At 34.0% G+C, this 243,793-nt stretch overlaps 13 protein-coding genes, 7 long non-coding RNA genes and 1 other non-coding gene across 29 annotated transcripts; 8 read left to right on the plus strand and 13 right to left on the minus strand.

The window, feature by feature from the left end:
• Positions 1-57,916: 57,916 nt before the first annotated feature.
• On the minus strand, positions 57,917-57,990 carry TRNAT-AGU (transfer RNA threonine (anticodon AGU)). The gene has a single exon. It is a non-coding gene; the product is annotated as a tRNA-Thr (tRNA).
• A 21,973-nt stretch (positions 57,991-79,963) lies between these two features.
• LOC145727212 (uncharacterized) lies at positions 79,964-80,830 on the minus strand. The gene is made up of 3 exons (XR_014177807.1): positions 80,429-80,830; positions 80,170-80,350; positions 79,964-80,106 (listed from the first exon to the last, which is right to left on the minus strand). It is a non-coding gene; the product is annotated as an uncharacterized LOC145727212 (long non-coding RNA).
• Positions 80,831-87,210: 6,380 nt separating this feature from the next.
• On the minus strand, positions 87,211-97,187 carry LOC145726069 (uncharacterized). Its single transcript, XM_081975012.1, has 5 exons — positions 96,860-97,187; positions 94,038-95,013; positions 91,045-91,212; positions 90,746-90,993; positions 87,211-90,695 (listed from the first exon to the last, which is right to left on the minus strand). Exons 1-5 carry the CDS (start codon positions 97,016-97,018, stop codon positions 90,573-90,575), a joined length of 1,674 nt encoding a protein of 557 aa, XP_081831138.1. The 5' UTR covers positions 97,019-97,187; the 3' UTR covers positions 87,211-90,572.
• A 172-nt stretch (positions 97,188-97,359) lies between these two features.
• Positions 97,360-98,146, plus strand: Nxt1 (NTF2-related export protein 1). Its single transcript, XM_081975013.1, has 4 exons — positions 97,360-97,520; positions 97,607-97,690; positions 97,751-97,895; positions 97,947-98,146. Exons 1-4 carry the CDS (start codon positions 97,506-97,508, stop codon positions 98,114-98,116), a joined length of 414 nt encoding a protein of 137 aa, XP_081831139.1. The 5' UTR covers positions 97,360-97,505; the 3' UTR covers positions 98,117-98,146.
• A 1,305-nt stretch (positions 98,147-99,451) lies between these two features.
• mri (BTB/POZ domain-containing protein mrityu) lies at positions 99,452-107,643 on the minus strand. Of its 3 annotated transcripts, none has more exons than XM_081975156.1 (6): positions 107,476-107,643; positions 105,430-105,536; positions 104,965-105,371; positions 100,389-100,697; positions 100,120-100,329; positions 99,452-100,071 (listed from the first exon to the last, which is right to left on the minus strand). In XM_081975156.1, exons 1-6 carry the CDS (start codon positions 107,626-107,628, stop codon positions 99,932-99,934), a joined length of 1,326 nt encoding a protein of 441 aa, XP_081831282.1. In that variant the 5' UTR covers positions 107,629-107,643; the 3' UTR covers positions 99,452-99,931. The 3 variants fall into 3 exon arrangements, with proteins under 3 accessions (XP_081831282.1, XP_081831284.1, XP_081831283.1); XM_081975158.1 differs by lacking the exon at positions 107,476-107,643 and adding an exon at positions 105,753-105,935 and having other exon boundaries at positions 105,430-105,533; XM_081975157.1 differs by lacking the exon at positions 107,476-107,643 and adding an exon at positions 105,753-105,935.
• A 1,635-nt stretch (positions 107,644-109,278) lies between these two features.
• Edem2 (ER degradation enhancer, mannosidase alpha-like 2) lies at positions 109,279-120,445 on the plus strand. Its single transcript, XM_081974965.1, has 16 exons — positions 109,279-109,736; positions 109,952-110,098; positions 111,856-112,008; positions 112,067-112,220; positions 113,183-113,317; positions 113,368-113,630; positions 113,684-113,849; positions 113,899-114,070; positions 114,132-114,314; positions 115,242-115,371; positions 115,521-115,641; positions 115,697-115,892; positions 115,950-116,089; positions 116,330-116,593; positions 116,649-116,802; positions 119,332-120,445. The coding sequence occupies exons 1-16, from the start codon at positions 109,603-109,605 to the stop codon at positions 119,841-119,843; spliced, it is 3,024 nt and encodes a 1,007-aa protein (XP_081831091.1). The 5' UTR covers positions 109,279-109,602; the 3' UTR covers positions 119,844-120,445.
• A 1,200-nt stretch (positions 120,446-121,645) lies between these two features.
• On the plus strand, positions 121,646-124,639 carry LOC145725827 (solute carrier family 35 member G1). Its single transcript, XM_081974726.1, has 2 exons — positions 121,646-121,912; positions 121,999-124,639. Exon 2 carries the CDS (start codon positions 122,003-122,005, stop codon positions 123,038-123,040), a length of 1,038 nt encoding a protein of 345 aa, XP_081830852.1. The 5' UTR covers positions 121,646-121,912; positions 121,999-122,002; the 3' UTR covers positions 123,041-124,639.
• On the minus strand, positions 124,538-125,667 carry LOC145725828 (protein D2-like). Its single transcript, XM_081974727.1, has 3 exons — positions 125,305-125,667; positions 125,024-125,247; positions 124,538-124,936 (listed from the first exon to the last, which is right to left on the minus strand). The coding sequence occupies exons 1-3, from the start codon at positions 125,386-125,388 to the stop codon at positions 124,648-124,650; spliced, it is 597 nt and encodes a 198-aa protein (XP_081830853.1). The 5' UTR covers positions 125,389-125,667; the 3' UTR covers positions 124,538-124,647.
• Positions 125,668-126,147: 480 nt separating this feature from the next.
• On the minus strand, positions 126,148-129,141 carry LOC145725826 (uncharacterized). 2 transcript variants are annotated; one of them, XM_081974725.1, is made up of 6 exons: positions 127,676-129,141; positions 127,490-127,613; positions 127,253-127,434; positions 126,975-127,195; positions 126,700-126,822; positions 126,148-126,646 (listed from the first exon to the last, which is right to left on the minus strand). In XM_081974725.1, the coding sequence occupies exons 1-6, from the start codon at positions 127,842-127,844 to the stop codon at positions 126,362-126,364; spliced, it is 1,104 nt and encodes a 367-aa protein (XP_081830851.1). In that variant the 5' UTR covers positions 127,845-129,141; the 3' UTR covers positions 126,148-126,361. The 2 variants fall into 2 exon arrangements, with proteins under 2 accessions (XP_081830851.1, XP_081830850.1); XM_081974724.1 differs by having other exon boundaries at positions 127,253-127,437; positions 127,676-129,140.
• A 1,059-nt stretch (positions 129,142-130,200) lies between these two features.
• Positions 130,201-130,717, plus strand: LOC145725829 (uncharacterized). Its single transcript, XR_014177405.1, has 2 exons — positions 130,201-130,494; positions 130,551-130,717. It is a non-coding gene; the product is annotated as an uncharacterized LOC145725829 (long non-coding RNA).
• Positions 130,718-133,741: 3,024 nt separating this feature from the next.
• Positions 133,742-134,248, plus strand: LOC145725831 (uncharacterized). The gene is made up of 2 exons (XR_014177406.1): positions 133,742-133,975; positions 134,030-134,248. It is a non-coding gene; the product is annotated as an uncharacterized LOC145725831 (long non-coding RNA).
• Positions 134,249-136,668: 2,420 nt separating this feature from the next.
• Positions 136,669-137,269, plus strand: LOC145725834 (uncharacterized). Its single transcript, XR_014177411.1, has 2 exons — positions 136,669-136,795; positions 136,911-137,269. It is a non-coding gene; the product is annotated as an uncharacterized LOC145725834 (long non-coding RNA).
• A 1,914-nt stretch (positions 137,270-139,183) lies between these two features.
• Positions 139,184-140,435, minus strand: LOC145725833 (uncharacterized). Its single transcript, XR_014177410.1, has 3 exons — positions 140,417-140,435; positions 140,147-140,350; positions 139,184-140,088 (listed from the first exon to the last, which is right to left on the minus strand). It is a non-coding gene; the product is annotated as an uncharacterized LOC145725833 (long non-coding RNA).
• Positions 140,436-142,299: 1,864 nt separating this feature from the next.
• Positions 142,300-147,263, plus strand: LOC145725832 (uncharacterized). Of its 3 annotated transcripts, none has more exons than XR_014177407.1 (3): positions 142,300-142,445; positions 146,740-147,002; positions 147,065-147,263. It is a non-coding gene; the product is annotated as an uncharacterized LOC145725832 (long non-coding RNA). The 3 variants fall into 3 exon arrangements; XR_014177408.1 differs by lacking the exon at positions 142,300-142,445 and adding an exon at positions 142,495-142,632; XR_014177409.1 differs by lacking the exon at positions 142,300-142,445 and adding an exon at positions 142,501-142,636.
• Positions 147,264-177,900: 30,637 nt separating this feature from the next.
• On the minus strand, positions 177,901-180,414 carry LOC145725971 (uncharacterized). Its single transcript, XM_081974896.1, has 5 exons — positions 180,133-180,414; positions 178,584-178,809; positions 178,330-178,526; positions 178,161-178,274; positions 177,901-178,084 (listed from the first exon to the last, which is right to left on the minus strand). Exons 2-5 carry the CDS (start codon positions 178,707-178,709, stop codon positions 177,907-177,909), a joined length of 615 nt encoding a protein of 204 aa, XP_081831022.1. The 5' UTR covers positions 178,710-178,809; positions 180,133-180,414; the 3' UTR covers positions 177,901-177,906.
• Positions 180,415-181,043: 629 nt separating this feature from the next.
• On the minus strand, positions 181,044-183,820 carry SpdS (Spermidine Synthase). The gene is made up of 5 exons (XM_081974895.1): positions 183,674-183,820; positions 183,358-183,492; positions 181,889-182,087; positions 181,594-181,831; positions 181,044-181,522 (listed from the first exon to the last, which is right to left on the minus strand). The coding sequence occupies exons 2-5, from the start codon at positions 183,486-183,488 to the stop codon at positions 181,221-181,223; spliced, it is 870 nt and encodes a 289-aa protein (XP_081831021.1). The 5' UTR covers positions 183,489-183,492; positions 183,674-183,820; the 3' UTR covers positions 181,044-181,220.
• A 5,122-nt stretch (positions 183,821-188,942) lies between these two features.
• Positions 188,943-193,145, minus strand: LOC145725969 (uncharacterized). 2 transcript variants are annotated; one of them, XM_081974893.1, is made up of 15 exons: positions 192,992-193,145; positions 192,806-192,935; positions 192,588-192,747; positions 192,400-192,537; positions 192,295-192,349; positions 192,039-192,234; positions 191,879-191,985; positions 191,217-191,243; positions 190,869-191,025; positions 189,966-190,003; positions 189,767-189,910; positions 189,588-189,715; positions 189,438-189,537; positions 189,218-189,357; positions 188,943-189,168 (listed from the first exon to the last, which is right to left on the minus strand). In XM_081974893.1, exons 2-15 carry the CDS (start codon positions 192,925-192,927, stop codon positions 188,989-188,991), a joined length of 1,692 nt encoding a protein of 563 aa, XP_081831019.1. In that variant the 5' UTR covers positions 192,928-192,935; positions 192,992-193,145; the 3' UTR covers positions 188,943-188,988. The 2 variants fall into 2 exon arrangements, with proteins under 2 accessions (XP_081831019.1, XP_081831020.1); XM_081974894.1 differs by lacking the exon at positions 191,217-191,243.
• Positions 193,146-196,382: 3,237 nt separating this feature from the next.
• On the minus strand, positions 196,383-198,121 carry LOC145726019 (gustatory receptor for sugar taste 43a-like). The gene is made up of 7 exons (XM_081974952.1): positions 197,802-198,121; positions 197,473-197,663; positions 196,977-197,420; positions 196,752-196,925; positions 196,641-196,703; positions 196,496-196,585; positions 196,383-196,442 (listed from the first exon to the last, which is right to left on the minus strand). Exons 1-7 carry the CDS (start codon positions 197,965-197,967, stop codon positions 196,383-196,385), a joined length of 1,188 nt encoding a protein of 395 aa, XP_081831078.1. The 5' UTR covers positions 197,968-198,121.
• Positions 198,122-201,634: 3,513 nt separating this feature from the next.
• Positions 201,635-209,166, minus strand: LOC145726609 (transmembrane protein 53). The gene is made up of 6 exons (XM_081975772.1): positions 209,033-209,166; positions 208,703-208,973; positions 203,577-203,784; positions 203,148-203,300; positions 202,964-203,095; positions 201,635-202,187 (listed from the first exon to the last, which is right to left on the minus strand). The coding sequence occupies exons 1-6, from the start codon at positions 209,130-209,132 to the stop codon at positions 202,026-202,028; spliced, it is 1,026 nt and encodes a 341-aa protein (XP_081831898.1). The 5' UTR covers positions 209,133-209,166; the 3' UTR covers positions 201,635-202,025.
• A 2,604-nt stretch (positions 209,167-211,770) lies between these two features.
• Positions 211,771-234,552, minus strand: LOC145725973 (facilitated trehalose transporter Tret1-like). 3 transcript variants are annotated; one of them, XM_081974898.1, is made up of 12 exons: positions 234,387-234,552; positions 226,308-226,398; positions 226,098-226,118; positions 216,160-216,289; positions 215,953-216,106; positions 215,704-215,889; positions 215,548-215,646; positions 215,291-215,496; positions 215,025-215,243; positions 212,673-212,859; positions 212,383-212,614; positions 211,771-212,323 (listed from the first exon to the last, which is right to left on the minus strand). In XM_081974898.1, exons 2-12 carry the CDS (start codon positions 226,319-226,321, stop codon positions 212,086-212,088), a joined length of 1,686 nt encoding a protein of 561 aa, XP_081831024.1. In that variant the 5' UTR covers positions 226,322-226,398; positions 234,387-234,552; the 3' UTR covers positions 211,771-212,085. The 3 variants fall into 3 exon arrangements, with proteins under 3 accessions (XP_081831024.1, XP_081831025.1, XP_081831026.1); XM_081974899.1 differs by lacking the exon at positions 234,387-234,552 and adding an exon at positions 226,495-226,529; XM_081974900.1 differs by lacking the exon at positions 234,387-234,552 and adding an exon at positions 226,458-226,497.
• Positions 234,553-234,564: 12 nt separating this feature from the next.
• LOC145725975 (uncharacterized) lies at positions 234,565-238,815 on the plus strand. The gene is made up of 4 exons (XR_014177455.1): positions 234,565-234,926; positions 235,439-235,567; positions 235,639-235,727; positions 235,780-238,815. It is a non-coding gene; the product is annotated as an uncharacterized LOC145725975 (long non-coding RNA).
• The last annotated feature ends 4,978 nt before the right edge of the window (positions 238,816-243,793 follow it).

Here is a 243,793-nt window from a genome sequence, read left to right on the forward strand (position 1 = left end):
TACAATAATTTTTTATTGTAATTTCCTTATTCTTAAGTTCCAGTAATAACAATTTGACGATAATTATACAGGGTGGTCCAGTTTTAAGTGTCAATAATTCACCATTTGATAGCTAATCAAAAAATAAGTTGACTTGCATTATGTCATTTTTCTGAAAAAGGTTTCCTAAGGAAGACACAGTCCTCCAAATTTCAATTTAAAAAATCGTTTTATAGTTTAAAACTGAACATCCAAGACTTGTGAAAGTCCAAATTTGTACTGAATAGTCTAAAAACTTTTTTACTACTAGGAATGGTCTTATGATTCGCTTTCTCAGACTGCCATCCTGGTTGAGTATCTGAAATTGGCATTCAAGAACTAAAAAAAGTCCGGAAATCAAGACAAAGATTGTATTGTGCATGAAACTCATTTTTTACTACTAAAAATAGTATAAAAGTTGACTTTTAATGCTAGAACGGACCTTATTAGGACTAAAGAGAGTCCAAAAGTATATTTTCAAGACTTTAATTGGTGTACAACTCAATTTTCTTCAACTTGACTTTTGGAAATAGTCTTAAACTCAATTTTTCAGTCTTAAAAAGCACTAAAAACAGTCTGAATTTCTTAGAGATGCTACAATTTATTGCACCTATGAGTGTAGAAGTCAATTTAATAGTGAAGAAGCTTGAAATAACATTTTCAAGATTATGGTCAGTGGACAAACTGGCTTTTAGGCCTGATAAGTCAAAAACTTTGTAAAGATAGTCTTGAAACTCGATTTGAAGCACTGAAAACAGCCTTAAAACACTAAAAACAGTCTAGTTTATTAAGAAATACCCGAATTTTTAGCACTGAGGTGTCTAGAATTCGATTTAATAGTGACAAAGCTTGGAATGCTATTTTAAGTCTATGAAGAATGTAAAAATTGTTTTTTAAGTTTGCTATGTCAATAACTTGGTGAAGATAGTCTTGAAACTCTATTTTCCAAGCTGAAAGCTGTTTTGAAGCACTAAAAATAGTCCAGAATTCGAAGAAAATTAAAAGCAAAGTAAAAAGCACGAATAGTTCGTTTTCAAGACAATTTTTATGAATCTAATGTTAATGTCCTGCATCTAAGACTATTTTCAAGACTAAAATATTGAAATTTGTCTTCAAATTATGAAAACTTACTTCAAATGCAAATTTTATGCTTCTGATATCACTTTTCATTAGTTCAGTCACATTTTGGGGTTCAAGTCAATTTGTAATGTATGAATTTGTAGTAACAAATTCTTGAAAAAGTACTTAGTTTTTATGTCTACAAGTCAATTTTCAGTATTAAAGTCTCTCGATTTGCATGAAAAGTCAATTTTCAAAACTAAAGTCTTTCAGTTTCTCTGGAAACTATGAAAACTGGCTACAATAATATTTTTTAAACTTCTTAAGTGAATATTCCATTTCCAAGACAATGGGTTGGGTTAGTTTTGGGTCTTTGACCGTAATAACGTGTAATAAAGTGCTTGTTTGATCAATATTATGATCAATATTGCTCCAACGGTCTGACAGTTATGACAAAAAAAAAACGATTTTTTAAAAACAAACAGAAATTTGAAGGACTGTATTTTCCTTAAGAAGCATTTTTCAGGAAAATGACATAATGAATGTCAACTTATTTTTTAATTGGCTATGGATTGGTGAATTATTGACATTTAAAACTGGACCACCCGGTATAATTCCTATGACGATCTCTAAACCAGCTGAATAAAAGCTGGATTATGAAAACATTTTGTATTTTTTTCCTCAACAACTCTTTTCTGATGAAAGAGAACTGCAAAGTCATATTAGAATATCACGTGATTAATGTTACAAAATGTCAAAAAGGCAACCGAATAGCAACGTTGAAATGTCAGTACTTCTGAAGAGTTAAATTTATACAAACACTGTACTGATTTGACAAAAAATGTGGTTTCAATTTTGACAAATGAGAGACTGTTATGAGACGTTTTATGTGTTAAAAATAACTAAGTAACATATTTTTAAACCTTTTTTGTGGTATTAAAGGAGTAACCGAAACTTTTTATTTACGTTACTCGTATGCTTATCTAACTAGTTATTAAGTTGGTATTGTATATTTTACTGTCTTAATTTCATCAGTAAAAATTAAAATTGACAACCTTACTGGAAAGAGCAAACAATATTGTAGCAAGTTGCAGCTTAGTAAATTAAGCAGCACTAGACTAGTTTTAAAAACGTATAATTTCTTTTAATAGTAATAATAATAATAATGGATAATTTTCAAATTTGGTTTTTCACAAAAGTGCTATATGACAAGCCGCTGCAATTGGCGAATACGTCATCGTAGGCGCCAGTTGGATTTTTACCTTTTGAGAATGACGTCATCTTTTTACATCTTTGTTTCTCGCATATCAAACATGTGAAATAAACAATTTTAGCAAACAAGGCGCACGTTGTTAATTTTGTCGTCCTGTCAAATTAAAAACGTTGACATTTACTGTCACTTTGATTTAAACGAATATCAAAGGTATAAAAATGCTGCGCTACAATGAGAAGGCCCAAATGCTAATTCTAAATGTGCTGCTTTTTTTCGAGTACGAAAAGAAACAGTTTCCAGATGTCAACTGAAACTCTCATGATCACTAATTTTTCAAAGCATTTGTAGGTTTAAATTTGTGATCTAATTCGTGTTTTTTCACCTGCTTGACGTCATTCTCAAAGGGTAAAATTTTGACTATACTATAATTTAAATATTGCAATTAATTACAATTTGTATGTGTCTTTAAGGAATAATAAGCGTATTAAAAAAACATTACGTCAGAGAAAAATTACTTTTTCTAAGCGTCAGAAAAGAAGAACGGAAGAATCTGCACGAATGATTGAATTGGCTAATTGTTCAAAAGTTTTTATAAATACTGTGATATATTTTGAGGAAGAATTAAATTTAGTCAACACCAGATTGTTGTAAGTATGTATGTATTTACTGAACAAGTTGGTTCGGTAAATGATGGCAAAAGCCACAAAAATTTTAAAGAAGAATTAATTTTTATCCTCAAAATAGAAGAGGGAAGAATGTGTTCGATATATACGATTATCTGGGTAATTATCCAGAACTTTCAAAAAATAAGACTGAGTATCGATATCAAAGACCAAGATATTTTACATGAGAATTAATTTCTGACAGTGTCAGATAATCAATGTCAAAAGAAAAGAGCGGAAGAATGTGTTGATATGTTTGAGCTGGCTAATTGCTCACATATTTGTAAAGAAGTGATCGATATTGAATATCTATCTACTAAAATAATTGAGCTGACTAATTGCCAAGAAATTTTTGAAAAAAAAAACTGAATGATCAAAATCAAAAGTCAAACATATTTGTATTTGAAAGAAGAATTAAATTTTTTCAGCGTCAGAAAAGGAGAGCGGAAGAATATGTTCAAATAATTGAGCTGGCTAATTGCCCAGAAATTTGGAAGAAAGACTGAGTGATCGATATCAAAGATTTTAAAGAAAAAACAGTTTCTATTAGCCTCAGAAAAGATGGAACAGAAGAATTTATTGTGCTTGAGCTGGCTAATTATCCAGAATTTCTAAACTTACTAGTTATTGAAAAACTTACTTTTTTCCACCAGCAAACTTACTTAAACTTTTTAGCCACGAGCAGAAAACATATTTTCTTAAAACTTTGTCTTAACTTTCTGTGAAATCTTATGTGTCTAAGCAATTGGCAACACTGAGCAATTATAGATGTATAATTTGAAGAAATTATTTAAAGCTCAAACCGCACACATGGCCGTATTATACGGTTTCTCCAATCAAACGTGGCGCACAAAGTTGGCAGTCAGCAACCGTAAATCCAGTAAAGCGCAAATTGGGGCGCAAAACAAACTCCGGTTAAGCCACTTAGTTAGAACGTAAGGATTTAATTCCACCACCAGTTTGTGATAATTGATCAAGACATTTAGGAGGGAAATTAGGAACATAAGTCGTTTCCAATCACTTTGTCTTGCCGCGTCCTGAAATTTTGTTAATTTAAAATATTCAGCTTCTTGTAGGAGCCAACAGGAATGGACAGATTGTAAATTATTCTGGATTTAAACCGCTGGCGAAAGTAACAAAATCCAGGCTCAGGGAAAAACTTTGAAACGAGCTCACAGTGCAAGCAAACGAGATTTAACAGTATAATTAGATGCAAAATGAGCCAGAAACCGTTGTAGATCCGCTGTCGGGTCAAATTGGATCGCATCCAGACCCGGCAAAACCATGTCGGAATTTAAAATCGGTCGCAATTTGCATACCCTCGTCACCGGATTCTCTAACGGTCTGGGCGGAGGGGAAACTACTTTCCTGACGGTGGATTTTACCTTCTGTTGAAATATAGTCAAATCGATATGTTGAATACGATTTAAAGCATGATTTAACAACATACTCAACTGTGAAATTTTAAGAAATATCGATTTACTAAACCTGGAAAATTGTCTTGATCTGTACCCCACTGCATTAATAGCCATCCCATTTACATTATGTTGTACAGAAGTGTGACTTTCATAATAAAGCAATATTTCTCTATTTTGAACTTAAAAGACAAGAAGAACAATTCAAGCTAACAAAAATCATTGTGAAAAGTCTAATATGGTGATTTACTTAAGTTGACAAATAGATCCAGCAGAATCAATGCAAGAACACGAGAATGTCACCCAATTCCAGAAGTGCCAACGATGTCCTGTTACAATAAGTGACACCTAAATCGATTCTATTTTATAATTCTTCTGTTTATAAATGTTTTTTTTCAGATTATTATGACTATTAGTACATTAACTTGTAACGATGATGTTTTTAAATACCTTAAGAACAATAAAATGATCCATTGTGGTAAATTTCTTTCTATTTGGTTTAAGTAACCTTTCTTTTCTTGTTAGATATAAAAAAAGGTTTCTTAAACATTTGTTTTAATTTTAAGCGTTTATATATTTTAAGTAAATTAAACCTATTTTCTGAAAAAAACTCTTATTAACCTTCCAACTCCAACTTATGCTTCGTAGTTTTATAAAGCCCTCACAACAAACCAATTTTCGTTATTACCAAGGATGGCTGATAATATATTTCGCTACACAATAGAAATCCAACAATAAAATTGGAAATTAATATTGTAGCTTAATACTAAAAAAAATTATTGTACTACGTACTATAAATGGCTTTTTGATTTGCGAGTATAATATCCTCAACGTGGTCCAATAAGTAGTCACTTTTTGAATGTTTCTATAAGATATTAAACTAAATTCTGAATTTGTTAACAAAAACTGATATACTCGACCTATTAGTTTAAGCATTTTATGAGCTCACATCAACAAGCTGATTTTATAGTTCAAAATCTCTTAGACGTTACGTAAAAACAGTAGAATAAAAATATAGTATATGACATTTTAAGGAAATAAGGAGTCTTTAAATGACAAGACCAACTTGTCAATATTACAAGCATAAAAGCCCAATTAAGAAAAATCAACTAAATTAATACTTCGTATGATATAAGAAAGCATTTTGCAATAATCCAGTCAAAATATGTAATTTTCTTCTGACAATATGTTAATTTGGCATAAAGCAGACATGAAAGATCAAATTTGCTAAAGGCGAAACCTGATAGTCTTCTTGAAAATATACCGGGTAATTCAAATTCGACCATTGGAATCTGGGAAACTATAAGAGATAGGAAAAAGTTTATATTGGGGCAAATTGCGCAATTTAAAGCTGAACCAAATGCCAGTTTAAAAACTTTGATTTTCTTTGTAAGATATCCAAAAACAAACTGAAAATTTTTTGTTTTTATTCAAATCAGTGACAAAATGGCAATAGTTACAGCAAAACGGACACCAGATTTGTATTGTCTACGCCAAACAGTATAATAGGTCAAGAAAAACCAAAAAAACATTCCATATACAGGGTGTCCCTGAAAGGTCTTTGTAAAGACAATTAGCTGGAGTAAAAATAAAGCGATTTAGCCATATTTGCCTTAAAAAGTTGATAATTACAAAGCTACAGGGCGGCAAATTTAAAATTTAAAAATCAATTTTTAATCATAGTTTTTATAACAAACCATTTAAAATTATGAAATTAGGAATCAGGGGGTTTTCCGAGATATGGAATATTTTTACAGTAATCGTAGAGGGCGCCACATACGGTTCTTTCAATTTGTTTAATTCCTTTGTATTTTTTTTCTCGGTAACGGTAAATCACTTTTGAGTATAAAGTCGCCTGTTATTTCTGCTTAGAAAAGGTATACTTTAGTCATGTCGCTATGGACAACCGTTTTTTTAATTAATCTCAGTTAGTCCCGTTAATCTCAGTTTAATACAGTCTCCAGAAGTAGCTCTGTAATTATCATCTTTTGGGTTAAGGCAAATATGGCAAAATCGCTTTATTTTGACCTCAGCTAACTGCGGCAGAAAGTTGTTAAAACCTTTCAGAGATACCCTGTATTTAGACACATCATATGACTGTAGATAACTAATAAATGGAAATATCACGTGACGTTGAGGGGGCACTGCTAAGTTGCGCCGTTTGGCCGCTAGAGAGCGTCATTACTTTTTATCGAAAAATTTTCTGAATATCTCAAAAACTGTGTAATTTGGCAGTGTGAAATTCTTGAAACTTTGAAAATCGTCTTCAACTGCCTGAATTGGTTTAGGTTGATGTTAAAAATGTCACGTGACGTGTAATTTATCAAAATGTTATATTTTAAGGGTTCTGTGTGTTTCTGTGTAGAACGGATAATCAATAAAACTTTTGATGAAGCCAAAGCCAACGGAATTAAAAAATAGTTTTTATCGAATTATTGTTTGGCCATTTATGAAGCAAATCATAAGTTGTCAAACATCACTGAACCGTCACCGTACAGCTGATATAAAGTGGCAATAAAAATTTGTATTTTGTTTTGGAATATTTCTTCAAATAAGGTTAGAAATGAAAAAAAAACAAAAAATCAAAAAAATCCGGTTTTTTCTCGAATATCTTCGGAAGTTCTAGAAAAATCAAAATTTTTAAAAAGGCATTTTGTTCAGCTTTAAATTGTGCCTTTGCTCCAATTTCCAATAGTGAGGGTTATATTTGAATTACCCTGTATAATGCTGATAGTTTGATTCTTCTTTAAAATATGTTGGCATTTGATATAGACCACTCAGTTTTTTCGGTTTTTCTAGGCACTTTTTGTTTTAAAAATTCCAGAAAAAATTTTGAATTTTGGATATTAAATTTTCTAAAAGACTTTACTACAATAATTTTGAAGAAGTAACTTTCTCATCAGTTTTGATTGGCTTGAAAGTAATTATTATCAATTTTTCAGTATTTCTGGTATCTACCTAAGTGTAATCAATTTAAGAACTATACTGACAACACGAATAGTATATTAAGCTTTCTTTTAATTACTATTATATGAGTAGAATCAAAAAACAGGGTGCAACACAGCAATGTCATTGACAGATAAATGCTTTGATGTAACATTTGATTTTTTATTTGTCACATTCAAATGGTTTACCTGTCTATTACATTGTTACGTATGAATACGTCTGAAAAATAAAAACCACATCCGTATCTGAATTGATCATTTATATTTATACCAGCTCTCTGCTTATCATCTGAAAAATGATTCTTTTCTAGTAATAAAACCTTGAGATTTACTCTTTCTATAAGAAAATCAATACAGTACCCTACAGCAGTTTTGCATCTGAATGTTCCGAATAAATTTTCCTAAGCCAATTGAGTTACTGGTGGATGTTAGTCGCGCACGAGTGCTTTCGGCCACCCCCCGAGCTAAATCGTATGTAAAGACTGGTCCAAATTGGTTGGAACACTTTCGGATGTTTCTATTAATGTTACTTTTGCGACCCTTAAACTCCTAATTTTAATTAATTTTGATCTTTTCCAATATTCCAACATTGCAGGGTTTTAAGGTTGTTTGCTGATATGAATAACTTTGACTTTAATGTTGTTTAAAGAAGAGAGTGCAAAAAAGAAAGTTTTTAACGTAAAATAATGTTTTAGAGACGTTTTTTAAAGTTTTTCAATAAACTTCTCAGGGTTAAAAAAATATTGATTTTTTTGATAAAAACCTACATTTGTTTTTGATTGATTCCTGTATTGTCGATTTAGAGAATAGGGTTTTCCTCAAAGCAGTGTTTAAGGTTGTTTGCTGATATGAATAACTTTGACTTTAATGTTGTTTAAAGAAGAGAGTGCAATAAAGAAAGTTTTTAACGTAAAATTATGTTTTAGAGACGTTTTTTAAAGTTTTTCAATAAACTTCTTAGGGTTAAAAAAATATTGATTTTTTTGATAAAAACCTACATTTGTTTTTGATTGATTCCTGTATTGTCGATTTAGAGAATAGGGTTTTCTTCATTGCAGTGTTTTAAGGTTGTTTGCTGATATGAATAACTTTGTTTTTAATGTTGTTTAAAGAAGAGAGTGCAAAATAGAGAGTTTTTAACGTAAAATAATGTTTTAGAGACGTTTTTGAAAGTTTTTCAATAAACTTCTCGGGCCTAAAAAAATATAGATTTTCTAGATAAAAACCTGCATTTGTTTTTGTTTGATTCCTGTATTGTCGATTTAGAGAATAGAATTTTCCTCATTGCAGTGTTTAAGGTTGTTTGCTGATATGAATAACTTTGACTTTATTGTTGTTTAAAGAAGAGAGTGCAGAAAAGAAAGTTTTTAACGTAAAATTATGTCTTTTAGGTTTTAGAGACGTTTTTGAACGTTTTTCAATAAATTTCTCAGGGTTAAAAAAATATTGATTTTTTTGATAAAACCTACATTTGTTTTTGATTGATTCCTGTATTTTCGATTTAGAGAATAGGGTTTTCCTCATTGCAGTGTTTTAAAGTGGTTTGCTGATATGATAACTCTGACTTTAATGTTGTTTAAAGAAGAGAGTGCAATAAAAAGAGTTGTTAACGTAAAATTATGTATTTTTAGGTTTTAGAAACGTTTTTGAAAGTTTTTCAATAAACTTCTCGGGCCTAAAAAAATATTGATTTTTTTCATAAAAACCTGCATTTTTTTTTGTTTGATTCCTGTATTGTCCATTTAGAGAATAGGGTTTTCCTCATTGCAGTGTTTTAAGGTTGTTTGCGGATATGAATAACTTTGACTTTAATGTTGTTTAAAGAAGAGAATACTAAACAGAAAGTTTTTAACTTAAAATTATGTTTTAGAGAGGTTTTTAAAAGTTTTTCAATAAACTTCTCGGGCTTAAAAAAATATTGATTTTCTAGATAAAAACCTGCATTTTGTTTGATTCCTGTACTGTCGATTTAGAGAATAGGGTTTTCTTCATTAGCTTATTAACACATAATGGGTGAAAAATACACTGTGAACTATGACGAGAAAACTCTGGTTAAATCTACTGTATTATTATCTATCAAAATTGCGTTCAACAGTTTAATAATGACAAATTAATGATATGAAATTAAAAGCTTTTTAAAGTATCATATGACGGCACCGGCCACCGAAAACCGAGAAAGTTCCACAAAACCATGTTGGCTGAATAAATAGGCTATAATAAAAGTCAACAAATGGCATTGTTTGTTAAACTAATTATAATAACATGGTCCAATTCGAAAATTATACAAATTTAAATCTATTGCGGTAACACTGCTTAGAGATCACTTGCCGAGTTTAATTTTAATGTTTTTTACCGTAATTCAATATTAACGCCATTAGAGAGTTTCTCATGGATTTGATGTTTATTTTGGATACAAAGACTGCAATTTATCGTGATAAACTACGGTAACGTTAAACGTTAAACTTCAGGAGATCTCTACAAAGTAGGTTTGCCAGAATGAAATGTATTTTAGTATTTTAATAACATAGATTTGGAGGAGCGTTGAAAACAATAACAACTGTATAATGACTTTGAAACACTATTATTTGGTGGGGTTTCGGTAATTCGAGATTCACATTTAGGTCGTTAAGGGTGTTTGGCGATGCGAAAATTTCAAAATTTGATTTGAAAATAATGATTCGTTTCGGGTGAAAACGAGGTGATAATAATGGTTCAACGAAAAAATATGCGTCTGGGTTCTCGGGGGGTTTTTGTTTGTTTTAACTAGAACAAATTAACTGCACGAGCTTCGGTTTTGAAGCAATTTTCGACGATTGGCAGAACAGATGTGCTTGCACTTTTGGTAGGCACACTTTAAAAATCCGTCAGATTGGGGTGTAAATTAAGGCCTCGGAAATAAATAAATCTCTTATCTAAACCATAAAATCCGATGTTTGGACAACCCCAACGATTCCAAATCAACAGAGGGCTCGAAAGATATCAAATTAAGTTAACCGGGCCATATGCGCGTCTAAACATACAGAGAGACACAGGAACGATCCAATTTTGATATTGGGATCAATGTGAGGGTTGAAACGTATAAATTACTAATTCGTTTTGTAAACATTGCAGTAAAAGTGGAAAAACTATTCTTAAACTACAAGTGTAAAATGTTATACTTTACTGTGCTAGAAAGTTCCACTTTTCGCTCTAGTGCTAAAATACTTATTTATGCAAAAAGTACTGTGTGTGTAGCATAGAATATTTTTTTATAAAATCGACTTGTGTGATGACAAAAGCACAAGAGTTGTCAATTTTAAAATATGATACATGGAATTGTAGTGACTAGTTAATTAAAAATGGAAAACTAAGTAAATGATTTTTATTTTATACAAATATATCATAGTAGAGAAATATTTAGCAGAAAAGAGAAACTTTTTGCAATAAAGAGTACTTTTTTGCACGATTTTACAAAAAGTAAATTGATCATTTTTGTAAGTAAGTAAGTATTTATTTAGCATGAATGCTACAAAAGATACATTTATAAAAAGGTCACTTAACTATAAGAATAAACTAAAAGTTTTGAGTCTTATCTAAATGGGAACACTAATGTCTAAAACTAAACAAGCAATGTAAAAATAAAATAAAACACACACTCACAAATTAAAACTAAATAAAATGAACAAATCCTACAACCTATCTATAATAAATAATTTTTTTAAAAGCCTCCTGAACTGTGTCAAATTATCGCAGGTTTTAATAATCACAGGTAGTTTATTAAATTCTATTAAGCCTTTATACAGCACAGAGTTGAGCAACTGATTCGTGTTACATCTGTTTGTCAGTATAAAATCTGTACGATTTCTTGTACCATAATTGTGTACATCTTCAAAAACTGTTAACTTATCGCAGATATAGTCAGGTAAAAAACGTTTCTTTAATTTAAAAATAAACAAATAAACACTAAACATAATTCTTTGGTTGACAGACAGCATATTTAGGACACTCAACATAGACTTCACAGGAGTATAATGATTACACTTTAAAATCAGTCTCATTGCTCTGTTTTGGATTATTTCCAATTGATTTATCTTGTATTGGGGTAAATTGAACAGCAATGTTGAGCAGAACTGCAAATGTGGAACCGCAATGGCATTATACAACATAATTTTGTACTCATTGACAAATTTTTCCCAATCCTTGTTAAGAATCCAACTTTTTTTGCGAATTTTCTCATTATATAATCGACATTTTTGTTAACATTCCAGATCATACAAATAAAAGAGTGAATGGAACTAAATTACACAGAAATTTTGAGAAAACGTTGTCTTACATTTAAACGTTGACTGACTGTCACAATGGTGGTAACTGTCAAATACCACTCCATGGAGAAATAAAATTACAAATCCTGTTTAAAAGCAATACAATCGGTGTAAATTATATTATTATGCATTTTATAGTTTTATGAGTTGTTTTTTGGCAGTTGTAACGTGTAACTGATGTCTATTCTGTATATACTTCGATTTGTCACAATGGTGGTAATTGTCAAATACTGCTCTCTCAATGTCAATCTGTTATAAACTTGAAAACTGTCTCCATGGAGCAATAAAATACAAAACTTGTTTAAAAGCAACTCAATCAGTGTAAAACATATTATTTTGCATTATATAGTTTCAATGTGTAACTGTCACAATGCTGGTAACTGTCAAATGCAACTGTGTAAAGCTATCAAACTATAAAGCATTGTCTCTAATGACAGAACAATCAGTACAAATTATCTTTAATGCTTGTTTATAGGTCTATGAATACAATACATTTGACAGTTCTGACATACAAATATATATTTTGGACCGAATTTAATGTGTTACAAACCTGTCAACTGGCAAAATCGGATCCATAGAGCTATTAAACTAAAACAATCACTTGAACATTTCAATTAGTGTTAAACTACGTTATATGTAGGTACTTTAAAGGTTCAGAAGTTAAATTTTGACAGGTAACGCGTTTATTTTGGACTTATTTAAACTTGTCACAATGGTGGTAACTGTCAAATACCACTCCATGAAGAAATAAAACTACAAATCCTGTTTAAAAGCAATACCAATCGGTTTAAATCATATTTTTATGCATTTTATAGTTTTCTGAGTTGTTTTTTGGTAGTTGGGACGTGTAACTGTCTATTCTGGACATATTTCGATCTGTCACAATGGTGGTAATTGTCAAATACTACTCTCCCAATTTCAATCTGTCATAAACTTGAAAACTGTCTCCACGAAGCAATAAAATACAAAACTTGTTTAAAAGCAATACAATCAGTGTAAATCATATTATTTTGCATTTTATAGTTTCATAAGTTGTGTTTTGGCAATTTTAATGTGTAACTGTCACAATGCTGGTAAATGTCAAATGCCACTGTGTGAAGCTATCAAAGTATAAAGCATTGTCTCTAAAGACAGAACAATCAATACAAATTATCTTTAATGCTTGTTTATAGGTCTATGAATACAATTTTGACAGTTCTGACATACAAATATATATTTTGGACCGAATTTAATGTGTTACAAACGTGTCAACTGGCAAAATCGGATATATAGAGCTATTAAACTAAAACAATCACTTGAACAACGTTTCAATTAGTGTTTCAATTTTGAGAGGTAAGCGTTCATTTTGGACATATTTGAATTTGTCACAATGGTGGTAACTGTCAAATACCTGTATAGGAAATATTAGGTTAGGTTAGGTCAGTATCTTGTCTGATATCAGAAAAAAATTGAATTTGTCCTAATTCTCTTAAGAAAAATATAAAAGTTCAATATTTATATTTTAAAATAAAATTTATAAGTTTATTTAAAAAAAAACACAAAATATACTCGAAACAAAAATTTCACATACAATTTGAAAGTAATAATTTTAGGATGTGTGAAAGGGCTCTTATTTAACAGTCCTTTCTACATTAGTCACTGTTTTAGAGAATACTACTCAATCTTGCGATAAAATGAAGATAAAAGCTCCGAGTGTTCGTATAACGTTTGTAATAAACGGCATCGTTGACAGTGGTGCAATTGTCGTCTCAGTGAATGAGAAAGACCGAAAATCACCCTCTGTGAAACCCCAAATTCAACTGATGCTCCCCCTTGATTCCGGAAACTGTCAAATGTGAATTCGTTGTTATCGACTTTGATATTGTTTAGTTATGAAAATTACCATTGTTTGTACGGTATTTGAAAAGTCAATGACCACTGTGTTTCATATTATTTTAAAAAATACTTAATTATTATACACTTTTTCAAGAAACTTTCTAAACAATATAACATTCTATTTTTATGACATGGTAGTGCCAGGTTCCTGAAAGGCGTAATCAAGTATATTTTTTTGGTTTTGTTTGTTTTAATAAGCTTTCATTTCCACCTTGTGCATAAAAAACGTGTTGTGTGCAAGTTTCAATTATTATATACAGTAAATTAGAAAAATCTTACGTAATTCGGTTATTTTAATTAATTTAGAATAAAAAGTGGTTGACGTTTAACCTTTTAAGGGAATAACGAATATTTTCACATAACAATATTTCAATACTTTTCTTACAATAACAAAAAATCTTTATTTAGGTTCAAAATTGTAGGGTGAAATGGGGTGAATGTAAATATTCATATGTTTATACTACTCATTGCAATCCAATCTGTTTACAAATGATCTCTTGAACGAAAAAATAACAATTTTCTGAAGAAAAAATACTTGTAATAGTAAACTCCATCTCATCATAAATATTAATTGAGATAAGAATCAGAAAACTTTAGCTTTTATTAGCAATAAAGCATAATTTCTAGCTCACATACTTAAAGTAAATTTCTAATACACTGTCGTCGTTCGAAATTTTTAGATTGTCAAAGATATAAGAGAAAATATGTTATTTTTGGCTTAATACTGTTTTCTCTGGCACCTGCGATTTCAACTTCCGACTATCAAAGTCTTAAGACAAATATTTGGTAGAGAAATTCTGTAATAATTAACGACGCCACTGGCTGAAAACCACCACCAACCCCCAACCCCCTCAAATCCTCCACCGTTTCCTGCAGGCTGCGACGAAATCATCTCCAGCAGCACTTTTTGCAGCGTTGTCGCGTCCGGCTTCGTGCTGGCGGCGTCGAGTGTGACGCGACGCCCGGCGCCTTCACGTGACGCTTTCAACCGACGCCCCTCCTCGTCGAAGACGGCGCCGGGCCGAGAGTAGCCGACGCTTTGCTCCTTACTCCCCTCCCTATCCCCCACACTCTAGTTGTTTGCCTCCCCTTCGTCCCTGATGTTTTTCGTCCTCCCCGCACCCTCACCCCCTCAAATTTCCTTCGCCTTTCTGGGCGATATGTCATTTTCAGCCGTTGGTTGGTCAAAAATCTCGAGTAACAGGACAAAATCAGTCAATTTATAAGACACGAGTGGAAAATATTGCCATTGGTGAGCACACAAGTTCATTAATTTGCCATACCACACGAGTAATGTGTAAATATTCTATATTTTATCTACGATCAACATAGAATTGAGTTACGTTATGTTTTGCCACACTAGTGCGTTAAAATTAATTATTATCGTACTAGTGTAGTAACGCACTAAGGTGGGACCATTACGTAACTCAAAATGAGCTATGTAATGAATCATTACTATGTTAGTCGTAGAAAAAGTAAATTTCAAGTTATGGATTTTTAATGGAAAAATTGCATTTCAATTTAATATAAAACTAAAGCGTAGAGCAAAAAGGCTAAAATAATACAGGAAACTAAAAAAAACATAATATTCTACAGGATGTCAGTTGTAAGTGGTAAAACTTTTTTAATAACGTAGCACAACAGCATTTTTCAAAAAAGAATTAATTATTTTGCGATTTCTTAGAATACTTACTACATTACGTCACTGTTTTTTGTAAATTAGTTTTACTGAACACAGCATCAGCGAATTAAAAAAGTAAAACTAGAAAAAGAACACACGAAAATAGAGGACAGTCAAGAAGGGAGACCAAATAGATTATGGGAGAATTTAGTGAGAGAAAAAAAAAGCAAATGAATTAGACATGATAGTTAGTAAATAAAACAAAGAAAATATTAGGAAAAAATAAATAAGTAACGTAAAAATGAAGACTCTAAGAACAGTAAATAATATAACACTTAGGGACAGGCAAACAAATAAGAACGTACGGGAGCAATGTAACATCTAGAGCATCAACAAATGGGTGAAAGTAAGATAAAGAGACTGGGATAGTTATGTTGATAGAATGGCACCTGACATATTAACTAACATCTGCAAAAATAATAAATCTAACAGCAAAAAACCAACAGGAAGACCAAACAAAAGATGGAAAGACAACCTACTGACAACAACACAGAATGAGAGACAGACAAACATGAGCAATCCTAGTCAGACGAAGAAGAAGGAGTAACAGACTTAATAAGCTGAATACAAATGTACAAAGGAAGACCGAAACATGACAACCGAACGGCAGAAAACAATGAGGTAAGTAAGAAAAACTTTGAATAAAAGTGAATGAGTAACAAACGAGATATTAAACGAAAACTAAGGAAAAGATTAAGAAAGAAGTAAAGGTAGTGCTACAAGGAGACAGAAACCGGTAACAGCAAAAAGCAAATTAAAAAAATAAAAACAAACTCGAAAATAACCTAACAAGAGAAACGCTTGCAAAAAAAATAACAATAATAAAAAGACATAACGCGAGAGCAGAAAGATGCATATAGATTGAAAGAAGACAACACACGAGAACTAAATACAGGAGTGAAAAATGAGAGGAAAAAATAAAAAAATAATGGTCAAATTGTAATATAGTAAAAAGAGACAATTGGAAACAAGGGAAAGGTTTGAAAACAATTTTCTTAAGGATTTGAAAGAAAAGTGAAAAAGGCGTTTAAAATATAAATAAGGAATACATAAAGAGAATATTTGTGTAAATAGAAAGATGAGAAGAAATAGTAGTTTCAGGAAAAACATCAGATAACCTGAAATTACTAAAGTGAAAAAGATAGAGAAGTGTCTATAGATTCTTAATTAACTATTTTCTGTTATTGGCTCAAAACTTATTTCCAATTAATATTTACTAAGTTAATTAGTTGTCAAAAACAGGGTTAGGTAAAACATTTTGCCCAGATTATCTCAGTATTGAGCCCGCTGTGCGTTTATATGCCCAAGTTTCAGTGTTTGTGCAAACTTTGGCAAAGCTCTGGGAAATTGGAATGGGAGTCATCCGAAGTCGATACTGTGGATATAAACGTTCTTATTGCTCTCTTTTGCTGCCAGAGATAACGGCCTCATTACTTCTATCTTCTTCTCGAAATTACCGACTGGCGATAAGCACTTTTCCGGTCAGTTTCCTACATATATAAAGCTTAATTGTGGTGTGTTAGTAGGGTTTTCACGACTTTTAGACCGAAACAATATAACTTGATTTTGTCACAGAACATGATTTAGATTTTTGTAAAAAAAAAACAGTAAACGACCAGTAAAACCACAACACACCAAAACCACCACAAACTTGAAAAATATTTAGAAATCAACAAAGTAATTTTTACATTTTGTGATTTTGAAATTCAAAAATTATTAGACCACCTTCTTTATCTTAAACGCACAATTATTTAGTCAGGATGGATAAACCAATATTATTTTAATTAACTAGAATTTCCACTTGCAACTTAGTAATATTTAAATCAATAATCAAGTATGAATTACAAACTAGTAATGTTTTAAACGCAAATCACGTCTAAGTCAATTAAGAATTCTTAAATAATTAGCATTTAAAGAACGAAAGATTGATTTATTGGAAATTTATATGGTAATTTTTGTTTCATACTTTTCAGGTAAGTTAATATGTTAGTTAAAAGTAATTAAGCAATAAAATAGATGTAATTTAAAAACAGTATATGTCCTTATAGGTAAAGTTAATTTTGTCTGTAAAAGGTAATGCTTATGGATGGTGTTCCACAATTACTTTAGTTATACTCAATTACAATAAAGAATCTACCTTAACCTAAACGAATAAACCGTTTTGTCAAAAAAATATATAAAAATGAAAGAAGATACTAGTTTACAAAATATGTTTATTCGATTTCAGTAAAATAGTAAAAATGCATGTCGATATCATAGGCATAAAGCAAATTTAGGCAAATAGTTATTTGTAAATAGCAAAAGAGTATAAAAATTTTAGTACTTTGTACCAAAGTTACTTAGCCCATCTTAGAACCTTCCAAAAGCTTATGGAACTGTCTAAAAAGCTTTCATATGCTCCTAGAGCAGTTTAAGAGCTTCCAATAATTATTTCTAGAACCGACTAAGTTTCCAAATGCCTCTAAAACAGTCCAGAACTTTCAAAGGGTTCTAAAACTTTCTAAATGCTCCTGAAGTAGTCTCGAAAGACTTCATGATAGTCTCTAGAAGCTTCCAAATGCTCCTAAAGCATCATATAGAAGCTTTCAAAAGCATTTGGAACAGTCTAAAAGCTTCCACATGCTCTTCATCTAATCTAACAGCTTTCAAAACAGTCCAAAAGGTTTTACATAATTCTAGAGCAGTTTAAATAAAGCTCTCAAGAATCTCTAAGACAGTTTTTCCAAATGCCTCTAAAGCAGCAGTCCAGAAATTTCAATATGCTCTTTAAATTGTCCTAAAACCTTCCAAATGCTTCTGAAGCAGTCTAAACAAATTTCAGAAGCTTCTAAAACATTATAGATACTCTAAAAGCTTCCAAATGCTATGCTCCTGAAACAGCATAGAAAATTGCAAAAACTTATGAAATTGTCTAAAAAACTTTCAAAAGCTCTTCAACTAGTCTAGAAACTTTCAAAGGATTTCAAAACAGTCTAAATGCTTTCGCATGAATCTAGAGCAGTTTAAAAGCGTCCAATAGTTTCTAGAATGTTATGAAATTTCTAATTGCTTTTAAAGCAGTCCAGAACCTTCAATATTCTTATTATACTGTTCTAAAACCTTCCAAATGCTTCTGAAATAGTCTAAACAAATTTCAGGAGCTTCTAAAACTGTATAGAAAATTGCAAAAACTTATGAAACTGTTTAAAAAACTTTCAAAAGCTCTTCAACTAGGTAGTCTAGAAGCTTTCAAAGGATTTCAAAACAGTCTAAATGCTTTCGTATGAACTTAGAGCAGTTTAAAAGCGTGTTCTAAAATTTCTAATTGCTTCTAAAGCAGTCCAGAACCTTCAATATTCTTATTATACTGTTCTAAAACCTTCCAAATGCTTCTCAAGTAGTCTAAAAACATTTCAGGAGCTTCTAAAACACTATAGATACTCTAAAAGCTTCCAAAATAGTGTATAGAAGCTTCCAAATGCTCCTGAAAAAGCATATAAAATTGCAAAAGCTTATGAAATTGTCTAAAACTTTCAAAAGCTCTTCAACTAATCTAGAAGCTTTCAAAGGATTTCAAAACAGTAAATGCTTTCGTATGAATCTAGAGAATGTCCTAAAATTTCTAATTGCTTCTAAAGCATTCCAGAACCTTCATTACTCTTATTATTCTGTTCTAAAACCTTCTAAATGCTCCTGAAGTAGTCTAAGTCAGAAGCTTCCAAAACAGCATAAAAGCTTCCAAAAGCTTATAGAACAATCTAAAAGCTTCCAAATGCTCTTCAAATAGTCTAGAAGCTTTCAAAAGATTTCAAAACAGTTCAAAACTTTCCATATGAATCTAAAGCAGTTCAGAATTTTCAATATATTCGTTAAACTATCCTAAAACTGTCCAAATGCTTCGGATGTATTCTAAAAAGATTTCAGGAGCTTCTAAAACACTATAGATACTCTAAAAGTTTCCAAAACAGTGTATAGAAGCTTCCAAATGCCCGTGAAACAGCATACAACTCTAGTAAAGCATTTTCAAAGCTTTCAATAACTTTTAGAATCGTCATGATTTCCAAACGCCTTTCCAAAGCAGTCCAGAACCTTCAATATGTTATTTACACTATCCTAAAACTTTACAGATGGTCCCGAAGAAGTCTTTTGAAACACTATAGATACTCCAGATGATTCCATGTGATCAGACTATTAACATAGATAAATCTTGCTGAATAATAATAGAGATAAGATAATTATAATTAATAGTACTGATCAATTTGAAAGCCAGAAAGAAAATTCCAATATTTTTAGCAATAATAACATTACTTACTAAGGCAAAATTTTCTACAATTCTGAAATATGACATTTCTTAGCTCTTTAATAGTCAGTGATTTATTGTAAATTATCTTATCAGACATAAGGATTTTATAAAGCAGACAATTTTTTTTATTATTTTTTTCTTTCAGCTAAGATGCAATTTACATAAAAAATATTATGAATTTTAAGAAAATACTTTAACAATTTTACATTTAATTAACGTCAAATTAAGAATTTAGGTCACTGTCAGACCATGTATTTCAGAAATCGCGTTTTATAGGGTGATTCAAAAAATCATGCATCATTACATCATATAATCTTTCAGGAAAAGTGCTTACTTGTAAAAAATAGTATTTTATTCAACGAGCATGTAATGATAGTTATTACTCACGAAGATAAAATTCGCGACACGAGGCGAAAGAGAGTGTTTTAAACCATCCAGTGAGTAATAACCATTACATGCGTATAGAATACTATACTTTTTCTATGACTCACTATAGTAAGTATTCATATCGTCACCTACTATTGATAGGATTGGTACTAGACAATTTGACTGCTATTACAAAAATCAAAGAAAATTGAGATGACGTAACAATGTAATAGAATGGAAAATCAAAGTCAATATTTTGAATTTGACAAATTATATTGTTACGTAAATGCATCTTACTTTGATTTTTGCTATATATCGGTGGTCGTGCGTAATGATTCATTACTCTGGTAGATATTGGGTGTTATGTATTCAAAAGTATCTACTGAGGAATAATCATATTACTAAACAGTCATAGAAAAAATCATTTGTCTAATATATTTTTTATAGGTATACATACTAAATTAAACGAGCTGTCAAACTGACATGTTTCTAAAATCTTCTGTCATTTTCTAGAAAAAAAATTGAACAAGACTTAAACAATTGACGTTCGGCAACACCCAAGCAGATCAAAACAATAAAGCATCAACTCGAGCCGATGCGACTTAAAACGTCGTAAGTTATAGTCGCGGCCGCCCATGACGATCATCTCATGCGACCAATAGCGAGAGGCGGCGGCGTCAGGCTTTTGTTTTTTTCTTACAAAAAACGAGTAAAGTAGGCGGCGACATGGTCGCTCGCAGGCGAGTCTCGATCGGCGTGGTCGAGGAGGTAGTTAACTCTTCGGTTTAACGGCCAGTGTTGCCAAGTTCATGATCACTGATTCTAAAAATCGATTATTTTCTTGTTCTTCAGGAAGAGCAATTTTAAAAACTTTACATTCTCCACCAAATAGCACTCTTTAGCTTTATGAGAAAGTTGTCCAAAACAATCTAATGCAAACAGTAATTGGGACAATCATTTTCTCTCAGTAATCATATCATGAAAGTATCGGTTACAGTTTAGATAAGTTAACCGAATGTTACTTTAAAAGCATTACGTTGAAAAAATGTGAACGTTAATTTTAAGAAATTGAACAACGTTAAAATAAAATAAAAATGTCGCTTGAATCAACGTTGAAATAACTCGCAACAGCAACGTTGATTTGCAAATGTAATTCAAGCACAACTACGTCGAAGAAACGTTACACTGAAACATTCATTTTGGTAGATACGTTAAAATGTAATAAAAATGTTAAAGTAAAATGTTTAAGTGACTTTTTTACATTTAAACTTAACGTTTGTTTTACGTCACATTGCAAATGTTATAAAAGATGGTTAGTTATACGTTGTGCAAATGTAATGAAATATTTTTTTTTTAATAAATTCTCGTTTAAAAGTAACATAATCATAAAGAATTTTAGTTTAATAAAAACGGTACATGTGTGATCTTAAACATTTTTTCGATGTTTTGCAACTGTTCTTCCACTGTTTTACCATGATGATGACACACTATCTTGGGTAGAGAAAACAGATTTTCACTGTCATCATTGTCTCGTTGATCCATCTCACTTGCCACTATCTATCCACTTTTTACATCCAAAGTAAAAAGCCATCTTGCATTAGCCAAAGTGTCGAAGGTATCATCAGTTCTTGCTGCCCTTCGTAATAACATCATACACCTTTCACCTTTTTGTACTAAAATCTTGTAGACCCATATTTCTTAGGAACAAATACTAGAAAATAACTCCAAATGCTGGTGGGTGGCTCAGTGACCTTTCGATTCGCCACAAAAGTGGTGGCCAACAAAAGTGGAGAATCTGGTATAAAAATATTATACCAGATTCTCCACTTTTGTTTACTTATCTAATGGGATTCTTCTGGATCTCTAGGTTTGAAATGTCTATTGATTTCTTCATCCAGCTAAATTTTTATGATGGGTTATGATCTTGTTGTTATTCAAATTAGTTCGTGATTTGGTCTTTCATGTCATGCAATTGACTTATCTGGCTTTCTTTAATCTCTTTTTTTTTAAATCGGTTTATACCGTTCTACGTCGTCTTCCGAAACCCAGCAGCCGTTTTGGTCCATTCATTGATCATCCCCCAGACCTCTGGCTCTTATTTCCTCATCGATACCGTCTCGACAACTTTTCTTTGATCTTCGCCGTTTTCTCCTTTCTCAAGGGTTCCAGTTCAATATCTGTTCCGGGATTCGTTCTGCCATTCTCTGCACGTGACCATACCATATCAGCTGTATTGTCATTATATCTACCATAATTATCTGGTCGTTGATTAATCTGTCCAATCTGGTTGTCCAGCCGCTCGTCTCCAGAAGTCGATTTCAGTGGCGAGTAGTGCTCTATGGGAGGTTTCTTTAAGTCTTTTGTTTTGTTGGAATACATACAGAATATAATTTAGAAGGAAGATTGCACGTCTACCTTGTATGTTCCGTTCTTTAATGACTTGATCTGTTGTTCCGTCCTATGTAATCTTCATCCTTAAATATTTATAGTCCGTGCAGTGTCTGATGTGCTGACCGCTTTCCAGAACAAGGTCTTGTGTCTGTCCACTGATGCATATGTATCGGTCTTATATATATATACTCCGCTGCGCCAGTCCCAAGTCTGGGGCCTCATACTACAAGAGATCTGGAAGGAGGATGGATCGAGAAGTAACACCTTGCTAAAAAACCTGGATTCAATTTGCTCCTGCTGATAGCACCCTGTCTAGGGTTACAGACAAAGGTCCTGTATTTCGAGCAGATGAAGAGGTATTTCAATGATCAAAAGAGCGAATGAACTTATGAGGGTGAGGTTGACGACCTAGAAGAAGAAAACCTTGAACAAAAATTACCAGTTTCTCCTGGTTAGCTTTAGATAACGGGCTAATCATCGTTTCTGGGAAAAAACAAACATTCAACCTACCTTAATCTCTTCCTAACTTCAATTTATTTCTTCTTGGCTTCCCTTCATTTATTCGCTCTGTTTCTTAAATTTTTTATGATTTGCTTTTATATCTCAACTGTGCTTTCATCATATCCATAAGGTTTCATTGCCTCCTCCTTATTTGCATTTCCATGGATTCAACAATTCTTCTTCCTAGGGTCTTCTTTCATCTTTTTGGATCTTTAATTCCAGAAAGTTTTTACTTAACTAGATTTGCATTTTTACATAGATGACCAAGTTTTTTACACCAAAATTAATTAAGAACAATCACTAATGGGTTTTATTACAAATTTGTAAAGAAAGAAGCTTTCCAATGTCTTAGGTTTGACTTGCAAGTAATAGACGTTTGTCAAATTATTTTCAGGTTTCTTCATTCAGCAGGAAAACTCATCAGGAGCAGGATCCATCAAATAGACCCTACAGATTACACTCCCGTAAATTTATGGAAATTAGAGAAAGATAATTTATATTTAATTAAAATAAACAATCTTTATTGGTTAAAAATGTTGTTTTTCAATCCTAATCAAACCTGTAGGGCTTGATAACCAAACAACAAAGTATCTCCAGTATATCAAATGGATGACATCAATTTATAACAATAATCAAACCATTAACAACTAAGAAACAAAATTTATCTCAAAGCCAACATAAATTTGCTTGGCTTTGATTTATAGTATAGCTTGGCAACATTGCCAACAACCAAAAGACTTATCGCCTGGTACTTGCAGGTAGGTACGGCGGGTACTAGTTTTTTTGCAGTACCCAGCTAGTTTAATACACAGGATTCGTTGTTTTGCGGTGAGGAATCGGCGGCGATTGTTCGTGTGAATCAGCCGAGACCGATTACTGGTCATTGAAAAAAAGTGACGCTCAATTCACGGAAGTTTTTCAACTTTTCCGAGCAGAAATTGAAAATAGCTTGAGCGACACTTTTTCACGTCTACACCGTAAGAAAATCGTTTGTTCAGTATGCAATTAAGATAAAACAAAAGCACACCTTCACTAGTGATAAAAGTGTGAAATAATGCATCTATAAGAACAAAAAGCAACAATTTTAATTAATGCTGAAGATTCACAAGAAAACGCATCAGGAAGACGCGGTTCAGTACAAAATTACAGGATATAATCAGTAAATCATTTAATAACGAACAACATTATTATAAAGTAAACAAAATCGTAAAAATTACTGATAGCAATCTCATCTTGTTATATATTAATTACTACCCGACATAAGTGCATTTCATACAAAGCTAAAGCAATACTCATCATGCTCGCTTTAATCCCTGCTTACGGTACTTAACTAAAGATAATAAAAGTATCAGAAAACTGGTTTAGGAATCATGCATGTTTGTTTAGTTTATTTTTATTCTACAGTCGTGCTAAATATGTTTTTTATTTTATGTTTTTTAATTTTAATTTTCTCACCAAAGTGTTGAAAAAATGGTTGATATATTTTAGGAATAACAATAATTTACTGTGTAAATTGACACTTATGGTAATGGCCTTCCGTTTTAGATAATTTAAAAGAATATCAATAAGGTTCAATTTTGCTTCTCATCACTGTTTGTTACAATGGTAAATCTTGTTAAGACCATGATTTGTTTCAACGCAAATTCGTCCTTATTGACACTATTTTTGTGAAATTTAACTGTGAATTTTGAGGTGAGCATTATTTTTAGTTAACTACAAGTTTAACTGAACTGTGTAACACTGACTTTTAGTACTTAAGGGACTTTTACAGGTTGTAGTTAAATTGAAGTTTATAGAGTCAGAGTTTCAATCACAAATCAAATATGAATTAACAAACGTTTTGGAACATCACTAATAACAACACGTAAATACCCTGGAACTGGATCTCATCAGACCCCATTCTTCCCATAACAGAAATAAAAATAAATGTCACTAATAGGAAAAAACAAAAACATCAATAACCAAAGATATGAAAGATATGACTATGACAGGCTTAAGGACGGAGAGATCAAAAGTAAAGTGAGCAAAAAAATAAATAAAGCGTTAACAACGTTAGTCATATCACAACCAACTGAGGAAATGAAATACATGGAATGACATTAAGGAAAAGATGATACAATACTATAAGAAGAGCAATAAGAACGGCAAAAAATAAGTGGCTGAAGGAACAGTGTGAAGAAATGGGACATTTGCAAGAACAACACGATGAGTATAACCTGCACCAGAAAATAAAATAAATCAAAAAATAAAGAGAAATCACCAGGTATGGACAACATTCCGTCAGAATTAATAAAATATGTAGGACCACAACTAGCGAAAGCGGTAACAGACCTAATCAAAGAATCCTCCAATCCACAAAAAAGGAGACTAGCTAGAACGTAAAAATTATCCCTACTAAACACAACATATAAAGTCTTCACAACCATCCTCCGAAACAAACTAGAACCACTAGCCGAAAACATCATTGGCGAATACCAAGCGGGTTTTAGATTAGGAAGATCGACCACAGACCAATTGTGCGCAGTAAAACAAGTTCTGGAGAAATGCTGGGAATATGACATTGATGTGTATCAACTCTACGTGGACGTCGGACTGGCATACGACAGCCTAGACAGAGAAAAGCTCTACAGCATCATGCTAGACTTTAACATACCACGAAAATTAGTAAGACTAACAATGGAGAACTCTGAAAGCCGGGTGAAGATACAAGGAAACCTAACTGACAAATTTAAAATAAACCAAGGCCTGAAGCAGGGAGATGGACTCGTGATGACATAAACATACTTGGAAGAAACCTAACATCAATGGAAGAAACCTACATACAACTAGAAGGCGCGGCTAAAGAAGTGGGCCTAAAAGTTAATGAAGATAAGATAAAAGTATTAATACAGACCCGAAGCAATAAGAGGAGAGGCCAGAACATGACAATAAGTGATCAAAACTTTGAGGTGGTCAATGACTTTACCTACTTAGGCTGTAACATATCCAGCAAAAGGGAACGAGATGAAGGAGATTCAATTAATAACTTGCGCGATGCAGACGATACTGTCTTTGCTGGAAATATGAGTGACCTATAAGAACTGCTGAACAGGGACCTCACTGGCAACATTTTACCTTGACACTTAACACAAAAAAGACCAAATAAATGATTATAACAAAAAATAAAAAAATCACCTGCATCGCTGATTATTGCTCCGCAATCAAGATTCGTATAGAGAAAGCACGTGCAGCTTTTGTCAAAATGAAGAAAATGCTCTGTAGCCGCGACCAGAGCCTGGATCTTAGAATACGCATGTTGAAGTCCTATGTATTTCCGGTACTGTACTATGGCGTAGAAACTTAGACCCTTAACAGAAGGTATGAAAAAAAAATAGAGGCTTTTGGGATGTGGACCTACAGAAGAATACAGATAACGACCACCAGAAGTGCTTACCAGAATGAATAAAGTGTTGGAGATGTTAAAAGAAGTGAAGAGGAGAAAGATGAGATACCCCACTTGATAATCCACGGAAAGATTGTGGGCAAAAGGTCAATTGGAAGAAAAAGTAAATCTTGGCTGCAAAATCTGCGAGAATGGTTTCAACATGCATTCTGCAGATCTATTCAGAGGAGCAGTGTCCAAGGTTGGGATTGTCTCCCATAAGGGAGAAGCTACTGTCATCAATCGCATCAACAAAGTAGAAAATTTCAAATGTGACTCTTTAGGCATTATTTTGTGTTCAGCAACAATTAACGTCATTTAATCACTACATCATGAAAAGATGTTTATGCAATAAATTGCATGCTGACTAACAAGGCAAAAAAGCACTTGAATGTGACCCAATTACAGCCAATTTCATCGACAGTTATAGGCAAATTATTTCATTATTGTTCGAGTCATCCGAATATTAAGCACCAAACATCGAACCGTTAAGTTTATAATTTATGAAGACGCAAACGCGGATAATTTATTATCGGTTAAAGACAGTAGCTCGAAGCGTAATGCGGATTTCTACACCGCCATTAATAGCAATAATGGTTAATCCTCCAAACGATCATCAATTCCAGTCATTAATTTCATATTAAAACAACAACAGAAGAAAACGACTTTCAGAGTAATTAGAAGAAAACTGAGGTGGTCTGAAAATTATAGCGCTGTTGTGAAAGTAATAATGAACGTTTCTTTGAGTTGGGATAAAGGAAGATGGCGTGTTTTTATCAAGAACTGCAATAAAAATTGTCAAATTAAATTCCTCGGTTGGTCTCATCTTCCATGTTTCCCGCTGCGACCGACTAAATAATAAAAATGATATATCCACTCGGAATTCCAATAAACAGCCCCAAAACTGGCGTCTCGAATTCCCCTTGTTGCCTTTAATTTCTAACCAAACACAATATAAAGTAGAGTTTAGGGTCAAATTGCTGTCACTGGAAATCAAAAATGAGTTATCACTTAAAAATAAAGCTTTGGGTGAATTTTAGCTCTGACATTGATAAGATTGCATAAAACATCCCTAAAGCTGGAGGAGCACAATAAGAATGATTTATTCCCGAATATTAGCGAATTTTCCATGGTCAACCGTTGCTAATTCTTAACCCCGGCAGAAAATCGCAATTGTACCCAAGCACCCCAAATATTTTCGTCTTCCGTTTCGGAAAGCTCTATTGTCCAGAAAAAGGGGGAACGACGAATTGCTACAATATTGTAATGTCCCAGTTACACTGTACTTGTGAAATTTGATGCATTGTAATCGGGCTGAACCAACAGCACCAACACTTAGAATCATTACGGTAGAGTAACAAAGCAAAGTTGATTGGTGCGGACAGTTTTTGTCCCAACTCCCCGCAATAAAAGCAATATTATTTGTCATGGTGTTGTTAAAGGAATCTCAATCTGCTTTCATACGATTTCATATCTGAATGGATGAATCCAAATTACCCTTACTTGGACAGGACGCGTCCGTTTTGATAACGTCTTTAATAAAAGCGAAATCGCCCTTTTATCTGCAGTAATTGGCCAGTAAATATACAGGACGTTGGAAAAATATAGGTATGTGTGAAATTGACTTTACTGAAGTTTAACTCTCAAAATTTTTAACTTTTACTTATATTGCCATTATTTAAACTAATGATGGGCGTAAATTTACCGTGACCGGTAAGATTAAGTAAATTCAGCGTGACAGGAAAATTTACCAATTTTACCAGTAACAATTTTTTTTACCAGTTTTACGGATCTAATTGAAATTTGCTTGAAATATGTCATTTTCCTGTCATTATAAACAAGTAATTTGATAACCACGTAAACATCGTAACTTTCGATCGGATGCTTTAATAGGATAAAGCTCTATCCACTTGAAAAACATTGATGTATACACGTCGGATTGAAATTTTGATCCGATAGAATAATTCCAATCCTGTTTTTCAAGTGGATTGAACCAACGGAGCGGATTGAGAATCATGTTTTTAGCGATGTGTACAGGTTAGAAAACCAATCCGGATTGAAATGACAAGAGTGACATGTGACCACCATAATTTAAAGAAAAGAGGATTCCTGGATCGGATTGAATAACAAATTCGATACCATACGTTATAGCACAGGTTATAGATTGAATCAAGGTCATTTTAATCTGATCAAACAATCGGATCGACTTTAATACGACGTTTACGTGGTCATTTTAAGAATAAAGACAAAATTAAATTAATGTTTTATTTAGATTTGTAAGGTAAGTTTTGATTTGTTATTCATTATTTTACAGATTTTGTTTTATCAATAATAAAATAAACTTTTCTGATAAAGTGAATCTTATACTAAATGAGTAACAATCTTATTACTTTTTTATGAAACATTTTTCTAAAGAAATAGCTAGCATTTTCTGCTTTATGTCACTTTTCTTTATTATCTTATGTTCAAATTTTAACAAATCATTTGTTTTTGAGATAAGCAAAATGACGAGAATCTGAAGATATTATTTAAACAACTTGTAATTTACCAGTAATTTAGTGACAATAATTGTCAAAATAACTGTATTAAATCTCAGAAACAGGTCTTGTTTCGAAAACTGTGTTAAACTGTAATTCTTGCAAATTCTCGGCAAATATTGATAGTTTTGACGTTAGTCACATTTGTCACGTGGTTTTTGAAGAATAGTTTAGCTAAGCAGTTTTGTGACCTGTCATAAATGTGTGTGTGTGTCATAAATCTTAGAACCACGTTTTGTATCAAATACTGCAAAAAAAACAATTTCTAAACCCTGATTTTTGCAACTTTTGAGCACATTTTGACATTGAGTGTCAGAACTGCTTGTCAAAACCACTTGGCACATTTTTGAAATCTTCATTAAATTTCCTATCCAATAACCTGAAAATTACTACAAAATTTGGTACTCAGCGCAAAAAGCGGTATCAAAGTTTGATATATGACAGAAACACTGTTAAGGGACAGTCAAAGACACAATCGCATGTAAAACCCACTTGCAGTGAGAAAATGACTGTTTTAAGGACATTTTTAGAATCTTCATTAAATTTCCTAACCAATAACCTAAAAAAGACTACAAAATTTGGTACTCAGCGAGAAAAGCGGTATCAAAGTTTGATTATGACAGAAATACTGTTTGAAAGGACAGTCAAAGACAAAATCGAATGTAAAACCCACTTGCAGTGAGAAAATGAAAAATGAACTGTTTTAAGGACATTTTTGGAATCCTTATTAAATTTCCTATCCAATAACCTAAAAAAGACTACAAAATTTGGTACTCAGCGAGAAAAGCGGTATCAAAATTTGATATATGACAGAAACACTGTTTGAAAGGACAGTCAAAGACAAAATTGAATGTAAAACCGACTTGGAGTAAGAAAATGACTGTTTTTAGCACATTTTTGGAATCTTCATTAAATTTCCTATCCAATAACCTTAAAAAAAATTACAAAATTTGGTACTCGGCGAGAAAAGCGGTATCAAAGTTTGATATGACAGAAACACTGTTTGAAAATACAGTCAAAGACAAAATCGCTTGTAAAACCTATTTGGAGTGAGAAAATGACTATTTTAAGCACATTTTTGAAATCTTAATTAATTTTTTTATCCAATAACTTCAAAAGCACTGCAAAATTTGGTACTCAGCGAGAAAAGCGGTATCAAAATTTGATATATGACAGAAACACTGTTTGAAAGGACAGTCAAAGACAAAATTGAATGTAAAACCGACTTGGAGTAAGAAAATGACTGTTTTTAGCACATTTTTGGAATCTTCATTAAATTTCCTATCCAATAACCTTAAAAAAAATTACAAAATTTGGTACTCGGCGAGAAAAGCGGTATCAAAGTTTGATATGACAGAAACACTGTTTGAAAATACAGTCAAAGACAAAATTGCTTGTAAAACCTATTTGGAGTGAGAAAATGACTATTTTAAGCACATTTTTGAAATCTTAATTAATTTTTTTATCCAATAACTTCAAAAGCACTGCAAAATTTGGTACACAGGGAGAAAAGCGGTGTCAAAGTTTGAACTGACAAAAACACAAGTAGAAACAACATTCAATTGTCTGTACAACCAAGTTGAAGTGAGAAAATGACTGTTTTAAGCACATTTTTGGAATGTTCATTAAATTTCCTGTCCAATAACCTAAAAAAGACTACAAAATTTGGTACTCAACGAGAAAAGCGGTATCAAAGTTTGATATCTGACAGGAACACTGTTCGAAAGGACAGTCAAAGACAAAATCGCTTGTAAAATCCATTTGGAGTGAGAAAATTACTGTTTTAAGCACTTTTTTGGAATCCTTGTTAAATTTCAGATCCAATAACCTGAAAAGGCACTACAAAATTTGGTACAGTCAGGGAGAAAAGCGGTGAATTACGAAACCGGTGTTGCAAAATACCTTTTTAAAAATAATTAACTTAAGCTTTATTAGAAAATACACTAAAATAATAATACGTAATACGTCTAACTAGTTTTAATGCTAAGCTCTGACTAACTCTAAATCTAACACAAACACTCCCGAGAACAATATTATGTCTATTCAGCGATACCTAAGTACTTGCTTTAACTTGCATTTTACGTAAAAGGGTGCCTCGTAACTCCTCCCCTGGAAGCTTCAACTATACGGCTTGACGGGGTAGTTGAACATCATGTGGTAGCTCCATTTCCTTAGGATTTTCTTCCATCATGGTCTTCTTACCGCAACTTAACAGGTTTAGTTTCCTTATGACAATGTAGATGACCAGCAGGATCAAGAGTCCATAAATTGCAATTGTCCAAAAACTTGGAGTTTTGGAAATGTCCGAAAAGCTTAACGAAGGATGGGTTTCCAAAATTTGGCTTTTTAGCTTCTGCAAATCGTCCAATTTGATTTCTTCCAATGGTTGAGTACTTAAGCTCAACGTCGGTAAAAATGGCAAATTGTCTGTTAAATCAGGGAAAAGAATTAGTTGATTGGAATTTTCTGCTGGTTGCCGATTATTGATCAATATGTTGTTAAACTGAACTTCACAATGTACTGGTATGTTCATTATGTATGTTCCCAGTAGCCTTAGACGTTCATTTTGATTTGTACACTTTAATTGAACTAGTTCTTCTTTGGGCAACACTATTATCCATTGACTTAAGTCATCCAGTTGATTGACTATTGGACTGGCAATATGTATTGCGATTTGGTGACAGGCAGGTGAAAATCCATTATCTTCTAATAATTGAATGGTGCAGGATGCGTTTTGCCTATCATCTTGAAGTTCCATTTTGTCGCATAAGTAGTACTGATTTTTAAGTTTAGTACATTCGGTACTCTGGTATGAGAAGTGCAATTTATTTTTTAAAAGAAATTTATTTTCTGGTATGATAACCTTAAAATAACTCTGATGATATACAGGTGTTGAATAGAGTCGATAATAGTTAAATTCGTTTGGATGGGTGATTGGAATTTTGAAAACAAAATTTACTTTGTTCTGATATATGATATATCAAAATTTTCTACTTCGATTGGGTCTGAGAAGTCGATAGTTATTGGTGAATTTCCATTATTTAAAATTGTTGTTATTGCGCAACCGTTTTTTGCTAAACTTAAGGATTCTGGAATTTCACATTTCTGAATTTTAGTGTGTGGAATAATTACTTCTCCATTTTTAATTGACGTTTTAACTTTTATTACTTGTTCTGTTCGTGGTTGAACCGTGATTAAATTTAAATCAGAATTAGTTTTATAAAATTGCAAAGGAATTTTTGCATAAGGTGTTATTATGTGATTAGTGTCTAGATTTACGTTTGCTTGTAGAAGTTTAAGGTTATCAAGTCCTAACAAGCCGTCAAAAATTGAATGAAATTTAAATAAGAAAAATTTTAAATCTTGCGGATCTGGTAATTTAAACAATTTCGAAGCTGGAATTAATGCACTATGGTCGTGTGCTGATTGTTGAAAAGTTGAACTTACAACAAATGGTTCATACATTATTCGCGTTGGAAATAACCTCTGTACTAGATCTGGATTCATAAACGATCTACTAGATCCTGAATCAATTAAAATTTTTAAATTTTGTTCTGGAAATATCACATAAGCAAGTTCACTAGACGAGTTTAGGTTAAGATTAAAAATTAGTGGATTGTCTGTTATGTGATCAAATTGTCCTTGGAAGCTTGGTGAAAATTTTCAGTTTCATTAGACGTTTGGGAGTCTTCAATTGTCGATTGATCTAGATATTGATTATTCGTTGAAAAGTCGATTTGTTCCTCGTTAGGAAAATCACTGTTATATTGCAAATAATGATCATTTTCGGGGTAATTATAAAAATAATCATTAGGGGTTGTATCTAGTTCCGTATTATACACTTCTTCGATTGTTGGCATATTCCTTCGTGGTTGGAATTGTTGGAAATTGCCCTGTGAAGGACGTTGTCCCGGAAATTGATTTGATCTATTAGTTCTAAATGTTTGTTGGGTGCACACCGACATAGGTGTTGGAGTAGGTAACATTTTTGAACTATTGGGTTTGAAAACGTTAGTGTTTGGTCTTCCGAACACTTGAGAATTGGTTGGAAATTTTTGAGGTCGGAAATTGTTATTTGGCCTTATAGGTATAGGTTGGGATGGAAAAGGTTGTCTGAATTGATTGTGGGATGTGTTAGTATTGAAGTTACCATTAAAATTAGTCATTGACGGGTTCGAAAATGAAGGAAATCGTGGTTGATGGGTTGGAAAATAGTTTATAACTGGTTTAGTTGTTTGTGTTTTATGTGGGTGTTGTTTAAATGGGTTGTGTGTGTTATTTTGGAAATACCTAACATTATTTTCCTGTATGACAAATTGGATTGCCTGAGCTAAATCAATTGGCTTCATACACCTAATTGTATTTCCTAGGGGTTCTTTCAATCCCGATAAAAATGTCGTTAACGCTAAGTTTTGATACAAGCTACGCTTAATTGTTGCTGATTCTACTGTATCATGAGCATCAACAAAACTTACTAACAAATTCAATATTTCTAAAACCCTATCATAAAAATGTTGGGGAGATTCGTTACTACCCTGTCTAAGCATAACTAAATCTCTGTTGAGGCACGACTCATCACGAGTATCCGCAAAGTGCCTATACAACGTACATTTTAGTTCGTCCCAGGTGGAGACGTTTTGGACATTCACAACAAGTCTTGCACTTCCTGTTAACTTTCCAATTAAGCAATGTAATAAATAAGTATTTTGGAAGCAATTTCTGTTAGTTACATCATAAAATTTTTCGATTAAAGTTTTGCAAGTTGCTAGAAATCGATTTAATTCGCTTGGATTGCCATCAAACTGAGGCACACAATTAATATATTCTGGCTTAAACTGAAGAGCCATTTCAGATAAATCTGTATTAATATTAGTATGTAATTGTAAATTACCTGATGTTTGTAGCTTTTTAAGATTTTCTGCTAACAAATCAGCGTTAAAATTAATTGTTTGATTTTGATTCGAATTTGATTTTGAGTTAGTTAGCACTTTAGTTTCTAAAGTGGAGTCAGAGCTATTTGAAGGTTCTTTCTTATCGATAGATAAATTACTCAATAGATTCGATAAATCGTCATGTGACATCTAGAAAATTGCACTTACATAAGTAGCACTAGTACTAATATCTTCATCCTATGAGCTTCAGGTTTGGGTGACGATGTAGTCCAGTCCAAATTCCGTCTTGCCCGTGAAATTAATCGATGGTTGACTAATTTCCAATTTACTTGGTACAAGGCAACTCTTCAGATGGTTCCTGATCGATAGTCCAGTTAACCGATCTTCATTCGGAAACAGGATCTTCACTCGAAATGTTCTTAGATTGGCAATAATCCGTACCGGAAATTAATACTCGATGTATCAATTTTTGCCAATCCTACCGACTGCGCCAATTACGAAACCGGTGTTGCAAAATACCTTTTTAAAAATAATTAACTTAAGCTTTATTAGAAAATACACTAAAATAATAATACGTAATACGTCTAACTAGTTTTAATGCTAAGCTCTGACTAACTCTAAATCTAACACAAACACTCCCGAGAACAATATTATGTCTATTCAGCGATACCTAAGTACTTGCTTTAACTTGCATTTTACGTAAAAGGGTGCCTCGTAACTGGTGTCAAAGTTTGAACTGACAAAAACACAGGTTGAACGGACATTCAATCGTCCGTAAAACCAACTTGAAGTGAGAAAATGACTGTTCTAAGCACATTTTTAGAATCTTCATTAAATTTCCTAACCAATAACCTAAAAAAGACTACAAAATTTGGTACTCAGCGAGAAAAGCGGTATCAAAGTTTGATATGACAGAAATACTGTTTGAAAGGACAGTCAAAGACAAAATCGCATGTAAAACCCACTTGCAGTGAGAAAATGACTGTTTTAAGCACATTATTGGAATCTTTATTAAATTTCCTATTCAATAACCTGAAAAAGCACTACAAAATTGGTTACAGTCAGAAACACAGTATTTGTAATTTACTGGTCAAATTTCCTGGTAAAGTAAAATATTATTTACTTTTTAGCCATCACTACATTTAAACATTTTCTTATTCTAATACCTATTTTGCTATTAAAAAAATTATATTCCAACAGCGATTATAACAGATTTACGATCACATATGGTTATCATTTACAGCCAAACATACGGGGTGCTCAAAAAAGCTGAGCGTTTAACCGAATCGTCGGTAATTTAGTGTCGCAACCCGCGGCCCTTTAAACCGTTAACCCTTGATTAATTCCGACAGTTACGCCCTTTCGGTTTACTGTTTTGGGCGATTTGTTTTATTGCTCTATTTAATTTGTTCGGGCTTGATTAAAACACGCCATTTAACTGGTGTTTTTTTTAATTCGCGAGTTCGATCGTGGCGGAAAAAATCGGCTTGTATTTTTAACAATCACGCGCAAAAAAATAAAACTAATCCGATTTTTTTATTGAATTTTGTATTTAAATGGGCACTTTGTGTATTTTTTTCAAACGGCCGGTTGGTGTTGATGCAGATTTAATTTTTGTGTGGTTTTCGGTTTTAATTTTAGCGAAAGTGTTTCGGTTTAACTCAATATTTATTACCTAAACGAGTTTAAAAATAACAAGGAAATACAAGAAGTTATCTTAAAAACCAACAATGGTGACCAAAAAATTATCCTTCCCTCCAGGTAAACCTATCAGGACAAAACTTAGGCCTGTATTACCAAACTTTTTGTTGGTCAATTTAAAGAATTTTAGATTTTTTAGACCTCACTCTGTACGTACAGGGTACCTTACACTACGATTACTGTAATTTTTAACAGCCCTCAGGTCACGTAAAAATTCTATGGAAGAGGCACTTGTCACATTTGGAGCTTTATTGAGGTGTAAATACAAGAGACGTATTTTGGCGTTTACTAGAGTGTTTACAATGTCTATTTCATTTTAACTCATCCTGATAAAACGAGATGACCTATGTTAGTACACCTCAAAATTTTTTAAGCCGCCCTGTAAAATGTCAAAACTGTCACGTTGATTGTCTTAAACTGTCTGCCAAATATAATTATTATATCGAATTTATTATTATTATTCTTTATATCGAATACTGCAAGAATGCTTTTCTAAGTCCTGATTTTTGCAGCTTTTGAGTTTGACAGTTTCGACGTTAGTGGCAGTTGTAACGTGATTGTAGAACACTATTCACGTGGCAATTGACTGATGTCATATGACAAAAAACTGTCATAAATCTGAAAAACACGTTTTATATCAAAAAATGCATGAGAACGTTCCTAAACCTGGATTTTGCAACTTTAGAGCTTAGTTTGACAGTTTTGACGTTAGTGACAGTTGTCACATGATTGTATAACACTATTTAGCTAGACGGTCACGTGACAATTGTCAAAATAACCATCATAAATCTCAAAAGCACGTTTTATATCAAATACTGCAAGAAAACGTTTCAAAACCCTCATTTTTGCAACTCTAGAGCACAGTTTGACAGTTTTGACGTTAGTGACAGTTATCACATGATTGTCGAACACTATTTAGCTAGACGGTCACTTGACAATTGCCGAAATAACTGTCATAAATCTCAAAAACCCGATTTATATCAAATACTGAAAGAAAACGTTTCTAAACCCTAATTTTTGCAACTTTAGAGCATAGTTTGACAGTTTTGACGTTAGTGACAGTTGTCACATGATTGTAGAACACTATTTAGCTACACGGTCACGTGACAATTGTCAAAATAATTATCATAAATCTCAAAAGCACGTTTTATATCAAATACTGCAAGAAAACGTTACAAAACCCTCAGTTTTGCAACTCTAGAGCATAGTTTGACAGTTTTGACGTTAGTGACAGTTATCACATGATTTTCGAACACTATTTAGCTAGACGGTCACGTGACAATTGTCAAAATAACTATCATAAATCTCAAAAGCACGTTTTATATCAAATACTGCAAGAAAACGTTTCAAAACCCTCATTTTTGCAACTCTAGAGCACAGTTTGACAGTTTTGACGTTAGTGACAGTTATCATATGATTGTCGAACACTATTTAGCTAGACGGTCACTTGACAATTGCCGAAATAACTGTCATAAATCTCAAAAACCCGATTTATATCAAATACTGAAAGAAAACGTTTCTAAACCCTAATTTTTGCAACTTTAGAGCATAGTTTGACAGTTTTGACGTTAGTGACAGTTGTCACATGATTGTAGAACACTATTTAGCTACACGGTCACGTGACAATTGTCAAAATAATTATCATAAATCTCAAAAGCACGTTTTATATCAAATACTGCAAGAAAACGTTACAAAACCCTAATTTTTGCAACTCTAGAGCATAGTTTGACAGTTTTGACGTTAGTGACAGTTATCACATGATTTTCGAACACTATTTAGCTAGACGGTCACGTGACAATTGTCAAAATAACTATCATAAATCTCAAAAGCACGTTTTATATCAAATACTGCAAGAAAACGTTTCAAAACCCTCATTTTTGCAACTCTAGAGCACAGTTTGACAGTTTTGACGTTAGTGACAGTTATCACATGATTGTCGAACACTATTTAGCTAGACGGTCACTTGACAATTGCCGAAATAACTGTCATAAATCTCAAAAACCCGATTTATATCAAATACTGAAAGAAAACGTTTCTAAACCCTAATTTTTGCAACTTTAGAGCATAGTTTGACAGTTTTGACGTTAGTGACAGTTGTCACATGATTGTAGAACACTATTTAGCTACACGGTCACGTGACAATTGTCAAAATAATTATCATAAATCTCAAAAGCACGTTTTATATCAAATACTGCAAGAAAACGTTACAAAACCCTAATTTTTGCAACTCTAGAGCATAGTTTGACAGTTTTGACGTTAGTGACAGTTATCACATGATTTTCGAACACTATTTAGCTAGACGGTCACGTGACAATTGTCAAAATAACTATCATAAATCTCAAAAGCACGTTTTATATCAAATACTGCAAGAAAACGTTTCAAAACCCTCATTTTTGCAACTCTAGAGCACAGTTTGACAGTTTTGACGTTAGTGACAGTTATCACATGATTGTCGAACACTATTTAGCTAGACGGTCACTTGACAATTGCCGAAATAACTGTCATAAATCTCAAAAACCCGATTTATATCAAATACTGAAAGAAAACGTTTCTAAACCCTAATTTTTGCAACTTTAGAGCATAGTTTGACAGTTTTGACGTTAGTGACAGTTGTCACATGATTGTAGAACACTATTTAGCTACACGGTCACGTGACAATTGTCAAAATAATTATCATAAATCTCAAAAGCACGTTTTATATCAAATACTGCAAGAAAACGTTACAAAACCCTAATTTTTGCAACTCTAGAGCATAGTTTGACAGTTTTGACGTTAGTGACAGTTATCACATGATTTTCGAACACTATTTAGCTAGACGGTCACGTGACAATTGTCAAAATAACTATCATAAATCTCAAAAGCACGTTTTATATCAAATACTGCAAGAAAACGTTTCAAAACCCTCATTTTTGCAACTCTAGAGCACAGTTTGACAGTTTTGACGTTAGTGACAGTTATCACATGATTGTCGAACACTATTTAGCTAGACGGTCACTTGACAATTGCCGAAATAACTGTCATAAATCTCAAAAACCCGATTTATATCAAATACTGAAAGAAAACGTTTCTAAACCCTAATTTGTGCAACTTTAGAGCATAGTTTGACAGTTTTGACGTTAGTGACAGTTGTCACATGATTGTAGAACACTATTTAGCTAGACGGTCACGTGACAATTGTCAAAATAACTATCATAAATCTCAAAAGCACGTTTTATATCAAATACTGCAAGAAAACGTTTCAAAACCCTCATTTTTGCAACTCTAGAGCATAGTTTGACAGTTTTGACGTTAGTGACAGTTATCACATGATTTTCGAACACTATTTAGCTAGACGGTCACGTGACAATTGTCAAAATAACTATCATAAATTGCAAAAGCATGTTTTATATCAAATACTACAAGAAAACGTTTCAAAACCCTAATTTTTGCAACTCTAGAGCATAACTCATCCTGTTAAAACAAGATGACCTATGTTAGTACACCTTAACATTTTTTAAGCCACCCTGTAAAATGTCATAACTGTCACGTTGATTGTCTTAAACTGTCTGCCAAATATAATTCCACAGAGTTACGAACAAAAATTGCGACGTGATTCATCAAAGAGACTCAAATATTTGACATTTTACAGTTTCACGCCACTGTTTAATGAGTTTTGACAGCTGTCAGATGACTATAAGCCTATCATTAAACGTCATAGCTAGTTCAGTTGAGCTCCTTAAGCTATTCGACTTTGCCAAAATGACTGAATCAACATTTTTGGCTTTGGCAACGTTGATTTGAATGTCATTTTCAAGCTTTTCCACGTGGAAAAGATGTTTTAGACTCTAAAAACTGACTTTTTTTTCGGTTTGTAAATATTTGGCGTGAGTGAATGAATTTACCTAACTAGTGGATAACGATTATTTTACTGTAGTCTGGCAGTGTTTTACCATACTAGTGCAGCGTCATCCTTATTTAGTTTGTAGTTTTTCTTTATGTATTATGCTTGTGCCTTTAAATATGTAACTCATAATGAGCCATCAAGAATGTTGTTCACTAATTACTGCTGATTTAATTTTCCTTCATTTGCTAAATTTCAGTTTCATCCGGTCCGGGTTATTAATATTTTTTCTGCATTTCTGTTAAAGGCATCTACAAACTGACATTCCTTCTATACCATTTTGGGTTTTCCCGGCATTTCAATTTCATCAATATCCAACTATGCTCGTATGCATTATTTAAAATCTAATAAGAGCAATGGTCATCACCATGATGGAAGTGGGGTCGCTTTGGCCCTCCAATGAAAATGTAAGTAGGAAAAACCACCCTCGGGGCTATCTGGAGGACAAAAGCAAACACGATCGCACCCCGATGCCGGACACAAACAAACACGACCATTCAATTCCAGATATGAAAAACAAATATTGCGATGCGTTCTCTATTGCAAAGGAAAAAAATTAGTTTTCCTTATTTTTCCACCCTGTCCGAGATAGCGACACGACGGGGTGCGGCCAACTGACCACTTTTGACCCTTTCTTACTAAATATTTTAGGATTTTCTTCCCTGTTTGTTTCACTACTCTGACTCCCTTTTCAAATGTCTTCTGTTTAAACATTTTTTGGCGAGGCAACTAAAACGGGTGCTAGGGGATGAAGAAGCAACGGGAAACATTGTAAAGTTAACTGTCGGCGGTAAATCTGCCACCCCGCTGGTTTATTTGATGTGAGGAAGGAAATTTAATTTTGTTTTACTGGAGGATTTAATTTAGGGATGTTGGGGAAAGACAGTATTATTTTAAAGCCTCAAAGCACTCGTTCAATGTGTTTTTTATGTTTTGTAATATCTGAATTTTAATTTAGGTCAGAATGATTTTATTAAAATTTTTCTGTTCTCTTATTTTTGGTATGATAATTAATTAATAACATTTAAAAACGGTTTTGACGTACAAATTAAATTTAATAACGAATTTCAATGATGATGAAATTATTTTTTTTAAGAATTAGACACAAGTAAAGGACAATAATTGCTTTCGCAAAATGAGACGCTTGAAAATAGTCACATGACCTTCGTAATTGAATTTAATAATTGAAACCAGTAATGTAACCAAGTGAAATTTAGTCGTAAAAACGATCACGTGACCATCATAACAACATTGTAACTTTCAATATGGTATAATAAGGATACTATTTACACTGTACTTCAAAATACAGATTTTCCATTTTTTTATTTATTATTTTTATTTAAGTTTTGACATTAGTGACAGATATTACGTGGTTTTAAAGGATAATTTAGCTAGACAGTCACGTGACCATTGTCAAAATAATAAATCTCAAAAACACTCTTCATATCAAATACTGCAAGAAAGCTTTTCGAAGCCCTGATTTTTGCAACTTTTGAATTTGACAGTTTTGACCGTAGTGGCAGTTGTAACGTGATTGTAGAACACTGTTCACGTGACAATTGACTGATGTCATGTGACAAAAAACTGTCATAAATCTGAAAAACACGTTTTATATCAAATAATACAAGAAAACGTTCCTAAACCATGTTTTTGCAACTTTAGAGCATAGTTTGACAGTTTTAACGTTAGTGACAGTTGTCACGTGATTGTCGAACACTATTTAGCTAGACGGTCACGTGACAATTGTCGAAATAACTGTCATAAATCTCAAAAACCCGTTTTATATCAAATACTGCAAGAAAACTTTTCAAAACCCTCATTTTTGCAACTCTAGAGCACAGTTTGACAGTTTTAACGTTAGTGACAGTTGTCACGTGATTGTCGAACACTATTTAGCTAGACGGTCACGTGACAATTGTCGAAATAACTGTCATAAATCTCAAAAACCCGTTTTATATCAAATACTGCAAGAAAACGTTTCTAAACCCTCATTTTTGCAACTCTAGAGCACAGTTTGACAGTTTTAACGGTACTGACAGTTGTCACGTGAGTGTAAAACACTATTTAGCTAGACGGTCACGTGACAATTGTCGAAATAACTATCATAAATCTCAAAAACCCGTTTTATATCAAATACTGCAAGAAAACGTTTCTAAATCCTCATTTTTGCAACTCTAGAACACAGTTTGACAGTTTTAACGTTAGTGACAATTGTCACGTGATTGTAGAATACTTTTTAGCTAGACTATGAAGTTACAATTGTCAAAATAACTGTCATAAATCTCAAAAACCTGTTTTATATCAAATACTGCAACGAAACGTTTCTAAACCCTCATTTTTGCAACTCTAGAGCACAGTTTGACCGTTTTGACGTTAGTGACAGTTGTCACGTGATTGTAGAATACTATTTAGCTAGAAGATGAAGTGACAATTGTCAAAATAACTGTCATAAATCTCAAAAAATCGTCTTGTTTCGAAAACTGTGTTAAAATGTAATTCTTACAAATTTTAGTCACAGGCACTTTTGACATTAGTGACAGACATCACGTGGTTTTAGAGGATAATTTAAAGTAAGAAAATGACTGTTTTAAGCGCATTTTTAGAATCCTCATTAAATTTCTTATTCAATAAATTGAAAAAGTATATAAAAAGTTTCACAAACCACATAATAACAATGTAATTAAGAACGGTAGATTATACGGGTTTTAAGGGTAGAACTGGCAACATTGAAAACGTGTACTTGTATGGCCATGCCTAACCTAAGAAAGAAGAGATAACGAAGTGTATAAGATTGGCTGGTATATGATGATGACAAAGTATATGAATTTATTCCCATTAAATTGTATGTGATTGACGGGATAACTGTGTTAATTTTGATTTTACAGCATAGTTAAATTAAGCAAAGTTACAGTATTTTCCCTGAATTGTCAGAACCTGATGTTAAAATTGACATATGTCAAACACTTGTCAAACTCTTGAAACACATTTTGATAATTGTAAATGTAACATCCTGTATTTTATTCGCTCAATAAGAAAATCTGTTTTTTCTGATATCAGATATACGTTTTTAATTATTTTTCTCCCTATATTTCTGTCAAGCTAAACGTAAAAATAGTCTATTTGGCGTTTTCCGTCTATTTGACTAAGTCTAAACGTCTATTTTCATTTCTATTTGATTTTCTCAGCCATCTTCTTTTACTGTAATCCTGATCACTTTTGCCAGTTTTAGCAGGCAGGTGAAATGACAGAATTTGATTTTTTTTTTGTCAAACTAGTCAATTTTAGACAGTTTTGCCAAACCGTGAGCACCTTTAACAAACTGTCGCCGATAAGAATCGTCAGCAGAAAATTGGCTAAAATAACTGCGAATAATCCGGTAAGTCAATTGTCATGTTATTTTACCATTTTCTATAATTTTGACTTTGAAAATTCACTAGAGTGACCGCAAATAGTCCGGTAAGTCAATTTCCATAGTATTTGACTATTTTTTTAACCTTTTGAACTACTTAAAAATTGAATAAAATGACTGCAAATAGTCCGGTAACTCAAATGTCATACCATTTTACTGTTTTTAAACGTTTAGACCTTGAAAATAGACTACAACGACTGAAAACGATTGGTTCAGCCAATTTTCATGAATCTTGACTAATCTTCAACGTTTTAGCCATAAAAATTGACTAGAATGACTGAAAATAACCTGCTAAATCAATTTTCGTTAAATTGGTTCTAAACTATACATAAAAGCATCTAGTGATACTATACTTTTCGAGAAATAACCAAATTACCTCATCAGAATCAGAAAAAAGTGATCTTTCGATTGAACAAATATAATACAGGGTGTTCCAACTAAGATGATCAAAACATGCGTCAAAAATTTGACAAGTGATTGACTGATCTGTCAATTTTGACATGAGATTCTGGCGACTCAGGAAATATACTTTGCTAATTTAAACTATGCTGTAAACAATCACCCTTATCCCACACATCTTGGTCAACCTGGCAACAAGTTTACACATTTGAGCAGTAAAAGCAAACCCACATCATGAGAATGGCGCTTATTAAAAAAAATTCGTGCAGTTATGAGGCACTGATATGATTCATGTAGATGCAAAAAACACACTTGGTTCACAAAAGAAGCGCATGATCAGATGTGAAAAAGGCGCCCTAACTTCTGGTAATCGCATCATCTCGCATTACATTTGTCAACTTGGACCTGTATATGCAAATTGTATGGGGGCCACGCAATACGAGATATCTCTGCTCTTCTATCTCGTTTTAATATACGATGAGTCTCACTCCCACGAATGAACTACCAGCGCAATTTTAAATTGTTTAGCTACGTTCATGAATTTTGTTTATACCAAATGTGTTGACTGTCGTGGACACTTGTTGGTGGACACTGGATTTTGTCTATTTTTCTTGAAATTTGCTTTATTCAATAATTTGATATGAGACTCGTAAAAAGAATTCCATTTTTTAAAAATCTTTTTGAGGAAAAAGCTTTACTGCAGTATAAATATGACAGAAATAACTATACGCAAAATTATGTACAAATTCAATGTTAGATGGTCAGATAACACGATTATTTTCGTGGAATTCTAAAACAAGATACCTTCTAAGGAATTTTTTCAATAACAAATACCAGCACAGAAAACATTAAAATCAGAGGCAATAAAATTTTAATAATTACAGAATAAAAGCAGTATTTACCATTTCCATTACTATGGAATGATCACAACCAATCTTTATTCAGGTACAAATAAAATAGCATTAAGAACCACAACAAACACAAAGAAATATCCAATCGTTAAGCTAGAGGGACTTTATTGGAAGTTTCTCCTACAAATAGTCCGAGTATCTGCCCCGGTTTTGGTTTAGATTGGATTTCGATATTTCTTCGTCTTCTACGAGCCAAATCCACCAATAAGGCAATGTCGAATATGACCAAAGATAGTAATTCCCAGAAAAAACAACTTAATAACTTTTTTTAAACCTATTGAAACGAGATTACGTCATATTTTGACAGTTATGACATTTGGTTGTCAGTTACAGCTCTGTTTTTGTTCTGTTCTAAACCTGGAAACTGTCAAATTCAATTTGAACCAAAAACCAGTCAATCACCATACTTTCATGCACACCCTGTATACTGGAAGCAAAAACGGTCCTGCAAAGTTACGGTGTTGGGTTAAGGAGTTCATTAAGAACATTTTTGGTCTCTTGCAAATTTTTCGTAACTTTCACCGTAACTTGTACCGTTTGAGTTATTTAGGAAAAATTGGTTTGATTGAAGACATTTTCAAATCAGTTAAAATTGTGATCTGAAACTTGAACACAGTTTAAAGGACAGTCAGGGACAAAATTGCCTGAAAACCCCACTTAAAGTGAGAAAATGACTATTTTAAGCACATTTTTGGAATTCTCATTAAATTTGCTATCCGATAACCTAAAAAATACTACAAAATTGGGTGCAGTCAGGGAGAAAAGCGGTGTCAAAGTTTGAACTGCCAGAAACACAGTTCAAGACCCTCAAGGACAAAATTGCTTGTAAATCCACTTAAAGTGAGAAAATGACAGTTTTAAGTACATTTTTGGAATCTTTATTACGGTTACAGTTATGTCCTAAACCTGAAAACTGTCAAATTCCATTCCATGGAAGTACAAATCAATGGAACACACTTTGACAGTAGATGATATTTTAATTTGTCTTACTTGTCAGTAAACAATTTTCTGTGCTTTTTGAGACACCCTGTGAAGAGAACAACTGAGAATTGAAAATAGTCTATAACATCAAATTGTAGCCCGTTATTTTCTGAACACTTCCTTTTTTTATCTCAATTATTAAAGAAAATACAAAGTTTCGAAGAAAATGTGGATATTGATCTCATTTTTCCACACCTGTTTTAGAGGTTTGCCATGGTTTACTAATCGAATTTGAAGCGAAAGTCAAGAACATTCTTCATTTTGATTCTTAAAAATCCAACATGGGTGATATGATTTCTACTGATGTGGCAAAGGCTGTAGCGTTGATTGAAATTGGTACAAGTTACAGCGATGTTGCTGATATGTTAGGAAAATCAGAATCTATCGTAATGAAAGACGTTGGAGAGTATGTGAGTAGAGGAGGTCAAGGAAGAAAACGGTCAACCACGGCTAGAGATTACAGACATAGTCTTGCAAACATAAAATAGTACCGCAACTAAGAAGCGAACTGGAAGAAGTATGTGTAAAAAGAAGAAATTCTCGGACCATTAGTAGAAGGCTTAAGGAAGTTGATTTGAAGGCATATAGAACAAAGAAAGCTCCGTTACTCCAGCGACGTTATCATGTGGCCATACTAGGCTTTGCTAGGGAGCACGAAAATTGGCAAAATGATCAGTGGGCCAATGTTTTTTGTTCACAGATGAGAGTCAATTTTGTGTTAATTCCATCGACGACAGGGAAAGGTTATATCGCCGTCAAGGAGAACAAGATGAACCATTTAATTTTATTCCCACTGTCTCCTATGGTGGAGGCTTATTGATGGGCTTGGTTAATCATCGCAGTCGTAGAAAAAGTATAGTATTCTACACGCATGTAATGGCTATTACTTACTTAATGATTTACGAATGAAACTTCATCTTCGTGAGTAATAGTTTTCTTTACATGCTCTTTGAACAATATACTATTAGTATAGTTTTGGAACGACACTAATGATATATGCAAATATTATGGTCCAACAATGATAAACCAAAATTCATATATCTGGTTTACCAATAATTTTCTGTAATAATTTATTTTATAAATTGAAAATATATCTAAGAAAGGAATTGTTCGTTTCCTAGGTCTCCAAAATTTCCCTACATTTAGATATATTAGATACGTGAGACAACAACTGTACGGTTGTTGATAGAGGATAATATGGTATGGAAGACCATTCGTTAAATTTTAAACTAGTGCAATATAATATACACAATTATTAAAGATCCAAGTTATCAAATCTTTAATTGTTGTGTTTTTCATTAAAAGTATTCTTTCAACCTTGATTGATGATGAAATCCTGTTTCTGCCAAAATCCAATTAATGATTAACTTTCTTATCATCTGCAAAAAGTTCCACAAGGTTTATTAACACAAACTGGTCAAATTTATCAAAGCAAATAAGCTTTGATACTTGGATTAGCTATAAACTACTTCATGAATGACCAATATTTCTGAAGGCAGAATTGGTGTGGCAGACCAGCAAAAGCAATTTGTTATACAAACTTGAATAAGTTAAATGTCACGCTTTTTCTTATCATCAAAAGGATGCTTTGACAGTACCAAAAATCAAGAACGTAGCTAAAAAGAGAACCTAGATAAGAGATCAGGCACGTCTTCAAGTGTGAGCGAAAGATCATCAGAAACGTGGCAGAGTCAAACGATATAAAAAATAATATTCGTGGGAAGCTCGGTCGTGCGCACCACACTTCTTGCATGCTGATAGTACCCCGGGGAAAGTTCAACTAGTTTGCATATTATCTCTTAATGGCGGTACCGTTGGTACCACTTTTCTGAAACGACAATCGTCGAACCATCCAGGCCCATATAGATGTAACCCGGGCGCCGGTCCGGAAAAAATGCCGTCAATTTTTTCCGTAATGATTTATCGTCTAAACAGCCCGGGAGTACCACGGTGATGGCAAAGTACCAATAAGCAGACCTCCCAGATTGAAATATAGCCTGTTCGTACCCCGTGATTATCGCGTTCGATTCAGCCTCCTTGGATCCGAGCACCTTGTTAGCGAAATCATCAACGTGTGTGACGTCACGGACGCGGCGCACTTTGGGTACCATGGGTTAGGTACCCTTCGTGCATTAGATTGACGGTACGACAACTTAACGTTTTTTAAGTACTCCAAAGTTGGGCACAATATTCTGTCAGGTCATTACAAACTGCTGTCATTAGAACGTATCCGACACTCTTTTCAGGGATGAATGGAGCTCCTGGATGGAGTTACCATGAAATTTCACTATCTGCAATAGGTGTCTATAGCATACCCCAGGGCGACGGCCACCATGTAGCGCTGAAACAGACGCCAAAGTTATAAGCATGAGCGTTTTTAATTAGCTATTTCGTGAAATTGCTGTATAATCATCGTCAAAGGTTTCCTCCAGCTTAAGATTAATAGAGATGGAGCTATTAGATGACGCGAGCGTATATTATCTTCGATTTCCTCCGCTATCTTGCATATATTATTTGATCTATAAATTATGAAGTCACTGACGCTCCATGTCGATAATAAAATACAAAACAACCTTGAGATGACGTGTCAAATTGTGGTCATGCTTGCAAGAAGTTTTTTTTGCAAATATTCTGATAAACCCAAAAGGTAAATTAGAATGATTTTTACAACAGAAATCGAAAAGCATGATACAACAACTTACAAGCTGTAAGTTGTTGTATCATCATTAGAGTCCGTAGTAAAAAGCACTAAAGTCGTGAAAAAAAGCGCTTAAAAAGCAAAATTATTTTCTTCAAAAAAGCATAAAATCTGTAACAAAGCACAAAACTCTTTCAGAGATGCAAATTTTTTTTGAGTTCAACTTCTAGAAATTTTTTGAAGATTTCAAATTGCTTTAGAATCATACGGAAGATTTTAGACTGTTTTGAAAACTTTAAAAAGTCTTTTGAACTACTTGAGATCACTTGGAAGGTTTTTGGACTGTTTAAATAGCATATTGAAGGTTCTGCAATGCTTTAGAGGCATTTGGAATCTCTTACACGGTTCACAAAATTTTTTGGAAGCTTCTAATCTGCTTTAATATCTTCTGGGAGCTTCTAGACTTGTTCAAAAGTGTTTGGAATCTTTTAGACAGTTCTAAATGGTTTTGAAAGCTTCTAGACTGTTTTGAAAGACTTCCGACTGCTTTAGAAGCATTTTGAAGTTTCTGTAGTGTTTTGAAATCTTTTTAGACTACTTTAGGGGCATTGATGGTTCTGGACTTCTTTTAAGACATGTGAATTTGAACTTTTGGAAGCTTTTAAACTGCTTTAGCATACGGAAGCTTTTAGACTGCCTTGAAATTTTTTGAGAGCTTCTAGACTAGTTAAAGATTATTTGGAAGCCTTAAGAGTGTTTTAATAGTATATTATAAACCTAGGGACTAAAGTGGTTCTTTTAATCCCGCGGCGAAAGGTTAAGGTTAAGGAGGGCTACAATTCGCTAAGGGATTAAAAGACACTTTAGTCACGAGGTTTATATACTATTTTATGCACTTTAGAATGCGAGAAACTAAAAATAAAAAAAATTACAAAACTAATAGTGGTTACAACGGTACTCTCGTATTACTGATAGTTGTTATTGATTGTTGTTGGCATGGTGGATTCACTTAAAATTTATTGTGCCCTGGAAGTGTTGCTATGGCACAAAACAAATGTCAATCAGTTGTTATCAAACGGTGAGTCCAGAAAAATCGTATTTTTTGAAAATGAACATTGAAGAGGCCGCCCAAGAGGCCATCGCTAGCCTTCTTCCAGAAAAATCTCGCGAGGCTTACAAAAAACAGTTTCTTGTTTACCAAAAATGGTGCGTTGAACAGAATGCAGAGAATTTTACGGATGAAAAAGTGCTCCTGGCTTACTTCCTGCAGAAGTCTAAGAAGCTCCAGGCATCTTCTCTATGGAGCCAATATTCCATGATCAAAGCCACGATAATATCTGAAGCAAACGTCGACATCAGCAAATACAGTAAACTCCAGTCATTTCTAAAGAGACAGAATGACCATTATAAGCCGAAGAAGTCCACGACATTGGATTTCGACCATATAAGAGATTTTCTTCAAAATGCTCCAGATGAACAATATCTAGCCCAAAAGGTAAGATTATTTTCTTTACTTTGAATATTTTCCTGATAGTACTACTAAAAATAACACCATTGATTATTTTTGTCTACAAAACTACAAAATGTACTGACAGGAGACAATTTTGTTGCAGGTGGTGCTGATTATCATACATATGATTATGATGTCTCGGATCATAAAAGCTTTTATATGGTAAATCTACGGGGTACAAAATCAGGAAAGGATCGCTTGTTTGGGATTAGTGAGAAAGTATATTGGTCTAAGGCCACCTACAAAGCATACACGATTTTTTGTGTCTTACAAAAATGGGAAATGCATGACTCAGCCCATAGGAAAAAATACATTTGGACAGCTACCAAGGAGAATTGCTGGCTACTTGAGACTACCAAACGCAAACCTATATACTGGGCATTGTTTTCGCAGATCATCAGCTTCTTTACTTGCCGACTCTGGACCAACCATAGATGTGTTGAAAAGACATGGTGGCTGGAAAAGCAGTTCTGTTGCTGAAGGTTATGTTGAAAATTCATTGTATCAAAAGAAGAATGTTGCCGATCAAATATTCACCAATGTCTTCTCCGATGTTGATATGGCATCAGCATCAACCATAGAAAGATCAATTTCAGAAAATGAGACAACGGCAACGGCGACTGCTACGTATGTGCAGAATATGTTTACTACTAAAAATGTTGCTTCCAATTGTCCACCCTTCGTTAGCACCACCTTGCAAACTGCACCAAAGTCAATATAAATGTAAATATATATAATAATAAGAACTAGATTTAAGTTATGTTTATGTTAATTATCCTTTTTCGTCCTTACACTTTAACAAATAAATAAAATTTCAATAAAATCATTGTTTAATTTGGAAGAATTTACTTTAAATCCCCCAGGGATTAAAATTACTTTTAATTACTTTTAATCCCTGCTGGATTAAAAGTGTCTCTTTTATCCCTCAAATGAGGGATTAAAAGTGCACTTTTAATCCCTAAAGTGCATAAAAGCTTTTGGAAGCTTCTAGACTGTTTTGGAAGGCTTTAGACATATTTTGGAGTTTCTGTAGTGTTTGAAACACTATTTTTAATAGTAAAAGTCAGATTTCAGACTCTTATTAGTCTTGAGAACTAATTTTTAGAAATAAATTAGTCCGAAAATTTTATTTGGACTGTTTCCAGTGTTTAAATGAATTCTAGACTTGTTTCAGTCCAGAAAATTGAGTTGTACACCGATTAAAGTGTTGATAATAGACTTTTGGACTTTCCTTAGTTATAGTAAAGTCAATTCTAGCCTTAAAAGTCTTGAGTTGTATGCGCAACAATCTTTGTCTTGATTTTCGGACTGTTTTTATTTCTTGAAATCCAGTTTCAAACACTCGACCAGGGATTGCAGTCTAAAAAAACAAATTGTAAGACTATTCCTAGTAGTAAATAACAAGTTTTTAGACTATTCAGTACAAATTTGGACAATTGCAAGTCTTGAATGTTCAGTTTTACACTACCTATAGTCTAAAAAATTGAACGCCAATAAAACTTAGTCCAAAAATCTTGTATTTTTTGAGTATTTTAAGGACAACCACTTCTTTCAGCATTATTCTTATTCGCCGCTCGGACGATATTTTTTTTCGGGTTTTGGTTTGGGTTATGTCGTAAACGGAAATTCAAATAAAAATTTTACGAAAGATACATATTTCTGCAAATTGAAAAAAACTGTTATTTTTGAAGACCATATCCTGAATGAACGTCACTAAACAATTTTGACAAACGTCATTCACATCATCATCATCATCATCTAGCCTCTTGAATCCACTGCTGAACATAGACCTTCCCCAAACGTTTCTAGTCTTGATTCTGTTATCTATTGTCTATGTGAACTCTCCAGCGCTTTGGAGGCCTTCCTCTGCTTCTTTTATCAGCACAGGGTCTCTAATTAACAATCTTCCCTGAATCTCGTAACGTGCCCTGTCCATTTCCACTTAAGTGTGATGATTCGACCGATTATGTCCTCTACTTTTCACATCACATAACGAGTACAGTTATTGCAAAAAACGATTTTTTTAAACTGAAATTTGGAGAACGGTATCTTTCTTAGGAAACGTTTTTCTGGAAAATAACATAATACTTGTTAACTTATTTTTTGGTGGGCTATCTAATGGTGAATTATAGACACTTAAAACTGGTTCACCTGGTACTAATAATTGACTTCCAATTTTCAACACATTTACATTTAGAACACCTTGTACCATATATGGGGCTGAAGTTAAATATTAAACATCCCACAAGGACCATTTATTTGCGGCGGCATTTTCTAAACGATTAATTCTGTGTCTGTAAAATCGCTTATTAATAACGAGGAGTTCACATAAACCGCTTGTCATGTACCATGTCGTTTTGATGAAAGGATGCGTGTGTACGATTTTAGAGACCTTTGCAAAAGGACGTTACTTATTACTAACCGTGTATCACCAACCGGCTTCTTTGTTGTGCCAGTACTGTACGCGATATTGTATTGAAATTGAGAAAATATGATGATTTGACTTGATGATCTGTTGATATTACATTGCAAATTTATGTTGCAACCAGTTTGGTATACTTACTACTTATTCCGTAGGACTACAACCCTTGGTGGGTTTTGGCTGACCGGATATTTGCCTCCATTCCTCTCGGTTCGTCATTATAGTCGGATATCCATTTCATCAAAATAGGTCGTTTTTAATTCTAATATAATTAATATTAACGTTCATCTGATTGTCTTCGTACATGTTCAGCCCGATGTAACCTTCTGAATTTTATCTCACGTACAATATCCGGGTCTTGGTAGAGTTGCTGTAACTCGCGATTAGTTCTTATGCGATATCTCTGCGTCTCCGGGACGAATAATGGTCCAAAGATTCTTCCGTTTCCAAAACAGAAATTTATACTCACTCGCTGTTGTCAGTGTCCATGTTTCACATCCTTACATGATAACAGGTCTAATAACCATTCTGCACAGGAGAACCTTGGATTTTTGTGACAGATTCTTGCTTTAAAATGCTTTCTGTCTCTTATCCTTCCTCTCAATTTTTTAGTTTATTTTCCTAGTTTAATGAATTGTTCCTCTACTTGTATGGTGCTTCTCAATGTCGTCTGCAAAAGCAAGCAGTAATCTGGGTCCATCTGCTATAAACATTTGCAAATCAATGCGGGCTGATCGCACTGCCTTTTCCAGAACAATGTTACAAACAGTAGTGTGTCTCTCTGTGACATAGCATCTCTCTGTTTAAGTCCGGTGTTTATCAAAAATGAGGTTGACAGAGCATTTCCAACTGTAACCACGCTATTAGATCCCTCCACGCACTTTCTGGTTAGGCGTACAAGCTTCTGGGGAATAGATAGTTCTGTCATGGAATTCCATAGTTCTACTCTCAAATTGCTATCATAAGTCTACCTAAAGTCTATAAAGAGGTTGTGCAGCTCTTGGTTAAATGACCAGAGTTTTTCCAGGATTTGCCTAATAGTAACTATCTGGTCCACGGTTGACCCGTGTCTTCTAAATCCGCATGTTAGTCTGTTCAGTATTATATTGGATAAAACTTTATAATTGATCAGCGAAGTGGTATATTAGGGAATGCCGTCTTTGCCTGGTTCTATTTTTTTATTACCCTTGTTACTTCCTCCAATGTGGAGTCGTCCACAGCTCTGTCGACTGTATGATATATTTGAGATGCTTCTTTTTCTCTTGGGTTCAGCAGACGGTTGCAATGATGAATAATGTTTCCAGGCTGCGATGATTTCTTCGGTACCTAAGATAATGGAGTCTTCTCTTTTTAATAATTGCTCTGATCTTGGTCGAAAACCAGTTTTGAGTTTACTGACTTGTGTAAAGAAGGATCTCCTCATTGCATTTATGCTGATTTAGGTTCGTCTCCATATCAGTAAACATTTCTTGCTCAAGCATTCTGTTTTTTTTTTGTCTGTTAATTCATATTTCCTTCCGAAGGGTCCTGCAGCATAACTGCATTCTTCGTCGTCTTCTTCTTAGTCACTATCTTGTATTCGAGAATCGTGCTTTCATGAGTTGCTCTCCACAATATGTCTCCATTCCTTCCTGTTCTCTGCCATCCTGGAAGTGTAGGCTAGACTTTGTCCCGTGATGTTAGTGATGAGAACCGTTTATCTAGTACGGGATCTACCTCGGAGTCATTTTCCGGCTACCATGCCCTCACCGGTTAGTCTTTCTTCGTCGTACCACGCCTTTTTGTTTTCTCCCAAACATTCTTTTGCCATACCACACTGCTTTCAGCGCTTGCCATTGTTCTTCAATGCTGTTTGTATAATCTTGCAGCTTCTCCACATGCAGTCTATCAGCATGAGTTTGGTATAGGTCAAGATTATTAAATCTTTTCCGTAAAGGGTTGAGAAATCAGTCCGTTTTAATTTCTGTTGAGAAGGTAAAGATTTAGATTTATTTAACTGAAGAATTAACAAAAATGTAAAAATATAGAAAAATATATGAGTGGGATGGGGAGAGGAGAACTGAGAGTAAACAGAAAATAGGTACGAAGGGAGATAGGAGATCTTGATCTTGTGTTAATAATTGAAAGTCTTGTCAGACTTGAAGGTTTTCTTGATAAGAAATAGCAACAAAAGACGACCATAAATTGTTCAAAATAATTAGTTCTTAATATTGTCTCTAATGTGATAAAAACATATTCGAAGCTAAGATGGGAAGAACCAAATAGCTAAAATCTCTTATAAAATATACAGCAAAAGCTGATAAACTATTTTTTTAAATCTAATCAATTAAGTGTGTTTATTACTAACATCACTTTTGTTAATTAAATTAACGATAATTAACGCTTTAGTTGTTCTAATTGGCGGATGCGCTTACAAAATAGTCTATCATCGTCAAAAGCTTTGCGCAAATCGCTTTATCGTATCAGCAAATTACGAAAAGATGCCGTCGCTACCTAATGGCTCAAACTCTAATTAGTTTCACTTTATCCGACATTTCAACGTAAAACTAAACAGTTCATTAGACAGCGACTTTGAAGAAAAATAACCGAGTTTAGTTTAAAATTAGCCAACACCCAACGACCACGCTTGTTTTGATACATCAAACGTGTTTTTGGACTTATTGCTGAACGGTGGTTTTTGAGTGGGTAAGCTGTTAATTACATTAGAATATTATAACTTAATAAATTATAAATTATGTATAATCAGAATCTGAAACTCTAAAACTTGTATATAATCCATAAATATACATAAAAACACATAAATTCTTTTTGTGACAGGTCAAAAAATATATCCTTATCCCATCATTTCTGCTGACCTTCCATACAATTCAAGTTTTAAGAACATTCCCATTACTAGAGAGCCCTTTTCCAAGAATTCTATCTTTGTAAGTGCAAATCGTATAAGAGTGTATGTAGATGATTCAACTGGTTGTATTAAGTTAGCAATGTAAAAGTCTAAAATGAAATAGGTATACTCATCAGAGGGTCAATTAGACAACCATGTAAGTTTTAATTATTTAGAATAGAAAATGTGAGTTCATAAATGTAATATTTTTCAAATTCTAACTAAAATGAAACTAAAATCGTGAGTAAAAACGATTTACTCACGTTTTTACGAAACTTTACTTTTTCTGATTAGATTTAAATTTGACTTTTGACATGGTTCACAACTTTGACGTCCCAATTGTGGTTAGGTTGACTTTTGTGTTTGTAGGGTTAGGTTCACAACTAGAGCATTGCTATACTGTTTCAATGACGTCTAATAGAAAAGGATACACATACACTAGTTGAAAAAGCTGCACAAAATTTAATGGCGTATCTCTTATCATTCGTTGGTCAAGAGCTTACTACGTCATACTGGGGGGCTGATCATGTTTAATGTAAACTTATGGAAACATTTTGACAATTTTGCTTTTTGACCTTGTGTCTAGTTATTTGTATTCTCTTTCAATAGAGTGAAACATATATTTTACGAATGTCTTTGCTTATTTTCAGTGATAGTCCATATTCTTCACTAACTGTGACTATTCTCTTAATTAGCGTCTGTAGATCTTAATGTGTTCTAGCTAAAACAACTGTGTCGTCCGCGTATTTCAGATTATTTACTGTCACACCGTGACATGAAAATTAATGCTATGCCTTGCTTATCAATTGTTTTATTTACTATTTCTTCTGAGTACAAGTTAAAGAGGATTGGTGAAAATATATAGATCTTTGACAGACCTCTATCGTACTTTTTTTTGACCATAGTACAGGTTTGAAATTATTCTTATGTCTCTGAAGTATAGGTGTCTTTCTCTTTACTGTTTCGATGAGTTAGTCGTGTCTTATTTCTGTGTTGTGTATATTGTGTTGATTAATTCTACCAGAATATGAATCTGATCATCCTCAATCAGTTTAAGAATCTCTGGCAATTGGTCTGGTCCTGCTGCTTTGTTATTCTTTAGCATTTTTATTGCATGTATCACTTCATCTTTAATCATGTCTCTTGTCTTTACCATCTCTCATCTTCAAAGAGTTGTGTGATGTAGTCCTCCCATATTTCCAGTTTTTGTTCCACTTACAAGCAAAAGTTGTAATACTCGTTGTATTTCTTTATACTGTTGTTCACTTCTTTCTTTACAGGTTCTTGTCTTATTCATGAGATTAAGAGTTTCACTAGTTATTCTTACGTGTTGGTTTCTTTTAAAAGAATCTACTGAAGGTTCCAATAAAGCTTTTCTGCCGTTTTTGTATTCTTAGTTATCAAATCAATAAAATAGTGGAATATACAAAAAACCATCAGTGAGATCTGACCTTAATCCAGTCCCTTTACAGCAAAACAATTTTCCATCGAAATTTCATTAAAAACAAAATGCCGGCCAAGTCACGAGCACTGCCTTCCCAACAAGCGGATATTTGCTCGGACTAACAATCGTTAGCCAGAGCAAATATCCTGGATTTGACCGGCGGTCAAAGTGACCCAGGCTTAACCCTGTTAGGGCTCATTGTGATTCCCGAAAGGTATTTACTGCTGCGGACCGTGGAACTTCGGTTAATGTTAAGCTCGGACTGGGATGGACCTGATTTCACCCTTTGTATAATTCAATACGATGATGTGTATGATCTGGATAGTGCCTCGGCGAGATTGGATCCGGGTCTAAATCGATGCCGGTAACCGCAACAAACTTATCCTTTCGTAAAAAGTCGACTAGTTCATCCGACATAGTATAGAGTGCTTAATTAATTTCCATTACCGCACATGTTCCAGTCCGAGATAAATGAAGGAATGAGTCACCCGAAACGTTCGAAGCGAGGAAAAACGCCAAAAAATAAGAAAAATCGTCCAAAAAATATCACGAGAGACGGCTAAAAGTGATTGTCCAGCGCTGGCCGAGATTAGGGGAAAGAAAAATTGCGTTTCCCTTTTGTGGGTTCGCTTTTCTGGGGGATAATTTATGGACCTTTAATTTTCCGGCTATTTACTCAGAAAGCGAAGAAAAAATATTTTTTCCGTTATTAAACGAAAAAGGATTTGGATTCGTTCCCAACTTTTGTAATCGTAATGAGAAAAGTCGTCTTCGTTTTGTAAAATTGGTAGTTTTACTATCCATCCCACAAAGGAGTTTTTCTTATAAGTGTTTAGTAAAAATTGTGAAGCAAACTAAAATTGTTTCTAAAATATTATACAGATATAAAAAATTCAAAAAATCAATGTTAAGAAGAAAGAACCATTACAAATCAATAGACTAAACAAAGATGGAAAAACACTTCGTAAGGTGACACTTTATCAGTCTTTTGGTTGAACTGGTCATATGATCTACTGTCGAATGACGTCAAATTTGTTTTGGCAGACTTACACATTTTTCTTAAAAAGTTTTTTTTTATCCTTATTTAGCTCATTGATTTGCCACGATTCTATCTTTCTAGAATTAATTTCCTACTATTTATTTTTAAATGCGCATACCTCTATTACTACCTCAAAAACGGTAAGAGATTTGATATTCCATTAACAGCATTGCCAAATCTCTTCTATTTTCCGAAATTGCGGTGGCAACTTTCTTTTTAAAATAAGTTCTGATTTGAGGTGAAAAAAAATCCTCACCAAAGGAAACGCATATAATTCAATTTACGATCACTTTTATAAGTAGCAGTTAAATGTAAATCTGTATTTTGGAGCTTAAACTCCAGATTGAAGATGAGATTAATGATGTTTTATAAAAATGTAATTTCTGTGATTTCGAAGTCGTCAAAATTCATCATCAGTATATTCTTCTTGTGGTTCCTATCCGTTACGGATGTTGGCAATCAGCATGGCGAGCCTAACCTTGTTTACGGCAATGCGGAAGAGTTCGGTTGATGTTTTTCCGGTCCACTTCCTGAGGTTATGCAGCCAAGATATTCTTCTTTTTCCTGGACCTCTTCTTCCATCGATTTTTCCCTGGATGATTGTCTGTAGTAAGGAGTACCTGGAGTCGTTTCTCATGATGTCATCATCAGTATGTTTGACTAAAATTAAAAACCCTATAAGAATGTATTAAACGTATTTTAATGAAAAATTTTGAAATTTGTCATTAATGTAAACTTTGTTAAAATCAGATAATTACATAATAACAAAAAAAAATCCAAGTACTTATTTAAAAAAAAGTCCACCGAAAGCTAGAAAACTAGAAGAGATTTGGCAACGCTGTAAATGGTATGAACAGCGACTTTCTGCTCGTTTAAACAACGCTGCAACCTTGTTACTCTTTCCAAAAAATAGGAACAAACAATGTAATAGATATTGGAAAACGTGAATGTGACAAATATCGAAGCAAACGTCAGATTCAAAACCTTTACCTGTTTATGACATTGTTAGGTCATCCTATTCTTGCTGCTTCAACTCAAAAGAAATTTCAAAGAAACTAACTAGAAGAAAACTGTTAAGCAAATAAACTATTGACTGAAATTAATTTAAAAAAATAAATAAATTAAAAAAAAGTTCATTGAGGCCCCGGCGAGATTCGAACTCACGATCTCCTGTTTACTAGACAGGCGCTTTAACCAACTAAGCCACGGCGCCGTGTGTGTTAGTGCGATTAAACCGGTTTAAATACAAATTTGCCATTTAGAAGCACTTTTGTGTAAATGTGCAAAATGATACATATTCTCGAAATGTTCTCTATTAAGAAATACTAATACATACATTTAATTTTTTTAAAGTGTTTGTTCATGAAATGTAAAATTTTAAAATGTAATTTAAGAACTGTTTGGATTTTTTCTAGTGTCTTTCCAGCTAATTTGTGATTGTTTTCACGATTTTCCTATCTGCCCTAACCTAAATGTCTTGTTTCTTCCAATATAACTTGTCAGAAATTTCATATTTTTACAAATTTCACATCTATCATCAATAATCATCCCTTAATTTCATGTTTTTACCATTTTCTCATTTATCCTGAGATTTTTCATGTTATTGGCAATTTTTCTATCCACCCTAACCCAAATGTTTTTTCTTCTGTTATTTTCCTATCTACTGTAAATTTCATGTTTTTACCATTTTCCCATCTACCCTAAACAAATTTTAAAATTTTGTACTATTTTTTTATTATTTAGCCTAACCTAAATTTAATGTTTTTTTTCAATCTCCATTTAACCTAAATTTCATATTTTTATTCCTTTTCCATCTATCTTAACCTAACTTTTATATTTTCTACCGTCTTTCCAACTAACCTAACCTTCCTATCCAGCCTAACCTAATTTTTGAGTTTTTCCCATTCTAACAGATATTTTGATATTTTTGCAATTTTCCCTTCTAATCTAAATTTAAATTTTTCTACCATTTTTTGTTATACAAAAACGTTGATACAGGAGTCCTGACGAGGTTTTAGCTAGAGAAATGTTGCAACACTGCATTGAATTGTAGTGTATGTCTGTATAGCAATCATAATGCGGTAATAATCAAACAAAAATACTCATTGTAATCCTGTACATTGTTGCCAAGTCAAAATATTTAATGGCTAAAATAATCGGTCAAAAAACAATAGATATAACAGCTAGTTTGTGTTAAACTGTAAGTTTAGCAGATTCTAGGTCAATTTTGACATTAGTGACAGATATCTTGACATTAGGGAATATTTTAGTTTTTTAACGGGAGTAAGAAAATGTTTTAATTTTTAAATTTTCTGTAAAACGTATTTGAAGTAAGAAAATAACTGTTTTAAGCACATTTTTGGAATCCTCATTAAATTTCCTTTCCAATAACCTGAAAAAACATTACAAAGTTTAGTACAGTCAGTGAGAGAAACGTTGTCAAAGTTTGAACTGCCAGAAACATAGTTTGAAAGGACAGTCAGGGATAAAACCGCCTGTAAAAATCACTTGAATTTAGAAATTGACTGTTTTAAGAACATTTTTCGAACTCTTGTTAAATTTCCTATTATGCAGCTTGAAAAAACAGTACAAAATTTAATACGGTCAGGGAGAAAAGCGGTGTCAAAGTTTGAGTGGCCAGAAACACAGTCTCAATGGACAGTCAGAGAAAAAAAAATCTGTAAAACGTACTTGAAGTAATAAAATGACTGTTTAAGTACATTTTTAGAATCCTCATTAAATTTCCTTTCCAATAACCTGAAAAAACATTACAAAAATTAGTACAGTCAGTGAGAGAAGCGTTGTCAAAGTTTGAACTGCCAGAAACATAGTTTGAAAGGACAGACAGTTTAGTTTTCTGATGCTTTAGATTGCGGATCCTGCAATTTTTTGGAAAATAATCATAACAATTTCAAGTACAATGTATTTGAAAAACTGTAAAGTGTGAGATAGTAGAATATCAATTTTTTTAAAACCTGGCATAACCTTAAAATGAAACAAACACAAAACGCTCATTGGTCGAAATAAATAAGCCAATAACGAATAAATGCAATGGATGAATTCAGAGAAGCTTCTGGCAACATTGCTCTGAAGTTTTTGCCTACTAGACTGTTTATTAGATTTTCTGTCTTTGTCTAACGCATGCAAAAATCAATATTTCTCTCTCAGTTACACGGTTTTTCTTTTACCACATTGGTATACTATATTTGATTTATTTTTTAAGTAGTTGTTAATTGGTTTTGTTTTTTAACAAAGTTTCATAAATGGATGGAACAAAATTATGATCTATTTAATACGCATATTACTTGAAAAAATTCAATGCGTTATTTCTTCTGACCTCAGGCATTCGCGCAATTCATCGCAAATGAGGTCGGTCATGCTTCTTCATTTCACCACGAACCGCTTGGTATTCCAAGCTCGACTTTTTCGAAATATAATATTCAGAAATAAATTGAAACCGGCGTTAATCCTGCCAAGAATACTAATGTTCAGTTGAAATCACCGCCCCTGATTAAGATGAGCGACCGTTGACGGCTCTGGCGACTTTTAAGGTCAAAATGGACGATTTACGAGAGAACTTTTGCGTACACGTTTGCGTGCCCATCATTTCTGGTTCGCTAATGTTTAATAGCGTCCGAGTGGGTGGACAAAATACACGTGCAAATTCACGGGAAACAAATCCGGCCCGTACAGATTTCCGCGATACATGCGGCGCACTTGATTCATACCCGGACCTCAATTACAAAACAACCTGCTGTTTAGACGACTGTTTTCGATGAATCTTAAAAATTGGGAAATAAAACCAACGCCACATGATTTATACCATAATACAGGAATGGACTCGGGCTTCACCACTGTGAGATATTGCAAATTACGAGCAGCACACCCAAAAAACCACAACATTGAGAAATGTTGTTTAGCTAGTCCGGTTCTGGACCAAGCATTTCTCATTGATTTATTTAAGATGTGTTCGGTTCGGCCTCCCACATTGAGAGAAGCTGTGGCGGCCATTTTTGATGTTCAAGTGGTAATTAATAAAGAGTTGATTAGCCATAAATTTGTTGTGGGAACAAAGGCGATATTTAGAAAAGCTGTTGTAGCATTATTGGTGGCCGCGCAATAATGCTTGATTAATTAATTAATTTAAATTTAGATAGCTTTCGGTTACTGAAGTTGATTTCCTTTGTCGATACTTCCGTATCGATTTTATTGTAGGTTCAATATCGGAAGATCAAAGAGATGATAAAATTCTTCTTCATCTTAGGAGATTAAAATGATAGTTCTGTAAGTATATTGTTAGATAATGTCTTCTTCTTCTTTTTTTCTAATATGGGTGTCCATATAAGTAGGCTAATGCCTGTTTTGTCCTATTATGTCTCTTCGGACGTTGATGTCCAGTAATCTTTCCAGCGTTTTGGAGGTCTGCCTTGGGGGGGTTTGTTTTTGCGATTTTTACAAGTCTGTTGTCTTCCATTCTGTTTACGTGTTTATTCCAGTATTTTCTTCTCTGTCTTACCCACCTTCCTATGTCCTGTATTTCACTCCGTTGTCTAAGGTCCTCGCTTCTGATTCTGTCGTGTAGTGTTTTTCCCTCATCTTCTAATTTGTTCCTTCTTAGCATTCCCTCTAACTTTCTCTGGCTTCCGTACTTATCTCTCTCCATCTCTTTGGTGAATGTTTCCCAGTAATCTTCTTTCATCTCTCTGATTCTAGCATTTATTCTGTTTCGTTCTGTTTTACATAGATTTCAGTTTTCTTGGTTTCTGTTGCGTAAATGTGTGCTTTTTTCGTGTGTAAACCATGGTGCAGTTTCATTTGTTCTGTTGACATCTACCTGTCTTTTTCCTAGAGCTTCGTTGGCTGCGTTAAGGATATTATGTTTTAGGGTGTCCATTGTTCGTCTACAGCATCTTCTCTGTTGATTGGGTTTTGTGTTATCTTCTGTGACATCTTACTTTCGTACAATTGTTTCACGCTTTCGTCTTCCAGAGATTCGATGTTGAATTTCTCTATGTAATGTGGTTTAGGTTTTGCGTGGGGGGTATATTTAGTCTTTAGAAAATATGTCCTTCTTCAAATATTATCAAAACAATTGTGTAGCCAGTATTCCGAAATGTTCACAGATAACATTTTCTTAAATAGTATTTTACTAACAGGAATATACTTATACATCAACAGCTGGAGGTTATCAACTTAACAGAACATGTCGTCAATAGTTAAAAAAAAATCCAAACAATAGTTTTTCTTTTTGAGGTATGGTTGACCCAATGTACTTGTAAGTGTAGTCAAAGTTGGTGGAATCTAAAGTAAAATTGATTGACTAGGTAAAACCCTACCAAAATATCTCAAGTGGTTGTGTTGTTGTATAGGCTATCGACCTATTGGTCTTTCCGCCCATCTTATACAAGAAAAGAGTAAATATTACATGAAAAAAAAAGTTATTACAAACTATGTTTATGTTCTTATAAACTAAATTTTTCAAGTAGGGTACAAGAAGAAAACTGGAATCAGTCTGGTTTGTCTTGTTAAGCAAAGTGGATTCAGTATAGTTCAGTTATCAGAATTGTTTTTTCCATTTAGCCTATATTTGTAGCAGTCTTTCAGAGATTCTGGGTATTTGTTCTGTTGTCTGTATGTCTTTTATAGTTCTTTCCGTTGCGTTTGTCTTCAGTATGTTTCCATAATCCAACAGTGGTCGACAAATGGATTTGTCAATTGTGGGAGCTGTTTTAGTACTGATTCCTTTGTCTTTGTACGTTAGAGATCTGAAGTGTTTCGACCTTCTGATAATTTCTGTCCTAATGTCTCCTACATGTTTTGTAAATTTTAGTTTTTTGTCAAAAGTAATTCCCATCTACTTTATGTCGTTTTTTGGTTGCATAAAAGGAGCTGGTTTTAGTAGGATTAGGGGTGAGTTTCCATTTATAAAACCATGTCATAGTATGGTCTGTCAGCATCTGGAGCCTTTCTGCTGCTTTTGTGGTTGTTTTGTCATGTACAATAAGTGCAATATCGTCAGCATACTGTAGCATGTAAGAAGTTTTGTCGATGTAATTCTTTTCCCGAAATCTATGATTGTATATGTCTTGGTATATGTTGTAGAGAAGTGGGAAAAATGGGAATCCTTGAGAAAGTCCTTGTTCAGGAGAAAAAGAAAATGAATATTCATTGTCAATGCGTACTTGTAATTGTCTGTTATCAAATAAGTTTTTTTAATGTACAGTAGCTATTTTGACGTTTCAAGTTTGTGTACTTTGTTTCAATAATTATATTTATCAATGCTTAAAAGGTAAATTGTTGCTAAAGAAACCTCCTCTTTTAAAACAGTAGTACATCAAACTAACCTCAAGAAACTTGGAATATCATTCTAACAGGTTACAACTATTTAAAGAACAGGAGAAGTTGGAAATGATATTCCAACAGCCTTACAAAAAATGCCAATATAAATAATAAGCTAATAAATAATATATAAGCTATTTTACAATCTAGTGAACGTCATTGGTTTGAAAAAAATCTTCCTAGTAACAGGAATTTGGAGATTTAATTTCTTCCTTAGTAATTTACCTGATTTGGGCAGTTAGTTAGTGCTTATCTTGGTTTCATACTTGTTAACAATAGATCTATTCGCACATATAATAACTGACTGGTTTCTAACTCATAAACAGTAAATATCAAGTTTCAATGGTTGAATGCTCACGTGACTATGATGTTTTCTGACCTCATTCATTCATCATTAAACTAGAAAGCATACTTTAAAAGTGACTTAAATTGCACCGGATTAAATAAATATTTCAGAACTTTTAGTACAGCATATAGTCATATTGGCAGGCAGAATAGACCGAACAATAAAAAATACAGAGGGTCCTATTTAAAGAATGAAGATTATGGGTATGAAGACCCATAATCATCATGAGGACACCCTGAGGTTCACCTAGACTCACTTGTGATTTGACTGTGACAGATCACGTGCAAAATGTCAGTCAATTTAAAACCTAGTCTAGGGTACCCTTAAATATGTTGGTGTAATCGGCTTCTAATGACTACTCTTGCGAAAAGTAACCACAATTACTGTCAATGTGAATAATATAGAAACTGGACATTTGTAGTACTACACATAGCAGGTCGTTATGTTATGACTTAGTTAACTAACCCTAAAATATACAGGGTGTCCTATTTAAAATAATAGAGATTCGTTCGTGACTTACCGTGTTTTGTGATGACTTTAAGTTATCTCAGAAACAAGGAAATTAGTAAAACCAGCTTGCAACCAAATATCCAAAGACATGGATTGGATACCATAACGTAAGAAGTTACATTGTATTTTAACAGTTTTGTCAAAATCAGGATTAAAATGGCAACGTTGCAAATTATGGTGACCAAATTAAACACAAATAGTGCAACCGACCAACAAAAGTAGCTTTCAAATGGCAATGCTGCAAACTTTGACCACAGAACTAGAAAAGGGAGTGGAAAACCAGCTCGATTTGAATTTTTCAGTTCACAGCTGAAATTAGAATATTTGGTTATTACTTAAATTGTTTTGTATTCCATTCCAGTTGTAAATGTGCATTCAACTGATTTTGAAATTTGGAAAGCTCTACAAACAAGAACAATCATATTTTGCTTTTTCCTTCAGTGCACTTGTGCGAAAAAAAGTTCGTTATTAAATCCAAATTGATCGGCACCGCCTTTGTCGGAACCCGTTTCCTGGTTATTCTAGATCAAGCATAACTTTTTAAGTGGTACTTTGCAACGCTAAATTTGCGGTTTACGACCCTTGTGGCCAAAAGTTGACCCGCTTTGTTTTGATAATGGGTATGCCACACGCAAGCTCTACCGGAGACCATTCAAAAGTACGTTAAAAACTATAGAGATTGAAGAAATCTTATTCGATCACCCAGAAAAAATGAAAATGTTAATGAAGTATTTACTTAAGGGAGTGGATGAGTCTTACGTCTGACATTCTGTACTCTCTCTAGAAACTCTAGTAGAAGAGCTGTGTAGTCAAGTGGAGTGAGATCTGGCGAACAGTGTGGCCATTCCAGAACTCTTTGCCGTGCAGTGTGCAGTGCAAAACCAAATCGTTTTCCCTAAACCTTTTGTTGCTTTCCATGATTCTAGAGGGTTGGTTCTTCCTAAAAACTAAACTTGTAAAATGTTTAGTAAAGCTTTGCCCCTTGTAGGTTAACAGTGTTGTGATTTTTTTCTTGTTAATTTGATAATAAGGGTAACCATATGATGGTTGTAATTTTGTGGGTTTCTTCCAACAGTCATCTCGAAAATGATGGCAAACAGTTTGCCAATGCTCATATTGAAATAACAAGGATATCGATTATTAAGGACTAATCGGGGTGCTGCGGTTTCCGTTCCTTTACAACTGCTTACGTACGTCTCTTTACTGTTATAGCCACTAATCAGATCCAGTCCCAATTGGTTATGCAAGAACTAAGTTTTGGTTTTTAGTAGTATCATCAATTTTATGGCAAACATCCTTTCCAGGCTTATCATCGAATTAAAAAGTAATAAACTACGAAACCTTGAACGGAGCGGCTCTCTCTGACCAATCATCGAACATTTTAAGCAATTACTGCCGATACGTACTAAATAATCCTTTTCAAAGTGCCGCCATTGCAAATAAGGCATATTCGCCACATTGGATCATCAAACTATAAAGAGTTCTACATGTTGTCAAAAACGACCAACTAGAAAATAAACTAACTCATTTAACCCCAAAAAAATACTGGCACTATTCAGGAACTATTCCCTTTTGAGGAAGGGAAAGGAGGGATTGGTGGCCAACTTCAGGTTTACGAAACTGCTTGAAATTGGAACCACCGTTTGGTAATCTAGATGTTCCGATGGTTCCAAGTCGAAGACTAACTAAAATAAAGAATGTAATCATAATGGACTGAATAATTTGCATCCGAGCTGGTCGGGACAATTAAAATCGGCCCGTGGCGGCGGCGGCCGATTTTAATACTTAAAACAATCAACAAGGACCCACCGCGACGATTCCGTCATTACCAAAGACCAATTTATTGGTTCAAAGTGATGATTAAGAAATTAGTTGCCCGGTTATAAATTAGCCTATCTAGGACCGTAATTAGAAACAGCGTTTGAAGTCTGATTGGTCAAATTGTAATTTTATCTGCTATTATTACGTATCTATTTGGTTGTATGAATTAATTATTTTTGTCCTGTCTTTCATTAACTCTAGTAATGTTTCAAAATACTGGACTTTCAACACATGCAAAAGCTAAAAGGACATTTAACTCATTATTTATGCTGTTTTTGATATAGTCTTTGCTGCAGAAACTATTTTGACGAAAAGTTCAAATAATATAGCTACTAGTGTTTCTATATGTTAACAAACTGCTTTCAGAAGAAGAGGAAACACAGACCTGCCTATCTTGACCATATATTTGTTCTTAGTCAGCCACATTTCACCAACCTTCTTGTTAAAAAATTCCAGATTTGTTATTAGTATAAAACCACATTAACTTGGCTAGAAAACTCTTTTCTAGCAGTACGTATATAGTGACATTCTAGAGTTCTGAAAATTTGGATAACGAGATTTGATTCTTTTTGAGATAAATAGCCCTCCTTTATCACCCCTCTTGAAATCTTTGGAAGTTATAAACCACAGGAAGGATTGAGTTGGTATGGATATGGAGTTTTGGGTCGTTCCTTTAAACTCGTCAAAGGTTCCTTCGAATTGCAATTTCTCAATCTTTATAAGAAAGAACCATGGTTTAGCACTTGACAATGACCGGTTTCCATCATATTCTATACAAAGTTGTTTTGATAGCTCAATCTTCTCGGTTCTACCACACTATCTAAACCTTTTTGCAAGCTTGTGGATCCCTAAAATGTTACCCATCTCAAAACAATCAAAGATCCAACATTACTATAATAATTATATTTCTAGGGAAGAGCCGTTCATCCCATTCATATATTTAAAGAAGTTTTAAAAACTTTTGCAATGTGGATTTTCAAAAGAATTCTTAGAATCCCTTGGATAAAAAGAATTACCAACAAAGTAGTACTCCGAAGAATTAGATCTTATTCTTATACTTTGAGAAGACTTTCTGAGACGGAGCTCCAACTATCCTCCCATCTCTTAGGTGGTTTCCCTAGTGGTGGTCGGCTAGCTGGTTTTCCATTCCTAGCGATATATGCTAGTCTCTCTTTGTTCATTTTATCTATGTGGCCACGCCAATATCTTTCCTTTCCTCTCCCATCTCATTATGTCGTCCACCTTGCATGCCGCTCTTATGTCGCTGTTTCTCACCCTCTCTCATAGTGTCTTTCCTGGGATGGTTCTTAATGTTTTCATCTCTGCTGTTCCGAGGATGTTCTTTATCTTATTCGTGTCAGCTTTCCTCTCAATTCCACAGGTTAGCAGCGATCTAACACAGCGCTTGTGGTTCTTTTTCTAGAAGAACAGCGCCTGTGAACTACGCGCGGGAAGGTAAAAAAATACCCACGGGTCACAAAAGTAGAAAGCCCAACCTCAAAAAATTAGATGCGAACCTGAAATCATGCTTACTGTTGAAGGTAGAAAATTTAGAGTACTTTGGTCGTATTATGAAAAATAGCAAGTACAGAATTCTCCAAAACATAGTTCAACGTAAAGTTGATGACCAAATTTACTGAATAATAGAGGAAGAAGAAGTAATAGCAACACAGTAAAAACATCAGTATCTGGAAGCCTTTACCAAAGCATTTTAGCCAACTCAATCCTTAATCTTCGTAAAATCAATATCGAGGTTTTCTTCTTGTTTTCTTGCTGTGGATTAAACAACTAGTCACAAGAAACAAAGTAGTTTGTGTTCTAGCTCTTCACATTGTAAAGCTTTTATGAACTAAAGTAAATCTACTTCCAATCAGTTAATTACTTGCTTCTGATGTTATATACACCAATCTCAAGTCAACTTGAAACTTTGACGTTTTTGAAGAGTTTTCCCATAACTATCTATCTTCGTATTCTCAATAGTAATTGTGCTTTCAACTTCTGCTTATTTTTCTTCTGCTTTACTATCCACTCCTGGACATAGGTCTCTCCAAGCTTCTTCAATCTGTCTCCATCTCTTGCTTTGCTTTGATACTAGTTTGTGCCTGCAGTTTCCTTGAGGACGTTTATCCATCGTTTGGAAGGTCTAGGTCTGCATTATATTATGTTATATTGTCACGTTAAGGGGTAGCTCAGAGGGAAGAAAACTCAGGATTCCACAGGTAACCCACTTTATTTAGGAAATTAAAACACGGGTTACAGGGGACCGATAACCCGCCCCTGCCCCTAGTTGAAATGGACATTCCCCCACTGAAGGCTGTGTGTGAGTAGCTCGAGCCTCCGAAAGTACTCTTTGCAGGATACCAAGGGGTGTAACCCCAGCATTCCCCTAATTAGTCGTTTCTGAGACACAAAGATTCTAGTAGCAGTACGGAGATGAGCCCCAAAAGCAGATCCCGTAGCTTATTAATGATTGAGCATGAGAGAGATAATATACTCCTCCTTCTCATGGTAGATTCTTACCATGATATTAGAATTAGGTAGTCAATTTTGCAGTGGGAATTACCATTACTATGGTAGAGTCATTTTTATTAGCGGTCTGATCAAAATTAAACAAAAAAACGATATTTACTTAAGAAAAAACAAATTTGTTTTTGATGAAAATTATTGAAGGTACTAGGTACGACCTTTTAGAAGTTGGTCGTTAAGCCAATGACGCATGTATTCCTCGGCGACGTTCATTTGTCTCGCGACCGTATAGCGCCGTGGGTGGCGGCGCTAGCGGCGGGGCGCTCGTCTTTTGTTTTAGCGGTCCGCTCGCCGCCTCGACTGGTACACGCACTAAATGGCCGATTAATGACGTTTTTGTACCGACGATGACGTTGCTTAATTTCGGCCTTTTTGTATTGGCAAGCGGGGCTTTTAATTTCGAAAAACAAAAAATTAATTGGAGTAATCTTACCGGTACACGGTGAGGGGATTAAAATCCGCAAACAACCTAAACCGGAGTGGCAAACGAAAATTCACCAACTACGTCACACAATTCTATTTGGTGTATATCAATTAAGAGCGTCCTGCTAGTCGTTAAGGAATACTTAACGACGCTTGACCGATGTTGGCCAAACAATGTCCTTTGCGACATACGTAATTCAATAGGGCAATGAGAAGCACAAAGGGCACAATGGCCCCGGGCAGGATGTATGCGTGCGTTTCTGCACAATGACGTAGGACGTGGGTGGGTGATTGATTTGCTCGGGTCATGAATATGTTATTGTTGACTGGATCGTTCTGAAAAGCTGCTCAGATTCCAGAGTCAACAACAAATTGAAAAATATCTACTTATTTTTCCTTCTTAGAATGCCATATTTTTCATACAGGGTTGCTCAAATTCAACATGTAAGTTAGCGTCAGAGTCTTTAAGGTGCAGCGATATAGTGGCACCAACAAATTTTTAAAAACAACGTGGCTAGTTTAGATATATTTTGAGACACACGACACCTTTTAGAAAAATTAAGTGACCGATGTAATGAGTATGGGCTAAAGATTAACTTCTTCTTTCGCCATTTTAGCAATTCTATTGTCTTCCATTCTGTTGATGTGTTGATTCCACTCTCACCGTCTCTGTCTCGTCAATCTTACAATGTCCTGTATGTCGCAGTTTGGTCTAAAGAGTATGGGCTAAAGATTAACTTCTTCTTCTTCTTCTTGAAATAGGCTTTCAGCCTGTTCTTCCAGCTTTAAGGAGTTACCAGCTCTTTGGTGGTCTGCCTGGCGTTCTTCTAGAGTGTGGTTTTCCGTCTTTCGCCATTTTAGCAATTCTATTGTCTTCCATTCTGTTGATGTGTTGATTCCACTCTCACCGTCTCTGTCTCGTCAATCTTACAATGTCCTGTATGTCGCAGTTTCGTCTTATTTATTGGTTGGGTATTCTGTCACGTAGCGTGTGTCCCGTGATACTTCGGAGCGTTCTCATCTTTGCCGTTTTTGTTATGCTCTTGGTTCTGCTGGTGTCTGCTGTAGTTTCTGCGGCATATGTGATTATTGTCCTAAAGATTAACTTTAAGAGAAATGGTAGTTACAAAATTCCCACAACATCTGAACCCTGCGAAAATGACGGTGGCAAAACACGACGATAGAGAAGGTTTCAATACAAAAATATCTAAGAACGGATAGAACAATCCGGTGAAGAAACTACCGAACGAAATTAAAACAGCAGAAGAACAGCGAAATTAATTGAAGCATGGACCTTCAAGAAGAAACACATCGACAAGCTACAAGCATGTGGTACCGATATAATTACTATTACCAAAGTGCTGAACCAGATGCAGAAGAAGTGCAAAGTAATTAACACCGTAAAAGTAAAGAAAGCTTCAATACCTGGGTAATATAATCAGAGGACTCTACACACTTCTCAAAATGATGGTCCAGGGAAAGATCAGTGAAAAGCGGGTTTAACTGTAGTAATGTGTAACTGTTTAGAGCTACAGTCAACAAGGTCGGGATTGCTGTGATGATAGCAAACCTCTGATAGGAGATGCACTTTAAGATGAACATTTGCTTTTAAAATTTGAGCTCTTATCAAGAAATTATTATTTCTGTTGGTTGTTTTTCCATATGGGTAAGACCTCTATTGTATGACTGCTCCAAAAGATTTCCAATATATTGTCTTTCGATGTACTAAAGACATAACCTTACACAGACACATAGAGTATATTCTTCGCTTTCAACAACCTTTCGTTGTCCTCCACATCCATCTTCCATGCTTCCTTGTTTCCAGTCTTCTTTCTTATATCATCCAGCCAATGTTTCTTCGGTCTACCAGCACTTATTTTTAGTCTCCATTGACTCGTCCACCTGGACTCATCTTGGCGTGCAACATTTCCAACCCACTGCTATAACATCCTGGACTTGTGTTCTTCTCCTGATCTTTACGTTCTCAACATGGTCTGGCCAAGACTTCTTCCCAATCATAACATCATTATTTCAATGTCTCTTTGCGTTATTCTGAGTTTATTTGCGGAAGTGACTGTTTCCATTCCGAAAGTCGAAACAGAGCACACAGATACAAAAATCAAATACTTCTTTTTCAGGTTAATTCGGTATTTACGTTATACATTTTATTATATCTGCTCTTGGCTTTTTCGGTTCTATATTGTAACCGAAACAAGAAGTACGCAACCAAGATAAGTAGTTTTTCTCACCCTTTTCAGGCTACTCCCGTTGAAGGTTATTGCTAAATTAGCATTCGAGTTTTTAATGAATACCATTGTTTTAGTTTTATTTACATTGCGTTTCATGCCATATTCTTCACAGACATCATAATCCGATTCATAAGGCGCTGCAAACCGTCATTGCTGTTGCTTATGATGACACTATCGTCTGCGCACCGAAAACTATTTAGCACTGGGACCAAGAGGATCCTCTTTAAAGGAAGCCTATACAGGAAGCATACAGAAGCCTGGGATGACCACCGACTAGTTGGTCCGATGATATTAAACGTATCCACGCATATTGGATACGAACATACAGGTTTGTATGTTCCTTAATTTGTTATGTAATCCATGAATTATTCGAAATATAGTTTTAAAACATGGCCCATTAAGCTGATGATGTCAATCAATCCTTTGGTGTAATTTCTGTATGATACACAGATGGGAATCAACATTTCTTCTTCTTCTCCAAACATGTCTTCTACGTATTCCTTGCAGATTTAAAGTTGTGCACCAATAACTGTTATTGGTTCTTCATTCTTCTCTCCAATCCATGTGGTTGTGTTTCTGCTGCTTCTTTTATTGTTTTAGACAAGTTGAAGATGTTATTCTTTGGCTTCCTTTATTTTTTGTTAGTCTTCTGGTGAATTTCTGTATTGAATACTTCTATTTCTTTATTTCGATAATTATTTCTTTCTTCGATTAATTTAAAGATTTCTTTTCGGCTTTCATCGATACCTGTTTATTTCTGTATGTGGTATGTAATTCTCAATAATTGTCTTCAGAAATGTTTAAACGCGATCTCATTTTTATTCTGATTCTTTTCAATCCGACTTTCACGGTTGCCAGAAAAAGATTATGGTCAGTTGGTGTCTGCCCCGAGATACATTTTGACTGATTTATCTTCCTTTTTTAATCTTCGGTTAGTAATAATATGTATAGTCTTTCTTTCTATCTGCTACTTCACGTCTATTTTCTTCTGGGTGCCAATAGAAAGCGAGAGAATATTGAAATTGACAGATTTGCAAATTATCTGTTACAGAATTGTTCTATCTGAGCTGGGAAGCAATAAGAACATTATTTTCAAAAGGAAACGTGGAGAATGAACGACTGGAGACTTTGCTCCTTAATCTCTTGTGTATGTGAAATATCAAAACATTATTACATTAACAAACTGAGAAGAACAAAAATCTCTTAAAGGCATTTTGTTTAAAAGTACACGATATGAGAACTCAGTATTTGTCTAAATACTTACAGAGGCTATGCATACAGAAATAATTTTTTCAAAAATCATGAAGAACACATAATTTTTGACATTCACTAAATATTACAAATAAAAATGATATTCCTTATAAAATAAATCATTGTGAATAAATCCCATTATCCAGGTACTTCCTTACTAAAAGTAGTAATATTAACTAAAAAACAAATTCCCTATTCTTAATGGGCTATATAACCTTAAAAACATGAATAATAATAATACGTATCTAATTAGGGTTTTATTAAGTTTTATGACGACATAATTAAATTAATAATATGCGTAAACAACTTTGAAGCATCAGATTAGACGGTTTTGGCTTCCGTTTTGCTAGGTAATTATAGACTTTCTGGTAGTCAGGAATGTGCTCTGTTTTAACACTCCAAATTTTTGAAACGCTTAAAAACTGACTTTGTTTACACTGTCCCATGTCGTTCTTTAAAAAAAATTCTCACGTTTCGTATTTTCATCACAATGAAAAACAATTAAAAGCTCGTCAAGTAAAGGCCGACATCGTGGCTGATCTGCTATATGCATATGACCGTACTTTTAACATCTTAATTACTAACTGTTCAATCGCATGCAAATGGCCGGGTAACCCGCTTTATTTTCTCTTCTTGGGCTTAAAACTGCTCATTACGGCCGCTGTGATATAATCGCAACGGGAACCTCCTTTTTGCGATCTAATTTTTATCAGTTTCCAAGACCCACCAGGGTGCGTATTCTTGAAACGAGGGAAGGAAATTGTTAAGAGAAAGACCTGTAGAATGTGACAGGAACCCGCCATTGTCAGCTTCTTCTGTCACATTCTATTCAACACTTATCTTGAGAATTCCGTTCCATGCTTTCAAGAATTAGGCCCCAGAAAGTTATTTCTTGAAGATTTTATTTGGTTCATGATGCTGTAATTCAAAATGCTTGATATACAGTGTAACTGTAACTGATGATGTCTCTGGAAGTCTTATGAAGTAATGTTAGACTTTTAGAGCTAATCTTTCCCTAAATGTGAGACTAATTTTTAGAGGTTTTGCTTGTTACAAACTCCGTAATGTTTCGCTCTTATCTGATCTGGCGGTTTCCGATCGTATTCCACTATACATTTGCTATGAAATGTCTTCCTTTGCCAAATATCTGTTCATCCGCATATAGTTTCTTTTCATCTACGTTGTCTTTATTCAAGTGATGCTTCTCCTAAAATCGGCTTGGCTGTTCTGTATAAGTGTTTTAAAGGTTTTTGTTTTTTGTATAGATGTTTAGAGCATCAAAGGACCTTGTAGAATATGTTTTTCATAAAATAATTTACAATATTTCTTATTCTAGGAACAAACGTTAATACTTTTCAGTTTATTCTATTTTTAGAGTTAAAATTAGACTATTTAGTTACATTTTTTCTGTACAGTCTTATGCATATTACGGATTAGCTATAAAAAGAAATTGAACCTCCACTTTCTCATGCAAAACCTTTGACCTCTCCTTCTACCTGACCCACGACATCTTCGCCATAAAACTGAAAGCCCCCAGTCTCTGAAACAAAGATGATCCCGTATCTGTCTAATTTGAATACGGGTGGCATTCACGTCATATACGCAATATGGCCTAATTTGTATGCAGCAGCTTGCCTAAAAGTCGTAACTTTACGGATACTTGTCTCCGAAAATTTTAATAATAATATTTCATCCCCAGTTTTACTGACACTAAAAGTGGGAGATCGCTTTGTTTTGGTGCTTTATCTGTCCGGTTTTGTCTTATCTTGGGCGTCGAATTTCCAGTTTATGAATGAATTCTAGGTGACCGACCACTTAACAGTTATCTTGGATCAGTTCAAGAAAACCAGGGGCCACACATTGGTTGTTTTTTTGGTCGTATACGTATTTAAATTTACAAGGGCAAAAACAAAACGGTCTATTTGGATCGAGCTGAACAGAAAGAAAAACACGTTACAAATAACCGGTAATCATCTTGGCCGATGATAGTAATTTTGTGGTTACGTGTTCCAAACAGCGCATTAGCTGTGTGTAACAACTACAACATATGGCTACCGGTTTCAATCGCACGAACAAAAACGACATTGAAACCCATAAAAAATATCACACATTAAATATGAGTATTTATGTAGTTAGTGGGAGAGAATGTTATACTTCCGGAACCAAAAATGTATTAATGATCATCTACAACAAGACAGTGTTCTTCATCAGACTGTCATTACCATTATTTTCAAATAGGTACTTTTATTCGTAAAGCATTTTCTCATTATTTTTCAGTGAAATACTAGAAATATTCACCGAAAGAAAAGTTGAATGCCCTTCATATATCCCCAACATATCAATAAACTATGTAACTATCATTATCGGTAGTTTTTAAAGAAGGAAATTAGTTTGATTTTACCTAATGGTGCAGAAAATAAAGCAGAAAAAGGGAGGTTGTTTGCTGGTTTTGACGATGAATTCATACTTAAATTTGGTGTGCCAATATTCTTTGGCTGATAGATGGGTCAAGCAAGACTACAGCTTTTTACCCTCCAATCGCTGTAGACCAAAAGGATAGGTCTGGAAGAGGAAGTCGCTACAAGTCCAGGAATTTTCCCTTTCGGGAAGTTGCCAGAGTTGCATCGTCCTCTGTCCTGGGAAAAGGATGCCCCCGCTGACGGAGGGGCTCTTCTGGCGCTCTTCTTGTCCTCCATTTTTTCTTTCTTCGTCAGCTCGTCCATCTCTGGTGGTCCTGGCAAACTATAGGATGTCCAAACAGCCGGCTTTCGTCCGTCTGTTTTTGCATCCTAAAGTTAGGGTCTGGTGAGTAGGGGATGGTTTTTCCCCTTTTGCGTAGGCAAAGCGGGGGAAAGTGCTAGGAGTGCAGTCAGAGCCCAGTTAGCACCGAGATAACTGCGGAAGGGTTCTACCCAGATTTTGAGAATAAAATTCTCGCCACCCGGGGGAAGGTCTGGGGGGAATTGTAGTCCTCTTCTTGGCTGGTTGGTCCTGAATTGTCGCCTAGGCCGAGGCGTAGGTCAGGTGCGGTTGAAGAACCGACTTGATGAGCGTCACTTTGTTCCGAAGTGCCAGCTTCTATGTCCTGCTTGTCATGGGGTACAGTTTTGCTCTGATCGATCTGGCTTTCGGTCTGGCGTGTTCTATGTGGCTTCCCCACAAGAGTTTTTGGTCCATCTTGACCCCAAGGTACGTCGCCTCGTTGCGCCACTCGATGCCCATATCTTTTAACCTGACGTTGCCTTCTATCTTCATCTTTGGTCTTCTTTTGAAGACTATGGCTTCCGTTTTCTCCTCGTTTAGGTCGATCTTCCATTTGTGGCACCATTTCTCCAATGCTGTGGTCTCCTATAGCACGTATCGGATCGCATGATCCTTACCCTCCCTTGCACATCAGTGTAAAACAAAATTACCGGCTATTTAAGCTTTTATTGGAGAAAACCAAGTCTACTTTGACAACAAGAACCTGAAGTTACTTGAGGGTTAGAGTTCATAGTCTTTAAGAAAAACCAATCACCAGTTCCTAAACTGCAATTTTACCTTTCTTTTTAACTTGACCATCGTTACTAATGTAACTGTAGCTGTAGCTAGTGTCACTGATGTACTGTTTTGTATACTAATACTGTTAGGTAATCTCAGCACCTATTCGTAGACTTCTGAACACTTTTTGGTTGTCGAGGACTGAATTTTCCTTAGTTTTTCCATTGAATCTGTGCTGATTCTGCCTGTTTTTTAGGTAGACCAACATTGTATGTCTGAACCTTTTCATTCGAATTGATTTTATCTGTGGCAACAAGGAAATTCAACCTGGTGAGTGAAGACAGAAGATTCCAAATTCTAGCAAACTTAAAACCGGTAAGATGTTTGGCGCCAGAAAAGATTTGTAAGGTTGTTCTGGGAACCATTTCTGTTCAAAATTTTATGTTTTTCGTGTATTCTAAAGACTCACAACATTTAATCTTTGTTTGTAAATTATCAATTTGTAAAATATTCACTTCTCTCTCATGTTAATTTCTCAACATTAGAACTGGTAACAACTGACTTTTGCTATACTAGATAGTTATCTGTTATTATTTATTTTTTATTTATCTGTGAAAGTTTTTGATAGCTTGGAGTAGCTAACGTGTTTTAAACTATACACCCACAAGACTAAAAAAGCAATAAAATGTATTAACTTATTATTACTAAATTGATATTTTGAAGGATTGTGAGAGACAAAACCATTGAATTCTAAGGAAATTTATAATAGTTTTCACGTAATAATATCGGTAAAAACATAATAAGTTTCGTGTATCTTTAATCGTTTAGTTTAAATTCAAAAATTTGTATGGTTAAACTTCAGATTGACGTTTGCTACAGACGTTCGTTATATGAAGTGAGGAATCTCATCTCATCTCACTAGGCTCATATAGAATAAGCACGTTTTCATCCACAAAATAGCAAAAAAAAAACAGAAAACAGCATAAAAAAACAAATTCAAAACCAACTCAAGTTGACAGTTAGACTTGCTGACAGCAGCAAAGTGAAGTTAACTAATAAAAATAGAAAAGAAGGAAACTGCAGTGGAAAGAAACAACACAAAAGCAGAATGAAGAAAGGTCCTCAAACTGTAATTTGTAAACACCAAAATAAATATTACTTAATTATGAAAATATCAATCAAGTAAGTCACTAAAGAAGAAATTGAACCGTAATACGTTAACAGATTCATGAAAACGAAACTCTCAGCAACATTTCAAAATAACTGCTTGACTAATTTATATTTGACATTTTCTTCGTGCCAGCAATTTTTTTTTAAATAGTTTTTTACCTATTTTTTGTACGTAAGTGAAACTTGTTGCTAAATGGATCAAGTATCAATTTACAAATTAATCTTTGATTCACAATCACAATCACAAGTTATAGTTTTATTGCACATGGAAGAACATCAGGCATTTCAAAGCTGCTTTTATGGATTTCCGAATTTTTGAGCTTATACAGGATGTCCAGTAAGCGCATCAAAAGAGTACTGTGTGACATTTTTTTAGATCAAAAGATGAAAATTTGTCATAAACGCCTTGTTCCATTGCTATTAATGGTAAATATTCTTGTAAAAAATTCAGTTTTTGCTTTATGTGGAAAACGTGAATTTTGCCAGATATATCTTATTGAAACTTACTGAAAACTTGCTTTTATTTTTGAGCATAAAATTAAAATAGCACTCATAGAGTACGGTATTGGAACAAAATAGAGTCAATCAAATGTGTGTGTCCCTACTTTATTTTATAAAAAATAGAGAAAGGGCTGGTAAATTACAAAGTCTATATTTTTAAATAATCTGGTAAGGCTTTAAAAACCGTTATAAAAAGTATTTTTCTTATCTGTGTTTGTCATAACTGAATTACAAATTGATTTTCAAAAGAATACAAAGACATATAAATAGCTTTATGACCAGGCTGTTTACACAGACCATACTTGAAGATTAAGTTATAATTAAGACTATAGGCCAACTTCAGAGACGAATTTCTACATTATATCCAGTAAGGTTGCTACAATAGCTTACTGTGTGACGTAACTACCAACTATGGTGGCTTGCTCTATACAATACACCATTTAAAGACACTTTTTTAATGGAAATTGGAATAATTTGGTTGAAAACTATTTTGCAAACCGCTTTCTTGCAAATAAATGTTTATTTTTCCTTCTATTAAAAACTAATACGTTTCTGGTGGTTAAAATATTGCGATGTAAACGATTTCGTTTCAAACTTTTATAATAACAGGGTAAACCGCGAGGTGTAACACCGTAGATATTTATCATAACTAATAAACTTTACTGCCTAGTTTAATTTATTACTTATGTAAATTAAATGTGATGAATAGAATAATGTGCCGCATTTAATGTTCAGCCAGAGGCGTGTCGGTTGTAATTTATTTGCCAGTATTAACGAAACTCTAAAAGGTTATGTTTGGATCTGTAAAACCGATTAATGTTACAAACCACTGAAAGTTTTTACATAATTTTTTTGCGGTTTAGTTTGAAACAGTTTTAAAGGTAATTACTTTTGTGGGTTAGAATCAATTATGAAAGGTTAGTTTCGAGAGGACAATAAAATCAATTTCCCAAGGGAAAAACGAATCTCGCATGGACAAAAGTCTGATTGGGTCGCGTGACCCAGCCGAATCATCGATCATATAATCTAATTGGCCTCGGAAGAACCGACAAACGAACGTCGGCATTATCTCAAAGGCGGGTTCGCACCCGTGTGGGTACTCCTGCATGCCAACCTGATATTTATGTCCTTCGATACTGCACAAGTTAAAAACGGGACGGGACAGAGTCTGTGCGCTCGTACTTTACGATTTTTTCATGGCTCGAGGCTAAAAATTTTCAGCGTGTTAGCGCCGAGGTGGTAAATGTTCTGAAAATACTGGTATTTTCAATCTGACAAGTAACGATCTCGGAATTACAATGAAGGGCTCTGGATAAAGCGGGAACATAAACACAAGTTGTGGGTTCGTATGGTGTCATTAGCATAACGAGGGGCTTCTGTTCACATGCGCTCACGCAACTTGGGGAAAATTACCGGTGTCGGACATGGTCACAGTTCAGGGGAATTAAATGGCACCATTAGAACAACGATAGGTACTTATTAGTCATGATTTTTAACGTTTATGTTCGTGTTTTTACTATTTGCCTTGACCAAGATCTGTATATTTTGGATTCATGTTTTTTATTCTAGTTTAGTGTATCTGACACTTAAGCTTTCAACAAAAAGGTTTTATGTTTGTATCGGTTTTCATGTATGGTTCATTTTTTTTTCCGTGGCGGTTACGTCATCAAGTGCTCCGCCATATTGAAATTTACGCAAGTCGGTTATTACAAGCTAGGCTATCCATCTTTTTAATCACCTGTTTGGACGTTGCCGTATTGACAAATTCCTCCTTTAAACCTCACAATATGTATCTTTCATTAAGCAATTATAAATGAAAATGAGAAAACTATATTGTTAAAAAAAAAAAAAAAACATTCTAAGAATCTCACATGTTTTGCATGCAATAAATGCTTTTTTTTTCGAAATCTGTATAATTCATCTGTCCGTTAAAAACTAATAAAAGAAATAAAAACTTAATTTAGGGTTGTTTAAGTTTATTAATTAGTGTTGTTATTGCGAGACCTTCGTAGAATTTAAGATTTTTCTTCACCAAACTGGAAAACTTGCAACATTTGGTGGTAAACAAAGGCGGAAAGTTCCAATCAAACTTTGGCTTGGGAACAACAACCACATTCAATTTAAATTATCTGGAAAGAACATCACAGATAAGTGCATTCAAACGAGTCATTAACAGCCCAATACCAACGTTTCAAGAATTGTTCCATAAAATTTGCAAGAAAGGAAAGGCAATGTGTGTATCCTGGGGACTATTAAATCCTAAAGCAGTGTTTTAACTTATAACAGAATTGTTGGTGTTTTAAGAACTTGCTTCTTGGTAATGTGATATAGATTGCTTATTTATTTCCTTTTGTAAATTTACCCAGCATTAAATACATATCAATTTGGTTTTGTTGTGTGATTTATTTAACATGTTTTTTCAATTTCAGTTTAATTTATTGTAAAAGCAGGTAGGTACCTGCTCTTACAATTTTGCTGCTGGTTAAAGAAATTATCTAATTTTATGATTGTTTATGAAGAAAACTAGACTTCTTAGATAAAAAAGAAACTTGAGTGTACTTTTTAAAGATTTTATTTGTATATTTCATAATGTGTAAATAATACAATTAAAATAGTAATTTAACCTACTATCTGATGGAAAAGTATTTAACAGCAGCATCTGTTTCTAGCCTTATAGTCAGAGAAGATACAGCAAAATTTATAAGGGCTAATTCTGCAAAATAATGCCATTTGATCAAATTTATGTATTAAGTAACTTGTATCTTTCTAATATTACCTGAAACTTATTAGAAATTTGTTTTTTCAACACTCTGCATATGGATTTTGACAACACCATTATAACCATAGCTTCAAACACCTTTTTTTCAGTTTTTTAAAGCAATTGATAATGGGACTTTTTAAATTTGGACCCTTTCAAAGCATGATAAGCAAACTCCAGATTAGGCAAATAAAGGTACCTGAAACATAAGCTATTTAGTATTAGCAGCTTATTAATACCTCTACCAGAGTCTTTTTTATAGTATTAGGTAAATCACCTTGTCAGCTTCTGCTAAATACACCTTTACTCTATATCCATGTTTCTTCGAGAACCACTGGCTTGAATAAACTTGGTTTTTGTAGCGTTCTTGTAAAAACTCTTCTTGGGAGTAAGTAAATACCTATATGGACTGTTTCCTTGTGACAGTATTTTCTATTAGAAAAGGCATCCTTTTCTGTTCCATAAACTCTTGTTCCTTCAGAATGTTTCACTGGGCCTCTTGATAGTTGTAAAGTGTATTAAGAAGGTGGCATTTTCAAAACTGACTACCGAAAAACCGACTCGGTTATTTCCAGCATCGAATTTCGTGTAGTATTTACCGATAAAGACCGTCCGGTGGAGGAATGTCAATTCCTATAGATCCAGACAAGCATAGAGTTTGACCCATTTGGCTTACCTGTACAAATATGTTATTGATACCACTGTAAAGCCCTCAAACCCTCCCCACCCCTGACCTACGCCACCCAGATGTCCCGTTTGCCTGACGAAGGCAAGAATCCGTCCCCACTCCAAAGAAGACAATTCCCTGCAGGAGAGTGTGCAGGCCCCAAGAAACCGCCTCCTGATAGACGACCAACAATGGCAGACTAGGTGACATGATGTTTCCTCCGCCGTTCCACAATGTGAACAAACTATCACCAATTCCTAGTAGATACAAATGTTTGTTTAGGCCTGTCAGAACCCCAACCTCGGCGGAGCCTCGGCGTCGCTTGGGATTCCAATCAATATCTTGGCTTCTCTGCACCCTTCCGCCTTTCTCCACATCTCTGTGATACCTTCAAGCGCCCAGTCACTTAGTGCGCTTGCTACCTGTCTGTTGCTTAATACCATGTGAGGTTTGGCAGTTTTCAAAAGACCCGAGCCGGGCCAAGGCATCGGATCATGGGAGTCGCAGGTGCTTCGATACAACGAATTAACTTTTTTGTATATCAGCCAAGTCCACGACAAAGGCAGTTACTTCCATGTGCTTATTCCGAATACGAAAACAAATATTTTAAGAAGCTTCACGATTATTGAAGAAGCCTTTTCAGTCAATGCTGCAGAAATGTGTCAAAATGCGACCTAAAACTGCTGATGGGAGATTCTTCTTGGAATATGTGGATGGAAAACGTTCTACACACTTTCGAAAACTTTTTCAAAAGCGGAGTCGTTTCTTGGACTCCCTGATCCAGAAAGTTTTACCGGACATGGAATGAGGCGCTCTTCGGCAACATTATTGGTCAATGCTGGAGGCGATATTACCACTCTCAAGCCCCACGGAGATTGAGTCGAGTACCGTAGCGCAAAGTTATATTGAAGATTCATTGGGCAGCAAACTGGCAATTGCTGAAAAAATTACCTAAAGACCGCAAAGTGGTTGGCCTCTCCAGTTCTTGAGAAACTCCAAAAATAAGTTTGTTTTTGACATGAATTAATGATAATTACACATATTAAAGGTGAATTATAGCCTAAACTGGTCAATTATAGAAAAGTGAAAGCGGAGTAAGAACAGGAGGAAAAAAGATTTTTGATAAAAATAGGTACTGACTTTGCAGGTAAGCGTAGTGTTATGAGTTTAATACACGATAGTTTATTAAGAAGGCTTTTAAGAAGAAGGTCTTTAATCCACGCCAAACAAACGTATTAAATCTTCATAATATACCGGTCGTGGATAAACATTTTAATTGGATAGCTTTAATACTTGTCTGAGCACGTCTGGACTTTTTGGTTGTCAGGATGAGTGGTAAATGAATTTTAACCGGTATGGTATGGTCTACTGGATGTTTTTCCCCATTTCCACACTTAAGCTTGTCGCCCAGGCACGTTACGGACCGTACCGTCAAAAAGATGGATAGAATCAAAACCACAAAAATAAATGGATCTCTCTGGTCGTAGGCGCTTTCGAGTGTCTCAATTGGAGCACTCCCGAGTTACTCCATAGTACTTGAGTTTGACTTTTGTATGTTCGGGTTCTCTTGGGGCACTCTTGACTACCTCGTCCCTCACTCCTGACCCACCAACCTTTTACTTGGTACTTTATGCTCCTAGAGAATGAGTATTCGGGTATCAGAGATTTTAAGCACTTAAGATTCAGTGCGGACTAGCGTGGAGCACTTCTGGAGCATAATACTGTGCTAAAGGGACTCATATCAGTATATGGCACTGTCCGTTGACGGACAGTAACGGGCCGTGCCGTGATGGACTAATAGGCGACTATAGCTTTAATTTTTTGAGTTGCAGTTTCAAAATATTCCACACCTGTATTGACATTTATTGTTAATTAGTTAATCTACTACCAACTCACTGATATCTTTACTATCATCATAAGTAAAAGTTATCGTGTAGATCAAGAAACATTTTAATACAAAAGTAGGCGATTTAGACGCGACGAAGGCTGAATCCAAAGCGAAAAACCGAATGGCGAATCAATTAATTAATAATGTCCATAAATCGGGACACATGCATATAGGCATTCCTTCGCGGGAATCGGCGACCAAACGGCCGAACGCATAAATTTGGCTGCCGAAAATGCCTTGGTCGCATCTCGATGCCCGATCGTTTATCTCGGGCGGCCGCGATCGACGGTGGCGCCGTCTGGCATTTGTTTTAACCGTTCGACCCGCCCTCTGTCCTATTATCATAACAGCCGACTGCGTTTTTTCTTCGCTTCGTCTTTTTCTTCCTCTCGCTCCGGACCAAGCATTTTCGTTTTCTTTTTATTCTATTTCTTTTTCTTTTAATAGGTTCTAGCCTGTTCGACAATCGTGTCGCGAAGTCTACGAGTTTTTGTCCCCGATTTTGGTTCCTAAAATTGATTCTTAAGGGGATTCGCTGGAAGAAGACGTAGCTTCCATGACAATACGATGCTTTGTATGCGATGTCTCTATAGTTCATAAATTGTTTTAATATCTCACTTTTTGCTTACAAAGATCCGAAGTATATGACATATACCACATCATGATAAGGTGCTGGTAAAAAATTAAGGGTCCAAATATGATATGTGAACAATGATCGATTTTCGATCGATGGTTAAGACGGATTCGATACGAGAACTGGATGGTCCGCGGCTCTGGCGCCACAAACCATCAAGATGGGCATACCATGGGCGTGCATCAACGTCAAAGGGTTGATTTAATTAAATCTGCCATGAACCCGGTACCATGACGGATACAAATGAGCCCTGATAGGCCCATCTACGCTTCGCCCGACTAATAACCCAGTGCGACAACCACTTGCCTTGTTGCCAAATCTATAAATAATACACTGCTTCTCAAAATATCTAGTTTAGATTTTGATGTAGATTTACTTTATTTCTACTCTGAACTACGTCCACGTGCACCCAGACTGGGGACACTAATGACTTTTCATTATTATTAAACACTCAGTTTGGCAACCATGTAGGGCGTTAATTTAGCCCGGAATTAATTGAAACCATCCTGGTCCGGTAGGATCAGATAGTGTCTATTACCTCTTGTACGACTTGTTTTCGATAATTCGAGAGATATTTCTATTTTAATGTCGTCAATTTACGGTTGTCGTGGCGGCTTCTTGTAAAACCGAAAATTCGTTTCGGTCAACAGGTGAACCGTTGTCACTTGAGATAAAATATGCGTTTTGTATGCTAATTACACACATGGGCCAAGCCAAAATGACTCACAACTTGCGATTTATGAAATTTTCTAATTCCACACACGTAATGTGATGATTCACAATTTTTATTTTTTTTGGTGTTTTAGTGAAGTAAAACTTAATAGACCCATAAGGCGCACAGAGGATGGGTGCCATCCAAAACCCATATATTAAGTGTAAACCAAGATAAAACAACCCCAGGGGATCCATTGGCTCGCCTTTTCTGTTGACAGTTTTTTCACGCCCCCTTTTATATAATTTATTATATAATTTGGTGTGGTTGTCTGCAAACCAATTATAAAATTCAGCCAGGTACGAAAATGCCAATCTTTGGGAAATTTAGTGTATTTTTATGCCTAGACAGTAATAGTAAATATAACCATTTGATTGATGACAATTGAATTATGATGGGAAGGTTGTTTTTATAAATATAAAATTAGAATACTTGGCAGGAGCTAACTGGCTATAAACTGAAAAAGCAGAAATTCAGTTGTCACCAGTGAAATTATAACCTGCACTCGTTCTTGATGGTTTATACAGAAAAAGCTAAATACATGTGCTACAGTTGATTAGAGCACAAAATTATATTTGAAAAGAAAGGTAAAGAAAATAGTAGAGTCAAATTAACAGTGAAAACTTTGGTTCAGTAAGGAACCCAATAAACGCATCATGTGGGTCGGGGCACCCATGCGTTTCAGTACTCTAGTTACAGCACCCTGATTGACCGAAACAAAAACCTTACAGAAATCAAAACTGAGCACATTTTATAGGATTTCTTGTCCTTATTCCTATGGTGTTAGCCAGCGTACCTTCTATGATTGTGAAACCCCTATGGGGATATTACCTTCTTTATTCTGCGAGCAATGAGCCCATGCAACAACCGCATAAGTGTCGAGGACTTTTAGAGAAAACAGCTAAATGTAAAGCTAAAAAAAGGCTTAATCGGCCACAATTGTCTGTGATGGCAGGTAATAGTCCAACTAGATAGTTAAAGGGGTGACTGATAGTTAGTGGAAGTTAGGCTTGCCTCATATAACTCTTGTACAGCTGAGAAAGACTCTTATTGGCTCTGGCTCAAACCAAGCAATAACTACATTTAGATGGTCGTAAAGAGGGTAATCTCCCCCTAGTCACCAAATGGCTCAGCAGGCTACAATATAAGCGACTACATTTCATAAAACTGTAACACTTGACCAAAAAAAGCTTACCCTGGTTGCAAAGGCAAATCACTAAAAATCCGCCAAAATCGGAGAACACTTAACCACTTTGTAAAATCCTCACAAAGAGTTAAGCAAAGAGAGAGTCAAAATGGTTATCCCGTGTTTAAATAGTCAGAGGATAACCGAAAACGCGGTGGGGATTATCGAAGCTAACCGAAGAGCACGTTTTCATCCACAAAATAGCAAAAAAACAAAAAATAGTATAAAAAATCTAATTCAAAACAAACTCAAGCTGACAGCTAGAATGAGGCTGAACGACAGCCCTCTCACAGCAGGAAAGTAAAGTTACACTTCCAGTTTCCCCTACACTTCCAAGGCGATTTTAAGTACAACTTAAGCTAAGTTGAGGTTTGAAATAACACGGTCAAAACTAAACTTATCTAAGCTGTCCTTTAACTCAACTAGCCAATATGGAGCAAAAGAAGCACTAATGTCTGTTTACCCAACATTGGCTAAGTAGAGTTTAAGAATAGCTTAGATAAGTTTAGTTTATATTGTGATATATATATATATATCACCTGATCTGTCACATTTAAACCTCAACTTGTTAGAAGTGTCGGGGAAACAGGCATAAAAAATTACTGGAAGAAAAGAAAAGCTCACCAGATCTGAGGTAGCTAACACAGTGTTAATAGGAACCAAATTAACCAAAAACAGAGCTAAATGTTTCAGAACGACCATTTAGGTTCGAAATGATCGAAAATTCGAATTAAAAACTAACTTACTCGTATACCCGTTTTCCCGATACTTGCATATCAGTTTTAAGCTAAGTTAAGATTTGAATGTGACAGATTATGTGTAAACTATGACAGTCTAAACAATACTTGTCTAAGTTGCCCTTATTAAATGGAACTTAGTGAAGGTAGGAGAAACGATCATAAGCTTTACCTAATGTCATAAGTAAATGGCATTAGATGACAATATACGCACCAATGCAATACTGTGGTAACAATTTATTTTATGGCGGATTGCACCGATGTAATTAAGGGCACCCTACGGTTCACCTAGGCTAAGTTGTGATTTGACTGTGACAGATCAAGTGCAAATTGTCATAGTCAAATTAAAACCTAGTCTAGAGTGCCCTTAAATATGTCGGTGTAATCGGCCCTTAGTACCTACAAATATTCGTGCTTTTTTTCAATGAAAGGACTCTCAAAGGTTCTCCCGCGAGGACCAAACAGAGACAACTCAGCTGATAAAAACTAAAAGACAAAACCAAGAACTGTTTGTTCGTTTTTAACGAACCATCCTCAGCACCGAAAACCTTTTATTATGTAACACATTATTAACCCGTTATTTTGAACAAGTTAATAATGTGTTACATAACAAGAGTTGTAAGAAGCATTTTTACGCACGAGTTGAAAAGTCCTGTCTGTTATTTTTTGGTATCTCAACTCTTTCCATCCTCTTAGGGTATTTTAGGGAAGATACCCAAGAAAATTATGTTGGAAGAGGCCTCTAGCGGATACCTATTGAAGTAACAAGTGAAAAAGAAAGGTATCGGTAGGTCAAACTGCCAAGCGACACTGGCGGTTTCTGTTGGGGAGCGAGGGAAACTGACAGCGTGTTGGATCAAAACTTTTGAATATGTAAGGTTATCACAAGACAGGTTTTCTATTTTACCGCCCGATTCTACCGGGTGAACCTCCGGTAAATCGCAGAAAAACTTGGAAAAGTAGAATTCCGAAAAATTGGTAGTACACCAAACTCAATAAAAGAAAATCATTTAATGCTTTCTCAGAATAAGGTTTGAAAACTTCCGATTTTACCGGGGATATCAACTCTTGTTGACTAAGTAAATTAGTTTTATTGGTTAATAGTTGATTTTGTTTATATTTTTTAAAAAGCCCAAATTTTGGTGAAAACATGAATGTGTTTTACTTGTTTTTTTTTTTTTGACTAAACTTTAGTAAAGAACAAAAAACAGGCGGTTAATTAAATCAAACACACGTTAGCTTCTATTTACATTTTTACTGAACGAAATGTATTATTACAATAAAAATATCACAGAAACAAATAATGGCAACTAAAAATGGCACAACGGTAATAGAAAAAAAAACTTAAATAGAAATAAATAAATAATAAATTAAATTTCTTTGGCCTTGTAAACAAAACGGTATGTATAATAGAAAATACTAATTTAACCTCTTTGGTTTATACAATCATTTAAACAGTGCTCTATTGTAATTTATTTACAAACTTAACATTCTTAATAATGTCAAACACACACACACACACAATTCTATACAATATTTCAATTCGAATATACAGGGTGTGTATGGCAAAAGTCATGATTTGTTTTTTTATTATTATTATAAGTTCATTTAATTTTTTGTAAAGAACATATTATACTTATTATTTTTACGCTCCAAGCGTTATTATTATTTACAAAAATACGGGGTTTTTAATTACAGTGTACATATTGAATACAGTTGTATAATGATGAGCTCGAAATTTTAATAATATACAGGGTAATTCTAAAAATGGTGTAAGTAGTGAACGACATGAATTTATGGCTTAATTCAATAGGAGAACACTTCTTGGCATTATTAAAATGACATTTAGAAAACTTTTTGATTTTTGAGATATTTTAAGTTTTTTTTAATTTTACGATTTTTTTGTGACGTTTTGCCTTTGCAGAACCATCATCAACCGCATTTTTTAAAATTCCATCCATTCTTTGTAATGTTAGATTCTGAAAACCCTCTTTATTCCAAATTCAATAGGGTTTGACACTTTATTGTTTAAATGCGTTTTACTCTGTTTTTTGACCATAATAAAAAATGTCCTACTACGGATCTGAAAATTATTTTTTACTTTTTTTTTAAATTTAACCATCCAAAGATATTTGCGTGATCAAAGTGTGTATATTTAAAATATATATATTTTTTCACTTTTCACAAAAATATATATATTTTTTTACAGTCAAATATGACAAAAGTTGCGACCGGTCACATTTATGGTAAAAACTTTAAGTTTATAACTTGCACCGTTTTTGAGATATTTAGAAAAAAGTCCGAAACTAAATGACCAACTTTGACGCCATCTAGCGGCTAAACGCGACAACTTAGCCGCTCCAGCTCAACGTCACGTGCTAGCCCCAATCATTGGCTATCTGCGGTCCTGTGTGGGTCTAAACGGAATGTATCCAATAAGCGAAATATTAGCGATTTTATGGTAAAGTGCACCAAAATTACTGTTTTGTTGAGATTTAAATTAGGGTACCTTGTAAAAGCACCAAATTGGTAATATCTCAATGAAATTCTTGTTAGAGACTAATTTGGACCCCAGAAACTCAAATCTGGTTTATAAGGACCCTTTGGTACCCTACGCCACTTTTCGACTATTAACCCAAGGTTATTGGCGCGATTAAAATCGATTTTAAATTTTAATTTTTTTTTCGAAAAGTTGGAAAAAAATTGAAAAAAAATCAGTTTTAATTTTTTTATAACGAAACGGTGCATTTTATAAGAAAATTCTATATGAAGTTTTCGAGATATTTACAAAAATGTATGAAATACGCATACCAAGGGGAGGTCAAAATTTAATTTTTAATTTAATAAAATATTTTCCTTCAGTCAGTTTAATGTTTTATCGAAAAAGACCTTCTATTTGACATCAAAACCAGGTATTTCGTCTTAGCAGAAAGGCAGGAACTAACTGGTACCTAAGACACAATTTGCTTAAACTTTGACAGCTGTCATTAATTTCAGCTGCAAACGCCATTAACTTTTGACATTTTTATCGAAAAATTGTACTCTTCTTTTATTTCGACAAAATGAACGGTTTTCGAAATAAATCGATTTTTCATTGAACTGCTCAAACCACAATGTTATTAAAAATATTCGTTAAACTAGTTTTTTTTATGTAAATTAGTATTCAAAGTTTATGTTATGGTTTTGATGTCAAATAGAAAGTCTCTTTCGATAAAACATTAAACTCCCTTAGGAGTGACTCTAGGAAAATTTTTTATATGAACAATTCGTATTATTTTGACCTCCCCTGTATGCTCCCGAGAGATTGTCATATAGTTATGGGACACCCTGTATTAAGACCGTGATCTCTCTATTATTATGGATACACTGTACTGATCAATCGAACTTATTAACAAATTACAAGAACAAGCATAATTTTGTTTATACAAACAAAATTGTAGGACTTATATTAGGCAGTCTTTGCGGTTAATTTCAGTAGGATACCACAACACTGTAAAACTACGCCAAAGTTAGAATGTTTATTCTAATAGTCAGCCTGACATTCATTCATATTTTAAAAATTCAGGATGTAAAGTTTTTTGTCAAGTGTTATGTCCCCGTTTTTGTCAACACTCTGTATTTTCGAAACAAAGTGTTTGCTACACCTAAAAGCCAAAGAGGCCTTTTGACATCAAATTTAGGAACACCCTGTATTCAATAGTATTCCGTTTAAACTAAAAAAAAAATAAATAAAAAATAATTTCCCAGTGTGTTAGTTGAAAATCCTTAATAATTGTACTCTTCCAGTAATAATTTAATCATTTTGAACAGCACAGAAAAAACGTTTTTTTGAAAACCCTGTATAGTATTCAATTTATTTTGTCCTTGTCTTTGTTGGATTGTAAAATGTTTCAGCCTTGCATAACCTTAAAACCTTCATTTAGTGTTACTTTTAATCGAGGTTATAATACTGAAATATTAATTATCAAATATAGCAAAAAAAAATACAATACTATTCAAAACATGGTATAACAAAAAACTTACCTTACGTCAAATGTCAACTTTGTTGATGTTTTCTTAAAGAAAACTATGGTACTCAATGTAAAACGGGATGACGTAAAAATGTAACTGACAAGTTCACTTTTTGTCCATTCAAAACTGTACATCCCGTTTTAGTTTTGCCATTAAACACCCTATATAAATCACTCTCAAAATAGAAATACTAACATACATAATGAATAAATTACCTTCTAATTAATACCTCAAACAGCTTTCACTTAAAAAATGTTTTCTATCCAACAGGTTTACTTTACCAGTACCAATAAGTACTTGATGTTTCAACACTTAACTTATCGTACAAGTTAATCGTTTGCTTTTGAGAAAATCTTTGGTTTTTTTTTGGTTGGTGATAATAACTTACACTTTAGACAGCACGCTCAGTCTAAATTCTCTGGTTAAACCGCGTGAAATTGAATGCACTGTGTTTTAATTTGAAAGGTGTTTTTAAAAAAACAATACAAAAATTAATGACTAGAAAACTGTACTCACCAGATCATTGGTAGTTTTGCATAGTTTCACGCAAAACTCGACTAGATACCTTTATTTTACAACTGAAGATCTAAGTTGAGGCAATTTCCTTTTCTATTTCGCGCTTTATTGATTCTAAGGTTATCTTAAAACTATCCATGGCTTCAGCTTTTTCTTTGCGGAAATCCGGTAGAGGATATGGCTGATTTCTAGACTAAATATCCGCACAATGATTAATATTACAAATACTTTTAATGGTCTTACCCGGGGATCACAAGTTTTCCCATGTTTCTGTTTCTGATGCCTCCTCAACTGATACGGTGACACGCACTTATACGTGCAATGGTCACATTTCAAAGGTTTGGTACCGTGAGTAAACAGGTGTTTACGCAAATTCGACTTATCTTTGGTAGTGTAAGGACACACGTCACACGTGTATTCTAATCTTTTGAGAATTCGAGGTTCACTATGCTTGAAATCGTCACTAAACGCTTTATTGAGTAAAACTGGACCTAAAACCAGCTCTCAACAATCACCCAGACTTTCTGAAGTAACTAGCTAACCTTTATTAATATCAGTTTTTCCATGGGCTGCCATATGATGGGACCGCAGTAAATCGATGTTTTTGACGCTGAACGGACATAATGTGCAGGCATAATTTTCTGTTACTTTAAAGTTGAGGGATTTTTGTGAGACCATTTTTTGTGGATGTACCATTGTCATGTGTTTTCCTAAAACACGTGTTTATGTTAACGAAAAGTGTTAAAATAAGTTGTCCATAACAAATATGTTAAAAAAAGTTGAAATGTATAATATATAATATGCAAAAAATTATGCTGGAAACTTACAAATTCTCTAAGATAAGCAATAGGGGTTTTGTACCAAATTTATTTTTGGTTAAAACTTTTCGATAGCAAATTCGCAAAAAAGAAGAAGGAATTTGTGCACTATAAGACCATTTAGAATTGACAAACCATTTTCTGATCTAACATAGTATATTATGTCTTAATAAATAAAATATAAATTATTTAATAGGCATTTGGCTATAATATTTGTAATTGCAATTTACGTGACTATTGACTTTTGAATTTGAAGTAGAAATACTTATTGCAGAAACAGGATTTATTTATTTCGTAGTCAATATTTTATTGCAAATGTTGTGTTCTATTGTGGCACTGACATTTGATACAACGGGATACAAATATACCAGTTTTTCACTAAACTTGCCAGTAGAATACGCGATTACTAACTGAATTGACAGGCAAAAGTGTCAATTGGCACTTTCCCATCAAGGTTTATTTACTTCCCAGAAAAGTTTCCGCGTGACCAACTCTAGAAAAGTTAGAAAAACTCTTTCTTTTTAATTCCACAAGTTTCCAAAACATAAAACGTAACGTAAATGTAGGTCAAAATGTATTGACATCAAATGATGAAATTTTGTTAATCAATATTTTAAATTAATGAAAATGTCTTTCTTTTTTGAAAAAATTAAAAGAACAAATCTATACTTGTACTGAAACTCAAGTCGTGGAAATTCCGAAGACACATTCCAAGACAGTTCCAACCGTCAGGAACAAAACTGCTTGTCAAACCCACTTAGAGTGAAAAAGTGACAATTTTAAGGATATTTCCTATTCAATAACCTGAAAAAATACTACAAAATTTGGTACAATCAGGAAGAAAAGCGGTGCCTGAACTGTCAGAAATACAATTTGAAAGGACAGTCAGGGACAAAATCGCCTGTATAACCCACTTGGAGTGAGAATATGGCTGTTTTAAACACAGTTTTGGAATTCTCATTAAATTTCCTACCCATTAACATGAAAAAACACTGCAAAATTGGTATAATCAGGGAGAAAAGCCGTGTCAAAGTTTGAACTGCCAGAAATACAATTTGAAAGGACAGTCAGGAACAAAATCGCCTGTATAACTCACTTGGAGTAAGAATATGGCAGTTTTAAGCACAGTTTTGGAATTATCATTAAATTTCCTATCCAATAACTTGAAAAAAACATTATAAAATTTGGTAATCATTGAGAAAAACGGTGTCAAAGTTTGAACTGCTAGAAACACAGTTTGAAAGGACAGTCAAGGACAAAATCGCCTATAAAACCCACTTGGAGAGAGAATATGGCTGTTTTAAGCACAGTTTTGGAATTATCATTAAATTTCCTACCCATTAACCTGAAAAAACACTACAAAATTTGGTACAATCAGGGAGAAAAGCGGTGTCAAAGTTTGAACTGCTAGAAACACAGTTTGACAGTCAGGGACAAAATCGCCTGTATAATTCACTTGTAGTAAGAATATGGCTGTTTAAAGCACAGTTTTGAAATTATTATTAAATTTTCTATCCAACAACTTGAAAAAACATTATAAAATTAGGTAATCAGTGAGAAAACAGGTGTCAAAGTTTGAACTGCTAGAAACACAGTTTGAAAGGACAGTCAGCGACAAAATCGCCTATAAAACCCACTTGGAGTGAGAATATGGCTGTTTTAAGCACAGTTTTGGAATTCTCATTAATTTCCTAGGCAAGACCTTGAAAAAACGTTATAAAATTTGGTAATCAGTGAGAAAAACGGTGTCAAAGTTTGAACTGCTAGAAACACAGTTTGAAAGGACAGTCAGCGACAAAATCGTCTATAAAACCCACTTGGAGTGAGAATATGGCTGTTTTAAGCAAAGATTTGGAATTCTCATTAATTTCCTAGGCAAGACCTTGAAAAAACGTTATAAAATTTGGTAATCAGTGAGGAAAACGGTGTCAAAGTTTGAACTGCTAGAAACACAGTTTCAAAGGACAGTCAGGCACAAAATCGCCTATAAAACCCACTTAGAGTGAGAAAATTACTGTTTTAAGCACATTTTTGGAATCCTCATTAAATTTCCTATCCATTAACTTGAAAAAACACTACAAAATTTTGTACAGTCAAAGAAAAAAGTGGTCTCAAAAACTGCCAGAAACGCAGTACTTGAAATTTACTGGTAATTTTCTGGTCAAATAAGTCTTCTTAAAGATATAGGCCTTGAAATGCTGTATGTGATGGATAAACTCTACTTTTAAATGTTTTTAACAAGCATAAGTTAATTCAAGATCTAAAATTCATGTCTATTCCGATAAAAACTACTTTGACAAAATAAAGCTAACACACCTCGTAACACACAAAGCTACCCCCATTTACACTGTAGTATTTTAAACCGAGTTTGGTTTTGATTGTGACAGAACAAGTGAAAAAAGTCACTCTAAACTACACTTTAAGCTTGGTTTAAGTATGACAATGCAATAACCCTTAGTACCTTAAAAAAGTAAAATTCATATAGAATAAGTAGTGTGGAAATAAAAACCTTCAATTTACTTTCAGTTACAGTAGTGTTACTTTGAGCATTTGTCCTTATTACATCAAATAAACTAACTTTGCGCAATTTAAAACATAACAGTAAATACTAAATTTTTTATTGGCAAATTTAGTAAAAAACTATAATTACAAATACCTACAATACATGGCACAAAAAATCGCCATTAATTTAACTAACACAAAAAACAATAACTTACCTAGAAGTTCCACTTTTGATGTGCTAAAAGGACAATGCTGACAAGTATAGTCAAAATTGTGAAAAGACCTGTTATGATCGTACATTTCAATGACGTCAGTAGTTATGTAGTTGCATTTGTTACAATTGTACATCGTTTTCACAGAGTCTGCGTTCTCACCCCCTTCCTCCGCATTACTCCCTTCCACTGTTTCAACACTAACAATTTTTGGAGTAGGAAGATCAGGTTGCTTCACCTCTAAACTGCTTATGACGGCCGGAGTGACGATCACGTTATTTGTGGCGGTATTTGGTGTGGTCAGTGACAAAGGTTTCAAACAAGCTCTGTCAATTTTAATAATAATTTTTCCGTTCTGATTTATTACTTGATTGTTTACTATTAGACTTGGGGTTGGTGATTTAATCTCAGAATTTGTTGAAAACAGGTCCTTACGAACCGCCACGACAGTTGGAACGGTTGGCGGTGTGTCTTTAGGTTTGTCATTACCGTCACTCTCTGACACCTCATCATTACCAACATCCGAGTCTGTGTCAGAAGAGTCGGTAGCGTTGTCATAATCATCAACATTTTCCAATTCAATTAAAGGCTTGCTCTCATGTACATCTATATCCAGAGGAGGCTCTTCTTCAAGTGTAGACTGAAGTAACTCCATATTAATTAAATCCACAGCACTTTTTTCCTCTTCTTCTTTTACGTCCGGAACTTGATTTGCAATGTCTTCAGCAGTCTCAGGCAGCTCTTTGAGCATCATATCTTTGATTCGATTTTCAATCTGGATTGATTGACTTTTCATTTTCAGATCGTCCATAAGCACACAGTTTAGATTAACGTGATTATATTCTTGAAGGTTGTTTCTGCTTATATAGGCTTTAACAATATTTTCTACATTTAGGCATTTTATTTTAAAGTTGTACACTTCGACTAGCATTTTGAGACATTGGTAACATAGAGCAGGATCTGAGGAAACATATAGATCCTGAAAAAAGTGTTTATTTGATTTCTTAGCCTTGACAAATTTAGATACAGGCTATTAACAGGTATTACTAGAATAATTTACAATGTTATACTTGTACAAATTACTTAGAAAAAATCATGAACTTGGAATGAGACAATGAATACTGAAGGTGAAACATTTGTCTTAATTTTATATTCCAAAACAGAAAAATGTTGAACAAAAGAAAGAAAACACAAACAAAAATAGATACTAGTGTATTAAAGGAAACAACTGACTTATTGAGCATATAGGAATAGACCTTTGCAGAATTACCTGGATTGTTTGCAGTTTTATCTGTGCTTCTTAAGTGCACACCGAGGTGCACACTTAAAAAGCACAGACAACAGTTGACATTGACTGTTCATACGTCTACAATATGGCTTTGCAACAATTCAGGCAATTGAATTTTAATGAATGAACTTGGCGTTTTAAACTTTCTCAGTCATTTTGGCAAAGTCAAAAAGCTTAAGAAGCTTTTCATTCATGTGGTTGGAAAAACATGGACCACTTTGACGAAGTGAACTAGCTATGACGTTTAATGACAGACTTATAATCACCTGACAGCTGTCTAAACTCATTATACAGCACCGTAAAATTTTCAAAACTAAAATAGTAGTCGCGTCTCTTTGATGAATCACGCAGCAATATTGTTATTCAAAACTGGTTGTGACGTTATATGACAGTAGAAGACGTTAAATTTGACAGGTATGACACTTCACAGTGTAGCTTATAGGTTAGGTATACTTGTTATAAGAACTAAAATTTGTTCAGCAGTAAGATGAGAAATATTAAATGCAAAACAGTTGTATTTAGTTAGACCTCAATAAAGCCCCAAATTTGACATTTGTAAGGGTAAGTGACACTTCAATATGTTTATTACGTCACCTGACAGCTGTCAACTATAAAAACTCATGCAAAGCTAACATACAACTGGAATACGCAGATTTGATCTATTTCTTTGATAAATCGCATTGCAAGTTGAATTTATAGCTCCATAGAGTTTTATTTAACAGGGTCACTGGTGAGTGAGTTTTAACAGTTATGACAGCTGTCACAACCAAAGTATTAAAGTATGGCTCAATGGAACTTTTAAACACAAGTTTCAATGTGATTTCTCAAATTAGCAACTATTTCTAATTTTATAGTTTCAGGTCACTAGTAAATGAATGTTGACAGTTATGGCAGCTGTCATGTGACATAAAAAAACTATAAAATTGTTCCTTTACATCAGAACTGTCAAATTTGGCACCATGGAGCTCTAAAGGCTACTTAGAATGTGGTTCTTCCAAGAATTGTCATGTAAAAATCAAAAAATGTTCAAAAAAAGTTTTTATAGATTTTCTACATACTTAGTTGCTGTGACTCACTACACCTTGGATCAATGTGCAACAAATTAGTATGAATAAAACTGTGCTAAATGCAGAATGCAGTAATGCTCAGGTAAATGTACCTACATACCTTATGTAGGTATTCTTCTAAGTACAAACAAGATTGTCCAAAAATAGGAATTCATATTACACATGACAATCATGTAATACAACATTATTTCATCCCAGAAATAAAAAATAAATAATTTAAAATACCATAAAGAATTGTCACAAGTCACAAGACAGTATGAGAAATAAATGTGATGTACAATAAACTAAAGATAATTTTTGGACAATACCTCTTTGGAGATTTATCTTACTCCAATTTTCAATAAACCATAAATTGTAGGACTTCTGGTGTGCTAAACCAAGTAGTTAAATACAAAAAAGAAAAAAACATAGTACTTTAAAAGTCTCTGGCAATACCTTAGGAAATTAGAAAATAACAAATTAATAATTACCAATTCAGGTATGCAAAACTGGAGCATCTCCCGTATGCTCCCTACATCCTTTACATATCCATTCTCATCATCTATGAAGGTAAATCCAGTCTTTTCCAGGACCTTTAAACAAGCCCTGCAAATGATGCTTTGCTCATTCAAAACATTACAGTCGCTCATTTTGGAGTCTTCTGAGAAGCGAGATTCAAACGAACACAATTGATTCAACCGGTCATTTTCTTAATTTTCATTATTGTTACTTTATTTTAGTTATTTTATTAGGAGTTTTTCAAAAAAACTCCAATGTTGATTTTCTTTGGATTTTGATATTACAAGAATTTTTTGACATTGATTAATGTCAAAAAGCATTTTTTATTTTGACAACTGGTATGTCAAATGTCACTTGTTGACCGGTTAGAAAATTCTACTTTGAGGGTTGTTTTTATCTCGCTTTTGCTTGTTTGAAGAAGGAGACAACAATTATAACAAAACAAAAACATAACCAACAAAATTCTCTGAATGTCAATTTTATTTTGTTACGCGTAACCTAACCTCAAACCTGTAACTTTTAAAAACAATCCAGATTCAAAAAGTACAGAAACGATAAAGTAAAGCCTTTTATCTTATCAAACGATTTTTTAAGGTAGGAAAATCAGATACAACACCAATGGCAAACATGGAGGTAAGATGAAAATTTTTCTCTCTGGACAAAGTCCTGTACTACTGCTAAACTAAGCAATTTGCTAACAGCTTTGTTTCTCTTTACAGATAAAATCAAAAATTGATCAAGCCTGTAGAGTGGCTGAGGAATTTACAAAACTGTATTATGATACCACGGACAAGAGACGACATGTAAATATTTCCTACATTTCATTGATTAGCAATATTTTTAATTTTCAAACTATTTCACAGTTAATGTCTCGACTATACCTGGACTCAGGCTTGTTATCATGGAATGGAAATGGAATTAGAGGCCATGAACAAATCCAAAAATTTATCATAGACTTACCAATATCAGACCATTCTTTAGTCACTTTAGATGCACAACCCATACTAGGTACATAAAAAAAACTTTTGGATATTTTTTGTTAATAGAAATTTTTTATAGATTCTGCTGTAAATGGTCAACTAACATTTATGATCCAAGCCAGTGGCACTGTAAAGTATCAGGACAAAACAGCAAAAACATTCCAGCAAAATTTTGTAGTCACAGCTCAAGGTGATAAGTGGAAAATTGTAAGTGACTGCTTTAGGGTACAAGAAGCTTTAAAAAATTAAGGATGTAAGCAAATAAAACTGGTTTTTTAATGGGGTTTATTTATTTGAAACAATTCAGTGTCATGTTTTTCAGTTCAAATCCACTTTTTATACCAAACAAAACATCAACCAGGAAAGTAGATTATTAGCTATTTTTTAAAGCTAATTATCAGTGAAAACTCTATAAAGTTTTTTGTACTATTAACTTGAAGGTATTCAGGCAGTTGAGGTTAATTTTAAAAATAAAAAATTTTCACTTGCAATTTCTTGACAATTCTAATTTTTAATTTTTTAAAGTCAAACAAACGGTGCATGGTACCAAAAAAGTGTATAGAAGGTAAAAGTTGCACCTCATCGAGGTGCATTTGTGATAAAAACTTCAGACCTCTAACCTAAAACGTTCCTGAGATATTGAGCAAAAACTGCAAAAAACGAGAGTCAACTTTCACGTCCTCTAGCGGCTAAACGGGGCAACTTAGCCGTGCCCGCTCAACGTCACGTGATAGCCCCCGTTTCGGAGATGACTTTGAAATTATGTCAATTTTGACACTTTAGAGCGTGGCACCCTTGCAAAATGACATTTTGACAAATGACACTTTACGTCATTTTTGTACTATTACCATGAAGGTATTTAAGCAGTAGAGGCTAATTATGAAAAAAAAAATTTCTGAAAAAAATTAGAATGTGCAACTGCAAAAAACGAGAGTCAACTTTGACGCCCTCTAGCGGCTAAACGGGGCAACTTAGCCGTTCCCGCTCAACGTCACGTGATACCCCGTTCATTAGCTTTCTTTCGTTATACGGTGGTTTTATACAGGGTGTTTCAAATAAGCAAGTTATGGACGATTATCTGGGAAAGTGCACTAAAATTTCGCTCAAATTGGGAATTTCTGCTTTCGATGAGAATGGTCAAAGTCAAAGAACATTTTAACACGTTCATACGATTTTTTTTTATCAGTTAGTATTCTTTTGAAATTTCTGGGCAATCAGCCATCTCAACACATTCTTCTGCTCCTCTTTTTTCGGTTCGTCTTTTACTGAAATTTCTGGGCAGTCAGCTCAATTATTTTAACAGTCGTGTTTTATTCATTTGTCTTCTTTTGTAAATTTTGGACAATTGTCAGCTTAATAATTTCAACAAATTTTTCGCTTGTTTTTTGAAATTACTGAGCAAGTAGCAATCTGAATCATTTTAATTTAAAAAAATCAAGAAAATAATTTTTTTTTAACACTGGGAAGGAAAATTAATTAATCTTACAACTCACAGATATTATTTTATCTATTTGGCAAGGAGTGCTTGTAGAACAAATAAAATTCTTGTAAAACAAGGGGAATGAATATAAAAAAAACTTAATATTCGGTTTACCAAATTCACATTTTTAATAGTCCCATCACAACAAATAACGTAGAAAAAATAATAATAACATTGTAAAAATAAAATGGCTGTGTCTTTCTAACAATACAGCAAACACACCCTAATTTACTGGAAATATCAAATATTGGGAAACATTTAAGTGCTCAAATTAACTGTTAAACTCAATACTGAAATTTACTCTAAAAAGAAATCAATTCCACTTCAAGACTTTTTATTAGAGGAAATAGTTGTCTATACTCGAATATAAAATGTACAAAAATTCAGTCCGCGTATATTGCAGCAAGGCTCGAATTCAAGAAATTACATTAAATAGTCTTATTTTCAGCTAGGAAATTCGAGTCCCACTGTATAGGCAAAATACATTGAAAAAAAACATTAAGGATAACCACAAACGGCTAATGATATGTGTATACAATTTAAACAAAATTTAGCTGTGGTTAAATAGTATAAAAGTGCAATTTTTAGGCATTTGGATCATCGGGAGGCAAATTGTTTTGGGGGAAAAGATCAGGAAGACCTCCCACCGCTCCTTCCTCATTATCTAAAGGTTGGAGGTCTTGTGGAACAGCATCTCCAATTGTGGCAGTGATAATTGGATTTCCTGCATTAGCATTTATATGCTTAACCTCCTTTGAAATGTTTCACTCACCTCTAGCATCAAGTTCAAGTGCTGGATCGGCAGTGGCTTCAGCTAAATTAGTAACACTTTTGGATTTAACACATTGAAAATCTACATGTCGGCTTTTGGCTTCCTCCTTCTCCCAAGACATGTGAATAAATGGTCTTTGTACGTAGTTGTAAATCACTTCAGCCCTACCACCAGGCCTCTTCTTCACTTTTTCTTTGTAAGTCGGATAACCTAAAAAACCACGCCAAAATTGCCAAATCTCTTCCACTGTAGAGCTACGCTCCGTTAACCTTCAATTCCTAAGCGAATTTTCTTGAGCCCTCTATCTTTCAACACTTGTTTGGCAACGTCGCGATTTTCAATGTACTTAAAAAATCGGTACATTGCCGTGCTGTTCACAGTCTGGCTGTATTCCTCCCCCATTTGAGGAGGATACTCCTCGTCCCAATCGACTGTGTCGTCATCGAGTAGAACCACAATATGACACTCTCTGTCACCTCTCTGAGCTGAATTAACCATTAAAGGTAAAATCAAATCCTCTAGGAAAACTTCGAATTGACATCGAGCACCTTCATTGGATAGTTCGTGCAATAGACCCCCTGAATTTTTAAAACTTAAGTAAAGTTTTAACAAAAATAACAAACAGACGATTTTGCCTCATTTCTATTACTCGAAACGTGGCAATTCTTTCATTATTCTTCTTTACTTTGTTTGATATTTTGTAGAATAAATTAAAATTACATTCCTTCTTGTGGAGTAAAATTGCATACTTTGTAAAATGTGTATAAATATACATAACTATTTTTTTTTGAGAAAATGCCAAGAGAATTGAAGGAATTTTAGGGGAATTCTAAAGGATGATGAAGAAAAGGCGCATCAAAAGCAACAAGTCTGGTAATGGAATTTGCACTATTTGGAAATTATAAATTGCCAAATGTTTCTTGGGGAGGAACTACACTGTAAGTACCTAGTCATTACAGCTCCATGGAGTCAAATTTGACAGTTTTAACGTTAAAGAACAGTCCTGTGACAGCTGTTATAACTGTCAAAACCCACTCACCAGTAACCTGAAACTGTAAAATCAGAAATAGTTGCTAATTTGAGCAATTACATTGGAAGTTGTGTTTAAGCTCCACGAAGCCAAATTTGACAGTTCAGAGGTAAAAATACATTTTAATACTTTGTTTGTGTCACGTGACAGCTGTCATAACTGTCAAACTTACTCTCCAGTGCCCTGAAAGTATAAAATGCCAAATAGATGTGTTTCTTTGAGGAATTGCACGGAAAATTTGTGATTCTTACGTTAAGGAACAATTTGGTACTTATGTAAGAACTGTCAAATTTCGCTCCATAGGAAATTCTCATTGATGTCGTCATTAATATTACCGATTCTCACTTACAGTCTTGAAATCCCTATTGTAGTGCAAACATGGAATATACAGTGTTGCGAGTTCTACCATAAATCACTTTGACAGTTGACAGCTGTCAGGTGACGTAAAAAAACATGATAAAGTCTGATCGATTTGTGAAGCTTTACAAATGTCAAATTTGGTGCTTTATTGATGTGTAAACACAAGGTACAACTGTTTTGCATTGTGATAGTTTTATCTCACTGCTGAATAAATTTTAATTTTTAATAAAATTCATAACAAGTGTCACCTGACTATAAGCCACGCATTAAGTGTCATAACTGTCAAATTTAACGTCTTAAGCTAAGTTCTCATAACTGCGTATTGCAGCCCCTGACGCGAGGAGTAGATCGCCGAGGTAATTTGGCGTACACATTTGAGGTATTATGAGGCACTTTCCCATTATTATGAAGCATTGTGAGGTAGTACAAGACATTACGAGGCATTTTGAGATATTTATAAGGCATTTGAGAGTATTTTGAGGCATTATCTGTATATTTCAAAATGTAGTGGATTAATATAACAAAATTGACTGAAAATTGAACATAACAGCATAGGCACAAGTAATTATTATGGTAAAATCTTTGTTACATGATATTGAGTTGAAACACTATTCATTACAAATTATTATAATAATTTACCAATTTTTCAACATTTAAACTACATTTTTAAGGTCACGTGACTGTTTTTTACAGGTGTCAACTGGTTTTTACAGATTTACAGTGTTGCTTTTCAACTGTCTAAATTAAATTTAACAAATGATCAACATTTAAATTACATTTTAAAGTCACGTGACCGTTTTTGACAGTTGTCAGTTGACGTAAGCTCTAAAATGGCATAATCAAAGTCACGTGATGTGTCTCTTGCAATTTTAGCTGTTAGAACTGTCTAAAATAGTCTAAATTTAATTTACCAAATTTTTAAATTTTACACACACATTCTAAAGGTCACGTGACTGACTAATTTTGACAGATGTCGACTGACCTTTACAGTGTTGCAAAAACATGCAGATTTGCATTTTCAACGTCACATAACGTGTATTTTGCAATTTAAGTTTTTACAACTCTCTAAATTTAATTTACCATTTTTTAAAGCTGCGTTTTGAAGTTTACAATGTTGCAAGCTCATATATTGAATTATCAAGTCACGTGAACTAGTTCTTACAATTTTACTACTGTCTAAAATTAAATTACCAATTTTTCAACAAGTGTCTTTATTTGACACGTGCTAACTTGGTTACTTGGTTACTATGACGCATCTTCTTCGTGGAAACGTCAAAATCTAACCCGTAATTTCAGGCAACCGTACAAAAAACATTTTTTGTTTGAAATACAAAAGTTATCCCGGCTTATAAGCTTATAAGTCGCTTATCGGCTTATAAGCCCGTGGTCCAATGGAATTTCTTCCTGACGTTTCATCCACATCTGCGGCGGACATTATCAAAGGCGATAACGTAACGGTCGAAATGCTCTTCCATTTTTTGTTTGTCAGAATTTGGAAAAACACACCTGACCTTAGTAAATCAATTCAACTGTCACGGGACCTTTAAAAAAATCAATTCTAAGCTTTTATGGGTCTTAAAAATTTGGAAAAACAGTCACATAACATAAGGAAGTCATTTTTAATGAATCATTAATCCTTATGGCATTTTGACAATAGTCAAAAGTACAAATCATAGTTGTGCAACATCTGGTGACACCTGTACTCAACTCTATGAGTTAGAAAGTACAGATGGCGTTCCCAAATCTAGGAACAGCCCCATTAATAGCCTCTCTGATGAGCCGTAATACGGCGAAACCGGTCAGAGGATTGGGATTGATAAACAAAAAACAAAACCTCACCATTTTTCACCAATCAAAAGTACAAATTGTAAAAGCAGGTATGCTGCAACCTAAAAACTGTCACATGACCATAAAAAAAAATAATTTCAAGGGAGTATTTCATCAAGATTTATCATTATCTCAATATCAAGGAACATAACTAAATTTAAGAATGCCACAAATGGGTAAACATTTGAAGGTATCCTGAGTCAGTTTAAATAATTTAAAGACATTTGGATGTATTTCAAGGCAGTTTTAAGGCATTATAACGTTGAGGCATTTCGAGCAATAATAGAAGCATTGTGAGGTATTTTAAAGGCATTTCAAGGTATTTTGTTTGCAAAAAGGCATTTTGGTGTACAAAAAATTATCGGCGGTCTACCCCTCGGTCTGACGTCACTTATTTCCTATTGGTCAACAGTATTTTCAGCTGATAGATATGCGGATACTTTTTTTCGCTGTTTACAGTACCTAATTGTCTCTAAACACAGAGTTTTTAATTGTCACTAATTTGTGAAAAAATATTTTCTAACAGTGTCTACAAATGTTTGGTTTTCACTGCTATTCAGCATGTTTTTGGTTTTCAACATTTTGACACTGAAAGTTGACTATAATGACTGCCCCAAACTCGTTGATTCACTGTTCATTATGTTTGACTTTTTTTAAATGTTTTGACTTTCAAAATTGACTAAAATGACTGCAAATAGTCTAGTAAGCCATTTTTCATAAATCCTGACTAATTTTCAACATTTTGCCCTTGAAAATTAACCACAATGACTGAAAATAATCCACTAAGTAACTTTACCTTATCCTAAACTATTTTTCAATAATTTTGACTAGAAAATTGACTAGTTTCAAAAAGCTTTTTTTTAATTGACTACAACTTTTGGAAATTGAATGTTTGACTATCTTAAGATGGTCAGTAAAGTGAATTTGCATTTGACTTAACCAAAAACTGGCCTGACCCTGAATCGCGGAAAATAATTGAGAAATCAATTTTGAATTTTCCTGAAATAAGAAATTTTTGGCTGGAAAGTTGTCCAGAAGTTTGATGGTGGTCAAGCCTCTTGTGAGTTTTGTTCCCAATATTTTCACCATAAAAATTGAGTAAAACACTTAGTAGAGTAAAATTTAATGACATTTGACTAGTTTCTATAATTTTTTATGATAGTTAACTTTGCCAAAAAACTTTACATTTTTCTTTGTTACTTTGTCAGTATTTGGTTACTAATAATTTCTAGAATAATGATCATTTCTAAATAAGATCACCCTCATAAATTCCTAAGAATTTCTTAGAAACATGGAGAGTTACTGCAATTTATAATCAAAACCAGAACTTTAAGAGTATTTGTCAAATAACACCATGCAGCCTAATTATCATGACAAAAATTGCCAACATATGCAGAATTCCACATTATAAAAAAATTGGTAGATTTGTTGGATCACAACATCCCATAATAATGTATAAATTGAAACAAAAAGTTTACTCACAAAGTGTTATCTACTAAGTAGAAGAATTGCTAGTTAGTTAATAGTTCAAAGAATAAATATTGATATCACAATCAAACCTCAAATAAAAATTAATTGCCAAGTATCAAAGTGAGACAAAATCCTCTTATAAATAATGTTATACTCACTTAAATTTTGACACTTCACAGTTGATACATCGAATGGAATCAAAAGATAGTCACAAGCCTCTCTTAGTTCCTGCACTGATACTGAAGGAGGACATTTAATTAAACCCCCCTTGTAGTATTCCAAAATGGCACGAAATACTGAAGCTGGAATTCCCTCAGCCACTTCATATTCTCCTCTTTCATTCGGATGAATATCCAATGATGAGCTAAACATTCGACCCAGCATTGTGTTGGGATGAGCAACAAACAAGGCTGGGTCTACCACAAATCGAGTACTATCAACAACTAAAGTTACTCTATCATCATTTATGACTACAACATTTTGTTGATGTTGTTGTGGTGATTGGGGGGCACTACTGCAATGAGAAGCTTTTGGCGGAACCATAGTTTGTAAGAAGCCTCTTGACCTACAGTTTCAAAACATTTGAGTACAGAGAAACTGTAAAATGATGTGTTTTTATCTACCTGATGCGATTTTTAAATACTTTTCGGCGCCTATCGTCGGTATAATCTTCGGTATCACTGCTAGTGTCGTTTTGGTAGTGTCGGTCACTGGTGCTTGCCATTCTCTGCTGAGGAATGAAACAATTTAGAAGGATATAAATGTATCCAACACAAATATGAATGTCTCTGGAGGCAATCCAGAACATATGATCGAGCACGCTCACTACATCAGGCGGTTTGAGTGTGGAAAAATCAATGGATAGGAAAACAAAACAATGGTTGATAGGGGCGTTACAAAGAACAATGGAATAATGAATGAACGTTTAATGGTCAAAGTCACTGACCATAACAGGGATTCGCTCAATTCCAAGCGGGATTAAAATCAGATCAATATGGGATTTCTGAGGTGATAAAAGACACTGCAAAAACTAGGAATCCAGTATAAACGAATCACAAACAGGAATCAGGAATTGAATTTCCAGAAATCTTTAAGTTGAAGTTTGATGGGTTGAGAAACGTCACACGGCTTTGACAGTTCTTCTTTTGTAAATTTACCGGCACGTACTAAAGCCAAATAACATTCTAGTAATATACCGTCACGTTTTCTTCGAAAACGGTGGCCGATAAAAAATAGTGCTTGAAAAATTCGTACAGCGCATGCGCCGCCATCTTTAAAATTTTCCTGACATGTTATATGGGCCAGCACGTAACAACCTTAATAGATTTTATCATTAATTAAATATTTTTTGTTACTTTATAAGTAATACAAAGGATAATTAACACTAAACTATTATTGAAAGTATGAATCCTGTAACCTTCAAGTTAGAATTGAACCACAATATTGTAGGAAAATAGAGAACAAACGCAACTATTGGCAACACCGATGAAAAATATTGTTTTGACATAATAACGGGTGTTCAATAATTGTTATGGTCAGGTCGCCTATGGATGGCAATTGTCACAAAAAGCGTATGTCTTAGATAACCTTAGGTATTTACGAATATTCTACCGGTAGATACCTAGGTATTTAAACTAGAGCGTTTGAAAATTGCTTTTGGTAACTTCTATTGCCGTTCTGAAATGTTACTCATATACCGAATATATGTACCCGGTTTATGATTTATGGATCGAGAAGTTCCGCCGGTAAATTAGAAAAAAGTGACTTTTGACAGGTTTTCCGTTAAAATTTAGAATCATAACCCCAAAAATTAGTTTATGGTTGACGGTTTGTCGGTTTGTTCCACAGTTTAGCTAGCTTATGAGATTGACCTGTTAAATTAAAATTGATATTGGAATATATTCTGTTTGCGAGATGGAGGGAGAGTATGCCGATATTATAAAACATTTCAACAGTGAACATCTGGATGCTAGATGTCAAAGACATATCAGAAATAGGAATACCAATCGCGTTCTAAAATTCATTCAACCGTAATGAACCAGATCCTTAAAAGTTACACCGATTGTGGTAAACGGTAGAATTAGCAGGTATAATTTTCGTAAATGCCTCTTGCAAACAATTATTATATGACAGCTCACCGCCCTCTGTACAAGAAAGCCTAGAATGTCACTTTTAATGGCGGCGTTATCGGATTTTTTTTTGTACACAAACCTAAGGAGATGCAGTAGAAAATATGTTTTTTTTTTTTTTTTTCGTGTAGTTGATTAGAAGTTGTGAGTGAAAAATCAAAGAACGCTTCATTCCTGATCCAGATATGTATAGATATGGCTTTTTATATCCAATAAAGTCCAGCCAAAGCAAGTTTGGTTAGAACCCTTTGTCTTGGAAAGTACAACAAACTAATGTAAAAACTGCTCAAACAAAGAAAATTTGGAAATCCGTGAATCTAGGTAAGCAAAACTAGTAAATGGGTTTTATATTATTACCAAGACCTTTCTTTTAAAATGTAAATGTGCCAATGGAACTTCTAAAAGCTGTCCTGTTTCTTCAGAGTAAACCTTTGTTGCTCTCAAAATGCAGGCGGCCTCAAAATGTAACTCACATAAGTCACATACCAATGTATGTAAGAGGCAATAAGTTTACTGAATGAGAAAGCATATTGTACTTACCACTGAGTATTGTGTTGGAGTAAAATCATTCCAGTTCAAAGATTTCAACCACTGTTGGATTCGATCAGGGTCTTTTGGAAAGTAAAAGACTGACACTTTTGGGCCTTTCACCAAATTGCTTTTACAATTTGGCAAACAACAAGTGGACGGCATATTGTAGAGGCAATAGAATTTAAGTTAAAAAACCAACAACAAATTATAGAACAATGAAGGAACAATAACAATAGTGATAACACAATAAAATGAACACAAACTACACTTTCACTAGAACAATAAACATATAAACAACATAATATATAATAGCAAACAAAAATTACTTTCGCAAGTAATCCCAAGTCTTGACTTTAAACCTTAAAAATTAATTTAATCATCGAAAATTTCCACAATACAAACAAATGCAAACTGTCAAACCAGTATTTCGGCCATATTGGAATTTTTGGCATGCACCTTCTTGGCTTTCTTGTACAGAGGGCGGTGCCCTAGGCAATTATTTCGTGTAGTTGATTGGAAGTTGTGACTGAAAAATCTAAGAAAGGTTCATTCCTGAGCTAGATATTTGTAGATAGAGCGTTTTATACACAATCAAGTCCAGTCTAAACAAATTGGTTAGAACATTTGTCCTGGAAAGTACAACACACAGCAAACTAGTTTAAACACTGTTCAATGTAAGAAAATCTGTAAATCCTTGAGACTAGGTAAGCAAAACTGGTAAATGGTTCTTATGTTATTACCAAGAACATTCATTCAAAATTATTTTTGTTGCTCTCACAATGAAGGATGCTTTAAAATGAAACTCACATATCTGCGTATGTAACAAGTACCTAATAAGTTTACTGTACTAGAAAGCCAATGAATAAAAAAAATGTAAACATAGCAGGAAGGAGCAATAGCAATCAAAGAGGGGGACAGAAACAAGGGGGAGGCGGGGGGAGTAATATGGCGGCCGTCAACTTCCGGTTGGCACTATCAGATCTAAATTTAATCTTGTCCACTGTACAACTTAATTTAAATTTGTAAAACTCAACTGTTAAAGAACCACAAACAAACAAAACAAACTAACACTATACTACAACAAATACAAACAACAAATTTTTGCGGGTTTGAAACTCCAAACTTTCAATGACTGCGTCAATTCAACTGCGCAGTAGGCGAATGCGCAATCAACTTCCGTCCACCTCGCTTAATGCACAAACGGGTTATAATTTGTATTATTGTTACCTCCTGATACTTGTTCTTTTTACTCATTGTAGAAAGCACTTATACCTACCATTGAGTATAGTGTTGGAGTAAAATCATCCCACTTCAAAGTGTTCAATCACTGTTGAGATAGATCCGGTTTTTTGTAAAGTAAAAAACTGACACGGTTGGGCTTTTTCCTGAATTGCTGTTGCAATGTGGCTTGAAAAATGTATGAACGGCAGCAAACAAAAATAACTTACGCAAATAACCTCAAGTCTTGATTTTAAAACGTAAAAATTCATCTAATCCTCAAAAAACTCAATTTCCATAATACAAACCACTATTCCCGCCATATTGGAATTTTTGACAAGCACCTTCTAGGCTTTCTAGTATAGTAGGCGGTGATAATGCGCATGCGCAGTATCGATAACTCAAATCACTCTCCAAATTCACAGCCTACTAGAGGCCACCTTTTTAAAGAACGGTTTACATAGGACATTGGCCGTATATAACTAAAAGGTATTAATTTGATGTTCAAGCCACCACATTCTAAAGAAGAAGAGAACATACTTGTCACTTGTCACTTATCCATATACGTCAACGTCCTCCCGTAATCACCTATCACCACCTGTCTATGTCAAAAACATATGGAAATCAAAAAATTCTCACCCAGTTTTGTTTTTTCCAAAAATTTATTTATTTTTCAGTTTCAGCTCATAAAGACACGTATCATAATAATTCAGTTTTTCATATGAGGACTCAGTGAATCCCGTTTGATGTGTGAAAATTTGTTTGACGCCCTGACGTCACCTTTATTACCATACACTCTACACTATTGCCAATAGGCTACAGATAAGGAAACATTTTATCTTGAAAAGTTTTCAGTCCCCATATAATAATAATGTTAATAAGAGGGGTCTGGTAACACTCCGGGTGACTTTGTTAAATATGTTTAAATCTAAAGCCAGTGTTGTGAGAATTATTGTCAGTGGTTTTCTGCTTGTTGTCATACAATCCAAAGTTACAGAATGCAATACAGAGGAAGTCAAAGTTATGTCCAAAGAAGAACGATTATATTTGCAGTAAGTACGATTTATATACAATTTTAAAAGTCATAGTTAACAACAAATATGCATTAAACATGTTTTTTTATGGTTATAATTGATACCAATATCAATATTTCACACAGCAATTGTTATCTGGAATTGGAAATTTATAGGCACTTAGGTGCTTACTTTACTAATTGTTTTTCTCATATGTATTGTTGCATTTATCAATTTTGTTTGATATTTATTAGAGAAGAAACCAGGGATATGTTTTATCATGCATACAATGCTTATATGGAAAATGCATACCCAGCTGATGAACTAATGCCCCTGAGTTGTCAAGGACGATACAGGGGCTTGACACCTAATAGGGGTGACATAGATGATTCTCTAGGCAAGTAAGTATCTAATTGATCATGTCTAACTCCACAAATTAATTATTATTTTGTTCTACTTTAACTACTGAAAAAAAAATACAATTTTCACCAACTTGAATTTTAAATAGGTGGTTTTGTAAACTGACACTGTTAAAAGTGTCAATAAGTAGGCCAACACACTAAAGTTTGACCTTTGTTTTAAAAACATTATTGTTGTTTTGTTTTTTTTTACTGTTGTTAATATTTTGACCTAATTTTCTGGTCTTAAAGTAAAGGTATTCATACATACCTACATAACTTACTTTAGTACAACCCCTGTTAATTAAAATTTATGGGTTGAAAGAAAAATTGTGCACTTTTTCAGTTGGTATACTGTCATTATGATTCCCAGAGCCATGATGATGACTAATGAATGAGTCTTGTTATGGCCTACTATGCAAGTTCTGGTAATAGATGTCAATGCTAATAAGAAGTTCTAAACACTAAATAAAGCTTCCCAAAAATTTGCTAAAAGCCTCTCTCTATAAGGCTTACATTTTCCAAGAATTTTTTATAATGGTCAGAGGCCTTTAGATACATTTTAGAAATTGCCAGAAGTTTATAAAAGTCCTAAATCATCTCATAAAATCTAATCTAACCAAAACTGCTAGAGGCCTCTAAAGTATTTTTTTAAATGTCAGAGGCTTCTAGGCACTACTAAAATCTTCCAAAAATTGCCAGAAGCATCTAGAAGTATGCTAAACTTACCATTTTCTCTTAAACTGACAGAAAACTGTCTGACTGAGTCAATGAAGGACCTATAAACACTCCAAAAAATGACTGAAAGGTTCTACAAGTGCCCTACTTCTTTGAAGAATTTTTTAAAATAGCTAGAGGCCTATAGAAATACATTTTGGAAATTACCAAAAGCTTATAATAGTGTCCTAAATCTTCCAAAAGTGCTAGAGGCCTTTAAATACTACTGAAAACCTTCACAAACTACCAGAAGTTGCTGGAGATATTTTCAAAATGTCAGATGCCTCTGGAATGATGTAGAAAGTGCCAGACATCTCAATAATATTGAAACCTTTCCAAACAATTTCTTTAAACTGCTAGAAAACTGTAGTCAATGCTGAGAACTTGTAAACACCCCAAAAAAGCCTTCAAAACATTGGCTGAAAGCCTCTACAAGTGCCCTACTCCTTTCAAGAATTTTTTAAAATAGCTAGAGGCCTATAGAGAAACATTTTGGAAATTACCAAAAGCTTATAATAGTGTCCTAAATCTTCCAAAAGTGCTGGAGGCTTCTAAATACTTCTGAATACCTTCACAAATAACCAGAACTTGCTGGAGATATTTTCAAAATGTCAGATACCTCTGGAATCATTTAGAAAAAGCCAGACATCTCAATAATATTGAATCCTTTCCAAAAATTTTCTTAAAACTGTAGTCAATGCTGAGGACCTAAAAACACCCCAAAAACGCCTTACAAAAATTGGCTGAAAGCCTCTACAAGTGCCCTACATCTTTCAAGAATTTTTTTTAAATTTAAGGATAACATTTAGGGCAATATGTTTCAAAATTTGCTTGATACAAAAAACTGGATTAAAGACTAATTCATCCTTTTGCTGGCAGTAAAATATAGAAATTAGTAGTAGAAATATAGAAATGTCTATTAAGCAATTCTTCCTCAGCTATTAATTGCTTTTTATTGGTCTTATTAACCAGTTTTATTGCCTCTATCAACATCTAACAATTTGTCATACTGTTTAGTATTTACACTAAAATATTTTTTTCAGTTTTTCACTCACACTAATTGACACTCTAGACACCTTAGTGATTTTAAATGACATGGAAGAGTTTGAACATGCGGTAAAACTGATTATCAAAGATGTCAACTTTGATAATGATGTTGTGGTCTCAGTGTTTGAGACGAACATTAGAGTAGTAGGGTGAGTTTAATTAACTCTACTAAGTTTAGAAAGCTGCGATACTCAAGTTGTTCTACAGGGGGTTGTTATCTGCTCATATCTTAGCCGATTTCCTACAACAAAGAGATGGTTTTATGTTGTGGTATCAAGGAGAGCTTCTTAATATGGCCAAAGATGTAGGTTATAGATTGCTGCCTGCTTTTAACACTACAACCGGCATTCCATATTCAAGGGTAAGTTAGTTTTTAATACAATTTCATTGTATTGTTTTTAATGTATAGAAATTTCATTCATTTCATTCAAGAGGAAAATTTAGAGTTTAAAGTTAATTGAAGCTGAACAAATTTTCTCAAATAATTAAATAATTTTAATTTTTGGTGGAAGTTTAACACAAAGCATTAAATACACATGACTTCTACAAAGTAACTTGTATATTTAAAAAAGCTTTATTAGTACATACAAAATTTTAAAACTCTTTGTCTTCTGTATACCTTTTTTTCCTACAAAGCTCCTGCTAACAACAAAATTCAATAAATCTGTCAATTGAGTATTTTAAAGGAGCAGCTGTGAATTTTTAAATTGAAAATTTTATTGGTTTTGAAAGGATATTCAGAGAAAGAAAGAAATTGAATTAAATCTTGGAATTTATAAAGTGCTGGATTTAAAGACAAATCTGCTTATCGACGCTTGTAGAGATAGTAATCAGACAGTAAAATTCTTAAATAGTTAAAAACAGAACGTTCAAGATCGTAGCTGTGTGGCACTGCTAGAAAGTAAACCAAATTGTTGGGTCTTCAAAATGCTGTCTGAAAAATGAAAATCTATCTTTTTATTTCTCTCACGACTTTTAAACCAACTTGAAAGCTAATGAACAACGGACTAAAATGAATTAAATATCTAACAGCACAATAATGGTTCTTAATAGACAGGGTGTCCCTAAAATGATTGTACAACGCTTAATCACAAATTTCTTGGTCAAAAATAATCTATCTAAGCAAACTTACCTATATCCAAAGTTGCTTAATTTTGCCCCTACAGGGCGCCAAAGTTCTCAAGTTAATATCCTTTTTTTAAATAATTCTTAATCGCGCTTATTGATTTTTACGTTAGTATCAAAAATTACTACATAAATTTAGGGGGATACAAATTACTGAATTGGCGTGAATGAAAATTATAGCCGGTTCGTGATTTTTAGATTAATCTTCGTTATGGCATTAAAAGCGACCGAATAGAGCATTTAAGAGAAACTTGTACTGCCTGCGCCGGCTCAATGATCTTAGAGATGGCCGCCCTATCTCGACTCACTGGAGAGCCAATCTTTGAAGAAAAAGTATTTAAATATGAAAAACAAAAGTTCTTGTTGTTAATCAATAATTTTAGGCCCACAAAGCCATGGATGAACTATGGAAAATGCGTCATCGTAGCTCAGATTTGATGGGTACAGTACTGAATGTTCACTCAGGTGATTGGGTGAGAAGAGACTCTGGAGTTGGTGCTGGCATTGACTCCTACTATGAGTATTGCCTTAAAGCTTACATCCTCTTAGGGGATGATAAGTACTTGCATAGATTTAACCGGCATTACAATGCTGTAATGAAGTACATATCTCAGGGACCGATGTTGCTTGATGTGCACATGCACAGGTCTGATTGTCACATCAATTTTGCAGAACTTTACTTAACTAAAAACCTTGCAGACCTCACACAACTTCTAGGAATTATATGGATGCTTTGTTGGCTTTTTGGCCGGGTTTACAAGTACTGAAAGGCGATATCAAGCCTGCTGTTGAAACTCACGAAATGCTTTATCAAGTGATGCAAAGGCACAATTTCATTCCTGAAGCGTTTACTACGGATTTTCAGGTTAGGACGTAACAGTTCAGGGTTACTAATGTACAGTGGTGTTTCGTAGGTTCATTGGGGTAATCACCCTTTAAGACCAGAGTTTTTGGAGTCCACCTACTTTTTGTACAGCGCCACGGGCGACCCATACTATTTAGATGTGGGAAAAAATGTTTTGAAGAGTTTGCAGAAGTATGCCAGAGTGCCTTGCGGTTATGCCGCTGTTAACGATGTACGGACAGGTAAGTTAACTTGCTTGCAAATTATAAGTGGTAGGTTAGAGCCGGTTTGGTGGTTGTATAGGTAAAAAGGAAGATAGAATGGATTCATTTGTGCTGGCCGAGACTTTGAAGTATTTGTATCTGCTGTTTGCGGACAAAGATGACATTCCAGTGAACTTGGATGAGTTCATTTTTAGTACTGAAGGACATCCATTTCCTTTAACTTTGTCAGGGCATGGGGTCAATTCATCGAGAAGCGTATCGGGTAAGTTTCAAATTATTATTTAATGTTCTACTAAAATTACAATCTTACTCACTATTTGAAAATTGACAGAGAAACTTTGAACATTTTAACATGTAATATGTGTCTTGATACCATTACGTCGGGGGTACACTAAATATTGTCTGTTACATAATTTGAAAGTGCACTCCATGACATACAGGGTGTAAAAAGACAGTCAAAGTGGGAGAAAAACTTGCAAAAAAATAAAAGTTTTAAGTTACAGTCATTTTACCAATAAGTATTTTATTATTTTTTCTTACATAGTGACTTGTGTGTCCAAAGAAATATCCGAAAAATGGATATAACATCGGATTTTAAATTCGATGGCAAAATGACGTTTAAGTAATCGCTTTATTTCAGTGCATTCGGAAGAAAATTTTCAAAAAAAAAAGAAAGAAAAAGAATGATTTTAAGAAAAAAAAAAAGAATGATTTTAGATAGTTTTTTTTCTGTCATATAGTGGGTTTGGTTGATATTTTGGGACCTGTTTTGGAGGTTTTTCAATTTTTGGTCTACAAAAGGTATTACTGAGTGTTTTCGAAAAAGACATACTAACAAAGTGGCATATTTCTTGGATGGCAGGCAGATGATTATCAGTGTTTTCTTCTGCAACTTATAAAAAGTAATTTGAACTTACAAAATGTCTCAAATTCAGAGTCAGAGACACAAAGTTAAATGAAAGAAGGTTTACTTATTTTTGTATGAAACAATGTACTTTTTCAAATGAGTGTTTTGGTGATATCAGAAAAAGCAACATTTTTAAAAATAGTTTTGTTTATTTCCACGTTGATTATCCATTCAGATTGGAGATACAAGAGTCAGTTTGATCCAATCAGCATTAGTTTTTGTTTTCAAATACAGTTCGGTCACTTTAACAGTATTGAAAATTTGTCATTTTTTGTGTCGTAGATGCCGAAGTGGAAACGTCAGAGTTTGCAATGTCGTGCCCTAATACGCTTTCACTATTTCCTGATGCTTTACGCAAGCCATTAAAACACATGGTGGACGGAATGTGTCCTCGAAGAACCAATAAAAGACGGTAAGTGCAATTAGCTTGCCGAAATGAAAAATACACAGTTGCAGAAATGAAAAATACACAGTTTTAACAAGAACCGTTACTACTACGGCCTGCTTTAATACTTTCTAACAACTTTAACTTATATCTTAAATTCTTTAAAATTTACAAAGGCTGACTGCTAGCGAATTTTCGGCAGCCAATATCAACCATCTGAAAGTCCTTAAAGAAATGGGTATCAGTATCATAGCCCTACGAGATGGTCGCGTCCAGTTACTACACACTCCAACTTCAGTGAGTTTGTTGCATTAAATGGGGAAAAATTGCAAATAAAAAGTGTCTTTCACAGGCTAAATCTTCGCTAGATGCTGAAGAAGGACTCATGTTTATGCAAGAAATGGCGGAACTATCTAAAATACAGGCTCAACAGCCTGATCCTACACCGCAGGCGGTTTCTTTTCCTTTGAAAGATGAAACGACAGGGGGAAAAACAGAAATTATTACTGTTCAAGTTGGTCCGGCACAGTTTGGGGAGGTACTTAAAGGTACATACAGACTGTTTATGATTTTAATGTATTTCGAGTGTACATTTTTTTTTTCAGGCGACAAGATTATTAAATCAAGGGCTGTGAAGTTTGCACCTTTTAATGGATGCAGCGATTTGGATGAACAGCAACGTCCTATCCTTGCTAAAGGAATTATTGCTATTATTGAAAGGGGCGACTGCATGTTTGTTGATAAGGTAAGGAAATCGTTTTTGTCGGGTAATATTCTTAGCTTACATTACAAATTTTGAGGTGTTAAATAAATTAAACTAAATTGCATCAATGTTTTTTTGTATGGATAACTGTAATATTTATTTTGAATGCTAACTTAGAAGATATTACAGAATACACATCTAAAAAACTTGAACTGATCTGTTTGAATATCAGAGCTCTTACAACTAACATTTCAAAATTTAGTTTGTATTGTTTAATTTCAGGTTCGTAGAGCACAAAAATTCGGAGCAATCGCGGCTATTGTCGTGGACAACGCCCCCGACAGTAGCGCTTCAACCTCTCCCATGTTCTCCATGTCAGGTGACGGCACCGACGACGTTAAAATACCGGCCGTGTTCATGTTTTCCCAAGACGCTCAAAAACTTTTGAAGGCGCTTTACATCAATCCTCTGATGGAAATAACCATACGTGAAGCGAGCACCGTTACCAATCTGGAAACTGAGGAGAGCATGTTTCAGAAACTGAAGGTAAGGGATTGGTTTGGGGGTTTTACGGTTAATTTTTTTGAAATGTTTGGATTAGGTTTCAGTGCAGGAGTTTTTGAATAAACACGCTGGAATGGTGGTTGGGTTTGAAAAGACTGTAGAAGAGGGGGTGTTCAAGGGTTATGTGGGCAGTGACAAAGTCAGAATTGTTTTGGAGAAGAGTAAGATTGAGGACATTCTTTTTTCGGGAGGTAAGCTCTAAATTTTTTGTTTTAAATATATTCAGAAGGTGTATTTTATGACATTCCATGAAAAATACCACTCATATAGTATAACTTTTTTTTAATATAAAAACAGAATCTGTAAAATTGCAAAAGCAAGATTTATTTTATTTTTAGCACTCACAAAGCTACTTTAGTTTTAATTTTTATTGTTTTAATATAATTAATTTAAATGACAGGGTTTGTGACACAAGATTGTGACTACACTATTCACTTTCAAAAAAGTTTTGATTCTGGGATGGATAGACCTATTGAAGGTATCTTTTAAAAATATTTTCAAGATGTACCAGTTGTCCCAAATGCAGAAAAAGTATCAAAGTCATGTTTTTTTCAAATGGAACACCTAGTATATTACTTTATTTTCAGAATCTACGTTGAAAATAAAAGGTAATTTCATTGATGTTTGATAGGCCTAAACTTTACAGTTTCTCAGATATTCCTTAATTTGTAAAAATGTAGAACAAATATTAACATTTAAACATTCAACCCTCTTCTGAGATTCATTGACCAAAATTGGTTTGGGCGCTGATAACAGAATAAGTTTCATGATCCAAAAGTGATAAATTGTCTAGCTCATATAAGGGGTCTCAAAAAATGTACTCAAAAACTAAAATTTTGAAGTAGTATAAACTTGTCAAAATTAAATGGAACCCCACCAATTTTATGGTTACAGTATATGAAAAATTTAATTACCTATCGAAAATTATTAAGGTTTCATACCGCTAATTGTTAACGTTTTCTTGGAAAATCGACATATCTTAAATTAGAGCTGACTTTGACTGATTTTTGATATCGTTCAAGATATTAACTTTAGTTGCACGTCATAACAAAGGTGATTCTATTGCCAACCTAACTTACTGGACAATAACATTGCATAGATACGGAAATTTAAATTACGCGCCTTAAAATGCGTTGGCAATAGTACGCAATATTGTCGTCTGTTTTTCGATTTTCTTGCTATCGAGCTATTCCGATCACCGATTATCTCACCCGATCGTTATAGGTCTCGAAGTGTCAAAAAGTGTTGACGTAAATATCAGCGTTTTTGAAATTTGTTGTGACGTGTGATCCTATTTTACGTTCCTGTGATCGTTAAACGGTTTACTTGTGGACAAACAACATTCCAACAATGTGCCACGTAGCTGTCTGTTATGCCAAAACCGTCGAATACTAGCTCCAAACAACTTTATTCTATTAGATTTATGTGTCTCCAGTACTAAAGCTAAGTATTATCATTTACTAGCATGAGTAAGCTTATTCAACCGGTAAAAAACATTGAATTGTTAAGCCCCTACCTGAAAATCTACGCAAATAAACGTGTCTCTATTATTACTCAAAGTTTATCCACAAATGCATAGTAAAACACATCAGTTCTCAAAACCCTCAACTCAGGGTCTCCTAAACACGCTTAATCTAAGCTTCCCTCACTCCCAATACCCCAAAGGGTAATTAAAACAGTAAAAACCACTCAGACCTTTCTGTAAATGCAATTCAAAATGTAAACAAACATGGTTCTGACATTACATTTCAAATTTGAAAGTAAAATCATATTCTTCAATTTCGGTGATGACGTGCAACTAAAGTTATAATAATCTGGGTATACATACATATCTATCGTTCTAATCTAACTAAAGCTTAGAATAAAATAGCGGCTTAATACTTTGTAAATCTGCTATACAAGTTAGAAAAATAATTCATAAAAATGTTTAAAACGGCGACTACAAACACAAACATACCTACTCCGTTTTTGAATCCTTCAGCAACATTATTAAGTATCTTAATGGATATACTCCTAAAAATTTCGCTAATTCGCTATTTAAGCTGTAATTTAAAACAGTTTGAATCTGTTCGAGAAATGTTGACTTTCCAAGAAAACGCGAACAGCTAGCCATAGAAGACCTCAATAATTTTCGATAGATAATTAAATTTTGCATCTACTTTAACCATAAAATAAGTGGTGTTCAATTTGATTTTAACCAGAAAGTTTAAAGGTTGCATTTATTGGTGAAAAATTTTGAGACATGTATGAGCTAGACAATTTCACACCCAAGGATCCTAAAACTTGATCATTTGGCAGTTCCCAAGCCAATTTTGATTAATAAAAATCAAACAGAGGTTCGGTGATTAAACCTTTAGACGTACCAAACCTTTTATTTTCAACGTAGATTCTGAAAATCCACTAAAATACTAGGTATTCCATTTGAAAAAATATAACTTTGATACTTTTTCTGCATTTGGGACAACCGGTACATCTTGAAAATATTTTTAAAAGATACCTCCAATAGTATATCCATCCCAGAATCAAAAGTTTGTTGAAAGTGAATACTTTAGTAACCATTTTCCGTATCGAATAACGTGAATAACCCTGTATACAATTGGATGTTTAAAGTTTTCCAAAATTTTATTTTGGTAATTTTCTTCTAAATTTCAATTAATTATTTGATATCTATTTACACAAAAAAACACTACAACTTTAAAAAATTATTACCGTCATTGTAGACAAGCGTCCAAAGCCTCAATGGTCTTACGTCACTAAACAACTACTCAAAACCATACAACAGTCAGAAGAGAAACAACTAACCATTCCATTAACGATGTTGCGAATTTACTACAAAACCCTGAACGGCAACACTGTGTATTTAGACAGCCCTCAAGAACAAACCAGATGGCTTCTAAGTGAACTAACCAAAGAATTTTACTCAAAAGACACGGACGACTCTTTGATTACGCCTCTACCACCTGGAGAAACCTCGATTCTTACAAATATTGAAAAAATTGCTGAAGAAATTCGCGGATTAAAAAACGATCCCGATGTGGTCGTGGATAAGGAGTTTGAAACGTTGTCTTCCATTTTGTTGACGCACAGTAAAAATCAGCTGCTTCAGATCATTGAAAACCGGAATTTTCTGGATGCCTTATCCGGTTTAGATGGAGGGAAACAGGACGATTTGGTTGTCGGGGAGAAAAACGTGGTGGACCGGAGTAAAAACAAAAAAAGGGAAGAGTTATGATGTATTTAATTGTGATTTAGGATTTAACTAATTAAATCTCAGTCAGTTAAACGGGAGAGAGTTACAAGGCTCGGACGCGTTTTTTTAGGCGGTTTTATGGTGGTAAGTTTGGAAATTATTACTACAGACAGGAAGTGAATACAGACAGTATTTTAATTATCCTAATTTAACAGTCATTTTTTGTTGAACTCCAGTTGTAATCGGTAACTTATTACCTAGTTTAAATAAGTCTTCCTGTTTTAATTTTTATTAGGTTTGAAGAAAAACTTTATACAGGGTTTCCTAAAAAAAAAACACCACCACAAGATAATTTTATACACACCTTCCAATTAAGATTAAACTTGTTGATTGTTAAAGAACTTAATTGATTTGTATTAATTTATTTTGTTACGTAACTGTTGCTGTTATTTAATAACTTACAAGTAGGTACGATTTTTTTAGCTCCATTTACTTGGCGAACTTTTTATAACCACCATTTTCCAGTTCCGAGTTGATTCATGATTGTGTACAGAAATGTATTAAATGTAAAAAATTTAAAAGATATATTTTTATAATGTATAATTAGTTGTTGTTTATGTAAATAAAAAATCGCCTTAAGACTAGTTGTTTTTTCATTTGCCTCCAAATATGTTAACTTGTGATTTTACTGTGTTTGAGCAAAAAAATGTTTGACTTGAGTTGCAGAGTACAGAGGGGTTGTTATTTTAATATTTCTTGTAAATCTTGTACTTAATAATTAACACTTTCACAAATTATCCCCAAACTTTTGTCTAGCACACACTGCAGAGGAACTACTGACCAATTAAAGACTAGAATTATAGTTTAAAGTTATTGCTGTTTGTGTAATTATGGGTGTCTAAGTAAATGAGGTGACATCACTTACCTGTGTTATCTCTCTCTCCTCTTCATGGAGGGAGCAGAATGAATTTGACGTCATGCTGACGTAATTTATTGTCATTTGGTGCCAATTTAATGAGATTAACATTAAATTGGCTACAGTTTTGTTAAATTACTATTACATCATCCTGACATCAAATTCGCTTCATAGAGCGTCAAAACAAATGCTAAGTCATGCTAAAGAAAGTGTCTGTCTTGTATTTATTACTGTTGTGTTTTAATTTAATATAAAGTTAAAATTGGTGTTGTAAAGCTTCCAAATCGAATATTGTATCTACTTACTTTATGAAACAGAGCCTATTATTACCTAATATGGGGTTTCAACTGTAATTTTAGTGCAAAATTCTGTGTTTCCTATAAAATATTAGTGGTCAAAAGGCAGCCTGGACCATAAAGTACCCAATTAACAGCAAAAACACAGCTTTATAGCAGTTTTTAAAACAAAAATAAGTTAAATACTTACATGTAACTTTTACATAGATTTGTCATTCCATATCCCGGAAAAACAGCGTAGCATGTTGCTTCACACTTATACATTAGAAAAATGCTGTTCACTGTTCGATATAACCTGGAATACGGGAAAAATTGGCTGGAATGCTGGAAAGCTGGAAATAGTGAATTTTTTTTTAAGCGCCCAGTCAAAAATTTTAAATTTAGGAAAAATTAACCGACAAACTGACGCCATTTTTTGACTTGACATGACAGTATTTTGACAAATACCTGACTCCATATATGTCTGTTCTTTTCTGGTACATTGCAAAATGAGAGAATTGAGGATTTGAAGAAGGAAAAAGGATAGTTGTTTTGAATACCACACGGTGTTGCCAGATTAAATCTGCCAAGAATGCAGCATTGCCGGCTTGAGATTACCTCGGCTGTACAAAAATGACACCGAAACCATCAACCAATGAGAGCGCCAGTGCCAGAACTGCCAGATCCTTTTAAATGTCAATGATAATAACAAACGTTTTATAATATTTAAATTTTAAACAAATTTACTTTATTAACCAAACCATTAATAGGAGAAAAAATGTTTCATTGAGCAAACTCCTATTACTTTAAAGTGCAGGAAGTAATGGCTGACAGTCAGACATGAAGAAGCTAATTGAAAGTTTTTAGGGCAGACTTCAAGCCCACATTTGGCACTTTAAAAACTTCTCTTCAACTGCAGTGTAAGTCCAGAATTTAAGAGGTCAAACATAAACTAACATAGCGTTTATCACCAAGAACTAAAGTACAGTACAATAATATTTTTTAGTCAGATGAGCAACATGTCAGAGACCCTAGAGCTACAACAATTGGTGGATGACGAAGAGGATGAAGACATCAAGTTCCAGCAACCCAACCTTAAATGTCGCAAATATCCTTATTTGGGCATTATTCTAGCTACTCTAAGTGCATTGTTTTTCTCCCTCTGCTCAGCCATAGTAAAGTGGATGTCAGATGTTAACCCAATGGCCCTGGCAGCTTACAGGTTTGTTGGAGTGCTATTACCAACACTTCCAATACTTATATACAACCAAAAACCTTGTTTTCCTAAACAGAAGCGTATAATGTTAATTTTGCGCTCATTTACTGGGACCACTGCTTTAATGTTAAGCTTCTATGCCTTTAGGCATATGCCCTTAAGTGATGCTTCTGTTATAGTATTTTCTGTACCAGTATTTACCACAATTTTTGCCAGGTTGTTTTTGAAAGAACCATGTGGTTGGTTTAGTGTTGTTTCTGTGATTGTCACTCTGATAGGTGTAATTTTAATAACTAGGCCCCCAGCTATATTTGGAAGTACTGTAGAATCTCTTGGGGATAATGGACAAGCTCCAGAAATTTGGGGTGCAGTGGCTGCCTTCAGCTCCACTCTTTTTGGGGCCAATGCCTTTGTAATCTTAAGAGCCTTAAAGGATGTTCACTTTTCAGTAATAATGACAAATTTTGGTACTTTTGCTTTAGTTCAGTGTTTGATAGTTTCCTGGTTTATTGGAGCACTGTGTTTGCCTGTTTGTGGTGTTGATAGGTACCTTATAGTGGCCTTAGCAGTGTTCAGTTTTCTTGGCCAAATTCTACTTACTATAGCACTGCAAATTGAACAGGCTGGTCCTGTTGCAATAGCCAGAAGTACGGATATTGTGTATGCTTTTATTTGGCAGGTGTTATTTTTTGATGAGGTTCCAAACAGGTTCTCGATAATTGGTACTATTTTAGTTATGTCATCTGTGATTTTGACTGGTTTGAGAAAGTGGGTGTTGACATTGCCCTATGATGCCTCTGTAAGGCTTCGATTGAGGTTTTTAACCAAGTAGTTGGTTACTTTTGTGCCTGTACTAATAATAAGATATTCCCTAATAGTTGTATAAATCACCCTTCATTTACACTGATATAATAACTAGTCATTTTTTCATTAAATACCTAAGTAAACCATGCCTTAAATAGAATGGGATTGTAAATTTAATGCTTTGTTTACAGCTGGTTTTTCTACTTGGGTGAATGGATTTTAAGGACTTTTGAATTTTAAAAATATCATTTTATTTTTTTTCAGCAGTTTAACAAGGTTTTTGAACATTCACTGTTTTAAGTATAAGAGTGTTACTGAGATATAATCACAATAAGAAATCATCCTCCTTGTGTGATCATGAGTGTCAAGCTCACTAATTATCAAATCAAATCAAATTATGCTTTATTGTCCAAATAATCAAGTTCCTACTGACAAAGCTAAATTAAACACTAGATAATATTACAATCATACAATTTCACATAAAAATAAAAAAAAAAAAAATATTGCTAGTCAATGATTTATATTTATTTTTCTTATCATAAATTCAGTAATATTTCTGTTAGAAATTAAAAGTGAATATAAATATATAAATAAATATTTTTAAATTGTGTTTTAAATGACAGTGAATACAAAAATACATTTAAAAATTTGAGTTACCATTGCTTAATATTTTACAAATATTAAATGCCTTGAATTGTATAATAATGATGTCTAGACATTGACGATTCAATTAAGAAGATCTTGAAAATTACATACAAATTTTGAAAAACCAGTAAAATCCGTTCATCCAATTTGAAAAAAACAATTGTTCAACAAAGATCCAAATATTTGTTTATCTTGCTTTTTTAAGCAGTTTATGTAGTCTGTCTCACTTAAGATGAAAACATCTATGTCGTTTTATTACTTTTTTAGGTAAATACATAATCTTTGGGTAGCAGTACGTTTGGTGACGTTTCACTGCTAAAACAACATTGTTACCAAAAAAGAACCTAAAGAAGACATTACCTAAAGAAAGAACTTAAACGAGACATACCATTACAATGAATCCCACTGATCTCAGCAACATTTTTATAGTAGAGGTACATATTTGTAGCTTCTTATACACACTAAGCACACCATACCTCCATTAAATCTCTTTAACTTATTGTGAAAAAGGTATAAGTAAAGTTCCTTACTATGTATCATTTAATACCATAAGTAATATACAATTAAAAAATGTATATTAGGTATACAAGTAACCAAAGATTTCACTATGTATGTATGGCTTGATTTTTATAACCTTCAGTACGTACTATATTAACACTTGTTGCCATATACTCTCTCTACTTTTTGTTATGGTTGGGTGTTACATTGGTCGCAAAAGTATGTAATGTTTCTGCAACTAAAAGTATTGTAAAGTATTAAAATTCACATTTAACAATAATTTTTTATACTTATTAGGTTGTGTCATGTATTCTTGATATTGATGTGATTCTAATTTTGTGTTAGTCACCGTTTATACCACTGTATTAACCATATCTAGTCATTGCAACCAAAGTTTATATTTAATTATGACATAGTGATTGATTTTCTCCATTAATAATAATTATACTTGATTGATTTTAATAAAGTTTTGAAAATTATGAAAGTAACTTATTAGTTTAAGTCTGCAGGAATTGAAGAGTCCCATCGAGCGTGAAAGTAATTTCCCGCAATTGGTGGTCCTAAACAGTATTGCCTGGCAAAATCCCTGATGGAAAAGTTTGTTCTGTTAGCGAGGTTTGGTTCATTTACTGTGATTAGTCCACATTGCCGGAAAACGAAGAAAACGTAACGGTGAAAACCGTGAGTCCTTCTTGGTTGCGCTCCTCCGTATGGTACTAAAGTTTGACCGGTGTTCAAGTCGTTTCCTCTAATGTTGATCACTAACCAATGATTGATAGATCTAAAAATTGTTAGAATTAATTCTCTAAATCCCTCATAGATATTCAAAAACTAATTAATTTTAACATCACTTTGTCTAATCACTTACTCATTAGTACGGTTAGCCCTAGTAGGAATATCAGGATCAACCATACTTAACGTATACAACTGATTCGGTTGAGTCTCCCATCGCACTTGGGGTTGAGGTATAACCTCAGTGGGGGTTAGTTCCTCCCCAAAATTAACCTCCTTACCATTGGGATAAATAACTGTAATTTTAGCGTTGGGTGCTTCATCTAACACGTCTGGAATTACACCTCCGAGGAGTAGTTTCTGAAATTATACATTTTATTTGCTTAAAATGGTTATAATGAGTTACCAACAACATACCAAAGCAACCTCACTGTAAGCCACTAGAAATTGTGCCTTACAAGCTAGCACAACACACGCGTACAACAAGCTTTGGATATACATGATGATTGTCTAGTTGTGGGTGTGCTGATCTTTATACAATGTTGGAAAAGGCCACCATAATGCGGAAGAACCGCAAAAAACGCAGTTTTTATTAAAAAGTAGAAACAAAAACAATATAATCATGATTAAGCAAATAACGAAATACTAGTTTTTTCTTCATAGGTGTTGACAGTTTTGATTCAGATATTGCAGTAATAAAAAGTCTGCTTAGCAACTGGAATAGTAATAATCGGTTTTTTATGTGTAATATTTTTAATTTAAGTATAATTTGCATATAATACGTTGTAGTAAAGGATTGTCGTAATGATATAAGCAGTAAATAAGGTAATGAACAGCTATAGAGAGTATTCAAACTTAAATATAATGGGAATATTCCTTTTTCGGTACACATGCATTGTAAATTCAAGGGGTTATTTCAAACTCTTTGTTTTAGAGATACAGGGTGAACAAAATTCTCTCACCCTGGAAACAAGCTTTAAGACATCTTCTAGTCATTCATCATCTTATGTATCTTCAATACAGAGTTTTGCAAAAATCAGTACAAACTTCTCTTAGAAGAACCCAAGAAATAATAGGTATTCAATAAAAGCTTTCTGTTTTCTGGCTTTGCATTGAAATGCTAAACCACTGTGGAATGGCTAATGGCATCTTGAACCAATTTTTAGTATAAATTACCATATAAAGAATGACTGATAATACCGATTTACTGAAAAATGTAATATTGTATAGTTGTCTGTCAATTGTCAAGAAAACACTTAATAGCTACAGGACTTTATTGTTATAAAAATGGGCTACATTTTTTCCATTTCTTACAAAACTTACGTAAATCGGTACAATAATTACAGCACACAAGTTTAGACAAACTAAAATCACGTTATCAGGATGACATATTTTTGTTACCATTGAACTATTCCAGTCAAAAATTGATAGTAAATTTTTGTAATGTTTGATTTTCGGTATACAATATGACTAACTATCGATTAGTCCACTCAGAAAAACTGTTCCTTGACGATGCTTTTCTATTCAATTCAGAAACGCTAGTTTGACGACGTTTCATCACCACCTTCTTCAGCATATCGCCCACGCTGCTGTTCAAGATGACGTCAATACAGCTGGTGCTCGACGATTGTTTTGATGGTTTGAGCATCTGCTTCTGGTGACGTTGGATAGTCTGATGGTCCACGCAGGAAATTGATCTTTCTCTGTTTAACATTGAGGTAGAGGTTGTTGTTGTTGGTTTATCTTCAGCCATTTGAGTCTAAAAGTCATTTAATGTTACATTTAAGTTTGTTTATTATTAGGAAACTTAACCAAGTTGGCTGAAATTGGTTGAGAGTAGTACGACTCGTTTGAGCCTTCATCTGGTTCACTTCGCTTCATGGCATTTTGCAGAATTTCTGTGATTCTTTGGGAACATCTGATAGTTTCTTGCACCTAACATAAAATTGTACTTATACAGACTATAAAGAACAAACAAAATTAGGATGACGTCTGGAGGTAATTGTTACCAACTCAACGTTTTTTACACAAACTTCCTAATTTTGTGTGATTTTTTCTGTAGTTACAATTATTGTAACCTGTAATACCTCATCCACAGTTAATATAACACATTCCAAGGAATTTTTCTCGGTTACATCTCTTTGAGTGCTACTCAAACTTTTGCGTTCCTCCGATTGGTCGTCAACGGTTTTGTCGAAAATACCGTCAGAACTGAAGGTTTGTTCAGTTGATAGTTGGCACAGTCTTGAGTTGCTGTAATTCAGCCAGAAGTTGTTCCATTCACCCACTTTATTGTCCACGTCATGATCTGAATTAGAAAAAATGTGTGTAATATTGTGTGTTAGTATAATGAGAGTTGACTCACCTGGCTCATTTGATATGACAGTTTCAAAATATTCACTGTTAACAGACTCAAGCCAACTAAGATAGCTGGAACTGCTCAAAGAAGAAGCTGAACATTTGTCATCAAATGCATTCTGATGATTAGCCAGATCGATTAGTGAGTCTTTTCTGTCTGAGGTAGAGTAATCCAGAGATTGTGATGGTCTGCTGAAGAATTGAACGTTTTGTTGAAACCTTAAAAAATCGTTTTTAAAAGTACCTGGATATTTTTGCTAATTCTTTACACAGGGCATCTTGGTTAAGGTTCCGCCGTTCCGATATAGCTGTCAAGCTATGCCTGTATTGGGAGTCTTTGTGATATCTTTCAGCTGGTGTAGTGTCATCTGCAAATTTTTTGCGAAGGTTGTTATAAACTAAAATAATTGCATTTTTCTTGGAACTTTACCATCTTCCGTACTACTTGTTGAAGTAACCCGATCCTCTCTAAATGGCGCTCGTCTAACCACAGTACCACTTCTAATAAACGTCGAATCACACGAATTTGGAACCAGCAATTCCATCAGGTTCTCCTGACTCGACGAACTGTTGGAAGACTGCGAACCATCATTAGACATATTGCTAGGACGTTAGAATCACGTTACGAGTATAGCACCAAATCTTTCACAAACAATAGCATTTTGCCTAAAAATTGCCCATTAAACCGTCACGTAGATTAATTTAGCTGTTAGTATCGATTAAAAACTGGACTGGCACACGTGAATTTAGGCGATAGAATAGTGGATTCACGTGGATCTTAAAGAGCGAGAGATTTTACGGATGGAAGGTCGATGAGCAATCTCCATGCCAACGATTATCTACTATAACGGAAAGTTAACCCTTTTTGATTTACAGGTGGGTGGAAATGATAGGACTTATACAGGGCGTTGGATTTTTTTTAGTAATAAATAGCTAATGATTTTTTTTGACACAAAAAGTATATTGCATATATGATGCATACGTCTAAAAAAAAGTGTTTTTTAGAACAGATGGGAAGGCCAATTAGGAAAAATTCCTCAATATGAACAACATGACTAAAGTAAAGGCAGGAGACACTTATACGGAAGAGATACCGACACCAGGAGGCATCAGACAAGTTGACAGCCTTAGCCCATTTCTGTTCAATCTCTTAATGGACAGAATTATAGAGGAAGTATTATCACTAAATATGGGATACCGAATGGGACAGAATAAAACAATCAGCATGGTATGCTACGCCGATAATGCAGCTATTTTCGCGGAAACGGAGGACGATCTATAGAGACAACTACACAAATTCTGCCAGGTCAGCCAAGCGATGAACATGACCATATCTATAGAAAAAACGAAAAGCATAACCTTTGCTAAAGATCCCGTAAGATGTAAGCTGGTAGTTCAGGACAAAATCATCGAGCAAGTCTCACAATTCAAATATCTGGGTATGGATCTGTCGAGTTATCACGACTCAGTGAAGGACCTAAGAAGCCAGATCAACAAAGCGCCTGCCATGTCGGGCTGCTTAAGGCAGATAATATGGGCGAACGAACATGAAAAAGGATAGCAAGGTTAGGATCTATAAGACTTGTATCATTCCAATCATGACATACGGAATAGAAACCAGAGAAAAAACCAAGAAAACGAAAAGAATGCTTCGAGTAGCCGAAATGAAAACGCTCAGGACTGTAATGAGAAAAACAAGAATAGACCGAATTAGGAACACTGGCATTAGGGAACAATGTGGGGTGCAAGACATCGTAAGATGGGGGAGACAAAGAAAAAGATATTTGTACACTCACGTGAGAAGAATGGAAGAGCGAAGACTGCCACGTATCGCACTTGAAGGGAAACCAATAAGGAAAAGAGCATCCGGAAGACCACCTAAGAGATGGAAGGACAGCTGACAGTTCACCTCCCAGGAACTGATCCAGAGGAACCTGCAAAACTAACAGATCGCGAGATCTTAAATATGAATAAGAAGAAGAAGAAGAAGTTGTTTTTCTGTGACTTGTGGGGTGTTTGGAAAATTGGAATTCTCAATATTTTCATAGTTGTCTCTTTTTTTTCCATCTAGATATATTTAAGTCGGCCGCTCCTGCTCCGGACTATGATCTCAGTGTCATCCGCGTAGAGCGCTAAGCTGGTCCGCTGCGTTCTAGGTGGATCTGAAGCATAAATGTTATAGAGAAATGGCGACAGTACTGCAACTTGCTGCACTCCTTCTTCTATTTCCCTATAACTCGAGTACACGCTGTCAATTTTGACTCGGAAGCGACGAGCTGAAAGAAAAGATCTAATTAGTTTTACCAGGCCGACTGAAAAGCCGGCATTCAGCATCCTGATTAGAAGTCCTCTGTGCCAAACCCTGTCGAAGGCATTGGAGACGTCTAGCAGCACGGCACCTGTCGTTTCTTTCCTGTTGAACCCTTCCGTGATGTACTCGGTCATCCTCAGGACTTGGACTTCCGTTGATAGTGTCTTCCGGAATCCAAATTGCTCGTCGGGGATGACGTGCAGGTTCTCTTCTTGAACGCGTGTACTAGGCTTTATCAAATTGATGCTGATATAACAAAAATGGGACACTTTATATATCTGTATAAATTATACGGGGTGTCACGACTAACCGTATACAGATACACACAGTATAGGTACAGTCACTTTCTAGAAGGGAGAGTTATCAGTTTCAGCCCCAAAAATTTAAATGCGTTAAGTAGGTTTGATTTGAAAGATCTTTCTCTTAGCAAGTCCAGCTTTTTTAATAAACAGAGTATAAATATTTAAAAATAATATATTAATATAAAAATTCCACTAAATTTTATCCTAAGGCTTCTCTGTCATCTGGTACACCCTGTATGCCCACGGATACTCTATGCTACATCACCTTTACTATTATTTAATCAGCTTTAGAGATTTAGATAGCCGGCATGTAAAGATACATTTGATCAATTTGTCGATCAGTTATTTTTCCACATTGCAACTGTAATAACTTTTATTCAATGGCGCAAGTGGAAAAACAAACTACCACCGGTTTAAAGTCTGTTAACACGAGACACCATTGTTATTCTGAAGATGACCACAAACGAACAGAACGTTTGGTCAATGATCCAGCTAACAATTTTATGTCAGAAGTAGACGAGAGTACGAATAGTGATGAAAAATCACGTACTAGAGAGAAACGTGAAGCAGTAGGAGACGTCCCAACAATTGAAACGTGCATTCCAACTTGTCTTCCAAATTGTGAACATACAGCAGGTTAGTTCTAAATCTTTCGATTTGTAAAATAAGCTTAATCATTGTTGTGGTTTCAGTTTGCAAAACCTGCCACAATTTTTGAGCACTGGAATAACGTTGGTTATTCCAATTGGAATAACGTCGTGACGTGGGAATAAAATATGTAAATATCTACTAAGTATATGAAAACTTTATGTTGTTTTAAATATTATTTTATATTAAATAAAGATGAATTGGATTTTATGTGGAATTTTTTGATATCCCAGTTTTTGTTTAAAAATTTATAAATTTAAGAATATCTAGTACCTAGTACCTAGTCGCCAGGTGAATGTGACAAAGTGAGAACACACATTTAATATCTTTAAATTTGGCTTAATCTTGTGGAATGTGGTGTTTGATTCGTTAATTTGCAAGCAAAGCAAAACAAACACAAGTTTAATAGTATAAAGATAACCAGCATTCATTTTGTATACTATTTTGTATATAATTCCCTACAACTGCCTGTGGAACTTTATTGGGATTTTTTAAGATTAGATGATTTTGTGCTTCAACTTAATCCCATTTTATTAATTTAAGTATTAATTTATTTACTAAAATTATTAGGCGCAAATATCTAGTTTTGGCCATACTATAAATTTTACAAAGTTGTTTTAATTACACCAACTATCTGAAAAAGGTTAACAAAATAAATAACGCCGATGTTTCAATATGTTGCTATTACTGGATTATAGTTCTCCGAGTGACAGTGTGTAGGATCTGATTCTGGGATGAGGCTAATCTCTTCACTAGCTTCTTCTCCATCATCAATGCCTTAATAAAAACCATTATCTCCGCTTGAGAGAAGGAATCTCCCCATTATTGAGGCTGCTACCAAAGAGGTTGGTTTTTATGTTTGAGATTGTGTCACATTAACACAGCAGGAATTTCTTTCTTTTTTGTCTCCATATCTTCCTAAGCCTGAGAGGAAACCTGGACAGGTTTGCTCATTGCTACCAATACTTTACTCTTCTCTTGGTTTGATACTTCAAGAAATGTTTTACGAGTTTAGAGCTTGTTGGTTCTTCAATTTGAGCTCTGTACTCAAAAGTACTGTAAAAGGGTTGGCTGTTAGCCAGAATATAGACTTACATTACACCATATACAATTGAGGTATATAAAGTCAGTTGAGGGGGTATTTTACCATTGGGTCAAAATATTTGTTTCTTGGACCAAACTCTTCTCTCTGTGTGTCGTTATTACAACATTGAGGAAGGCTGAACTGCAGACAGTGTATCCAAAAGAAAAGAACCCAATTGCTGCTAAATATTCGTTCTCAAACGCAAATATTAACGGGAATCACACAATCAACCATTGTCCAGAAACGATTATAAGCTACTCAACCAAAAGTTGCTAGGTACCACTTACTTTTTGATAACATATACTCAAAGGTATGTAAGGTTTAACATTTTGACTCCCTTTTCTTAATGAAATAAATATAAAAAGGAATTAAAGAAACTTTTTTCTTCCAAAATCTTTCATAATATCACAATAGTTAATTTTATCAAATATTAATTGGTTTATTGCTAATATTTTCAATTATTTTCAACTTTGTAATAAGTCATTAAGTTCCTTCTTATTTTCCTGATCAGTAAGCATTTGTATGCAAGTGTTTTATTTTAGAAGCATCATTTAATTTAAGTCATTAAAACAGCAACATTTATCTAATATATCGAATCTATTATTTAAAGAGGATGTCTTTGCTAGTTTTCCAATTTAATAGCTCCATATGGAGCAAATTTTGATAGTTGTCGTTCTCAGAAAGAACCCAATTAACGTCTTTATTGGATAGATAACCATCACAACCATTAAATTTTCATTCATAGAGTTATAAAATACAATAAGAGTACTTGTATTGATTTTTCTATTTTCCAAGCATGATTTGCAGTTTTATAGCTTCATGGCGTAGCTTATGACAATTATCACCTTTCTGATAGACAAAGCATTGTCTTAAATGGTCTTAAATAGACTGTCACATAGTGCTTCTGCTAGAATCCTACTTATAAATGTATAAAAGTGTATTCATGTTGTTTATAATGGCTTTGCTAGTTTCCAAGAAATCTTTCCAGATTAATAACTCCATGGAGCAAATTCTGACTGTTGTCATTCTTAAAAAATACCCAATTAACGTCTTTCTTGGACATTTAACCATCACAACCACTATAATTCATAGAATTATAAAATACAGCAGGAGTGCTTATATTAACTTTCTTACTTACTACTACTTGTAAGAATTTAGTTTTATTGCTTCATGACGCTGATTTTGAAGTCTTTAAGTTCTGCTACATATCTTTATTGGACTGCCATCAGTCACAACAGCAAATTGTAGTTCTTAAGCAAATTTTTTACTTTTGGAAGTAACAGAACAACGTTTTGAAATCGGCCAAGTATACCTATGTCATTAGCAGGAATAGCTGAATGAAGGAATGTTTGTCGATAATTGCCAAATATATAATTTCAAAAGGTGTTCGACTAGTTTTGGCGGAAAAATGAATTGTTCGACTGGAAAACCCCACAAACCGTTAATTCCGTATGGTTTTTTTGAAATTTTTATACTGATAAATAGCTTAGCTAAATCATATAATAAAAGCGTTAACTAAAAATAGATTAAATTTCGAATGCATTTTTATACTTATATGACAAATCCTACAATTGGTTTACTCAGTATTATAAATTACTTATATGAACTTATTACACAACGTCTTGCAGATTACTTCCCTAATATCTTGATTTTTTTTAAAATGCAGATCGTTGAGAGTTTGTAAATATAATACAAATTGCTTCTTAGGAAGCTGTAAATGCCTTTATAAATCAAATTTGATGATATTTATAGTCGAGTTACATTAATTTTTACTATAAGGGTAGTAGTTAGTCAGATTTGTCAGTTCTCGTAAGTTATCAAATACCAATAAGATACTTTCATTATTTGGTCTTTAAGACTATGATCATTATGGCAAATTTCACAATTATTTTTCAATTATGCTGTCACGATTAAGCTAACTGGGTTATTTTCCAAATATTCCAAGATATAGATTAGTGAAACATTGCTCACAAACTGCGAAAATTTCTATTTGTACTAAAAAAAAAACTTACTTAAATTTCTCGTTGGAAAACCCTGCATTTCCGTAAACTTCTATAATGCTATTATTACATTATTGACACTTATTCAGGGTTATTTAAACAGATTTGGAGATTTAGATAGCCTTCATAAAAAGATCGAATTGAGCAATTTGTCGATCAGTCACAAACCTGCAAGGTTTCTACTTTCCCACACATTGCAGAAAATTTAATCCATCAATGACGGATCAAATAAAAAAACAAACCACCGTACCTGCAAACACTGCTGATAAGGAAACCGGTTGCCACTGCCACGCTGAGGATGCCAACAAAAGACCGAAACGTGATGCACCAGTTAAAGAGTGTTTGCCTGATGGTTGTTGCGGTTTCTGTTCACCTTATGCAAAAGGTGAGTTTTCAATGGTCTGATATATTTGATTGTTAATTATTGAGATTGTTTTAGGTTGCAAATGCGTGTTTGATGGTGAAAATGTAAATTTAAAAACGGGAAAATTATAAATCTAATTTTGAAGATCAAAGATCATTGAGACTGTGTGATTCTTACTCTCTTTGAGATTGTGGATTAGTTTTACAACAAATGGAATTGAAAACTTTTTTAAGTCATTTTTAACCTATTTTTTGTATTTTCAGTACTTATTAATAAATAAGTGGTAATTTGAAATTTGAATTTTTTTTTTTGTATGAGTAGTTGACCCCCAAAAGTTAATACTTCTTAAACACTGAATGTCATTGAATTATACTGATATTTACCACCTGACATTATATACAAAGTAATAGTATATTATAAACCTAGGGACCAAAGTGCCGCTTTTAATCCCGCGGCGAAAGGATTAAAAGACACTTTACTCACGAGGTTTATATACTATTTTATGCACTTTAGAATGCGAGAAACTAAGAATTAAAATTCACAAAACTAACAGTAGATCACTGATTGACACCTCGTATTACTGATAGTTATCATTGATTGTTGTTGGCATGGTGGATTCACTCAAAATTGATTGTGCCCTGTAAGTGATGCTATGGCTTTATTACTTTAAATCTATAAAGTGGGATCAAAAGTGCACTTTTAATCCCTACAGTGCATAAAGTATTTTTTCCTTTATGAAAAGTGTTTGAAACAGTATATTATTTATGATGTCTAACTTTTTTTGATCACGTGTGTTATCGTATGCATTTAACCTATTTTTAGTATATCAAACAAGAGTTGTTTACTCTTTTTTTTACCAGTTTATTGATTGGATTAATGTTTTGCGATAGTAGTCGTTGAGATAACCGCAGCTTTCCGAAAAATCTAGCGAAAAATGTTTATCATACATTTTTTTTGTAAATGTACATAGAATTTTTATTTGGAAAGTATTGTTCTGAGAATTAGTTCAGTTCTGGAAAAAAAACAGTTTACATCTATAAAGGTCTGTAAATGTACACTGTGGGCTTATCCGTAATTATATAAGTACAAGGTTGTTAAACATTGTTAAATATTTTAATTTTTTTATGGTTGTTTTTAACCAGAAATAAAAAATAGTTTAAAGTTTGTGACTTTTTGTATTTTCAAAGGTGAAATCCTCTGAATAAGTAGATTACGAACATGTAAAAAAACGCTAATCTACAAGGCTACAGAGAAGCTTTAATTGCTGTATTTGTACAGAAAATTAAAGAAAGCTAGGATGACGTTTCGGTTGAGAAAAACTTGCGCTGTTGCCATAGTATAGATAACAAAATAAAAGATAACTAACTGCTTTAACACACTTTTTTCCGTTTACATTAATAAAAAATTGAAATTTGTGACGTCTTCATTTAGTTTGTAATGACAGCACAGTAAGAGATAGTCTCTGCTTATTCCAGCAATATCCTCTGAACTTTTCGCAGAAATCCTCCAACTGCTTTTCAAGAGTAGTGTTCGTGTTCCTCCACATATTCCTTGCTTACAATTATCTGCGGCTCAACAGCTTCCATGACAGCAATAGATAGGCGATGATTATATAGCAGAGTTTCTCTCTGCTCGTAGAGTTTACGGGTTTCTCGGGGTTTTAGAAACGAATACAGTAGTCGAAACGCATTATTTGCATACAATCTCCTTACACAACGCTGTTTGGATGTCAATCAGGAAGTCAGAGTGAGGCATGACCAGCTGGTAGAAGTGTTAAACCAGAAAAACCTGGACTCACGAGATATCATGATCATTGTCAACCTTCATTTTAACCAAAAGGCAACAGTGCGAGTACAAGAAACGAGGACTAACCCTATAAAACCCAAAAGGGGCGTAAAGCAGGGAATTGTTTCTTCGCTACTTTTACTCACCATCTACTCTGAAGAAATATTTACCAGAACCCATGTCTGCGATTTGGAAGGTATCACATTAAATGGCAAGACAATTAATAACTTGCGCTATGCAGACCATACTGTCTTGCTTGCTGGAAATATGCTTGACCTATAACAAACTGAACTGAACTTTTTGTTTAATTTCTCCATATGCAATTTTTATGTAATGTAGGTACTGTAATAAAGTAAAATAACCAAATTTCCTCAAAAAGTACTACTTGTTTTTTTATATTTTTTAGAATTTTATTTGGTTTTTGGTTGGGCAGGGTTACTTATTTTAAATGGGAAGCCATGAGAATCAATATAATTAAATATTTCCTTCCATTCATATCTTTAGACACTTCATCAGGCACTGGCCAGTTGAACTCTATTTAGTAGGTCAGTGGTGTACATGGTAAGGTCAATTATTGATAGTTATCTGTTGTAGATGAAAATAGCAGAGAAACCTTGCTGGCAATCTGCATATGTCACTGAAGAGCCACCCAGAAGATGTGATTCAGATGAAGAAGACCAGAAATGTATATCATACCTCTTTAATAGAGAAAAGCGACTATCCTCACCATCTGGTGGGCATTATAACCTCATTTGAGCAAATTGATAAGAAAAAAGATGAGCTGGAGCTGCTTCGCTCAGCTCTAGAGAATAGCCTGAATAAATCTGATCGGCGACCTTCTGATAATATAATTACACGAGGTTCAAACATCTCCTTTAACTTCTGAACCGAAGATGTCCACGATGAAAATTGCATGATGTATTTTAAATATAAGCTATTGAACTGTAGCAAATAAATTCGTATCGATTCTCGAGAAGCTTTAGATAACACTATGTATATAACACTTTTCAATTTCTTTAATCTTATTTCAGTGCAGGTAGCAAGGTTGTCCGATCCGTAAGTTTCAAAATATTCAGCGTATTTTAGTGAAACAAAACCAATTTTGTGTCTCATTCCTAATATTACAGTTTCTATAATAAAAGTACCACTACTAAGTCAGTTTAATTTTTAGGAGCAATAGTAGAGAATATCGGTGCTGTATCAACCAAGGAGTATTCGGAATCTGATTCCCAAAGTGATTCAGAGGGTTCTACAAATCACACTGCAATTTGTGTTCCAAAAGAAGGAACAACTCCAGATGGATGTAGAGGAGAGAGCACTAGTGAGCCTGAACAAATTAGACAACCTAAGAGAGCCAAGTGAAAATGATATGTGAACAATCAAATTGGTACAATTATTGTTTTGTGGTAGTATGTAGTTTCTAATTTTTCTTACCTTTGGTGAACTGCTTGCTCGAAGTTAACATTAGAATTTATAGAAAAAAAAAATGTATTACTGTTGTTAAAAAAATAAAAGTGAATAAAGTTTGAATTTAAGAGTCAAGTAAATATAGAGATAAGAAATAAATAAATACAGGGTGTCCCGCGAGATAAGGGACAAAATTTCACTCCGTGTAAATTCGAGTCGAAAATGTTCTATGAACATGGGTTTTCAAATGCTTCCTTACCAGATGATGTTTTCTTAAAAATATTCAGATCGTATACACATTTTCTACTTCACCTAATTTGACGTAGAAAGGACCCTTAAGAAGTTAATTTTTTAACCTTACGTGATATTCCAAAATTGTATCTTTGCAACTTTCACTTTGTGGAAAATGGTAAACTTTTTCGGAACATTTGGAATAACCCTGTATACCTAAAATAAATTTGTCTAGATAACAAAAAAGTAAAAAAATAGAACATTTCTTCTAAGAAACGATCAATAAATGCCATTCAAAATAAATCAATTTTATGAGTTTCCAATATGAACGTAAACCCGACACCATTTGTAAATAAACATAACATACCTACTGATAAACCCATCAGGCCTAATCCTTTGTGGTTCTTAAAATAATCTGCAAAATTCCACTTGAATAGCATATTCGGTTTGGCATACTTTCTGCACATGATACAATGTAAAGTAGTTTTCGAAACATTAACTACTTTTTGGTGATTTTAAAATCGATATTAACGAGGACATTCAATTTCCATTTTTATCTGGTTTACCCTAATCTCTAGATTTTTTTAAAATATAAGCTACTGAACCTTAGCAAATAAAATACGAATCGATACTCGAGAAGCTTTTTAGATAACACTATAAATTAAACGAACAAGTCAGATATCAGTTTAATAGTTTAATTTTTAGGAGCAACCTATAGTTGAGAAGATGGGTTCAAAATCTGATTCTTGAAAATGAACCAGACTGTCGTACAATTCACACTGCAATTAGTGTTCCAAAAGAAGGAACAACTCCAGACTAGTGTAGATGGAGCTAGTGAGCCTGAAAAAATCATAAAAATGAAGAAAAAATCGAAGTGAAAATGATAAGTGAACAATCAAGTTGGTACCATTATTTTGCTTTAGTAGTCGGTAGTTTTGTAGTTTTTTTCTTTTCTTATCTTCCGTGAGACTTGTAAGACTGTTTTATTAAAAAAAAATAGTCTTTTAATTTAAAATAAGCTTTGTATATTAAATAAATGTTCAAGTTGCCCTTTGCTTTTGAAAACTTTATTTCACTGTTTCTGAGAAACAGTATACGTCAAAGTATAGACTGAAAAAAATGTTTCCCTCGAGTGTTTATGTGCTATATTTTACGTTATTTGATAAAACAAAATAACACTTTGGAAGACACAGAAGAAACAGTGAAGAACTTTTACGAGTTAGAGTTTTGTATGTAGAGTTCAAAAGGCCAATACTTCCTGGAAATATTATCTAGATATTAGCCAGGTCAGTTAGCTTAGTAAGATTAATTATTTGCAACAAAACACAATAGGATATTATTAAAATTAAAATTGACTTGTAAGAATTAAATTAAATCTAATTTTAAAATGGTATATCCACATGCCCATTTAAAATAGTACATTATTCAAAGAGCTTGTAATGATAGCTATTACTCACGAAGATAAAGTTTTGCGACACAAATGTTAGAAATGCCAAAAATGTATAAAACGTATTCAACCAAAGTCAAACTGATTTCATTACTTTTCAAGTATATTTCGTTGTTTTGTACCTCTATATGGGATTGAGTTTGATAGTTTTCAGGTTTACTACACAACAATAGTCATAACTGTCAAAATTCCACTCCTAAAGGTATAAAATACCTTTGGTACTGTTTATACTGATTTTACTGAAGAGTGTGTTGTGATTTTACAGCTTTATGGAAAGAATTTTGACGGTTGCCATATTTCAAAATACACTAAAACTAAGTCGGAATTACACAAGCAAATGTTACAAATGCCAAAAGTGCTACAGTCTACTAATCTTTATTAAATTAATACTTAATGAGACTTTAAACAGATAGCAAATTATATATTTTTTAGAAAATAATACAAAATATCAGTACAATAATTTATAATAAATATGACCTGTATGCAATGCTTTTCATACAATTTGTCCATCACATTATTGATATTCACAGTAAGATACATTCTATTTGTCATATTACATTCTATTTAATTTTAGTTGCCTATTTTGACGTAATGACAAAGCAGAAAGTAATTATTAATTGCTTGTGAAAGATTATTTATATAGAGATTATTTATAACATTAAAGTGTCAACATTTTAAATATAATAACTTGCAATACACACACTTTAATTAGAAAATAAATAACAGAATTAAGCAATGAAAAAAGCCAACCTTTGAGAATAAACTAATGGTTTTAATAATGTTGAGTTTCTGAATAAATTGACATTAAAAACTTAAAACAGAAACAGAAACAAAAAATATTAAAAAATGGTACAGAGTAATTTATTTTATGTGCCTTGAAACTCAATGATGTTACAACATTGATGTAAACTGATTTTTGTCTTTTCTTGACATCTTTGACTTATTAAATTTTGTTGTCAGTTACTGTTTGTAGTTTTAGGTCCAACTTTTTTATTATTAAGCTTAAACACTACTTACGTTGCTTGATTTATCCTAGAAACTAGGAAGTTACAAAAGTGGGAGGAACTACATAATGCAACACATTAATTTCCATAAGAGGATTAAGTTATCCACACGTGCTATGGGTGGCAATCCCATTGTCAAAAAACTGATGAGTTTTAATGGTAAAACTGCAATCTAACCTAAACAATACTGAAATATAAAATGTTTGATCCCTGTTTATAATTTGACTACCATAGTAATATTCCTTCCAAAAAAACTCCATCTGAAATACAAACAAGTTACTCCAATGGTCTGCTATACTTGAAAACTAACAAAATTACCTTATTTAAACATGTATTTTTGGAAATCAAAACTCTGTCATTTCTCTGCCGTCCGGTCCTGTACCAAACTTAACTTGTACATCCACTGCAGCCCTTTTTCTCCTGGATTTAGGTTTGTCATCCTCAGAAGGTTGTTCGGTTTCTTCCTTCTCATCTTTAGAATCAGTCGAATCAGTGGATGAAGGAGGATCCATAGTTATAGTGCTAAAATACAAATTTGCAACACTTGTAACCATATCTAAGTGTTTATTAAAGGAATATTAGTAATACGTGCTTGTCTTATCTACTGATCCTTAAACAATTCCGTTGTGTTCAGTTTAGGTAGGATTTACGACCACTTATGACAGGAAAACATTTTAAATGATTTAACAAACGTGCTTAGTTACACAATATTTAACACGTTTTTTTAAACCTTAACTCAGGTATTTGAGTATACTTACGTGATTGACAAAGGCACAACTGTAACTTAACTAAACACCTAAACCACTGTCTCGTTATCTAAACTTGATGAACTGAAAGTCGACACAGGATCGTTAAAGCCAAATGACTGTACTTTTTGTGTATTGGTCAAAATCGATATTCTCAATTAACTATTTAGGGGCTCAGGTAATTTATTTGCAAGGTCGAACTAGAAAACCTACCGTATTAAGGTATGAAACAATGTTTACTGAATTGAGAGAACTGAACAAATTCTAGTTATATAGAGCAAATTTTGATATGATTTTTTCTAAAACTAGATTCCAGTTGTTATTGATGGGTGTTTTAGAAACCTAAATATTGGTAAAGCTTAAAAATGATTGATTTACCTTTGTTGTTTTTTTCAGATGTTATTTTGTCATTGTGATTGATATCACAATTAGACAATGTTAGATGCCAATCAAAATGTTGATTTTTATTCTTTGTTATGTTTTTTCCAGGTAATTTTCTGCCTTTTAGTATGTAATTTTGATAAAATTTTCTTTTCATCGGAAATTGCTATTGAATGTTAGACGACAATATAAATTTGGTTGAGTTTACCACTCAGTAGATTAAGGAATATTTCAAAAAATCGTAGTAAAACGTAGTCGTTAAAACGTTAAACACATAAATAATCAAATATTTATACAACTTGGTAATAAAAAGGTTAATGTGTTCTTAATAATTATTACAAACAAAGAAAAAAATGTTTCTGAATATTATGACAGTTATTTTGAAAATTATAACGTGCTAACAACTAAATAGTGTTCTACAATCACGTGACAACTGCCACTAACGTCAAAACTGTCAAACCTTGGTCTAAAGTTGCAAAAATCAGGTTTTAAAAACGTTTTCTTGCAGTATTTGCTATAAAATGTGTTTCTGAATATTATGACAGTTATTTTGAAAATTTTCACGTGACCGTCTAGCTAAATAGTGTTCTACGATCACGTGACAACTGTCACTAACCTCAAAACTATCAAACTATGCTCTAAAGTTGCAAAAATCAGGGTTTAGGAACGTTTTCTTGCAGTGTTTGATATAAAATGTGTTTCTGAATATTATGACAGTTATTTTGAAAATTATCACGTGATCGTCTAACTATATAGTGTTCTACAATCACGTGACAACTGTATCACTAATGTCAAAACTCTCAAACCTTGCTCTAAAGTTGCAAAAATTAGGTTTTAAAAACGTTCTCTTGCAGTATTTGGTATAAAACCTGTTTCTGAGATTTATGACAGTTATTTTGACAATTTTCACCTGACCGTCTAGCTAAATAGTGTTCTACGATCACGTGACAACTGTCACGAACCTCAAAACTATCAAACTATGCTCTAAAGTTGCAAAAATTAGGGTTTAGGAACGTTTTCTTGCAGTGTTTGATATCAAATGTGTTTCTGAATATTATAACAGTTATTTTGAAAATTATCACGTGATCGTCTAACTAAATAGTGTTCTACAATCACGTGACAACTGTTACTAAAGTCAAAACTGTCAAACCTTGGTCTAAAGTTGCAAAAATCAGGTTTTAAAAACGTTCTCTAGCAGTATTTGGTATAAAACGTGTTTCTGAGATTTATGACAGTTATTTTGACAATTTTTACGTGACCGTCTAGCTAAATAGTGTTCTACGATCACGTGACAACTGTCACTAACCTCAAAACTGTCAAACACTTACCAAGTATGTTCTCCTAAGTCTATATTGTTTTTAAGTTAAAGAACTCTTAGATCACTTAGTTGCATTGCCACTTCCTTCAACTGTAATACACTAATTAATTATTTTGGCTTGTCTAGTTTTATGTATGCACAAACTCCAAAACATAACGGATATAGTGTTCAAGTAAGTAAGATTATTGGTATTAGCAGTTAGTTACACGTGTAAACGAGAACTACGTGCTGAAATCAAACTGAGAGTAATAATTTTGATGTGTAGGATTCGACTTTAAAAAATTAAAAGTAGTTCAAAGCCGTTTTCTAATAATAGTTTCGCTTTTAAATATAGAGGAATTCAACAGAATATGTTTATTGTAAGTAAGTAAAATGCATAAATTACTAGCTATCCATCCAAAAATAGTGACGAAAGAAGATTATAGTATATTTTCTTAATAATTATACTGTTATTATTTCTAGATATCGTATCGATAATAGTTTAAATAATTAATAGTTTATGTGCTTGAAAAAAGTGGGTTTTTAGTAGCAAATTTACAGGGTGTCCGAAAAATATTCGACCAGCAGGTGGAGATCCAAATTTTGGTTTTGGTGGTGGTCTTTTTCAAAATGTTTTCTCTTGTTAACCTGGTGAACTACCTACCTATCTCATTCGAATTTTCTATCAATCCTAGTAAAGTGGTACCAATCCTACGATTACTTATGAGCACCATTGAAAATACTTCAAATTCTACAATCTCTGTAATGGTTTAAGTTTCTTTTTCATATTAACTAATTGTTGAAAAATTGTCGAAATTTTATTGATGATATTATTAATAAAACATTGTATCCACATATTATCTTTGTTCTTGACAAAATCGTGTATTAAATATTCCGTATTTTTGTCAATATAACTTAATACGCGTTTTATTGTGTTTGATAAGATTTCATAGGTGCAATGCGATTTAGAAACGTCAATCACAAGTTTAATTGCATTATTTGCAACGCACTATCAAACAATGCCATTTATTGCTATGGAATCTAACTCACAGGTTAACTATCCTATTATAGTTATTCATTGTCACAATTATTCTATCACTCTGTCTAATACATTTTTTTTATGTGTTAACGTTGTTATTTAAAATAGTTTTTCTTTCAATTGAATGAGTAACTTAAATTATCTACCGTTTTTCTAGTTCTTCTACCGTTCTCCTGAAACTTTTCATATAACTTTTTCAATTTATTGAATAGGAAATTTAATAAAAAATCTAAAAATGCTCCAAATTATTCTCTAAAACCACGTGATGTCAGAATTGTCAAAATTTTACTAGAATTTGCAAGAATTACATTTTCACACAGTTTTCGAAACAAGACGATTTTCTGAGATTTGACAGATATTTTGACAATTGTCACTTCATAGTCTAGCTAAGTACTCTTCTGAAATCACGTGACAACTGTCAATAAGGTCAAAACTGTCAAACCATGCTCTAAAGTTGCAAAAATCAGGGTTTAGAAACGTTTTTTTGCGGTATTTGATATAAAACGTGTTTCTGAATATTATGACAGTTATTTTGAAAATTATCACGTGATCGTCTAACTAAATAGTGTTCTACAATCACGTGACAACTGTCACTAACTTCAAAACTGTCAAACCTTGCTCTAAAGTTGTAAAAATCAGGTTTTAAAAACGTTTTCTTGCAGTATTTGGTATAAAACCTGTTTCTGAGATTTATGACAGTTATTTTGACAATTTTCACGTGACCGTCTAGCTAAATAGTGTTCTACGATCACGTGACAACTGTCACTAACCTCAAAACTATCAAACTATGCTCTAAAGTTGCAAAAATCAGGGTTTAGGAACGTTTTTTTGCAGTATTTGATATAAAACGTGTTTCTGAATATTATGACAGTTATTTTGAAAATTATCACGTGATCGTCTAACTAATAGTGTTCTACAATCACGTGACAACTGTCACTAACGTCAAAACTGTCAAACCTTGGTCTAAAGTTGCAAAAATCAGGTTTTAAAAACGTTCTCTTGCAGTATTTGGTATAAAACGTGTTTTTGAGATTTATGACAGTTATTTTGACAATTTTCACGTGATCGTCTAGCTAAATAGTGTTCTACGATCACGTGACAACTGTCACTAACCTCAAAACTGTCAAACTATGCTCTAAAGTTGCAAAAATCAGGGTTTAGGAACGTTTTCTTTTAGTATTCGATATAAAGAGTGTTTTTGAGATTTGATTATTATGACAATGATCACGTGACTGTTTAGCTAAATTAGCCTTTAAAACCACGTGATCTAACAATTATTATTAAAAAAATGAAAAATCTGTATTTTTGAAGTACGGTTTATATATTATTTATAGCAAGAACAGAATGTGACAGTTTCATACTATTGTTGAAATGTTCTGTCACATTCTGTTTCAATACTTTTTTTGAGAATCCATTATATACAGTTTGTTCATAAAGTTTATATGAAATTTAATTAAAACTTGGGGATTCAGAAAAATGTTTGGACGTATTATAATTTTTAAACGCTCATTTTTTGAAAACAAGTTTAAAAATACAGGGTGTCTCAAAATTTTAATACGTCCTTCCAGTTAACCTTTTGAAATGTGTATATCACTCACCCGTTGGAACTACAATGCAATTTTCACTTGATTACAGTGACAATTGCACTCCTAAGTGAAAATTGCAACCTTCTGGTGAACATATTGTTCAAATCATAGCTACTGTATAACAAATTGGCGTCACATCCGCACATCTAATCTAATCTGACTGACTGAAATTTTAGAAAATATTGCAGTCAGATTGTTGCCCTAAAGAAACAGCTTTCTGGCATTTTATGGTTATTTCCCTAAAAATTCCTCTCCTTCGGATGGTGCACTTTTTTGTCAAATAACCATGAAATTCATTCAGGCTCTTTCTAGGGCAACAAACCTTTATGCATAGTTTTGGGCAATTTTACATGCACTAAACCTATTACTATTGAGAATTCTCATTTCTTAGTATTCTTCTTGTAGAGGTTGGTACTTTTTGGAATATCATAGTTCTTAACTTGATTGAGATAAAGCAAAACGGCTGGCATGTTTATATCCCAGCTTTTTGGAATCTATGATTCTGTGAAAAATGTTGTACCTAAATAAACGTACAGCTAAATCAAACTATAACACGAATACCATATGATTTTGCAGTAGATCCGATGACAGACTTCAAAAAGTTAAAATATGAGTTTTGCTTTATCTCAATCTACTCAGAAGCATTGACAATCAAAAATTTAGTTTTGAAATCTTTCATTTCTCGAAAACAATTAAATATTGACATAATACGAGTATAATGAAAATACCCCGACCTTTAAAATCCATAAATGCCATAAAATGGGGATTCTTATTTGGAAATGTAACTAGAAGGTCGTATCTCAGTTTTGAGACACCTGCTTACCATAGTTTACCATAGATTTTTTCCAAAAAATACGCGGCTATAACATTTTTCTGATCATTCCCTGAGTTTTAATTGAATTTATTCCAAACTCTATAGACAAACTGTAGAATACTAGACTGATGACAATTTGGTGGTTATAACGTTTGCAAGTACATTGAAGATATTTAGGGTTTGAGCGTTTTTATTGTCACATTAGTCAACAACTGACAAAAGAATGAGTTTACAACACATCTGTCAAGATGTTATGACTGTGATGATGATGATGATAATGAGCGTTTTTAAACAAAATTTTAACTCCTCAATCTTCATAATCAAGCATCTTAGTACTACACTTTATACATTTGTATAGTAAACTATGGGTATTTTTTAATGTAAAATACGAGGCTAAAATATTGCTTTTTCTTTATGAAATACCCTATCAGAACTAATTTTTCTCAAAAACTTAATTCTCAAATCTCTACTACTACTTATGAATAGTTTCTGATAAACATTGTATCGGTTATTAGCCCACCCTGTATGTACGTAAAAAAAGGTTTTCCAAACAATATTGGAGAAACTTTGTATATTTTAGCAAAAGAAAATGTAATAATGTGAAGAAAATACAATTCAAAAAGTAGTAGTAGTCCTAGTATAAAAGTAATTACTAGTATCTGACTGATTAAGAAATACATACCAGTTTTCTTGATGTCACAGATTAAAAGCTCAACAACTAATTAAACATATTAGTATCCTTGTCCTCAATTTAGCTGTATAGAATAATTTGCATTTCCTCATTTATTAGTACGAAATCACCTTACCAGTCACTTTTGTTTCACCGTTCAAAATCATGCGTTACAAATTGTTTGATATTGGTCTTATTGATTCCTTATAACATATTAGTATTTTCAACGTACGGTCAATTATCTGTATATAAACAAACCCGGATTGTTTTTATATTGGGAAAGTGAACAAAGAAATTTAATTACTATAGTCAATTTCCTAGCATGAGAAATCAATAAATGGTTCCAGGTACAAGCGGTTTTTTTACATTATTTTGTAGGCTGTATAAGGGAAAAGCTGGTTAAAGACTGTCAGTTCAGAGACGTTGACGAAGCAACTTCCTAAAAACCACTTGGACTATTATTACAGTTTAGATGGCAAGTAATGAATGCAAATTGTCGGAAAATTCAACTGAAAATGACGAAGAAAATAGGACAAAACGCAACGCAGTGGATACACCCTTAAAATCTCAAACTCTTCCTGATGGAGCTAAAGCGGAGGAGTTTTCTTCCTCTAATGAGGAAGAATGTAATTTAACTGAAGGTCAGTTACTAATAAATTTATTAGACTGCTTTGTTATTTTATTGTTTCTTTTGTTATTTCAGGTGGCCGGAAGTAGAATACAAAGCACTTAAGAATGAATTTGTGGCTCTAGATTGCTGTTATGGAATGAAATTGAATAGAAGCAAACTGCGGTTAGATGTTTCAATAGTAGTTGTTTACATCAATATCAGAAACTACTTATTAATGAAAGTGTGTTTTGTAGTGTTAATTTAAATAAATAAACGAATGAACTTAACAAAATAGTTGATTCTGTAGAACATATCTAATTTTAAGTAATTATTACAGCCACTATTTTGTTTTTCTGTCTTACAAAAAATATGCATTACAAACAGTACCAAGTTTACTGATCTCAGACAAATTAGAGGCTTTGCTACTCTCTAAAATTATTTTCATTTTCAGTAAAGCTTTCTTACTATACTTGATACTTATGATATTGATAATATCGATTTACATGGTCAATGATCTGTGAAAAAAATAAAATTTTTTTCGCCCTGTTATTAGAAAAGCCCTAGTTAGTAAAGTCATAAAAATCTAGGCGTAAACAAACATTACAGAGCCTTTTGTGTGTAAAAATTATCAATAAAGTTTAAATTGTTTGTAAGTATTTTGCTGATCCTGCACCATAATGTCTATGAACTTTCATAATATAAATAATATAAAACTTTCAACTGAAGTAAATAAATACTTAGTTATTCTAAAAATGTCCATGTTTGATCTAAAACACTTTAAAAGATAAATATCATCGTTACAATGCTAAAACCACGAATATGCTATTGTTTAACATACCACATTCGTGGTTTTGTCATTGTATTAACGATAGTTAATAATAAGTATACGACGATATAACGTTTGGAACAAGATGGTCCAAATTTGTGAGCCACATTTAAAGATGTATTGTATTCCTAAACAGATTTATAACACACACAGTTTAAAATGAAGCTTTTCCTAAGATTTTCAGGTTTTTGATACTTTTGGTATATCTCACATGACTTCGTGTAACCAATTTATAGAAACTCGTCTTAGTTAAATGGTTCAAACATGTTTCACTTGACGATTTGAATTTGTTTGCTGCCCAGGAGCAGTACATTGAAGGTCCGCGGGCCGCGGGTATGTTAGTACAGGCAATAGAAAATCACCACAATGTCGAGGATTTCTGAGCAACGCTTTAGCTTACAAGCCGAACTTGTGAGTTCTGAGCAAATTGTGGTTCTTGCTTAAATGGCGACATCTAAAATAGGGCCATGGTCATGCGTGCGCTTTCTCAAATTATGAGTTTGTGATGCTTTTGGTGCTTTGACTGCTTTGAGGAACTTCTCTGATCTGATTTTCTTTTGAGCAGTTGTTAGCCAGTATAATGACCTGTGCTCCATCTATCCGTTGCACTGAACTTTAGCCTCTTATTATGTATGGTTCGGCGTTGTTTCTGACAGTGTCAATATGTGGTGTTAACGTTTGTGCTTTTTGGTTTGGGTGATTACTGGTTTCTTAAGTCATTCTTGGTTGGTTGGAAGGCTCTTATCCATGGTGAGAGGTTTGGTTCAAATTTCACTCGAAACCATTCTAGAACGATCTGTTTTTTGCGTATTTGTTTGACTGAAAGTACATCTTACAGAACATGTTAATGAGATTTCAACATTTTTTATTTAGTAATCAGGAGTGGCCACCGCTGATTTCCAGGTAGGAAATGATGTCCAGAGACTGGTGACAGGTTAACTAGGAGAGACAACAGCAGAACACAGGGAAAACGGATAAACAGCTTCAACACTTGTTTTATCCTAAAAGGTATCCAGAGATATTGTCACGTTTAGGGGTGCGTAGTGGGGGACGGTAGAGAAACAACTCAGGTCACAGGTAAGACTTGTTTATTATAAAAACAATGTAAAACAAACACTAACCCCCAGAATAGAAGGGCCACTAATGCCGTAATCACAGATCTCTTCATGGAAGTACGAGGGTGAGTCTAGTTCAGCTCTTCAGCTATACCGTAAAGGGGGACACGCAGGGTGTTTTTGTACGGTGTGACCAAAGGACCAAGTAGTCAACTGATAGGGTTAAGGGTTCTAACGGTCACTTCAAGTTGCGAGAGAACCCTTCTCTTTTCAGCCTGGGATCCTAAGAGGGTAGCAAACCGTCCCACCACTTCAAGTTAGAGACTGTTGCTCGCCGACCGACCCGGACACCAGTAACCTCCCCCTGGGGAGGATCTCAGAGTTCAGTGTCCTAGCCGAGCTACGGTGCATCTTTTATACTCGTCAGCGACCTCATTACGCTAACCTTGCTGACTGTGGTGGTTACTGGGTGTGCACCGTAACTACTAACACGGGTGTGACAATATTGACAAGTGCTAAAGCCATTTAAAGTAAACCAACATAAATTGAAGAAAAAAAACTTACAAAAATAAGTGCGAGTTGAGAAAAGCAATGGGATTTAAAAAGAACCCCTTGGTTGTTGCGATCGGCTTTCCACCTTCAAGGGTAGTTGGCAGTTATAGTGCCCTTAGAGTGCCTAGCACGGTCTTGGGGTGTTGCAGATGAAATCTTTGGCCGGAAAAGTCACGGTTGGAAAACTTCGATCTCCGGTCAGAAAACTCCCAAGATCTCTGGTTGGCAACTAAAATTTTCAGTTGGAAACCTCCTGGATCTCTATTCGGAAACTCCAGAAAAAAATTCCAGGGACTCCGGGTCGAGTCGAACTCAAAATCTGTGTTGAAAAATATGGCCGATGCAAAATAAATCACAAATAACCCAAAATCAAACCAAATTCGCGATTCGGCCCCCCAGATGATTATAGATTTAAATAATTAAATCAGATCACACACACGTGCCACACTCCTGCTAAGACGTCGACGTTTCTGAGCCTGTATTCGTCATCAGTCTGCTAACCGAAAAGAACCACGCGATTTGTACATCATTAATTGTCATTACCGACCGATTCTCACCATACAATAACGTAAGTTATTAATAGTAATCTATACAACGTGATGATGTATCACGTATTGGTGTTTTGCTCCTGCAGTAATGTGCCAAGTTTGCTCTACTAACAAAACGAGCATTCACCATCGGATCTGCACAAGTAGTGCGGCCGCCTTTTGCGGATTATTAATGACATGCAAATCGAGTGGCTCTCTACATGTTTGTTATGTTTTATGTTGTGGTTTTCCTCGTATTACATGCTAATAATGCTAACACCGCACCGCAATCACCGCATGCTGCAATCTGCATGGTGTGATGGAAAATATTCTACTGCCAGGGGTACAAAAGCTTAATAAGCCAAATGATGACGAGTACACAGTACAGGCTCAGTAGAAACGCCAACGTCTTCAGGAGTGCCCCTTAGCTAACCGAAAAGAACTACGCGATTTGTGTGTGTAAAGTCAACTTAATAAAAGATTGGGGGTTCAGTGCTGGGTGTGGAATCCTGAATTCTCTTGCGTACAATGGCCGATGTCGTAGTTTTTCGCGGCAATGTACAGACTAAGCTTCTGATTTGCGATGCAAATTTTACTTCATATTCCGGATAATCTCTGAAGATGCCCTTTGACCGTGCAGATCAACCAGATGGGTTATGAATAATGGAAGTTCGATTACTCATATCCATCTTGTCCATGTTTGTAGAACACTTTGACAATATTATACATCCCTTCCAAAGTATGTTCTTTGGGCCTTGGGCAGCTATACAACGAGTAATTTAACGCAAACGGGATGTCACAATGGAAAATCAATCAGGTGATTAAAAATACTGAAGCAAGTCTGGATTGCCTGATCTGATGTCTATTTGTCCGACGTCCTAAACTACTTTTTCTTACCCGGTGACACCTACTTATTCGCCTTTGATCATAGATTCTTTACGCACCCGCACATGGTACTATTTTTTGATATTTTAGATAATTTCGTAAAGGACGTAAACAGAAATTATTAGCCTTGGAAATCTATCAGTTGGCTGTGATAATGAAAGATCAGGCTAGAAGATGTACTACGATTTCAATGTCCGATGATGTTTTCGGCATTTTTGGTAGACTAGTCGTTTTTCATTTTTTGTGTATGTAGTAAGGGTGATCAACGCTGTGCAAGAGAAAGCCGCTAATATGTTCATCCCTTATGAATGGTATATTGCTCCAGATGGAACTATATTGGTGCCATTTTAGTTGTAATACTGATGCTAGCCAACATCAAACAATTGTCATCTTAATTCTTTAAAGGATGCTGCTTGAACGTGAAAATCAACCAGATGGCTGTGAGTAATAGAACATTTGGCTAGAGGAACTAATTCGATTTTAACGTCTGATAATGTCTCTAACATTGTCTGTAGTCTAGTTGCTTTCATTTTTTTTTGAGAATATAAGGATTATCAACGCTGTGCAAGAGAAAGCCGTTAGAATGTTTATCGACGTGCCTTATGAATGGTATATTGCTCCAGATGGAACTATATTGGTGCCATTTTAGTTTAAATACCGGTGCTAACCAAGTTCAAATCAAAGTGAGGGTCACAAGTGGCTTAGGTGTAAAATCCTGAGTTTCTTGTAGTATATCCGATGATGGCCAACGTCGTAATTTTTCTCGGCAAGAGTGCGGATTAGTCATTACAACGGCCAATTCACTGTGATTAATAAGCATTGATTTGCAATGCGAGTTTTTTTTCATACTCTGGATAATTCCTGAAGATGCCCCTTGACCGTGGAGATCAACCAGATGGCTATGAATAATGGATCATTTGGCTATATGAACTAATCCGATTTCAAAGTTTGATGAGGTTTTGGCATTTTTGGTAGACTGGTCGTTTTTCATTTTTTGTGTATATAGTAAGGATGATCAACGCTGTGCAAGAGAAAGCCGTTATTATGTTCATCGACGTCCCTTATGGATGGTATATTGCTCCGGATGGAACTATATTAGTGCCATTTTAGTTGTAATACTGATGCCAGCCAACAATCAATCAAAGGCTTGTGGAGCTCACGAGTGGCTTAGATCCTGATGGATTTTCTCGTAGGAGGTTATCCGATGATGGCTGGCGTGGTAATTTTTTTATTGTGCAAGAGCATTGATTTGCTCTCTGTGGATCTTTCTTGTCATCTTATCAGGGACCGTGAAAATCAATCAGATGGCTATGAGTAATGCAACATTTGGCAAGAGAAACTAATTCGATTTTAATGTCTGATAATATTTTCAACATTGTCTGTAGTTGCTTTTATTTTTATTTTTTGAGAATATAAGGATTATCAACGCTGTGCAAGAGAAAGCTGTTAGAGTGTTTATCGACGTGCCTTATGAATGGTATATTGCTCCAGCTGGAACTATTATTGGTTCTATTTTAGTTTGAATGGTGATGGCAACGACCCACCACGGGCTTGCCGGGTCTGAAGAGTGGCTAGGAAACACACGGCGGATGCTGCACATCTACATCCTCTGCACGCTTCTGTCATGTGCATAAGTGTGGAATCCTGGATTTTCTCGACTAGGACATTGGATGATGGTCAGCGTGGTATTTTTGCATACTCTGGGTCAGCAAGTTTTGGCAGAAAAGTGTTTGCCACGCCCAGGAATCGAACGCATGGTCACCAGAAGTGAGAGTATCATCAAATCCAAGCTATAATCAACTTGGCCACGCAGCTCCCTACAAAATCTTGAATAAACTATCATATAACCTGTTATCGATATTTACAAGGTGTGTGAAGAAAGTAATGAGACTGATTTGTGTACAGCAAAATGGATTTTTTTATTAGCAATATCATTTGTTTCAAAGTAGGTCTTCTGAGCAGCTATACACCGAGTAATTTAATGCAAACGGGATGACACTGCCTTACCAGCTGGCAATATTACTAGTTTTTATTAGTTTTCTCAAACATCTCGTATTTTATCTGGTGCTTTCACACATGCACACAATCTGATCACAATGGAAGATTAATCAAGTTATTAAGAATGATAAAGCGAGTATGTGTCCCTTGATAAAACCCAAAGATGGCGCCGTCTGTTGATATTTTGGATAATTTCTGAAGGGACATCTTCATATGAAACTATATCGGTTTCATTTTAGTTTTAATGCTGATGCTAAACAACGACAAACCATAAGCTGGTGGAGTACACCAGAGGCTGAGGAGTTGGGTTCTAGTTTGTCTCGTCTCATGTCAGCGTGGTATTTTTTGCATACTTTGGGTCGCGAAGTTTTGGCAGAAATGTGTCTGCCACGCGCAGGACAAAACTGGCACAGTAAAGTCTCAAATTTACTATATGAAACAAGTTAAATCTGTATTTGCCATAGCCAATGATTCTGGTAGATAGCGCAACTCATGCTTAATTTGCGCTGAGAATGTTTCTTGATATTTTGGATATTTTCCAAAGGGACATTTTCAGAATTGATTGGCCTTGAAAATCTACCAGATGGCTGTGATAATGGAACATTAGGCAAAGGCTTGCGGGGATCACAACTGGTTTAGGTGTGGAATAGTGATTTTCTTGTATATCCTATGATGGCCCACGTCGTAATTTTTGGAAGGCTATGAATAAAGGAACATTTGACTAGAGGAACTAACCGATTTCAATGTCTAATGATGTTTTCGGCATTTTTGGTGACTAGTCGTGTTGCTTTTTTATGTATAATGTAAGGATGATCAACGCTGTGCAAGAGAAAGCCGCTAATATGTTCATCGACGACCGACTTATGAATGGTATACTGCTCTAGATGGAACTATATTGGTGCCATTTTAGTTGTAATACTGATACTAGCCAACAACAAACCAAAGGCTTGTGGAGCGAACGAGTGGCTTAGATCTGATGGATTCTCTCGTACAGGTTATCCCATGATGGCTGGCGTGGTATTTTTTTTGTGAAAGAGCATTGATTTGCTCTCGGGAGCTTCCCAGAGTTGCATCGGCATCCTCTGTCCTGGGAAAAGGATGCCCCCGCTGACGGAGGGGCTCTTCTGGCGCTCTTCTTATCCTCCATTTCTTCTTTCTTCGTCAGCTCGTCCATCTCTGGTGGTCCTGGCACACTATAGGATGGCCAAACAGACGGCTTTCGTCCGTCTGTTTTTGCATCCTAAAGTTTTGGGGAATTAGGGTCTGGTGAGTGGCGAATCACGATTGAAGATGACTTTTAACTGCTATATGTAGTTAAATCGTGACAGACGATGCGGGCTTGATGTTAACAGAGTTTTTGATGCGTGGTGCCATCTGTGTGGACGTGTGCGAAGTGAGTCGCTACAGTACGAGTACTCTCCTTCCAGTGACAACAAAGTGATGTATGATGGAGTAGGGAAGAGTAATCTGAGTAATAATGGATTGACTGAAAGCAAGGACGAAGTTGGTAACGATGAGTTGCGGCGGTGCAGCGATGGACTTGAAATGCGACCGTGTTAGCATTGAAAGTGATTCCATATTATCTGCAGCCAGAAGATTGCGTGTTGCTTGTAGAGGGTCATCAGTTATGGGGTTGTGCCATCTGTGAGGACGTGTGCGAAGTGAGTCGCCACAATATCATATAACCTGGTATAGACATTTATATGGTGTGTGAGAAAAGTAGTGAGACTGATTTTGTATTTAGCAAAGTGTTTGTCAATTAACAATTTCATCCCTTTCAAAATAGGTCCTTGGAGCAGCTATACATCTTGCAATATTACAAGTTTTATTAGTTTTCTGAAACATCTCGTAACGCTTCTAGTACAGTCTAAAAGAGTCTGAAAAGGTTTCAGAAACTCTCAAAACAGTATAAAATTTCCAAAAGTTTCCAAATGCTTCTGAAACAGCATAGGAGCTTTCGAAAGATTTTGGAACAGTTTAAAAGTTTTCAAATGGTCTTCAACTAGTATAAAATCTTTCAACAGGCCTTAAAACAGTCTAAGAGCGATTCTAGAGCAGTTTAAAAGCTTTCAATAATTTCTAGAACCGTTTAAGCTTTCAGTTGACTCTAAAGCAGTCCAGAACCTACAACATGCTGTTGAAAACGGTCCAAAAACCTTCCAAATGCTCCTAAAAAAGATCAAATGCTTTCAGAGACTAAAGCAACTCCAAAAGATTCCAAAACAGTGCCTAGAAGCTTCCAAATGCTTCTGAAGCAGCATATAAGCTTCTAACAGCCTTTATATCCAGAGCAGTTTAAGGGCGTTTAACAGTTTCTAAAACCGTCTAAGGTACCAAAACAGTGTCTATAAGCTTTAAAATACTCCTGAAACTCCTACAGTCTAAAAGCTTTCTTATGCTTCTAGAGGTTCAAAAGCTTCTAACCACTTCCAAAACCGTTCCGAAAGTATCCAAATGCTTCTAAAGCAGTTTCGAACCTTCAATATGCGCTTTAAACTGCTTACTATTTGAAAAAACTCATTCGGAAATGTCAACAAAATTATCAATAAAGTTTAAATTGTTTATAAGTATTTTGCTGATCCTGCACCATAATGTCTATGAACATTATTGTTTGTAATATAAAATTTTGAACGCAAGTAAATAAATACTGAAGTTATTCTAAAAAATGTTCATGCTTGCCCTAAAACACTTTAAAAAATAAATATCATTTTTACAAATTAACGATTGAACAAGGTGGTCCAAATTTGTGAGCCACATTAAAAATGTATTACAAATTTATAAGACACTTGTCAGTTTAATATGAAGCTTTTCTTAAGATTTTCAGGTTTTTGATACTTTTTGGTATAATTCGCATAACTTGGTACCCAATTTATAGAAACTCGTCCTACTTAAATGGTTCAAACATGTTTTTCTTGACGATTTGAACTTGTTTGTGTATGTTAGTACAGGCAATAGAAAATCACCACAATGTCGAGGATTTCTGAGCAACGCTTTAGCTTACAAGTCGAACTTCTGAGTTCTGAGCAAATTGTGGTACTTGCTTAAATGGTCACATCTCTAAAATAGAAACATCGTCATGCGCGCGCTTTATCAAATTATGAGTTAATGTTTTTGATGCTCTGGGGAACTTCTCTGATCTGACTTTCTTTTGAGCAGTGTTTCTTATTGTGTATGGTTCGGCGTGTTTCCTGACAGTGTCAATATTTGTGGGTGTTAACGTTTGTTTTGGGTGGAGTTTTTGGTTTGGGTGGTTACTGGTTTCTTAAATCATTCTTGGTTGGTTGGAAGACTCTTATCCATGGTGATGGGAAGTTGGTCGGGGCATGGTTGTATTCCGCCATGGATCCGATCAAGGCTGTCATCTTGAATACCGCCGGGTCTGGGTCGGTCTTTCTTCTCGTGGAATCCTAGCCCTTTACTAGTTTTCGGCTAAGCATCCCATCCTCGTCGCCATTTGTCGTGTCTTGGGGCTTTTGGGATTGAAGAAGACTTCTTAATAGGCACTACTTACATTTATTAATCACACTCAATAAATATATATGTACAAGGACAATTTTTATTAGACTAACATGTGCCCTCGTTCGTTGTTGGGTAGCAAGAGAGCTGGCGGCCCACCGGTTGTCCACTGGCTTCCCTGCTGCTGCAATGTTGCTACTTTTCGAAGGAACGCAATACACCACACTTTACTCTTCTTCAGATACTCTTTCAAAAAACTTAAATTTTTTTGGCCTTACGGTAAGCCCTGCGTTCCTCAATCTTTGCAACACTTCTTCACAGTTCCTAATGTGCTTCTGAGTACTCTCGCCAGTGATGCATATGTCGTCTGCAAACACAGCCACGCCTTTCAGTCCTTGCAGAACTTGCTCTATCGTCATTTGGAAAAGAGCAGCTGCTGGAGACACCCCAAAAAGCATTCTGTTTGTCCTGAAAAAACCTAAATGAGTTGTGAGTGTCATTGCTTCCTTTGACTCTTCTGAAAGCATTAACTGTGTATATGCCTGATTAAGGTCCAATTTAGTGAACAAGTTACCCCCAGACAACAGATCAAAGATCTCATTTATGCGAGGTAAGGGGTAGTGGATATTTTTGTCTAACCATTTATTCACAGTCGCCATATAATCGCCACAAATTCTTACCGTTCCGTTGGCCTTGATGACTGGCACAATCGGAGTTGCCCATCTTGAGTTTGTGATTGGCTCAAGAATGCCTTCCTCAATCATCCTCCTTATTTGATCTTCCACTTTTTTCCTGTATGCCAAGGGAACTGGTCTATGCCTAAGAAAAATGGGTCTCGCCTGTGGATCTATGGGTATTGTGACATTGTCGTATTTGTAAGTTCGCAATCGATTTGTCAAGACGTCAGGGTATTCCCTCAACAGCCTGTTCCTGTGAGAACACTGCGAGACTGAATTAATGTTTAATGACATATTAAAAGCACTGAGGAAATCCCGAACTAACAAACAAGGTGCTATGCTATCAACTACGTAATTTTTTATTGTTCTTACTTTGCTGAAGGCTTTTACATTTGCCACAAAATACCCTAATGGCCTAATCATTGACCCTGTGTAACCACGCAGCAGTATGTCATTTACTTCTAGCTGAACATTTGGAAGACTTTTTTTAAACACTGACCTGCTTAGTGTGGTCACACATGATCCAGTATCAACTTGCATGTTGAACATTTTTCCCATAATTTCAATCTGAGCAACAAATCCCCGTGAACAACCCTTATGTGTATCTACCTTAAATATGTCCCCTGCGACCTCTGCTTCTTCACATGCCTCCACCAGAGCATTCTGTCCCGTCACTGTGGCTCTCCGGCAAGCTCTCTCCAGATGACCCTCTACGCCGCAACTTCTGCATCTATAACTTGCATAACGGTCCAATTTCCCATCTGCTTGGCCCCTTGGTGTTGTTTCTTCTCTTGTCGCCATTGCCGCCTGCATCTTGGAACCCCATCTGACTTAATTGACCTCATGGTCGCGCTGATTGATGCTTTCTAAATTCTTTACTTCCTTCTGTACCGCCAACTTTAAAAGACTCTCTAGGGTCTTATCGGAGTCCTCTTCGCATAATCTGTCCAGTATGGAGCTCTTCCTCAATCCTGCCATAAACTACTCCCTCAGGAGGAAGGTCAAACCCTTCGAAAGCACAGTTAATGGAAAGTCCTCGCACCCGCACGTACCATTCTTGCGAAGTTTTGGGGCTTTTGGGATTGAAGACGACTTCTTAATAGGCACCACTTTACATTTATTAATCACACTCAATAAATATATATGTACAAGGACAATTTTTATTAGACTAACATGTGCCCTCGTTCGTTGTTGGGTAGCAAGAGACCTGGCGGCCCACCGGTTGTCCACTGGCTTCCCTGCTGCTGCAATGTTGCCACTTTTCGAGGGAACGCAATACACCACAGTTATGCTAAAACTTCATGTTAATGAGATTCCAACATGTTTTAATTAGTTTGCTCAAGGTCGTGGATTAAGTGCATGAGATTATAACTACCTATAAATAAACACACTTGAATATTCCGCGGGAAATCAAAACCGACTTTTATGTTATGTACAAGTGTACCTATATTACAAAGATCTACAATATTTACAATTTACAGTATTAACAAGTTTACAAAAATTATAAAGTTGCAAATCAAATTATGAAACAAACAAAAATTGACAAAATTGGTATTAAAACTAAAATGGCACCAATATAGTTCCATCTGGAGCAATATTCCATTCATAAAGGGACGTCGATGAACATATTAGCGGCTTTCTCTTGCACAGCGTTGAGTTTGAGTTTCTGTAGCCAAATTTTCCATTATTCATAGCCCTCTGGTTGATCTCCACGGTCAAGGGGCATCATCAGGAATTATCCAGAATATGAAGAAAAACTCGCATCGCAAATCAATGCTTATTAATCACAGTGATTTGCCGTTGTAATGCCTAGTCCGCACTCTTGCCGAGAAAAATTACGACGTTGGCCATCATCGGATATACTACACAAAAAAATCAGGATTTCACACCTAAGCCACTTGTGACCCTCACAAGCCTTGGTTATCATCGGTATTATAACTAAAATGACACCAATAGAGTTCCATCTGGAGCAATATACCATTCATAAGGCACGTCGATGAACATACTAGCGGCTTGCCCTTGCAGAGCGTTGATTATACTTACTATATGAACAACAAAAGAAAAACGACTAGTCTGCGAAAAATGCCGAAAACATCAGACAAAGAAATCGGAGTTGCTCTTCTAGAATGATGTTTCCTTATCTCAATTAGTTTTCCTGGTACTGGTACTGGTATATGTCCATAACCTCTGATCGGTTTCGCTGTATTACTGTGAGTTAAAAAAAAAAACAAAACATCACTATTTTTAACCAATCAGATCGGTGTTAACCGAATGATGCGACATTAATGGGGCTGTTCCTAGATTTGGAAACGCCCTTTGTACTTTCTAACTCATAGAGTGGAGTACAGATCTCACCAGATGTTGCACGATCATTTCTGGCATCCAGTTGACTATACTGGAATGAAGGTTTTGTTCTTTGGTTATCAAGCCCTATAGCCTCTCTGATGAGCCGTAATATGGCGAAACCGGCCAGAGAATTGCGATTGATAAACAAAAAACAAAACCTCACCATTTTTTACATCTACAAAAATTATTAGCTTTGGAAATCTACCAGTTAGCTGGGATAATGAAACATCAGGCTAGAAGAGCAACTCCGATTTCAATGTCTGATGATGTTTTCGGCATTTTTATTTTTTTGTTCATATAGTAAGGATAATCAACGCTCTGCAAGAGAAAGCCGTTAGAATGTTGATCGACGTGCCATATGAATAGTATATTGCTCCAGATGGAACTATTTATTGGTTCTAATTTAGTTTCAATGACCACGGGATTGCCGGGTCTGAAGAGTGGCTAGGAAACACACGGCGGATGTTGCACATCTACTTTCTCTGCACACTTCTGTCATGTGCATAAGTGTGGAATCCTGGATTTTCTCGACTAGGACATTGGATGATGGTCAGCGTGGTATTTTTGCATACTCTGGGTCAGCAAGTTTTGGCAGAAAAATGTCTACTACGCCCAGGAATCGAACGCATGGTCACCAGAAGTGAGAGTATGATCAGATCCATGCTATAATCAACTTGGCCACGCATCTCCCTACTAAATCTTGATTAAACTATCATATAACCTGCTATAGGAATTTACAAGGTGTGTGAAAAAAGTAATATGAGACTGATTTGTGTACAGCAAAATGGATTTTTTTTTAGCAATATCATTTGTTTCAAACTAGGTCTTCTGAGCAGCTATACACCGAGCAATTTAATGCAAATGGGATGACACTGCCTTACCAGCTGGAAATATTACTAGTTTCATTAATTTTCTCAAACATCTCGTATCTTATCTACTGTTTTCACACGTGCGCACAATATGATCACAATGAAAAATCAATCAAGTTAAGAATGATGAAGGAAGTCTAGTCTGTATTGCCTGATAAAACGTCGATTTTTCAGATGTCCTCAACTTGTTTTTCTTACCCGGTGGCGACCTACTTATTCGCCTTTCATAGATTCTTTGGGCACCCGCACATGGTACCATTTTTTGATATTTTAGATAATTTCGGAAGGGACGTAAACAGAAATTATTAGCCTTGGAAATCTATCAGTTGGCTGTGATAATAAAAGATCAGGCTAGAAGATGTACTCCGATCTCAATGTCCGATGATGTTTTCGGCATTTTTGGTAGACTAGTCGTTTTTCTTTTTTTGTGTATATAGTAAGGATGATCAACGCTGTGCAAGAGAAAGCCGCTAATATGTTCATCGACGTCCCTTATGAATGGTATATTGCTCCACATGGAACTATATTGGTGCCATTTTAGTTGTAATACTGATGCTAGCCAACATCAAACCATTGTCATCTTATTTCTTTAAAGGATGCTACCTGATCGTGAAAATCAACCAGATAGTTGTGAGTAATAGAACATTTGGCTAGAGGAACTAATTCGATTAATTGTCTGTAGTCTAGTTGCTTTTATTTTTTTTGAGAATATAAGGATTATCAACGCTGTGCAAGAGAAAGCCGTTAGAATGTTTATTGATGTGCCTTATGAATGGTATATTGCTCCAGATGGAACTATATTGGTGCCATTTTAGTTTAAATACCGGTGCTAACCAAGTTCAAATCAAAGCTTGTGAGCGTCACAAGTGGCTTAGGTGTAAAATCCTGAGTTTCTTGTAGTATATCCGATGATGGCCAACGTCGTAATTTTTCTCGGCAAGAGTGCGAATCTTGGCATTACAACGGCCAATTCACTGTGATTAATAAGCATTGATTTGCAATGCGAGTTTTTTTTCATAGTCTGGATAATGCCTGAAGATGCCCCTTGACCGTGGAGATCAACCAGATGGCTATGAATAATGAATCATTTGGCTATAGGAACTAATCCGATTTCAAAGTTTGATGAGGTTTTGGCATTTTTGGTAGACTAGTCGTTTTTCATTTTTTGTGTATATAGTAAGGGTGATCAACGCTGTGCAAGAGAAAGCCGCTAATATGTTCATCGACGTCCCTTATGAATGGTATATTGCTCCAGATGGAACTATATTGGTTCCATTTTAGTTGTAATACTGATGCTAGCCAACATCAAACCATTGTCATCTTATTTCTTTAAAGGATGCTACCTGATCGTGAAAATCAACCAGATGGCTGTGAGTAATAGAACGTTTGGCTAGAGGAACTAATTCGATTTTAACGTCTGATCATGTTTCTAACATTGTCTGTAGTCTAGTTGCTTTTATTTTTTTTGAGAATATAAGGATTATCAACGCTGTGCAAGAGAAAGCCGTTAGAATGTTTATCGACGTGCCTTATGAATGGTATATTGCTCCAGATGGAACTATATTGGTGCCATTTTAGTTTAAATACCGGTGCTAACCAAGTTCAAATCAAAGCTTCACAAGTGGCTTAGGTGTCAAATCTTGAGTTTCTTGTAGTATATCCGATGATGGCCAACGTCGTAATTTTTCTCGGCAAGAGTGCGGATTAGTCATTACAACGGCCAATTCACTGTGATTAATAAGCATTGATTTGCAATGCGAGTTTTTCTTCATACTCTGGATAATTCCTGAAGATGCCCCTTGACCGTGGAGATCAACCAGATGGCTATGAATAATGGATCATTTGGTTATAGGAACTAATCCGATTTCAATGTTTGATGAGGTTATGGCATTTTTGGTAGACTAGTCGTTTTTAATTTTTTGTGTATATAGTAAGGATGATCAACGCTGTGCAAGAGAAAGCCGTTAATATGTTCATCGACGTCCCTTATGAATGGTATATTGCTCCAGATGGAACTATATTAGTGCCATTTTAGTTGTAATACTGATGCCAGCCAACAATCAACCAAAGGCTTGTGGAGCTCACGAGTGGCTTAGATCCTGATGGATTTTCTCGTAGAGGTTATCCGATGATGGCTGGCGTGGTAATTTTTTTATTGTGCAAGAGTACTGATTTGCTCTCTGTGGACCTTTCTTGTCATCTTATCAGGGATCGTGAAAATCAATCAGATGGCTATGAGTAATGCAACATTTGGCAAGAGAAACTAATTCGATTTTAATGTCTGATAATATTTTCAACATGGCTGTGTCTGTAGTCTAGTTGCTTTTATTTTTTTTGAGAATATAAGGATTATCAACGCTGTGCAAGAGAAAGCTGTTAGAGTGTTTATCGACGTGCCTTATGAATGGTATATTGCTCCAGATGGAACTATTATTGGTTCTATTTTAGTTTGAATGGTGATGGCAACGACCCACCACGGGCTTGCCGGGTCCGAAGAGTGGCTAGGAAACACACGGCGGATGCTGCACATCGACATCCTCTGCACGCTTCTGTCATGTGCATAAGTGTGGAATCCTGGATTTTCTCTACTAGGACATTGGATGATGGTCAGCGTGGTATTTTTGCCATACTCTGGGTCAGCAAGTTTTGGCAGAAAAATGTTTGCCACGCCCAGGAATCGAACGCATGGTCACCAGAAGTGAGAGTATCATCAAATCCAAGCTATAATCAACTTGGCCACGCAGTTCCCTACAAAATCTTGAATAAACTATCATATAACCTGTTATCGAAATTTACAAGGTGTGTGAAGAAAGTAATGAGACTGATTTGTGTACAGCAAAATGGATTTTTTTAATAGCAATATCATTTGTTTCAAAGTAGGTCTTCTGAGCAGCTATACACCGAGTAATTTAATGCAAACGAGATGACACTGCCTTACCAGCTGGCAATATTACTAGTTTTTATTAGTTTTCTCAAACATCTCGTATTTTATCTGGTGCTTTCACACATGCACACAATCTGATCACAACGGAAGATTAATCAAGTTATTAAGAATGATAAAGCGAGTATGTGTCGCTTGATAAAACCCAAAGATGGCGCCGTCTGTTGATATTTTGGATAATTTCTGAAGGGACATCTTCAGATGAAACTATATCGGTTTCATTTTAGTTTTAATACTGATGCTAAACAACTACAAACCATAAGCTGGTGGAGTACACCAGAGGCTGAGGAGTTGGGTTCTAGTTTGTCTCGTCTCATGTTGGTCAGCGTGGTATTTTTTGCATACTTTGGGTCGCGAAGTTTTGGCAAAAATGTGTCTGCCACGCGCAGGACAAAACTGGCACAGTAAAGTCTCAAATTTACTATATGAAACAAGTTAAATCTGTATTTGCCATAGCCAATGATTCTGGTAGATAGCGCAACTCATGCTTAATTTGCGCTGAGAATGTTTCTTGATATTTTGGATATTTTCCAAAGGGACATTTTCAGAATTGATTGGCCTTGAAAATCTACCAGATGGCTGTGATAATGGAACATTAGGCAAAGGCTTGCGGGGATCACAACTGGTTTAGGTGTGGAATAGTGATTTTCTTGTATATCCTATGATGGCCCACGTCGTAATTTTTGGAAGGCTATGAATAAAGGAACATTTGACTAGAGGAACTAATCCGATTTCAATGTCTAATGATGTTTTCGGCATTTTTGGTGACTAGTCGTGTTGCTTTTTTATGTATAATGTAAGGATAATCAACGCTGTGCAAGAGAAAGCCGCTAATATGTTCATCGACGACCGACTTATGAATGATATATTGCTCTATATAGAACTATATTGGTGCCATTTTAGTTGTAATACTGATACTAGCCAACAACAAACCAAAGGCTTGTGGAGCGAACGAGTGGCTTAGATCTGATGGATTCTCTCGTACAGGTTATCCCATGATGGCTGGCGTGGTATTCTCTGTCCTGGGAAAAGGATGCCCCCGCTGACGGAGGGGCTCTTCTGGCGCTCTTCTTATCCTCCATTTCTTCTTTCTTCGTCAGCTCGTCCATCTCTGGTGGTCTTGGCACACTATAGGATGTCCAAACAGCCGGCTTTCGTCCGTCTGTTTTTGCATCCTAAAGTTTTGGGGAATTAGGGTCTGGTGAGTGGCGGATCACGATTGAAGATGACTTTTAACTGCTATATGTAGTTAAATCGTGACAGACGATGCGGGCTTGATGTTAACAGAGTTTTTGATGCGTGGTGCCATCTGTGTGGACGTGTGCGAAGTGAGTCGCTACAGTACGAGTACTCTCCTTCCAGTGACAACAAAGTGATGTATGATGGAGTAGGGAAGAGTAATCTGAGTAATAATGGATTGACTGAAAGCAAGGACGAAGTTGGTAACGATGAGTTGCGGCGGTGCAGCGATGGACTTGAAATGCGACCGTGTTAGCATTGAAAGTGATTCCATATTATCTGCAGCCAGAAGATTGCGTGTTGCTTGTAGAGGGTCATCAGTTATGGGGTGGTGCCATCTGTGAGGACGTGTGCGAAGTGAGTCGCCACAATATCATATAACCTGGTATAGACATTTATATGGTGTGTGAGAAAAGTAGTGAGACTGATTTTGTATTTAGCAAAGTGGTTTGTCAATTAACAATTTCATCCTTTTCAAAATAGGTCCTTGGAGCAGCTATACATCTTGCAATATTACAAGTTTTATTAGTTTTCTGAAACATCTCGTATCTTATGTAGTGCTTTCACACGTGCACGCACTTCTAATAAAAACAAAAGATCAGTCACGTGGTCTTTAAGAACAATAAAGTAAGTAGGTGTCACGTGAAAAAACTATGACTTGGCGGACGTTCTGACCTTGTTTTTCTTATTCGGCTTGTGTAGTAGACGTGGCGACCTACTTCGCCCGTCATGGATTCTTCACACACACGCACAGAGATAGCGCCAGTAGTTGCAAACTTGGCTAATATCACGCCAATATCGTCTCATTTAAGTTCTCATAATTTAGCTTTAAATTTAAATACCAAGTACCAACATACTTAAAACGTTTATGAAGCACGTTATTTGTCTGTTCATCAAGTAACTTTTTATTCTGTGGCGCTTTTCCTCTTATTACCTTATGATGATACGTTATGGGTTTTCCCAGTCGCCACTTATGTTGTTTATGACGGTCGAATGTCTAATTTACAATACCAGAATAGCATTTATAGATATAGGATATCTGTCAAAGAGGTTTGTTATGATAATAAGTGACCACCCGATCTGAAACCGAAATTGCCTAACGCAACTGACCTAGCCAAATCTAAAAGTTATTTCAAATTGATTGCATCAAAAAGTAACTAAAAGTAAAGTATTAGGAACGCATAAGTGATTACAGGTAGAACGTTGATTAACTGCAGGTAATATTAAAATTAGTACATGGGCTTAATAAATAAAATCCCTATTCATTTCTTGTAATGGTCTGATTTAATTTTGATCAAAACTTTCTACATCCAATTATTGTATTTAAGTATAAAGAAGAATGGTTTAGGGAATTGTTTCGTGACTAATATCTCTGAATAGTATGTGTTGCTTCTTGAGATGGATGATCTGTAATAATTATAAAATGATACAAAATCTTTTGTAATCTCCAGTTACTGATATCATACAACATTGCGCAAGAATGAAGTATGTTATCTAACCAAGTCGAGCCCACGCAAAATTTTGTTCTGTAGATAACAACCTCAATAATTGACGTCATCCTTATACAATTCAGAAATGACAAAATAATCGTCATCTGAATAGTTATCCCTGAAAGTTGTTCACAAAAGATAGTCTAATGGCACAGTATTGCGAAACTTTTCATCTTCATAATCAACACCACAACCGCTTGTCAAATTTGTATTGAAATAATCATAAGTATGTGAAAAATCAGACATAGGACTTCGGTTTTCAACTTGAAACGTATCGCACGTTTGTTTCGTGGGCGCCATTTTTGTCGCTAAGAAACCACGTTTCTTGAAGCGGTGTTCAGAGAAATTTGAAGTTGACGACCGAATTTCGCAGCCGGTCGAGTGAGAATGTGGGGCCTCTAAGTGGAAGCGTCGATTCCTAAAGGTCTACGGGGAATTGTCTTGTGCGGGGCACTTCCAAGAGGCGGAAAGGGTGAAAACCTGGGTCAGGACCACGTGGATGTGACAGTGACGGTTATAGTTTCCACGAGGAATGACTATATCTTTCACTCGAATCGTGCCCTTAAGGCGATTTTTAGTCTTATTTACGCAAGCGGGAGAGATGAGAGTTTCTCAGACGCACGCAAGTGCCTCTTCCGCGGAACTTATGTAATCGTGTATCGCGTAATCGCGTTATTTAATCTGGCTGAACGTCTCACTGACGAGTGGCCATCGTAACTACAACACACACACACACACAAAATTCAGACATAAACAATATGACGTAACAATGTCAATGAAACGTCTAACTAACTGTCTATTACACTGTGAAGTCGCCTTATTTTTGTTTGATTTTTTGTATACAGTTTACTGAAGGTATTACAAATATAAAAGCAAAATGTCAGTGTTGGTAACGGGGACTATATTTGAAATCTACGCAATGTCTGATTCATCGTTATCATATTCCAATTAAAACAGTAAACAATTCCAGTAAAGTGTGCTTACTTGAGACACCTTTTATAGGTATAAAAGTGTTATTTATTTGATATGAACTCATTGACTGAATTATATCTGTAAAATCTGGGACTTTTTAGTTGTTTACTTAAGAATAATAAACTGTATGAACATAAGATCGTAAATAGAGATGATTGTAGTTTGTTCACGATCTTTTTGGATCTACCCTTATCCATGGAGTTTTTCCGGTACAAGATTAGATCTTGAAAGCGTCAAATCATTTTTTGGTTAATTATTAAAAGTCACCTTGATTTTAGGAAACTTCCTAGAGAAGGTACATTATTTTCTTCCAAAAAAGGAATTCTAGACAGACTACAGTTAAATGCTGGATCAAAATGCTGGGAATATGTCTAAAAACAGCATTTTGGACATATTTCTTGGAAGAACGTGGATTCGAGCTTCTTAGAGGCTTTCTTCATAACATTACCAATAAAAGCCAATAAAAACTGCAATGATTCTGAAAAAAATGTCCTCAACTCCTTCTTGAAACCGTTCTAAAACACTAACTGTTTTTTTTTTGTGTTTTGAGAAACCTCTGATACGTTCAATCGGGTGGCAGTTAGCACGAGGTAAAAGAGCAGTTCAAAACGAACATTTTGAGCTTGTTACAGTCACTGAAACCCCAAAAATGGCGGTAATACGATATTTTCGAAATTTCAATGCATTTTCAAAAAAAAGTCGAACATCTCGGAAACGGTAAGAGTTACGAAAGTTCTGCACTAGACCATAAATGTTCAGAATGACTTTCTTGCGTGGAGAACAAAGTAAACGCATAACTGTCAGAACGTTAATTCCTGATTGTACTATTATAGTAGTTTTCCTATTCAGTGTGCAAAGTTATGTTTTCCCACACGCGAAAGCAGTTAGACGAACGACGCGAAGCGGAGTTCGAATAAGCTTCAAGTGCGGGAAAACTACTTTGCACACGTGTTAGGAACAATATTTTTTCTACGAATGAAATATCTATACATTTTGTTTTTAATTTTTATTGATATTAAAAACAACAACTTATAACTATTTATTGTTATTAACAACATTAATGTTCAATGTACAGTTGGTCGCGTTTTTTAAATTGATCGCAGATTGAGCAACTGAAGGTAAAATACTGGTACTTGGAACTGCTTCACTTTCTTTAGGATTGAAGGTCAGAATTTTGTTACTTAATCCTTTTTTATAACTTGTGGATTCATCAATGTATTCTTCAGCTACCGTAGTCGATTTCCAACCCCCCAAGCGTTTTATGTCAGTGATTCCTTCTCCAGAATCAGCCAGGAACGTTGCCGATGATCGACGATAACTGTGCCCTGTGTAGAGTTCTGGATTTGGCAACTTCAAAAAAATAGCTATTTCAGAAGGCATTTTTCCAAAACTGTTTACTCCAACACTTTGCGAAAAACATTTACCCTTTCTGTAAACTAGGAAAAAACGATTGTTTGACTTTTTTGGACGTAGGCCGGTGTATCTTCTGTACAGTTGCAGGTAGGTTCCGTTATGAACTTCTTCTGATATTATAAAGTTTCTTGCTGTATGATTTTTGGAATCCCTAATTTTAACAATTATGAGGTTTCCTTTGTCTTCAATATCTGTAGTGGTTAAATTGGCTAGCTCTTCCCTTCGACATGCACCAGCAAGTCCGAATATAGTGGCAACTTTCATTAACAGGTAAATTTCATCTGGTGCGGAGTTCATAAAACTGAATATTTCTTCTTTTGTAAAAATTTTCGCCTTTTTAGGTTTAAAACCAACATTCTGCTTTTTCAGAAATGCAGTGAGCTTATAAAATTCACCGATATCGATGTCTCTTTTTATTTTTATTACATTTTTGAGCATTGAATACTTTGACCACATTGTGTTAGGTTTGAATTCTTTGCTTAAAGTAACAAAATACGCTAAAAGTACCTCTTCCTTTAAGGTTTTTATCCCCTTTTGTTCGCACCATTGGGTAAACAACTCGTACTGTTTCTCGTATTTTTCTCGCGATTTGAGAGGCAGCAATTGCAAACTAGCCATGTTGGCGGCTTTTAGAACATCTTCCGGAAGTTCATCTTCAGTGATATCCATTATGAAAATAGTTTTTTAACTTAAATAAGTAAGAATAAACACTGTTGTAGACTTTAAATTGCATATAAATGCGTTGTTTGACAATGAGCTTTGGTTTCTAAGGAAACAAGCCTCATTTTCAAAGACAGAGACAAGGTGGTTTATTTACCTAAACTGTACGGAAGAATAATGTGAAAAAAGTCGTGTTTTTTATATGAAACCCCTGAATATTATTACATTTTTGAATTCTACGCAAAATTCTAAGCAGATTTTATGTATAATAGTCTATATAAAATCACTGTTGCAAGGTATAATCAGCATTTTAAAAAGTGTTCGGGAAAAGATTTTTCCCGCATAGTGTGCGGGAAAGTGCCACTTTGCACACACTTTTACGTATGCAAAGTAGCTTATTTGCAAACATTCGTAGAAAAAATCAAATTTGTCATATTTAAAATTTAATTTCGAACAGGTGTTTCACAATCAAACAAAACTATAAACAGCTGATTTTTATCAGTCTACAAACAGTATTAGCTACTCTCTAGACTGCATCCGTAACATGTGCGATAATTCAGAATACACACGAGTTTATTTGTATTCTAAAGATAGTATAACCAAATATTTTTACTATTTAAAAAAATAACTAACATTCCTATTTTGAACCTTGATGAATCATGAACCACATTTCCAAACAGCAATTACCAGTTTTGAAAAGAAAAACACAGTTTTGAGCTACTCATGTTTTATTTACATCTTCCTAACAAATCTATATAGATATTTAGAACAACATCAATACATAAACTGTACGTTCCACGACAATTAGTGAAACAAAATTCTTCTTACGCACTATATTTACATTTGAGCAGAATTTATGACTATGTCTAAGTTTTCACAAAAGTTCTAGTGAAATCCTTATTGGTATGTCCTAAATAACTGCAGCTCTCAAAGGTGAACGAAAAGTATGCCACAATTCAGCTTCTTTCACACACTTAAAACATCACCCAAATGGTACCATCAGGTCCAGTGTACCATTCATCTGGAGCATCACCAATATAACCACACTGGCTAATACCGTTCCAGTTCTTCTGCATGTTGACCGCTTCTATCTTCTAGGTACTTTGCAATAACGCTTCTTGTTGTAGTACCAAATTTTTACTCGAAATATTTTGCTGGGAATGCTGTGGATGACCCAGATCAATACAATAATACACAAGTTGTTCAGACAATTTGCGAGTAGTGCCCACATGGTAATTCACAGGTTTTGGTTTACAACCCCGAAATTTGTGCGAACACTGACATTGCACAAGAAATCATGTAAAGTCAATTATTGCTGTTTTCGAACTAATAATAATAGTCCAGTGGTTACCACTTTTATATTACCTAGAGAAGATAATAGAGATCTGATTAGATTAACAAAGGCACAGGTTTTTACTTGTATTGTGTGGCACACGTCACGATGATTGACCTTTTTCTTGATGCCAAAAAGGATTTCAAATACCTACTTCCATAAAATTATTAGATTTAAGAGAAAAGCATTAAGCTTGTCTGAAGTGGATCGACTGTCATTTGATTAACTTATTAAGTAAGTATTATCAATCAATTAATGAAGCAATGATTCAATGTAATTGATGCCAGTGCCTAAATTAGATCATTGTTTCACAGATGAATCATATAATATTTCTATCGTCATTATTGCCAGATTAATGAACCAAAATGAGGAGTCAATAAATTACAATGGCGAGTCAAATTCAATACATTATGTTAAGCTTATAGATTGAATGTATCAGAAGAATTTAATTTATGAGCTAAATTTATTATGCAGTCTATGATATAACAATAATTATTACATGAGTCTTGCCATCATATGTACCAACAAGTTATGCCTGACACTACCTTCAATCTGGTATTATCTAAAATCTAATTGAAACTCACGTTTTATCGTATTTTGTTCAAAGAGTAATTTTATTACGTTCCTTTTTCAAATTATAAAACGCACTTGCGTCATCAATTTAGTCCATAAAATAGGTTATCTGGAGTGATGAATGTATGATAATCTTTTAATTTGTGTGATGAGGTAAAACTGACGTAAACGACATTTCTTTTACTTTGTTTCTGCAGTAAATATTTTTTTAACAAAATTCTGAAAAACACATAATTTTATCTAAATAAGTGAATAATGTGTAATCTGTGTGAGTTTTATTGATCACTGGATAAAAGAAAGTATTTATTATTTTATGTTCTTTTTTCATTGTATTTCGTCGCAATATGTGACGTAAACCTAACCTATTTCGGTATTTTTCTTAATCTTATCTAATAAACGTATGATTTTACGTAAATACCCCACAAAAATACACAAATGGTATTTCCATTTTCCTTGAATCATCATGTTTGTTACCATCAAGGGTTTTCTATGATTTCGTAAATCACATTAATCTAGTTATTTGTAGGGCTTGTCACTATTATATTTTAATTAATTTTTATACTGTTTCGCTTCTTAATTATTATTATACTATAAGCTTCCAAATAATATATTAATTATTATACTATATAAGCTTCCAATAAATTTTCTTCAACTAGTCTACTCATAGAAGCTTTCAACAAGTTTCCAATAATTTCTAGAACCGTCTAAGATTTCCAGTTGGCTCTAAAAAAGTCCAGAACCTTTAATGCGCTCTTTAAACTGCCCAAAAACCTTCCAAATGCTCCTGAAAAAGACAAAAAAAAATCAAAAGCTTCCAAAACAATGTCAAGAAGCTACCAAATGGTCCTGTAGCAGCATAGAAGCTTCCAAACGCTTTTGGAACAGTCTATAAGCTTCCAATAAATTCTCTTCAACTAGTCTACTCACAGAAGCTTTCAACAGGTTTCCAATAATTTCTAGAACCGTCTCAGATTTCCAGTTGGCTCTAAAGAAGTACAGAATCTTAAATATGCTCTTTAAACTGCCCAAAAACCTTCCAAATGCTCCTGAAAAAGTCAAAAAAAATTCGAAAGCTTCCAAAACAGTGTCAGAAAGCTACCAAATGGTCCTGAAGCAGCATAGAAGCTTCCAAAGTCAGTCAACAGTCTAATAGCTTCCATGTGCTTCTAGAGCAGCTTAAAAGCTTCTAACAACTTCTAGAAGGGTCTAAGTATCCAAATGCCTCGAAAGCAGTCCAGAACGTTTAATATGCTATTTAAACTGTCCAATCATCTTTCGAATGCTCCTGAAGAAAAAACTTTAAAAGATTTCAAAACAGTGTCTTGAAGGTTCCAAATGCTCCTGAAGCAGCATAAAAGCTTCCAAACGCTTCTAGTACAGTCTAAAAAACTCTGAAAAGGTTTCGGAAACTTTCAAAATAGTATAAAAATTCCAAAAGCTTCCAAACTAGAGTCTAGAAGTTTCCAAATGCTTCTGAAACAGCATAGGAGCTTCCGAAAGATTTTGGAACAGTTTAAAAGTTTCCAAATGCTCTTCAACTAGTATAAAATCTTTCAACAGACCTTAAAACAGTCTAAGGACGATTCTAGAGCAGTTTAAAAGCTTTCAATAATTTCTAGAACCGTTTAAGATTTCAGTTGATTCTAAAGCAGTCCAGAACCTACAACATGCTGATGAAAACTGTCCAAAAACCTTCCAAATGCTCCTAAAAAAGTCTAAAAAAAAATCAAAAGCTTTCAGACACTAAAGCAACTCCAAAAGATTCCAAAACAGTGCCTAGAAGCTTCCAAATGCTTCTGAAGCAGCATATAAGCTTCTAACAGCCTTTATATCTAGAGCAGTTTAAGAGCGTTTTACAATTTCTAAAACCGTCTAAGCTACCAAAACAGTGTCTAGAAGCTTCCAAAAGTTTTTAGAACATCCTAAAAGCTTGTTACTGCAAAATATTGTAATCTACCACAAAGTGAGTTAAATCTTAAGTACTCCTATAAATGAGCCTTATGATCAGGCTGTTCATACAAGCAGAACTTAAAGAATAATCAGTAATATTAATTTTAATTAATAGTCCATCCACTACTTTTTTTATGGTTTAAAAATATATTTGCACGTTGAATTTGGTCCGGATTAACTCATCTGTTTTTCGATGAGTGTAGTACTAGTACGAGTACCAAAAATTAGCTAAAATTTTCAAAATCAATATTTGTGTAAATAATCACAGGAGAAAGATTTGAGAGCAAGTTGTTGGTTATTTTTTGTTATTTATGTTATGTTTTGAATTAAATAACTTGATGAATATATTTTGTATCACATTTTTTTGAAAAAAAAAAACAACTTTGGTATGGACTGCTGTTTTCTGCCAAAAACAAAAAGAAACATCGCTGTAAAGCAAAATAAAGGTAAGCACCTACTCAATTCGATCTTTTGACCAAATTTGTTCATCAGATTTAACAATTTTTTTAACAAATCACCCTGTATACTACTCGATTTTTCAACTCTTGTCTCAATTGTGTGGAAAATTGGAAGCAGCACATTTATGAACTTGAAAAGTACGGATTCTTAATATCAAATCACATGACAATTTTCTTGACAGCTAAAAAACTTACTAATACTCATAGAAACTCATCGTATCAACGAAGTGGTCAAAGATTAAAAGGACTCAAATAATCAAAATCAAATCATCTAAATCCTCAATATAATTTAGAAAACCCCTCACTTTAAAACTCGGAATGATTCTCAGAAAAAAATCTAATGTATATTTCCTATGATCTCATATACGCATTGTACTGTATGTAATAGTGTGTAATATAGATTAAATAAACCTTATATTATCGATTTTATCTCCATTGATTAAGGAACAACTTGTTGACCTTTGTACAGGAAGTGATATGACTTACATGGCGCCAACTTTTTTCAGTAATGATCATGGTTGTTTTAATAATTCCTATTAACCAACGTGGGTAATACTTTTCTCATTAATTTGCAAGAAATAGCCAACTAATAACAATATTCTGACTTTGATTGTCACAAATAATGGTCACAATAATGAACAATGATATGATTTGATCAATTTGTTACTGTCCGTACTTTTTAAATTAAAAGCTGAGTACTAAATGTTTAGTTTATCAGAAAGTCAACAAGACTTTTGATAAATTCAATAAATTGTTTAACAGCTTAAAAATTACATTTACATTGTGAGTTGATTTGATATCTTACTAATTTTAAGTGGAGTTTTCTTTTCTTTTCAACCATGGAATTGAACCATCTGCTCTATAATTTCTATCCAATCTTTTAAATCAGTAAGCAATAATACTTAACATATGATACAGGTGGCGCAGAAAGGCTAGAAAATTAGCAAAACTAAATAATTTATTCAATTCTTTATCAGATTAAACAATTTTTGTATTGATTTTCAAAGTCACATGGCTCATTTTTCTGATGTAGCTTGAATTTCTATACTTAGGGCCACTTCTCCACTAATCCACTCCTGGACATAGGCCTCCCCTTTGACGATTATATAGAAAATTAATTTCATGAGATCGAAAATGATTTAGTCCGTACTTTTTTTTCACTACTTAAAACTAAGAGTTAGTAAGAGCGATACAATATCTCAAAAACTGTTTGCTGCTGTAATTTTTAGGAGTGAACTGGCAGAAGAAAGGTATTGACAACATTAATTCACTGAGATTGGCAGCCGATATTGTCATAGCAGCTGGCTTTGGTGATAATTAATTAATGTCACTGTGAGTATCAGCTTTGACAAAAGGATATTTTTCCATACATTATTAAGTCAAAGATTTCTTTTATTTTTCATACAAGTATAAGTACCCATTATCTTAAAATTATCTTAATCTACCTACCTTCTTATCAGAACATTTATTACAAAACAAATATATTTGCCGGTTTTCCTACTGGAACGCAGTTGTTTCAAAGCAGGCATTTCAGATTACTGAAAAACCATGTCGAACGAAAACAAAAATGTTGCGTCAAATTTAAAAACTTCTGTTCCTTCTGCGGAAAGTGTTATTAAACCTCAAGCACAAGATGATGATTCCGCTATCAGATTAGAGTCAAATACGACTAAAATTTGCCAAGAGGAAGTGAAAGTGCTACCAAAAGCATTCAAACCTAAAGGGCGCAGCTTCAGACCAAAACCCCAAGAAAGCACAAGTACAGGATTCATAATGGACGCTCCTGGAGTATTTGGTATTGGTTGTGACGGTTCCATGATGGATATGTTCAATAAGCCTGATTTTAAAGACTAAAGTGAAGTTGTTTAATTTATCTGTTAGGAGTAAGTTTTTTACAGTATTTTTGTACTTGGGAAGGAACATTTTTATCTATAATCCAACTCAATCTATTATGTGTATTTAGAATACATTTCGAATATTTATTTTTCTACATAATGTCAGTCACATCATAAATACATTCATGTGAATGTATTATCTGTGTAGTACATTTTGTTAAAATATAACTTAAAGTATAAATATCTCAGTTGTATAATTGTTTGAGTGTACTCACTGTTCTAAGAACATGTGAGGTGTGGATATTGTTGACTTTTACTAAAAGTCATGTTATAATAATAGTGTAATCTAGAGTATGTTGCTAACTTTGTCTTATGTTTATTATTTTGCTACAGATTCTGACACTTATTATAGAATTAAGAATACTAATTTAAAAATGTCGGTATTTATACTAAAACTATTAATAAACGGAGTTTTGTAATAATTATTTTTAAATATGCAACAATTTGGTTTTGTTCAGTCCTGAATTTTCACATTTGACTATTTCATAACTAAACATATCAGGATAATTTTTAAACACCAATTAGAATTTAAATAGTTAATTTAAGTTAACTTTTATCTAGCCTCTATGTGATGTCATCAGGTATTTCAACTGCTAATCATCAATTTACAGTGAATAAAGCTTATCTGACACCAGCAAATAAACTTTATCTGGCTTGAGCAGGAATTTAAGTAAGTTATTTACCTCACTTTTTTTGATATTCGTAACTAAATTGCTCGCGAAAAAGGTTTTGATTCTATTTTAACAAGAAAAGTTTTGATAAAGTCTCCGCAACCTTTTTAGCTTTTGTGCTACTCAAATTAAATCTATTTCCATAAAATAGTAACTTTTATGGAAAACCAATCTGCGGACTTGATTCTACAAAAAACGGTCTTTCAAACCCTTTTTTATTCATTAAATTTGGGTAAGCTCTTAGGGATTACAAGGTATTGATTTTGACCAACAATTTTGCCTGGATTACTTTGTGAGCAGTTTAGATTGACGAATTGGAGAGAAACATTGAGTTTTCAGTTTTGAATGTCACTATCAAAATGTCAGTCAAAACAATACATAAATGATAGTTCAAAAGTTATTTATAAATATTCAATGTCAAATTCGTTTTCTTCTTCTTCAAGTGCTTATTTGATCCGAATATTGGCGATCATCTTGGATATGACGACTTTGTTTAAGGCTGCATTAAAAAGTTAGGTGGTAGTTCTTGAGAACCATGTTCTTAAGATCTTAAGTTTTTAGGACATGATATTCCCCTTCCTCCTGGTGGCAGACTTTAAACTGAGAGCTTTCTTCTCTTGATGGTCTTCATTACTTCTAAGCTCTTCTTCATTCTCTCCATTAATACTCTGTTGGATTTCTCTGTCCACCTATGATATTCTCAGCATTTTTCAAAGGCTTCGAGTTTTCTTTGTGTTGCCTTGGTTAATGTCCATGATTACACATGACATGACAATCGATGTTCAGGTTGTGACTTTTAGTCATTTGGTTGAAGCCTTGCCTTCTCTATTCTATCTTCCACCAGTTTCTCTACTGATTACCGTGAATTTGGTTTTACTAATGTTAATTTCAAAGCCGTATTTAATGCTGACGTCTTTTACTGCTTGTAAAATGTACAATTTTTGGCCTCTAATTCAATTCTAAAGATAAGATATCTTTGATTTGAAAAAAACCATGAAAATTGTTTTGAATGCCAAATTTCTAACCTGTAAACTAGTGATGTTTTTACTGTTATTACACTGATCCAGATGAGAGCAGAAAATAATGAGTTTTATATAATTATTGTCTTTGTATTGATTGATTGATTGATGCTAAGTTTACGTATGCAGCCTTTGAGCAATTGCAGCACTGTTTGTAGCTTGTCATTGTGTTTAAACAACTGTTTTTTAATGACCATTCCCAAACTGTGAATAGTGCTGCTAGTTACTCATATGTAGCATGAAAGCTGCCAATTTTTGATTTCATCTTTCTAGAAACTCTTTTGGTAAAATTGTTATATGCAAGTCCACGTTAGGCATTTAAACTAACGTAAACAACTTGGAAATAGTCTTGTAATTCAACATTTGGAACTTTGAGTAAGTTGTAATGCTTAAACTAAAAAAGAAAATAGGTACAAACTGAATTGGCAGGATAGGTTAGGTTAGGTAAAGCTGCGAAGCTCCACAGTAAAATTGGAAGTGTTTATATTATAAAAGCTCTAATATTCATTTCAAAAGAAAAAATTTAAAATTTGAAAATTGGTTTAACTAGTTTATTTTTCTGCATTGCAATTCGCAAATTGTAATGCAGAACGGACATTGAAATTATTGAGAGAGCTTAAATAGTATTTTAAATTGTATAGCAGACGTGTTGCTTTTTATGGTTATCGTCTTTTATAACAAATGGGTAAAAAGCTGAACTACATATTATTTTTCAGAGACACGTAAAGGATGACACCTTTTAGAATGAATATAAGGCGATGATAGTATACTTAGCCTTATGATTTTTTTTTTAATTATCAAAAAACCTTTTTAAAAAAATACTAAAATCATTATTTTAAAGTTATGGTAATTTGTATGAGGGAATTTTAATTGCCTCTGCTGAGCTAAAGGAAAATTACATTACGTTATCCATCCATAAGCTGTAAATTCATATACTTTTTACCTAAAAAAATTTGTATTATTATGTTATTTATTTATATTATTGTTATATTGTTAATTCAATGTTCTAATCAAAATTGAAAAAATAAATAAATTTTTAGTTCGAAAATTACCAGATATTTTGAATAGTATTATAAGGTATTAGAGGAAAACTATAAAACTTAAATAAAACTACTTCCTCATAATTCCTGTTAAGTAACGTATAATACTGTCATTAAATCCACTAGACTTATAATACATTTCGAATATTTTTCTTCACAATTTCCGACAGTTTTTCCATGTTTTTCAGCTAAAAGTAGCTTGGTATCCAATCCCAAATTATCGATTATATCTTTACTTGTTTCATTCAGCTTTAAATCCAAAGAAGGCCTAAAAATCATTAGTAAACTTTGCTGCAACCTAATCTCGAAGAAATTTTGCTAAATTAGGATTGTAAAACACTTACGTAAATAAGAATTGCACAATTTTCTCCAAAACTGTATCTTCTCGATCAAACATTGGTATTTCAGCAATTTCACAAACTGATCTCAGTACACAGTATTCTCCATGCAACCCAAAGCTGTAATTAAATATTTAGCAAACTAATGTTGATTAACTAATTATTTAATTCCTACTTGTTTAAAAGTTTAGCCAGATACTCGTAGAATTTGATTTTAGGCAAATCAAAACTAAGTCCTTGAGATCTTACATCCACTGTGGTGGGATATAAATTGTCCAGATCGTAAGGAAGGTTATATTGAGCTTGAAAGCCCCATGTCAAGTTAATTGATCGTCTTGGCAGTACAAAAGGTATTGTTAATCCGTAGGTAAACTATAAAATAATTAATAAGCGGTCTTAAAAGAGTTAGTTTAAGAATAGGGTACTTACCTGCAGCACTGTGTTTCTAGGGAATAACAGGTAAATGTATCGTTTGTTAATTGTATGGGGCGATGGAGTACTACCAAGTTGAGCTACGAAGCTCAAAAACAGAAAAAATACTAATCTAAAACGCATTTTTTTGGGAAATTATTAGAGTAACTGTCTTTACTGAATCAAAATTTGAACTGCGTGGTTCATGTTTTAGGTTGTAAAGGTTTAGACCAGCGGACTTCGCCTACAAAGTAAAGTTATGTTAATGCACAAAGTGCAGAAATGTGTGATGTACAATCAACTCGACTAAACCACCATATTGACATAATCAATTCTTACTTCAGTGTTACAGTTACGACAATGTTTATATTCAGCGAGACTTCTTAGTTTTGTTTGTAGATGATGCTAGAACACGTGAAATCCATAATTCGATCAACTGTATTAACGCTTTGTTTCAAATTATTATTTATTATTAAATCTGGGTCGATGAATATACTACTAACGTTAACAGTAGCCAGGTAATACAGTTAAAACCACGTAAATGCTTTGACATGATAACGCTTGTTACAAAAAAATTACATAATAACATCAATCATTTTCGGATTATCGAGTTTTCAAATTAATTTAATATTTTAAAAACCGGTTTATTTTATGATAATCGTTTATAAAATTATTGTAAAGAAAATCAATAGGAAACAAGTATCTAAAAGCAATTCGTCATTTTAATAATACTTATTGTTCTTCATCTAGAATTATATAATAAAAATTGAATTTATCTACAGGGTGTTCAAAATCAAAAAAACTACCACATAAACATATAATTTTTGTAATGGAACCACATGACTTAAGTAACTTTAAAAAAATTGAGATTTGGTTAAGTACCCTACGACAATTTTTCTCTCTCAAAATTTATTTTCTTCTGATATTTTTTTTAATATGGCAGTTGAAATACTTGTTTTGAAAATGTATTACAGATTAAACGCCTAAAAGTACAGGAATTGGCCATTTAAAATAATTTATTTTTAATAGGAGCGTACTAGAAAATAGGGTTTCTCGTCTAAGATGAATCACCCTGTACTTATTAGTACTCATGAAACTTTTTAAAAAAGAAAAATATATCATTATGAGCACTTTACTTGACAACTGGCATATCAATCGATACTACACAACATTAATTATCTGGATACTTTCCATTAAAAATTCGAGACCCGTGCTGATATTTATTTTTTATTTTTTTTATTAAATATGCATACATAGAAAATGTTGAAGTTATTTTCAAGAAAATTACTACATTCTGACTAATTGTGTATAGATTCAACGTTGTTTTAGAACGGAAAATAGTCTAAAATATTGTTTTTCTATTACTGTTTAATAATAGGATTACTACACACTAGTTTTAAATAGATAATAACACCCATTACCTACCCGTGAGTAATGAGCCATTATGACTCTAATTGTATATAGTATTCTAATTGTTACACGTTTGCTTCTTCATTTGTAAAATTAAAAATTTTGGCCACATAGGAAGTCCATAGTGTTATTCCTAAACCTTAATTTTTCTACTTACTTTTCTTTTCTACTACAATATTACGTCATATTTTGACAGTTAACATTTGGTTGTCAGTTATAGCTCCGTCTTTTGTTCTGTTCTGAATCTGGAAACTGTCAATATCAAATCCATGGAGGTTGATGTTGTAGAAACCAGTTTGACTTTGGTTGAATCCGTTTTATATCTTCATCAGTACATTTTTGGCATTTATAACATTTGGTTGTGTGTTTCTGACTTAATTTTAGTCCGTTTTTAAATATGACCTGTCAAAATCCTCTCCATAAAGCTGTAAAACCACAAAACGGTCCTAAAATCCAGTTAAATCAATATGAACAGTACCATACGTATTTTACAGCTTTATGAGTGGAGTTTTGACAGTTATGACATTTGGTCGTCACTTACTGGTTACAGATCTGTTTTTTTGTTTTCTCCTAAACCTGAAAACTGTCAAAATCAATTCCATGGAGCTACAAAACCACGAAACACTTAAAAAGTAACAAAATCAGTTTGATTTTGGATGAATGCAGTTCATACATTCATCAGTGCATTTTTGACATTTATAACATTTGGTTGGGTGTTTCTGACTTAATTTTAGTCTATTTTTGAATATAACCTGTCAAAATCCTCTCCATTAAGCTGTAAAACCACAAAACAGTCTTAAAATCAATATAAACAGTACCAAACGTATTTTAGAGCTCTATCTAAACCTGAAAACTGTCAAAATCAATTCCATGGAGCTACGAAACACTTGAAAAGTAACAAAATCAGTATGATTTTTTATTTTCTTTCCTTGTTACCATTACCATAGTCGTAGAAAAAGTATAGTATTCTACACGCATGCAATGCCTATTACTCACTCCATAATTTACGCAAAGTTTGTGAGTAATGGCTATCATATTACATGCTCGTTGAATAATATACTATTACTATGAATGAATATACTTTATTTTTCACTGTTTTAAAATGTAACATCAATCCATATTTGGACAGTTCAGTAACAGTTGAATGCCATGGTAAGTTTATACACTGCTGATTTATAAGCTTTTAACCAACAACATTGACTTAACACTTATTTAAAAACAGTTTTTATTAAAAGAACATACGTTTTACTTATACAAGGCTTTCTCAAAAGTAGTAGGCAATACAAAAGAAGCTTCATGGACTCGTGAGTTATAATATTTTAGCTTCATATCATCTACTTCCTCTTCTGCGAATGTCCTAGTTGGTTTAGTCACGTCGTTTGAACTATCCAGAGAAGCCACCAAGTAACCAATCTGTCCATTGGGGTAGGTTGGGACACTAGAAGTGGAATATTTGACCACTGGGAAATACTTTTTGCAGTTCTGGATGGTTTGCCTGATGTGGCCACTGTCGGTCCAGAAACTTCCAGCTTGAGAACAGATTATACCTATTGGAAAGTCATAGAAGTAAATCAAATAACCCTATAATGTAGTTAAAAAAAGGTGTTACTATTCTGACCTTTTTCAGCTTTTAAAGCATTTTTCAGGAGTTTAAAGTAACTTTCGGTGAACAAGTTAACAGCAGGTCCTACTGGATCAGATGAGTCAGTAATAATAACGTCAAACTCGTTTTGGTGGTTTTTCATGTACTCAAACCCGTCTTGCACCAAAAGTTCCAGTTTCGGGGAGTTGAACCCGTTGGCCATACTGGGGAGATGTTTTTTGCTCTGATCAATCACCAAACCATCGATTTCCACCTATTCCAACATTTCCAGCATAAGAAAATGTCATTCCATGTCATTGTAACTGTTTACCTGTACAATTTTTTGAACTAAAGGATGTTTGGCCACTTCTCGAGCTACTCCCCCATCTCCTCCACCTACTATAAGCACTTTAGCAGGGTTGGGATGGGCGCACAATGGTACGAAGGTAATCATTTCTTGGTAAGAAAATTCGTCAAACTCAGTGCATTGGATTATTCCATCTAGTACCAATGCATTTCCGTGATTTGCTCTAGATAAAACAGGTAAACAAATTGCAATTGACAGTTTTGACAGTTACAGGCATTTAAAATACCAATAAGTAAACTTTTTTGACCACCCTATATAGTGTCTAATCTCTCTAATCTAATATTAAAGACAGATCAGACTAAATTTGAATAGTTTTTGTTTTAATATCTAATACTTCAGTTATTTTGGCAGTTATAGGGAGATTCAATATATCTACTAAAAGCTCTTGAAACTTGCATTTGATCACGCTGTATAGTGTCTATAGTAAAGATCTGAGATAAGCGGGTTACTTAATGTTAAAGACGGATCAGAGTAAATTTGACAATTTTTGTTTCAATTTCCAATAACACAATTATTTTGACAGTTACAGGATGGTTCAATATACCAATTAAAAGCTCTTGAAATCTTCTTTTAACCACTCTATATAAAAAAAACTAGTACAGTAAAAATTTCAATTAATTGAGCTATTTAATGATAAAAACAAATTGAACAAATTGACAGTCGTTAACTCGATTATTATGGCAGTTACAAGGTTTATTAGAAAAACTTTGAAACTACGTTGGGTAAATATTAATTGAATGTCATTACAGGCAGAAATGATATTAAATGTAATTTGATTTTATCTCAAATTAATTAAATTTTTATTTCTCTAGAGATGCAATGCTAATGAACTGTTCATTGAGCTATTAAGTAAAAAATGTTGTTTAATCTCTTAAATAGTATCACAATGTGTTCATAGAGCTGTAAAGTTGCTTATTAAAGTGAAAACCACGTTTTTAAACTATTTCACTGACCATTGAGGAATCAAATGTAAATTGAAATAAGTTGTTACAACCTCAAAATTCTGGTAAAAGTGGTAACTAAAAAAAATATAATTTGAATAAGGTTGTTCCGCCTTTTATGTTTGGTTTTATATGGAAAAAAGGAACCAAGGAAAAGAAAATATATAAATAAGCAGAAAATATTTTTTTTATGAAAAAATAAAGATGCATTACAAAGAAATTAGGGGAAAAAAGTTATTATTACTTACAAAAATAACCTACACTTTTTGGAGTTATGTCTGGAAATGTCTGACAACAAAAGATAACTATCTACATTGAACATATAAGATCGATATTTCAAAAAAAGCTGTGGGTTATAACAGAAAAATAGAAAACATATTTGTTACTAATCCTGCCTAATCTGGTTTTCCCCTTTTGGAATAATAACCTTGTAGGTATATTAAACATCCAAAAAATTTAATAAAATTCATTTTTACTACATTGCATACTTACGTCTCAAAGAGAAGAACGTCTTGGAAATCAGATTTTCCATGGAACAACACTTCTTTGACTTGGAGGGAAAAAGACTGACCTGGCCACAGTTCAGAGCTTTCACTAAACCATCCTTTCTTAATTTGATCCATTGTCCTATTATTAAAAAAAAATTAATAACAACTTATTAACAAAAATAATCAAACAAAAACTGCTACTTACTTAGAGTTAACAAAACGTGCTTAAATAACATGTATACATTTGGTTTTGTGGTTATGTGTAATGATTAAAAATTGTTTGCCAGCATGAACAAAATAAGCTAATTAAGATAACTTACCAAATAAATCAAAATCTTCTTCACTGCTTAAAATACCAAGATAAACTGGTATTTCCTTTATTAAGGTACCTTAATAAAAATGAAACTGGTCGTTTTTATTTTTAGTTGCCGTATTTAAATGACCCCAACCGATGATAGAAGTCCAAATTATCAGCTATCGACAAACAAAACGACTGCAACAAACTTTTAGTTATTGATAACAAATTAATGATCGATTAATGGGAAAACTATTATCAGCAGACCCTGTATTTTGGATGGATATAGTGTCGCTTAGTATTATAATTCTTTTGATTGATTTATTACTAATTTTACTTATGCATTTTTTATGTCTTCTTCTTCTTCTTCTTCAGCCACTTCCTGTCCACTCCTGGACGTAGGCCTCTTTCATGTTTTTCCATGCCGTCCTGTCCTGTGCCATCTGGAACCACCTATTTCCCGCTTGCTTTTTGATGTCATCAAGCCATCTTGTCTGTGGTCTTCCTGTGCTGCGCTTTGTTTCCCTTGGTCGCCAGTGTGTTAATCTATTTGACCATTTAGTTTGGTCTTGTCGGGCCACATGTCCCACCCATTGCCATTTCAGTTCTGCAATACGTTCTATTATATCTACGACCTTGGTTCTTTCTCGGATTTCTTCGTTTCTCTTTCTGTCCCTGAGACTAATACCCAGCATCGCCCGCTCCATCGCTCTTTGCATTATTCTGAGCCGATTTGCGGTTTTTTTGGTCATTGCCATCGTCTCGAGGCCATAGGTCGCCACCGGCATTATACAGGTGTCGAAAACTTTTCTTTTAAGGTTAATAGGGATGGTACCATTTCTAAGTATATGCTTCATTTTTCCGAACGCTGCCCAAGTTAGTCTTATTCTTCGTCTTATCTCCGCCGACTGGTTTTCTTTGCCTATTTTTATTGTGTGTCCCAAATATATATACTCTTCCACGTTTTCCAATTCTATCCCATCTATAAGTATGTGTTCTTCGTTGTTACTTATTATTTTGGTTTTTGAGATGTTCATTTTTAAGCCAACCTTTTTTGAAGCATCATTCAGTTGTTTTACCATGTCACTCAATTCATGTCTGTTATTACTTATCAGGACGATGTCGTCGGCAAATCGGAGATGATTTAGGTAGGACCCGTCGATGTTAATGCCTTTTGTTTCCCACTGTAATGATTTGAAGATGTTCTCTAGCGCCAGGGTAAATAATTTCGGAGATATGGTGTCACCCTGTCGTACTCCCCTATTCACTTTGACTTTATCTGTTTTTAAATCTTCATTTATTTTGACATGAAAAGTGGCATTTTCGTATATATTTTTCAATAAATTTGTATGTCTGGAATCTATTCTAGCGTCGTCCATTGCTTGTATAAAGGCCCACGTTTCAATAGAATCGAACGCTTTGTGAAAATCTATAAATGCCAAGTGAAGGGGTACGTTGTATTCGGTTGTTTTTTCTATGAGTGTTCTAATAGATTGTAGGTGGTCTATGGTGCTGAACCCCTTGCGAAACCCCGCTTGCTCCACTGGCTGATATGCGTCCAATTTATTGGTTAGCCTGTTGGTGATAATCTTGGTGAGGAGTTTATACAGATGAGAGAGAAGACTAATTGGTCGATAATTTTCTATATTAGTATTATCTCCTTTTTTAAATAGCAGAATTACTTCTGCGTTTTGCCAGGCGTCCGGAATATTGCCATCTTGCAGACATTTATTTAAAAGAATTTGCAAAGACTTCTCGACGACGGCTCCCCCCATTTTTAACATTTCACATCTGATTTTGTCTTCTCCTGGGCTTTTTCTATTTTTCATTTGCGTAAGGGCAACCTGTATTTCTTGCCTTGATATTTCTGGAACGTTCTCCGATCCTACGTTGCATATAATTGTGTTCGTAGCTCTTGGGTCTGGTCTAATAGACGTATAGAGACAGCTGTAAAACTCTTTAATGTGTTCCGCGATACTTCTGTTGTCCGAAACCATGTTTCCCTGGGGATTTTTCATTTTGGTAATCTTGTGTTTGCCTGAGGATAGTTTTGACCTTAATACCCGCATATTTGCATTGTCCTCTATCGCGTTTTCGATCATCCTGGTGTTATACGTTCGAATGTCTTTTCTTATTTCTTTATGGATTCTTTTATTTAGTTCCTGATAATCTGGTGTGTCTCTGGGAGTTCTTTTTCTTTGTTCCATAAGTTGCAAGGTGTCTGGTTGTATTTTAGAGTTCTTTTCGGTTTTTGACTTCGCGCAAATCTTTTTCGTCGCAATGCAGATGTCAGTAGTGATTTTACGGTTAAGTTCATTTATGTCCATTTTATCCAAAGTTTCGGTTGGTTCTAGTTTCTTTCCCAATTCTTCCTGATATTCTGTCGCTCTTTGTTTAAGTTCTTCGACGGTAGGAAACCTTTCTGCTCGAATGAGTTTGTTTCTTTCGATTTTGAGATTGAAGCTAAGAGATGCTCTTACCAGCCTATGATCGCTGTTCGTGTCAAACCGGTTTAGTACTGAGACGTTTGTGCATATTTTTCTGTTGTTCGAGAGTATAAAATCGATTTCATTTCTGATTTTGCCATCAGGGCTTTTCCACGTCCACTTCCTCTGTTGGGGTTTCTTGAAGAAGGTGTTCAGACAGTATAAGTTTTCCTTACTTAAGTAGTTTATGAGCATATCTCCTCTTTGGTTTCTTACACCCAGACCAAAATTTCCGATGTTGTTTGAGTCGGTTGCGCTCTTCTGGCCGATTTTAGCATTGAAATCACCACTTATTATTTTATAGTGAGTATTGTGTGAGTCCATGGCTTTGGATATATCTTCGAGAAATGTTTCCATCTGTTCGTCATCTGCCTGGCTTGTCGGTGCGTATCCGTGGATGAATTGGATACTGTATCTTTTGTTTAGTTTAAGTATCATGTAAATAACCCTGTCGGAGATCGAGTTTACTTCAGTTATCAAATGTTTTAGTTTCTTGTTAATAAGAAATGCCACTCCGCCTTGGCCTGTGCGTTCGACGGAATTGTTTTGGTGTAGTATGTGGCCCGATTTCAGAATAGTGGTTTTTTCTCCTGGCAGCCGTGTTTCGCAAAGACCGAGGACGTCCCATTTTATGTGTTCAAGTTCTTTTTCCAGTTTGACAAGGTGTTCTGGATTGCTCATTGTTCTGATATTATATGTAGCTATATACATCTTTGTGGCGTTTATTTTGTGTTGTTCGTTCCGATTTATCGAATTTTTGCCTCCCCCAGAATCCGACGTGAGGCAGACTGATCTGACATCAGTGTGAGATTTTGCGTGTTTGACGCTACTCACCTGGGGTAACTTGTTTAAATTCGACATTTCAGCATGGGGCATGTGAAAGGTTTTTGGCATTTAAAACGCCTCGCTTGCCGAGCGTGTTGGCGAGTGTAGTTCAGCCGCCCACTCTGAGTCCGACGCTGTTTGTAGCCGCTCAATTTGAGTCAGACGCTACGGTGCCCGTTTTGGTCCGCCCCGAGTATTTGATTTCCTCGGTACCACCCATATCTGGGAGGCGTTCCCCTATCCGCCACCTGGGGAGGCGCCCGATGGGGGACTAGCAACCCCACACGGGATTTTTTATGTACTTATTATAATTACCTTATTATATTAATTAATTATCTAGTTCAGTAACTATTTTGACAAGTGCAAACCTTTCGTTGTAAGCACGAATACGTTTGTTTGTTTGTAATTAGTAACCAAATGGCTACTTTTCAAGTCATAAACATTTATATATACTTGATACAAATTATAAATTTTTTAACAAAAACAGACTAAAAGCAGTTAACAGTTGCATAATATCTGCTTAATTGGGGTTTTACGAAAATTTAATTTTTGCTTTTATTTTACTTATTAATTTTTTCATTTTCTCAAAGCTGGTGTATTACGAGTGATGTACAATTTTAGGTGACGCAATAGATATAACAATACACATATGCAAAGAAATATTTTTAAAATGTTTCAGGTTACCTAAGGTTAGCTTAGTGCTCAGGAAAAGTAGAAAATGACTTTAGAACGAAAAAATCGAATAATAATTACGCATCATAATAATGAGAATGTATGTAATGAAAGCTATTACTCACGAAGATTGCGACACAACCCGAAGGCGATTCTTGTAAATCATCGCGTGAGTAATAATAACCCTTACATGCGAGTAGAATACTATATTTTTTCTACGATTCTCTGTGATAAGTATTCACAAAGAAAGAAAATGGCTGCATACGTTTTTTACGATACATAGAGCAAGCAGAGCGGATGTGATGTCACAATGACGTAATTTGACAATTGGTCAAATTATGGTTTTACCAAATTACGTATTCGTGACGTCACATTCGCTCTGCTCACGAATTTTTTGAAAAAATTCTGGTTTTCGTTAAAATAAAATAACCAAACAGAAAATGACAGAAAACTTAATCAACTGACATGAAACACAATTTGACCCATAATTTGGGTATTTGGGCAGTTACGGACCAGAAACTTTCACTGGGACTAGTAAATTGAATCTCAAAACCAGGGTCGTAATGGAATTTTTTAGAAAAGATCCAAGTATTTGTTAAAGTTGCTTAACTTTTTTAAAAAAATTTAGTTGTGAAGACCATAAGAACTAGAAAAAAAATTTGTTCCTTCAGAGATCCGGATTGAATCCACATCAAACGTAAGTAATTGCCTTTTGATAGGAACCAATTCAAATATGTATTGATAATGGCAAACACATTGACATTGCGATTAGATGAGCTAACATGCAAAACCTTTGTAATGTCCCTATCAACATCTTCCTTCTTAATTGGATGCTTGGAACACTCAATATTTTTTTAAATTATATACGTTGTACGTACTGCTTTTTCACTAGAAATACAGTATAATAGACAATTAAAAAAAGTATAATCAAGAATTGTTTCCAACTTCCGCTAATCTACATATAACTAGTTACATAAAGTATCACTTTATGTAACTAGTTATGAAAAGTTCATTTCATCACTCCCTGTTTTTATGCATTTCCGTAGAAACATATGGGCGACATCCATCATAACATGTCGTTGTCACTGTTTATACAAGGTGCTATGAAAGTGAATATTTGTGTTAAATCACTTTAAAAGATGGTTTTTACCGCTTTTTGGTCAAAATTAGAAAAAATTATGTATGCAACACGTTTCGAAAATGTCTTATTGTGTAACTCATTCAAATTGTAGGACCTCGCTGCGCTCGCCCTACAAACATTCATTCGTTACACAAAATCGATCTTTTTGTAACTGGTTACATAAATAGCTATTTGCTAACCACTAATATTTTATTGAAACTACAATCTACCAATCATTTAATAATCTAATTCTTCAAGTGGCGGACAACTGTAATGCCGAATATTGCGAGGCATTACCATTCCATGCTGTTGTTTTGCGCAGTTCTTCATGTAAGCCACCACGGCTTTGATTAAATCTTCAGGAACCATGCCTCCAATTCCCCGTATAGCATCCACGTAAATATCATCGTAAGGTTTCTAAAACAGTTACTTTTATACTGTTGATCTTTGAGAAAAAACACCGTACTTCAGGTTCTGATTTCGTAGGTTGCACCAGATCTTCACTGCTTGCATCGCCACTCTTCACTTCTTCACCAGTAAGCGATTTTACTAGTTTTAGGTCTTCTCCAGATAAGGCAGCTGGTGCTTCAGTGAAGTGTTTGATTCCTACAAAAGAACTAGATTACTTTTTGGTTGATTCTTGAAAGTTTTTTTTTTTTTTGGTTAGTGTAAGATTTTTTTATTACCTTCTTCTTGAGAACCAGTTAAAGGCATCTCTTCAATTAGACGGCATTTGAATTTTTCCACCTCGTCATCAGTTTCCCCAACTAATTCTTGTTGAAGGGCCTTGATGTGTAACAGTATTAGTTTCGTACTTATTGACAGTGTAAACATACCCGGAGTCTTTCCAGGTCCTCTTGCAAATGCTTGTCATCTTCAAAGATGTGTTGTACGTCTCTGACTGGTTGATCCGTGATAGTTTCCACCGATTCGTTCTCTTGAACATCCTGTTGTGCATTTCCTTCTAGAATATTTGTAATTTCAGATATAACACTACTAATAAGTACCATCCAACCTGTTTCTGCAGGTGCTTCTTTGGTTTCATCTTTTGCTTCACTGTGCTGAGTAACAGATTCAGTTTGTTTTACATCTTCCAATACACTACCAGGTTCTTCTTCACCTTTTTCTTTAACGCTTTCAGAGTCATGTTGTTCCATGTCTTAGTTTCAAAAATTATGATCAGTTATTCATTGTAGTAGATTTAGTAACATTACCTCCTTTTGTATCGTCCGTCTCATCTTGCTTCTGCTCACTAGAATTAAATATGGTTGTAAATACGATTAAATTTTGTTTAAGCCTCTTTTTAAGACGTTTTTGATTACCTTAAAAGTGTATCAAGTCATCAATTAAATATTCAATTTTATCTCTCCGTTGTAGAATGTAGTATCTACGTATTTACAATTGGGTTATCACAATAATAAGTTGGATTAAATTGTAAATAAAAATAAATAATATCATCTTAAACGTAATTACGTATCTCTAAAAATAAAACATTGCACAAAATATTAATTGTAGCATAACTGCATGTCCTAGTGTCCAATTTTAAACAAATAGTGAAGATGGTGTTTATGGGTATTTATGATACTTATTTTCAAATTAGTTTGAGAAAGTAAATTATAAACTTTGTGTCTAATTGAGGTATTTATGAGATTGGACTGAACGGAAGCTTTTGAATTTGATTTAAGATGATTTGTATAAACAGTATAACAGAAATATCCAACTAACCAAATTTTACAAAATATATTGGAATAGTTTCCTTCAAGAATGAATTTGGTAAAAAAATGTTCAATGTTCCATTTTCAAACATTGATTAACAAACATGATTCCTTTTATATTGTATTATCGTGGTTCATTATGCACTTGTCCTAAATAAGAAAGATGACTAACCAATTTGGTGGTGTTCTACCCCTCAAATGACACTGGAACCAACATATCAACAGAAAAGTATAAAAAAGCAAAAACTAAAACAAATAGCTAAATCTTGGATTCACATAACACATGTAACACAATTGCAAGAACACATTTATGATAAAACTTTCAATCTAAAAAACCAACAAAGATGGTAAAAACTGTGTAGTTTAGGGTTGAATTAATCATATCTGTGTAGTGTCACTAACCTATCTTCAGCTGGTTTCTGTTCTTCAACTTCTTTAGAAACCTCGTCTTTAGAAGCAGTGGATTTTTCACCTTCTGTAATCACAGCTTTCTTATTTTCTTCAGGAAACTCGCTTTCTTCTTCGAAAGTTTCCTGGGCCTCTTGTTTTAAAAGGTATTCTAAAAAATATCTTTTTGTATAAGAATTTAAAGTATGCCCAATTCGGTTTACTTAATCAAAAGAACTCTTAATCTAAGGCCAAAAACATGTTGTGTAGTTTATTTTCTAGAACTAACAGGCAGTTAAATTTATTTTGAAATAATTGTGCAACCCCTAAGACTGTAAGATTTTTGAAAGTACTAAAACTTACCGTCAGCTTTTTTTGAATCATTGGCAGCTTGAAATTTGTACCATAATTTAGTTAAATATTAGTCAAATACAGGGTGGTTTGATGTCGGTAATAGGCAAGACGATAGTGTAAAACAGTTTAAAAATCTTGATACTTCACCATGTTATTGAATAGGAAATTTAATTCCAAAAATGTGTTTAAAACAGTCATTTTCTCATTCCAAGTGGGTTTTACCAACGATTTTGCAAAAATGAGAGGTTGTTTTGTTGGTTTGAAAATGAATATTACTAACACATTAAAATTATAATTCAAGATCCTTTCTGTAGCATAGAAACAGTTTTTGTTAAAGAAAGTAGACTTGATATAGAGAAAAAGCCACAGTAGTTGGTCGTTACGTCATTAATGTCCGTCACCATATTAAAATTGACTTACTCATGTCCTGCTTGCGCATGTGCTTTTTTCCTTATTGATGCCTAAGCAATTAATTATAATAACTTTTGTGCTCCCTTTCATGTTTTTATTCACAACCTTGCAACAAAGCATAGTGACAGTTACTGCAAATGTTCTGTACAACAGTGGCAGTTGTTTTACTGGACCTTACGAGTGAAAATCAAGCTTAACAAATAAGTAAAATAAACTTTAAAACCGTTGTTGTTCACTAGAATTTACTATAAAATACTCACCAATTGAATAGTGGTCATCTTCAGGCAAACTTGGACAGGACACCACTTTTTCTACCTCGTCGGACTTCATCTCAAATAAAGACTCTGACGAGGTCTTAGTTGCGATACTAGCAACAAAACAATGCAAAACCTCTTGCAAAAACCACTAGCAAGAAACTACCTTTCTTCGGGCTCTACGACTGTTTCTTCCAGTTCCTCCTGCTTCTCTTCCTCCTTCTCCACTTTCTCTCGCCACAAAGAAAGCAACGAGTCCCTAAAAAAGTAGTTCCGCATACTTTGTCCATTTGAAGCATCGATCTTCGCTAGGAACTGATATAAATCCAAGAAAGTTTCTAACGGTATCATTGCAGAACCTCCTGTAATGTTTGGTTGAGAGTTAAGTAGGGCTGTGTGGTGTGTTTTTTGGATGGAACTACCTTCAGGTTCTTCAGTTAGGATTTCGCAGATTAAAATCATGGTGTGGGTTAAGTCCTGGAAGGGCAAAATGTATTATTTGAATTAGTTTGTACTGGAAAAGTTACGTCAGTTAATGTGCCAGCGCAGATTGCAACGAATCTGAACCATGGTATAGCTTGAGGGTCTTCAAACCCTCCAACGCATAATAGTTGGATTAAAGTGTGATGTTGTAAGCAAGCTCCAATCCAACGATCCCACAAAATCTGCAATCGATTTATTTACTGTAGCTTAATACAAAAAAAAATGTACCAACCTTGAAAGGTACTGTTAAGTTGTTTTGAAGTTGGTAGAGTAAGGTCTTCAACCATCCAGGAGTTATCCCGTTAAAATCTTTAGGAATAGGGTATTCAAGTCTTGGTTTGACTGGGGGCGGTACGTTTAGGGAGAGACAGCGGAAATAAGCTGTAGACCATCTGGTTTGTTTTACAAAACACTATAATTGGGATTAACAGACACGACATCACTGCTTACTTGAGTAAATCGGTAGGTTGAGTTCTTATAGCAGCTTTAGCGTATTGTCTCAAAAGATATGGGAATGAAGGAGGAATGCAAATCTGCTCGGAACAGTACATTTCGTCAGGTAGAGACGGCATATTTCTCACTAAAAGATTCAGTTTACACTAAATTATCCTAGTTTTAAATTAAATGTATACTTACGTTGTATTTTGGTGTAAATGTCCTACGTCACTCAGAGTTCAAGAACGCAATATTATAAGGTGAAAACTTGGTGTTTGTATTTTTAGGGTAGGTTACTATGGAGATTAGCTTGCAAGGGCAAAATACGAGAGAAATTATATTAGCTTTGTTCGTGGAAACCATCCTCGACTTATACTACTAACTAATAGGAGATTCAAAATACTGATGCAGATGATTTGAAACTGATACACCTCTGAGAACGTACTTCTACCCAGTTTGATCGTTATATTGAAATTTGCACAGGCCTAAGGCTAGAAGAAAGACATAATAACTAACAAAAACAAAATGTAGATGTGTGCCAAAATCTTATATGATGATATATGAGATACAACAAGTTTGGGAACTAGCCAAAACACAACTTTGCAAACAAAGGTAATAATGACAAATTTATGGTCAGGATCTGTTAAGTAGAAAATACTAGGAAAACTCAAGTTGTTTTAGGAATTCGTGCATAGACACTGTTTTTGTAATAAATCATTAAGTGGCAAAAATTCCCTCTCGTAAGATGATTTAAGTGATATTACTATCTGGATTAAAAGCTTTATTATCTATACATATTCCGTTGTGGTGTATCAAGTGCATTGCAAATTACCAAATATTATTATTTTATTAATAGTGTTTAACCTTTGGTAATTTAAGTCTAATAATAAAACTCTAGATTGGGTGAAATAAAAAGTTACATTACAGGTACATAAAGGATATCTAAATGTTAAACATTTTTAATATTTTTGAATCATACATTTTTTTCTAAGAATGAAATGAAAGGTTTGGCATTTAACAACCGTTTGTTTCCTTCTAATAAGTAAACAGGAATTATAGTTTATCGTTGACTAGTCTCACAGTCGGTTTAAATCAAAAGGCCTGTTCACAGAGAGAATCTCCAACTGAGAATCAGAGAAATAGATCCATCCATTGGCCGCAAGTCAGAAAACGTCATCAGTCACGTGAGAATTCAACCAATGAAACTTGACATTTACTTTTTCTGAGTTGAAAACCAGTCAGGAATTGCCTCTCCGAACAGACCTAAAATAGGTATACTTGCAATATCATATACGAATTATTTATTAGTTACAAAGATTACACTTGACAACTATGCAATTTTGAGTTTGTCGAAGAATCCTGATCAACAATCACCGCTGATCAGATAAAAGAAATAATGAACATACAAAAACTAGAATGAGTTTACTAAAAATTAATACATTGCTGCCTAACTTCTTTAAAAGTAAGAACATCTCATCTTTCTTATCTGCTAAACTAGTGTACTTGTATCCTGATCCACCAAATATCATTGAAACAGTACGGCAATGAACTAGTTCTACTCAATCTGCAAATAAAAAACGCTATGGTAATTTATAAGACTAGAAGCAAAGAATTGATAGTAACGAACCTGAAAATGTACTTGATTCAATTGCAAGTTTCTGAGCCAATCATCAACGTTTAAAAGTCAATTTTCAAGCTGAAAATGTGAAAATCCAAGCCAATACACTTGAAATATTACTTAAAGTTTCATTTTTAAAACTAGAAGCAAAGAATTGATAGTCACAAACTTGAAAATTGGCTTGATAGTTCAATTGCAAGTCTTTGAGCCAATCATCATCGTTTAAAAGTAAATTTTGAAGCTTTCAGGTCAATTTTCAAGCTGAAAATGTGAAAATTTAAGCCAAGACACTTGAAATATTCCTTAAAGTTTAATTTTTAAGACTAGAAGCAAAGAATTGATAGTCATAAACCTGACACTTGATAGTTCAATTGCAAGTCTCTGAGCTAATCATCAACGTTTAAAAGTCAATTTTCAAGCTGAAAATGTGAAAATCCAAGCCAATACACTTGAAATATTACTTGAAGTTTCATTTTGAAAACTAGAAGCAAAGAATTGATAGTCACAAACTTGAAAATTGGCTTGATAGTTCAATTGCAAGTCTTTGAGACAATCATCATCGTTTAAAAGTAAATTTTGAAGCTTTCAGGTCAATTTTCAAGTTGAAAATGTGAAAATTTAAGCCAAGACACTTGAAATATTCCTTAAAGTTTAATTTTTAAGACTAGAAGCAAAGAATTGATAGTCATAAACCTGAGACTTGATAGTTCAATTGCAAGTCTCTGAGCCAATCATTAACATTTAAAAGTCAATTTTAAAGCTTTCAGGTCAATTCTTAACCTGAAAATGTAAAAATTTAAGCCAAGACCCTTGAAATATTACTTAATGTTTATTTTTTAAGACTAGAAGCAAAGAAATGATAGCCACAAACCTGAAAATTGACTTGATATTTGAATTGTAAATCTCTAAGCCAATTATCAACGTTTAAGGGTCAATTTCAAACTAGAAATGTAAGAATCTAAGCCAACACCCTTGAAATATGACTTAAAGTCTAATTTTTAAGACTAAAAACAAATAAATCATAGTTACAAACCTAAAAACTGACTTGATAGTCAATTGCAATTATCTGAGTCAATATTCAACGTTTAAAAGTCAATTTGCGAGTTTTCAGGTAAATTTTCATGCTGAAACTGTGATAACTAAAAACAAAAATATGGCTTAAAGTGTAATTTTTAAAACTAGAAGCAAAGAATTGATTGTTACAAACCTGAAAATTGACTTAAAAGTGCAATTGCAAGTATCTGGGAATCATCAACGTTTAAAAGTCAATTTCATAGTGTTTAGATCAATTTTTAAGCTAAAACTGTGACAACCAAAGGCAAAGGACATTAGTCTTTTTTCCTCTAATTATCGCAAATGTGTAATTTGTCTAATGTGTAAAGTAAACTTGAGTTTCTAACTATTCGTAGGTTAAATATCAAACATAAACTTATTTCTGGTTTTTAAATTACCATTTAACGACCAAAAACATTTAAACAATTCAAACGCGCGCCAAATCTTCTAATGTTGCGTGACGTAAATAACCAGTTTAAGACAATGTTGCCAGACGTTCCTTTAGCCGATTTATTGAAGAATAATGAAAAAAGCGTTTATAGTATTGAACTTATTATATTATATGATTGAAACTTCTGATTTTATAGAAAAGTAGGAATGTATCAGTCCAGATTTTACACCTTTCTGTCACTTTTTACTTTTCTATAACGTTTAGAATAAATTGTAAAATAGTTGTGTTTATTTGTTTTTGATACTAACTGTGCAATTATGACTTATTATTTTAAATATTATTTGGTTAAATATCGTTTAACATAATTAGCGATTAAGATACTCAAAATGATAATTAAATTAAAATTTTATTTATTATTTCTTTCTTTAAAGAATGAATAGTTTTTTCATCACCGATGAGTTCAAACGTTCCTTAATAATTCAAAACAATGCAGGAACTTCTTATTACTTCTAATAAGGCTAAGTGTCTATCTAAGGTTTTCCATTAATTTGAAATAAAATCACCAGATATGTGGCTACAGCTCCTGCTACCTAAAACATGAATCCTAGTAATCCAAACTCATTGTTCATCAAGCTAAACTTACAGAAGTGAGTAATTTTCTATCAATGCAGAAAAATCCACAAGCGCTAAAATGGAATTTATCGTTGGAAAACTGTATTGTCATCAGTTTCAACTAAAAATGGACAACTCATTGTCAAAACAGTTTGGAAAACACATTTTACACACACCATTTCCACTGCATTGGTATCCTGGTAATACATATCGCTAATTAAGCTAATAAGATTTTCGTACTGTAAATCCTTTAATTATTGTTATTATGGTGTAATGACTCAACTTACTTCTTTGACACACTGGTGACATGGTTCCACTATTAGAAGCAACCTACCAATGTGTGCCATAAGCCAAGCTAGTTGCAAGGTTAAAAAAGCTGGAGATGGATTTACCCTGAAAATCTCTTCAAGCAGAAAGTAAGGAGTTACCACCAGATGGAGCAGGCAACTAAGTACTAGCAACTGTAATGAAACTAATCAAGTATAAAGTGTTATAGTACTTTGTAGACGTACAAAAATTCCATTTGATGGAGAATCGTTTAGAAGTTTTACGCTCTCCTTGATTCTTTCTACCTCCTTGATGAGCTCATTGAAGTTGTTGCCAGTTTTCTTGAAAGTTACTAACTTGTCGTTCAGAGCGTAAGGAAGGAAAGCTTTTCTTAATAATAGTCTTTCCCTGCTTACAGTCTCCTTGAGGCGGATAATCCTAATATGAATGAAAAACACCAAATGCCAAAAAAACACTTCTTGGGATACTAGCATAAAATACAGCATGTAGTAGCAAATGTAGTTTTGCAGGTAGTAAGTTGGGTCATTTGACACTTTCCACTGCATGCAGTAAATTGCAATATCAAATGATACCAGTATAGTCATGGCGACTAGGGATGTGGCAATCAAAACCACTGCAATTTTGCGATATTTAGCATAGTCTGTTTTAAGTGGAACAGTCCGGTCAACCTGAAATATTTTCGTAACAGAATCAAGGAAAATTTTAAGTAAAGCTTCTAACAATGTTCCAAATTTCCACCATTTTTACGAATCTTCTCATTCTGAAAGGGATTGACAGAACACCAAACACTGCTATGATCAGAACGGTGGCAACATCGCATATAGTTATATATCTAGTTCTGATATTTTTCATTCGGACAGCGTTGGAAGCTGGTTCAGAGTCTCGGAGCATTCCTACTATGGTTCCTGTAGCTGTAAAGCATTGAAAATATGGAAAAATAGCTATTTTTGTGCTTTACACAAGAAACAGTACAAAAAATGTGTGTGACATAAAATAGTGACTTTCCTACTACCAAGATACTTAAATACAACATAAATTAAGTTGCTTACCAAATATTAAAATAATTAAGTAACTATAAGACACCAGTAGTGGTGAATATCTAATGTGGTAAAATTTACCAACTTTACTGAAGAAAAGTGGACATTGCCCAAATATTCTAGTGGTATAAATTACGGGTTGAAGAATTTTGAAGTTTTCCTCCGTTAGCATCACCATGGGTTTAAGTGCCTGAAATTGGTTTTTGGTGAGAAACTGTATTTACCGTTTTTAGTATATTGTGAGTAGGTCCTCACCCATATTTTTGATAATAAGAATCTGAGCATTTTAGAATGTATCAGTGCAAACCAGACTAGTATTTACTAGTATCTTGTTACTATCATCAAAACACGTTTATAAATGTTCAGATTTTATCTAATGACTTTTATAATCCACATTGTTTTTCATTGAAATTTATAATGATATAGAACCAAGTTGAAACGAACTAATTACTTCAAAAAAACATGTTTAGCATTAAACATTTACTTCCCTTACCTGTTCAGCTTTTACCTCTTATGAAAACCGATTTTGTTGCGGTTTAAGTAAGCACTAAACTTTAACGGAATTTATATTTATATCTTTCGATCAACACTATAATTGAGCATGTTTTGAAAACTAAAATAAAATAGAGCACTTATTAATAAAACCTTTTAATTCTGAAGTGATTCCAACTATCTACAGAATTTAAAATTATTCTTAATGTATTTTTGACGTGTTCAATTAAAGCATTTTGTAGTATTTTAGTCCAAGCTGAAGTTGTTCCTAAATGGTTTGTAAATTTAATAATTGTTCTGAAAAGAGAAACTAAAGCAATTCTTCAGGAGTTTTCTTCTTGTTGTATTCACCGTATAAAGAAATTGTAGAGTTTAATAGGTTTTGGGGATTCTTTGATGAGGATCTTTTGGCAGCCTCTATTTCCTCACAATAAGTTTTCTTTAGTGGTTCTTAGGTTCTTGTTGTCGTCTTTGCTTAACTTGTCTGTCATGTTTCTGTTTTCCCATGGGACGCTTTAGTTGCTGTAATTGGACAAAAGCTTGGGGATTTCGTCTTGTAGTTGTCTAGCATAATGTCTATATCTACTACTCTTCCAGTTGGTTTTGTCACAGTTTCCAAAATTAGCATTATATTGAACTAGAATTTGTAAGGGACTTATTACCTCTTTAATTTTTACCCGAGCTGCAAATTTTCATCAAAACTCACAATCAAATGCAATACGTTACTCTACATTGTTCTGCCAGTATCTCTACTTTCCTGGATCGCAGCAATTCTGCTGTGACTTCTTCTTTGTTTGTCTAAGGTTCTTGAATTAAAGTTAGATTTGACAAATTTGACAGTTGGGACGTCAAGAAATACGTTAATACTTTACTTGCGTCACGTGACAGCTGTCACAACTGTCAAAAAGTCACTCACCAGTGACTTGAAAATATAAAATGCCAAATATAGGTTTTCCTTTGAGAAATTACACTGTAAGTTGTGCTACAGCTCCATAGAGCTAAATTTGACAGTTGGGACGTTAAGACATACGTTAATACTTTGCTTGCGTCACGTGACAGCTGTCACAACTGTCAAAAAGTTACTCACCAGTGACTTGAAAGTATAAAATGCCAAATAGAGGTGTTCCTTTGAGAAATTACACTGTAAGTTGTGCTACAGCTCCATAGACCCAAATTTGACAGTTGGGACGTTAAGACATGCGTTAATACTTTACTTGCGTCACGTGACAGCTGTCACAACTGTCAAAAAGTCACTCACCAGTGACTTGAAAGTATAAAATGCCAAATAGAGGTGTTCCTTTGAGAAATTACACTGTAAGTTGTGCTACAGCTCCATAGACCCAAATTTGACAGTTGGGACGTTAAGACATGCGTTAATACTTTACTTGCGTCACGTGACAACTGTCACAACTGTCAAAAAGTCACTCACCAGTGACTTAAAAGTATAAAAAGCCAATTAGAGGTTTTTCTTTGAGAAATTGCACTGTAAGTTGTCTCTCCATAGAGCCAAATTACTACTTGCGTCACGTGACAGCTGTCACAACTGTCAAAGCTGGCGGGCATTCTCAAGCAGCTCAAAGAATAATGGATTGGCGCCTGAATAAAAAATGACAGTAAAAATAGGATTATTGACATATCTCCCAAACACACAGTGGTCTGTGTTTCTGTATATGCCAGTATTGTCAACCGTTCAAAATAATACGATTTTTCCAAAAAATGATAAAAGTTATAAGATTCTACTAAAATTTCCCAGGTTTTTTTAGTTTTTCTGAAATTCTGCTTTAATTCCACTTTGCAAATCCTTTGAGTGTCCACTTAAAATGCTATAATTACGTCTACTCAACATGAATTTGCTTATCTCAAAACGAACAGATTTTTAAAAAAATTTTAGAATTACCGGTTACTCTCAAATTCACTTAAAATGATTTAGAACTGTATTTCTTTTGGGCATGTTTTTTATAGCTTCATAGAGTGATATTTGAGAATGAAATATGAAACTATGGCCACATTCGTTTTCAGGCTCCATGGAGCGAGCAGAGCTTTTTAGACGTCACAATGACGTAGTTTGACAATTGGTCAATCTATGGTTTTGCCAAATTACGTGATCGTGACGTCAAAAACGCTCTGCTCGCTCTATGGAGCTTGAAAACGAATGCGGCTTATAGCTCCAAAGAAAACAGTTTCACTTCACGTCAAACATCTTGCTCATGGAGTTCTAAAAAACGTTTAATGTGAATTTTAACTGATTATACTAGTTTTAAAGAAGTTTTGTCACTTTTTAGCTTCATGGAGAAGATATTGATAGTTTTCCACGTTTATGACTACTCATGGACCTCTAAACAAGCATGTACTATGATTTACAATACTGTAGTAACTATAACAGTGCTTTTAAGAAGGTTTCGTAGATTTAGAGTCTTTATGCAGTGGTATTTGACAGTTACCATCATTGTTATGATTTAAATGTGTCCGAAATATTCATTTGTATGATGAAACTGTCAAAATTTTATTCATAGACCTATAAACAGGCATTAAATATGATTTGTACTGATTTTACTGCTTTTAAGCAATATTTTATAGTTTGATAGCTTCATGGAGTTGTATTTGACAGTTACCATCATGTGACAGATTTGAATATGTCCAAAATAGACGTGTAACCTATCAAATTTTAACTTCAGAAGCTATAAAGTACATATACGTAGTTTAACACCACTTTAAAAACACTTTCCAAGGGATTTTTCAAGTTTAATAGCTCTATGGATCCGATTTTGCCAGTTGACACGTTTCTACCAGGTTTAATTCGGTTCCAAACATACATTTGTATGTCAGGACTGTCAAAATTGTGCTCATAGACCTGATAAACAATCATATGATCTGTACTGATTCGACTGCTTTTAAGCAATGTTTTCTAGTTTCATAGAGTTGTATTTGATAGTTACCACCATTCTGACAGATCGTAAATGTATCCACAATAAACAGTTACAACTGCCAAAAAACAACCCATGAAACTATAAAATTGTAAATATAAATATCCATATGATGTATGCTGAATTTATTGCTTTAAACAATTTTTGTAATTTTATAACTTCATGGGGTGGTGTTTGACAGTTTTGTCACGTCCAATTTCGTATTCTAACTCTGCATATAGGCAAATATTTTTGTTGCTTTAATAAATAAGTTACATAGAAGGTTGTCTTAATATTTATCAAAAAAATATATATATTTAGTTTTTCCCAAATATTGCAATGTAGTTTGAATTTCCCAGAAGTGAATTAAATTTTCCCCAGAGCTGGCAACACTGATTTATCATTTTATTTTGTTTTTTTAATTCTTATTTTATAGATCAATAGACGAAATGTTTTGTTAAACTTTATTTTTAAGACCGTTTTAACAAACTCACTAAATTATTTATTACATTCTGCTGACCTATTTATCATAAACCAATTTAATTTTAACAGAAAATAACTTTTCTTAAAAATTTATTTTATACTTTATTAAATTTCAATTAAAAGGGCAAATTCCCTTCTAAAACAGCCTGATAAGCATATTACTATTACTAAGCAAATAAAGTTTCAACAACAACAATACAAAACAGCTTACTGCAACTTGGGCCTAAAATGCAGAAAAAGAGAATTTGTGCATCGTATCAGGTATATTATTATTATACTATACAGTTCTAGTTTTGAAAAATTGTAATAGAATAGATCACAATAGTCGCATCGGGAGGAGACGAGGCCATTCTAAGAACTAATGGACGCCATTTAGGCATTTGTTTATGAATTGAAACACGCTAGTCACGTAGCTTTCCCGATTTTCCGGCAAATGTTTCACGTGCAAACTGGTCTCGTAGCAAACAGTGGTCACGTCTACGCCCAGTTTTCGTCGGGAAGCTGCAAAATGCTCTACATCCTGAAAACAATTTTTAAGAAAAATCAAGTATTTTGTGCTCTAAGAAGTTAGTTGTGATTTGTTTCTTTAAGTGTGATGGAGTTACTTACTTGTTTTTGCCTAATTATCACATAATCATAATTCATTGAAAATACTTTTTAAGACTTAAAATATGACGAATAAAATCAATAATATCTCATAAAATTAAATTCTACTTTAATATTGTCAAGTTAAAAGTGATAACGATTATTAGAGGGATTCATATTTTGGGCAGCAAGTTGCTAGGAAAGTTTTTTCCAATTATCTTTAAATACCATTTTTTCTAAATTAATCTGAGTTTTGTAACTTTTTGAATGTTAACTAATATAACAGTTTTGCTTTTAAAATTGCAATTATCAACTGTCCCAATAATGTTAATTAGACTTAATTGAATTTACATTGCAAAACTGATGATGCTCACTCATCGCCATAACGCACCATAAACACAACACAATCAACAACAATCAAAGGTAAACAAAGGGTTTGTGGTCTCGGTGAAGTAAATTAATCAATAAATCACCAATTGAATAAATTAAATTTGAATAAAATAACTCATTTTTATTGTGTTGTGTGTTAGACACAAGTACATAGCAATTAGCATAACCACAACACAAAAGTTAAAACTTGACCAACTCTTGTGTTATGTTATGCTGTGCTTATTGATCTATTATAAGTTTTTATGCTATGCTTGTGCTTGTGTTGTGTTGTGTTGTGTCGATCTATAAATCCAACTAAAATAGAGAATAACAGAAACTTACGTAGTGAGGTATTAGGTCGTCATTCTTCGAGTAAATAAACAATTGAGGGCATCGATTTTTCTCAGTTTTGAGACTCTCAAAAGGGTTGTTGGAGTGCTGGTTTTCACGTAGTAGAAACTGATGCGTGATAACCTAAAATTGTACAGTCTTGCTATGTTTTTCAATGTTATCAGACTGTGAATACCTCGAAAAACCAAATAGCCGAAAGGAACAACGTCATCAGAAACGACAGGGAAATATTGTACAAAAAGTTTCCCTCTAATATTGTCGTTAACGCCCTGTACAGGCTGGTCACTCTTCGTCTACCTGGGGCTGAATCAAAAACCACCCCTTTTAGCTAGAACAAATTATTATTTTGTTGTTTGCTTTCAAAACAAAATTATTATTTAAATTAAGTGACGACTTTAGACTCTGACGTCTGAGAAAACAATTTTGGAAGTCTACTAGTTAAAAACATTAATTACACCCATATAACATGATTCTGCTGTTGTTAATTAAACTAACTGCACTTAATTAAAGGTTACAAATTTACTGTTAATTTAGATTTAATGTGTCCTGTTTAAGCAACCTATTGGCATGGTTTAAACTTTAAGTCCACACTGTTTTTACTTACTTCCAAAGGTTTTTCGTTGTGATCCAAGGCGTAAGAAAAGTTCTGATAGAGAAAAGCGCCTCCATTTGAAAAACAATGGACGAATATAGGATGGTTGTCGAAATTCAATTCAATCAGCAGTTTGACTAGTTTCTGACCAATCAAGCTCATTTGGTTCCTTTCCATAAACAGCCATTTTATTGGTGCGGTGTATCTTAGCGTTATTAGGCTGAAAAATATCAAATTAAAGTTATTCTGTTAAAAAAAAATTGATGAATAACAGTCACAGCCACACAACAGTTTTTTGATAAAAATTATTGAATTTTATGAAACATTTTACTAATATAATAAGTTAAGTTAACTGAACAGCTCTTTCTCTCTTCTTTAAAATTTTGTTGGGTCTGTATCTCATATTAGTAGCACGCATTATTAGTTTTTATATCCGCTTTACTTATTTCATTTATTTTAATTTAATATTGTCATTGTCTGTTGTAAATTAATACAGATTATACGTAAAGTTTACAACAAATGGCTACTAAAGTTGTTGTAGGTCTGTAATAATCATACAAAATTTATGAACTTTTCCATTTTCAGTAAGGAAATAAATATTTTCAGATTAACTGACCAAAAATGTTCCTTATCAACTCCTTAACCCAACACCGTAAGTTGGACCGATTTGCCTTCCAGTACACAGGGTGTGCAAGAAAAGTATGGTGGTTCACTATTTTTGTCTCCATGTACGCAATTTTTAAGAAAGAATACCTTACTCTACACCACTGGAAAGAGGAGTTCAAAATGATTCTTTTAAGTGGTTGAACCACCCTGAACTCCCAAAAATAACTGAGTTACAAGGAGTTCAAATTACAATTTCAACTGATTTGATAATTAGTTGCATCAAACCAGTTTTTGCTAAATACCTCAAAAACGGTGAAAGTCACGATCAATTTGCAAGATACCAAAAATGTTCCTAATCAACTCCTTAACTCAGCACCGTAAGTTTGCAGGACCGTTTTTGCTTCCCGTATAGAGGGTGTGCATGAAAAGTATGTTGATTGACTGTTTTTGGTCACCTTGTACGTCATTTTTTAGATAGAATTTTTTGCTCAACACCACTGGAAAAATGAGTTCAAGGCGGTTAATTTGGGTGGTTCAATCTACCTGAACTCACAAACATAACCGACCGAAGGGTGCTCAAATTTGTTGCATCAAAACTAGTTTTTGCTAAATAACTCAAAAACAGTGAAAGTCACGAAAAATTTCAAAGATAGAAAAAATGTTCGTGAAGAACTACTAAACTCATCTCTAGAAGTTTCACAGTTTGTCAATACCGCTACTATACAGGGGGTACATGAAAAGTTGATTCAGATTTATGACTTTTCAATTTAAAGGCAGCCATGACAGGAAAATGATACTTACCGGTAAATAACCGGTCACGGTAAATTATGGAGAATTTTTTGGGTAATGGCAAAAGTTTACCTGAAAATGAGTCTGTTTGCGTGGATTACTGGATAACCGCCACCATTTTGGTATTATTCAATTAAAACTTAGTACGGTAAATTTTGACTAAAAACCAATACAACTACACAAAATAAACACTAAATTAATAAATTTGAATTACAGCAGGAAAAAATTCGAGAAAACTGTCAAAAAATCAAAATTAAGTTGTGTTCAGAAATATCGCCGGTACACTCCGTGAAGTAATTTGACAGTTTTTCACGTGACTCAGTTGACTCGCTCAGTTGACATGCAATAGAAAAGGAACGACAATTATTACGTCACTGCCACTAACCCTGGAACGGACTTTACGTTATTTGAAGTCTAAAAAGTAGGCTACAAATATTATTTATTTTGGTTGCGAAAACTGCGGTTAAAGCTAATAAATGCCAAGGTAATGTTTATGCATATGGACTTCCACCTGCGTTAAAATTACAAATTAAAATATTTACATTTTAAAAACCTGCGAGATTGTTAATTAACTTAAAATATAGGCTTATTACTCGATTTCATCTAAACGAAAACTCTTAATTGTTATTGAAATAACAAAGGTAATTTAGTTAGTTTTAGGTGTTATTAGGTACAAATTTTAAATGAAAATTAAAAAAAAAACAATAATTTCTACCATATAATCTTTGATACTGGTTTCTGCAATTCTTTTTGACATTTTGTATATTTTCTTGGGAAAGAGAAGCTGAGAACAGACACTCCCACTTTTAATATAGTGAATATATGGAAGTCAATTAAAAACAAAAATAAAGCAGGTTCTGGCCAGGTTGATAATGGCCTAACATAAATAACATTTTCAATTGGAATTAATCTTACTTATAATTAAACAAATTTTAGTTAGTAATAAGTAATTGAGATAGATTAGTAAAGTAATAATTTTCTGATTTATATAACCATAACGCGATAATAATAGAAAAGGTGAACGAACATATCACGCAAAGAAATTTCAATGATCTAACATCCTACAAAAAGAGAAATCAGATTTTGGTTTACATAACTCAGTATGACTCAGTAGAAATTTGCTATTCGATTAAGTAATAATTTGCATTGATGATAGCCTGAAATATTGTAAAATCATTTCATTTTAACTATTGTTTCTATATTGATTTTTGTTGTAAAATATTGCTGAAAAATTAAAAATAGTGAACAATAAGGCAATTTTTGTAAAAATGTAATTTCTATGCAAAGAATTTTATACATTTGATTTGAAATTATGGTAAACTTTGATACATTAGACTTTGATATACTTATCCATTTACTTTTTTGGTTGTTGAAATAAGCTCGATAATTAAGGTCAGCTAAATATTTTAAATAAAAAGAAATATCTCATATTAATAAATTTACCATTATCATAAAATATTTTTTAAATTTTATACTTAACTTAATACATAGTGAACTCAATTCTTATTTTTTAAATAAGTCACGTGACTTTAAAAATATATCAGCCTAAACGTAAAAACTGTTAACATTAAAAATAGTCACGTGATTCAGTGTTTAAAACTAAAAAAAAGGTCACGTGACTATTTTAACTGTAAAAAAGTTACTTGACTTTAAAAATATCAGTTTAAACTGAAAAACGGTCACGTGATTATCAGAATCGGTTTTGATGTTAAAAAAAGTTACATGATTTTGAAAATTACATTTCATGATTGAAAATAGTCACGTGACCATTTTCACACTGTAAAGAGTAACGTGACACTTCCAATAATATTTGACAGCGTAGCTCAGTTATTTAAGGAGCTACTAAAAAGTGTAAATAAGAAAAGTTGTATGAAATTTCATCCTCTACAAGATTGTATTAAGGTGTTTGTGCCATTAAGGGCATCCCTAATGAGTTACAAGGCAAAAAGTGACAGGGTGTACCAAACTGCTTTTTTTACTTATTGCATTTTCGTACTCGCCTGTTCCCTGATTATTTTTAGTGTTTTTCCGCTTTATCTAAACTTTACCGGGTGTTCAGTACTACTAAATCCGGCACTGAGATAGATATATACAGGGTGTCTCGCAACAAATGCGTGAGACTTAGGGCTAGATTATGCATCAAAATATCCCTAATTTATACTATACAAGGTGTTAGTGTAAAGCTATTTCTTGGCTTCTTTTAAGTATATAAATAATAATAATAATATCCCTTGAAATCCTATGATAAAAAAAAGATATTGCTCTAGAATTAATGCTCTAGACAAGAAGAGAAAAACTTGTCTTTTTGTTGTAATGGATTTGACAGCATTTGAAAGGGTCATCCGAGGGGTAGACTGTACACCAAAATGCCTTTTTGCATACAAAATACCTTGAAGTGCCTTTAAAATACCTCACAATGCTTTATTATTGCTCAAAATGCCTCATAGTAATACTGCCTTAAATTGCCTAAAATGCCTTATCATATTACTTTAAAATACCTCGAAATGCCTGCAGTTGAAAAATATATATAGTATTTTAAATTTAGAAAGTGGTGAAATTGTATGAAAGCCACTTGGATAATTCAATTTTTGAGCTTGCAATACTGTAAAGACTAGTTGACATTGTCAAAAACAGTCCAGTGAATTTCAAAACCCAGTTTAAACTTTGGAAAATTGATAAATAAAATTTGAACAGTCGTAAAAATTTAAATTGAAAAATACACGTCACGTGACTTGGATAATTCAATTTTTGAGCTTGCAACACTGTAAAGACTAGTTGACATTGTCAAAAACAGTCAAGTGATTTTCGAAGCGCAGTTTAAACTTTGGAAAATTGACAAATAAAATTTGGACAGTTGAAAAAACTTAAATTGCAAAGTACACGTCACGTGACGTTGATAATGCAATTCTGAGCTTGCATCACTGTAAAGGCCAGTTGATATCTGTCAAAATTATTCACGTGTCCGGTAAAATGTGGTTGAAACTTTAAAAACTTGTTAAATTAAATTTAGACTATTTTAGACAGTTGTAAAAGCTGAAATTGTAAGAGACACATCACGTGAATGTGATTATGCAATTTTAGAGTTTGCAACACTGTAAAGTCCAGTTGACACCTGTCAAAAACAGTCACGTGACCTTAAAAATGTAGTTTAAATGTTGAAACATTGGTAAATTATTATAATAATTTGTAATGAATATTGTTTCAACTTAATATCATGTAACAAAGATTTTACCATAATAATTACATGTGCGGTATATTGTCTACTGCTTGGTCTACTACAATGCACTCCTTAAAATATCGCAAAATTTCCTTTATTTAGGCTTTATTTCGCTCAAAACTCCAATGAAATATCGCAACTCAATTTGAAATATACAGTCAATGCCTCACAATTCTATGAAATGCCTTATAATTACCTTAAAAATACCTCAAAATGCCTCGAAATACCGATCAGAATTTCTGATTTGGAAGACATTTGATTGACAATTTTGCCTGGATACGGTATACGCAAAATATGGTAATCTTACTAAAAAAGACAAGTTCTGTATACAATCATTACAGACAGCGCATTATTGACCCACTCAGCTGATGGGAGCAAGTTCGCTCATCGACCCGGCGAATTATTTTATAAACTAAACAAGTTTATTTTAATTCAGATTAGTTAAAGCACACAAGTTCCTGAATACTTTAACTTATGAAGCAACTATTTATAAACCATTCAAGTTAGAACAAAAACGAAAACTTACCCTTTTTCTTCATAAATCTGCGAGTATTTGGCCAAATACTTATCCTTGCATCCCGCCCAACCAAACAGCACAACAATCGGCAATTTTTTCTCATTGACCACAAACACAAAATCCGTTTCTCCATTGCTTTTCTCGTATTTGAAATTGGGACTTGGAAAGGTAAGATGATAATCCAGGTTATCGACGCGATCGGCCATTTTAATGTTGCAATGGTTCGCGCTTAGCGTCGAACAGTTTACTATCGATTGCAGGATCGTCGTCGTGACGCCAACTGCGGCCATGAAATCGAGTCGCTCAGGTTGATCGCTGAAGATGTTGATCCGTTTTTACCTGATGGTGTGATTTTCCTGCTCAACCATTTTGTTCCATGCGAATTCATGTCGATTTCGTTGAAAACGTGATGGGAAAATTGATTTGACGGACGTGTCATAAGAAATTCTCTGATTAAATTCTCTGACACATGAAAGTTTACTGGTATAATGCCCAGTTTACACCTCCAAATAAAGAACTAAAACTTAAAATTTTTAGTCGAGCTTATTATTTTGTTGTAAACACAAATTGATTATCAGTTTTTCAAAATCCTTAATATTATTTTACAAGATTTTTGTGAGGTGTTAAATTAATTATTTTAAATTTAAATCATTACTCCTTTCAAACTGTGTTTCTAGCAATTCAAACTTTGACACCGCTCTTCTCCCTGACTGTACCAAATTTTGTAGGTTTTTTCAGGTTATTGGATAGGAAATTTATTGAGAATTCCAAAAATGTGCTTAAAACAGTAATTTTCTCACTACAAGTGGGTTTTACAGTCGATTTTATCCCTGACTGTCCTTTCAAACTGTGTTTCTAGCAGTTCAAACTTTGACACCGCTTGTCTTTCGGACTGTACCAAATTTTGTAGGTTTTTTCAGGTTATTAGATAGGAAATTTATTGAGAATTTCAAAAATGTGCTTAAAACAGTAATTTTCTCACTAGAAGTGGGTTTTACAGTCGATTTTATCCCTGACTGTCCTTTCAAACTGTGTTTCTAGCAGTTCAAACTTTTACACCGCTTGTCTTTCTGACTGTACCAAATTTTGTAGGATTTTTCAAGTTATTGGATAGGAAAATTATTGAGAATTCCAAAAATGTGCTTAAAACAGTAACTTTCTCACTACAAGTGGGTTTTACAGTCGATTTTATCGCTGACTGTCCTTTCAAACTGTGTTTCTAGCAGTTCACACTTTTACACCGCTTGTCTTTCTGACTGTACCAAATTTTGTAGGTTTTTTCAGGTTTTTTGATAGGAAATTTATTGAGAATTTCAAAAATGTGCTTAAAACAGTAATTTTCTCACTACAAGTGGGTTTTACAGTCGATTTTATCCCTGACTGTCCTTTCAAACTGTGTTTCTAGCAGTTCAAACTTTGACACCGCTTGTCTTTCTGACTGTACCAAATTTAGTAGTGTTTTTGCAAATTAAAAAAAAAATGGATACGAAATTTAATTAAGATTCCAAAAATTAACTTAAAACAGTCATTTTCTCACTACAAGTGGATTTTACACTCGATATTGTCCCAGACTGTCTTGGTTAAATGCGAGAAAAGTTGCGTAATTGTGTGTAAAGGTGTCCTTAATAAAATGACATTTAGATCTATTTTTTTGGTGTTTGATATTTTGCAAAAAACGAATGTTTGTTCTTAGTATACATATGTATGTAAAAATTTGGATCAAAATTTATGACACTTCTCTACAGCCACTTTTAATGACACTCTTTAAATTGACAACCCCACTTTTTGACTTCATTCTTTTAAATACGGTCCTGATGATATGTTAGATTCTAAAACCCCTTTTTAATCCGAATTCCATGGTGTATGAAATTTTACATTTTTATTTTTAATTTACTGCTAGGAATACTCTTATGGTTATCCTTATGCATAACCTAAGCCACCAGAACATCTCCTACAGCAGCAATGGAGGTTATGCTTGACCTCACACTCTTGCACCTCACGGTGCAGCTGAGGCAGCTTTGTTTAAAATGACTAAGAACGGAGTTGGAGGGGAAATGCTGAAGTAGGACGCCTTGGACATCTCTATCAAAAGGCATTTCACATCTGACATATCCAAAAGATGAAACTATCAGAAAATTTAACTTTGGAAGTACGTTTTTCATTAAGTTAAGCAACAAGAGAGAGTGGATTAATCTTAGCACACCATTAAATGGTATGCGGATGGGTTCAAGTCACACAAGGGAACAGGAATAGGAGTGTTTGGACCAAAAATCAAATACTCGGAACCAATGGGAAAATACCCCAGTAGGTAATTCACGTCATTCTGACATAACAGCTCTGAGTTCAACGACGCTCAGCTCTAAAATGGTATGGAAATATCTAGGCAAACTCAATTAACCTTGCTCTGGGTTCCAGGACATCAAATAATTGAGGTAAATGGGAAAACTAACATTCTAGCTAAAAAAGGGGCCGGGACTCATTTCGTAGAACCAAAACCCTCCTATGGCTGAGGGGATTACACCTGCAAACACGAGCTCAAATAGAAGGAGGAACTCGAAAAAGCCAAGCTCTAGGAGTCTCACTGGATTGGCGCACTCTAAGACACTTCTTGGAGGTTACAACTGGAAAATGAGTAAAGAATTTTTAAAATTGAGCAAAAGAAACCTACGCTCACTCGTAGGTTTGGGTGGTACCAAAATGTACCTAATAATAGTCATATTACAGGCCAAAAGGACATTGTGGCACCCGGAACAGTTTGTCCAGAAACCATCAACATTTCTATATAGGATCCGTTTTAATTATATTCAATTTTTAAAGTCCCTACGGCATGTAAGGACAAGTGAGTGGTACCGAAATGTACCACTATTATAAATTTTCTTTTTTTTTTTGGAGAAAACATGAATGATTTATTATTTAGACTGCTTTATTAGTTAAATTTAATTATTTAGTTCGAAAAGGGTTTGAAGTTGTGGAACTGTATACTTACATATGTTTCATGTATGTGGTATAAGTAGGTAAATAATATTTATTTTTCTTGTACCACTCTAACTTTAAAAACTACTACAAATACCATAATATAAAAATACTTTTGTTTATTAAGTGAAAAGTTGTATCATACATATCACATTAAAATTCTCACAGTTAATATAAACATACAAAATTATCCACATAACCAAATTACAGCTCACTTAAAAAGTCACATGGCAATAATAAGTAATTAAAAAGCACCCTACATGTAATACTAGAGTTCAGTTTTTGTTTTGAGAGTGTGTTATTGTCACTTTATTCGCTTATTGCATGCCTGTAACCGTGGAAATGGTTACCAAAAATATTGCTAATCTAATAGTAATAATAAATTAAAATTATTCGTATAAACTAAAAGTTTGGAACTATTAAGCTTCATTATTAATTAACCTATCGTTTTGTTTGTTGTTTTTCACAATATCTTTAGGAGCTCGTGAAGGGATTTTATTTTGTTTCTTAGGCTTGGAACTCTTCTTTTTGGACAACAGGTAGATAGCACCACTGTTAGCAAAATATTCTGTAATTTCGGATAGTTTCTTCCCGTGCGTTTCTGGTAGGAAAATGAATGTGTACACACTGGCCAGGATGGAAATGACCGCGAAAAACCTGAAATTGTTTTGTTATAAATACAAATATGAATACTAGAAACTAAAAGACAGTATTACCATTGGATTCCAACGATTCCACCAAACCAATCTTCCAGAGGATAAAACATTTGCACCGAAGCGAACAAAATAAAATTGTTCACACTGTATGCGATTGAATGGGCTACTCCTCTAATTTCAATGGGGAATAGTTCGGCTGTCATGGTCCATGGTATTGGCAGTAATCCAATCATTGAAGTGATTACGTATAGAAGTAGAAGAATAGTGGGAGCTGATGTCATTTCCGACGTTCCTGATGGGGATAACACACAGTAATTTTGTTGAATTGTTCAAGTTAATTGTTAGCTTACCTTCCAAGATCCATTTGGTAAAAAATCCAGAAAATAGCATGCACATGCACATACCCAGACCGGAAACCATGATTAACGGTCGGCGGTGGAAGCGTTTCAGCATGTAAGTGTTGACGATTGACATCAGAAAACGGACGGTACATACTAGGATTGATGCTAAGTAAGGATTGATTGAGGAGTGAGTTTGCTGGAAATTAATAAAATACATTTTATAACATATAATGCAACTATAAATCACAATGATGAATAATCAAATAAGGCTTCTTAGGATAAGTTATTTCTTTGTCACAATTGTTTACAATATTTTCCCAGACAAGGTATTAAGTCAGCAATAACTCATATTCTTTCAGCTTTTATTAATAAAAGCAGAAGAAGAAAATGGTATAACGGAGTTAAATCCTGCCATCTGTATATAATAATTGCAATTCTTGATACAACACGTTGAAGAAAAGTTTGATATAGAAAACGATTGTTTCACCATCTGTAAGATATGTAGCACCATTCCCGTAATCATGTGAGATACACTCTTGTATAAAAATCTTGTAAACACTTTAAATGCGTACATTTTGTAGAATCGTGAATAATTTTCACTAGGGTAAAAAACTGAATCGCCTAAATCAGCTCAAGAACAACAAGGCTCCTGGTAGCGACACAATCCCGTCAGAATGTCTCAAAAATGAAGCTCATGCCCTGTTAAAACAGTTCCGTACCGTGAGTTGTACCGTGGAAAGAAGAAGTAATCCCAAATAGTTGGAAAGGAAGCATTATAGTCCCCATGCATAAGAAGGGACATAAAATGCCCTGCTCGAACTATCGTGGGATATCCCACGTCTGTCACTTATCTTACTGGAAAAATTAACTTTCTATGTTGATTGTCAAATAGTGTGGCTTCAGGAAGAACCTCTCCACTGTGGACCAGATTCACAATTCAGTAACTCATGGAGAAATGCTCAATAAAACCATTTACCAGCTGTTTATTGATTTTAAGCAAGCATATGACAGTATTTTGAGAGTCGAGTTGTGGAGTGCGATGGCGGAATTTAGAAAACCCAAAAAACTCATTAACCTCACAAGGGTATGTATTGAGTGATCGGCTAGTGCGGTGAGGGTTGGAAAGAGAGTCTCGACGTTTTTTTCAATCAATAACAAACTTAAAACATTGCTATTTGGAGACCAGAGACCACGTCTCATACTGGCTTTTGCGGATGATATAGACATCGTTGGAAATTAGACGGTTGTCATTAAAGAAGAATTCTTCAAACTGGAAAGTACTGCCAAGGAGGTTGAGTTGAACGAAATAAAAACAAAATATATGGCTACCATAAGGACCGAACGAAGAGATCGAATCGGTCAGAACGTCGCAATGGACCAATAAATATAACTTTGGGTACATCAATTGAGATATTTGGGGGCTACGATAACGTCGAACAACAACATGACCGATGAAATCAATGCGAGGATACAGAGTGGAAATCGTTGCTGGTTTGCATTACAAAACATTAATAAGGTCTAAGAATACTTCTCGTGGTACAAAGATAAAAATCTACCGCACCTTAATCAGACCTATTTTGAAGTATGCCTGTGAGACTTGGACTATAAAGAAGCAAAATGAGAACCGGCTAAGAATAGCGGAAAGAAAAATCTTGAGGGGCATATATGGACCAAAAGAGACGAAAATACACAGCAGTATCGTATCAGAATCAACATGTAACTGGCAGAAATATACCAAGAAATTTGAAGAATCTTCAAATCCTAAATATCGTTAATCTAGATCTAGAGCGGATAATGGTGGATAGGCAACTATGGAGGCAGATCGTGACATGACCCACCCAGGGTTGTAAAGGCTACAGAGAGAGAGATACTAAACAACTGAATCAAAATCTCTCGTAAATGAGCTGCACTAAGGGTAACGGTCTTTTTGTTGTGTTTTACACTATACTTTTTTCCTAAAACTCGAATTTTCTTGCACTATTTTCCCGTTTAGAGCAGTTGAAGTAGGTATCTTTAGAATAGCTAATAGAGACTTGGTTGAACGACTTTTGATATTAATTCGAGAGTAACTACTTGTAATATGGTAATATGTTCCATGATCAACATAAAGGTTTGTTCATCAAAGAGAGCACAAACATCTCACTGCTCAATAATAGACTGATTTAATTTCCATAAAGTGGAGAAATTGCTAGCATTGTCATATGTCAAAATTATTAGAATTTGTTTTTGAATTAAACATGTAGGTATTGTAATAAATATTTCAAAATAAAGCAAGCTTATTCATACTCATTTAAAAGAAAGTGTAGGAAAACGAAACGTTCAATATTGATTGACTGTTAGCATTATGTTAATCGCACTTACCTCCAAGAAAGTGACCGAATAAAACAACGTAATATAAATTCCAGAAAACTGCTGGAAAAAGAATAACCCAAACAGGATTAAAGTGGGTTTATATCCACTGGGTAACAAAAACTGCCTGATTTTCACTCCAATTCCAGTGCCTCTTATACTCTCTTCCTCCAGCTTGATTTGCCGTTCCTTTTGAAGTAGTTTCAGTTGTAACTCTGCCATAGTCTCAGTCTACAAAATTACTTTTAGTGTCTCTCGAGAAAACTTTCTTAACTTACTCTTAGTTCAGGTTGTGGCTGTTTTCGATGCAACCACGTTAAACCCTTGGTAGCCTCTTCGATCCTATCTTTTGCTATTAACCATGGAGGACTTTCTGGTACAAAAAACTGTATAAGCAGAACGGGAACGGTGGTGTATATCAAGCAAGTCCAGGCAACAAATCTCCAGCTTAGGAACCACCCCTTAAGAAAAGTTAGCATCATTCCTGAAATAGATTTAATGGTAAAAGTGAATTTGCTCGGATTTAGTCACATACCTAAAGAGGCAAAGGCTGGTGCTAAGGATATTAACGAGCCTCTGACGTCTGCCCTGGCAATTTCTGTTATGTAAACAGTAGCAGGACTGCTTCCCCAAGCTGTAATCATTGATTTTTAACTTTAAGACATAGTATTAGAAGTAAAGGAAATTTTACTGTTGGCTATTCCTGTCAAAACTCTCCCTGCAATAATCATAGGAACATTCCAAGCAGTGGCTATAAGAGTCCATCCAATTACACTGGGAATTACAGCCAGTTTGATTGTATTTAGCCTTCCTATGCTGTCCATCAAAAATCCAGCAGTCAGTCCTCCTATTGGGGTTACTAAAGCCACAGCACTGGCTGCATAAAGTAGGTACAAATCAATTAGTTATTGGAAAAAATTGAGGTGATCAAACAACTAACCAATCCAGGACGATTCAGTTCTGGTGGCAACAATTTGGTCACTGCTGGTGACATTACTGGCATCCAGCACCAAGCTGGGGATTAAAATGGCTGAATAGGCCATACCAATACCTACTACAATATGGTAGGAAGCGGCAAGAGCAGCTGCTATTAACTGCAATTTAAATTCAGTTCATTTTGACTGTATTCCAATTAATGACAGTTCACCTGTGGATAAATTACGGACAGAGATCTTCCTTCATATTTGGTTAAGGATCGGACGCTGCATACTATTTCTGCTAGTTTTTGGTTTTTGTGTTCTTCTTGTTCTAAACGGGCTCTCTCACTTTCTTCAACTCTAAAATTACAAAGTAAAAACCACTATAAATACAGAAAATTTAAATCGCAAAAGTAGTCCATTTTTGTATGATGATTTAGTCTGAATTAGTAGCATAAATAAAGTCATAGATAATGACGCACAGAAGACTAGCCTAGAGACACAAACCACCACTTACGAACAGGAAATAATCTATTATAATATAACCGATCAAAATCATATAAATAGTATCGAGGTAGACAAATTTTGTTTTTTTTTTTGGTTTAAATCAATTAATTATTAGCCGGATATGAGTCAAGACCTTCAGGCTATAATGGATGGAAAGTGCGTATGTGCATTTTGCTAAAATGTATTAGGATATTAAAAAAATGGTTATTTTTACTCATGGTACATGATACCAAAATTATAAAGAGGGTTTAATATTCTGTGAAAGGTTACTTACAAGTAATGAAGAGTACTGAGTAGATTACCAGACGAAAAAGCCAGAGAAATGTTATAATCCGAAAATCGATATAAAAATCCGGAAATTTTTTTTATGTGACAGGCAACCATTAAAAACTTTTGTTATCATCAAAAATTGAGCAAAAACTCATAAGTTCTGCTTGGTTTTCACGTAAATTCGAAGAAAGTAAAGAAATTGCAATTTTTTACACTATTGTAGTAGCTTATATAGATTGTTTGTTAGTAAAAATATCTTACAGTAGATAGTAAGATTGAATTGTAAAATCTTCAAAATTTGTGCACAGTCAAGTTTTATGTAGAGAAGTCAGAAATAAAAAGTACAAAAATTATTTTGCAGGTAGTAAGCAACTTAAAATTCAGAAAAAAATGTCAGACACTGTAATTATCATTTGTACATAATATGTCTGTTGGTACAGGCAATTTCCAACTGGTTTCCAACTAAAAATCGTAAAATGTTGGCTGTTATTCAGTTGAATGCTCTTGTGACATTGATATTTTTTGGTTAATTTACATTTATTAAATAATACTAATTATTTATTCATTTTATTTACGAATTTTGCAAAAAAACTTTTTGCGTTAACTTAAAACTTATTTTATTACTTTTTTTGAACACAATTTTGACATACTCTTACAATCAATTTAAGTCGTAAAATGAATAATTTTTAGGCTCTTCTTATATCTGATATTACGGAAAAATTTACATTTACAAATAATTATAATAAACTAACTAATTAATGTAGATAATTTTTTTTAATATTTACTGATAATTTTTTTATGGTTATATAAGTAGATTTGAATTTCTGTTTGTTTAACGTTTATTTGCTTAATCAATTAAGTAAATAACCTCCTTTTTTATCACAATTGTAACCCCAATGATAACACCAAGAGTGTCAAAGTGGTTGGTAAATGTTAGTGCAATGAAAGCTGATATTTTCCCTTCTAATACACGAATTAACGTCAATAAATAAATGAATCAACCAATCATGGCTTAGTTTCTGTTTTAACAAATTACTGAAATACTGTTGACTATTTTTCTTATACTTTCGTTATGTTCCATATTTCTACCTTCCAAATTGACCTTTACCTTCCATGGATAATACGAGTAGTGTATGTATATCAATATATCTTGCTACAATGGTTTACTTTAACAAATACAAAACAGGTACTTAAATCCAAAATTAACAAAATATAGAAAGTTTTACTGTTATTCTCTGCATTTAATTTGTTTCAGCAAATAATATCTCTAATAATAAGAATAATGAAAAGACGGTATTCTTTTCTGTATTTTTTTCTAAATTTATTGTCTGAATTTGAAATTAATTAATTATCTTAACTACTTTTGAAGCGCGCTGTATAAAAGTCGATAATTAAAAAAAAAATTGAGGGAATTGAAAGGATTTGTAGTTATCAACATTTGATTGTTTTTTAATAAATCTTGAAATAATAAATACTACTCATATTTCTGTATAATTATGTAGGCAATACTATTAAGCTCAAAGTCTAGCGTTTATCTGTGCAGTAAAATTTAGATCACTTTATTATTGATCATTAAAAACAACAATACAAAATAGGTACTAGTGCGGTCTGGCAAAATTGAATAGGTAACTATAACAGGTGGAAGTTGTTAAAAGCTAATGTTGTTGTTCAGGCTAATTTATACACCAAATTATTAATGTCATTATGTTTAAAATCGATAGCAACCGCACAAAAATCAACAAACTAGTACATTAAAAATGCAATAATGAAATGCCATTGTTAATTGACTGGTTTGTTAATGATTTATAAATTATGATAACGTTTCAATTTAGCAGTGACATTCAGGGCAAGCCAACAAGGTCAATGGCTGAAAAAATACGTTTGTTATATTGGATTTAGAAATATCCCTTATATAATTGTAAATCCAATTATGTGGGGAATAAGATCAAATACATCAGCATAATCTCAGCAATATCATCATAAGCAAGAATTTTATATTTGGAGAAGATAAAAAGTATGATTTCCTAAAAATAAAGTTGAACAGTTTAGGAAATAGGGTGAAAAACAAAAAATACATTGTTAAAAAAATAATTTAAGTAAACTGTACCCACTTTGTTTATTTATTGTGCTAAAGCTGGAAATCCCAAATCCTTTTATCATATCATAATGTATTTGCATTTTATATAAATACTTTGAAAATTAGATATTTTTAGGTTTTACATCATTAATTTAATGTTAATTGAGTTTGATCTCTGAATCAAATCTTATTATTTTAAATTTTTTTAAAATTTAGTTAACTTTCAATTATTCTGATATTCAAACATTACCAAATGACTTCGAGTGTATATAGAGTGAAGGAGTTCAGGTGAGTTCATGATGAATCACTCTGTAAATATGAATAAACTCTTTAAAGCACTTTGTGATACAAATTTTTGTTGGCAATTAGACAAATATCTTGTCTTATCATGTTACTCAATTTGCGTTAATTTTATCCTAATAAGAAACCATATACCATACAACAGATAGTAATCTATAAGTACCTACCTAATATTTTTTGTAGTATTCAGGAAGTGAAAACACGTTTTGGACTTGTCCTTCAAATTCCGAATTTGTCTTATCCAAGATTTGTAAAACTTTGAGAACATAACCATCAATTTTCCTAACCATTATTTTTTCTAGTGGCTGCCATTTCAGAGATTAGATATTTGTTTAGTTTTGAAACCTGCACTCAAAACTTAGAAGCTTCAGAAGTTAATTATACGTAACACTCGTTATTTAGTCTACGCAAAGCTCAAAACCACTTAATTTTTTGATGCAATGATTGCAACTTCACAAAAATTGTTTTCATCAAAATCAGTAAAACTATAAAGATGTTCTTAGTTTTTTAAACAAATGTTCTGTAGTCCGAAAGCTGTCAAAAATATTATGTCTAAAAAAACAAACTTTTATTTAATTTCCTCAATTTACAGTGTAATTTCCCTATATTAATTTAAATGTTTAGTAAATACATGTAATTTTTCTTTTTACGTTAAAATTGTATACTAATCAAACGGTAGACTTTGATTTCAATATTACATATTTAGCTATTTTCGAGATATCAACCAAAACCACGAAAACGTTAGGTTTTATCAAATATTGGTCTTTGAATTTTAAAATTTTAGTGGTTTTTCTAAGAAGACTAAGATTCTAAAAAACTGGCTACTTGTCACAAGAGAGTCGTACTATAACAATTGAAATATTTGCTAATAAGTAGCCCTAACTTTAAAGTTTTTAAATGTCATTATGGATCATTTCTGCTAGCCAATACTCTTCATAGTTATGACAATTCTCGTTATTAAAGCGATTTGGTTCAAGCTAATTTCGACCATCAAGACGTTTGCTTTTTTATTCATATCACATTGAATATTTGTATGCTACTGACATTGAATTCCACATTGTGTTACTAATAATTTTAACGAAATTAACACTTTTATTGAACAAAATCCATCCATACTTATGGCAAATCCCAACTTTTGAGTGATTTGTTTCAAACTAATTTGAATTGATGACGAAAAATTGACATTTTCTAAAATTTAATAGTAGAAATGGATAAATCGATTAATTTAGTGTTAAAATTAAACAATTGAAATAATGAAATTGTTTAATTTAATACCTAAATTTGAGACTAAATGTTCTTAAATTTTGAATTGATTGTATTCATGAAATTGACTGTTTTAAAGTTAAAGTTTCAAGAGAATAAAAACACTAAATTTCATGAGTACGATCGATAATTTCAGAACTTTTAATGTCAAATGTAATCACTAAAATAGTCAATTTCATTACTTTTACTGTCGAATTTGAGTACTGAAACATTTAATTTTTCTATCAAATTTATATAGATCAATCAATTTCATGACTACGATAGAAAATTTCAGTGTCAAATTTAAGCACTAAAATAATCAATTTAAAATTTTTACTGTCGTATTTGAGTACGGAAACATTCAATGTCATCTTTTTTACTATCAGACTTATACACTAAAACAGTCAATTTCATGATTGAAACTGTTAAATTTAACACTAAATTAATCAGTTCAACTATTTCTACTGTTCAATTTGAGCATTAAGTAAGCAATTTCTTCAATTTTACTGTCAGTTTAAGCACTAAAACAGACAATAACAACATTTTTAGTGTCAAATTTATACACAAAAACCGTAAATTTCATAAATTATTTTTACTGTCAAATTTGAGTACAAAACAGTATTGAACGTATTGAAGTATTGAAAAAAACATTTGACAATAACAAAAATATATTAAGACAAAACAATTGAGATTTGACAGAAAAAAGATGACATTTGACAGAAAAATTTATGAATAATTAATTTTGACAAAAAATTTAACATTTGTTACGAAACAATACATTTAACAGAAAATTGACGTTTCATCGTTTTGATCGATCATAATGACATTATTTGTTTTATTTTTGACTCTATAGCTATAATATTTAATAATAATAATATCGTTTATTTAGCTAGTCAAGCTATATACAAAAACGACAAAAGCAGTCACAATTATTACACCAACTGACTTCGCAAGCCAATAATAACAATATGTCCTTATACAATCAAGTCAATGTCAATACTTTAATAATACATATTCTCTTAAATGTTGTTTAAATTTATCTAGGTTTTCGCAAATTTTAATATTAACAGGTAGACAATTAAACTCATACAGACCTCTGCATAAAACAGTGCTGGCTAATGATTCCGTATTACATTTGTTAGTTAAAACAAAATCGTTTTTGTTCCTTGTGTTATAATTATGCACGTCACTAAAGTTAGTTGCTTTGCCACACAGGTAAGATGGTAATAATTTGTTTTTAATTTTATAAATAAACACAAATGTATTAAATACGGTTTTTTGTTTTACCGTTAAGAAATCTAACACATTTAACATGATTTTAATCGGCGTGTACCGGTTGCTTTTAAGAATTATACGCATTGCTCTATTTTGTATGGTCTGTAAATCATTTAAAATATATGCCGGCAAATTGTAAAAAAGTGTACTACAGAACTCTAAGTGTGGCGCCGCTATGCTGTTATACAATAATAACTTAGTGCTTACAGATAAATTTCTCCCAACCCTTGCTATAAAATTAACCTTTTTTGAAAATTTTCTTGTTATGTACAGTGCATGTTCGTAAAATGTCAAATTGGCGTCAAAGATCACTCCTAAATACTTAATTTGCTTATCATACGATATTTGTTGATTTCTTAAACTAATATGTACATTACTTATGTCTAGTTTAGACAGTAAATGTTGTTTTCCAAAAACACAAAATTTAGTTTTATTTACATTTACACTTAGACTATTACTACAAAGCCATTTGCTTAAACTGTTAATGTCATAATTTATATAATCTTGCAACTGACTTATGTTTGGTCCACAGATGTAAATCATGGTATCATCTGCAAATAGTTCGATTTTCGTGTACTTTACTGTCTTAACAATATCATTTATATATAAAAGAAAGAGAAATGGACCGAGAACAGTACCTTGTGGTACACCATTATTTATTACAATGCAATCAGATGTGCTATTTTTAAATTTTACAGTTTGTGTTCTATTATGCAGGTAAGATTGAAACCATTTTAATACAGTGCCTTTGAAACCCATTTTATTCATTTTCTTAATCAAAGTATCTCTATTTATCGTTTCAAATGCCCTTTTGAAATCCAAAAACACTGCTAGTACATAATTATTTTTGTCAATGCTCTTACGGAATTCGTCACAAATATTTATAATTACTGTCTCACATGAATGTCCCTGGCGAAAGCCTGATTGATTACTTACAAGTATGTTATTTTCACTAAAAAAGTTTTGGACTTGTTCTTTTACTACCATTTCTAATAGTTTTTCGTACACTGGTACTTTATTTATAGGTCTAAAATCAGAGCATAAATTCGAGTTTGTCACTTTGGGAATCGGCACAATTGTTGAGCATTTCCATAACTCCGGAAACACCCCACTTGAAAGTGATGCATTTATCACATCTAAAATCCTATTTGCAGCTACGTCCATGACATCCTTAAATACTTTGGTTGATATTCCATTTTCATCTCCTCCGACTTGTTTCATAAGTTTAATATGCTTTTTTAGGTCTGCCATAGAAATTTGTTTAAACACATCAATAGATGATTTATTTCCAGAAACAATCTCGGTTACATCTTCTAAATGTGCATTTGGTGGGATTCCATTAATTATATCTGCAACACTGTTCACAAAGTATTTGTTAAATTGATTTGCTATACATGACCTATCTACAATTGCACCTCCCTCAAATTTTATTAAGTCTGGCAAAGACGGATTTTTTTCTGGAAGTAGAGTCTTCAAATGTTTCCAAAGTTCATACGCATTATGTTTATTGTTATCTATCTTGTTTATATAGAATTTGTTTTTTTCAATATTAATTTGTTTGATAATTTTATTTCTGATGAATTTATATTCATTCCAAGTATTGTTGCTTTTGCTTAAGATTGCTCTTTTATACAAAACGTCTCTATCTCTCATCATACTTTTAATATCATTAGTAATCCACTTTTTTTCTTCGTACTGCCTTTTTGTAACAATTTTTTGTATTGGACACATTTTACCCTTTCCAGGTAGTCTGAAAAATATTCCACAAACTGAGCGTTTTCCTTTTGTGGTGAATGGTACAACACACTGAGGAGATACTTTGATTCAGCCGCAATAACTTCAATGGACAACAGCCACACCGAATCTTGCACGCACTCATTATTGCGCATTTTGTATTTAATGCCATTATTGATCAGCGCAATTACACCACCCGTTCTTTTGTTTGTTGATTTACATAGTTCGATTCGGTACCCTTCAATTTTCAGTTCTGATTCACTTATATCATCAGTTACGTGTGTTTCTGACATGAGAATAACTTTCGGTTTCCAATTCCTTATCAGCAATAGAATTTCGTCCTTATTATTTAAGAAACCTTGGCAATTTAGGTATACAATATCGGAATTTGCATAATTCTCCAAAGAATTTAATTGCTATTGTATAAACTTCCTACGTTGCAATTGTTCACTCTGTCTATAAACTTCGCACTTAGTCACATCCCACACAGTGTGATCCGTGCTTAAACTTAACCCATATCTTTGATTTGAGTCTTCGCAGTTTTTACATTTTTTAAAGTTATTTACACACACATTTGAGTTATGATCACTACCGCATTTACCACAAGCTTGCTTATCTTTACAGTCTTTGCTCAAGTGACCGTACTTACAACAATTTAGACAACGTATCACCCCGTAATCAATGAAAACTCTGCATCGATTCCATCCTAAGTTTACTTTCTCTTTCGAAATAATTTTGTCATATGTGGCTGAGTCAACCTCAAAAACTAAATTAAATCTTTTATTAAATACGTTGGTTCTTCTGAGTAAGTTCATTTTAAAGTCGCTTCTATCAGCGCTTAGGTCATTTTGTCTAATAATTTTTTCTATGATAAGCTCATCACCAACAGCATACTCATTTTCATTTACACCAACAACTTTCAATCGGTGATTCAATATTTTTGGTCGATCAACTTGATATTGATCACCGAGCTTACTTTGAATTTCAGTCTGCACATTAGAAATTTCCTTTTCATTTCCGCAATTTAATATGATTCCACCTCCTTTTGTACTCCGACCCATTGACACGCCAACTCCTATTTCTACTGGATTTACTTTTCGTCTTAAATCTTCCTTGATTTCTTTCGGTTCACTTTGATCACTTTTTTTCTTTACAACCAATACTTTATTATTATTGACGACCGCATGTGCATAAGACTTTGATGTGCATGGTAGATGTTGAACATTTTCTTCATTATAATTTAAACTCTTCAACTCAGCAATTTGCTGTTTTAAAATGGCATTTTCGGCAATTAAGTAATCGATTTTTTTATGCATTTCATTAGTATTATAAGTTAATTTTTCTAAAGCAGCATTTAGCATTTCAATCGTATTTTGATCTATAGAATTCTCCTCAATCCTGCTTCTTTTCCTTGGCCTGTCACCTCCCTTGGCGATACATGCCTTACATTTCCACGAAGTTTTCTTGGTGTGAAACCCACGCAATTCCATACTTTCACACTTTGCATGGTAAGCATTTTTGCGCTATGTACATAAAATTATTGATTTTACATCTTCAATAATCTGTTTACAATTTGCACATTCAGTATCAGAATTCTTAAAAACGTTGTTGTCGTTGAATTCCATCGTTTATCAGTAAGTACGAAACGTAAACAGTCCCGATCGGGACCGTTTCAGTACACAAAATCTGAAGATTTCTATTGTTTAATGTTGTACTGCCGTTATTACTTTGGTCACAACTATAAAGCTTTCTACAGTTGTAGAAAACAACTTGATCTAATCACTTAACAATTTTCACTTAATTTCGACAGTTTTATCCAGTATAAAACTTAAATTATTCAGGATCGACAGATAACGCGTACTTCAATTGAGCAGCGCACACGACACATCATTGAGACACATCAGTTGAGACTGATGTGTCTCAATGATTATATATATTATGATGTCTCAATGATTATATATATTAACTTATTAACAAGTACTGTTGTAAGACAGCGTAGAAAAGCCTTATTTTTCTTAAATTTCGACTTCAAACTCAGAATTTACATTCACATTACAAACACTCCTCGAACATCGAGCAAAATTAGATCAAATTTCTCAGTTTGGCAACATTACAATCACACTTCAAACCAAATTAGGTGAATTTGGCAATTTGGTATCAAAAAGTCCATTTATATCGAAAGATTCTATGTTTTTTGGGCTCACAAGACGACGGATAATATACTATGTAAGCGAGAATTATAAGAACATTATAGACATTACTAAGTAAGGACTTTTATGCCTTACTAAGTTGTAGCTTCATAACATATCTGTCAAATTTACACTATCTTGTCAAAATTTAAATTTTACTGCTCTCAACACACTCTTGAAAAACTCATTGACATTTTTGTGTTTTTCGAAAAATTACAATTTTGTTAAAATTAAAGTTAAAACACTTTTGTAAAACTGTTTTGCTGACAAACATTAAAAAATTACATACAATTCATGCATATTCACCATGCAACCTACATAGTAAATCAATTTGTAACCTACAACTAAAATGATATTGCTTAAATAAAAGTGACTTTGACTTGGCCACTAGCAAATATTCAAAGATTGCCAGGTCGTCTCTATTATATTGATTGCAAATTTTCAATAATTATTTATAGATTCGTTTTGCTTGTGTCTGTGAATAATCCATTAACGAAAGGGGGCTTGGTTAGATTTGCGTGTGCTAAATTTGGTATCTAGTGACTGGGATGGTCAAGGTTGCGTGTATACTTACTGAAGATTGAAGCAACTCGTCCTGAAATGAACAAAAAAATAATTAAAATCAAGCGTGTAATACTTTTTTGTTCAGTTTATAATAATTATTTTAGTATGAACGGGAATAGTAGGTGTACTTGAATTTCCACTTAAAAACTGCTGACTTGGGTACAACGTTCAATTTGTTAATCAGAGCTAACTTTTAAAATAAACTTAATTCCAAACTTACCCAATTGGATCCATTTTTAGTGCTGTTAACTCTCCTTAGGGTATTTATTCTAAACCAACATAGTAGCTCAAGAACTAGGAAGAAACGTGCTCTGAAATTAAAACGTGAGCTTTTAGTATTGGAATTGTACACTACACACACAATCTTTACTCAGGCAATCTTGTTATATCAATAAATTGGCTAATACCTCGATTTTAGCTGAAGTAACAGCGTACAATCACGAGTACTAATAATTAATCGCGATTATGGAAAATCGCAAAACAAATAGGCTACTTGTTCAAATTGTAATACAATATAATCTTATCAGCTTAGTAACTAACACTTAAAAGTGTTTCAAAGTCAGGAAACTACAATAGTCTGAGACTGAAAGCTTTATGTAACACCCGGTATATTACCCTGATTACATTGATGACAGCCACTTGAATTAATTTAAATTGAATGTTATTAAAGTAGTATATAAATCAAAGCTGTTGGCAATGGCAATGAAAATATTCATATCTGCTGATGGTCGTCGTATCGGAGTTTCTTGACGTCACCAATGACGTGTGATTTGCACAACTGTTTAAGGTATATTCACACTTACTTGACATAATTTCTGAATGATGCTTGACATGTACTTATTAAAGTTATTTGCATTGGCGTAAGATATATTAGTCCTGTCAAGAATTTCTTTCATGCAAATTAATACAGTCAAATGAGATTTGACACATAGTTGATAGTTATGTACCGTGAGTGGACATATTCTGCCCTCCACCGTGACCGCAGGTCTATTGTGGCTCACACATAAGTTAAAGCTCATCCAGAATACTCGACTCCCTGAGGAACCGAAAAACTGCTCTGGATGAGAGGTTGTCCAGGTCTCCTCGGCGTACATCCACGAGTTCAAATATGGAAGACCTGGAGTTGGCCATCTTCCATATACCAGCGGCATTTGGCGTCTTCCGCCAGGCCTATCCGGTGCATGTGAGCCCTTAGCTGACAGTGACCGGTGTACAGCGCCGTCACTGCCCTCAGGTGTGGTCTGCTGAGTTGCAGGAGATTGTTGGTCCTCTTCTTAGAGGGCCCCTTAATAAACTCCTTGGAGTGAGCCAACCCTGTAGCTTTCAGCCATAGACATTCCCTGTGAAGTCGGAGTGACCCGGAATCCACATCAGGGTAACGCTGTTAAATTTTCCAAGAGTGTTAAGGACTTAATGACAGCCGAGGACCGGCTTTGACATAAAGCGACCTGAGGAGAGGGCACGAACAGCGGCCTCACTGTCTGTGAAGATTTTTATCGATTTCCGCCTAGGGGGGTTTTTATTCATCATTTCCCTAGAGCAGATCTCGATGGCGTAGAGTTAAGCCTGCAGGACCGTCGGTGTTTGTCCCAGTCCCTCAGTCAGACAGCCTTGGCACAGAAAACCCCAGCTCCAGTCCCTTTCGAGGACTTTGAGCCGTCCGTAAACCAGCAGATATCTGCTCGGTGTAGGTCATCAGCCCGTTCTGCTCAGTCCACTCTAGCTGGTACGAGGGTCCTGTAGCAGAAATCGGTGGCAGCCGTGCCCGGCAAAACATCGGAGGGCTAAGCAAGGGACTCGCGATTTAGAATTTTCGCAAGTGGCCCTCGAGGTTCCATGTATGTGGCCAGGACACGGGTAATATGAAAGAGCCGGTACGAGGCCATTCTTGCCTCTCTCTTCAGCAGGAGCTGAAGGGGGGGGGGGGTAAGTTAAGGAGGCACTCTAACGCGGACGTAGGCGTTGTCTTGAACGCCCCCGTGATTAAAAGGCATGTCTTTGGAAGGAAGACAGTTTCTTCGCTACGGAGCTCTGGCGGCTTTTGCCGTACCAGACTAAGGCCTCGTAGGTCAGCACAGGTATAATTGTGCTAATGTAAAGCCAGTAGAGCTGCTGGGGCCCTAGATCCCAGGATTTCCCACAGATGCTTTTGCATCTCCAAAGCAGGATTTTAGCTCTACTGACTAGTCTGTCCACATGCGGGTTTCAGGTGAGTGTTTTATCTAGAATGACTCCCAGATATTTCACCTGCGCCGCATATGGTATTGTCTTACCAGAGAGGGAGGGCGGTTTAAGAAATTCTAACTTCCTTCTTCTGGTAAAGGGTATAATTACTGTTTTGAGCGGATTTACCCTAAGGCACTCCTTTACGCATCAGCTTTGTGTCAGATTGAGGACCTCTTGTACGGTGGGCAAATAGTCGTCTTCCCGGAGTCCTCTAATGAGTATGGTTAGATCGTCAGCATAAGCCTGGACCTCGACGTTTCAAAGAGCAAGGATGACCAGCAGATCGTCCACGAAGAGACACCACAGCAAGGGAGATAAAACCCCTCCTTGCGGGCAACCCCTCACAGGACGGAAGCCGATCATCCACAAACGTTGGGTTCTGCTACCCTCGCCTTGGCCGCCGCCGTGATTGTTGAGGGGAGTGCATTGTTAAAGGCACCTTCTATGTCTAGAAAGATGCCAACTGCTATTCCTTTACTCTCGAGGGTCTTTTCTATTTTCCCAACAAGGTTGTTCAAGGCTAGTTCTGTTGATTTGCCCGCTTGGTATGCATATTGGTCGGCATTGAGGGGATTTGACACATAATGTATGGACTTTTATATGTCGATGGATAGCCAATGAAATGAGGTTTCCAACGATATCACTACTTTTCTTCACCGGTTGAATCGTTTTGCCGCTAAAGGACGTCAAATTGACCATTATTTTCTGTTTATTTATTTGACTGACACTTTAAGGAAGTCGATGGATAGCCAATAAAATGAGCTTTCCAACGATATGGCAACACTGGTTGGTTGATTACTTGTTAGACCGCTAGAAGGCGTCAAAGTTGATAAATTGATTTTCCAGTTTTTAGTGCAGGGTTTCATTCAATCGTAAATAACTCGCTTATTTGGTCCACACTATATACGCTTTTGTACGTCAATAGATAGCTAATAAAATGGGCTTTCTAATGAAATGACAACATTGGTTGGTAGGTTAAACCGTTTGGCCGCTAGAAGGCGTCAAACTTAACCAATTCTTATCTTAATCGTTAGAATCCAAGCAACTGAAAACAGTTTTCAAACTTTTGATGACATTTTATAAGATTAGAATCCACATTTTTGTGTTTCTGACCTGAAAAACTCGTTTGTGAACCTCTTATAATACTTTCAAGAAACAGAAGACACTGATTGACTGTTTAAAAAATTGTTTAATTATCATAATGCAAGGAATATAATTGTAAATTTTAATTCTAGGCTAACAAATTACGTAAATGATAAATGCAATAAATCATTTTGTGTTCTTAAGTATCCAAAGATACACAATTTAATGCGAAACTATAAACTATCTATGTGAACTGTTTTCGGGAATACATAAATTTTAAAAACGAAGAACAAATACGTGGTTCAAGTTCAAAGATCAGCAATATAAACTAATAAATTGCAAGTTGTGAAATTAAATTTTGCTGCAAACTGTTTGAAGCTTCTTTGATCTCGAAAAAAAAGTCTTTAAAACTGGCAGATAATTTTATTTTTTTAACTAATGTAAATTAGCCTGGAAATATGTGTGGATGAGATAAGCTTTATCATTTATTGTAAATTGCAAGAAATTGAAACAAAATGTTTGATTAACATGATTGAAAATATATCAGATTCAATAATAGTTAAGATTTTTTATACTTTAGGGCTTGTTTTCGTTGGCTTAATGCTTAAATTTTAATGTGTAATTCACTTCAATTAAATACTGATTGTTTACGATCACATGAGAAAATCCTTTAAATTTTAGCAAAGTTTGCTAACTTGACAATTAATCTTGGACTTTAGGATAAAGTTGTTCCAATCCTCAAAGTAATCTAAAATGTTTTTTACTCGTGAAAAAAGGAAGAAAAAACATTAGTGTTATGTTTAATAAGTTGTTGAATTATATGTTTTCTCTTCCTTTTTTTACGTGTAATTAATCCTGGACTTCTCGATATTAAAATTAAACGTAAAAAAGTTTTTTTTTTCCACATGGTTATTCCTCAAATAAGTTTTCAATTCTCACTTTTTTCTCAAATCAATTCAGTTGGTGTTGTGATTGATGATTCTCTCTGAATAAACTTTTGATTTGTGACACACTTTTTTAAAGTTTAAAAATTGGATTTTTGATATTTGGCATTTTTCAAGATTTCAGACTTTTGTTCAAATTTATTATAGGAGTAGTGAATTATGCATTCAAATTTTTGTTATGTGACATTGCTGTTTTTTCGATTTATGAATGATGCACAAAACAGAATAAAATTACATAAAAGAGAACATTTTATTCAATCTTTCTTTGACGCTCGAAAAAAGCCTCTTAAGTAAGAAATAGACATAAAAATATTCTACAGGATGGAATAATAATTATAGTTCAATAACAGGATAATACCAGCTACTTAAAAGAGCTAAGAATAGAAAAGCTGTACAAATAAGTAACTTTAGTGCGTTTAAAAGTAAAACAAAGTGGTCATAGACTCCTACTTTTGAATACATTTCCGAGTCAAAGCCGACGTTTGTATATTTTGTTAAAACCAAATGTTAGGATAGCTTCCCGTAAATTATTTTAAACAGACCGAACAATACATTTTTATACCTTAAAATTAAAACGTATGTACATTGAAAACACCATTTTATCTCTATTCACATCGACGACTTATTATTATCAAACGCTGACCTAAAGATCCATAAACTGTAGCTGTCTCAACTGCTGACAGGGTTCATGAATGACTCAAAATACGAAAAACAAAACCAACAAATTATTTGAAGAAACATAACAAAATAATAGCTTTTTTGCAACTCAAAAGGCAATACAAAATCAACATTACGTCACAAAACAGTTTGGGCAAATAAGCAAATAATGTAGTATAATAACCAACTAAAAGCTGAGTTTTGATAAAGAGATCTTGACTAATTTGAGAATTTGTTATATTTAAAGAAAAAAACCACGTCAAGTCATTTTTAAGAGATCATCCTTTGATCTAACAATTAATCATTGTCAATCTGACAGCTCAGCAATGTTTTTCCATCCCCAACGAAAACATGTATTATTTTGCTTTTTAACCTTTTCGGATTAAATTTTTTTTTTTAATTAAAATTATTTTATTTTTAGAAAGGGAGCATTAGAAGCTTAATTTAAGTCCCTTGCTAAATATTAGCAAAACTTGCATGATGGTATTATTGAATTTATGTAGAAAACGGATACACAAAATAGCGCCAGGTCGTCTGAAATCGAAAATAGTATTGATAATCAAGTGCATGTGTTCAATTTGTGATTTCGATGTTTACAATTAGCTTTGTTACAAATTGCACAATTTAATTGGCTTGTAATAAGCTCAAAGTTTAATTATTTACCGAATATGTATTTCAACCATGCACCAGTAAATAGTTTTCATAATCATTGCTAAAACATACGGAAGATCTGCACTTTAAAATTCAAAGCTTTGTAGATATTTTTTTAAGATAGTTCTGCTCCCTTATTTGAGAAATTGGTGATATGACGTCTGAGATGGTTTCTTCCTTCATCATCATCATTTTTCTCCTGATCCTCGCTCAAAATAATGATAATTATGTTTCAAAAACTTATCTCAAGGTTTTATATGAAATAAGTTGCTCACTACAAATTACAGGTTTAAAAAACTGTAAACAAAATATTGTCATTTTTACACCTCATCCTGTATTAATAGAATTTTAATAGCAAAATGGTTCCGTAATTCTTTAAAAGTAAAATTAGCTGATTTTACAGTTATTATGATACATTTTTGCTTGGTCCTAATTTGAACTCTTATGGCAAATCCCATTAGAACACTAACTTATTCCAAGCCAATTTGAACCATAATTTCATTTATTTAAACATTCTAAAGATGACTTTTACGTCAGTCTGTAGAGGTATCAAAAATGAGAACATCTTCTGTAAGTATAGCATGTTTTTTAAATTGTTGACAAAACCAAATATGGTCTGCTTTCGCTTGCTTTTGCTCAGTGATTTATTTGAAGCAAATTTGAACCAAAATAGCATTTGTGCTTATAAAACTAAACTAGTTGATTATCAGTTTGGTAGCACTGTAGAAATGTTATTCATTATTAGAGTCCGGATTAAAAAGCACTAAAATCGTGAAAAAAGCTCTTAAAAAGCAAAATTATTTTCTTCAAAAAAGAATAAAAATCTGTAAAAAAGCACAAAACTCTTTCAGAGATTTTTTGGATTTGAAATTGCTTCAGAAGCATACGGAAAATTTTAGAGTATTTTGAAAACTTTTTTGGAAGCTTCTAAACTGCTTTAATATCTTCTGGGAGCTTCTAGACTAGTTGAAAAGCGTTTGTTTATCCGGGCTTATCTTTTAGACTGTTCTAAATGATTTTGAAAGCTTCTAGACTGTTTTGAAAGACTGCTTTAGAAGCATTTTGGAGTTTCTGTAGTGTTTTGAAATGTTTTTAGACTACTTTAAGAGCATTGATGGTCCTGGACTTCTTTTAAGACATGTGAATTTGAACTTTTGGAAGCTTTTAAACTGCTTTAGAAGCATACGGAAGCTCTTAGACTGCCTTGAAATGTTTTGACAGCTTCTAGACAAGTTGAAGATTATTTGGAAGCCTTTAGCGTGTTTTAAAAGCTTTTGGAAGCTTCTAGCCAGTTTTCGAAGGCTTTAGACGACATATTTGGAGTTTCTGTAGTAACTTCTAAATCTTCTCTTCTCTTGTAGTACCTATAGAAGCATTTGGGCAGTTTAAAGAGCCTTGAAGGTTCTGGACTGCCTTTAAGACATTTGAAACCTTGAAGACGGTTTTAGAAACTTTGGAAGCTGTTAAAATGCTTTAGAAGCATACGGAAGCTTTTGAGAGTTTCTCAAAAGCTCTCTCTGATCAGCCAGCTCAATCATATCAACACATTCTTCCGTTCTTCTTTTCTGGAGTTTAAATTCTTCTTTAAAATATGTTTGGCTTTAATATCGTTCACTCAGATTTCTTCTGGGCAATTATCCAGTTCAATCACATGATAAACACATTCTTCTGCTCTTCTTTTTTGGCGCTGATAGAACTTAATTCTTTAAACTATGTTGGCCTTAAACACCGTTAATTCAGTCTTCTTTCAAAATTTCTGGGTAATTAGCCGACTGGATTATTTGAACAGATTCTTTAGTTCTTCTTTTCTGACGCTGATAAAATTTAATTCTTTCTTAAAATATGTTTGGCTTTTGAAATCAATCACTCAGTCTTCCTTCAAAATTTTTGGGCAACTAGCCAGTTCAATCATAATACCAACACATTCTTCCGCTCTTCTTTTTTGGTGACTTAACTCTTCTTTAAAATATATTGGCTGATTAGCTCTAGTTATTCTAACTAGTTTAGTTTCTGGGAAATCCAAGCAAATATTAAAGTGATAATTTATTAAGTTTATAATGGCGCCAGACTGTCTGATCTGAGCGAAAATAGCACCGATACTAAAATTAATGTGTTAATTTTCTGACGCAAACTTAGTAGATTGTTAGGCTTAGGAAAAATTTCAATATGTCATAATGGAACATGTTGATCGACTTGCGAGCGGCAAAAACCTTAATTAATTGCATGTGTGCAACTAACAGCTTTTAAAATGTACGGTCTAGTTAAAATTCAAGGATTTTTTAGTTAAATATTATTATTTTCCTTTATAGTAAGATATCGTTTTTTGCCAGTCGTGCAAGAGAAGAACATGTAAAATAGTAATACTGTTTGATCATTGTTGGTAAGTCCAAGGACAATTGCATATCAAATTCCCGGAAACCAGTATCGTAAGCATTAAGGTGGGCTTCAATTTTTTATTTTTATTAAAGAGTTGAACGCCACTGGTTCAAACCTTAGAAGGGATAGGTAATTACTCTACCTGGGGTAGACCAGTTTTTTTTGTTACATGGGGAAAAGTTCATTGACTGTCTATATTAGAAAATGCTGCTTTACCATGAATGAAACTTGTACTAATACTGCTTGCACATACTGGTTCTGCTCGTTAAAAATCCATTTTCAACCAAATCATAGAGAATAAAAAAATTAAATACAGCTAACAAAGGGCACACAAAGAAAGTAATGGAGAGAAAAGGACTTACCATCCGCAACAAGTCAACGACCACTAAAATATTCGAACCGAATCAAATGCTTTTTAGCGAACCAAATAATAATTGCCAATCGCAAAAACGTTTCATAGTTCAATATGATGTAAGAAACCGGCTTCCTAACTCGAGACTACTGTGGTTCGAATGTTTCATGTTTCATATACCGCTGCCCAACAGAATATCGTCAGCTGTTTTTCGATAATACGACCGCTGCGCCATCTCAACTAATATATGGCGAAAAAAACCGGCAAATCCACATGAAATCGATAAAATTGCACGTGCCTTTATTCTTACTACCGCATTAGTGGCCTTTAAGGCCGCTTAATGTTTCCATGTAGGAGGAGAAGAGGGCAGGATATGTGACGACAAAAATCAAAATGGCGTATGTCCGCCATTTTGATTTTTGTTCAACTGGTCAGTTTTGAATGTGACACTTTACACAGTGTAGGGATTTGTGACAGACAAGACGTAATAATTATACGTCATTTATTTTGTTTTTTTCAACTTTGTATCTGTACTACATTTACATTTTGTGTAAGTAAATACAATCAAATACAGATAAGCTACCATCTTATCGATTCACCTGATAATAGATAGATATAGAATATTTTTTTAATAAAATGAATGTCAACTAAAGTTTGATAACCATACCATATTTGTTCCTATAAATGTCCTTAATCACCATGGTCTAAGAATAATATTTTAGATATTTGTTTTTGGGTTATTTATTACAAACCAAAAAACGTCGAAAACATTTTCTGGCTGTAATCTTAATATCCCTTTTCATGTTTTATCCTAGGCTATATCCAGATTTATGGTCTTGTATGAGTAAGAGACTTGTTAAATTTGACAGTAAGTAAACAAAATTAATTCCAAAAAATATTGTTGAAGGTCAGTAAAGGCCTATATTTAGATTGCTGAGAATATTCTTGTCCTAAATGCACCAATATTAGGTACCAGTATAGACCAACCAATGTCCTATTTAGCATCTTAGTTCAAAATATATTTTTATTGTCCCATTGTAGATTGTAAATTGTAATTTGTAGCTGTCGGGGTGACAATGAACTGCGGGCTTGAGACTTATTGTGCCATCGGTTACTAGGATCTGGGCTGAGGCTAGTCTCATCACTGTTTCTTCTCCAGCTTCAAGACCTATCAATAAATCCAGTAGCTGAGTAAGTTTTAAAGAAGAAATCTCTCCATTATTGATGATGCTGCTACCCAACAAGATGGTTTTTTGTTTTAGACTGCACTCACAAAGCAGGTGTTCAGGAAGGGAAGGGAGTTCTTTCTCAGTTGTAACCTCCAAGAAGTGTCTTAAAATGGGTCAATCCAGTGAGTTGCTTCCTGACCTTTTGGATTGATTTATTTGAGTTCGTGTTTACAGGTATGATCCTCCAAGCCATAGAAAGGTTTTGGTCCTGTAAAAGAAGTCCCGGTCTTTTTTTAGCCAAAATGTTGGCTCCAGAGCCAGAATCTCATTTCCCTCAATTCTTGCAAAGTGACTTAATTATTGTTGATGGCAACTTGAAAATGTACTGCTGATGATGTGTCAAACCAGGTTTTAAGATTTGCCAACCAATAAGATATTTTTCTTCGGCCTGGTGATCTCCTTCTGTTAATTTTGCCTTGTAAGATTTTTCCTGTAGCAGGATTATACTGAAGCATTATGTGGCCGAAATACTGCATTGAAAGATACTGGGGTATTTTTCCATTGGCTACTAGTATTTGGTCTTGGCCAAAAATACTCTTGTTCCTATTTCCCTGTGTATCTTGGAATCATTTGCATACCACTTAATTGGGTATTCGGAGTGTCCCAGACGGTATTTACTTTACTTTTTCGAATCCAGATCCAAAAATTTAATTTTTTCTACAGTTTTTCTGCCCAGTATCGGGCTACGTCCAGGGCTTCAGTATTAGCAAGCCATAAATCATCAAGGGTGCCTTTTGATGGATAGTGCATACATGTTCTTAGATGGTCGGTGGTCTGTATTTCTTCACAGTCGCAGAGCACCTCGTCAGAATCTGTTATTTTCCAGTTTGCCAGATTAGATTTATCGGGAGCAACACCAGTCCGCATGCAGTTATGGGTTCGCCATGTCTTCCATTCCAGATTCATCCCTCGGGGCGGTTCTTGTTGGATTAGGAAATTTGCTGGTGGTTCTATTCCTGTGTTGCGCATAAATCTTTTTCTAGACTTTAAGCGGCTGGTTCCATGGGGTTCCTCAAGATTATGGAGAAGGCGTCTTTCATCAAACACTTGTTTGAATCTTTCGACATGTTGAGCTGCCTCGCGTCGGTCTTCTGGAGAGACAAAACCTGCAGCTTGGTATAGTAAGGGTATAGGGGTAGGTTTCATGCCACCAGTCACAATTCGGCATGTCTCGTTTAGTGCGGTTGTGACCTGTTTTGCATGTTTAGATCTGCTCCACACTGGACAAGCGTATTCCGCTGTCGAAAAACACAAAGTCTCCGTTGTAGTCCTTAGGGCGCTTGGGTTTGCACCCCACTTAATCCCTGCGAGTTTCCTAAGGAGGTTATTTCCCAGGATACATTAAGTTTTTTATGTGCTAAGTGCGTGTTCAGGTGAAAAGCACATATATACCGGGGTTTTAGCAAGATTCGGTTTTAGAGAGTTTTCCTTGTACTATTTGCTCATTGTGCTCAAGGCTTCCTCAAGTTTTCTGTCGATCTCTTCGAAGGTTTTACCTTTGATGTGTGATGACAAAATGTTTAGCAGACCAGTTTTACTAAACCTTCCTTGAGCTGGTTTAAACCAAAATTCAACAATTTTTCTTCTGTGAGTTAGTGTGAGTACATCTTTTTACAATAATGATCTACCTTCAGTGATTTTACCTTTACTTTCACATGAATAATTTGAATGATCAAAGACCAAACAAGTTTGTATTTCTTGAAAAACATTTACAAACATTGTTGTTGAGATTAATTCGGTCAATGACAATAATTATAAAAAATCCTAACTAAAACTGGCAATCATCTAGTTTAGTCTAGTTATCACACAACTCCAGATGTGATTAACAAGTTTCAATTGGATCGATTAAGATTTATCCGGTGCAATATTGCGAATAATAAGCTAATTCATTGAGTTTCACGTTATAGAACTGATGGCTTTATTGGTCAACAGACCATTTAATTATCTACGTTATATTGACGTACCTATATAAATCGTGATCACATTTGAAATTCAAATTAGCAATTAGCTTATAGTCCTAAAAGTTTGAGATAATAAACCTTGTTTTGATTCTGGAAAATCTGGCTTTGATGGTGGATAAACAGTATTGTGTAACTCGTAGAAAGTCCAACAGTGAAAAAAAAAACTAGAATAGAGAGAGAATATGCTTCTTGACAAGGAACTTAATGATTTTATTAGCATATTCTGCTTCTTGATATTCAAAAGAAAAAAATAGATTTGGTGATCCGGGAGGCCATGAAATAGATCCATCAATTACCAGCAATTAATTGACATACTGTCTGAGCATGTAGTAAACTAAGTGACTGATATGCAACTAATATTTTACTAATCAATTGGGTAACATAAGTTTAGAGTGAACCAGTTATGTCCAAACGTACCCTCTGAAAATCGATGATTTAAATGATTACAACGAAGAAAATGTAGAATTTAGACTGCCCAAATATGTAAGAAGAGTTATGTGAGTTTTTTTATGGCTTTATTGGTTGTGAACGTTGCTTTGGCCTCCAGAACAAAATTGGAAAAGTTTGGGAGTTCATCATGTTTTATTTGGGATCACCTAAAAGATTTCCTACACAGAGGATGAATTTTGGTAACTTGAAGGTCGGATGGCCCATTTAACTTCAAATAGCTTGCTTATTACCTGATTTCAGTCTTCTCAGTTTATGATAAAGGTAGTTTTAGTGTCCTTGGTTTTTCAATATTGTCTGATGGTTTTAATTTATAAATTTTTTTTTTAGTAAACCTTAGGTCCACAAAAACTGCTGTAAACAGTAGGTATTGGAGTTATTTTCTGGAATTAGAGTAATTTTAAAGATGTAAATCTTGAACTTTAAACTTGAGTGATAAGTGTGGAGTAGAAAGTCCTTCTTCGTTAAGATTTACGGTTAGAAGTGCTGCAGAAAGCCCACATTTTCCGTTGATTGCTTGCAGTGACAATAAAACCAATTATCTGTTCGTTTCTGAAATGAACTGTTAATGGAAATTAGAACTTTTTGGTTTTCGATTGTTAAAATTTGTTTTACAAAAAGACGTTCTAAATATAAAGTTAATGAAGTGAAGAGGTACATGAACTGAACATTACCTCCCAATCGTTATTTAATTAATTTGACTGAAATATAACTTTTCAATAGTAATGTTGTTATTACTTTAAAGCGTTTGACAAGGTGAATCATGGAATCAAAAATATCTACCATGCAGGATGTATGATAAGGTGGTTCACAAAGGTCAGTTCATGGTTAGCAGCCTGTAAATGACCTCGGGAACCAATTTTATTCTTATCTGGTAGGTCAATTTGCAGACGATACTTGGGTTTGAACTAGGTGATTACAATTTTAACAGTTTTCTCAGGTTCTTAGTGTTCATAGTGTCAGCCTAGCGGAAAAATAAATTTGTTAAACATAATGGAAAGAGAGATTTTATTGTTTTTCCAAAAAGGCTGATTTTTTCTGCATTTTTCTCACTGGTACATCTGAACGAGCAATTCCTTCTACTGTCTAACTCCATAAGATTTCTGGGCTCTAAGCTCCTCATAGAACATCCTTTGTGGTCTAACTCGTAGGCTATGAAAGGACATTACTTTGTGTTATTTACATCATGAGGATAAGGCCAGAAAATGAGCTGTTGACTAAAATGGGGTAATGCAAAGAGAAATTATTGACATTTTTTAATATAATTTGAAATAAGTATGTGAAAACAAAAAAACTACACATTTCTTGTAAATATTTCCAAAGATAAACCAAATATTATATCTTTGAAAACGTAATGTATTATACGGCATCCTAATTGTGCAACTTATTTCTAATTAAAAACTAATTGAATTTGTTGTTTCACAAATAACCATACAGTGCTTCCTTATCTTGGACACACTGTATATTACAACGTTTGCAAACTTTCATTTTTTTTATAGGCGCCATATTCAAATTTTACATTTTCAATTAGTAATCTACCGATTATTCAATTGTCAATTGAAAAGCTCAATTTTCCATAGATTGAGAAGTTAAACTACGAATATTTTAAAATGATTTTAGAGAATTTTTAAGATATTCTCAGAAATGTTATTTTAGTAAATTTAGGTCCCAAAATTGATAATAATTGTAAAATCAGTAGTTTAGTGAAATTCCGCGTTTTAAGTATATTTCAACTGGAAAACTTTTGGAATACTTTTAGAAAGGTTATTCCAGAAAATTTTAAATACCAAACTGACAATTTTAAAATCAGTAGATTACTGAAATTATTAGACTTTTAAGATCAAATATCGAAGGGAAAGCTTTCGGTATATTCTCAAAGTTAAATTACAAAAAATATAGACAGACTTTGTAAGTACTATTGTCATTGTAAAAACATTTAATTGATGTTTAACAGTTGTTTGTTTCCTTGAAAATTAGGTTAGAATTCGAAAAAATTGACCATTCTTCAAATTATTATAACAAAATTAACATTATTCAAAAATTCTTCTTTTTGCGTCGATCTTCGGAAATATTCTTTGGGTTTATCTTCAATTACTATCTACAATACTTTAAATTAGTTCATCAAGAATAAAAACATTTTAAGCAGAAAGTTGTGTTCGAAAATGCGTTGTTACCGAGATACAGGGTGATAAAGTTTCAAATTTTTTAAAGGTTTTATTACATAACTTCATTCATTTTTGACATAGCAAGATTAATTTTTCTACATACACTACTCTTTAGTGTTTCCACAATTATTACAGTGTATACATTACAGTGAATATGTACAGGGTGATACTTCTTCAGGGGTCAATTCCCATCCCAATCTTCCCAAACTTTTTTTTGACAGAACATTTCCACACAACAGGTGTATTGGAAGAAGAGGGCCGATGGCCCCCGAGATCTCCAGACATTACCCCATTAGATTTTTTTTATGGGGTTACCTTAAAAATAAGGTTTATCGAAACCAGGAAACATCGAAGATTTAAAAGAACGAATTAGACATGAATGCCAATTCATAACACCTGAGATATTAGAAAATGTGAAGCAAGACATTAATTAGCGATTAGGGTATTGCGTGCAACAGAATGGAGGACTCTTCGAACAGTTACTTCATTGATTTAGTAATGTTTATTAAAAATAATGTTAAATGTTAAAGGAAAAGTTATAGTTGACCTTCTTTCCGCAATTTTTGAAAAAACGAGTCAATTTAATTATAGCGAATTTATTCCAAGTTACGTCATCTCTCATATTATAAAAATAAAATAATCTGTTATAAGAAAAATAAATATGGTAACCAAAAACCGAAACGTCGGATCTCAAATATGATATTGTCGCGTTGTAGAGGAGAAAAATTGTTATTTATTGTATCTTATCAAATGTATATTAATTGTTATCTTATCAAAAAAATCAATAAAAATATAAAAAGTAAATTTTAAAATGTAGTTTTAATTTTGGATATCTCTGATGGAAGTATTTGGAAGGTTTAAAATGTTAAAACGACATATTATTAAACTCTAAACTGTGGTATAACACTTATATTAGTACAAGACATAAAATTATAATATCAATTAAAAATTAAATGTATGTATTATAATTTAGTATCACTCACCTACCTATTACCTACTAGACGTATTTACTTTCTTCCCCTGCTTTCTACACTTGACCACTTTGTAACTCTTCCAGTTTTTTATCTTTAATACTTCCATTTTCTCTCACCTTTTTAAATAGGTTGAATTATTATTAACACGCTAAATCCCTAATAATTAATTATAATTTATTGTGATAAACAAAGTTGCTTTATTTGTGGCAAGTTAAAGCAAAAAAAAACAGAATGGTAGTTCTGCGAGGGATAATAAAGCTGAATCATTAGCCCTCGAATGCGAATAACAATCAAAGCCGATAGTTTGCAACAAGAGAAATAAAGACCGTTTTACTTATTGAAGCTCATACAGATTTACAGATTGATGCAGATGATAATGTAAAAAAGTAAAAGAGAAGATAAGGGGGAAAGAGAGCGGTTCCTCCATTTATCGCGAATCGGCCGACTGTTAGATAGAGGTCGACGCCTCGACGACGCCGACGACGCGCGACGTCTACGATGCCGTTGCCATCCGAAATATTCCTTAAGAGTGGCTATTTATTTTTCTGCTGTGTAATGAATTAAAAATATGATACATACGATACTAAACTTTTTTTCCAACTGATTTCCATATGACAATTTATTAAATATAAATAACAGCTTGACGTTTTTACTTTAAACTCTGACTAATACAGGCAATTTGGTCGATGTTGAATTGTGTGGAAATGCAAACGCAGGCCAAAAGGGCATTAATGTCTATGCCGCAATAAAATTAGTTACCATTCGTCCCACCCCCTTAGAGACGATAAAATAGAAACATCACGGCTATTGTCGTTTAATACATTATTTCATGTAGAAAGGGGCATTTTTTGGCAAGTCTGCATAAACTGCATACAATTGCCATCTGAAAGATCGTGACCGAACAAACTTGAGTAAAAGAGTCTTATGACAGTGGCGTAGGCTGACAAAAAATCAACTTTTTACATTGTTTCTTAGACAGGTTCAGTGAATTAAGATGTATCAGTAGAAAATCAAAAAAGATTAAAAAAGTGACCCTAGAAAAAAGTGCTTGCTACATTGCCAATCCACCAGTGACAGAACAAGACCATGAACATATGTAAGGAATAACAAAAATAAATCAGAGTTAAGAGTAAATATAATCTTCTTCTTCTTCTTCTTTCTTTCTAATATGTCTATCTCTCTGTTTTGTCCTATATGCCTCTTCGGACGTTGATGTCCAGCACTCTTTCCAGCGTTTTGGAGACCTGCCTTGGGTTCGTTTTCCGACAGGATTGTTTGTTTTTGCGATTTTTTACAAATCTATTTACGTGTTTATTCCAGTATTTTCTTCTCTGTCTTACCCACCTTTCTATGTCCTCTATCTCGCTCCGTTGTCTAAGGTCTTCGCTTCTGATTCTGTCGTGTAGTGTTTTTCCGTGTATACTTCTCATTATTTTCATTTCAACCGTTCGCATCATTTGTAATGTTTTCTTCTTTTCTTCTGCATACATTATGACAGGTCTGATTATCGATTTATATACTCTTATTTTACTGTTTATGTTGGGGTATTTGTTTCTCCACACAATGTCTCTTAGGCATCCTGATATTCGAGACGCCTTCATAGTTTGTTTTCTGACCATTCCATAACTTATTATCACAGCTCCTAAGTATTAAAACTGACACTACAATTTTCTGGTCAATCTCCAGTTTGCATCTTGTTGGCTCTTTTGATGGTGGATTTGGTTTTGTCTGTGTTAATGACCATATTGTATTGTTTTGCTGATTGATTAAAGAAGTGAAGTAATCTCTGAAGGTCGTCTTCAGAATCCGCAATGAGCACTGCATCATCTGCGTAGCAGACAACATTGAAGAAGTGTTCCCCATTTTGTACCCGCTCCTTTAAGTTAGACAATTTTGTCCATAATCATGTTGAATATAAATGGGCTAGGTGGGTCTCCTTGTCTTATTCCTGTGCGTATTTGCACTTCTTCAGTTAATAAATGTCCTCCTTTTATACTAGTCCGACAGTGGTTATTGGTCTCGTTTATTAGTTTTATTAATATCTGGTTAATTATTTTTTCTCGCATTATTTCAATTTTGTCCTCCAATTGCACCCGGTCGAAAGCTTTAGTCATGTCGACAAAGCACATATAAGCTGGTTTATTGAACTTTAGAGATTTTGCCACGACCACCAGAGATGGACAAGCTGACGAAGAAAGAAGAAATGGACGAAAACAATAGCGCCATAAGAGCCCTTCCGTCAGCGGGGGCATCCCTCTCCCAGGACAAAGGATGCCGATGCAACTCTGGGAACTTCCCGAAAGGGAAAATTGCTGGACTTGTAGCGACTTCCTCTTCCAGACCTACCCTTTTGGTCTACAGGGATTGGAGGGTAACAAGCAGTAGTCTTGCTTGACCCATCTATCTGAGGCCGCATTCCCAGCCAAAGAATATTGGCGCGTGGGTCTAGAGATTTTTCTGTTATTTGCTTCACAATGAAGATAGCATCAATAGTAGACCTGTTTTTTTTCTAAAACCTTGCTGTTCTTCGCGAATTTGTATAGTTTTGTTTCTTTCTTCTAACAAAGTCTAACAAAAGGCTTTGAGGATGCTGTTGAGAAGCGTTATTCCACGATAATTGTCCGGCATTGTTTTCTGGCCC

This window comes from Ips typographus, linkage group LG3, assembly GCF_016097725.1.
Source record: "Ips typographus isolate SLU linkage group LG3, UJ_Ityp_2.0, whole genome shotgun sequence".
Classification (NCBI taxonomy): Eukaryota; Metazoa; Arthropoda; class Insecta; order Coleoptera; family Curculionidae; genus Ips; species Ips typographus.

What these genes read in the sequence shown, in the direction of transcription:
- LOC145726609 (XM_081975772.1), bottom strand. Translation starts at nt 209,132, where the DNA reads ATGACACGTCCGTCAAATCAATTTTCCCATCACGTTTTCAACGAAATC. An exon ending in CAGATTTATGAAGAAAAAGG is followed by an intron (nt 203,785 to 208,702) that starts GTAAGTTTTCGT and finishes GATATTTTTCAG; the next exon opens with CCTAATAACGCTAAGATACA. An exon ending in ACAACGAAAAACCTTTGGAA is followed by an intron (nt 203,301 to 203,576) that starts GTAAGTAAAAAC and finishes AATTTGTTCTAG; the next exon opens with CTAAAAGGGGTGGTTTTTGA.
- LOC145725969 (XM_081974893.1), bottom strand. Translation starts at nt 192,927, where the DNA reads ATGCCGTCTCTACCTGACGAAATGTACTGTTCCGAGCAGATTTGCATT. An exon ending in CCTAACTGAAGAACCTGAAG is followed by an intron (nt 192,235 to 192,294) that starts GTAGTTCCATCC and finishes CAAACATTACAG; the next exon opens with GAGGTTCTGCAATGATACCG. An exon ending in AGAAGCACCTGCAGAAACAG is followed by an intron (nt 189,716 to 189,766) that starts GTTGGATGGTAC and finishes CAAATATTCTAG; the next exon opens with AAGGAAATGCACAACAGGAT.
- LOC145725971 (XM_081974896.1), bottom strand. Translation starts at nt 178,709, where the DNA reads ATGCGTTTTAGATTAGTATTTTTTCTGTTTTTGAGCTTCGTAGCTCAA. An exon ending in CTAGAAACACAGTGCTGCAG is followed by an intron (nt 178,527 to 178,583) that starts GTAAGTACCCTA and finishes ATTATTTTATAG; the next exon opens with TTTACCTACGGATTAACAAT. An exon ending in ATTGTGCAATTCTTATTTAC is followed by an intron (nt 178,085 to 178,160) that starts GTAAGTGTTTTA and finishes AATGATTTTTAG; the next exon opens with GCCTTCTTTGGATTTAAAGC.
- LOC145725973 (XM_081974898.1), bottom strand. An exon ending in AACTGAATCGTCCTGGATTG is followed by an intron (nt 215,890 to 215,952) that starts GTTAGTTGTTTG and finishes TACTTTATGCAG; the next exon opens with CCAGTGCTGTGGCTTTAGTA. An exon ending in GGAATCGTTGGAATCCAATG is followed by an intron (nt 212,324 to 212,382) that starts GTAATACTGTCT and finishes AAACAATTTCAG; the next exon opens with GTTTTTCGCGGTCATTTCCA.
- mri (XM_081975156.1), bottom strand. Translation starts at nt 107,628, where the DNA reads ATGCCGTCCACTTGTTGTTTGCCAAATTGTAAAAGCAATTTGGTGAAA. An exon ending in CTCCAACACAATACTCAGTG is followed by an intron (nt 105,537 to 107,475) that starts GTAAGTACAATA and finishes TTCATTCCTCAG; the next exon opens with CAGAGAATGGCAAGCACCAG. An exon ending in AATTCGCTTAGGAATTGAAG is followed by an intron (nt 100,330 to 100,388) that starts GTTAACGGAGCG and finishes GTGGTTTTTTAG; the next exon opens with GTTATCCGACTTACAAAGAA.
- LOC145725828 (XM_081974727.1), bottom strand. Translation starts at nt 125,388, where the DNA reads ATGTATATCCAAAGCTTGTTGTACGCGTGTGTTGTGCTAGCTTGTAAG. An exon ending in CTTACAGTGAGGTTGCTTTG is followed by an intron (nt 125,248 to 125,304) that starts GTATGTTGTTGG and finishes GTATAATTTCAG; the next exon opens with AAACTACTCCTCGGAGGTGT. An exon ending in AGGGCTAACCGTACTAATGA is followed by an intron (nt 124,937 to 125,023) that starts GTAAGTGATTAG and finishes AACAATTTTTAG; the next exon opens with ATCTATCAATCATTGGTTAG.
- Nxt1 (XM_081975013.1), top strand. An exon ending in CCACGGACAAGAGACGACAT is followed by an intron (nt 97,691 to 97,750) that starts GTAAATATTTCC and finishes ACTATTTCACAG; the next exon opens with TTAATGTCTCGACTATACCT. An exon ending in AGATGCACAACCCATACTAG is followed by an intron (nt 97,896 to 97,946) that starts GTACATAAAAAA and finishes AATTTTTTATAG; the next exon opens with ATTCTGCTGTAAATGGTCAA.
- LOC145726019 (XM_081974952.1), bottom strand. Translation starts at nt 197,967, where the DNA reads ATGGTGATGCTAACGGAGGAAAACTTCAAAATTCTTCAACCCGTAATT. An exon ending in CTTAATTATTTTAATATTTG is followed by an intron (nt 197,664 to 197,801) that starts GTAAGCAACTTA and finishes AATGCTTTACAG; the next exon opens with CTACAGGAACCATAGTAGGA. An exon ending in CTCCATCAAATGGAATTTTT is followed by an intron (nt 196,926 to 196,976) that starts GTACGTCTACAA and finishes GTTTCATTACAG; the next exon opens with TTGCTAGTACTTAGTTGCCT.
- LOC145725826 (XM_081974724.1), bottom strand. Translation starts at nt 127,844, where the DNA reads ATGTCTAATGATGGTTCGCAGTCTTCCAACAGTTCGTCGAGTCAGGAG. An exon ending in AACAAGTAGTACGGAAGATG is followed by an intron (nt 127,614 to 127,675) that starts GTAAAGTTCCAA and finishes AAAAATTTGCAG; the next exon opens with ATGACACTACACCAGCTGAA. An exon ending in TTATATTAACTGTGGATGAG is followed by an intron (nt 126,823 to 126,974) that starts GTATTACAGGTT and finishes ATTTTATGTTAG; the next exon opens with GTGCAAGAAACTATCAGATG.
- LOC145726069 (XM_081975012.1), bottom strand. Translation starts at nt 97,018, where the DNA reads ATGAGCGACTGTAATGTTTTGAATGAGCAAAGCATCATTTGCAGGGCT. An exon ending in AGTTTTGCATACCTGAATTG is followed by an intron (nt 95,014 to 96,859) that starts GTAATTATTAAT and finishes CACTTTTTTCAG; the next exon opens with GATCTATATGTTTCCTCAGA. An exon ending in GGAAAACTTGTGATCCCCGG is followed by an intron (nt 90,696 to 90,745) that starts GTAAGACCATTA and finishes GCGGATATTTAG; the next exon opens with TCTAGAAATCAGCCATATCC.
- SpdS (XM_081974895.1), bottom strand. Translation starts at nt 183,488, where the DNA reads ATGGATCAAATTAAGAAAGGATGGTTTAGTGAAAGCTCTGAACTGTGG. An exon ending in GACGTTCTTCTCTTTGAGAC is followed by an intron (nt 182,088 to 183,357) that starts GTAAGTATGCAA and finishes TGTTTTATCTAG; the next exon opens with AGCAAATCACGGAAATGCAT. An exon ending in TGCTTTAAAAGCTGAAAAAG is followed by an intron (nt 181,523 to 181,593) that starts GTCAGAATAGTA and finishes ACTTTCCAATAG; the next exon opens with GTATAATCTGTTCTCAAGCT.
- Edem2 (XM_081974965.1), top strand. Translation starts at nt 109,603, where the DNA reads ATGTTTAAATCTAAAGCCAGTGTTGTGAGAATTATTGTCAGTGGTTTT. An exon ending in GAAGAACGATTATATTTGCA is followed by an intron (nt 109,737 to 109,951) that starts GTAAGTACGATT and finishes GATATTTATTAG; the next exon opens with AGAAGAAACCAGGGATATGT. An exon ending in ACTGCATGTTTGTTGATAAG is followed by an intron (nt 116,090 to 116,329) that starts GTAAGGAAATCG and finishes GTTTAATTTCAG; the next exon opens with GTTCGTAGAGCACAAAAATT.
- LOC145725827 (XM_081974726.1), top strand. Translation starts at nt 122,003, where the DNA reads ATGAGCAACATGTCAGAGACCCTAGAGCTACAACAATTGGTGGATGAC.